General features: G+C 41.8%; 3 protein-coding genes across 5 annotated transcripts; 2 read left to right on the forward strand and 1 right to left on the reverse strand.

Moving 5' to 3' along the window:
* Window positions 1–2,510: 2,510 nt before the first annotated feature.
* Window positions 2,511–155,541, reverse strand: GALNT13 (polypeptide N-acetylgalactosaminyltransferase 13). Of its 3 annotated transcripts, none has more exons than XM_030488320.1 (13): window positions 155,284–155,541; window positions 143,378–143,468; window positions 142,656–142,904; window positions 89,295–89,463; window positions 71,579–71,745; window positions 70,110–70,317; window positions 69,483–69,653; window positions 59,697–59,814; window positions 50,747–50,927; window positions 33,735–33,874; window positions 29,795–29,893; window positions 18,226–18,360; window positions 2,511–7,019 (listed from the first exon to the last, which is right to left on the reverse strand). In XM_030488320.1, exons 3-13 carry the CDS (start codon window positions 142,795–142,797, stop codon window positions 6,879–6,881), a joined length of 1,671 nt encoding a protein of 556 aa, XP_030344180.1. In that variant the 5' UTR covers window positions 142,798–142,904; window positions 143,378–143,468; window positions 155,284–155,541; the 3' UTR covers window positions 2,511–6,878. The 3 variants fall into 3 exon arrangements, with proteins under 3 accessions (XP_030344180.1, XP_030344178.1, XP_030344179.1); XM_030488318.1 differs by having other exon boundaries at window positions 33,702–33,874; XM_030488319.1 differs by lacking the exon at window positions 155,284–155,541 and adding an exon at window positions 146,806–146,857 and having other exon boundaries at window positions 33,702–33,874.
* Window positions 155,542–208,253: 52,712 nt separating this feature from the next.
* Window positions 208,254–209,159, forward strand: LOC115608759 (vegetative cell wall protein gp1-like). The gene has a single exon (XM_030488080.1). The coding sequence runs from the start codon at window positions 208,254–208,256 to the stop codon at window positions 209,157–209,159; it is 906 nt and encodes a 301-aa protein (XP_030343940.1).
* A 3,003-nt stretch (window positions 209,160–212,162) lies between these two features.
* On the forward strand, window positions 212,163–221,085 carry RPRM (reprimo, TP53 dependent G2 arrest mediator homolog). Its single transcript, XM_030488390.1, has 3 exons — window positions 212,163–212,917; window positions 213,114–214,546; window positions 217,703–221,085. Exon 1 carries the CDS (start codon window positions 212,290–212,292, stop codon window positions 212,623–212,625), a length of 336 nt encoding a protein of 111 aa, XP_030344250.1. The 5' UTR covers window positions 212,163–212,289; the 3' UTR covers window positions 212,626–212,917; window positions 213,114–214,546; window positions 217,703–221,085.
* Window positions 221,086–288,358: the final 67,273 nt, after the last annotated feature.

Consider the following 288,358-nt stretch of genomic DNA (forward strand, 5'->3'; position numbering starts at 1 on the left):
TATATATATAACAAATGAATGAAGAATACTAAAATGAAGAACCTTTTTGAAAAATGAAATAAAATGAAGTCTTCAAATTGAGTTTATATTGATGTGATCTGCAATGTGTTAAATAATGAAGGCTTTGTAACTTTGGAAATAGTGGATAATATTGGAAATAGTGGAATAATGGAAGCTTTGTAAATCGAGGGTAAACAAGCAACAGAAGTTTAATTAGCTCACAAATCTAAACTTCTTGTATCTGCTTAACTTCATATTTGGATGCCACACGTGAGGTTGCCTGAAGAAAGCCTCTGGCTGATTATGTTTGAGTATAGGTACTACAGATATGGCTGGAGCTGCTCTGAGGCTCGTGTTCGGTTTGATTTAAATTCACCTGGGCAATAGTCACCTCTGGAGCCATTTTGCCTGTTTCCACTTATTATCTGCAATTACCTTATTTCAGCACACATCAGCATTTTCAGGGTTCAGCTGACCACAGGGTTCAGCTTCTGCACTGTGGGAGCTGGGTATCTGGGAAGCAGGGTGAGCTGATGACAAAATGATTAAACTAATTATTTATGACCTGAATTTACAGTCCCCAAACTTGTGTCATCCAACGGGCTTGCAAACTGCGTGAATATGGATTTTAGGGTGCCATCTTTACTTGGCAAAAATACTTTGCAGTTCAGGTGTGAAATGCAAGTTGGAGGGTTGGCAGCAGTGCCTGGGGGATGTGTCCTGCACCCCTGCGACACCCAGCAGGGGTGTATCTGGGATGTGGCTCCCTAAAACCCTTAAATAGATGTCAAAAAAAAAAAAAGAGACATGAAAACATGTAGAGTTTTAGGGAAAATCAGAAGTAGGTTGTTTCCCTCACTGTAATTTTTGCTCTGTAATCAGTCCTGATTATTGAAATTTCTGAGAAATGCAAAAAAAACAAAAAAAAAAACCAAACCCAAACCTCTACGTCTGCCATCTTTACTCATAAGTAGATTATTTTATGATTCATTTAAATGATTCACATACTATAATTAACATGAGCTCTACGGTTAATTGCATCTTTGCAAAATAGTTTAATAATCAGAGTAGAAACTCGACAGTCATTTCTTTAATCGCACATATGCGATGAATGTTTTATATAAACTGCAGCTCATCAGAAATAAATACACAAACACGTTTTTCTCTGAAGACAACCTGAAGCAGGTAAACAGGGATAAAAAGGATTTAATTTTTTTTCCTCTGTAGTTACATGAGCAAAGATGCTGCTGTGGCGGAGCAGAATCCTGTTAAATGAGACATTTACCAGCAGTACTCCTGTGAATCAGTCGATTGAAGTTCACTGCAGCAGCAGAGAAAGATGGATTACAAAACTTGTCTAAAATCATTATTATAAAAAAATCTTTACCATCTTTTACATTATCATGTCTTTTTCAGTTACCCTAACATAACGTAGATGAAGGGTACATAATCTTCTAGCCCTTAAAACACTCTTACCACTTTACTTTACTTAACTTTTTGTAAGGCAAGTAACAAAAAGGCTGGATTTTGTCCAGCAATTGAAAGGAACAGTAAAATCTGAAATAACTCAATATTGTTGTACTATTATTTGTGCTAAAATTCCTCAGGAACCACTCATACTACAGTGATGACATGAACTGACCTCTCCTTCTCAGTCTCCTGAGGATTAATTTTCATTTATGTTCATAAATGCTTTGGTTTTAAAATACTCAGGAGGGTCCCTCCTCCCTTCTTATCCAAGTCAGGATTTGAGATAAGACTTAAAAAAAGGAAAATCCTCTCACCACTGAAATAAGACTAAAGCTCCATTTCTGGCACCATGTATTATCTATAATATATAGCCTTTTATTATATTACATATTAAGATATAGCTAGTTAATTTCATTAATAAAATTAATTTTATAAATATAATATATAAACTAATAATATAAAAATATTACTAAACTAAAATTTATTATGATATATATGAATGTAGTAGTATATTTATATTAATATATTTCTTGTAATTTTTGTCAGAGAGGGAGTATTATAGTATCCTTACAGCTCCAGTACCGTGCAGCCTTGTTACCTGAGGGATGAGCAGCATCACAGATCAGTCATGGTGCTTGCATGACATGGCCATCCAACCTTCTGTGCCCGCTGCAGTGAGGGTAGAAGCAGGATTTATATGCAGGAAACGACTTAATTGAATTATTATTTTCGCCAACACACAGATGGTTCATGCAGCATCTGGGCAATACCCAACACAGCAGGGTAAAAACTAGAGGTTCAGGTGTGAGATGCAGGCCCCAGCATGCCTCCTTGGACTCTGTGACGCATAGCTGAGCTCAGTTTTCCTGCCTGACAGTGTTTTTCAGGGATGGCTGGAAAATGGAGCCTTAAGCTCCAGCTGAGGAACAGCTGCAGGTAGCTGCATTGGCCCAGATACTGTCTGTGTGCAGCCACCTCCCCATCCCTTGCTTTACCATATAAAAGATAAGTACATCTAGAAAAAGACAAATGCACCAGAAGAAAACTAAACCAGTATATTTTAATTCTACAAAAATGTATAAATATTTAAATGTACAGCAAAGAGTATCAGTATACCATTTGATAACTGTTACAACATTTAAAATGTGTAATTCTTCATCCACAATCTACTTTTATAAATTTAATTTAAATCTGTTCCCAGCACTTATTCAGGAGCCTTTGCAAGCATGTCCTCCAAACCACTGCACCTCAGTCTCGTCCTGCTTTGGAAAATGCCAAGCAGAATTCCAACATTTTTCAGATAAAGTCTGTAGTATCTCAGAGCACCATGGCCTTTTCGTGAGGCGCCTCTTACCGAGCTGTCCTGAATACGTGCTCGCAGAGGAAAAAGAAAATAAAATGGGGGTGGCCAAATATCGGAGCAATGGTTCTGGCTGGATGTGATTACGAGTCGGCACGGACACGGAAAGCCACACAAGCATTGTAACACGTTGCTGGTGTTCATCCAAAACACTGCTGGACCAGATCAGAGCTTGTCGTTAGTAGCAGGTTACATGTGATGTAGCCTCACCCGTAGTGTTAGCCACAGGGGTGCAGGCAGGCTATCAGCTCCCCCAAAAAGCACAAATGTCCCGGGTGGGCTGTGGCATTTGCTGGCGCTGCTCAGTTCGTTTTTATCTCCCCAAATTGTTCCAGCCTGTTTAACAGCTCTGACCTTTGGAGGATCACCATGTCAGGCTCTGCCCAACACCCCCCGAGATGCAGCCTATGGTGTAGGATCTGAGGAGATCTCCAATTGCAAATTAAAAAACAAAATCAGAACACAGAGCTTTGCAACTTCTCTTCACAGCGCTATTCTTATTAGAGCACAACAAATAGATAAAATCCTCCCAGCAACCAGTGTATATGCATCGGTAGAGAAACCCACCTAGGTCAATTGATCCAAATGCTCATTTCAGTTCAGCATCTGTTCCTGGGTTTCCTCACCCCTGTGGATCGCCAGGAGGTGCCGGGAGATAAAAAGGAATGCAGTTTTGTACAACGCTTATGGTTCAACTTACTCTTCAAAGCAGTCAGTTTGCTGATGCCACCCATCATTACAGTTCACTCCCATTTCATCATGTCTTAAAACCACAAAAAACGGCAACACTTTTTCAATGAAAACAATAAATATTCAGCATTGGTAAGGTTCTTTATATTTTAAACACACTGCAAATTGAAGTTAATCCTCTCGACACCTTTCTGAGATATTTTGTAAATGGGGAGACAAAGACCAAACAATGTTTTTCTGTGGTCATTTGTAGGTACTGAACTTCAGACACACACTGACTGAGGCAACCAAACAAGCTATTTTAAATTATTTTAGCCCAAATCATCTGCCAAGGCAACACCTGAGTCCAGTGGCAGAAGGAAGGGCAGAAGCCCAAGCACAGTAACTTACATTCATTCTCTAAACCCCATCATTTATCATCTTCAATGCCTTATCAGCATTTAAGGCACCTCCACCAACACTCCTTCACTCGCCGTACGTGAGGCTTTGTGTGAAATTCCCCTGCAGTGAGACTCGTGGGGTTTCTGTCTCCTTATCCAGGAGAGACAGAAGTTGACCAGCTATTTGAGTTCTTTCCTCTAGGTCTGACCACAATTGCTAGGCAGCAGGCCACCCTGCTAGCGTGCTGAGGACCTACAGCAATACTTCTGCTCTGGTCATGAGGGATGCGTGTACTTGCTCCTAAATAAGCATAATCCAACACAAAGGCATTTCACTTCTTCCCCAGGCAGGGGCACAGCAGTGCAGGCACCAACCATCCCAAACACTGCAAGCTTCCTATGTTGGTCAAGGATTATAAACTTCAGAATAACCTTTATAATAATTTTAAGAAGAAAAATATTATTTTCTTTATCCATTTTTGAGACTGTGCCTAAAGGCTACACACTTGCACACTGATTGCACTTTGTCATCACCCTCCAGCTACGATGCCAAGAAAACCCTGGGATCTGAACAGGCAGTGAAGGAGACTTGGAGAGTAGGAGAGTTAGGCTTGTTTAGCCTGGAGAAGAAAGACTCCAGAGAGACCTTAGAGTAGCTTCCAGTACCTAAAAGGGGCTGACAAGAAAGCTGCAGAGGGACTTTTGACAAGGGCAGGTAAGGACAGGACAAGGGAGAATGGCTTAAAACTGTCAGAGGGGAGATTCAGATTAGATAGATACAAGGAAGAAGCTCATCACTGTGAGGGCGGTGAGGCACTGGCACAGGTTGCCCAGAGAAGCTGTGGCTGCCCCATCCCTGGCAGTGTTCAAGGCCAGGCTGGACAAGGCTTTGGGCAACCTGGTCTAGAGGAAGGTGTCGCTCCCCTTGGCAGGCGGGTTGGAACTGGGTAAGCTGTAAGGTCCTGTCCAACCCAAATCATTCTATGATTCTGTGATTTTATGACTTGTCAGCCCTTGCCCCCTAAAGCTGTGGGTACTTCCTAAGTACCACCAGAGCCACCACCAGCTGCCCTCTCCCAATGCTCCTGGATGCTGCAGGACCTTCCACAATGCTTCCTTCTGCAAAGCCATGCAGAGGACAAGAGGCCGGATACATGAACTACCAGCACAAGTGGCTGTGCCCATGGCAAAGCCCTTGGAAAGGAGATAAGGAAACAACTTTCTTTTTTTCTGCATGGAGATGGGGGTTAAATTTGTTTGTGATGTTCTCATGCTCTTTCTATGAAGGAGAATTACAGCCGCCTCCTGTTTTGCTAGCTTTTAAGCCATATCATATACTTTTCCGGTGACCTGAAGATGAGAACTGAAACCGTTTGATCCTACTTCGAGCAGGGAAGCTGGATGAGATGAGCTTGCAGTCCAACTAAACCCATGACACTCTGGCTCCCCTGCATGCACAACCATTACTTTTCCAATTTAACAAAGTGTATTGAGAAAAATATGGATGATCTATAAATTTATAGCAGGTACATATATGACACTATTAATCCATAGCAACCAGAGCATTATATAGAAAATACTGTCATTTTGAATGACCTAGTGCATAAGCAGAGCTTTTGAGGAGTTTTGAGTGAAATAATGGGAAACCATTTCACCACTTACCCGTGCTGAAGTTACATCACAGCTGCTGCTCTGTGATTTAGGTCTCTTGAACCCTCTAGGCAATGAGAAATTACAGACTACTGCCAAAAACCCAGCCCAGCCCATCACGCAGCAGATGCATTTTGGGGAGTGCATTCTGCTGGGGGCACCAAAGGAAACATCAACAGTACATATAGGAAATGTCACCCGTACATATGGGATCCTTCCCTACACCCACATGGCCTGGCACGGCACCAGGTCCTGCGATGCCTCCGGCATGACTGTGTGCCATCAGCACATTTTTAATAACCACGCTAACAAAACTATTAAGCCACAAAGTTATTAAAAATATAAATAAGCATCTGTCATTTCTATCGAAGCAAGAACATCTGGAGCCAGAACTGGGAATCAATCCAGTTTTATGCTCTGTGCGTAGGGGATCCATGGATGAGGCTCTTGCCTGTGCCTTAGACAGGATGCGGGTATATACTAATGCTCAAGGGTAGCAGCTACGGACCAAGTTCAGACCAACTCTCAGCCTCCAGCAGTCTCAGAGGGCCAGGTTTTGAAACCTTCATCTGCAAGCCCCTTGCAGCTCCCAAGTGTCAGCCTCAGCCACTTCTCTTCCTACTGCAGGACAGTTCCATCTGTGCTGGTCTGAGTTAGCCATGTGCATCAGTCCTTCTTAACATTGTTTGTGTCTTTTGTTGCTGCCTCATCTGATTTAATTTCAATTTCTGAGTGCAGTCTTTGCTCAGTTTTGCTGCTTTTCCAAACACTAGATCCCATTTTTTACCCTCCACAAACCATGAAGCTGAGAGCTTGGCAACTTTGCTGCTCAGTGTGGTCTTTCACCAAGTCCCTTTCAACATGAGAGAACAGCAAATACCTGCCCTGTGTTGCCAAGAAAGACCGGAACCAATACATCCAGCTTGGGAGATGCCTGTCAGAATGGTTCCCAATGCCATTTAGTGTCATAAGGCATTTTATACTGGGTCAGTTCTCTATAGTGGTGTGTGACACACAGAAAATACCCTCCATCCGAATCACTCTGACATAGGGTTCATAGAGGTTTCTCTGGAACCACTTTTGAGCAGATTTGTGTTGGTAACAGCACACCTTTTGACATTTATAGGCTCAGATGAGCTTCTTTTGAACAGTCACAGGTTTTGAAGGGGCATGTGGAGACCTGCCACATCAACGAACCCTGCTCCGTGACTTTGCTCTGTCAGCTGGGATTTGGAGAGGGCTTCAGCGCCACTGGCCTCAGCAAGGAGGATGGGAGGAGGAGAAGGAGCAGAAGAGATCCTGGCCGAGGCAGCGGGTCTGCGCTGACTTCAGGCACCCAGGGTCATGTTGCGCAGCAGCCACTGCTGGGAACGGCTGTCACCGCACTCCCTCATGGTGGGAACCATCTTGTCTTCCTCTGACGGCTCATCCAGACACTGGTTGCTGTTGACATGCCTCAGGGTGAGCTTCTGCAACAGAGAAGAGTAAGAGCTGCAGCAAGATAGTTACTACTGAAAACCAGTAATTTAATTTCTGGTCTTATTTCAGTCTTATTCTAGCCACTACACAAGCCACGAGACCAGTACTCATCTCTGGCCATCACTTGTACAGCTCTACAAAACCCCTATCACGCTACTGGGTGCCCAGCTCACCTTCTCATGCATAGCCAGGCAACCCGGAGAGCGAGCACCTCTGTTGAACCCAGCAACAAATAAATGCAACAGAAAAGCACAAAATAAGTGCAAGGAAGTATTATTTCAAAGCAACAGTATTTTGGATTAAGGATCTGAGCCTCCAACAACCTGAACACCTGTGCATTTCAGACCAGTGCACTGTTAGTTCAGAAATAATTGCTAATGTCAATACATTCACTAAGTATTATATGAACAATGGCAACATGCAGGTGAAAATTCTTCTGTTTCCAATACATTTTTTCTTCTTTGTGACACCCTAGCACATGACACTGTACTTCTGAGGGATGGGAGAGTCAGAAGGGGATGATAGAAAACAGAACTTATTTTGAAGAAATAAATCATCTTCCATTCAAAAGCACTGCGAGAACATGTCCATGAAGACATCCAGGGCAGTTAAACATGAAGTTGTGTACTCAGATAAAACAAGGCAGGCACATGTGAAGCTGAGCAGCAGGTGTTCTCACTGTCACTCCTCTGGGGTTGACCTGGGGATTTTACACACAAAATCACAGCAATTAAGCAGGCACCTTAAGTGCCTCTGCTAAGAAGTGTTGCATTTACCAATTTACTATTACCTAAAAGGTATTCCAGTTCCTGAAAAAAAATCCCAATTAGATCTGTATAATACGCAAACCTGCTCATGCACCTGTGTACACGAAGTCTGCAGTGGTACGTCTGTGACGGAGCTGTGTAGCCCATATGGTGACACACACAGGATCCAGGTCAGTGCAATGGTGCAGGGCAGGTGTGGTTCCCGTGCGGCTCAGGATGGAGCTGAATCAATGCCACAGGGCTGGGGACCACCTCGCCGTATCCCCATGTGCCAGCCCAGCATTCTGCCCTCCCCAGCCAGAGCACAGAGCCTGGCTCCCAGAGAGATTTGCTCCAGCCGAGCCCTGCAAGGCATGCAATAGCCATGCACTGCACTTGCAGTCATTCATGGCCTTGCAAACTCAATATCAACTTAATATTTTGGTAGTAAACATCTGTGTTTGCTGCTGCACCTGACCCAAAACGTCATGATTTTGGCCTTTGTTTAGTTTTAGGGCAGGACAGGTCCTGCATGAGCTGCACTGCCCCATGGGATTATATGGACTCTGTTCACAGAATCACAGACTGGTTTGGCTTGGAAGGACCTTAAAGACCAGGGACACCTTCCACTAGACCAGGTTGCTCAAAGCCCCATCCAACCTGGCCTTGAACACTGCCAGGGATGAGGCAGCCACAGCTTCTCTGGGCAACCTGTGCCAGAGCCTCACCACCCTCACAGGGAAGAACTTCCTAACATCTAATCTAAATCTCCCCTCTGTCAGGTTAAAGCTATTCCCCCTTGTCCCATCCGTACAGGCCCCTGTAAAAAGCCCCTCTCCAGCTTTCTTGTTGGCCCCTTTAGGCACTGGGAGCTGCTCTAAGGTGTCCCCAGAGCCACCTTCTTCTCCAGGCTGAACAACCTCTGACCTCTCAGCCTGTCTCCATAGGAGAGGTGCTCCAACCCTTGGAGCTTCTTTTTAGCCTCCTCTGGACTCACTCCAACAGGTCCCCTGAGTTAAGCAACCTACTCAGGTAGCTTAATGCTCCAGGTAAAGTGGTCAAGCAAGATCTGAGCTGTTGCACAGCAGCTCTACAGGGATTATAACCCTGTCACAACCAGAAAAATCAAGGGCACTGGCGATTTCATGACTGAAATTGTGTTTGCAGACCCTCCACTGGAGCAGAACCCAATTTTATGTCAAACACCATGTAAAGGAACAACCAGGGGAACAAGTATGGGTGGTAAAAGTCTGCAGCCTTCTAGAGGAGAGAGAAAGGATGAATCAAAACCACAACAGCAGAGCCTGACCCAAAGTCTTGGAGCAGCAGCAGTATTGCAGCAGCATTGTGTTATATATTATTTATATATAATATATACAATGCTACTGTAACTGAAGTTATGGAAATAAGTTATTTTAACAACTGGTGTCTCTGATGCACCACACAATACTCGTGTATCTTTGTATGGGAAAAAAAAAAAAAAGACTATTGTCTGGTGTTTCAATTTAACTGCTGGGAAATGCTAACACTGCTGATGTCGTTTTGTTATCCAGACATATACCTGTGCTATTGCACTGTATAATTTTAGTTTATACTGGATTGTCATGCCACATATTAACACTCCAAATTTGTATTATAAATATTCTTTCAATAGCTTGTCCCTAGAGATTTGCCTCAATTTAAAACAAACTATTACACAATTCTCAAAGAAAAGCCTGCAGATATTATAACAAATCACCGAGGGGCCATTTGGTATGCATTCAGTGATGAATATAAGGCATTTTTTCCTCTAATTACAAGAGGAAAGAATTAGTAGTGCTAACAGAAGTAGCTTGTTTACTAAATAGCACTGCTCAAAGCATCACTGATTCTTCACTTATATTGTTTTAAGTGCAATTAAGCTGCTATCATTTTCTACTATAACCAGAAATGCAAACAAGCCTAAAAATGCTGCTGTTGCCTCCATCAGCTGTTCCCTTTTATTCAGTGAATAATTTCATGCTAGATTACCATATCATTGGGATTTTCAACCCATCTCATAAATTTTTTCTTTCTGTGTTCTATCATTATTTATGCTATTACAAAAAAGGTCTCATTTGCTTGGAAAACAATTAATTACTAGGCAATGTGAAACTCATACAAGCCAGCCTAAAATGTTTATTTTACCCAAACGTGAGAACACACGCATGGGTGCAGAGCTGCCTGTACAGCTGTGCAGATGCTCTGTGTTTTCCTGCTTACCAAATGCATGCAAATAATAGCTTTGATAAGTGAGGACTCTGAACACGTTATGGCAAACAATGGAGATGAAACTGCATCACCTGCTGAGATCCTGCTGGCTACAGTTGTTAGGGGTCTGCCACTAACAAGAGAGGCTTCCAGCTGATTTCAGCGGGATGCTCTCAGACAGGAAGGTGACATTGTTTGACTGGGGAGCAGATGACAAATGAGAGCAAGACCAGCCTGTATCCCTGCAAACTTGCTGCCCCATCACCATCCCCTGTATTACTCAGCTGTCTAGGAACTAGACAACTACCAACTGTCTAGGAAAGAACAGTAGTTGGCACAATATTTTGATTCCTTCAGTGACTAATATTTTAAAATTATCTGTTGATCTTTTAAAATTATCTGTGACTAACATCTCTAGGACTGAATTACTTAAAATTGGGAATTTTCAAGATGAAGATTTCTGAAAAATATTACACAATTGGCATCATTTCTATGTCTTAGAATAGGAACCAAACCTTCAGCTGTTGCCAACAGTAACAATCACATTTACATCAACAGATCAAGGTAGTTGAATTAATCTAAAATTAGTTAAAATTAATAATAACTAATAACATTAACCATATATACTATCATATATCTATATAATCATCTGTGAAAACAAGAAAGAAATTCAGCTGAGTTTAATAGCCAGAGAATAGAGAAGCAATTTTCTGGGAATAGCTTAAATCATCACATGCTCTATTTGCTTTTTAATACCAACCTCCAACTGTTTCTTAAAGGAAATAGTCAGTGGGGCTGTAAAAAATTTTTCTAAAGACTTCCAGCCTTGTGTAGTTTCTTAGAATCCATGTTTGTAAGGGGCTGCCATCGCAAGCCTCCACTGTGGGACCATAGGTGCCATCCTCTATCCTGCTTACTGTCAGGCATGACTGGGTGATTATATGAAGAAATGTATGGGTCTGCATGACAGAAAAATGGCAGAAGTAAACAAAACAAGCAAAGACAATGACAAACAAAGGAAAAAGTAACAGACTGTTTGATTAGACATCCACAGCAGTGAACCAGATAAAGCTAAGAGCACTCTGTCAGGAATTACTAATGGATAATTGCGCCTGTGAGCACACCAGTGCCAAATCGTACGGAAATTGTGCTAGCTTACACAGCCATAACACACACATAAAGGGTCATATTATATATATATATAAAATATATATATATAATGTATATATAACTAAGCTTTAGTTTCACAAAAAAATGTTCTCACTGCTCTGCTTTGAGGGACCGGTCCACTTGAGACCTGTTCACTTTACATTTTGCAATTTAGACCGAGTATGCCTCTGAATCCTCCCCCCTCTACTTGCTGCCTTGCTGCAATCATGATGTCCCATGGCACAGCAAGATTTGGGCAGAGATGAAGTTTCTACTGCAGTAATAACCAGTGCTAACCATCCTGAAGCCTACTCAAGCATTATGAAATTAAAAATATAATCAATTAAACATTTACATAAAGGGAAATAAGAAAATTTTTTTGTCAACCACAATTTCTGCTCTTCTTTTACCAGTCAGGTAGACTGAGTTAGAGGGGAGCTTTTATTTCCTTAAGTCTTGCCTTAGGCTGCGACAGCCAGATTATGGCAGGTGCCCAGGGCTGGCGCTGCCTGGGGATGTTCCTCCTGCATCCCAGCCCTGGCTGCTATCCCCTCACCCTCTCTTGCTCTGCGGTTTTGGCTTGGTAAGGGAAAAAGTAATGTATGTATAAAGAAGCCACTATAAATACTGAGAATGAATGTCCTTATAATGTCACTTTGAGTAACCAGCGCAAACATCACTGCTTGGTTTTGTTTCATTGTGTATTATTGCTTCATCTTCACTTCTGGCTACTATTCTTTTAAGGGAATACAGAAGTACATAAATAAATGACTTCAAAATGTCACAATCTCCCTATATTGCACATTTATATTATGGTAAATCCCTAAATTTAGTAGATTTTTCACATGGGCATAAAAAGTATATGCATTATTTTGATAATGTGACCAGACTCTCCTTTCTGGTACAAGGTACAGCAAGTTTAACTTGTGTACATCAGCAAGGCTGCACTGACTTGAAAAAATCTATAGTATTGAAAGAATGAGATCGTTTGTCCCCTTCACTCATTTTAAACACTACTTTCTAAGAAGGTAATTAAAAAAAAAAAAAATAAAAAAATCCCTGCAATGTTTGCCTTACTGATTTTTTAAGCACTAAGACCTTTCAATTACATAGTAAAAAGACTGCAGTTTATAGGACTAGTTGAATTATTGGCCAAAATCTCCTATGGTAGAAGTTAGTAATAAGACTGCAAATTGTAGGAATATTCAAACTATTAGCTATAATCTCTTCTGGTAGAAGTTAGTTTGACTACACCAACTCCAGCTGGTCCCATAACTTTAAGAAGATAAACAGTCACAAAGCCTGAAATCGTCTGATGGATGCAGACCAGCAGATGTGACATTGATGATGCAACGTGTATTTACATCATTTGTGAACAAAAAATGCACAAGAAACAAGCCAGCTGCTTCCAGACATTGTGTCCATGTGCTCATGTGCTTCTCAGCCATCAATCTTTACACCATAAATTGATGTTCCCTACTTTTCTCTATTCACAGAATCAGAGCATGGCTTAGGTTGGAAGGGACCTTAAAGCTCAACCCATTCCAACCTCCTGCCACAGGCAGGGACACCTTCCACTAGTCCAGGTTGCTCAAAGCCCCATCCCGCCTGGCCTTAAACACTTCCAAGGATGGGGCAGCCATAGCTTCTCTGGGCAACCTGCGCCAGCGCCTCACCACTCTCACAGGGAAGAACTTCTTCCTAATATCTAATCTAAACCTACATTCTCTCAGTTTGAAGCCCGTCCCCATTGTCCTATCCCTATATGCCAGCATCCTCCTGTGCACGCCAACATCAGCATCCTCCTTTCATCAAATCACTTTTCTAACATGATACCTCTGAGTTATCAGTCTGACACATATACTCCCTAGAAAATATCGGCAGCCTGACACCGTGTACTGACTACCTGAATAAATGAGGTTTGGCATGTAGTAGCAATATCTATGCAAAGGTACTAGGTCACATCACTTAATACAGCACTGCTAGAGGAGCAAGCGAGAGATGCGCTATTCTAGGGTTTGGTGCAGGGGTTGCAGTTGTTACTAAACTTACCTCAAAGCTGTATTCCCATTTACCAACATACTGGTGGAAGGGGGCAAAAAAAAAAAAAAAAAAAGAAATGAAAAGGGAAATTGGAGTCAAACAGACTCAAGAAACTTTTTTTTGTGAAGACCTCAGCTCTGCGTGCATGTAAATTCAACATCTCTGTATGGACAAATACTGTATTGAGTGATAAATAACAGTAATTGTGCAAGATCAAATCCCGACATCATCATTCATGCATGAGGAAATGAAAGTATTTTCTACCAGATGTGACATATTTACAGCATTATTTCCCCCCCCGAGTTCATTCATGTGTGTTAAATGTCATAAGATTTCAGCACACTTTACATACTGAATTTGCCAGGATGCCACAGGGAGACGCAAGAGGACTCACCAGGTACATCGGCACAAACCTGGACCTGATGAATCTATCTGGCAGCTCTCTGTCACTCCTGCACAAGTATCTCCAGCAAGACCAGTGCCCCAGCACAGGGGCAAACCAAGCAAACAGCTACGTAGCAAAATTGGAAAAATATGTTTCATTAGACAAGCAACATCAGATGCTGAGGGAGAAACTCTGGCTCCAGCCCATCCTCACTCTCAGATCTTTTTCTGCTGACCCGCCACCTCATTTCCCACCCCCATTCCAAAGCAAACAGCTTTAATGCATTATAAATATGCTATAAAACACATGCTGATAGGAAGCCTTTGAAAGCTGGGAAACTTCTAACTTGGCACATCGCCTTGACACAACTGATTTATAGAGCTGCCCTTGCAAGGTAATGGGCAGCTTGAGAAAGGGCCAGGAATCTTACTGCTGTGTTTTTCAAGAAGTAGGAAAGAAAAGCATCAAAATTCAATAATGGAAGGCAATGGATTAAAAAAAAAAAAAAAAAAAAAATAAAGGGAAAGAGAGAGAAGAAAAAAATAAATTCCTGCCAAGATGTTGAAACATTCAGTAGAAGAGAGGTTTAAAAATGCTGTAAACTACTTCTGCCTCAAGTGTTAAAAGCCATTTTGCATTAGAAATGGAGACTGCTGCACAGACTTGGCTACCCTTCCTGGAAACAGCTCACTGGGAGGATCTGCAGGCTGAAATTCAGTGCTATTGTTTCGTCTGGTGACAGCAGGTTTCTTTATTTAGTGTTCCCTTAAATCCAGACTATACTATTAATATTTTGTGCATATAAAGGCTTCTTTTTAGACTATATAGATATGAGTATCATAAAATCATGGAATGGTTTGGGTTGGAAGGGATGTTAAAGCTCACCTAGTTCCAACCTTCCACTAGACCAGGTATCAAAAATAATTTATCACATTGGGTTAAGAAAAAGATGCCGCTCAGTGAAAATTGCCTTGCAGGAAAAATGAACGGAATAGAAGGTTTAGGCAACCCTGCACGACCTGTGGATCAGACCCGGCAGCCCCAGAGCTGCAGCCAGTGCGTGCCATGTTTTTGTCAAACTGAAAAACAGAAATACGGAAAAGTCTGTTTGAACGGCAAAACCCCCCACTTTCTGATTACAAATGATTTCGTTTCAGCATGGAGTTCCATTTTATGAAGATATTAAAAGGGAATGCTTTATTTGAATCTGTAACTGAGGGCTTTGCAAACAAAAAGATAATAATTCAACTTGCTTTTTAAGCTTGATGTAAAATATTCTCTATATTGCAAATTAAATAAACAAGCAAGCAAGCAACAGGTTATTCACAAAAAGTTCATTGAACAGCTTTACTTCTTACACCAACCCTCTCAATCAGCAAATTAGGATTTTATAGGTGTACCTGTCTCTCAGGCTGGGTACTGCTGAGTTCTCTACCACTAAGAAGAAAGTTCATAAAACTAATTTTTAAGGGTTTGGGGTTTTTTTTTTTTTTTAAAAGATACAAGAATAATTTAGCGCTCTGACTGTTCATCTAGTTACATGACATGACACTAATCCTTGCAAATAGCAACTTAAATGTTTGCTTTCTTCAAGGTGAGAGCAACCATTTGGGAACTGTAACATTTGCTTTTGTGCGATGTAGTTTATCAGCCTGTCTCCATAGGAGAGGTGCTCCAGCCTGTGGAGCATCTTCATGGCCGTTCTCTGGACTTGCTCCAGCAGCTTCATGTCCTTCTTGTTTTGGGGGTCCCAGACCATAAATACCAATACTGTTATCAAAAGGAAGTTTGCAAGCTGAAGTCTGAATGTCCACAGGCTAAAACTGGTAACAAAAATATTCCTGTCAATAAACAGAAATGTTCACGGAACAAACAGCAAAGCCGTTGTCTTGGAGATCCCTTATATAAAAAATGGTGTATTTCTTTTTTATGAGCTCCATCTAATGGTCGATTCTGGGTTTACACAGCTCCTTAGAAGTTTTCCATTGTGGATCTCTTATGCTAAGCTTAAGAGAAAAAACCAGCATGTTTCCAACGTTAAAATTAAAGAACAGCCTATATGGTTGAAAGAAATTTAGTTTTCCATGCAGAAAGGTGAAAACAGTTGTTTCTATGAAGACATTGGAAATACTTTTTAGACTTCATGTCTTTTAGTTCACCAGTATTTTTTGAGCTTTGCAGTATTTTTCTCCCATTGCAGCCATGGAAAACACCAGTGCTAATCTGGCATTTCTAAGCGGACAGTAGTAGAGCCACATAAGCACAGACCATGGGGCAGCCACTGTTAAAACTCTGCTCAATGGGGAAGTGTGTTTTCAGTAGCTTGTGCCCAAAATATTGAAAGGAAAGCTACTGGCAGTATATGTGTGTGTGTGTATATATATATATTTTTTTTTTTTTTTTTTTTTTTTTTTTTTTTGTAAATCAGTAAGGATTGTTCTCTCTGTTTCTGGTAGAGAAAGACCATTTTATATGGACCGTTGGCCTGGGCCTCATGGCAGTTCCTGCCATGAGCTGCAGAGCTATTGAGCAGTTCCTGGCCCTGGGAGCGAAGACATCGCCCATTGCACAAATTATAGCTGAGAGCTGGAATACAGGCTGGCTTGCTCCGCTATTTGTGCTTAGCCAGGACTAGGCTGTTGAAGCATATGAAAATAATATTAAAAATATTTTTTAAATTACTATTTATCCAATAGTCAAAAATCAACCCTTCAAGGTATTGCTGAGATCAAAGAATCATAGAATGGTTTGGGTTGGAAAGGACCATAAAAATCATCCAGTTCCAACCCCCTGCCATAGGCAGGGACACCTTCCACTAGACCAGGTTGCTCAAAGCTCCGTTCAGCCTGGCCTTGAACACTTCCAAGGATGGGAAGCCACAGCTTCTCTGGGCAACCTGTGCCAGTGCCTCATCACTCTCATAGGGAAGAACTTCTTCCTAATATCTAATTTCAGTCTCCCCTCTGTCATTTTAAAGCCATTCCCCCTTGTCCTCTCCTTACCAGCTCTTATAAAAAGCCCCTCTCCAGCTTTCTTGTTGGCCTCTTTAGGTACTGAAAGGCTGCTCTAAGGTCTCCCCAGAGCCTTTGCTTCTCGAGGCTCAACAACCCCATCTCTCTCAGCCTGTCCTCATAGGAAATAAACTTGAGATATGCCAATTTATGAATCTGAAAATTTGATATTAAGTTTTTATACCTGATATTAAGACCTTATATACCTATATTAAGGTGTTACACTTTAAAACAGCAAACCATGCCTGCCAGTGGGCAGATGATGCTATTGCTGTGTTGCAAACAGGAGTGAAAGCACATGCTGCATTGACGGGTGTCAGACCCAGTGAGCCCCCCAGTGAGCCCAGTGAGCCCCCCATACACATATGGCCTTTCCAGCCATAACTAAGAATCCACCCCAGGCCCCAGCCAAGAGCTGCTTGGGTTTGCTTGGGGCAGCTATGAGCAAGGAGACAGTGGCTCCCCATGCAGGCCTAGTATGCTGTGTCCATTGTGTCTGGTGATGTTTAACTTCCTACAGAGATGGACTGGCAATATCCAACACCAACCCCGCGTCCTCAGCCACCAGTCACTGATACACTCCTTAGCTTCTATTTAAAACAATGTAAAACTGATAAAAATATCAATTATCATCTGCTTGCAGGAATAAAACACAGGAGGGTATAAGATCTTAAATCTCAGGTGTTGATAGCAGGCATGAACATACTCAAAACCACCAAAAATCATCAAAATATGCATGCATTTTGTTAAGAAGAAAAATAATCTTCTTTATGAAAGAGAAAATTTGTTTAAACTCAAGAAGGTAACAAAAGCTAACAAATAAATTGCCTCTCAATGGTAAGTATCGTTGTTTTTCTACTTGGCAGTTCAATATTATGCAGTATTTGCATGTTTTTTTCTTACCATATTAGAAAGATCCTACCTTGAAGAAAACACTAATACTTTTGTGTGAATTCCACCATGCAGAACTGTACATTCATATCACAAGGCAAAAGCTTAAATTAAATGTGTTAGTTTTCACCTGCTCTTTCCTATCCCATTTAAAAAGAATAATTATTTGGCCATAAAATAATGAGATATTTACACATATTTTGTATTCATTTTGCAAGCCACCTCTTGTAAGGCACCGAATTTCTTGAAACTGCACTCCCTCTCAAAACCAAGAAGAAGCCACCTCCCATCCCATGGTAGTGATAACCTAATGAGGTGACTGGTGTTCAGAAAATGATTAAACACAATGCATAGCAAATAATCTTGACGAGCCAGAAAAAAGAAACTGGGAAAACTTTAACTAAAAAAAGAAATCTTGTTTTCTACATCACTTATATGAAAAATGCAAAATACTTCAAGTTTGCAAGAATGCAAGACAATGCTAGCTACTAGAAATTAGCTTTTTTAAACAATAATTGACTTTTTCACCCCTCAAAAAATGAAATTTTGAGGAAACACTATTTAAAACCCAGTGGTCAGCTGAATTACTTTGCATCCCGGAGCCTGTGCTATGGCAGGACACCCCATCGCACTGGTGCACCACGTCACTCCCAGGCTCCTCAGGATACAGCCATGCTCTCCTAAGAATAAATTCCCAGCTCTACCCTGGTGAGTGCAGGTGCGACAACTGAAGCCACGGTACCTCAGCATCGTACTCCCAGAGCTGGTTCCCCCTCATGTGGTGGCACTTTAGCATGACAACGGGGCCATTCAGCCTTGAGACGTCCAGGCACAAGTCGTCCGTGCGGATCTCTTTGTCAGCAGTGTAGGAAAAGACCTGGAAACAGAAAACCATTGCAGTGACAGAGTCAGCAAAAGTCCTAACAACTGCTGATCACTCCAGTGGAGCAGAACTACTTTCTTCTCCAAACACTGAAGCGGTGCCTTGGATTTCACAAGTTTCATGCAAGTTCTTCCGCTAGTGAATATCTGTTGTACATAAGAGAAGGAATATTGTGTTGAGGAAAAACAATTTTATGGGACCAAGCCCAGGAATCATCCCAGCATACACTCAGTTTTACCTCCTGGCAATACTACAGAAGTATGTAGTTGTGATCAGCATCTTCAGGACAAATTTCACAGTTTAATACAGTGGATAAACCAAGCCCATCATTGGAAGATTCCAATCTTTCTAAAGTAAGTCTTCCTCCTAGTATCAACCTTAACCGAGGAGGTTAAAGATCCATACAGATGCAGTTCTGGCTGAGCTCTTGGGGCAGCACCACCAAGGCCCTACAGCAGGGATCCATCCGGTTGATGGGGAAGCATGCTCAAACAGATCGACACTTTGTGGGTTGGTTTGGAATCTGGAGAAGTGCTAAAGAATATTGACTGAACTTCCGTGGTAAGTCTAAGCCACTATGGGGTCTCCAGCCAACTCTCCTGCGTGCTCCTCACCAACCACACAAGGAGCAAGGTATGCTGTCTAGAGAGGGATGAAAATGTAGAAACCACAGGGGAAAGGGGGAGGAAAGGAAGGGAGCTGGTAGAAAACTGTGAGTATTTACACAAAATTACACAAAGGAAGCATTTCCCTGCTCCTAAACCACTGTTCACAACCTTCATAATGTTGCTGGCCCGAGCACAAAAGCTCCTGAATGACCTTAGGAAACAGCCTTCAGTCTGTATTGCTTTGTGCTTTCCTTTTCTTAGCAAGTGAATTTTCATTTTCTGGTCCTCTCTCCTTAGCAGGAAGAGACCAGAGAGCAGAGCCACCAGCACCCACCATTCCACTACAAAGAGCATCTGTTCTGCTGTTGGCGCCACGGGGCTGCAGTACCACCGGGATGGAAATGTACATAGGAGAAAGGCTGCAGCTAATAAAACAATGTCAAGACCATGGCAAATGACAGAATTATGATGTCCTATTCAGGTTTCGATGAGTAAAAAATCTGTATCTACACCTGCAACAGAGAAACTGTCTTTTGCTGTCAAAAAGATACAAAATACTCAGGTGGCAATGCTTAAATTAACACAGACATATAATAAAAGCACAGACAACTACAGCATGTGGACATACACACATCGTACTTGGTGCTTTCAGAGTTCCTATACAACCTATTCCTCTTGTAAAAGGACTATAGTATAAAGAGCTGGGACCAAGATCTGAACCACAAATAACACAGTGCCTCAGGGGATGTCTATCCATCAAGATTTCCAGTGAAACATTAAATTGTACTCAAGGAATAAGACTTTAATCAAGCAGCAAATGGAAACTTTTTCAGTGAATTAAGAAGAGGGTGGGAGATACCTCATCACTTGGAAACACGATGCTTGGCAATGGTGTGCTAGTAAACGAAATTCTCCCTATGTTACTTTTAAATCTATATGCTGTGCAAAGCAGTCAAGGGAATAAAGGCAAGGGTTTGGAAGTTGGAGGTTCAGATAAACCTCCCATAGAATTTGAAAATAGCATGCAAAGGTGGCAGTGGAGCAGGGAGATTCAAATCAAAGCCATGAGGAAGGGCAAGAGCTGCCAGGATCAGCCGTCTTTCCATTTTCCAAATTTCTTATTCAACACTCACCAGCCACTTGCCTGGATGAAAATCTGGGATCCAAAGGTCAGCAAAGCACTAGATGCCTTTTGCATTTATTCAGCCCATGCTAAATCACTGAGATCAAATCTGAGGGTCTCAAAGTGTTGCTTTGCCTTAAAAAACCCTTGGCCACGGGCCAATACTTGGGCTTTTCTCCAGTGGAAAGAGAGATTTTGAAATACCAACCTGCCAGTGCTCTGTAGCCATCACACTCCAAAGCATGCCAACCTTTTGGAAGGGAGTGAAATGAGACCATGCCACCTCAAAAATGCCCCCTTGTCTTCACATGGACATTTTCTGCTTCCCTTCCTCACTTTTCTGTACTCAAAAGCAAGTCCTAAAGCCTTTAAAAACCTATATAACCTCAACCAAGGTGCTGGAAACTTTGTATATGCACTAGCTCACCCAGTTACATTCTGGAAGTATTTAGAGAAGGGAATGTAGGCAGAGGGCTGACCAAGGAAGAGACATGGGGGTAATTTTGAAAAGCAGCTCTAACTGTGCCCATCTCTGGCAAATCTCAGCAAGAAGTAAAGCATTCACAGCTACTTGCGTAGGTTAAATCCATGGCAGTAGAGGCAGTTTTTTCAAACTTTCAATTCATACACGCTGTCACACAAACACTTCCCAAGTTCCAGTTTGTACCCTGAATCTGTGGGGTTGCCAATTTTTTATTTTTTTTTTTTTTAGTAAGATGTTGCACCTTGTCCCTGGTAAGCAAAACCCAAACACTGATACAAAAAGTCTACACTTAGCAGGCTGATTACTGGTTTGTTTTGTAGAGGTCAGACAAATTAACATCGAATCATGGAGTAGTTTGGGTTGGAAGGAACCTTCAAAGGTCAGCTAGTCCAACCCCCCTGCAATGAGTAGGGACATCTTCAACTTGATCAGGTTGCTCAGAACCACATCCATCATCAGATGAGCTGATATTAGCACATCAGGTTAAGTTCATGTAAGTACATAGGTTAAAATAAATAAATAATTCAAGATCAGTTGTGATGTTTCTTCAAAAGAGGTACAAGAGCAGTCTATGTTCTGGACTAAACTGAAATCTGAGGGTTTTAGAAACAAATTATTCAACTGGTCATGCTATATCTGGAACAACAAACATGGCCAAATAATCTAATAATCTGAAAATCACTGGTATACCAGTGTAGCACAAAGCATCTCTCACTCAAAGTAGCAGTTTGGCTTCAAAAAAGTCACTCAATGAATATATTGTACAACTATTTCATCTTTGTCTATGCTCATTATTAGGAGATTTATCTATTACCATTTGTTCTGAAGCAACTTCTAACTTAAATTTTCAACTTATTTGTGTTTTAACACTAAACATTTGCATCAGGCATTTTCTTCTACCCTCAGAAACATGTTTTCAGCCTCAGAGAGATATTTTCTTCTGTGTTTTATAGAACGCAAATACTTATATTTTGAAATGTATTTCCATTTGCATATTTCTTTTTCCTCTCATGTTTGATAATTGCAATACCCTGTTCCATTATATCTTTTGAAAAAGTGATGTCTGAATCGACAATTACAGAACACGGATTTGAAAAACACACCGTCTTAAGAAAGAAAAATTAATGCTAATTAAGATGATGTAAAATTACCAGGCTACCGTTTTGTTACCATCCACATTAATTATAGATATAATTATACTGATGTCATTTAAAAATAGAGGGTGAGGAACATGTTGCATTTTATAGCTAATTAAATAGTATATTTCACACCACACATTCTGTGCAAGACAGGAAAGGGCTTTCTGAGCAGGAGTCCAGTCTTCTGGTGCCATAAGCACCCACATTTTGGGCTGGTTCATGGACCTCCCCAGTGAGCAGCAGCAGGGAGCACAGCTTGGCTCCCTGAGGCCTGGGCAACACACTACTTAACCACCCGGCTGGTGGCAAAGCCTGAAGACTAGCGCAGAGTGAGATCTGGATCTGCTTCAGGGGATCAGCAGCACATTCACAGACACAAGATATTCCCTACAGTTTACAGACCCACCAGCACCAATCTAGTGTATCTTTTTCCTAGGCTGTAACTTATTTTATGAATCACAGAATCATAAAATCACAGAATGATTTGAGTTGGAAGGGACCTTAAAGCTCATCTAGTTCCACTCCACTGCCACAGGTAGGGACACCTTCCACTAGACGTGGTTGCTCAAAGCCCCGTCCAACCTGGCCTTGAACACTGCCAGGGACGGGGCAGCCACAGGTTCTCTAGGCAACCTGTGACAGTGCCTCACCTTGCAGTGAAGAACTTCTTCCAGTAAATTTATTAGCTAATGGCTATACCTTCAGTGTTTTGGCCCCAGAACAAATGCAGAACAGCCATGCAGGAAAGGCACATTACAGCTCCAGCAGGCAGCCTCTGTGTCTCCATCAAGGAGGACTTTTTGGAAGATTGGTGTTTGACAGGCAAGTCTATCCCATATCAGAGAACAACCTCACTAACTTTTTGCAGGAAAAACTACCCAGTTCCAAGACACCACGATACAAAGAACAGCTCTTTGGGAATAGAATTCAAAAAAATATCTGATTTTCATTCCTACTTGTGCAGTGTGCAATCTAATCATATGAAAAGAAATGCAGATACGTTTTCCTCACCTCTGCCAAAGCTCCTGCAGCCTCCAGCCTGGAGATGTACGGGGATGGGTAGAGATCAGCAATATCTGTGTAAGAGTTCTCCAGAGATTCAGCCCTTCATCCAAAGCCTTTCAGGTTGGACTTATCCAGCCCTGCTTTAGTTTCAGATAATTTATAAACAGGTTCTAGTTTTCACTACTCTAACAGCTTATTTACACCCTGAAGGAAGGCATTTAAACTAAAACCAAACAAACCCACCAGGAGGATATTAACTCTAATCAAGGGTCAGCCTTCAGTTTACCGGGTGACCTGTAAGACACATCCAGCTCCAAGCCCCTGAAGAACTCAGTGGGTTCCCTGCAGCCATGCTGGAAGCAGGGATCAGATTTATTTCTAAAAAAGAGGTTATGCCAAAATCATTAACGCCATGAACACAACTCATCCCATCCCACAGCCATCAGTGAACAGCACAGGTGCTGCCAAGCCAGAGCTGACTATAGCATTTTGGGAAGTTTGTATAAAACTTGTTCTGCCATTGCCTCAACCTCTAACCACCACTGCCAAGAATTCCCTTATCCTGGTGCTCATCCCCAAGGAGAAAAACACTGTAATTCAAAGTGATTCACCACAATCCAGAGGAACACTGTAATTACCACCAGCTATCACAGACTGAAGTCAGTAGTTGGAACGATACTAAATGGTAAACTTAATAAAAATAAAATATAAGAAAAAAAAATGGAAGGGAAAGGAGGGAACAGGCAGAAAGGGGATATCAGTGAAAACAAAAGAAAAGAGAAAGAGAAAAGAGAAGAGAGAGAAAAGAAGGGAGAAGGGAAGAGGAAAAAAGAAAAATTAAAATTAAAAAAAAAAGAAAAAGAAAAAAAAAGAAAACCTGGTTGGCAGTATCTGTACAGGGAACATGTACAGTACCAACAGTGGGGATCTGCAGGAAACACTGGAGTTTAGCAAGGTTTCCAAGAGTTGCTTAGGAACTTGGTTTTATCATGTTCACAAAACAGCACTGGGAAATAGGCTGGCATAACCCCTTTGTGCTGAAAGCAAGCACACCTTCTCACTACTTAAACCTTTGTGCTCCACCAACAGAATCCTCTGTCCTCTCAAAATCACTGTTATTCTATAAGGCTTTCAGGTGCATTCAGCATTTTGCACAGAAAATGAAAAAAATCCGGGTTTTTTTTGCTCCATGGTGGGGATTGTGGAGGGCTTTGTGTGTGTGTTTTGTTTTGGGCTGGTGTTTTGGGGGTGGGGGGTCTGTGTTGGTTTGGGGAGGGGTTAATTAGTTTTTCAGATAGCTGTCACTTCATAAATGATGGCTACCTACACATCTGCAACATAAAGCTGTTGTTGCTTCCAGGATCTCACAATGCCGTGCCAAATTACACTTGTTAGCAGGTACCACAAACACTCAGATTCTGCATTTTATCTACCCAGGCTTCCTTACCGCAATGTTACACATCCAGTGCTTGTCTTCCTGCATTCCCTGGTGACTATTTCTGCCCGTGTAAAGAAGCAGCAATTCCATTTTTCCATGGACTCTAAAAAGAAGACATTATTCTACTTCTACCTTTGCCAAATGAAAGATACTGCTATTTAACATGCAGGCATGGCTCCTTTGTTCCCCATTAATCACAGTTATCATAACAGCGCTGAAGATCACTGAGGGCTCCATTGTGCTACCTCCCAAGCAAATCCAGAGTATTAGACAGTTCCTACTCCAAAGGTTTATCACCTTAGTCCATAATAATTATGTAAAGCCTACAAGGGGAATCAATAGCAGCAAAATGGACTAAGAAAATATAAGCAATAACTAGTTTCATTCATAATGGGTCTGTTTAGGAGATTAAAAGCTGCAGAGAAAGCCAAGTCAGGGAAAACAGGAGGTTGTAAGGGTGAAACAGGCAGAAAGAGCAAAGAAGGGCTAAGTTTTGGAATACTTACGAAACCTAGTAATAATTAGAAACCTAATACTTACGAAACCTAGTATTTACCTAAGATACTACAACTAATAAAATCACAGCACTAAACTCATACAGTCTGTAACGGGTGCTGTGTTTCCTCACCCAGCGAGCTCTTCAAGGAGATTATTGGGTTGGGATCAGCTGTGCAAGTACTGTGCAATTCCTCTTTCTTTGTGGAACTTGCATCGTTTGCATGGATAAATGTCTAACTGTCACTAAACTGAAGGCTTTGTTCTATTCAATTTTGTACATAAAATGCTTTTGGATGACTTAGTGGCAGTCTTCTATTACAGAAACATCACGAGTCAGACAGCCCCATATTCCCACCCATTCCCAGCAGTAAGCAAATTATCACATCATACCAATAAATTCTTACGGAGTGAGAGTTTATAAATTATTTTTCTATATACTGCTACACAGAGAGTGTTCCTGTTCAAAAAGGCATTTGAAGATATATGTGTTTACTGTGAATATGAAAAAATTGAAACTATGAAACAGAACAGTTTCTGAAAGACCCATTATTTGGAGCTAACTGGGGAAAAAACAACCCTCTAACAAGCCTTATTGTGTGTGCTGGTTTTTTGAGCTGTCAGTGAGTACTGAGTCTGAACTTTCTGTATAAAACGTTGCCAGAAAGGAGTCATGTTCTCCTTGCACATTTACTAAAACATATAGAAAAACACGTTCGTTCCGATCTCAGCCTGCCCCAGCTGCCTCAGGTAAGTTCATACCCAGCAAAATCCCAGCTGATGCAATTGCACATTCATTTAAAATGAATCTTGACAAAACACTCCCCATCCCATGGGAAAAACAATGTCCCTGCCAAAAATCCTTCTCCCATGCAGAGCTGCCATGAGCACAAAAACAGCCTAGGCAGCTGGTAATCAAGGACCAGAGCCCCACACTGCCTGGGGGAAGGTTTTGCATGAAGCATATTTCTTCCACTTGCCAGCTCAGCCCTCTGTGCTCAGGGAATCAATGCAGGCTGTAAAACTATGAAAAATCTCCCAGACCAGCCCCTCTGCTCAGACTCCAAGCGCCCACTGGGACACTGAGCAGGAGCTGCAGGGCTGCTGTTGCCATGCAGGATAATGAGGAATCACCACATGGTCACAGCCACACTATTGCTTACACCTTCCCATTCTTATCAGTACAGAAAAAACACCACAGTATTTATCCAGAGGATAAATCCAGAGCAACCCGCTCTGGGGTCCCCAAATTAAGGAAATGGGGCTTCTGGAACAAGTCCAGAGGAGAACCACAAAGATGCCCCAAGGGCTGGAGCACCTCTGAGACAGGCTGAGAAAGCTGGGCTTGTTCAGCCTGGAGAGAAGGCTCAAGGCAGACCTTAGAGCAGCTGCCAGTGCCTGATGGGCCAACAAGAAAGCTGTAGAGGGACATTTTACAAGGGCAGGAAGGGATAGGACAAGAGGGAATGGATTTAAACTGACAAAGGGGGGCATTTGGATTTAGATGTCAGGAAAAAGTTCTTCACTGTGAGGGTGGTGAGGCGCTGGCACAGCGCTGCCCTGTGGCTGCTCCATCCTGTGGCTGCCCCATCCCTGGCAGTGCTCAAGGCCAGGTTGTCAGAAAAAATATCACCAGGAAAGTCGCAAGGACCTGTGGCTGCCCCATCCCTGGCAGTGCTCAAGGCCAGGTTGGATGGGGCTTTGAGCAACCACGTCTAGTGGAAGGTGTCCCTGCCTGTGGCAGGGGGGTTGGAACTGCATGATCTTTAAGGTCCCTTCCAAAACAGACATTCTGTGATTCTATGAAGCATCTCAGAAAGAAAAGCAGCCCTTTTCAGCTCTTGCTTTTGTTACTCTGAGGCTCACAGTTAGCTTTGCATCAACCAGCTTCCTTGCTGAGGACACATAAGGCACACACTCTGACAATGGAGCTGACTCACACACTGATAAAAAAATGCTTTTACCCCTCCAGATTTTCCATGGCTGCTCCCTTGGGCACGATGCAACCAAAGGGAGAAGCAGGTGGCAGCATGTGATAGCACAGACACCAGGACTGTGGGACACACCGGCTGAGCAGGGAGCACCGCAGGACCCTTTTCAGGGCTTTGCACAGCACAAGAAAGGGTCCTTGCAACTTTCCTGGTGATATATTTTCTGACAAAAAGCAGGTTCATCACTAGGTCAACTGAAGCTCCCAAGAGGAGAAAAGGCACGAGGTGCTAAACAGAAACTGTTATGTGGGCAGCCAGGAGGAGAGTGGCTGCTGACCTGTGGTGCAATTGTGAACCCATACAATTCCCCAGCCCTTCTTTTTAATAATATCCCTCTCCTGCCTGTGTGGGATCACAGGATTTGATTACTGCTGTGAACAGAGGCCTGACACTCCCAATAACCACAGTAACAAATGACATTCCTATGGTAACGCGATGAAAGCCCCTGAGGTATACCCCTCAGGATGACCGTAGGCAGGAAAACCAGATGACTGTGTCATCCTCTACCAGGCCACCAAAAGGAACAGATTTCCTCTAAAATACCACAAAATCTCAAGTCAGCTGTGGGGAAAAAAGGCATGAGATTGATGGGTCAGCCCCCGCTGTCTGAGCCTGGATAGTAGCTTTTTTCCCATGATTTGGATGTAGCCACTGCTTTCTTTAATCAGGAGTCAACCTCAGGTACTTTCCTCCTGAAAAACATCATTCTTGAAGCAAGTTCACATGCTGCCCACATCTCAGGAGATGCGCAAACCCGGTGTTCTAGCCCCTAGAGCCAGATCCCCACCGTAGCTGATTCAAGGACAGGCTTTTCATTTTCCCCCCTCCATCTAAAGCAAAGCAAACAGTTCTAAGATTGCTTTTAACTGCATTAGGAGATTCAAAGTATTTATTTTAAACATCATTAATAACCAAGTAAGGATAATCTGAAATGCCCATACCAACATAGCAGCAAATCCTCCAGTTTTATACTCTGAAAACTATTTTCACATGAAGGGACTCTGTTGATGTATTTCATTTTTATTAATTCTTAAAAGAAACTCATATTTTTACAGTCTCATTATCCTTAAGTCCTTTAAAACAATCCTTAGGTCTCTAAAGCACTTTGTTAGCTGTGAAATATTTGCCTCTGCCTCAAGGCGGATCGTGCCCATGCATCGTGCTCGACTCTAATGAGCGAGGTATTATTTTTGCTTCGTTTTCATTCCACAGTAGTTTTGTTCCTCAGCTATTTCTGTAACCACACAGCCCCCCCATTTCCTCGCCCCCAGCATTTATATGCCTTAGCTCAGTTCTAATTTCTCATTAGAAGAGAATTTAATAAAGATAACTTTTAATGGGAGTTGTGTGTGAGCACTAAAGGATGAATAATGTTCTGCACGTTGGTCAGGTTTTCCTAGCAAGACCTCCACCAGATGACAGATATTGCTCTTTGCTCATGCAAATGCAGAGAAGCAGAGCCTCTTCACCCTGCAAGTGCATACCACAGATTCATCTGTGGTTTCTGGCTGATGTGAGATATATAAAGAAAACTGGAGCCAAAATTTCTTTAGATATGAAATATACTGGCTTTAGAAAGCTCAGAAAGAATGTTTATATTTGTCAGTAATTAGGGTTTCTAAAGGATAAATGGCCCAGATACACACTCACAACCCATCTATCTTTATCTTTATGGTCCTAACCTCAAACCTGGTACTTAGGAGGAACTGAGGTTTGGAGACCTGATGGTAATCTAGGATTTTCCCTTCTCTTTCAACAGACAGAGAGGGGTTTTCCCACCACATGCAGAAAGAAAGGGAAACATGCCAAACACCCAAGGCGTAAAGAGAATCTTCAACCTTGATCATATGCAGTCTGATTAAAATGCTAACACTTCCATCTCCTAAGTCAAATTTAGAAAGATAGTAATGTTTGGGATAAATAACATGGACAACCTTACCTCTAGAAGAAACATGGGAGCTTGGTCTAAGGTCCTGCCTCTTCTCATCTTTCTTTAGCAGATGTGGCACTAGGAAATGCCACCCTCATCAAGCATTACCCAAAACGTACATGGTCAAAAGACCTTCCTGGAGAGAGGTGCCAGCACAAATATAAGGTCCTGCTGAGGGATCTCTAAGGATTTTAATTGCAGTGGGTGAAGGCAAGAGCAGCCCTCTGCTCTGGGGTGTGTCAGAAGCTGAATGATGTGACCTGGAGTCTTTAATTTAAGAAAGCTGTCAGAATTAAGGGGAAGAAGAAGAGAAGGGTTTTCTGAACGTAAAGCAAAAAGCAGAGTGGCCAGCAGCCACACACTGCTCAGTGCCGCAGGCTTCCTGTCCTGCTGCTGCACGCTACAGCCCCCCTGGGTAAAAGTCCCTTAACTACAGGTTTACATTGCAAAACTCAACTAAATCCAAATGAATCAGTTCTGCTAATTTGAATCCAAGGCGTAGAATATGCAAAGTTTACTGTTATTTATACAGAGAGCAGGTACAGTCATCAGCAGCACAATGAGCTAAATGATTGCCATTTACCTTTTCACTCCCTTTCAAACATATGCAAGACACCAGTGAAACACTCCACGCCCCCACTATTTGAATTTCCACTAATGACAAAAACTCAGCTTGCATGAATCCACTACATGTTTATTTTTCACATACACGTTTTAGAAACACATGAATTCAGTCACAAGTCACACAGATTCTCACCCGTTTCATCTCAAAAAAGATTTTTCCCCCACAATGCCATAAAATAGATTAAAATTCATGATCAAACTTTCTAATGTTAGTATCTGAAACTTCAAATGCATTTCTCCGCACTCTAAACAGCAGGAATATATTCAATATATTCACTTGGATACTTCACTGGACCTACAGATATGCACTGATATGTTCTCAAAATATGCAGCTATTACTTGAAAAAATGGCTGAGTACTCCTAAAACTCTTAAGTTCAAAATCTCAAACATTCTCGAACTTTCCTTAATATGTTTGCTAATTGCTGCTATTATTTTTTATAGTGACCCAACATGCCCACATTTGAGGTGCATTAACTGATGATTCGTGAGGGATTCTCATTTCTATCAGGGGACAAAACCAGAAGGTCCCCAGGAGGAAATGCTGCCACAAATAATACTGTTTTCTCTCTTTTTTTTTTTTTTCTCTTACCTGATTTCCTCCCATGCCGTGGCAGTTGAAAATGCCCACTTTTTCATTTTCCTTGCGGCCCATGTTGTCTAAACACTGGTTGGTTTCAACATTCCTGATCTGAAGAAAGAAAGAGATTAAATGTTCCTTGAAAAAAAACGCCTGTAAATGTCATACTTGTGCAGAAAAGATTATGGCGCTGCAAGAGGAAGTACATTATCCATGCATCTGACTAAATGAATACATTTTAACTTGCAATCTGTAAATATGTCACACTCCCAAAAGAAAATGAAAATCGTTACAAAGAATACGAGTGAGATTTTAAATTACATGTTAAGTGTAAGTATGAACAGCATTCAAGGCAAATCTCATTGGATGCCTTGCATTGTTTTTTTAACAAACATAATACGCTTTTACTTCTAAACAACGCAAAACTAGTGGCTTGCCCACGACACACACTTTTATTTCCTTCCAGCAGGGCTGACTCTACTGTGAGAGAGAAAAACTGAGTATGAACAGCATCAGACATCTGACTCTTTCAGAGCAGAGGCTGTTGGACAGCTTTTTGACTAATTACATGCTTTTTAGAAGTTTTTAAATAAATGAATCTATCCATCCTTGGAAAGGACAAACACACTTAGTGAACATCTCTGGTTAAACATTTCCACACCAGTTGCGCCGATGCAGCTGGGAGGAAGGCAGCACTACAAGCACATTGCCTGTGATGCAGCGCACGAGATGATGAGTTCCTTCCAGTGATGCCTGGCTCAAGCAATTGCAACAAAAGACCATCAGAGCAAGAAGCAATGAAGAGCAGGGTAAATATCAGAGCATCCCTGCTCTAAATGTTATTTTTAGAATACATGTTTATCCAGGAGAAAAACTGAGTATAAAAGCAATCAACCAATTCCAACCTCGTAGGAGACGAGAAGCAGGAGACACCACAGTCTCCCTGAAGCTCTCCCACCTCGCAGTTTCCACGACAGCGTGTGCATTCAGTCTGTACCACATGTGCATTTAATATTATTTTTCTTAACACTCCTCATACACCTGTCAGCGGAGCTGTACAAACACAGCTCCCCCGGCTCCTCTTCGCTCTCAACAGCACAGGCTGATTTTCTTACTAATGTGTGCAAAGCAAAAACACATCTCAGGGTCCTGCACTCCTTCGGTAAAACTGCCAGGAAACCCTGTATTTTGAGAGAGTTCAGTGGCACTTAGTACAACTCTCAGTCATCTGTGATGCTTCGTGCCACCCTCAGAGGCTTGGCAGGCCCGGCTGTCAGCACTAAACCAATGCCACCAGATTGGGCTTGGCAAAGAAAATGAGAGTGGAATCTGATTAAAGACACTGGGGCAGAGCAGCTCAGCAAAGCTCATGTGGATGCTTCTTAATCTGCTCTAAGGCTGCTAATCACACGGAAAGGAGTTGCACCACCTTATGCTGGTGAGTAACCTCTTGAAGGCTCATGATCTTAATTGCTTAATCCTCCGAGAGCTGCCAAAGTCAGGAGAAGGGCTGTCAGCGTCCGCAGCCTGGTCACCCACCCAGGGTTCAGACCTCAGGTGCCAGCTGACAACCACACCACTGGTTTCCACCACTGCTTTTAAAACAAATGGTCCCTCTTTAGAGACATGTACCCTAGCCCTACATGTGGCTACATATATGTGGCTTTCTGGCATGCAGCAGCATCACCGGCAGCAGGAGGGAAGAGCCAGCTCACGGGCAAACTTTCCTCCTCTGTCTCCTCTCCTTTTCTCCAGCACGTGCCACTCTGCAGATTACCAAAGAAACTGCAGATCACCAACCTGTATCCGATCAATTAGCTCAAATGATAATCCCAAGGTTTTTTCTTAAATAACCTTTTTTTGTAGAAATGGTTTCAAGTATATCCACAAGAAAGGCAGTTTTATTTTCTGGCAAACCCTTGATTAATTAAAACTGCGAATAAAACAAAAAGTGCCTTGAAAACTCAGCTATGATTATTATGTCTCAGGTTTACAAAATAATTCTTGTCTCATGTCTACTTTGTATTCAATGTTACACGATTAAAATGTAAAAAAGAACATTCAGTATTTACCACATTTTGCACATTTTATTCCCATTCTGAGGTATATTATCCATCCACAAAATTCAAAACTAGTACAGTTTCTGTATATAAGTTATGTTCTAACTGAACAGAAAATTTACCTGCAAATAAAGGCTTGGCAACCTTCAGGATCAACCTGTTAAGTGTACAATGAATGTGCTTTATAAACTACTTAAGAATTTCAGTTCTGTATAACACCACACTTTAGAAATTTCACTTACAAATTGTGCATTTCATTTACAAAAGCAACAGGCATATATCAATTAGTTGTGCAACACCCAAATAAAATCCAAATTAAAATGTAAAACAACACTGACTATTATTTCTAACAGGTTGGGCAGTGCAAGTGAGCCACGTGTGAACATTATCCAATTTGAAGTCACACCTGCACTATCCTGCAGGAGGTCATAAGTAAGGATGTTTATCCCAAATCTGTCGAAATGATTCACACTTTTTGTCACTGTTTCTATTAGAAAAGAACAAAATATGCACTCACACAATATATTTGGAGGCCCAGTGTTGAACGCTCCTTACATTTAGATTGCAGTGTACTAGAGAATAATTTTCTCAGATTTATTACAGAGCCCGACTCTTAGCAGCCAGCGAAGCCACGCTCCCACCTGCAGGCTGCATCATATTCTCTTTTCTTTCTCCTTCATCATTTTTCGAGCCACAGAGAAGTGTAGTCCTCTCCTGACCAGCCACCCCCATGCATGGTACATCTCACATAGCCCCTGGGCACATTACAGACCATTTGTGCACTAATGATGCCAACTGCACAGACAAGCCAGGCAGTTTGTCCCACCTGAGATTACATCTCTGCTGAAAGAGAGGAAAATGACTGAGAAATGCACTCCTGATGTTTTAAAAATTGTCCATTACTGCTGATGATGCTACCTGAGCTTCAGCTCTAAAAATCCCCTTTACTGCTCGACTGGTAGTCAGCAGCCACCATAGTCAAGTGTGAGTTTTAATTCTTAGATCCTGCCTGAACTGCTGTTTCCATAGCAATGAGGCCATGTTGGTAAAATTAAGGTGTTTTAATAACTATTTTATTTCTTTCTCATACTTTTATTTTCCAGTCTGACAGTATCGTACAAAACCTTATTTGACACTTGTTAGATGAGTTCCTTCCTTGCTGTAAACACCACGTTTCACTTTATCTTGTCATAGTTAAACTGGAAACCCTACCGTGGCTTTTATTTGGCACTACAACTGCAAGTTTCAATAGTAAACTACATTTCTGGATGTAAAAAAGTAAAATTTTCTCATCTGACTGCTTTTTTACCTGTGGCAATCTTAAAATCAAGCCATTCAAGAGCTTTTAAAAGTCAACGTAGTTACAACTCAATAGAATATTTTTAATAATGAATTATCTGAATTCGAAAAAGATTCCAGCTTTGGGTGGTACAGAACTATTAGATTATTAGGAATGTCTGTGATACTCAGCTCCAGGCAGCCTTGCTGGAAAACACAGCATCAATGAGCAAACACATTTCTTTTAGAAGAAAAAAGCAAAACACCCGAAGCTTTTTCTACTCTACATGTAAGTGATAAGTGATGATGGAAAGTTTCCTTTAACTACTGCATATTACCTAATTATTTCAAAATATTAGTTGCAAACCTCACTTTTCCAATACACTACTCAATTTAAAAGATAAATTTTTAATTGTGAATGTATACATTCAGAATAGCAATGCCCTCCTATGAAAGATTTAGAGAAGAAGCAACCTGCTCAAAAGTAAAGTTAGACGCAGGTATTGCACACAAGCACTTTACTCCTTTCCCCAAAACCACTTCTTCTCTCAGTGATTCCTCCCCTTGTGGTGTGTACTTACTGTTCGAGTGTAACCAAAGGAAATGGTTCGTACCTCCCCAAGGGAGTAATAGCGCCGTGGAATCTGGGAATCGGGATAGATGTTTTCCAAGTACCACGAGAAAGGTTTACACTTCAGATTTTCTCTCAGTGCTTTTCTGATGGATACATCACCGTAATCCACCTTAACAACACCTGGAATTGTTAAGAAAATAGATGATCAAAGCACAGGTTTTGTAAAGCTGCAGAGCATGCATCATGGATTCTTCTCACGTTGTCATGATTTCCTTTTTATCAATATCCACTTGCTGGAATTATGGTGCAGCAGTATGTGAATGCATATGCAGCTGCCACACCATAGATCTTTACAAGCATTAAACGATTAATTTTTGCAATTTCAATTTTGCAAATTGAATCATAGAAAGGTTTGGGTTGGAAGGGATCTTAAAGATCATCTAGTTCCAGACTCAGAATATTATTTATTTCTTTTCAGATTATTTTATCGGTCTGGAAAGGCAGGACCACTGAACTCCTTGATTTCTTCATATTCCAAAATAATAAATAATAAATATTTTTACAAATTATTTTTTTCCAAAGCATCTTGCTGGTGTTTTCCAGCACCCTGCTGAAAGAAATAACTTGGATGAGGCATGGCTATTTTACTGCTATAATCCAGAACAGCCCTTGGGTGATTTCACCAGCAAGGACACGTTCTCCATCCTGAGGAATCCTGTTGCTACTTCCTTCCTGTGCCCCACAAGGTCCCACAGACCTTGAGCTCAGCCCACAGCACAACTCACAGCATAGCTATCATCAACACTATTATAAAATTTAATGTCTCCCGTAATAAGGCAGGGAAGGGGAAACAAGGTGGCAGGTTTCTGCAGAGAGCAGCCAGTGGACAGGACCGACCTCTATGATGAGTCAGAATCCCTATCACAGGCAGGGCACTGGTGGCACAGTTCTCATTGAGGAAGAAGATGTCACATCACATCAATTAAATTGTCACTGTGTCTGGTGGGGCTGTTCCTACTGCAAGCCTATACATCAGAAACCTGAGCCAGCAGCATCCTGCTGGCCATCAGGAGTGGTGCATGGGCCACATATCAGAAATACAAGTCATGAAGAGAAAAAAAAGAAAACCAAATGGAATAATCAGCAAGGAGAGGGGAAATCATTTGAAATCCCCTCCCCACCCCACACTCCCCGTACAGCACATTCTTAATTAAATTAAAAGAATATATGGTGCTTTCAAGACTCATGATAGCTAGTCAAGCAACTTATTTCACTGTTAATGCTAGAAGTATGCAGCCAGGAAAGAGGAAATACAAGCTCGAGGACACAGGCATGGCTGCACATCCCAGACATAGGACACTGAATCAATGATCACAGAAAGCAACATAAAGGCCAGGCTTAAGGTGCTTGGCCAACCTGAGTTATTTAGAAAGATAACCCAAAACCAAAAAGCACGTCAAATATTCTCTGTATCCTAATTTAACCTAATTTTAGATGAGAGCTACCATTCAAAGAAACTGGTAAGCAAAGGAACAGCAACTGCCAGCACTCAGCTGAAACAGTTTAGACACTCTCGCAGGTCTGTATCTGAAAATCATGCTGCATTCCATCATCTTCTGCTTTCCATTATTTATGGGATCTTATTTTAAAATTATCATAGAGGTGAAGCTCCAAGGACATCAGCATATTCTGCTAGGAAATGATGCCCTATCGCACAATTTTTAAAGAAATTCAGCACACAGCAACAGCAAAACTATTCACTATTAGTAACAAAAATTAAACTTATTTTGGTTAACCACTCTCACCCATATTTCCAAATATTTACCAGTTACACCTTAGACAAATTAGGTTTGTGTATCATTATATAATTAAAGGATAAGATGTAATTCTAGATAATTAACTAAAATACAGGATATACTACAAATTATTGCTACAGGTTAAAATAAAGGCAGGTGCTCCTGGGAAGCACCTTAGCTTGATCATAGTGGCTGGGGGTGACTAATACTTCATCAGCTCCAGATCAGCAAAAACTCCTCACAAACTGAATGTTCTCGGTCAGTGCCTAAAAATTAAGTGGCACTTACTTGGGCATTAGGAAAGCATGACACCTTAAACTTCAGTAAATGGAAGTATTCAGATAAAACCTTCAGCCATAACACGTACAGAGAAATTAAATAGTATTAAGTTAGGGGATTGTGGAAAAGTGAAGAGAAATCAAATCCAGCTTAAATCCCTGTGGTGCTGTCCTCAAGCAGAACAGATCTGTAGCGCCTGTGGCGGACATGTGAGAATTGGAAAAGGCAAGCTCACAGCATGGGGGAATACATGGGTTCTAGAGACAGAGGCTTCGTAAGGAAGGAGGCTCCGTCCACTCTGCAGCTCTCAGAATATCTTCTGTTATGATCAGTAAGCTGTTGGGGAGGCTCTATAGAAGTCTTAAAAAGATATTTTCTTTTTTCCCCCCAAGAAGCAAAAGTAATTTATCAGCTGCTGTGCTGGAGATGGATCACAGAGCTTCATTTGACTCTGTTTAAGGGAAGAAAAGCATCAAAATGTCAGAATTACAGTAGTTAATTAATGTTACTTTTTCAAATGGCAATTCTTCTCTAAATACAACTCACGCAGTCACTGTTTAATTTAACTTACACTACCTAAAACTACTACCTAAAACACCTTGGGGCCTAACCCCCATGTTTCCATGAAACAGCATCTTATGGCTGTTCCACTGCTTTGTGTCTGTCTATGCTCACCACAAAAGGACCAAACTAAACAGATGACGAGTGCAACCTCTGGACCCGGTAGGGCATGAGCAGGATTGCGACATGAGTTTTGCTGCAGAGTATTTGTCACTTCTATAGATGAGGCCCTCAGTGATAGGGTTTAGTGGTGTCTTGGCAGTCCTGGGGTAATGGTTGGACTTAATGATCTTAAAGGTCTTTTCCAACCTAGCTGATTCTATGATTCTACGTACCAGTGGTGGAAGACCAGAAACACCTGCCTGATTTCAAGGCTATCCATTCAATCTGTGTGAAAACATCTTTGCTATCAGAAAAGAGACTATTTAAAAAAAAAATAAAAAATAAAAAATGTTTTTCAGGTAAGCTTTAAAGGCAAGAGTCTGCAATTACTGCCTCTTGGTAGAAGAGACGTGCACGACTGCTATTATTTGTGCTACTCAATCCTTATCTATAATTAAGCTAATCTTCCTCATGGGAAGGCACTGGAAGTGCTAGCAGAAAAGCAATATCTGTTTCATACTGCTTTGTACTGTGGGGATCTGATGAAGCTGAACATGAGGAAAAAGGATATTAACACGGTTGTATTCTGAGATGGCAAATAGCACAGCCTACCCCCACCGCACGCACCCACTTTGATATTCGAGTTATGAACCAAATCAAAAACGCTGTCTCTGAATGAAAATACCCTGTGGATCAACCAAACACCTTGTTTCGATTTTGCTTTACAATTCTTACAGGGATTTTTATTTTCGCACTTGGTTCAGCCCTGAAATTGCTGGATTAGAAAAAGGAATAAATGTTTTTCCACTCAAACTGACTCAACTTCATCTTGAGTTTTCTGTGATTAAACAAACTCCAGCAAAATAAATTCTAGTTTTACATTTTCATAAAACATAGCTGTAGATATGGGTAGTCTTTGGTGGGTGTGGCACACTCACCTCACTGGGGCAGGTTTATTTTGAGGCTCTTCAGGTCCTGGAACCACACATTAGATGCAGAAACTATGGTCACTGTGCCCAAGGTCTCCAAGGCACTGGCACAACCCCTTTAATCCAAGCTGTCCTTTCCTTTTCTCTCTGCGGGCTCCTAACACAAGTTAATAATACTCCCTGCTAAACCCCTGACAGGTTCTCCTTTCCCAAAGCTCTATTATACATATTCCTTATCTTGCAGGAACTGGGCTGGTTCATTTTGTAGCAGTCACTCATGTTACATGCAGCGATGCCAGCACTCTCCTGCTTTGTCTTCAAGCAAGGACCTCATTTGTATGGTTCTCCACTAAACATTTACATTCCCTTCTGCTCAACTTAAACCCAAGCTATTATGAATCCATACTTATTTATTGTCACTACTTGCTAAAGAATCGATGGGACTCAGAGAAAATATAAAAATAATTAATGACTAATAAGGCTGCTTACACTTAAATACGAAAAGATAAGTAAAATGTCCTTGGGTGGAAAAAAAAATTAAAGAAATCTCATAAGAAGCTACAGGAAGCGTAGTGTGCAAAAGAATGGATTAAAAATCAGAAGCAGATTGTTTTAGCAGAGCAGTGGATGTGCTCGAAGTAGAACAAATTAAATGGTTGCAGCACTGCATTGCAGCTGCATTTTTTTCTAACGGGCATGACCTGCAAATAAGCATACAAGCGCATACTTTCAAAATTGGCAAAATGTACCATTTACGCAGAACAAGACAGTAATTCATGGTGATAAAGATTTAAAAAAAAAAAAAAAGGAAAAAAAAATAAGCAAAGCCTGGAATGGAATAGAAATTGTAGAACTGAGAATAATGCAAGAATACCACTTTGAAAACTTAATCCAAATTAGGCTTTTGTTATCTTTTGCTACCTTGAAAAGCCTAAAAGAAAACTGTGTGTCACTGAAGCAATATTCTAGTGTATTCAAAGGGAGAGCAGTGTGACCAGAGGAGCCAGGCTACGCGCGTCTGTCCATAGTTCAGCTTTGGATGGGGAAGCCCGTATCACTTTGCACAGAAGCCAGCTCATTATCCAAGGTGCCCCCTTTAAATGAGAAATCTAAGAAGCAAGTTGAAGGCCACGGGAAACCTCCAGAGATGGAGATAGTTTAGCTTGATTTTTGCTTTTTTTTACCACCAAAGCAGTATTCAAAATTATATATGTTTCACAGGATTGAAGATGGCAAAGAGCTAAATTAAAAATGAGTTTGCAACACCCGGTTTGGCACACATGACAGAGAAGCAATGAGAACACTTGCCAACAATTTTTGAAAAATACTAGTTGCTGTATTAATATGATTCAATCAGTGCCGGGGAGGATGCTTCACTCCAGCACACTGTGCTGCCTTGCATCCAAGGAGCCAGAGGGTGGCTGCCAGCAATTTGCAAGAGGAAAGCTCCAACTCTCACAGACAAGGGCTGAGCAGGTCCTGCAGTGCTACAAAACAATCCAGGAAATTTAACACTTAATGCTCTATGCTTCTAAAATCCAGGGACTTTCATGTTCTATCTGTATCAAAAGCAGACATATTAATTGGTAACACATGTATTTTCTAATTACTCAAAACATTAATTCCTTGACATGTCTTATTTATATTGCCAAAAACGACGTGTAAGTCATTAATAAGTAAAATAAATAAAAAATGTGCTAACTAAAAAAAAAAAAAAAAACCACAACCAAAACCACCACCTTCCCCCCTCTTTCTGAGGAGTTCTTGTATCCACTCAAGGGTGATTTAAGATGAATATAGGTAGCGGATTTCTAATATAAAATATGGTATGGAATGAAGATTCTGAGCTTCTCATGGGAAAACTTCAGCTATATATGCTTGGAGAAAACATGTTTACAATTTCTAACATAAAAAAATATATTATCACTTCAGAAAATGAATCAATATTATCAATATTTCTGCAAATTAATTTCTGCATGACATTGTGTTGCACTTTTAAAGCTTATTCTATGGCAAAAGATTAAGACTTCAAATGTTGTTTTACCCCATAAACATACCTGTGTTGTATGATACTTATACACACATATTTTAGAAAGACAGAGGATAATTAAATCTTACATTGCCAATTTTGTCCAGACACTAAAGAAAAAAATATCAAGTTTACTGAAACAGGTATCAATTGGAACATTATTATGGATAAAATGAATCCTTCATTAAGATGTGTCTCTGGTCCATATCTTAGGAAAGCTTTTAAGAGAGGCAGAGCTGAAAAGAAACCTCTGACTTTAGCTTTGACCACCCAGCACCAAAGAGTAAATATTAAATAGTAAAATGGAATTTTTACAGTAAAAATGTTTTCCCTGTGAAAGACATGAAAGCCTGCTATGTTACAGCTCTTCTCTCACATAAAAAAAAAAAAAAAAAGAAAAGCATTCCTGGGAAATTTTGTCCTTTTTACTAACATGTAAGAGCAACAGGAGTGAAACCTATGCTCTTGCGACTGTAACAAGGCTAGAGCTGATTTAAGTTGTAAGAGTGTGCATGTAAAATGATGTCTTTTTGTAGCTGGAGAAATTTCTAAATATCTTCATAAAGACCATTACATTGATGCTGTTTTCAAATTGAAACATTGGGTTTCTATTGACATTCAGTACATTAAGACTAAACAAGCAGGTCAGCCAATCTCTATTTTGTTGGCATCTTAAATGAGTCTCATTTTGAACGTCCATATGACCCTTCAAAACACGATTGTTTCCCAACTCATAAATTTTATAGATAGAATCAAAGCCAGCCTCTCTCCTCAGGGTATTCAAATACATGTTTTGCATTACCTGCTATTTCAATATTGGGCACACTATGCATGAGGGTACTATTTTTCCTATTCCATTTATATTACATGTAACGTAATAAAGGTTTTCTTTCCACTCTTCCATATCAGCTGAAAAGCTACATTAAATCATTAGAGATCTGTAATATGGCCCACAAGGGATACCATTAGGAAAAAGTAATGTAAAGCGGCCCTGGCTGGCTGGCAATGATCTGCCAACCCACTCTTTATACTCCATTTTATTAGAAATTTAATAAAAAGATCTTTGCAAATATCAGTGCTATAAATGACACAAAAGATAAAACATGAATTTGATCTGTTTTGATTCATGTATGTTAATTACACAGGAGTACTTAAAGGTTTGTTGATCTACAAATGTCATCTTTCTCTTTTCAAAAAAAAAAAGCACACAAAAGAGGGATGGCATCTAGGAGGCCAGGTTTTAAGCTCGCTTGTAACCACAGCTTTAGGTTAGGGCTGTATTAACAAGTCAAGACCTTTGGAACTACTAGAAGACAGGAACACGCAAATTCTTGCACCTCCTCTCATAAGTATATTTGAATTACATCAAGCTAGACAATCCAAGAAACTAAGTCAAACATTATTAATTCTCAAGCAGTTGCTGGTTTTAATAACAGAGTATTCAGCAACTCCTGCCCTTTCTTCCTACAAACATTCCCTGTGGGAAAGCATCCACAGTACTTCACTGCCCTCTGTCACAAAACCACTGTGGAAAGCAACTGGTACGCTGGAGATGGACATCCGCGATGGAAAGCAGGGGTAATCTCTTGTCAAAAATCAGAGTTTGATGATCCAAGGACTGGGAAGCCATACAACGAAAGGCTGAGACAACAGAGCCTGTTCAGCCTAGAGAAAAAGGCGGCTCAGGGGAGACCTTATCACCATGTTCCAGTATTTAAAGGGTAGCTATAAAGGAGAGACTCCCTGTTTGCAAGGAGTCACATGAAGAAGATGAGGGATAATGGGTACAGGTTACTTCTGGAGCCATTCCAACTAGATACAAGAGGAAAACTTTTCACCATGAGAACAACCAGCAATTGGAATAATCTCCTCAGGGAAGTGATGGAGTCCCCAACACTGGACAATTTTAAGATATGGCTGGAAAGGGTGCTGGGACACCTACTCTAGATCATGGTTTGCCAAGAAAGGTTGGACCAGATAAGCCTTGAGGTCCCTTCCAACCTGGTATTATATGAGTCTATGAATGACAGCCAAGTATTCTACAAGGAAATGTGAGCCCCTGCAGAACAAAGCTGTTGCAGCACCCACTGCAGCAGCCTCCTAGGTGGCTGCTCCTTCTTGAATGATAAATTCCAGTAGAGTAATACCAACCAGAAATGGGATCAGGGCAAACGCTTTCAGGTAAATAATTCATTCAACTATTCACTTTTGTCCCTTTTCAGCATTAGTCAATATTTTTGGTCACTCTTGACCATCAAGTGGTGTTTGAAGAGCATTATTCATTTTTAGATTGTTACCTTTGATTAATTACATTGGCTGGGTGAACCTGACCAGTCAACCAAAGACTGAGGGATCCACAAGAGTCTGCTTGGATCACCCAGGAGGAGCAGGGATGGGTACAACATGACCTCCCTGGACTTACCACAAGCCAGCCCCGCCATCCTCACATCCCCTCTCCTGCCACTGGGGCAGCATCCCCTCTGCAGAGCACAGGCACGCAGCCTCAGAAATCACCCCCAGTTTTAGCACGGTTCTTCATCTCAGACACCTCCTCACCTACCTGTGAGGAAAATCTGTGTGTATATATAGACACATATCATTTTTACTTGAATAGTTAAGAACAGTGACTAACACTATAAAGATAAGTATTTTGCAGCACAATTGCTTTTAGTCAATTTTTTGTTGTTGCTGGTTTTGGTTGTTGTGGGTTTTTTTCCAAACATGGAAACTCAATAAGCAAGGATTATCAATATGATTCATGTTTTCAATACTAGTGTCTTAAATATAATCAGAGAAGCAATAGAAGAAAGGTATTTTTTTTGATTCAAGAAGCTATAGCTCAGCAGCTGCTGCACTGATTCTCCTCCTAGAGGTACCACAGTAAAGGCCTGTCTGAGCAGTCTCCTGTACATATGGACTCAAAAGAACATTTTTGGCACTTAAGAGTGCCTACATGAATACATTCATATTTGTCAAGGGCAGAATTAATACCTAGCCTGAGACTGAGTGACTGTGAGAAATTTCTGCCATCATCTATGATGCATTCAGCCCTACAGCTGGTTGAGCACAGTCCCCAAGACCTTTGGGAACTATGATGCTGAAAAAGTTGTATTAAATTTTTACTTGCTTTCTTCCCCCCTCCTTTTTCCTTTTCTTTTTTTTTTTTCCCTATCGCCCCCACCCCCTTTCTTTTTCCTTTTTTTTATCCCTAGCAGATGCATTTCCTGCTCATGGCAGACTACGGGAGGAGCAGCCCAATTCACAGTGCAGTGCTTTGCTCCCCTGGAAAAATCCTCCTTCCTCTGGGTGGGTGCTTTTCTAACCAAACCAGCACAGAGCTCAGCTGTTGCACAGGCACCCAAGGATGGCCACACATATTTCACTGCACGATCATAACACCACGGGTTAAATGAACTTATTTTGGAACTAGTGTGTTTGCAGCTCTGGCAGTCCTCTAGCACTAAAATGCAAAATAGGTAAGGGAAGAGGGAAAATGTTTATCAAGAGCTCTTGCTTCCTAAATTGATACAGTCATTATCAACCTAATTATATAATTACACTTGAAAGGAGGATTTCACATCATCTGCTGAGTAAACCCAAGTAAAACACAAGCACTTATCTTGTAATCCCAAATTAAAATCATAAAGTACTATATTTAAATTCTCACTAATGCTTTAAACAAAGTGCTCAAAAACTAATGTAACTTTGCATTTTAGCCTGACTTTAACAGACTAGGTAGGAGATGGGAATTGAATACTAACTGATTATTAAGAAGATAAAGTGGTTTAGCAATGCGCTAAGTGTGTGGAGAAACTGAACTATTATGTGCATTATCTTTTTCAGCTGACTGTGCAAATGCAGGCCTATTCTGAGCATGTGATTATTTCCATTCAATGATTTGATATTATATTTTAATGCATAAATTGACATAACTGCCTACATTTAGGAATATACAGGCTGAATGGAATAAGATGTGCTGGAATGACTTGAAAAAGGAGCAAGGCTGATAGCTGATAGGAATAGTGTGCTGGGGGACTGGAACAGGCTGAGAACGTACATAAATGGCACTCCATCTGGGTATACACAGACATGCTTACATGTTTTGGAAACAATAAAATAAGACACACGTTTTTGCATATGAGAAAAAGATGTTGGTATACAAGGGCAAGGACAAGGGATAGGACAAGGGGGAACGGCTTTAAATTGACAGAGGGAAGAATTTCTTCCCCATGAGGGTGATGAGACGTTGGCACAGGTTGTCCAGAGAACCTGTGGCTGCCCATCCCTCGAAGTGATAAAGGCCAGGTTATCCTTGGGCTTTGAGCAACCTGGTCTAGTGGAAGATGTCCCTGTCTGTGGCAGGGAGGTTGGAACTAGATGAACTTTAGGTCTCTTCCAACCCAAACCATTCTGTGATTCTATGGTAACAGCAAAGAACTACTGCTTTGCAGTCTGGCATTGCATTGGGTGCTTTTTGCCTCAGTGGGATGAGGTTGGCCATCTCCCTTTGGGGCACTTTGCATTCCCAAGCAGTCAAGAAAAAACACTTTGTAGTCAGAAAACTGTGAGGATTTGTACTGATTTAGGAGGAAAGTCAATTACCCTGCACCGTTTTAACCTCATCCTAATTGAGACATGCTTCGCAGCGCTGGGGACGTCAACTGTAACATGGGCAACCATACAACCATAGAATGAGATGGGTTGGGCTGGAAAGGATCTTAAATCCACAATACTCAGCAGCTCCTCAGTTTTTCAGAACAAATTCATGAATTTCTTTCCTGAAACAGGGATTTCCTTTAATCCCCTTTGAAATGTATCCAGCATTTCTGAGATTTTTTTTTTAAGATCTCCTGAATTATTTGGCTCTTACAGTTTCAGGCTGTAATCACGCTGCAGACTCTTAGCTTCCTAATTTGCCAAGCAAAATTCAAACCTCCTTATCAAATACAGTATTTCTACTAAAACAAAAAGATAAGCGTTCCTCACTACAATTGTTTTTTGTCATCTTACTCTCATTTTTCAAACCCGTAGTCGTCTCAGCAAAGAGTGTTCACAACCCTGGGGCCGTACTCCAGACAGAGAGCAAAGCCACTCATCACTCCAGAAGACACAGTGAAAACAAAACTGCATTGCTTCCCTGCACATCAATGACAAATGACACAAATAGAGTATTTGTTCTACAAGAACTCTCACCATGTCGGAAATTAACCATTTTTTTTTCAACTCAAAATACTTTGCACAGAATTGTTTTCTTTTTTTCTTTCTTTTTTAAATATATATAGGATGCTTATTCTAATCCAACCAAAACCAGCACACGTGTATTTAACATTCTTGTTCCAAACTCATTCTGAGCACATGGCATGAACAAACAGGCAACAGACAGGATGACCAAATTTAAAGGTAGCAGAAATAAGATTTTATTCTTGCCCACACTCAGCTTCTACAAAGACAAGGGAAGGCAGCAATTTTAAATACGTCCAAGACCACAAAAAATTTCAGCTGGGCTCTTCTTCAGCAGAGTTATATTTTTACAACCAGATTGCCTCAAGAAAGCTAATCAGAACTCAACTGATCAAGACTTTTACCTTGAAATACAATTACTAGGTGTGCGCCCTAATTATGCCAAGAGATATATTTAACACAATACCACTGTGAGCAACCATTGGTTCCTTTTTCTCTTAGGACATTATCTAAGAAATCAGATTAATCAGGTCTCAGAGGAGAACTGGGTAGATGAGTGTGCGCTGGTGGATAATAACTTCAGAGACCTAATTACTAAAATACAACTTTCTTTGTTCTCCAACAGAATTATCGAGAGATCTGTTTTTCAGATTAATAAACTAAGACAAATGCGTGCCAGACAAAAGGATAAAAAAGCAGTCTTACTTGGAACAATTTCTGACATTTAGAAATTACCTAATAAAACAATCTACTATTTCATATGCATTTTTATTGAGAAGACTTTTTAGTTTAAATGTTATTAACTTTATTTTCTAAACCCCCTAAGTACCTTTCTCCTCCATTTGCTTGTTAATCCCAGGGAACGTCATCATCACATTTTAACCATTAATTGATATAGCATATTCATAAATAACTTTTAAAAAGATCAGAATATAGGAAGGAGACCTATACTGAGATTTTTTCCAGTGACTGAAGCAACAACAGACATTACATTTTGAGTTAAAAGAAATCCTGTCCTGCCAACACCACAGTTACTGACCTAATTTCACCCTTTATTTCAATAGAATTTTGTCCATAGGTTCTCTATTTGAATTTGGTATCATAATCTTGTTCAAATGTGTAACTGTGTAAAGGAGAGAGTACATTTAGAAGCACTAAATTTCTGCTGATTTGTGCTCATATCAGAAGCGAGTAGCAGTTTTGTTCATAGAAAGACAAGTAATAACAATAAATACAAAAAGCGCAGTCACATTTCATCCCAACTTTTCTAACAAAAAGAAACTGTTTCATTAAAAATCATTATGACAAAAAACCTAAATCATTTTATGCTGTGTTGGCTCCACAGTTGTACCTATAAATAACAATTGCAAGCAAATGACCTAGGAATTACTGACTTGCATCCTGAGGTTAGGAGTGGTGGAAGCTGAGCCACCAGGATACCCTGGGGGTGTGGAGGGCATATCCCCCTCCCTCCCTCTCTGCACAATCCTGCACCTGGAGCCAAAACATTGCAGGGTGGGTTTGATTTCTTCTTATCTTCCCGTCTTTTCAGATGGAGTCTGCTTTTTTAGAGCCACCTTGGCATTTTATCAGTATAAAAGAACAGGCAAAATGATCCCAGCCAGGTGCCAACCCAGGGAAATTTTGATAGGGTTAGGGTTAGGGAAATTGATACAGAAATATCCTCCTCAGGTGCAGGGAGGAAAAGGATGCTCATCTAGTGGCCTTCCTTCCCAAAGGAATCGCTGTGGAAAGCAGTATTTGCAATGCATGGTATCTCACTGGATGTCAGTGCTGAAAAATGGTTCGTTTAAGATAGCCTTGCATTTATATCTGTGCATAGGAGCCTAAATTCAAATGGCCTACAGCAAGAATTGGTCTTCATCATGGGAGAAAGGATGTCTTCTCACCTCAGAAACCAGCTGATGAAATGCAGGATACAGAGCCTAATATTGGACATCCAAGTTAAAAAATGTCACTGAAAAAATCCTCCCCTGCTGCTTGCTGAAACCTATGAAATTGTGAAGGTAGCCGCAAAATTATCCCAAGTGGTGTCAGAAGCTCCTCTCTAACACAATATGAAATAATCTGTAATTCCTGTCCAAGGTACAAGTGCTAATGAGGAGAGTTCAAAATGCAGGCTTATTTGACATGCCTTTCTAGACAGGGCTTCACAATGGTTTCTGCCATCAAAAGCATCTGCACAACTCCAAATGTCCAAATTGGGCATTTTCCACCCAGCTGAATGGCAGGATACTGGCCAGTTCAGAAGATGACATGTCATCACTCCTCCAAACCCAGAGAGCATCCATCTGCCCATCCATCTTCTTGATGAAGATGGCCACACCAAATAACTCCTTGCTACAGCCACACCACACAGACAGCTCCAGGCTGGTACCAGCAGCAGAAAGGATTAAGGTCCTGATTACACCATCTAACACGCTCCTCGCTGACTCGCAAAACTAAATCTCATATTTCAACGATTTAGACCTGCAGAGTTACCACCACATCACTCCATTTCACATGGCACTCTGCGACGGGGTATTTCCTATTGCCTCTTTCCTGAGTTTTATTTTCTTTTAGGAGGGTGGTTCCACATTAATCTATTGTATTGTATTGTACTGTATTCTGACACTTCAAGTCATCAAAGGAGCAGAGCAGGGGAAGTCTGTAGTGAGGGTGTTGCTCCAGCTTTTGCAGATGCGCTGGAGAATTAGTCAGGCCAGTCAAAGGCAAGCTTAAATCAGATATATTTTTCCATGGTCTTTTTATTTTAATTTCTCCATCCAAACTTAACCTTTTTCTCAGCTCTAAATTCCACACTTCCACCACTCAGAGTACCTCAGGGGAAATTGTGTGTAAAAAAGGATTTTTAATAATAAATAAATAAATAAATAAATATCAAGCCCTAAAGGGAGTCCCGCTGTAAACAAAGGGACCCTAAATTAGAAGGCCCCAAAACAAAAAGAAAAGCAATGGAAGAAAGAAAGAGAGAGAGAAAAAAAGAAAATTTCTGATCCAGGATTTGGAGTGTTGCGTTTAGGAATTTGAAAATCAGAACATAACCAATTTGGAAGCTTTTTTTAACTGAAATGTGAGCACTGAAGCAATTTCAACCAGCACTCTTCAAAACTGTTTTAAAATTATCCTGCCATGTATATCACTATTCCAGTTGCCTCTGAATACATTTTGCTAATATCTCATTTTAAATGTATTGTATTTTAAATAGCCCTTAGTAGGGTACTTTTAGAGCTTCAGCTCACCTAAATGCTTTAATCAGCCCTGAGAAACTTGCTGCCAAGGCAGAACATAAAAGCACAGGGAATGCAATGTATTCACCCCACACACTACGTGCTGAATGTACATTGTTAGTACTTGCATACCTCACTCATAAGAAAATATATGCTTTCAAGATAAATTATTAGAAATGCATTTAGTTTAACAAAAAAGAACTTAATCAGGGAGAACTGAACTAAAAAATGGCTAATCCCTTGTGATATATTTATGGTTGGAACTTGACTGCATCTTACATGTGTTTTGAATTCACTTTTACATCATATTAGATATTCATTTATCAGTGTCATATTTATTTTCTCTGATTTTTTCCTTTCCTTTTGTAGGAGAACAGAAACCAATTATGTTAGAAACAGCCAAATTTTCTGTCATGCACCATATTCCTTCAGCTTTAATTGGGCAGATATAATAAAGGGTCACAGTCCTGCCTATATCACGCAAAGTTCAATTTCCATATTTAAGAGGACCCTGTCAATATGGTTGTTTTTCACTCGTGGTATGGTTTTTGTTGAATTTTGTTAAACCCAGTACAACTGAAATCCATGGCACGCTCCAGTGAGGTGCAGCACATGATGCCTGTGCAGTCAGCACCATAAGAGGTAACAAACACCTGCAGCTTTAATAGCAGACCTGTTCCTCCAGACCGAGGCAGCAGCTCATCTTCACCATGACTCAGAAGCAGCAAAGAGAGCAGAGGACAAACAGGATTCAAAGGTACTGATGGCTTCTGGAGACCCTGTTCAGCCCTCCAGGAACACCGCTGCCACCAGTACAAAACGTGGGCTGTTGAGGGATGATAGTCCACATCGCTGGCTAGTTTGGCTCTTGTTACCACCGGTCCTGAACTCAGGAACATTTAGTCTTCTTCCATGGTTTCATCCCTCCTACCGGACCAAGAAACTTTTCCCCATGGGCTGTTCCCTGGAGAGAACAGAATTCCTTTTCCTTGAGGAGACCAGCTATTCCTTTGTAGGTTTTCCATGCTGTTGCCCCTATTGCCAGAGTACCACAAGGAGCTGTACCCAAGAAGGTATTTCAAAAAGACAGAGGAGATCTGTCTACAACTCTCTCTCTTATGATGCGATGGCCCTTCCTCCAAGCTGGAGACAGAGCACTGTGAATGCTTCCCAAAAGCACTCAGTGTCAACCCAAACATCTGATTGATGGGGATCACCATTCTGATGACTAATTTTTTTTTTTTTTTTTAGGATTTGTTTTATGCTTGTATCTTTTGGTTATATACACATTTATATACATCTATATTTAGTGTGTATATAAGGTATAGATACATAAATATCTTTTCTACTATTAACCAGGCACTCCAGATGTGCATAGGCTTTTTCTTTTTCCTTTTTTTTTTTTTTTTAATGGTGCTTTCAATTTTTTTGCTTGATAAGGGCTTTCCAAGACAGACTTAGAATATTTTATGAGCACACACTGTGACTGACACAGCACGTGCGATAACCCATGCAGAATACAAGACTCTTTTGACTTCACAGCTTGTGATAACATATTGACACCTGATGATTGACTGAGATGTCCTGAGCCCCTGGAAAAATCAAAGCACCAAAACAGCTTGTGGAAACAAGCGGGTCTGCAGCCAGAATGAGCTGAGGTATAACAACAGTAAATTGTGCTGGAGATAAACACAAAACTCATACGGATAACAACATGATCCAGGGTTCACTATTTGGTGATAGTGAAAATTTAAACTGCTTCTGTTGCTACAGAATTTAAATTGTAAGAAAGTTTAAATATGGAAGAATGGGAAGATTATCCCAGAGCAGACAATAAAATAGCAACAACAGCTTATGTGGTCTACGGCTACTCTCTACCACAGACATTTTAAGTAATCATTTATAAATACTATGGAAAATAACTGGCTTTCGTACATGAGGCATTGCATGTTCTGGCTTTTGAACTGAAGAAATCGAGGTTTCATTAGCTGTATACTTTTGAGGTATCAGTAAAACTGTTGGGAGTAAAAAAACCTACTCAGGATAGTTTTCTATTTTATATACAAATCTCTAAAAGAAAAATAACATTATGAAGTATATTACACATAGTTTTTCATTTATTTCAGCTAAATAAAGTTAAATAAAACTACTGGTCCTGATTTATAGAAAGAAGAGGCTTAGCTGAAAATGTCTGCTTTAAGAGATTGGCTGTGAACAAAGGACTACTTGAAATACAGGTCCAAAACAGTCTTTGCCAGAGAGCCAGTCCTGAAAGTATATACTCTTTATTCCTGATCATGGCCATTCCTTAAAAGTTTTTGATTCTTGTGTTTGTTCAGGGGAAGAAAAAAAAAAAAGTTTAAAACTCTGTGTTTGATAAAAATTGAATTGTTTCCAAGCCTAATTTTTCAAGTGAACAGGTAAACTTTGTGCTGCGCTCTAAAGGGCTGCTCCTCCCCATTAAGTGACCCAAAGCACCTCCACCATCTCTCCCACTGATGCCTCTGAAGGGACCTTCAGGGATCATCCCAATGATCCAGCCAAATTCTGCATCTCAGACTAAACGGAGCAAAGAGCTTTCCCACTTGGTTGCAAACTAACATTATGAGAATAATATTCTGGAAAAAAACCCATTATGATCTTCAGGAAAGAAGGAGCCTTAACTGATACTTTTATTGTGGTGTCCAAGTCTCAGCTGGGATAGAGTTCATTTTCTTCCTAAGAGAAGAGGATTTAAAAGGTTTTGACATATGGAAAGGACATTCCCTTGAATTTTGAAAGCACTTTTGCTGTTATGTCTCAACTTTTAGTGCATATACATGCATACACATGTCTACACTTACCTGTATGTGCCTTACATTTATATTTTCTTTTTTTTCCAGACAGCTTTACAGATCATAATATCACAGAAAATAATTTCTTACCTGGGGATATTATATAGAAGAAGTCCTTAAACTCATCCATCCACACCTCTGCCAGTCTCCTGTTGTTCTTGTTAATGACATGTCCTGTGCCACCAGGGAAGGTGTAAGGTGTTGCCTTTCGGAAAACATGGCCAACATGCGAGCAGGTGACAATCTCAAGGGAGCCGCCACACTGCCAAATCTGAAATTAAAAGATGCAGAAAACACTGACTAAATCAAATACAAATCATGTCGAGTTTATAGCAGGAAGGACTCTGACAGATGGGTTAGCACCTCTCTCCCCATTTATTCAACAGGAAATTTCAAAGTTTAAGGGAAACAGCAGGGGCACAACTCTTGACAGCAATGAAAGTGCACAGACTTTAACTGCAATGCGAACGCTTGTGTGAATGGTTCACCTGGTTCTGTGTCCTATATTGTAACATAAACCTACACAAAGCACCAATTCAGGTGTCATCTTATAACAGATTAAGTGTAGGGTATGTATACTATCATTATTTGAACTTTCCAGGATTTTATAATATTTCATAGAATCACAGAATACCATCTTGGAAGTGACCTCAAGGATTATCTGGTCCAACCTTTCTAGGCAAAGCATGACCTAGACTAGATAGCCCAGCACCCTGTCCAGCTGAATCTTAAAAGTGTCCAACACTGGGGAGTCCACTACTTCCTTAGGGAGATTACTCCAATGGCTGATTGTTCTCAGCGTGAAAATTTTTCCTCTTGTGAGGAAAGAAACAAAGAAAAACTTTTACATACAAATATACATATTTTTCAAAGCAGAAACATGTTCATGACGATGAACAGCTGATCTTGGTTGCTACCACAGACAGCAACAGAAAGCAGCAAGCACAGGTACTCTGAACATCACAGAACCACAGAAGTGAAACACAAATACAAAATGCATCTTCTCTGGTTCACATGCTGGTGAGCACTATGACCAACTCCAGAAAAAAAAAAAAAAGTTATAGACAAAGCAGAGAATTTGATGAACTTCTCCTAGATGCAAACTGTCCCTTTCCACTACTGGAGCAAAAATGTATACTCTGAGTAAGCTCAGTGCATTCACCATGACTGTGTAAGTATAAAAAAAAAATAATCTGGACTTCAATGCCTGGTTGTTAAGTGAAGGAATGTATTTCTCTGTGAGATCACTAGAGTTTTGGTATGACATATCTCTGCATATTAACTGCTGTTCTGCAAGCTCCCATCTTTCCAAGCTCTGAAAAGAACTAGAGAAGAGACTAAGGATGGCTGAATGTCCAAGTTTGCAGAACTGGAGGCAGAACACAGGCAGTTAGGTGAACAACAGGAGCAAACAAAGCATACGGGGTGACAAAGTTTTGCTGTTCTGCCAGGCAAGATCAAATCCTTGGGGTTCATTCTTCTCAAAGGTTCCCTGACATTCTGGCATCAACAATGGTACTAACAACTGCCCAATTCCTTATTTAGACTCGTCCCACCCTCTGCTTTACTCTCCTCCTAAGCAGCCAGCAGGACGAGAATTTACAATACCTCTGGTAATAAGATACAGAATTTAAGAACCATCGGGTGTTTTAAACAGGAATGCCGATACTGTCTTGTAATTAGAGCTCCTCGACACAGATATAAGTTACCATAGTAACTTAAGCAGATTTTATTTAATTAGGACTAAATCCTTTTATATAATTTCATTAGTATGCTAAGTGAGGTACTCTGTTGGGATGAGCAATGACAACATCAAAATATTCTTGTGTTTAACATCTTGTGTTTTGCAGCTCAGTGACAACTAGTTAGCTCAGGTGAAACTTCAAGTTGACGGATGCCAAGGAACACGTGATGGTACCAAACAGGAGCAGGTGTTACAACAGAAATACGCACTACTAATAGGTTCACAGAGCAACCTGGGGGTAACTCAGCAGATGGGGCAGTAATGAGCAGATGCTGTGTTAGGTGACCTCCAACCCACAGTCTCTGTCTGGGGACCAGCATCCCCCCAGTTGCTGTTGCTCTTCCCCTACCTCACCCTGGCAGGAAATTCCTCCAACCCTACAATTTTTTACTTTTTTTTTAAAGTATGTTCCTGTACATTTTTTAAGCCCTTTTTTGGCTGTCCTTGGTACAATCTGCTATCTATTACAGTTGTCATAGGAATGCAGATGAACCTGCACCCTGTATAGAAGAAAAGGACTTTTCAGTATTATTTAAAAAACCCCAAACAAATCAACCTTCCTGAATATCCCCTGGTAAAATTGCACTTTCCAAGAGTTCATATATTGGCTAAGGATTGCAGGATTCCAGAGATCTGTTCACCACATAGACAAGATAAACTATGGTTATACATTGAAGAGTGTATGGTAATACACTTTTCATTGCAACCATAGTGAATACCCAAATTCACGGAATCGCAGAATGGTTTGGGAGGAAGTGACCTCAAAGATCACCTAGTTCCTAGTTCATGGTTGCTCAAAGCCCCATCCAACCTGGCTTTGAACACTTTCAGGAATGGGGCAGCCACAGCTTCTCTAGGCAAATTGTCCCTCATACTTTGCTATTGAAGAACTCTTTCCAGACAATACCTCAACTCAGATATTCAATATCTGCCAGAAGCCTTTTACTGACACTGCTGACTGCTCCCTGTAATGCTCCAAGAATTTTTGAGAGAAACTGTCATTAAATTTTACTGCAGTCTTTTTCATTTTAACATTCATCATGGTTTTTTAATCCAGCAAAATTTCCAGGGATAGAATTTACTTGATCCTATAGATTGGGAAACAGGTATTTCCAATAAACTGTATCTTTCCTCCAACATGCCTAGATTTTTCAAAGCATGGCAATGATTTTATGAATTATTACTTTACTACAATCAGTCTAGTCATCTTGGTTCTCTCCTCCTACAAAAAGAGCAGCAAAGGGAGCCAGTGTCTCCCACCAGACTGCTACACTGAGACTTGCTGCCCAGCAACCCTGCCTCTACAAACCTCTGCAGTCCATGAATTCCCCCAAATCAGATATTCTTCCAACCACAGCAATTCAATCATACTTCAAGTCCCTCCCTGCATCTTCCAACCCAGCACATTCTGTAAATAACTTTTGTGAAAAGTTATTTAGTGGAAAAGCAAACAAACAAACAAAAAACAAACAACATCCAGCTGCAACTTTACAGTGGAGAAACTCTTAACTGTCCGCAGCCTGACATCTTCAGTACTACCCGTTCTCCCACCCACCAAATCATTTCAATCCTTCTCTTCCCGATTTAAGGAGATAATTTCCAGAGTGCCAATTACTGAAATGTTTCAGTGAAGAACAGATCCAGCAGATCTGCCCCAATTCCTAGGTCTGGAAAATGAGCACTTTATAATTTATTTTCCCACATGAGACTTACCCATTTTCTGTTTATCTTTTTGCTTACAAATAATTCCTTCAATTTTTGTGGTAAAACACTGCACACCATGTAATTAAAACTAAGGCTTGTATATGCCCATGTAATTAATCTATTTTTAAATAGAGGCATGAGTTATTTAGAATTACCTTTGATTTCACAGACATTTTAAAACCGTTCCTATTACTGCATAGAATGAGTGCATTAAACTCTGTCTGATCACCGGGCAGCCCACTGTCAGGATTTTTTCTCCTTTCATTATATTTGAGTACTTATCATCTACCTGTATCAAGAAAGGAAACACCACACCCCGTGACTTGTCCTATACAGGTGAATCTCTCCAGCCTGCCTAAAGCAAATCCTAAAGCAAATTTTCTTCTCCGTTTTGTCGGCACTTTCTGTTCCTTAGCACAACAAGGCTGTGACTGCCTCTTGCCAGCAGCACTGCTGTAGTCACAGCTCCAGAGGTGTCTGTGAACACCTACACCTGATGGAGATGGAACCGTGGCACGGGCAGGAGTTCTGGGTGAGCCAGACACAGGACAACACACAGCCCAACACCCAGATGTTGGCACAGCTGCTTCTGCAATTAAATCCTATAAAGGGCAGTCTCACAAACAATGCTTCTGCGCTACTGGTTACTGCCTCATGCTTGGGGGTATAATTTTGTTGCAAATCCCTTTGATGGCAAAATATGTAAAACTAACTCCAAAAGAAATACAAGGCTCTTCAAATTTTAGATTAAAATAAAACTAAAATTTCAGGTTGCACAGATATAAACACCAAAAGCAAATGCTTTACATGTTAATAATTCTATTTACTCCATTTTAACGAACATTTCTTTACATAGGGGAGTTCTGTTGTTCCAAATATGTGTTTATGAATGATGGTTTTAGATTAAACATCTACCACGCATATGCACAGATCAAAGCTATGGTAAAAAAAATCCCCAAAGATTACTGCAGTCAGAAAGAAGGTTAACATGTAAGCACAGTTACGTTCAATGAGTTAAACCTGTTTGTTGCTATGCAGTGATGCATAAGTAATAATTAGGAAAAAAAATCCCGAAAACTCTAATACCAAATACCTCTATAATGAAATCAACTGCAGGGGGGTTGGAACTAGATGATCTTTAAGGTCCCTTCCAAACCAAACCAATCTAGGATTTTTATATTTTTATATTTTCCCTATAAAAACGTGAGAATCCTGACATATCAAAAAATTAATGCAGTACAAAGAAAGAGAAAAATGTGTCCTTTAAATGTAAGTGCACAAACATATTTTAAGTACAATTTGTGGGCAAACTGTACTCCTAAAATTAATAAATACGGTCAAACAGCTAAGGAATATTGACAAGCACAGAGATAGAGTTTCGATATGTTTTCCAGGCGATTAGGTATTTATATACCCAAAATTCCACTCACCCACATTTCAATGTTATGGTGTACTTCTGATAATAATCTTGCATGCATGCAACCTTTCCAGCCTCACCCAGAGTTACGCACTGTAATTACACAGCACTGGTCTTCCAGTCACCCAAATCAACAATTCTGCTAAAGCTGTTTATTTAAACATGTTTAAATGCTCTCTTACACCTATAATTTTGCATCTGAAAGTTGACTCGCATACAGCCAGGCTGAAAAATTGCTATTAATAATTTGTGCATATTGGGAAAAGCTTAGAATCATAGAATGGTTTGGGTTGGAAGGGAACTTTAAACATTATGAGTCCAACCTCTGAGAAGGGCAAGAGGACTTGGATTTTCATTTCATGATTCTTAAAACAAAGATGAGGAAGGTGGGCAGATGAAGAGAAATAGAGGATGAACATGAACATCAGCCAAAAAACGGTGACCACAGCTCAAAGATATAAAAAGCATTATATAAAGAATATACATCACAACCACTGTCTGTGTGGACTGATTTATCACTTTACATCTAGTTCCATTTACTTCATTTTTACAGAGTTTGCTACTGTATATAAAGTACATCCAAACATGAAAACTTATAGTATGAATGCTGCTAGTGAAATATTTTCCAACAGCTCTCTTGATGTATAGTAACGTTGCAAATTCATTGGAACATTGGAAAGCAGTTCGAACACCTACAAAAAATGAGACCCCCTCACGTGTAGTACTGCATCCAGCTCTGGGGCACCCAAAATATGAAGGACGTGGACGTGGATGTATTACAATACAGTTCCAAACCAGGATTTAGCATCAGTGTTTTACTGTCTGCAATGAGATATTCCGGAAACCTGCTGGATAATTGCAGGTTTGCAATGCAGCTGCTGGAGGAACTTCCCCAGCCTCTTGGCACTCTTTGCCAGCAATTTTCTGCAGTTGTTTTACATCAGATTGGTTTTTAAATGCAGAGGCCTTGGTATTTTATTGATCCAGTCATACCTGCTGTACTTGACTATATGTTTGGTTTTCTTTATAGATGCTCTAAAAACCAAGCAGCAGCATCACAAGGCTGCCTGGCATTCCTATGGCAATTTCCAGGCACTGAAAGTATGTAATCATTTTATTTCTACTCTTGACACCATGCCCTCTTATGCGAACCTCATGAAGTTTAACAAGGCCAAGTATAAGGTCCTGCACCTGGATCTGGGCAATCCCAAGCGCAAATAGAGGCTGGGCAGAGACTGGGCTGAGAGCAGTCCTGAGGAGAAAAACTTGGGTGCTGGTCGATGAGAAGCCCATCATGACCTGGCTATGTGTGCTTGCAGCCCACAAAGCCAACCGTGTCCTGGGCTGCATCACCAGCAGCGTGGCCAGCAGGTCGAGGGAGGGGATTCTCCCCCTCTGCTCCACTCTTGTGACAGCCCCCCCTTCAATGCTGTATCCAGCTCTTGGGCCCCCAACATAAGAAGGACATGGAGCTGTTGGAGCAAGTCCAGAGGAGGCCACGGAGATGCTCTGAGGGCTGGAGCACCTCTCCTAAGGAGACAGGCTGAGAGAGCTGGGCTTTTTCAGCCTGGAGAAGAGGAGGCTCTGGGGAGACTTTAGAACAGCTTCCAGTACCTAAAGGGGTCAAGAAGAGAGCTGGAGAGCGCGGCTTTTTACAAGGGTAGGTAGGGAAAGGACAAGAGGGAATGGTTTTAAACTGACAGAAGGGAGATTCTTCCTAATTAGATACTGGGTAGAAGTTCTTCCCTGTGAGGGTGGTGAGGCACTGGCACAGGTTGCCCAGAGAACCTGTGGCTGCCCCATCCCTGGCAGTGTTCAAGGCCAGGTTGGACAGGGCTTGAACAACCTGGTCTAGTGGAAGGTGCCCCTGCCTGTGGCAGGTGGTTGGACCTGGATGGTCTTTTAAGGTCCCTTCCAACCCAAACCATTCTGTGATTCTATGATTCTCACTAGGCTGATGCACACGTTCCAGGCTGGTAATGTTTCTTGAAGTTTAAGTGGGAAAATCTTCTGAAGACATGAAGTAATTTTCTCTACTATGATGCCCCAAAATTCACGGGCTTCCTCTTCTTGCTTCCCCCTACCCCTCTGTCTTCACGCATAACATAATAATGGCAGAGCTGCTTCCCTGCTTTTATCACTAGGGCTTCCTGCAGAGACCATGGCTATTGTTGATTTTCATCTTTGCACATATTTATGACTGAGATTTTTAATTTAAAACTGAAATTAAGATCTCATGACAATATTCTCACAAAAATTTATGTAAGTTAAGCCCATCACTGGCTTACTCACATAAGCATTGCTTAGAATTCAAGTCCTATTGAAACAGGACTCAAGCAATGATTATTTAGGGAAGGAAAAAGAAACACACACACACACAAAAAGACAAACAGACCCTCCAAGTGTTATTTTATATATAATATAAATTACATAAATGCCAAGGAAGGAAAAACTGTACCAAAGGCAGAGGTACCAGCTCAACCTGCACTGCACTTGACTGCAAACCCCAAATCATCCTGACCAAGAGCTGGCTGACCTGTGCCAGGAACCCCAATGAGTTTCCTACGCAGCTGCCAAGAGCCAGAACAGAACAGCCCAAGATGAAGACAGAACAGCAGCACCATTAAATTGCTAAACTTCTCAGGAAAGGCTTTCAAAATATACTAGAATTATTTGAGCAAGAGTGTGCATTAAGAATATCCTATTTAGGACATTTCTTCAGCATATTCTGGAAGCTGAATGCATGCTCACATGTTGCTCTCAGCAGAAGATCAAATGCTTTCTGCCAAAACGAATCTATTAGGCGAGGGAGCAGAAAAGGGCCATGAAATCATAAATTATTTTATTCTGTTGCACTTACAAGGCCTGACAGAAAAATGATCAATATTTGTATCTTTGTTAACAAAAGTAGCCACTGCCAAAAGGAGTCCATGTATTCTCCAATAATATGGGCTCTTAAAATTGCCTTGTTTGTCCCTTTGTATCAGAGTTGGTTTTTTGGGGATTATAATTTTTATGATGAAAGCCTGGTGTTCTTCCAAAAGGAAAGCTAAATATTTCAGACTACACTAATGAGAATGGGACCTTTCACAGTAATGACCCCAATTCGTGCTGCAAAAGGTTTTCTGTAAGTGATAACTAACACCAGCAATAAGTTCCATCTGTCAGGGTTTAATGTGCATCAGCAATTCTGATCTCAAAGTTTCAATGAAATAGGTGAAATTAACTTTACAGAAATCACATACTCTAATATTTGGTGAAAAATGAACAGTAGTAATATGAAGATTTAGTCTAAGGCAGGCACATATTCAACACTTTAAAGCAGCGCTAGTCACTCTCTGCTCCAGGGATCACTTCTGAAGACATGAAAAACAAGCCTACTAACAGGCTGAATTTAAAAATAAGCTCCTATATAGGGGCCTATATATATCCAAGGACAATTTTTAGGGGTCTATACATCAAAAAACCCTGAAATCCACTGATTCATAACGTTAATGATCAGAAGTAACTCTACCCTTCTATTTTGCTGGAAAGGAAAATATTATGGTTTATAGCAGATGGCCTGAAAATATTTTCATATTCCCAGTTGATCTTCTCTAGAAATACTCGTTCACCTGCTTCCTGTCTAAAGGACAAATACTAAATGCATTTCACTCAAAGAGATTTTATTCTTGTCATGGACAACATACCTATCCTCGGCAGAAATATGTCGCTTTTCTGCAGGACATGACATCTCTCTGCAAGCTCAGCTCTCACACAGAATAAAAATCCCAGCCAGAACTTGCAAGTTCATGACAACATATACTTTCAAAAACTTCTGTTAAAACATATATTTGACTTTTTTACACTATACAAATTTCTATCTCATGTCATTTAGTATTTGCTTATGTCATTTAGTATTTGCTCACAGAAAGCCTCGTTTATTTTACAAACAAAGGTATTATTACTAAAACATGTAGTATTTTGAAACTGTAGAAATTTTCAAACAGTAATAAAATGTTTCATGCAGTAAAAAGGACCAAAATACCATAATGAGGCATTCCCAAATATCTTGAGAATTTAAATTAACCCATGACTTGCAAGACAGCTAAAGCAGAAATGCCCTGTCTGCGCCATAGGAACCGTTACAGCACGACTGTGTTTGTTGACAGAAAATGAAGGAAAACGGCAATTACCCTAAAAGACATTTCAAGATTCTCGCCACCCCAGATATCCATTCCTGCATCGTAAGTTCCTATCTCTTCAAAGTAGTTTCTGTCAATAGAAAATAGGCCACCAGCCATAGTAGGGGTCCTAGTTGAAAACAAACAGAAAGAAAAAAGGGAAAAAGAAAAGAAAAGAAAAAATACCTTTTGAAAGACACTGTGGAATTTATTAAGTGACACTACAGTACATTTCACTACCTCAGACATTTTCACTGTAAATATATTCTATGTACAGCAACTTAAATATAAACTACTAACAATAATAATACGGTTTTCACTGCATACTCCATGCGCTTGACTTTAGAGCAGAGCTCCCCCAAAGCTGATGAGAGTGCTGCCTGGATGACACCTGCACGATTGCTTCCTACCCACAAAATCACATTTCCATAGATTACGTCAGGAGCATTGTAATGGTAAAGTGGATGGAATTTTGGCCTTCTGCATCCAGAACAGCAGTTCAAATCCAATCTGAAATGCTTAGTGAAGAGAGTTTAATGCCTCAGGTTTGACACAGAGGGTAACTAAATGTGCATAAAATCACCAGGCATAATCTCTCTTAACAGGATTATAAATCCTTACAACAGGCAAATCCAGTCAGAGTACAACTTCTCTTTGCGTAAAGATGTCCTCTTTCCCCATAAATATCTGCTCTATTTTTTTCAGCATTTGATGTCTACATGAAATGAAAACTGCTCACCCCAGTTCGCAGGAACACCGCCCTGAGATGCTGTACCAATGCATAACCAACGCATACCCAATGAACCACAGCTCCCTCACAGGATGCATGGTCCATACACACATACTTCAGCTCAGCTAAAGGCGTTGCTTCAAGCACAGGCTTTTCAGCCCAAATGTGGCCCTGCAGCCATTGCCACAAGAGCTGTGCTGCAGTCCTGTCCCCCTGTCCACAGACGTCAGGAGGGGTGTGAGTGACAGCACCCACCACATGTGACAGATGGACTTTGGTGGAAGGAGTCTGCCAAGGTCTCAGCACCCCTACAACTACAGGCTTTGCTGGTGGGGACCTCAGAGCATGTTAGCTTAGATATGGATCAACAGTCATGTTTCTCATTGTCCTCAACCTGAAAACCAGCTGCAAAACCAACTGCATAAGGTTCAAGGTGTTCAAATGCAAGGTCTTGCACCTGGGTCTGGGCAATCCCAAGCACAGACTGGGTGGCGACTGGATTGAGTGCAGCCCTGAGAAGAAGGACTTAGGTGTTGGTTGATGAGAAGCTATATGGCTATATGTGTGCTTGCAGCCCACAAAGCCAACCGTGTCCTGGGCTGCATCACCAGCAGCGTGGCCAGCAGGTCGAGGGAGGGGATTCTCCCCCTCTGCTCCACTCTTGTGACAGCCCCCCCTTCAATGCTGTATCCAGCTCTTGGGCCCCCAACATAAGAAGGACATGGAGCTGTTGGAGCAAGTCCAGAGGAGGCAACGGAGATGCTCTGAGGGCTGGAGCACCTCTCCTAAGGAGACAGGCTGAGAGAGCTGGGCTTTTTCAGCCTGGAGAAGAGGAGGCTCTGGGGAGACTTTAGAGCAGCTTCCAGTACCTAAAGGGGTCAAGAAGAGAGCTGGAGAGCACGGCTTTTTACAAGGGTAGGTAGGGAGAGGACAAGAAGGAATGGCTTTAAACTGACAGAGGGTAGATTTAGATTAGATACTAGGAAGTTCTTCCCTGTGAGGGTGGTGAGGCACTGGCACAGGTTGCCCAGAAACGCTGTGGCTGCCCCATCCCTGGAAGAGTTCAAGGCCAGGCTGGATAGGGCTTTGAGCAGCCTGGTCTAGTGGAAGGTGTCCCTGCCCATGGCAGGGGAGTTGGAACTAGATGGTCTTTTAAAGTCCCTTCCAACCCAAACCATTCTGTGATTCTATTAAAGTGGGCAAGACTGAATCTTTAGAATGCATAACATAATGCTAGCTCAACGCATACAAGTACTACCACGCATCAACACGCAGTAACTACTGCCTGTATCCCAAGGATTCAGTCACAAAAATCAAATAATTCATTCAGATATTTAGTAAATTGCTTCTGAAGACTGCTAGGAACATCTGATATTCTGTGGTCAGATTAGGCACCTGAATCTGTGCAAGTGCAGTATCTCCAGCATCAGCACTTCTGCCCATCTAAAGCTCAGCTTCTCCAGGAGCTCCTGCATTTGGAGACAGCCTTCTGTAAACAGTGATATAAAACAAACTCCTACAATTTTTCCAGAAAACAAGTAAACAGGAACAAAACGTTTCATGTGCAGTGCAGGAAAAAGCTAAAAGAGAGGCTCCATGTGCATTCCCACCCATGGCAGAACCTGAATCGCTTGGGCAGTTCCAGATCTTCCTTTAGTAGGTTTCATATGTCCTATATGCAACAGGAATTAGGTAAAGTACTCCCCTATTTGCACACACAACTACAGAGTTCAAGTTTTGGGTTAGTGTGGGTGTTGTAAGGTCTCCAAGACCTTACTCACAGAGAGCAGTCACTCAGGGATGTGCAGGGATGGTGCTGTGCTGCACAAAGCTTTTCCCATGGTGGCAGTAATTAGTGCTCACTTACTCTTGAACTCAGCAAATCCAGGTAATTTGCCAGCTGTGCAATTATTTCCTCTTCGGCAAGAGCTATCATTGCACCCAGAAAAAAACCCCATGACTTAGCAATGAAATAATACAGGACCCTGAGTTTGCCAACACTTCATTTCTATTCTTCTCCCTGTGCTCTCAGCACTGAAAATGCTCAGTTAATTAACTGTCAGTCATTTGGACAGGGCTAAACCTTCCCAGGTTTCAAAGCCTCTTTACTGCCCTCAGCCTTGCTGGGTTTCTGCCACAAGTAATACCGATGTCCCCGGAGCTATGGTGTGAGCATGAAGCACACTGAGCAGATGGGAATGGCCAGGTGGTGTGACCCTCTACCTTACTGGGATCATGACAGTTAAATACCACCTTGTACAGGAAACATAAAAGAAAGCTGACTCTTGAAATCTTTCTTAATTAAAATGGTTTTGTGCCAGATGAATATCAATGCAAAATTATTATATTTAAAAGAAATTTCTATTATTGATTACCTGGAAGCTCTATAGGCCTATGCAAAACTATTCATGCTGATACCAAAAGCTGTGGCAATACATGGTTTACTCACTCCCCCACAACTGGCCAAGTCCCCTTAGGACTCTCAGCAATTCACAAACATTCTGAGTGAGCCTGCGCCCACCGCTGCATTAACAAACCTCAGCTCCTGCCTGTACTGATCTTCTGTCCCCACTAACTTTACTGAAGTGAGGAGTGTCACTAGTTTCAAATGAACAAAACCATCCCCACTTCTCTGTCTGAAACAGAAACCTCACCCCAGACTGTATCACCAGCATGGCGACCAGCAGGTCATGAAGGGATTCTCCCCCTCTGCTCTGTTCTGGTGAGACCACACCTGGAGTGCTGTATCCAGCTCTTGGGCCCCCAACATAAGAAGGACGTGGAGCTGTTGGAGCACATCCAGACGAGGCCACAGAGATGCTTCAAGGGCTGGAGCACCTCTCCTAAGGAGACAGGCTGAGAGGTGCCGGTTTGTTCAGCCTGGAGAAGAAGGTGGCTCTGGGGACACCTTAGAGCAGCTTCCAGTGCCTAATGGGGCCAACATGAAAGTTGGATAGGCACTTTTTACACGGGTAGGTAGGGATAGGACAAGAGGGAACGGCTTTAAACTGACAGAGGGGATATTGAGATATTAGATATTAGGAAGAAGTTCTTCCCTGTGAGGGTGGCAAGGCACTGGCACAAGTTGCCCAGAGAAGCTGTGGCTGCCCCATCCCTGGCAGAGTTCAAGGCCAGGTTGGAACGGGGCTTTGAGCAACCTAGTCTAGGGGAAGGTGTCCCTGCCCGGGACAGGGGGGTTGGAACTGGATGATCTTTAAGGTTGCTTCCAACCCAAACCATTCTGTGACTCCATGATGATCCTATGATATTCTGCCTCCTCATCCTTCCTCATCCTTTCGTTTCTTCTCCTGAAGGAAGACAGTCTGTGCTTGAACGGTAAAAAATTTTCCATTTTGACAAAGATTCAGGCATAAGCAATTTTTGAATGATGCAACTGAATTTTACACACAGATCTGGATTCTTCTGAAATGTCATCAGCAACTGTTTATGAAAAACAGTGTTTCCCTAATAACTCACTAACTGAAATTGGAAGTGCTGCGTTTAATGCTGTAAAACATAAGTAACTATGCACCAATGTATGCCACAGATTCTCAGACAACTGAAACGCAGCAGGCAGGACTTTTCTCTGTTATGTAAATTTAATGTTGCACAAATAGATCTGCAGAGCTCTTACTGTAAAAACAGCTGAAATAGTAATATTAGACAAAGTAATGGTTCCTACAGGTTTTTTCTCAGCTTTGTGCCTACTAGCTATATTTTGCCTATGTGAAGTTATAATAACAACTACAGTAATGTGTTATGATTAACTCTAATCAACATTCAAATCCACTTTAAATTTTATTTTTGAGATAATGTCTGTTTCTTCTTTCTACAATTATTACCAGCAAGCAGGATTCCTGGTCATGTACCTGCATCTTTGACTCTCCTAAGAGGAGCTGCAGAACATGAAGCATGGCAGTAATCCTGGGTCTGCTGCATCCCTCCAATCCCCCAAATGCAGGCCAGCATGCTGTGCTGGGGAGGGAAAGTAAGGAGGGGCTGGTGGGGAGCAGCTCCCAAAGGGATGTTCAGGCCAGGACCCCCAGCCTGGAAGCTCCCTAAGTCTGTGTACCACCACCTCATCCTGCATCCTCCAAGCTCCCCACCCTGGCACCTACTCAACAGGGTCCAGCAGTCACAAGGAGCAACACCACTAATGACCAAGACTGCTCTTTATACACCTTAGAATAAGGTTTTTACGCTGGTTTCAAATACTGCTGTTCATCATCTAGGCACTGTTAAGTGTAGTCAACTCTAGGTTTAATCAGCCATAATAATAACAGGATAAATACAATATGCCCTGAATATTTTATTTTGAATTTTTCCTCTCAGTAACTAATTTGTACTTGAGAAAATATTTTCTGGAAAAAAATATATATTTTTTTTAGTATTTATAATACTAGCCTGGAGTGTCTTCAGCTTAAAAAAACTAAGGGCAAGTATGGAAACATCCAGAGAAATGTGCTGTGCAGAGACTGCAAATGCCCAGCACAGAAATACTTCATATTTTTAATACTGTAGGTGTAAGAAGACAAGATGTTTGTAAACTAATCTTATAGCGCAGGCAAGTTTTCTATTGCCACAGGCAAAACCACAGGATGAGAAACGAGTTCACTTAAAGCCAAAGGACGTTCTGCAAAGTACAAATGTTGTACAAGTGGGAAAAAGAAGAATGAAAGGTTTAGCAAGACCACTGGCTTTAGCTGGCATTACCCATGAACGCAGACCACTGAACCAGGCCCCACCTGAGAAGGAACTGCACTGCCCTGAGCTACTTGTTTCTGGAATTCCCAGATCCACCTGCATCCACCACACCATCCACAGGAAGCTTTAGCTTTAAGCTGCACCTCTACACAGGGCAACCATCCAGGTTTTGCTCTCACAGAGCCCTCTGGGAACAGAAACAGACTTTGCACTTAACACATTTTCACAAGGTCTCATTGTTTACAAAGTTTACAAACCCAGAGGTGACTCCAGTGACAGTGGACGTCACAGCAGTTACTCTGTATGGGAACAAGATAAAATCCCAAGGTGCATTTGAAAATCAATGAATAGTCTTCACTATTGAAACAAAAGAAAATACATCTATATCCATGGACATGAGTCCTTGGGGGTTGCTGTACCCTCAGAGTAAGAAATTTCCGTCTACAGCAACACCTGGAAGCTCCTGCAATCCCCATGGCTCTCAAAGCCACAGTTCCTCTCTGATATCTGCAAATACACCTGAAAAAAATAAATTTCCACAGATTCTAACGAACCTCAAAGAATGAAGCATTTGTCTTGAACACCTCTGTCTCCAGGAACAACCTTTTCTTCAGGGTTTTCTTCTAAATGTCCCCTCCCTTTTGTCAATTTACAGCGTCAGTCCTAGCAAAGACACCTCATGCACTGAAAGCTCCCTGATGTTACTTTTGTGTTTGATCATGTACATTTTAAAAAGCCCCCAAGAAATGCCACAGAATTCTACCATCTCATGCCCAAGAAGCATTGAGAGAGGGCCAGGGAGGAGGTAGCAGGACCCAGCGCCCAGAAGAGCTCCCACCCTGAGCACTACCCACCTTTCTCTGCTGCCTTTAAATAGGGAGCGCTTGCAACCTGGAAATGCTTCCACTACCTTCACGAAACCTCAGGTAATAGTCAGCATTTTAGAATATTCTGGGAAAGGTTATGCTACCACAGTGTTAGCTGACCTGAGAGAAAGCTAGATAAGGGAAGAACTAGAAAAAAAGAACAAGATAAGGGATCTTGGACTGGGGTTTAAGAAACAGAAGAAGAAAATGAGGAGCAAAAGTGGCACGGACTAGTGTGTGAAGAGCAGGAATAGCATGCATGTATGGCTCTCAGATAAGAACACGATCTGGCTGGGGCAAGGCATCACTCATTAGTGTGCAAGGCACCCACGAGTCCCCGCCGTTCTGTTTGCTATGAATATGACATACAATCTAACTTTTCTAACGGAAGTCAAGAAGAAAGCTCCTTCACAGCTGTACTGCATGACAATTAGCTGTGGGGTTTTCATATCAGAGTCACTGAATTAATTAACCTTTTCCCACTAAATCTAGAGATTCCAAGAAAGGCAGATATTTTACTCGAATAACTTAGGAATTTAGCAGTTTCTGTTCCCTGGGTAAACATGCAAGCAATGTTTCACATCTACAAACTAGAGAGAATCAGGCACCCTATTCTTAGAGTACAGCCCCTTTGACCTTCAACTTCACTGAGGTTACTGGTTACAGCTATGCAATAGCTGGACTCTGCTATTGCATACTTATACCATAACACAAATTATACATAAATAATAATTGAATACTTATACCATAACACAAATTATACATAAATAATAAATTGTATGTAAAATAATTCATAGTTTGAAAATGCATGTGTTATGATTTTAAATCTAAAAGGCAAAGGTAGGAACTTATCAATGTTGTTATGGAAGAGAAATATTCTGAGTAAAGCTTTTGTCAGTTATGTGGATTTTTAATGTAACGAAAAGTAGAATTTAGAAAGCTTTTAGAAAAAAAGAAATATTAGAAATTTTAGAAAAAAGAATTTGAGGGCAGCAGCTATATTGCATGCACACAAATAGGTAATACAATGATGTCTGTATTCCATGCCTATTCCATTGATGATTACAAAGAAAAAATATGACTAAAGACACATTCAATCTATGAGACACTGAAGTAATGTTAAAGAATGGGGAAGCAACATGGAATAGAAAAAAAACTCACCAATTTGTTTCTAAATTTTTGGCATGGGTTAGGCTTTTGTTTATTTTTATCCCCCATTTTTTGAATGTTCAGGTGGCAGCAGCTGCCAAAACCATTCTCAGCTTAGCTGAAATACACTTGCAGAATTTGTGACACCTCAGGACTGACGTAGTGCGACAGCCTCTTGGACTGCACTTGATAAGCTTCTGGAAATAGCAGCTGGCGCTGAACACAGCTGATGACTTATTAAATGTTGTTTCCTACAGGAAAGCTGTTAGCCTCGACCAGCTCCACGGATCACTTGCTTGGCTAATTCCCTTCCCATTGGGTAAAAGGGAAAACGAAACAGGGAGCACCTTCTTCTGACACTGAAGAGGCTGAAATGCCTCTACTACATGGTCAGAGAGACCATCTCTGTGTCTTAAAGCTGACACTTTGATCTGAAGCCAGCACAATTACACACCCTTGGAGCCCACCTCTTCACTCTAAAGCACTTGTGTAAGTGATACTTCTGGGACATGTGGCACTTGGCATTAACCTCTGACTCCTTCCCCTACGCCCTGCTCACTAACACCCATCTCACCACAAGAATCCCCAGAAGCCCAGGTGATCACCAGCTGAAAGCTGCTGGAGGGAGAAAAAAAAAAAAAAAAAATTTTTGAGGGGAAAATAAAGTACTATTTTTTGGTTTAATAATTTTAGGAGTCAGTTACATGCCTGATTCTGGATTAACTTCAAGTACTACTCCATTTCAAGGTAGGAGAATAAGAAATGGGATTTGCATTTCTTTGAGAACTCTCTGTGTCTGAGAATTTTTTCACAGGAGAGGCAGGATAAACAGAGCCCAGAGAGTGGCACGGCGGGAGCGGCAGCCAGCACTGCATGAGGCTCTGCAGCTCGTTAGGGTAATTAACTCAACCAATTTTAACACACACCTGAGCTTTAATGAAATAGCTGCTGGCAGACTTCACAGCTGAGTGGTAATATTCTAGATCATGAGAAAAACAGTTCTCTCTACTCAAAAATAGCTTCATCGCCCTCCTGCTAACGACAGGGTCTGCTCCTGGGGACCCTGCTCATGTTTCTTGAGATCACTGCCTGAGAATAAAATCTTAAAAACTTGGCCCTTTCCAAGGACTTTTTATAAGGGCCTGTAGGAATAGGACAGAGGGGAATGGCTTTAAAATGACAGAGGGGAGACTGACATTAGATATTAGGAAGAATTTCTTCCCTGTGAGGGTGGTGAGGCACTGGCACAGGTTGCCCAGAGAAGCTGTGGCTGCCCCATCCCTGGCAGTGTTCAAGGCCAGGTTGGACGGGGCTTTGAGCAACCTGGTCTAGTGGAAGGTGTCCCTGCCCATGGCAGGGGGCTTGGAACTGGATGATCTTTAAGGTCCCTTCCAAACCAAACCATTCTGTGATTCCATGATTCTGTGACTCCAGGCTTTGAAGGACAAGCAGTGACAAATTTTGCCCATTTTCTGGCATAAGTAATTCTGAAAGGCTTTTCTTGGGCCACCCACTGCCTTACCTGGAAGTGTGTCGCAAAGCTGCGCTGTGACTGCTGTCCCCTGAGATCTCCCTTTATCTGCCTGTTGTGCACAATTGGGGGTATGCAGGATGGAATTCTGTGCACTTCATCATGTCTCTCACACAGTTTTGAAACCATTACATCCACTTGTGAAAGCTTTCTTTTTTTTAAAAAAAACCTTTTCATGAAGACCACAGAAGCTATTAGAGCTGAGCAAATAACCCACTGCAAGTAATTTATTCAATTTGTTCTGTTTCAGCTTCATTTAAAATTTTTATAGGGGTTTTGTTACAGTCTGTGGTTTGAGCAATTAAATGAAAGAGGTTAGGAATGATCACAGGAATTCAGGACATACTCTTGGATCATTTTTGACTCAGTGTGCACAGTCATCAATTTTCTTTTCTAGGCAATAAAAGCATACATTTTAAGTGCAAATCATCATAACCGAATACTTGGACTCAATGTTCAACAATTTAAATTTCAGAAATATGTTCTAATATTTGCAATAAATTATGAAAAGACAGTAACAGCTGTAAACACAAGGTCAACAGGCTATTTGCAGAAAACAGAGAGGGAACTTAAAAATCAGGTAATATTTTCAATTACTGAATGTTAAAAAAAAGATATAAAGGAGTTTTCTCAGCTCTGATACCTACATTGCAGCGTTAAGGACAGGTCAGATTCTGGTCTTCACTACCCTGAACAGTGTACCACTCTCTGACACATGTTCTCTGGTACTGCAGCACAACTTGAGATATTTAACATTATTATCTACATCAACAAGTACACAGTAGAGTCAAGTAGCTTAGTTCTCTTGATTCACTCACCTTACAGGCAAGGTCCTGTCTCCTTTCCTCCTGTCCATCTCCCTTTGGGGAACCGGATACCAGCGAAAGTTCAGTTTCCAGTTAAATCCTCCGTAAGTCATATCAGATCCAGCCATGTATTCAAAAGTGTCATCACTGATCACGTCAATGATTGGGCAGACAACAGTTTTCCTGTAAGGAAAAAATTGGGCTTTTTTAAACAAAACAGATTTTCATGTTAGTAAAAAAGAGTAAAAAATTCAGAGTATTGATGGTCACACAGACAAAAAGTTATGCCTGGTAAAAAGAATGGAGAAATGTGGTCATCCGGATGGGGGACACCCAGACCTTGTGAAAGTAAATGGCACAGGTTGCTGTCATTACTGGCATTATTATTCTTACTGTCAGCAACATAAATCCTGCTGTAAGAATCAAAAGCTTTTTACCTATCTATTTAGAAATTAGATTTTGACACAAATATTAGAGAACACTCCACCTGCCTTATAAATAATTAAAAAAAAAATGTAATCTTCATTTTCAGATCAATGATTTGTTTCATTTCTATTTTTTAGCAGGACAGACAAACCAAGGACTGGCCTGGAGGCAGGAGGCAGATCCCTGCACCTGGAGAGGGAGAGCCACCCTTACCTGTCCTCCTTTATCCTGGCCAGCAGTGGCTCGAGCCAGCCCAGGGTGCACTCACAGTGCGCGTCCAGGAAAGTTATCACCTGCCCTTTAGAGGCTGCCGCCCCACGGAGCCGTGCACGGATCAGTCCTGACCTCTGCTCCATCCGAATGATTTTTATGGAGACTTCCAGATTTCCGACGTAATTCTCTAATGAGGCTTTCAGAAACTCTGCCAAAGATAATTGGGGGAAGAAAAAAACCAAACAAAAAAAAAAACCAAACAAACAAACAAACAAAAAAAACCCACCAAAAACAAAGAAAGAAAGAAAGAAAGAAAGAAAGAAAGAAAGAAAGAAAGAAAGAAAGAAAGAAAGAAAGAAAGAAAGAAAGAAAGAAAGAAAGAAAGAAAGAAAGAAAGAAAGAAAGAAAGAAAGAAAGAAAGAAAGAAAGAAAGAAAGAAAGAAAGAAAGAAAGAAAGAAAGAAAGAAAGAAAGAAAGAAAGAAAGAAAGAAAGAAAGAAAGAAAGAAAGAAAGAAAGAAACCACCAGAAGAAAAGTATTTTTAGTAAGGTTTCTTCTCCCTTTACATGCAATTTAATGTTGTATGTAAAGATGTTGTACCAGCAAGTACCAAGGACTCAAAATATAAGTGCTGACTTTATGCGTCATGCTCGGCCCTCCAAGGACGGCCATGCACAAACACTGCCCTTACACAGGAAATGCGTTTTGACATATTTAGAGTTGCTCTGAAGACAGAGCTGAGCTATGGGGGTTTGCACCAACACTCTATTCCGGGCAGCCACATGGAAAACAGCCCACGCATACAGACACATCTGCCCAAGTATCTCATGAAAGCATCACAAAAATTTTAAAGAGTCAGGATCAGTTTCCTTGAAATAAACCAGCAGTCAACAGGGAGTGCAAAATGTTTACACTGATTTGTCTATGATTAATACAAACACATCTATTTTTGATGAATTTCACCATTTCAGCCCTTTAGGAATCCAAAACTTTGCTTTTAGGAAAAAATTGTAGTTACTTGGGCTCAAGTCCTCCTCTACCTTCTGGCCCAGAGAAACATCAAGCTGACTTTTTTCCTGAAGCAGGAAAATCCAGGACAGTAACTACAGTTAAGTTAATGCTACAGAAATAAAGGCTGGCTTAGCTTGCACCCTCTGTCCCTTGAACCGTTGTACCTAGATGTTGTATTTGCCATTATATTAATTTGGCTACTCCAGGAAAATTTATCATTTCATTGATTCCATTTATAGAACACAATGTGATTCCCTTCCCAGGTAATAACAGTTTCATATGCGGACAGTTTTCTTTCTAAACCCTGGGTTTAAAGTCCAGTCGGAGATGCTTGGAGAGAGGCGCAGGTCCAGTTCAGCATGACGAGAGGAAGTCAGACGTCACCACCGTTTCTGCAGGTGAAGTCTGCAGTGGTACTGAAACAACACACACAACAGACTCCTCCCATCCTGAACCTACCTCTCTCGCTGGCATCATCCACCAGGATGATTTCCGAAAGCAGGCGGTGCGGTGAGCGGTTTATCACGCTGTACACAGTCCGAAGCAGAGTGCTCCAGGCTTCGTTGTGAAAGACAATAACCACACTTGTGTTGGGGAGTTCATCAGGATAGACTTTTGTTTTGCACCTGACAAAAAAAACCCCAAAACAGAAGAAAAGGAAGGTTAATCTTTAAGAAAATCCCTAAAGAGCTCTACCCTGAAGACAGCCTGGAAAAGGGGCTCCATTCCTGTGACTGGGATACATTTCAAACCAGTTACTGATCTCTTCAAACTCCCACACCCGCAGCCCAGCGGCAGAGGGGATTTGAAATTCTGTTTTCTTACTAAGAAAACACAGCAGAGCACCCAGAGGAAGGTGCACCGCTGCATTTCCAGCTGCCTCGAACTCCTCGCTCCCACTTGGTACACCAAGAAATCAGCTTCCAGCAGCCTCTGGATCAATGTATCCTGACATCGCAAACAGAAAACTCAGGATGTGAGGCAATTAATATTACGTGTATTGAGTGGTTAAAGTGAGGTCAAATAAGTCTCTTCTTGTGAGAAATCCGAAATTCTGTAGTTTGAAGTACACAGGCCTGAGACTTCCCATTTTTTGGTGGTTTCTTAAAAAGAAGGAAAAAATTACTATTTTCTATAATAGTCTACATGCCCATTCGATGGAAGAATGAGAGGTCGACAATTTCATTTTGGAAAATGGAGAAATTAAGGCCAAGTGAGCAACAGATACCAAACACTGCTGATTTTGTACAAGCAAATTAATTTGCTTATTACATGAGACAACCCAAAATTCTGCACATTTATTCCAGACCTTGGACACATTTCAAAAACACAAACACACCTATATCAATCTGTTGACACAGGCCAAGTCACAGCACCTAAATACACCTAATACGGATTCTTAACCGTTGTGACTTGAAATAATTTGCACTTTTTTATATATATATATTTTGCTGTAGTATGATTTTCTGGCTGTGCTGTTCCCACTGTGGTCTGGGTTCAGGAAAGGACAGGTGAGCATGGATGTACTTTCTTCAGCAGTGGCACACATACACCAGTAAATTAAATTGCATGTAAAGGGAGAAGAAATTATGTATAGCTTTTTAGTGCATCTTCTTTGTAACACCACAAATTTGAAGCTTCCCTAAAAATTTCTAAATCAGTGAGTTATTCATTAGCATGGAATACTTTGTTCAATTTTGGTCCCCGCTGTACAAAACACACAGACACTCATCAGTCTTGATATCATTTTGATGATGACCACTGAAGTTTGCTTTAGAAGCCATCCTGCCTTCCCAATTTCTGCAATCTAATTAATGATATAACTATCCATCAATTGCAACTTAGATTTAGAGTTCAGACAACCAAATAAAAGTCCTTTACTAATTATCACCATTGACAATACCCTCTCTTTACCCAGAAGCATCTAAAGGAGTGTGAGCCCAGCAGGACGGGATGTCCAAAAAAAGGACATTTTGAATGTATTTGTTTCCAAGGCACAGTAAAGGTTCTCCTCACCTTAAAAGGTGTCTCATGTCAGCCCTTGAATCTGAAAGTCAAATATCAAAGACTGAAAACACAAAGGGTGTAGTACAAAGCTCAGTACTGCTTATGTTCAGAGTTTTTTTCCAGAGCTTAACATGATACTTAAAACTATACACCAAGCTGGAATAAATTCTGCCTGTCCTATACTTCGTAACAGTCATTTTAATTACATTTAAAACAGATACAGTCTTAGAAATTGGAAAATAACTACTACATAACATTATGTTTAAAAATATTCTGAAAAGCATGCCAGTAGTGAAATGAGACATGAAGGAAAGGATATTTCCTTGTCTGTAGTATAACACTAATTTTGCAGAGCAAACAGAATATTAAGGATGAGAATGTTTATCATCATGTCATATTTGCCAGGATCTTCAGTACTTTAAGTATCATTCTTATTATTCTTCAAGATATCTTATGGTACCCAGGGAAGGTAAGGGCTAGACGAGCTGAGAACACCCAGGAAGAAGACATGCTGCATGTCCTATGTTTTGCAGCAGACAGACAAACTAAATTATCATAAACATGGTCATAAAAATCCATGATAAGCATCCTTGAGTACATGAAACAGCATAACCAGCTGGTCAAAAGAGGCAATGATCCGGCTATGCTCAGCGTTGGTGCAGCCTCACAGTGTGCAGTGCTGGGCCCCACTGTTTAAGGATATGAAGGTCCGTGACTGCACCCAAAGGAGGGCAACAAAGCTGGTGACGGGGCTGGAAGACATGTTCTCTGAGGACTTGGGATTGTCTAGTTCAGAGAAAAGGTGACTGCAGGGCAACCCCATTGCTCTCTGCAGCTTCCTGAAGGGTAAACACGGAGAAGGAGGTGTTGATCTCTTGTCCCTGGGACCTAGGGACAGGATGCCTGGGTAGGCTCAATGCTGTGCCAGGGGAGGTTCAGACTGGACATGATTAGATACAAGGAAGATTAGATATAAAGAAGTTCTTCACTGTGCGAGTGGTGAGACACTGGCACAGGTTGCCCAGAGAAGCTGTGAGTGCCCTATTCCTGGAAGTGTTCAAGGCCAGGTCGGACGGGGCTTTGAGTTGGAAAGTAGATGAGCTTTGAGGTCCCTTCCAACACAAACCATTCCAGGATTCTATGGTTCTACGAGAAGCGTGTCATTATGAAGAGGGTGGCCAAACCCTGGAACAGGCTTCCTGAAGAGGTGGTCAATGCCCCAAGCCTGTCAGTGTTTAATAAGCATTTGGACAATGTCCTTAGCAACATGCTTTAGCTTGGTCAGTCCCAAAGTGGTCAGGCAGTTGAACTAGGTCATCATTTTAGGTCCCTTCCAACTGACACAGCCTACTCTATTCTATTAAGGACCAAATCTTTAAAAAGCAACTGCTCTGGAGTCAGCAAACTGTGCACAGACAAGAAGTCATTAGAGCTTGTTTATCGATGAGTGCACGTGTAACATAGCTGGCTCCTTACCTTGCTGACACAAGTGTTACACACCACACGCCAGAAAGCTGCCAATTCATTTCCCACCAATAAGGCAAGTGCTCCATTTACACACTTATACACATGCTGTTGTCCTGAGTCCTATTTCAGCATTTCCCAACAAACAGCAATGGCACCGCTCCATGGGGAACCTGCCATGTCCAGCCGAGTCGTTAAAGATGACGAAGATGAAGTAAGGAGGCAAGGAGACTGAAATACTGACTGGTATGAGGCTGAGACTGCTCTGGATTGTAAGGTTATGCTTTTACCAACGTGCCTTTGTTTTCTGGTGGAAGCAAGACATTAATCAGTTTTCACTAAACTCACTCAAAGCAATTTTCATGAGTATTTGATTCACTTTAGAAGTTAAACAACAAAGATTGGTAATAATAGAACCATACGGTGGGTGTATAATCACTGTTCATGCTCTTAAAGTAATTCCCATTGCCATTTACAAGATGTGCAATGGAAAACAATCACAATCCAGCCAAACGTGACTAATTTGTACCCTGCTTCCCACTTCGCTCCCAGCTGTGTGTGGCCACGCTCCAAACCCAATGCTCATTACACCTCTTTGCAGATCCACCTCACTAAGAAGCCCCAGTGCCACCTCTTGGCCAGTTTTTCCGCATGATGAGGAATGAATGCAGCACACAGATGGCCAGGGAGGTGCTGGAGATGGTGCAAGACTGGCATGAGAAGGGCGTGGTTGGGAGACACCCAGCATACCAAATCCTCCCTGTTCCAGCCCCAACAGGCTGTTGTATGCCAATGGCTGCTCCCTTGCCTTCCCTCAACAACTGCAGCAACAAATACACAGCTTTCTGCTTCAGATCAGCTCTTTCATCTCCACTACGTCCAAGAGTACCTACCCAGGGACCATCTTCTGGGCTGACTATCAGTGGAGTGCATCCCGTGAGAGGGGCAACGTCTCGGAGATTTGGGCTCTGCAGCGCCCTACCCTAGGGAAGGGGGAAGGACGCACCTATTTCCATTCTGTCCTTGCAGCACACCTTTAATGGTGTTTCAGTCCCAAACCTAACATTCTGCTCACTTTCAAGTGTTTCTAAGTGCACAAAAAATAAAAACCTTTCATGTCCCTCTACTGAAATGATGACAGTGACTCATGCTGCGTTTTTTTCTAATTCAAAAATACACCATGCGCTGAAGAAGCAATAAATAAGTCATCTGCTACTCACATGCTATCAAACACAAGGACTCCCCCTCCACCACCCCTGCACTATTTACAATGCATACTGATTGTTCAACATGCACTGACACTGGAAATACTTCCCCAGAAAAACTAGGTTTGCTCATGCAGTCATCAGATGTTTCTTTATGAATACACATGAAGTAAATACAGCTGCTTAAATGTGGGAAAAACACATCTTCCAAGATCAATAACATGGAAACAGAGTGAGACTCTACCTATTTACCACCCTTTCCATTGGCTGTATGTAAATTATGTGAGTGTGAAGGGCTGCACTGTGATTTTATCCCTTCCAGAACTGTGTAGAAGCTCTCAGGGAAGCAACTCAAGCCAAAAGATCATGCATGAAAGAAAAATATTTGGAGGGAAAAAAAGAGACTATAACTAGTATATAGAATAATTTAGGTTGGAAAATACCTTTAAGATCACGGAGTCCAATGGTTAACCCAGCACTGACAAGCCCACCACTAAACCACGACCCTAAGCGCCATGTCTACATGTCTTTTAAGTACCCCCAGGGACGGTGACTCCACCACTTCCCTGGGTAGCCTGTTCCAGTGCTGGACAATCCTTTCAGTGAAGCCATTTTTCCTAATACCCAATCAAACCTTTCAGGTAGTTGTAGAGAACGATAAGGTCTCCCCTGTAAATATACAATTTATGATGTAGTATTTTTTATATGATAGATTTGTGAACATATAGAACTGTGTTAAAGAGTTGTAGTTTATATGACTTGAGGGATTCTCATGATTATTTAGTCATTACCTTTTCTTGCTTTGCTTTAGAGAAAATACAAAAGATCAACACCCATAAAGAAAAAAGACTAGTAACACCGGATCATTGGTATGATTCCTCTACCTGACCAGATTTACTGGTACACTTTAGTGCAAAGAGGGCACTGGAAACTAGCCTGTGCAGGACCAGTGCTTTTGCTGTGAAGCCCTCCCCAGAAGGCAGAACAATATGCTCCACTACCACATGCAGTCAGGCAAGGCAGGTGTGCTGTAGAGAACGTTCACAGCCAAGCTAGGATAAAGGTAACATGAAACAGCCTGGGACTCCAGCAAAATGGGGGAGTTGTTGGTCAGGATACCAAAGGGGATCCCAAATTTCAGGCATAGACAGACTGAGAAACCAGCAATAGTGCATGCTGCAGCCTTCAGTCATCAGGGTGGCGGAAGTGAAGGATGAGAGATTTCCCAGTTCTAACTTAATAAACTCCTGATTTGCCATACACTGCATCTCTGTCTCTGCTTTAATTCATATTTATGTTCTGATTAATATTACATGTGCAGCAGCAGTATATTTATTCAGGTAACTAACAGATATAGGTTTATATATATCTAAACATGTACATACATAGTTTTATTTATCTATATATACATAAAAACCTACATATGTGCACATATGAAACCCTAACTTCTCTGTGGGTTAGCAAGGTCTCTCTCCTCCCAGAAGGGTATTCACTATTAATGATGAATAATGTTCTTGTATATACTGATGCAATACTAGATTGCACTGGAGTCATGACTTCCAGCATTATGAAGTATCTATGATTGTGCAAAACCATTAATACATGTAGTAAGAAGATAACATCTGAAAGAAACGTAAGCAAGCTCCTCACCTCTTCTTTGCCTGACATGTAATTTCTCTTTTTGCACTTATTTCAGTTTTGCTTCTTAGTTCCTGTCTCTTTCACTGTTGAATTCTTGCATTTTAAAATTAGCGCAGTTTAAAATCCTGCTATGTCCTATCAAACCTGCTGCTGTATTTCTTTCCAGCTAACATGATTTTCTTAAATATTATCTACCACCTCATTAATTCTTAGCTGTGAGCTGAATACTACACCAGGAGGTGATTTGGAAAAGCTGCTGACACCCCACAAGCTGTCCATCAGCCCCAAAGAGGAGCAGGACATGCACATACTTCTGCCTGTTTGCAGTTCACCACAGCAATGATCTTAGCGCATCACACTTCCTGAGCACTGCTGACTAACGGCAGCTAACGCAGCCACAGCTGACCCGTGGGTCCGACGCAACCACTACCCCTTGAATCTACACTCTGTAGTGCTTAGACACAGTACAAGGTCAAAAAAGCTGCAAGCAGTGTCAAAGCATGAGAAAAACGCAATCCTAATTTCATAGTAATGCACACAAAGACCCATATCAAAGAGTGGTGTAAGCCAAAGTGATGAATTTATCATTATGCAGCAAGATCCTCTGTGAAATTGCCTCTTAAAAGTGGAAACATTGCAGTTAAGCAAACTGCCAAAACATCAGATATTATAAAGCAAATTAAATCAATAAATTCATCTTTTCATAGGTGTGGTTACCTTACAACGAACTTCATGCCTTGCAGTTCTTTTACTGTCTCAATTTAGTATCACATCCACACATATTATTTTTGAAGAATGATCTGGAATAATTTTACATAAAATGTAGGAGTTCACCTTTAAATAGCTTATCCCAGGTACTGAAACAACTCCATACATTTAAATGTGTTCTTATTTGGAATAAGATCTCACATGCCAATTCTTAGGAAAATGTTTATCAGTTCTCAAACGAGCTGCGGAAAACTCAAATATTTATGGGACAGCTTCAGCACCAGTATTTTTAAATATTGGTCCATGCCAACAACAGCAAGTGAAGGCATCTTCAATGGGAGTGAGGAAGTGGCAGATGTTGGACAGCCTTTACAGTGCCTTGATGCCTCTGAACTCAGGGATTTCATTTTGAAAGCTGTCCCAGCAACAAAGCACTCCAACAACAAAGCTCGGCTATGGTATACTGTCAAAAGCCCTCCAAATGTTCATGATACTGATTAGCACTGCAGAAGTATTCTCAAAAAGCAAGTGGAGGGATGACCTGAAAGGATTGACAATTTCAGATAGACAGAGACTGGACCAGGGTAGACCCTACCACACCATCGGTAATTGCCTGTCACCATCCTTCATCTTTCTTCCCCCTCCCAGCACCTTCCCAATGCAAACATATGGCAAGATACACCATGAAACTGCTTATTATGATAGACTACTTCTAGGTTATTTGGTGTTTAAACCTCACAGAGGATGGCTGGTGTGGCTTAGATGCTTTGTACAGGTACATTTTCTGTAGCACATTGCTCCCACTGCAATGAAGCCTTTACAAGACCCGGATTGCCTGTTCAAGAAAAGCACCATTCCCTTCCAAAAGGCCCCAAAGCATCCCACAGCAACTGCTATATGAAAAGCCACAGCTCAAGGCTCAGTAAAGAAGCCACCCCGGGAACCTGCAGTGCTCTGTCCCCATGCAGCAGTGTGCCTTCCTGCCTCAGGAAGCTTTTCTCCAGAGGTCTAACAGTTCCTGAGCTGCTGGATGCCCTCTAGAAATGCTCAGTAACAGCCTGAGAGATTTCCCATCAGCACTAATCACCAACACTGGCATCTTGGGCATCTGTCTGTGTGTTCACCCATAGCATTTCACAGAATCATAGAACACCAGATTGGAAGGGACCTTAAGGATCATCTGGTCCAACCTTTCTAAGCAAAGCATGACCTAGACTAGATAGCCCAGCACCCTGTCCAGCCAGATCTTAAATGTTTCCAATGCTAGGGAGTCCACCACTTCTCTGGGGAGATTATTGCAATGGCTGGTAGTTCTCATTGTGAAAAATTTTCCCCTTATGTCCAACCAGAATCTCCCCAGGTGTAACTTGTGCTCATTACCCCTCATCTTTCTCCAGCATCACGCCATAACTTTGTAGAAATTCAGAGCTGAAATTCAGGCATATCTCTTGTTATTATGAAACGTACAAAGCCTGCAACCTGCTATTTCTCATCATCCCCCATGTTAGTACCCCCTGACAGCAAGTCAGCATGCACAGCCTTGGTGCTCAATTATTACTCAGCGTAGTAGAGATGGGTAATAAAATCATTTAGGTTGGAAAAGAACTTTAAGATCATCGAGTCAAACCATTAACCTAGCCCAGCCAAGTCCACCACTAAACCACGTCCCCAAGCACCACATTGACATGTCTTTATCCCTCCAGGTATGGTGACTCCACCACATCCCTAGGCAGCCTGTTCTAGTGCCTGAAAATCCTTCAGGTTAAGAGATTTTTCCTATGCATCAGCAAAGCTGCCAGCCAGGCACATTTCTTTATCTCCCTGTAGACCTGAAACATGCCCATCTCATTCCGATACCTCACAAGATGCCAAATCATATCAATGCATATTGATTACATGCCAAGGCATATCATGCTGTTTTATTCTGTGCTAATGGCACATAACAAATGTTACTTGTGCTCTGCTGTACCTGGCTTTCAAGAGCACACTTGAATATTACATTATTCCAGTGGGATAGTGCTGGTATTCATGGTAATACTCCCAAGTATTTCCATCTCTGTCCAATCCTGAGCAGGATTTAAGAACATAAGAAATGGTGCACTGAATTTTAAAAAAATATTCCAGCAAAACAACTGCTTATTCAATGATCAGCGGTAGCAGAAGACCATTTCTGGTTTCCCTCCATGAAGAATGGCAATCACAACCCCCACCTCTCTTTGCTAAAGTGGTTTTGAAACACCAGGTACCTCACAAGAAGCCAAATGCCGCACTGGCACAACTCCAGCCATCTAGAGCATCCTATAGATGTCTCCAAAGCCAGGCCTTTGGCCAGCACTTTTATGGAAAAACCACATTTAGAGAATACTTCCACTATCAGAAACTCAGCTTTCAAATCTGTTAACTGTGCCATGTGCAGATCACCACTGTTCCTCTTTGGGTTCTGGGTTTGCTTTCTAAAATAAAAGTCACACATTGGAATATAAGTTAACTACCCTCAGTAAGCAATAATTTATTTCTAGAGTAAGTGATAACTCTGGTACTACATGAAATCCTATTGCCTGAAATAGTATCCTCCTGTCTACTTTAAATAAAATCTGTAAGTTACTTAGGGAAACTGAAAGTGTGAAAATTAAATGTATGGTACAGTATTATGAACAGATGAAAAGACTGCCCAAATGTTTGCATGCCCTGCCAGAATAGCATTAATTTAAGCTTGATCTGTTATGTTGCCCCTTTGCCACAGCCACATACAATTCTAGGTTCTGAAGAACCTGCAGAAGAGTCCATGTCCAGGAGCTCCATGGAGAACAACCTCTCCCAATAAGAGAAATAATGCATTTCTCTGCAGAAACATTGCTGCAGCAGGTTCTGCCACAGCAGAGAGCACCTCTCCTATGGAGATAGGCTGAGAGAGATGGGCTTGCTTAGCCTGGAGAAGAGAAGGCTGCAGGGAGACAGCTTCCAGTGCCTACAGGGCCGACAAGAAAGCTAGAGAGGGGCTTTTGACAAGGGCCTGTAGGGAAAGGAAAAGGGGGAATGGCTTTAAACTGTCAGAGGGGAGATTTAGATTAGATCTTAGGAAGTTCTTCGCCGTGAGGGTGGTGAGGCACTGGCACAGGTTGTCCAGAGAAGCTGTGGCTGCCCCATCCCTGGTAGTGTTCAAGGCCAGGTTGGACGAGGCTTTGAGCAACCTGGTCTAGTGGAAGGTGTTCCGGCCCATGGCAGGGGGGTTGGAACTAAGTGACGTTTAAAGTTCCTTCCAACCCAAACCATTCTAAGATTTTATGATGACTTCAATACACACAGCTTTAACTCTGCTGTAAGAAATTCATTTCAATTCCATCTCATATTTTAAACTGAAATTTATTCAAGTGGAAGGTAAATAGAAAATAATTGAACAGGAATTTAGTTCACAGGAAACTAGAACTATGTTGGAATTGCATCAACGTTGTCTTACTAAATTTTATTGTATCAAAATACTCTGTAGCTAACCAATTTTTATATCCAGCAGATGATGGATGTGAAAACACCTTATGAAAATTGTTCTCTGGGGTTTCATTACAGAGTATAAACAGGTTTGCAGTTTGTAGGAGAACAGACCCTTTGTTCACACCTTCAGCTATCTGAAGCTGATAAAGCTTCAGGTATAACCTTGAGTATCAACTCTTCCTCGGGCTTTTCAACCCCAAACTCCATTTTAAAATCAATGATCTTAAAGGTGTTTTCCAACTTAAATGATTCTTTGATTCTATTAAAAGCAAACAACATAGCGTAGAGAGGAGTAGTTCTTCTGGGTGGTGGCGAGAGCTTCTGTGGCACGGCCAGGATGGCCTCGGGCAGATGCTTTTCATGGGTCCTTATTTTTGCTTGGAGATACCCTGCATATGCCAAAGCTACCTATGTACCTGCTAATAAAAGCTGAACCAAGGATCATTATTGCTTTGACTGTTCAGTGCTCTGCTGCCTGCAGAAATGAACTTGTCACAGAACCACAGAATCCCAGGTTAGAAGAGACCTCAAGGATCATCTGGTCCAACCCTTCTTGGCAAAGTATGACATAGACTAGATGTCCCAGCACCCTGTCCAGCCAGATCTTCAAAGTGCCCAATGTTTGGGAGTCCACCACTTTTCCTGGGAGATTGTTCCAATGGCTGGTTAAACTTGTATTTATAATCTATTCACTATGAGGGTGGTGAGGCGCTGGCACAGGTTGCCCAGAGAAGCTGTGGCTGCCCCATCCCTGGCAGTGTTCAAGGCCAGGTTGGACGGGGCTTTGAGCAACCTGGTCTAGTGGAAGGTGTCCCTGCTGCGGCAGGCGAGTTGGAACTAGGTGATCTTTAAGATCCCTTCCAACCCAAACCGGTCTAGGATCCTATGATCTGGCTGTAGAAGCATTATCTAAGAGGCTGAGATGGCATTTGTTTGTCTCACTTAAAAAATAAATTTAAAAAAAAAAAGTGTAACAAGGTTTAATCATTAAGGACTCTTATTTTAGCAAAGAAAATATGATTAGATTTTCTTGCTGCTGAATATAATTTTGCAGGCTCTCAACTGAATCTAGAGACTCATTCCAACATTTCCCTTACAGGCACATCTAAAACCTGAACTCTGTTCCTCACAACAACTGGTTGGGCCAACAGCAGCAATCCCAGTAACCATCCATTCCTGAGCCTTGACTTGCTCAAGGGGACAACTCTACATGAAGGAAGCAATTTCATGCTTGAACAGCCTTGCGCTATCAAATCATAAAATCAAGTTACAGGCACCAGACAGGGTGGGCTCTGCTGCCAGGAAAGGTCAGGATCATCCTGTGGCTACACAGTGGGATGGTCCTGGGACAAGCTGCTGAAGAAAAAGCAGAACTGATAAAAGATCAATCTACCTAAAACATGCATCCTTTCTGTTTAAATACTATGTATTTAAACATGTATGTATCCTAAAGTGCATACCACACAAGGACTAAGTACCTGCCAGTTTAACCTATCATTGTTATACCATTTAGGGTATTTATGCGAAAACTAGGAACATGCTTATTCTTGCAGTATGGATAACCTTGACATGCTTTAAAATGTGAAATACCCATACATTTTTAAAAGGTAAGCAAGCTGTGCAAATCAAAACCTTCAGTTAAGACCAGTCATCATTCCCATTTGCAAAGGTCTGGGGGAAAAGCCGCATGACAGTTGTCCTACGGATTCTCTGAGAGAAGATACAATGGGAAGGAGGCAAGGTCCTCTGAGAGAGGCTTTTTACAAGGGCATGTAGTGATAGGACAAGAGGGTAGATTTAGATTAGGTATTAGGAAAAAATTCTTTACTATAAGGGTGGTGAGAAGTTGGAACAGGTTGCCCAGACAAGCTGTGGGTACCTATGGCAGGGGGGTTGAAACTAGAGGATCTTTAAGGTCCCTTTCAACACAAACCATTCCAGGAATCTATGATTCTATGATTCCAAGGCACATGGTCACAATAGTAATGAATAAGAAACCTAGTATATTATTTTGGTTCGTTATAGCTGCATTTAGAGACACCAGCTACCAAATGCTTACAGAAGATATTTCAAGTGGAATTTCCCAAAATATATCAAGGCGCTCCACAGTGAGAATACATTTTGCAAATGCCAACTTATGTTTATCTGGAAATGTGGCCCCCTCCTTTCCTGAGCTTCGCTAAGCTAACGGGAACTGAGGCATGCTCCCAGGGCAGGTTCTGCCCCTGCTCCAGCTGGCATAGCGGCACCAGAGCTGAAGCAAGGACAGAATCAAAGCCCAGCTCCTAGGAGAGAAACAGCAGCAAAAGGGAAATGGCATCAAATTCTAATTGTTCCTTTTGTTATATGAAAGTACAGCTGAAAGACTCACAAATCCAGTTTAGAAGCCATCTGTTGACTCAGACATGTTTTTCTCATTGCTGGAGAATTACTTTTTTTAATCTTAACAGTCTTTAGGTAATTTATACATTGGGAATTGGCTTTGATATTATACAGATTACCTGCATATACTTTCTCCCCCTACTGGCAGTCACTCTGAGAGAGTTTTCCTTCACCCCGCTCACCCCCATCCCAAACAAGGTGGAATAATTTCTAAACTGTCATTTCAAAGTATTTTCTAGCTTCAACTAATTACTGATTTTCCCCTGAGTTTACTTGTCCATGAGTGGTTTACAGATTCTCTATGCATAACTGCATATATACAGTAAACCCTTAAAAAATAAATTAGCTTTTAATTATATGAAGCTGTAAGCAGATAAATGTGACAACAAAGGACCTCCTACATACTTCCATCCACCATGACTTAGAGCTGGAGAAAACCCTAATACAATACTTTCTAGTGCAAGACAAATGGATTAGATGTGAACAGCACAAAATAAAACCATTTTTATTGGTTTTATTGCATAAAAGAAAAAAAAAATTGCATAAAGAACAAATAGGGGCCTCACAAAAAATACCCCAAAAAACCAAAAAAACCCAACCATCTAATCAAAGCTTCCTGCCCTGTAACATGGAGTTTGAGGCACTAAAGAATTTTCACAGATGTTTCACATAGGTGATTTTCACAGGGAGCAATTACACTTCTACACCACTTCTTCAGAGGCTTCTTCCCCCACCCCATGGCCGCCTGCCAAGGTTTTTGCTTTGAAGAAGCCAACACAAAACTACAGCACCAAGTTTAAGATTACTACTTAGAAAATCGTAATGAGAGTTTGTTTCTGATCAAAAATGTACGCTCCTAAGCACATATACACACACAAATACAATGCAATAGTTAACTTCAACCTAAATTTCAGTAAGAAAATCCAATTATTACGGTTTAGCAATTTGCAGAATAGCACTTGCAACCTCACTCATCCAGAAAAGACTGAAGATGGATTTCTTCCCTTGCCAGAGAAAATACTCAGAAATAAAATCAAACATTTCTCTGTTGAATTAAACTGAGTTTGAGGTTGACTCAATAGCTATTTCAAATTAGACCTGACACTGATTAAAATCTTCAAGTTGCTCATTACCCACTCAGGTAATCAAGGGACATTCCTTGGTAGGTAACACTAGATGCAACGGGATGCAAGTTATACTGTTAGTGTGATAGTGGCATTGGGTCTTGGCCATTCTGCTTCGTTAGAGCATACAGGAGGGGGGGTTGTGGTCTCCTGATGAGACACCTCGTTCCTGTGGAAGTCAGAGCAAACTTCCAGTGACTCCCTGGAGGTCAGGACTTCCCATCAGGTCTGTTCCTAAACCTTCCTGTTTGGAAGAAGAACCTGGCAAGAGCCAGAAGCCTTATTTCACAATGCTGTAAAGGGAATTTCTCATTAGCCAGCAACCAACCCAGCTTTCCTTGTCTTCCTGCAACTCAAAATGAAAGTATTTTTAAGAAATCTAACATTTTTCTTTCTGGAAAAAATCTCCTTCATCTTACAAACACAAGTACTCTGGTTGCAGTGTAACTTGTGATTGTACTGTAGTTGCAGTGTAAACCCAGAATTAGCTCACAGTCATCAAACATTTAATCAGAAGCAGAGTCACAAAATGTCTCAGGGGCTTTTTCATCTGCTAATGTGGAAAAAAAAAACCCCAAAAAACACAACAAAAAATCCCACATTCCCTCAGATATTTTTTCCTCTGAAATATGTGTTCTTTTGTTGACTCTTATGACACCTACCCTCCCTCCATTCACCACAGCACTGCTTTGATCATTCAGTAGGCACAACAGCAGCAGCAATCCCAAATTGCAAGAGCCCTGCTACTATCTGCCACTGGGGGATAGAGTACCATGCTCTGGAGGACAGCAAGAAGGACTGACAAGCATCTTTGATCTTCACTCCCAAGTTTGCACACTGAAGACTAACTCCCAGAAGTACATGTAAACTGCTGTGCAGGCAGCAGCAGCCTTGGCAAGGCAAGAGAAACCTGCACACCCACATTGGGAAGATGGGAGAAAATTGCCTGCATGAGGAAAAAAGTAAGCGAGGAACAAAGAGGGAGAAGGAATGAGGAAGGCCAGAAAAGGAACAGAATGGAAATGGATTGATTCACATACACACATACACATATATATAACTTTATATATATAAGTATGTATGTATATATATATTTATATATATTCTATAATATATATAAAAATAATATATACAAAAGTGTATAATGCATACTATATATAATACACATATACACCCCATAACAATGGAAAAGCTACCTTGACAGTGTATTATATCCCTTTCGTTGCCCTCTTCCCACCGGCTTTGCCAATAAATGCACTGTAGCATAACTGAAGAGTCAACCAGTAGAATGAGAAATTACACCAAGACTCAACTTTTTCTTGGGCTTTTTGTTTCTTATCAGAATTCTTACGTATATTTGTAGACATTCATTTGCAAAATGGGCATCATATTTTAACACACAAATCTAAATAATTCTCACAGAGATATAAAGGTAGTAGGGAATCTCAACAGGAGCTGATATTTTGCATTTGGGGTCAAACCACAGTTGGAATTCACAAAACCTTCTAAGCACAGGAATAATGGGAAAGCTGAGGTTTTATTTTCATTGAAGACACATCATTTTCTGCTTTAAGCCTCCACTTGACACCACCAGGAGCAAGAAGACAACATCACGGGGAAAAAGGCATTCAGCTGCTTTTCCAGTATCTCAGTCTTAAACCAGCCAAGGACTGGGAGTTGCTGTATCCATCAGGGTCTCCTCATGCAAGACAGAGAGAAGCAGCCATGCTCAGGACTGCTGCCAGTGGATTTGACTCTCCACTGCAGAGGGCCCTGCACAGCCCTTACAGCGCAGCAACCCTTCTCAGCTTGCACGAGCTGCCAGAAGAGAGACTGCAACCTAACAGCATGGCAAACACTCAGAGAAACGCAAAAATACCATTTACATGCAGCGAAATGTTAACATGAGATAGGTACAACAAAAAGGTCAAGTCATGTCAGGAGTTAATTAGTCCTGTATAAATGCCCTTCATTCCTTTAATCCCCCAGCACCATTACAGACACGAAGGACAGCTTGGCCATTTCCCAGGTTTTGCACAACCTGCCAACATCCAAGCAGTAATACGGAGCTCCTCAGGGCCGATCCTGATCTTTAAGGTCCCTTCCAACTCTACCGTCCTATGACGATTCTATGATGATTCTGTCCTTTCAGAAAAGTATACAGAACTTTTTCATCAAGAAAATGCATGCAGACAGATTTCTCTTGGTATTAAATGGCTTATCTCCCTCAGACTGATCAGAACTGCCCATGAAGTTGATCACCTCACTGGTTCCTTCAGCACATGCTGTGTTTCCAACAGCTCCTTTCCAACAGGGGAAAGGAGGATGCTGTCCAGAATGGACTGAATTACAAATGATCACGTTGTGGGGAAGCATCACTTCTGCTGCTTGTGAACATGGTTTGTTGGTAAAGTAATGCTTCTACTTTTTTTATTTGCAGGCATTTACAAATAAATTCCAGTAAACAAAGTATTTATTTGATTTTCAATTTCATGGGAACCTGAAGAGTTTAATTTCAAACAAAGCATAAGCAGTAAAATTTCAGATAAGTGACAATTCAGTTGAAAAAGCAACAGTAATGGGAGATTTTAGAAGACCTGACCACTTGTTTATATTCAATATATATGCTTATATTTCTCTCAATTTTTATTATAAGCTACAGTACCTATAAATCAGTCCATTTATGCAGGTGAAGGAGAACAGGGAAAAAAAAAAGAATTGGAAAAAAGATAAATTTCAATCAACATCAGGTTTCTATAAAAATTAAGGGGAGAAAAAAAATCCCACCTCTAAAAATTTACTTCCAAAAGTATCTAAGTTTAGATAATCTTTCATGCAAAAATTTCAGGTTAAATAAAATTGCTTTAGAGCCGACTCCATCAGGCAGCTTAACACGGCTCCTGGGAGACAGGAGGAAATTCTCTGGCTGAAAACAATGTATACGACAGAGCTAGACTTTTTGTTTTTTTAAAGTACTGATACTTGTTACAGGGTAATTAGATAGCCATCGGAGTCCTCATTTAAATGGAAATAAACACATTTATTTGTACTTTCACATCACATACACGTGCAAAAACAAGCCCACTATTGTGACGGCAAAAATTGATCTGTAAATTCCGTAAAAAAAAAATTCAGTGGACACAGTGAAACACTCCCTCTCTCCTCCCCACCCCCAAGCTATTCCATAGTCTCAAAGTCACCACACAAACACCAGGCTTCACTCAAAAAATAAGTTACTACACTTAAAAACAAAACAACACCCTTCCCCTGCCCCGAAAACCCCAACCACAAAACCTCCTTCAGCTTTTATATTGCTGCAAAACATTTTGAAACATGTTCTATAAAATTCTGATTATTCCAGAAATGTCTATTGATAAAGCTAGAAGAAAACAACATCCTGCAGGTACTTTTTGGTATCGGTAGCATTTTCTCTTTATCAGCAGTAAAATGTCAATTTTTAAAAGCTGACAGCATAGTTGTGAACATTTATAAAGCAGACAATGATGTTTTTACCTTTTTAAAACTTTAGAAATAAAAGTTTTCCCTGAAGAAAAACATATTTAAATTATTCCAGGTCATAAGACACACCAGAAGGCATTTTGTTACGTGTTGCAATGCAAACCAATAGCTCTAGTTGACAATCTTTTAGCTGTTCACAAAATAAACTGCACAGGATAATAACGCTTGTGATGCAGTAACTTTTTCCCTAAGAAAGCTTGCATTAGAAGCCAAATCTGGAACCAGTAAAACCAGTAAAACCTACTGCACTCTCCAATAGGTTCCTTAGAATCATAGAATCCTAGAATGGTTTGGGTTGGAAGGGAACATAAAGACTATAGAGTTCCATGCCCCCTGCCACAGGCAGGGACACCTTCCCCTAGACCAGGTTGCTCAAAGCCCCGTCCAACCTGGCCTTGAACACTGCCAGGGATGGGGCAGCCACAGCTTCTCTGGGCAACCTGTGCCAGTGTCTCACCACCCTCACAGTGAAGAACATCTTCCTAATATCCAATCTAAATCTCCCCTCTTTTTCCTTAGGCAACCACTGCTAGTAACAGCCATTAATTAACCTCAAGACAACTCTCCTGCCTTGGAGGGAGGCTGGAGGCGGGCTCAGCGAATGGCACCAAGACACGCCATCCCGCAGGGACTCACCCATCCAATCTCACATCGGGCAAACTCCGGTTCAGGGCAATCAAGTCACTGGCCATAAGGTTAAACTGGTTGATTTTAAACAGTTCTTTCATCTTCTCCTGGTCATCCTTTGGAATGAGCACAGCCTTTCCCATCTCTCCAGGTCCTTCTTGGTTTCGAGAAATAACAGCTGCAACACAAAATAGCAAAAGTCAACTTTCAGGATGTGGGCGTCAACTTTATTCTTCATGAGCAGGCTACATAATTTTCCTACAACAGGAACCTTTGCAAAAGAAAAAGAAAAAAAACCCCAGCACCCCCCCCCCCCCCAAAAAAAAAAAACCCAAAGAAACCAACAAACAAAACCAAACAAACTAAAAAAATAAATCCCACTGAGAGCTGTAATGCTCCACTGCGAGGTTTTATCTCTATCTGGACTCAAATTTACATCCAGTTCTTTTCTAAAATTATTAAATCCTGCAGATTTTTTCCCTTGCAGCTTTTGATTGTAATCTCAATGACTATTCTCCTGAGATTTACACCAGGATTACAAAGCACACCACTAGATTCTCTGCGAGATTCTGCAGGTAGAAAAGGTTTGACAAACACTTTTATAGCTATTGAAAATATTTGAAGAACATGTATATTAGACTAATTCTAACCAACTTGTTTTACTTTTCATTTAGGTTTAACTACCTGGCATGTGACAGCACAATCCCATTCCTGTAAGTAAATAAATCAACTAATCTTCAGTGACAAAAAAAAAAAAAAAAAAAATCCATCCTGAAAAATATAGCACCCACACCCTAACAGAATATCTTTTACATACTATTAAGGACTAGTTTGGAGAAATATTTGTACAGTCAATTTGAAACTTTAATGAAAATTATGGTATCATCTCATACAAGCACACAAAAATGAGCGAGATACAGACTGCCTTTCTAGGAAACAGTCTATGAAAAGAAAGGAGACATCCCACGTACAAATAATTATAATTATTCTAAAGCAAAAGCTGTAGGCAAAGGAAGACAGAATCATCATGTTTCCTTCTCCCACCTCACCATGCAGCTTCCCCCCAACTACTTACTACCCAGATGCTTTTTCAACCAACAGAACAAGAAATACCTGAATTTTTAACTTATTTCACATTCACGCTTTCAATCAGCCTCTTAACTGAAGTTGATTAATTAACACTCATTAATTAGTCTTCAGTGATGACTGGTGCTTGCTGCTCTCATGACTAAGCTGAACTGAGCCCTGCCACGCCTGCAGCTTCGCAGAGGGTCGCACACATCCCTGGTCTGTGCTGGGCTGTAACCGATGCTCACTGTGACCTTCAAACTGTGCACTTCTGCATCATATGCCAGCACTAGCACAGTGCACTAGGGATCTTGGTTTTATTTTTCTGCCATCACATTAATTTTTCATCTTTAGTCTCAAAATTACTCTGAGAAATTTGATGCTCAATATCCTGAAAGGCCATTACTTATGAAGGCGTCTCCCTAGCTGAAGAGTAATTATTTTTACAATAACAACAACAAAAAAAACCCTAAGAGAATAAAGCCTTTTCTAAAAAAATGCACAGGTAAGTGACTTTTTAAGGAAGAATCTATTCCTTTTCCAAGCAAATCAGACATCAGGGCTTGCTAGAACCTAGCAGAAATTTACATAAAATTGCTTTTTAAAAATAAATATTACAGATGCCAGGCACAGAAATTTTGTTTCTGCAGTTCTAGATTATGCTTCAGTTGAGCAAAGAACATTTTACAGTATTACCTGATATATTTTTTATCCTTCCCTTTGATCAGAAGTAGCACCTTTGTATGCTGCCACAGGAAGAAATTATTAGCTGTGATTACACAAGAAGATGAAGCTGTGATCAGACAGACACATAAACCTTAAATGTGGTGACTCTGAAGCCCTCCGTACCCAGCGTGATTTCCAAAGGACAATAACCTCAGGGGTTAAAGTTGCTGGGGTCGGCAGCATCCACCCAGGAGCTAAACAGGCTGTGACATGGGCATCAAACACATGCTGGCGATGCTCTCAGACATGTTTTTTCACATTGCGGTCAAACCCAAGCACAAATACAGGCTGGGTGGAGACTGGAGTAGGAGCCCTCCTTAGGAAAAGAACTTGGCGGTGGTGGTTCACGAGACCCAGCCATGCGCACTTGCAGCCTAGAAAGCCAACCACGTCCTGGCCTGCATCACTGGCAGCATGACCAGCAGGTTGAGGGGGGGGATTCTTCTCCTCTACTCTGCTCTCATGAAACCCCCCCTACAGTGCTGCATCCAGCTCTGGGGCCCCCAGTGTTAGAAGGACATGGATGTCTTGGAGCAAGTCCAGAGGAGGCCACAAAGATGCTCGAGGGCTGGAGCACCTCTCCTACAGAGACAGGCTGAGAGAGCTGGGCTTGTTCAGCCTGGAGAAGAGAAGGCTCCGGGGAGACCTTAGAGCAGCTTCCAGTGCCTAAAGGGGCCAACAAGAAAGCTGGAGAGGGCTTCTGACAAGTGCCTGTAGGGATGCGACAAGGGAGAATGTGAGATTCTCCCTTGACAGATGGGAGATTCAGATTAGATATCAGGAAGAAGTTCTTCACTGTGAGGGTGGTGGGGCAGTGGAACAGGTTGCCCAGAGAAGCTGTGGCTGCCCCATCCCTGGCAGTGTCCAATGCCAGGTTGGACAAGGCTTTGAGCAACCTGGTTTAGTGGAAGGAGTCCTAGCCCATGGCAAGGGGGGTTGGAACTAAGTGGTATTTAAGGTCCCTTTTGACCCAAACCATCCTCTACATCTGAGCAGAGCTGCTGATTCCTCTCACCTGTCTTAGGGAAAGGAATTTGTGACTACACTGCTCCATATGATCCCTAATCTCTCTTAGAGAATACATATCTCAGTCAAATGCCACCAGAAAGAAAGAAAGATCAAGAAGAATCTAGCCATGCTGTGTGCGGTTTTAGTTGCTTCTTCACACGATGCTGCGCCTCATCCACAGAACTGCTTGGGAACCTGCACTGCACACACACACACACAATTATACATTATATACACTATTAAATTCCCCCTCAGACCATTTCATAAGGGATATTTATTTAACACGTAATACGAACATAAAATATTTGGGATTAATAGTTGGTAATTAATCTCTGCTATATCATCACTTCCTGGAGAAACGATGAGACTCCTCAAAGGCTGCAATTTGAAGAGCTGGTCCCTCAAGCTGCAAATGTTGTTTATGAAAATAAATTTTGCCTCCTTTTTGCTGGAAGCAGCAGAGGGCACAAATTTATCTGAGCAGTAGGTTGGAGCAGGCAAAAAGAGGCAGCCTGACTGCTGAAACCATGGGAAAATGGGCAAGAGGCACAGAAACACAGTGTAATAGGAAGGAGTTCCTCAACATAGGGATTAATGTCTCCAAAGAGGAAACAGTGCAATGAGAAGGTGGAGGAAGTTTGTCCTTGTGGTGTCCTTCAGGGTGATAACATTTTGGAAGAGGAATTCTTTGTTTTCTGCCTCTGAAGCTGTATTTAAGGGTCTCTATTAGCTCCAAGGACTTCACAGACCATACCCAGAAGACCACGATCACCTTCGTAACACTGCACATGCAGCATCTGCCTGCCCAGGCAGGGAGCCATATGGATCACGATCTGAGTGAACCACTGCAGCCTGTGAAGGGCAGGGCAGGGCATGGGACCCTGGGAGAGAGGACAGAGCATCTCCTGCCATGACCTGCCACATGGCATGAAAGCTGGAGGAGCATCATGAGGCACCCAAAAGGTCTCTGATACAGCAAGGAAGCATGCCAAAATATTTTTCTCTTCTGCTGAAATACTGTGGGATTGGCTAAAAATACCTTAGTGACAATCTTCTCCTGCAGTAATCAGAAAATTTTCATTAACACAAATTATTTGGGGGGGGGGGGGGGGAGCAACCCATTATTAGCATAGCAGTAAATTGCTGCCTCTCCTTGTCATAAGCTAAGTAACAAAACTGTATCTCCCTGAAACGTGTGGGATACCAGCAATGAAGGGTTTTACATTCTAAGCCCAAATACTAGGAAGACAGCTGTCGAGACATTTTGTTCCAGTGTAAACTCTCTGTAAATTCATTAGGAACCTCAGCTCATTCAGAACATAACTTCACAGGGACTCAGTTTAAGCTCAGCCTGAAACCTTGTTTATTCTGCTTGAAAGCATGAGTTATATATTCCTTCATCTGCAAAACTAATTTTCGTTACAAGATTCTATCATCTTCTATTGTTTACTAAGGTCCATCAAGACAGAACTTCAAAAAGATTTTCCTGTCCTGAAGTTTATTATGATACTAATCAGAAATGTCCTTAACAGCCTTTCCACCCTCATGGTTTTATTCAGAGCAAAGTATTATCAGATTATATTTCAATCACAGCTTAAACATGTCTGTGATGGAGAAACATATTTAATTTTGCTACAGTTAAAATGCAGCAACCTCAATTTATTAAATCTTTAGAGAAGATGCACATGGTTTATGAACTAACAACCACACACACACTAACATTTGCAGAGATGTAACTCAAATCCATACCCAGGACCTTCTTGCAATGTCTCTCCCATATCTGAATAAACAAATTTTGAGCCCAGAGACTATAAGAAACAGTGCTCAGCTGACTCATACTCAAGAGACGTGAAGCACACAGCAACCCAGCCATATTCAACTTAGGAAAAATAACACTTTCCATTTTCCAAGCAACATGTAAAATATTAAAACAAAAACCAAGTAAACATCAAAATACCATAGGGGGCAGGAATATTTAGCAAATGAAGACCTCTTGCAAATATTTAATTTGACCAAGCTTTTCATAGAAAAAGGTGTTTTTGCTAGCACTGAATAGATCTGAGAATCTAAATATGGTGTCAGAAGTTTTCCAACACCAGGTGTGTCACCAAGGTTGGCTTTCTAAATGCACAAAGCCACTATAAATATTTTTATCAAGTGATCCCTTATGTATCCAAAGCAAACAAAACATTTTTATCGTTTTTTGAAATATTGATACTGTCATTTCACCACTACGTTCTGCTTTACCCTCTTCCTCAGAAGTACAATGTACTTAACTAGTACAGCATACTTCAAATCAAACTCTTCAGACTATTTTATGAAATACCAAATTTGTATTCGAGCTTCCATACCAAAATCTATATGCAAAACATATGTACACACACTTCTTCAATCAGAGAACATAAACATAGCACAAAATCTCTTCACCTAGAGGATAAAAAAAATAGGTTTCTGAAGTATTCAGGATGTATGTATCATAAAGAAGGCAACAATCAGTGAATGCTGCTGCTGATTATGAATTACTTCACTAGTATCGGTGTTCATAAGCTAAAACAAGCACAGCAAGCAACTGCTTTACAGAGTACATCTTTGAAAATATCACTTAGAATTTATTGTCCAAAACACCTTCTATATGCAGATTTTACACGTTTTCAACAGCATTGTGAAGATCGTTGCCTTTCAATGACTCAGAAGGGAGCGACTATGTCCCTCTGCAGTAGTAAAGCACAGAGGGGCTGCCCAGATGTTGGAAGAAATTACGCAAGTCCTCCATCTAAGAGAGGTCCAAAATTTTCCAGCCCTTGTTGCCTCCAGGTTCTTTCCCTGATGGAAATGGCTGATTGACCCCACAGAGAGCTGTGTGTCCCCATGAGGAGCAGCCCTTCCCAACTTACCTCACAGGTAGTGTTGTCATCTTTCAAAGTACTTGAGCTCACCTGCAGGCTAGCATTTTAAATAACTTGCAACTGTAATGGGGACATGAGGGGGCACTCGGGGACAGATGCAATCCTTGAGACCAGTGCGGAAGAAGCTAAGAGATGTATTTAATTTTTCTGTATAAAAATTACCTGGCTGTCAAGCAATCAGCTTATTAGCATGTCTGATCCATACATACTTTGGGAGTGCTTCTGCTGCTGGTAAGTTGAAAGTTTTAGTGAATACTAAAATCAAACAGGAAACAAAAAACTTGGACTCATCTTTTATTTGCTTTTCCTTTGTTACAATAAACCCCACCTCTCCCTCCTTATCAGGCTTCCTTCTTGCTGTTACACTTAGGCAACACCTCAGTATCACGCTTCACTCTCCATTGATATTTCTGCCTCACTCTGTGATCTGGCCATGCTGATGGGTCTCCGCGGGCTTGTGTTGGTCTTTCAAACCACTTCTCAGGAATTTGAGATTTATTTACTGTACAATACCTTCCTAAGCTTAAGAGACATAGGTGCCAGCCACATTGTCTCATGCTGCACTTCATATTTTTTCTAAGCACTGGGACAGGTTGTGGTTTTGACCATACAAACAGCAATAACTTCCTGCAGTCATTTGCCTTCGACTTGCTTTGCATAAGATCTTACCCAAAAAGCACTGTACAAGGCTTCCATTCACCAGTGTATCTCAGTGATAGCTCTGGTAGCACAGGAGGACCTGCAATGTGAAAGCCCAGTTATCCTGCTGGCAAAGTGCATGCAGGAGAGCATCTCCTGCCAGTTCAGTTCACTAATACAATTTTGCACTAATAGTCGGTATAATGTAAATAAGATTCTCTCAAGTTTAGAAATCCTGAAATTAGGAAACCTGCCCATTTCCAGAAGGAAGAAGGAACCCTCCATGTATCCATGATGGTGGAATGCTGAGAGGGTATCAAACAGACAGCAGCAATGGGGGGATGATGGAGATAAGAGGGTATCAATCAGACAGCAGCACAGGTGGGACAGGGATTCAGGGAGCTGGAACGCATCCCAGCCCGTAGCATGGGCACCTGGAAACAGAGGTCCAACACAATGTTCCAAACCAGCTCCAGTGATAGAGAGAGGGGGCATGTGAAAAAACAGTGAGGATTTATAGGCTGACATAACTGGGAAAATTATTTCCGTATACCAGGTTAATTCACTTCTTTGAAAACTTAATTAGAATACCATATTTTGATTCATACTCCAGATTTCTAACTTATTCAACTTTCTAACTTTGACCATATTCCCCTTCACAGAGTGAAACAAGTCTTAGTCTGTTTTTAACAGCTTTCTGCCAGCTCTATAAACACGAATGGCTCATGAGGTATCTGTGAAATCTCTAAATATATTTTAGTGAACTTACAAATAATGTCTTAATTCTCAGCAGCCACCAAAGCTCATTAAGTATCTTCCCTGTATACTAGTTACTAAGTCAAGAAAGTAATTAATGTTTAGATATCTGAAATACTTAAAGGAATACTCCACTTCCAGGGAAGGCTGAAGAGACTGAAATATTTTGAAATTGCACAGGTTCTGTTTTTCACAGTTCTGAAGGAGCCGTTGAGAGTTGATGCCATCTACATGGCATTTCCTTGGTCTATCATAACCCTCAACAAAGGATGAGGTGGCCTGGGCTTTAGTAACTTGAAATCCTCCATCATGCGTGTGTTGAAGACAGAAACTATTTCAGTAATTTTGTCATTTTTTTACATAAGTAAGTCACAGTCATAGCTCAAATAATTTGGGTACTAACATCAGAAATCCTTTTGCCTTTCAGTATGTCTGAGCTTTGGGCAACATGTACTGCAGATCTGAAAAACAACACTTTCATACACATGTAATTACATAGGTACACACACATATACACACACATATATACACACATCTTAAATGGTAAACAAAAAGAAGGATGGCTGCATATAAGTGCTACCAAATCAATCCTATTACTGCTGTCAGGTGCATATGACAAATACACATCTCATTCCTTCTTTCCATAAAGATTGAATTAGCTCAATCGTCTAATATTAAGAATTCACACTGTGAAAACCTTAACAAAACAGAGGCCTAGATTCTTCTTCTTCTCTGTAAATCACATTGATTAATGAACTTGAAATTGCAGTCCACTTGTCATTGTTTAAATGTAAGATGAAAGAAAGAAAATGAGAAAAGAATAGGGATGGAAGCAGACCTCAGAATATCAACTAAGCTTTGTCCCACACCATGGGACAAAATTAACCAGACTTCAAACATCCGCAGCATATGGGGATTGTGGTTTTAGTTAAATCTTTGCTTTGAAACCTCTGAGGATAGAGTTTTTTCAGCCTTTCAAGGAAACCTAGATGAAATCCAAGCAACAAAATAAGTTACTGAATTATACTCGCACCTTGATACACCTGAGGCATTAGAAGAATTTTAATGAACTAACCACATAGAAACTGGAGAACTGATGCTCTTAAAGAGTATTTCAGGGTTGAACACAGGTGGACAAAGAAGCATGTGTGGGGAACTGAGCAAAGGGAAATCTTAGCTAAAGCCAGAGACTAAACAGCACAAGGGAGGTCAGATGTCCACTGACCAGAACCAAGGTCTGTGCTGAAAATGCAGTGCACGCACTAAGGAAAAGTTTGTTTGTGGCATAATTTACAAGAGAGCTATGAAAAACATAGGAATAAACAATACCAGCAGAACTGATTAGGTGGTCTGTCTTCAGGCCTCTTCCAATTTTTACTATTATGATTCAGTAAACCAAGCCCAAAATCTTTTCTTGTTTTCTGTCCATCTGGGAAAGGCTTCCAATAAATCACAAGACACCAAATCCTTTCCTAGACCAAGACAAAGGTCTGTCTGGCTTAGCGTGCTGTCTCAGAGCAACTGAGAGATCATGGCAGACAAGGTAAGACATAGGTTTTCAAATAATTCTTCCAGAGGTTTCCCTTTGCTGAGGGGGGTGCTGTACCCAGACTGTTGTGTTCGATAATTGCCATCAGCTTGTATGCTCCCTTTTAAAATCTATTTATCTTTTTGACAATGAACTGCACGAGTTAGATGAGCACTGCTGGCAAAAAACCAGCATCCTGTTTATTTGCTTTGGATTTGCTGTCTCACATTTTCATTGCTTTTTACCTTGGGAGACACAGCGAATCCCTAATCAACCTTCTCTGCCTGTTTATGCCTTTACAAATCCTCAGTTTATCCTTCTTTGCTCACTGCTTTTCCAAGCAGTAGAATTTATTTAATAATTTCCCTACAGAGAGGCCAAATAGTACCTGAAATCATCCTTGCCTGCCTTTTCTGAACCCCTAGTTTCACTCAAGGAAACTGAGTTTAGTTTGAATCAAGCATCAAAAAGAACCAAAAAAAAAAAAAAAACCCAAACCCAAACCAACAACAAACCCCAATGCTTTTGTCCTTCAAGGGCACGTATTCACATGCTGCTAGCAAAGCAACCATGGCTGCTTTAATTTGCAGCAGCACTCTTCTTCTGTGATTATCTTTCAAGATCTTGAAAGCAGAGTAATCTACAATTCTCTGCAGAGTTCCACACCTTGTCACACTTGTGTAATTTCAGAGGGAGCTGTACGCACTTCACACTTTCCAAAGGAGGCATCTGCATGTGCCTCACGGTGCTTCACTTAACTCTATTTAAGAGATGCAACTAAGGAGCAGTGATTCAGCAGTTCTGCTTGTTAACTTACTGAAGCAGATTTCAAACATTTTTGAAGTGTGCTTTTTGGAAGAAAAAAAAAACACAACCCCCCAAAAAAACCAAAAAACCCAACAAAAACCATCGTTCAAAAATAGCTTTACCTCCAAGCACAAGAATTAACAGCTCATCTCTTCAATGACCATCTTAGTGCACATGGGGATAATGGAACTGACATGAAGCATGCCCACAAAGAATAAAAATGCTATTTTTCCAGCATTCTGCCTGCAGACATTTTTCATCATCTGTCAGTGGAGATAGACTTCCTTTGGAAATGAAAACAACCCCCTCACAAGGGCTTATTAGAAGTGCTGAGATCTTTGGTGGAGTGGAGAATAGAAAGCACAAAATTCAAGATAAAGAAAGAGCAGGGGAGCAAAGCTCAATAGATTTCAAAGCATTCGATTTATTTAACAATTCAGGAAAGGCACTGCACGGGGACTGTTGCACAAATAAGCATGGCAACACTGTGAAGTTACAAGGACTCATCTTTTTTTTTTTTTTTTTAGTTGTTTTTTCACCCCACATGTTCATCTTCCTTCCTGTACTTCGATTGCAACACCCACACTTCCGTTTGAAGTACCAAACCACACTGCAAATGTAACAATGCTGTTGTGCAGACGTCCAGAGAGTGGGGGCAGCTCTCACAACGGGGCCGTGGGATCTGTCTCCCCAGAGCTGGATCCCCCCCTGTACACCAGCTATATCCCACTTCTCTAGGCTAAGCACGGATGGGAATGCCCCAAAAACCTTCCAGGTCTCTCCAGTACCCCCAGACACTGAGCACAGCCATCACCTCGTCCCATGAGGATGGCTATCCGCAGCAGTGTCCCAGCAGTATTTTCAGACCCTCAGTGACACAAAAGTCACTGTGGGCACAAACCACAGCTTTTTGGTTTAATCACTGAGGACACTGCAAATACCTTATAAGGTGAGGGCATTCTGCAGGCAACTGAGGAAATTACTATGATATTGCTGTTTGGAAAGAAAGACAACTGGATGAGGATAAAACTGATCTCAGTGTAGAGACAGAGAAGGTGGTAGCTAAAGGGGCATAAGCCACATACAATTACTCTCTGCCCAACACACAGTCTTCTCAGACATCCCTATACACAGAATACATAGAAAATAAACTGTAAATGGCTTACTGATAAATATATCCTAGCAAATGGTAATTTGTCTCTACTCATGATAAAAATTTGAAAAATGTATTTCATAAATACACTTTTGATGGAAACAGGGATGCATAAAGAAGTAGTAGCATAGCTGGGACCTAGGCACCAGGCAGTGCTGGCTTTCCCTCCCTGCAGCCACCCTAATTATCACCGATTAATATTTTACTACAATACTAATACAAGGCATAAAATCAACCACTCTCGTCTCATTCTCAGAGGAACCTTACAAAAACGTCTCTCACTGGTACTGGATGCTCTCTTTAGCTAGGCAAGCTGGCTAAATAAATAGCTATACATGCAGACAATGCTGCTAACTTTAATGCACCCTGAGCACAGCCTTGCTCCGCTGTCCCAGGCACCCATCAGGGATGAAATGTGACTGCAAGCATCTTCTCCTTCCAGTGAGGATGTGCCATAGCTGCGTTACATGCAGTTTTACACCATTCTGCAAATTCTAGGAGCTTTCTCTTCCTGCAGTCTGCTGGCTCTGGTCACTGGCTCCATGTTTCTTGGGGAAAACAGGGAACCTGGCTGCAGACCTCAGTCACACTGCGTTTTCACACGGATGGAGTCTCAGTCTTAGCATAGCTACTACCCCAGGGGCTCAGGGGTGGCTGTCAACAAACTGCAGTTAAACTGGGACAGAAACAACAGCACAGCTGGAACCAGAGGGATGGGATGAGTCTATAGTAAGGAAAGATGGGAAAAATTCCTCCACGTCCACCGTACCGCTGACTGGTCAGAGCTGCATCTGGACACAGGCAGGTGTGACATCTGAAGGATTAGGTCAGAAGAAGATTGAAACCCCATTGTTTAAAAGACAACAGTGGTTTGCACCTCCTTATTGAAATTATGTATACATGGTGTACAATCTTATTTTGTAAATAACAGTGATTTTGTATTACTAAAAATACATTTGACACAGTTTCACCCAGGAGAAGGGCAGCTTTTCAGCTGCAATCCATAACTCATCATGAATGTGACAGAGCATTAAGTAGGGATTTATTTTTGTTTGGGTTGTTTTGTTGGTTTGGAGAGGGGTTTGGGTTTTGTTTTTTGTTTTTTGGTTGGTCTTTTTTTTTAGAAAAAGTCGTCATACAGTATTGAATAACTGCAGGTATTGGTTCTGCTCTTTCCTCCTCACCCCTCAGCGAAGGTACCTCTGGGTAAGGACAGAACTGTGAAAAACAGAACCTGTGCAGTTTCAAAATATTTCAGTCTCTTCAGCCCTCCCTGGAAGTGGAGTATTCGTTTAAGTATTTCAGATATCTAAACATTAATTTCTTTCTTGACTTAGTAACTAGTATACAGGGAAGATACTTAATGAGCTTTGGTGGCTGCTGAGGATTAAGACATTATTTGTAAATTCACTAAAATATATTTAGAGATTTCACAGATACCTCATGAGCCATTCGTGTTTATAGAGCTGGCACAAAGCTGTTACAGACAAAGACTTGTTTCACTCTGTGAAGGGGAATGTAGTCAAGATTAGAAAGTTCAGTAAGTTTGAAATCTTGAGTATGAATGAAAATGTGGTATTCTAATTAAGTTCTTATAAAAGTGAATTAACCTGGTATACAGAAATAATTTTCCCAGTTACTTCAACCTTAAATCCTATAACTCCCTTCGGGTTTCTTCCTACTGCTACACAATATTCTAGGGCGAAAGATCATCTAAGGCATTGTTCTCAGCCATGTAACACTGCTCTCTGGTTATGAAGTAGAATGCAGCAAATCCTTGATAGCCCCAAGCTGCACTGGAGATGGTCTTTGGGGCAGCCATTTCACCCAGGTAAAACATCCAGTCTCCTGTACTAAATCCTTCTCTGTGATTTCAGTCTAGTTACTTGCATTAACGTTTCAATTCAAAGCATTATTTTTATCAATTATTTTACATTATTTCAGTTTTTTCCTTTAAATAAGGCAGCTGAAAGGAATAACTATTTTCCAATGGTTTTGCTTGAACAACAAATTAACAGCCATGTAGTCCAATCCACAGAGCCCTGCCCCAAATGCTGCCAGCAACAGGGACACACAGCAGCACTTACCCAAAATTCAGAAAAAGCCAGCATAACCTTCCCTCTGAGTTTAGAAAGAAAAGCACACTGAAGCTAAGGAACGTTCCTGCCCCATCACCAAAACACATGTCCAATTTCACAGTTACCAGGACTAGTCCTGATATCGTGTGATACATCATAACCTCCATCACTGCTATGTTCTATTTTTGCATGCATAACTACTTGAGTTGCAGTAACCTTTTACTAGCCTGCTATGCAGAAGGCTGGCAGATTTTGGAGGTGGGGTGTTTTTTGGTTGGTTTGGGTTTTTTGAACCTGAATCCTGAACAAATAATTCCTGGTTGCATCTCCATAGTGGGTATCAGATATTTTATCCCAAATAATTTGTTGCCATAAACTCTATACAGAAGCCAATAAACTGAAGGATCAATTTGAAGCCCTTTGCCATTTACCTGACATATCTCTGCTCAGAACTATATACAGACTTGTCTTAATGCAGAATATAAAGAATTCTAGTTTTAATTACATGGTAGCAATAAATCCTGTAAAGTTGTCATAAACATCATTAAATAGATCATATACTTGACAGTATTTCTCAACATAAAAGTTCCATGATTCTGAAAAAAATAATGTTGCTTTCCAACACTAAAAGCATTGGAACTCATTGTAACTTCTGCCAACTACCTTTCTAGCATTACTGCAACACATGTTGTCTAGAGACATACCAGCCTACACTGACTGCTGCTGAGAGCCTCAAAGCAGAATGCCTAGAGAGGTTTGAGGAGGTCTGGAGCGAGAGTATAAACTGAACACCAGATTTATTTTTTTTTTTAAATACCATTTAGGATGTATTTGAAGTCTGCTTATGGATGTTGGCTGCCAATTCTAAGAGAGAAGATCTGAAAAAGGCATCTTCTCATCAAAATTTCACCAACTCTCTTGAACATTCTACACAAACTCCTACAAAGCCTACACGCAGTTAAACGGCACAATCTAAAGTTAAAAGGTCTCCACAATTACCACCCATGTTTATTGCACTGCAGTAATAGCAACTGCTAGACTTTGATAACAAAAAAAAAATACCAAGTCTAATTAAATATTATATTAGTTCAATGTAGTTCAGAACTATAACTGTTGTGTTTAGCAAATCAGCTGTAATACACAGTTAAGAAAGCACAGATACTGGGCTGAGCAAACTGTTTGCAAGAGGATAAAAACAATTAACCACTGTAGCCCATCCTCTTCCAATCTTACTGTACGATCTAATCAGTTAATAAACAATATCTTTATGATTGTGATGATGAAAGGCTCATACCTTTTCCAAAAAAATATAGCACCTCCAGGTACTGCTTGCTTTAATTTACAACTATAATGGACTTCAGGACAAACTAGAGAATGAAGAGATATGAAAAGCTCGAGATTAGGTAACCACTGAATCTCTGGAAAAGTAGGCAGAGGAAAGGCACTGTGAAAGCTTAGCCTCTGTAAAATCTCAATATTTATATTATCAGCTGTGAAAGAAGAAACTGTAAATGCATTACTTCCCATTATGTTATTAAGCGGCTTCATTGTACATCTGTTTTGTAAGTAATCACTCTTTTCTCTGACATACCGGCCACATGAAGATGCTACTTTGGTGTTGCAGCTGCGGGCTGCATCAGGGCTTGTCTCCCTAAGGCTGCAGCAGCCGGTGTCACCAGGGCACCAGGCAGGTCACATTTACAACAGCAAAGCCAACAAACCTCCCAAGTTCTACCCTGCCTTCACAGACTCCTGGTTGTAATTGCACAAGAGCAGCATAGCTACCAGAGGAAAGAGCAGGGATTAGCTTTTCTTAAGAACAGCTCAGGGAAGAAAAGTGGAAGGCACTTGCCATGCAGAGAAACAAGAATCCTGGTAAAAAGGGAAGTTAAAGAGAAGTGCAGGGAGAAACAGCTGCATCTGCCTGTGACTCGGGGACTCTTCTGCAAGCTCATGCCACAAGGCAGCAGGTCTCTGACAAAAGCACCAGATACAACCATCTTGCACACTCATGAGTAACATCCAAAGCCAAGGCCAAGGGAATCCCTGTGCAGACGTTACACACAGCACACATGTGCATCAGAACAGGGACAGATGAACGAGGAGTGATGGGGGTCTTCAAGGCCTCCTTCCCTGCCCACACCAGGGTCCTGCCTGCAGTGCTCAGGGAACACATGTACCACGCAGGTGGCACCAACAGCACTGGTTCACCCGTCCCTCTGGTGTTAGACACAGGCAGTGGTTATGCTTCCATTAATCCAAAAATTCTAGATAATTTTTTCTACTTTGTATTTTGCTAAGAGATAAAACTGAAGATGCATAAAGCAAGACAGAAAATCTGGCAATTTCTCATTGAAATAGGTTTCACAGAAACTTAGAAGAAGGCTTCAAGATCAGCAAAGAACAGCAGCAAGGTTCAGGCTACTCATTTGCCTCCTTCACTATAGGAAAAAACATCCTGGACAAAAATACAAGAAAAAGGAGAGGATTTATCCAGGAAGCATCTGTTCAGGAGCACTCCGGAGCAGCCCATTGCTCCCTAAGCCGCAGCACTTGGACACAACAATCACACATCAACAGCAGCGATGCTGCCCTCTGCCACATGCATCCCTTGTCCTGGTGGTCACCGTGCTCCCAGGCATGGGACAATATAGGGAGCCCCAGCCTTGGAAGGCAAGGATGGGATGCATGTGAACCACCTGCTCATCTATCACCTTTATGGCTGTGTTTTATAAATGAATCCCAGGCTGGCACACACAGCGAGATGCAAGTCATCTCTCTGAAAATTATTATAAGTGAGCAATAAGCCAGGAAAGACATAGTAGTATATCAATATTAATTTAACTGTAATGAAAATATCTAACTGATGCTAAGTCCTAAGCAAGCAAAAGATGATGGAAAGCATTTTGGGACACATTTCAGAGGTTTGTGCTGCTCAGCAAGAGACTCCATCGCTTTGGGGTGCCCTTCACTGGCTCCTCCTGCTCTCCATGGGCACTCCTTTCACAAATACTCACAATGCCATAATGGCATTGCCTACATACCATGTAACTACTGCTTGTAGTTGTACTGGCCTGTAAAGATCTTTGTTGAAACCTTCTGCGTGTGTAGGTCTGTGCCGTTTCTTCCTGCAGCAGTAATAGTTCTTTATTTTGAAAAAGACACCATTACAAATGAAGCCAAAAATATTTAAGTAAAGGTAGAGTTACAAATGTAAGATTAACAGTGACAGGCAAACGAGTCTTCTGCAAAACAAAATTATGCAGACAATAACTGCATGGAATGAAAGTAAGAGGCATTTCATTTATTTTCATTCTTTTAAACCTTCCCTGACCCCACCTGGCTGTCATTCCAATATTTTAGAGTGGCCTATAAAGTCAAACCACTACTGACATGTAGTTTTTCTATCTCAGTATTTTATCTGCTTTCATTAACAGGTGTGCTTTTTCCACATTTATGGAAAAAGAAGTGTTTGATAGCTACCTGAATTTATTTACACAAATCTTCAGTAAATCTGTAGTAAAAGATTCTCCTTTGTTGCTGCTGTTGTTTGTTTTCCTGTAGGACTGAACAGTTCAAAGTTTTTAGTCTACCACACTATACTTTCCACAAGGCTAAATTTTGGAGAAAAAAAACAAAACAAAAAAACCCACAAAAACCCCACAAAACAAAACAAACAAAAAAACCCACCCAAACCAACATTTCTTGAGTTTTCTTACTTGTGAAAAGTTTTGCAAACAAATCCCCCAGTCCTCTGCCTGAGCAGGGAGGGCTGCTGCTGTCTGCTCGCTCCCCACAGGCAATAGGAGCCTCCCTACCTTCAACCAACAGCAGATTTTGCCACTCCAAACCTGCTGAGGATTCCCCAAGTGCAGGGTATCCTAGACATCAGAGGGTTCAGGAAAAAGGAAATGGGCAGGAGAGCCTCTATGCCAGTGGGACACCCTCCAGTGCCAGGGGGAGTAGAGCGGGGCAAAGGGTGGCAGGTTACCCCCTGCATGTTCCCAAAATATCCTTCCTTCAGAGCCCTACCTGGGCAAGCATCTGCATCAATCAACAGCAGCCCTGAGGTGCATTTGAAGAAGAGCAATTCAACGTGTGCAAGTCTATTTAGTTACGAACACCAGGATTAACTGCTTTCAGGACAACCGCTACTTGTATTGACATCCTGTGAGCTGGCAGTCAGGATGCACGCAGAGCACCGTACATTACCCTAATTGGTGTTTGGTACATGGCTTGACAGCTAATTCTGTCACATTTCAGCAGCATGCATCAATCACTTGTGCACAGAGGCTATGTACTTCACTCTAGCCCATAAAATGTTATTTCAATGAAAGAAAAAAAAAGGAAGGAGATTGTATCTGAAGAGCCACTGCCTTGTGAGCAAGCTTTATGTTACCTGAAAAATCCATACTGCTCACTAGCAAGGGGTAAGATCTCTATCTCTACAAGCACACATCTTAAAACATTGCATTTCCATACTAATTATTGCTATGTTCCACTTGTGGGATGGTTTTCTACAAGAAAAACAGTTTTATGAAGTATTTCAATTTGCAAAGACATCAGCTAAATTTATATACCTTTTTAACAAATACTGTGCTTTATTAAGTGCAATGAAAATTAAAACCAAAACAAAAATTTTCTTCACCCAAAAGAATTATAGTTCAATTTCCATTATAAAGAAAGCTACTGAAAAGTTTTACATTATCAAAAAAATGCTTCCAAATTCCTGTTGACCTAAATCACAATGTCTGCTTAGTAATAAATCATCTTTTTATGACTGGCTTAAACTTACTAGCTTGTGGAGGCTGTAATAAGTCCTGTATTACCATGTCACAAATTACTGCAACTTATGATTTCCATCAAACATAAAGGGAAGATTGCCAGCTCCCACAGACAGCAAATCACAATGGTCTAGTAAGTGATAACTTTCAAATTTTACACTAAAGTTGGTCATTTCTAAATGTGCACCTCATAACTGAGAAAATAACTGTAAAATAATGAATAATAAAACAAATATGTACCAGTGATTTTCCGTTATGGTCAGTGACTGTGTTCATATAACACAGAGTAACTGACAGCTGGTTGTGTTCATTTGCAAAGTCAATCAGCTAAGGAGAGTTCCTCAAGCAAGTCACAGTATTAACAAAAGAGTAAGCGAAGCAAGAGACCAGCCAGGTCGAGGGAGATGATCCTCTCTCTCTACTCCATTCTGGTGAGACCCCACCTGCAGTACTGTATCCAGCTCTGGGGCCCCCAACATAAGAAGGATATGGACCTGTTGGAGCAAGTCCAGAGGAAGCCATGAAGATGCTCCAAGGGCTGGAGCACCTCTCCTGTGGAGACAGCCTGAAAGAGCTGGGCTTGTTCAGCCTGGAGAAGAGGAGGCTCTGGAGGAGACGTTAGAGCAGTTTCCAGTGCCTAAAGGGAACAACAAGAAAGATGGAGAGGGCCTTTCAGCAAGGGCCTGCAGGGATAGGACACAGGGGAACGGCTTTAAACTGACAAAGGCGAGATTTAGATTAGATGTAAGGAAGAAGCTCTTCTCTGTGAGGGTGGTGCAGCACTGGCACAGTTTGCCTAGAGAAGCTGTGGCTGCCCCATCCCTGGCAGTGTTCAAGGCCAGGTTGGATGGGGCTTTGAGCAACCTGGTCTAGTGGAAGGTGTCCCTGCCCATGGCAGGGGGGTTGGAACTCTATGGTCTTTATGTTCCCTTCCAACCCAATTATTCTGAGGTTCTATTCTATGAAAAGTATCCAGTGAAACTCCTGGGGGAAACAACTCCGTGGGCACAATTAAGTAGTGACTGTCAGTATGCAAGTACATTTTGTTGCTGCCATTGATGACAAAGCTACAGATGCAAAGGGGGCTTTCCTAGTCCTCTAATACCTCTGCTGGGAAGTGTAAGCAACCCTTGGCACTTTCCCAACATCTTCACACCACAAACCCATGCACTGCACCCTACCTTCAAGGTTGACACCAGCTCCCATCCCTCAGAGGAAGTCCATTACCCAGCACTATCCAGAACCACTTAGTGCATCTTTGGCACCTCTTACCTAAGGCTGCCTTGCATTACAAACCCTGCTCAATCATCTGGGCATCCCCTGCTTTCACCCTCCAGAGCTCTGCTGCTTTTCCCTATCAAAGGGAGACTGAACTCCAACAAAAGCAGTAAACCAAGAGGAAAGTACGGATTTTTCCCAGATTCTACAGCCCCCAAGGACAATTCTTCCCTGCAGCCAGATCATGCTTTGTGCAAAATTATACATTAGTCTAATTAGTCACTTCTTAGCAAGAGGTAATGTCATCATGCACCAGGGTTTGGTAAGTAGCAAGGAAAATACAAAAGAGTCGGATCTGAAAACCACCTCAAAATAAATTATCTCATTTCTAATTAAAGGCAAGGAGAAATGCAAATTGATTCATAGCCATGTTGTACAATTTTAGCATGGCTTATTATTCATAAAAAAAAAAAAAAGACTAATATAAACAGCTACAGAATTTGTAACTGGCTCCAGAAGCAGCACAGGTGACTATCAGACCTATGGGGAGGAACACAGAGGAGAGCAGAGCACTGCAGCCCCGCACCACAGCCTCCTGCACCACTCCGTGCCCACACACCAGCCACCAAAGGGTGCTGAGCAGAACAGGGGGTGAACCACATTGTTTGAGGTGGTACAATCAGGATAGCCCCTGAAGAACTGATGTAATCAGAAAACATCACCATCAATTCCCACTCATGAATTAATAATGAGATTAAGGGCCTGATATGAAATCACAAGTGATTTGGTCTTAAATGACAACAGCATGATCTGCAGCACATAATAGGTGCTTTCATAACTTGCAGGCTTTAAATTCTTTTGGTTTTATTATTTGCATCAAATTTTAAACATCAGGTTTCAGGCCACACACATCCATCTTAATCCTATTAGAAAAAGCTGTTTGAAGATGAAGAAAGGACCAGATTATCCTTTTCAGAGCAGTAGCACATCCCATCATTGACTGACTTAATCCATAAATTCCCATCTACATACACCAGCCAAGTGACCAGTCTACACAAAAAGTGACAAGTAAAGTTCAGCTAATACAGATTACGACCTGAAGATGTGCAGGAAGGAAAAAGAAGAAAAAAGGGGGAAAAAAAAAATACATGACTGGAAAAAAATAAGCAATCTGAGCTTAAACTGGAAAGTCTCCTAACAGCAAAATAACTGGAGAATTCATTATGAGTTAGCTTTCCAAACCCAAAGAAACCTACACTTGGAAGGGAAGCACACACGTAATGCCTGCAGTAGAGAAAGTTTTACTTTATGGACAGGAAAATAATCAGATTTCAAAGAAAAGGTCTAGCAATCTCCCCATTAGTCCAATTTCCTGTGTGCAAATCACAGCCCGCACACATAACTCATTCAATATAAAATCTGTATTGTGGCATCAAACCAAGACACCGTTTACAGCCTTGTTTACTCCAACTTAATTTGAGATTTCACTTATTTACATGAGTACTGCCTAGAATGCATCAGCTGGACCATGCAAAAGAAAACCAAGGAAGTGTCATCCAATTGCTATGAAAACAAGCACTAGAAGCAGGAAGTTACTTCTTCAGTCCTTCACTGCGAGAGATCACGGAGCAACACCAGCATCAGGAACAACAGGAACTAAGATACCTGGCTGTAAGGCTGCAGCAATTAAAATGGGATGACAATAACTGATTCTGAAGCTTTTTTTTTTTTAACCAGATTTCAGTCATTCCATGCAAAATATGCTAATGATAAAATTAGAGAAACAGGTGATACTGAAGTGCCACATTAAAAATATCACAACTGCAAATCTACAGTAACACGCACACATACTGTGCATGCACACACATACTCCATATGCATATTTGGGTGTATTGTGTTAAGCATATAAAGTTAAAACATAAAACACGCAACTTTAAGGGGCAGGAGCCCTAAGACTAAATAGCATCACGATTGCAATTTAGGAAAAAAAATCATTGTAACATAGGTATTTGGAGGGAACAGACTCACCTACCGTAAAGCAAACAATATTGCTTTTAAAGTCACCGAAAGACCAGAAGTGTACTGGGTAATTGCAGAAATAATTCTTTTACTGTTTCAGAAAGTGCTCACAGTGCTTTTGTTGGGTTAAGCTGTAGATATTAAACGGCATCATATATATATGTGTGTGTGTGTGAATGTATAACTTAGCTTTTATAAAATATATTTTGATCTACTTTCACCAATTTTTTTTCCTAATTTATTATTTTTCCAAGATGGCATCCGTTTTTTAATTTAAATCAGAATTTTTTTGCTCTTTCAGTTAATGAGAAGACACCCTGGATGTACGGTACCTCGCACCAGATGCCACAGAGCCAGACATCCTGCATTGCTGCACCGACTGCCCATTGCCAGTAAGATACGTTTGCTGACAGAGCCAATAATTCTTTCATACACAAAACTAATCATTCTTCCAAGAAACTACATCCTGCATGCAAACACCGGATGGTTTAATTAAAGCACTTCATGCATTTTTAATCGCTGAAATAGATTTAGGGGGGAAAAAAAAAAAAAAAGAGACTGTTCGTATAAGATGAATTCAGCCAGGCTGATTGCACATATAGAGGATACCAGGGAAGATCAATACAGCTCTGTGTTTTTAAGAGGAGCTGTACAGCTGTGCAGTACAATAAACTGTACTTTACGGGCACATTCTTTTTCTTTAAATCAAGAGCTGTTAAAGAAAAATATTGTATAAAGCCATTTTAAAACTAATTTGACATTAATATTGCACGTCTAATATGGATATATATTAATTTTTTCTATAGTTTTTATTGAAAGCTTAGTTTTCTGTGGAATATCATCTTTCCCAAAAAACGTTCCTGGATTAGAAAATAGCACAACTACACATACATAGCTGTAAACATAGCAAGGTTTCTTGTTTAACTACAAACACTGAGAAAGAAGCTTGCTTGAGTAATGAAAGTCAGAAGAACGGTAAGAGAAACAGCTCCAATTAAATGAGAGCAATATCACAGCTAATGGCTTCCAACTTTCAATTTCAGTGGAAAACCAGAACCATTTAAAAAAAAATATATATATATAATTAAATTAGGCAGTGTTTGTCTTGTCACTATTTCCCAGCTGAGCCTATACAAAATGTTGAGAACCATTCTTTTTAATCCTACAAGAGTAACTTTCTCCCAATTCCTGCCATATATTAATTGTTCTTGTGGAATCTGCACTAAATCTGCACTACAAAGTTAGGAAATTCATTACACTAAGTAACACCTAGGATGAATGCACTCACATTAAAAACATGGTTTTTCTAAAATTAGCTTGCATTTTACCCCCTTTTCCTTTGCTGGAAGAGCAAAGTAGAACAAGGAAACCACCACCAGTTAGTAATGCTGTAGTTTTTCATTTAAATTATTCCAGAAGCAGTTTATTCCCTGCCAGCGGGGTTGGCAGCACAGCCCCACAGCCAGCAGGAAATGCTGCAAAGAAGAAGGAAACTTGCCATGAAAGCGCAGGCTTCCCTAATTGCTCTCACCTTTATTTATTCTCATTATTAATGCAATACGCCAATTGTTCCATTTCAAGAGCATCCATTAATTCTGATCAATGCAGTAATTAAATAAAGCAAAAGGTGGGTGACATGCTAGGTGAAGCACACTGCTGGAATCCTGCCTGGTGTTCCATGGGTGAAGACAGCAATGCAACCACCCACGGGATCAGCCATCACAAGGCAGCAACAGGAACGCTATGAGGTCCCGCAGGCTGCTGACACCTCAGCCTGGTGGAAGACAGAAATCTGGAAACACACCCACATTGAGTTTCATCCAGCATGGCCAGGCTGGAAATTTCTCCTGCTCTAAAAATGGGGCAGGAACCACTAATTGTATGAGGTTTGGGCAGAGAGAAAAGAGGGGGAAGGAGGAGGGAAATTCCAGATAGTTTACACCAAACTCCTCTCTCCCCTTGAAGGAGTGATCCCAAGTGGACAAACTGCTCAAGAGGGACAACATAACAGGACATAGGGAGAAACTACTCTCATCCTCCACCTCAGTCTAGATCAAACTAGATGATCTTTAGCGTTCCTCCCAAACCAAACCATTCTGTGATTCCACCAGTTGCCGAGGTGAGTATCTCCAGAGAGGACGCCTTTAACCCCGGAGCGGGGGGAAGCACAGCGTCCAGGAGCCTCAGTTTGGAGTGGCAAGAGCCACCAAGGGATCCTCAAGTCCTCGACAGGACTTGCCCAGGAGCCGGCAGCTCAGCTCACGCGAGCAGCTGACTCACAGGGGGCGGCGCCAGGAGTGACGGCACCAGCCCTCAGTGGCGAAAAACCCACCCCAGGGAGCACGGCGAACAGGAGCACGAGCAGCCAGGGCGTGGCGCGGCAGGTGGCGCAGGCAGGGCGAGCGGGCAGCGAGTGGGATGGTGAGCACTCGCCTCAGGACCAGGGCCCGCTCTGGGAGCTCTGCCCCGGCGGTGGCCAGCGTAGGCACCCAGACAGAGCCGATGAGAGGGGAGGCTGCGGCGCAGACCTCGGACTGTAGAAAGTGCCTCGACTGGTCTCTTAAGGCGAGGATGCACAATGGGCAGGGCTGCACTCGGTGCGCCCTGGTGGAGGTCCTCCTGCAGGAGGTGGCTGAGCTGCGGGAGGCTGTTGGAGAGCTAAAAGATGCCAGGGAAGCTGAGAGGAAGCTGGGCTGCTTGCTCCAGGCCCAAACTGTACAGGGGCTGCAAACGGCCAGCATTGCTCATATAGGAAAGAAGGAGGGCAGCAACCCAGGAAGCTGGGAATTAGTTACGAGAAAAACTAACAAAAAATGGAGGAAGAGGACAATTACCAACAAGGGGCTTCCTCCTAAGTCTGATGTCCCCACCCAGAACAGCTTCGCAGTTCTGCAGGGGGCTAACGAGAAAGCACCCACCACACCTAATGAGCATCCTGCTGATGCACCAGTAAAGAGGATCACTACTGGTGCCTCCAGGAAAAAGCGGTGGGTCATAGTAGTAGGGGACTCTACTTTGAAAGGCACAGAAGCACCCATCTGCTGGCCGGACCCAGTCTCGAGGGAGGTGTGTTGCCTGCCACGGGCTCGGATCAGGGATGTTGCTGAGAGGCTGCCTGCTCTAGTAAGTCCTGCTGACTATTACCCCCTTCTAGTGGTCCATGTGGGTGCTAGAGATATAGATAGCAGTAGCCTGGAGAACATTAAGAAGGACTACAGAGCCCTGGGAGAGGTGGTTGGGGGCTCTGGAGCTCAGATAGTTTTTTCATCGATTCTCCAGGACAAAGGGGAGTACCTTAAAAAAGCTAGGCGCGTTTGGCAGGTTAATAAATGGTTAGAATGCTGGTGCCATAGTCAGGGGTTTGGCTATTTAGAACATGGGGCTCCATTTGGGAGGCCACGTCTACTGGAGGCTGGTGGAGCTGGTCTGACAAAGAAGGGGAAGAGCTGTTTTGGTAGGAGGCTTGCCAGGCTGGTTAAGAAAGCTTTAAACTAGATGTGTTGGGGGAGGGGAGCATTGATCCATCCCAACACTCCCAGTCAGTCGCCAGCACCTGTAATAAGTGCTTGGAGCGATGTAGAGATGTTTCAGCTGCCCCAGCCATTGAGTCGGCTGCATTTGGAGCTCAGCTAAGGTGCTTCTATACAAACGCCCGTAGTATGGGGAACAAGCAAGAGGAATTAGAGATGTGTGCAAGGCTACGGGAATATGATGTCATTGGTATCACAGAAACATGGTGGGATGGCTCCTATGACTGGAGTGTCAGAATGGAAGGTTACAGGCTGTTTAGAAAAGACAGGCCAGGCAGAGGGGGAGGGGGCATTGCTATTAATGTCAGTGATAGGCTGGAGAGTATGGAACTCTGTCTGGGGACAGGTGATGAGGTAACAGAGTGTTTGTGGGTCAGGATCAAAGGGAGAACAGCAATGGGGGACATTACAGTGGGGATCTGTTACAGGCCGCCTCATCAACAGGACTCTGTGGATGAAGCGCTCTACAGACAGATAGGAGCAGCCTCACGCTCGCAGGCCCTTGTCATCATGGGGGACTTCAACCATCCTGACATCTGTTGGAGGGACGGTACGGCCCGGCAGAAGCAATCCAGGAGGTTCCTCGATTGTGTGGAAGACAACTTCCTCTTTCAAGCAATAGAGGAGCCGACAAGGAGAGGTGCCATGCTGGACCTTGTGCTCACCAACAGGGAGGGACTGGTTGGAAATGTGACGCTCCGGGGCAGCCTTAGCTGTAGTGATCACGAGATGGTTGAGTTTGAGATCCTCAGGACAGTGAGAAGAGCATGCAGCAAGCTCACTGCCCCGGACTTCAAGAAAGCAGACTTTGGCCTCTTCAGGAACCTCCTTAGTAAGGTTCCATGGGATATAGTCCTAGCGGGCAGGGGGGCCCAAGACTGCTGGTTGATATTCAAGGATCACCTGCTACATGCTCAAGAGTGTTGCGTCCCGACTAGAAGGAAGTGCAGCAGGAGGATGGACAAGGAGCTGCTGAGGAAACTTAGAGGGAAAAAAGAAGCTTATAGAAGGTGGAAGCGAGGACAGGCAGCCTGGAAAGAATATAGGAGCATTGCCCGGGAAGCTAGGGCCAGGTTAGGAAAGCTAAGGCCCAGCTAGAATTAAGTTTGGCAAGGGATGTAAAAGATAACAGGAAAGGATTCTATAGATAAGTAGCAAATAAAAGACAGACTAGGGACAACGTGGGCCCTCTCTGGAAGCTATCGGGAGAACTGGCTACCATGGATTTGGAGAAGGCTGAGGTTCTTAATGACTTCTTTGCCTCAGTCTTCACCAGCAAATGCTCTGACCACACCACGAAAGTCTTGGAAAGCAAGTGCAGGGACTGTGAAAATGGAGACCTTAGGCCCACTGTAGGAGAGGATCGGGTTCGAGACCATCTTAAGAACCTGAACGTGCACAAGTCCATGGGACCTGATGAAATCCATCCACGGGTCCTGAAGGAGCTGGCGAATGAAGTTGCTAAACCACTGTCCATCACATTCGAAAAATCATGGCAGTCAGGTGAAGTTCCCAATGACTGGAAGAAGGGTAATATAACCCCCATTTTCAAGAAGGGGAAGCTGGAAGACCCGGGAAACTACAGAACAGTCAGCCTCTCCTCTGTGCCTGGCAAAATCTTGGAACAGTTTCTCCTGGAAAGCATGCTAAGGCACATGAAAAACAACGAGGTGGTTGGTGACAGCCAACATGACTTCACTAAGGGGAAATCCTGCCTGACCAATTTGGTGGCCTTCTATGATGGAGCCACGGAACTGATGGACGGGGGCGGAGCAGTTGACGTCATCTACCTGGACTTGTGCAAAGTGTTCAACACTGTCCCGCACGACATCCTTGTCTCTAAATTGGAGAGACATGAATTTGATAGATGGACCACTCAGTGGATAAAGAACTGGCTCGATGGCCGCACGCAAAGAGTTGTGGTAAATGGCTCGATGTCCAGTTGGAAACCTGTAACGAGTGGTGTCCCTCAGGGATCGGTGTTGGGACCGGTCCTGTTCAACATCTTTGTCGGTGACATGGACAGTGGGATTGAGTGCGCCCTCAGCAAGTTTGCCAACGACACCAAGCTGTGTGGTTTGGTTGATACACTGGAGGGAAGGAATGCCATCCAGAGGGACCTTGACATGCTTGTGAGGTGGGCCAATGCCAACCTTATGAAGTTTAACCAAGCCAAGTGTAAGGTCCTACACCTGGATCGGGGCAGTCCCAGGCACTGCTACAGGTTGGGTGGAGAAGAGATTCAGAGCAGCCCTGCAGAGAAGGACTTGGGGGTGTTAGTTGACAAGAAGCTGAACATGAGCCAGCAGTGTGCGCTTGCAGCCCAGAAAGCCAACCGTATCCTGGGCTGCATCAAAAGAAGTGTGACCAGCAGGTCGAAGGAGGTGATCCTGCCTCTCTACTCTGCTCTTGTGAGACCTCATTTGGAGTACTGCATACAGTTCTGGTGTCCTCAACATAAAAAGGACATGGAGCTGCTGGAGCAATTCCAGAGGAGGGCCACGAGGATGATAAGAGGGCTGGAGCACCTCCCGTATGAAGACAGGCTGAGAGAGTTGGGGCTGTTCAGCCTGGAGAACAGAAGGCTGCGTGGAGACCTCATAGCAGCCTTCCAGTACCTAAAGGGGGTCTGTAAGGATGCTGGGGAGGGACTCTTCACTAGGGACTGTAGTGGTAGGACAAGGGGTAATGGGTTCAAACTTAAACAGGGGAAGTTTAGATTAGATATAAGGAAGAAGTTCTTTACAGTGAGGGTGGTGAAGCACTGGAATGGGTTGCCCAGGGAGGTTGTGGATGCTCCATCTCTGGCGGTGTTCAAGGCCAGGTTGGACAGAGCCTTGAGCCACATGGTTTAGTGCAAGGTGTCCCTGTCCACGGCAGGGGGGTTGGAACTAGATGATCTTAAGGTCCTTTCCAACCCTTACTGTTCTATGATTCTATGATTACAGCTAAACTCACATGGGGATTACATGAAGGCACTTATCTCACCTTTCCTGCAAGTAGGCTGCCCTGGAAGCCATGGGAGCCTCAGCCGCAGCCTGGTACATGGTGCAGAGTAACATACAGATGCAGGAGAGTCACCAGAGACAGATTCCTAATTTGTATGAGGTTCCCAGTAGTGCAAAAGAGTCATTACAGGTTTGCTGCTTTTGTCAAATTTGTCACAGAATCATAGAATCCTAGGATACCAGGTTGGAAGGGACCTAAAGGAGCATCGGGTCCAGCCTTTCTTGACAAAGCAAGACCTAGACTAGATGTCCCAACACCCTGTCCTGCTGAATCTTGAAAGTCTCCAGCACTGGGGAATCCACCACTTCTCTGGGGAGATTATTCCAATAGCTGATACTTCTCAGTGTGAAAAATTTTCCTCTTGTGTCCAGTTGGAATCTCCTCAGGATTAACTTATACCCATTACCCCTTGTCTTCTCCATGTGATTCCTTGTGAAAAGGGAGTCTCCCTCTTCTTCGCAGCCACCCTTTAAATACTGGAACATGGCGATAAGGTCTCCTCTGAGCCTTCTTTTCTCTAGGCTGAGCAAGCCCAGCTCTCTCAGCCTTTCCTCACATGGCTTCCCAGTCCTTGGATCATCTTTGTGGCCCTTTTCTGGACCATCTCCAGCCCATCCACAGCTTTTTAGCAGAGCAGAGACCAAAACTGAACACAGTATTCTAGAGGTGGCTCATTTCATTTGTTAGTCCCTGGGATGGGCACAAGCACTGGCAGTTGCTGCATCAAAAATGGCCATGAAAGCAGCATAAGCGAATTCCATAACACACCAGCAACTTGGAGGTAAAATAAAAAAGTAATAGACCTCTAATGAGAAGCATTAAGATGACAAAGTTAATATTTTAACAATTCCAGATAATATTAACCTTTTACTTTAGAAAACTGAATATATATATATAAAGAATAATAAAAAAAGATTTTGAAGATTTCAGTAGCAAAAATTAATCAAGACAGAAAGAGAGCAGGAAACATGCTGTCAATAAAAAAAATTTGTAAACTGCAAAAAATAGAAACTCAGTAGTCAAAGATGACCAGATCTCAGATGAAATTAACTCGAAAACAAAGAGGGTTTCACAGTCAAGGAATCAGCATGTGCATGCATGTGTGCACACGAGCAAAGAATAAGAAATTTCTACGCAAACTCAATTTAATTATGTTTTAAACATGCTTCTAAAACTCAGTAAAATCTATTTTCAGCACAGCATGAAGTCTGCAGGAAAACAGACAGACTGCGTTTAGAGGATACATAAATATGTTTATTCTCCTGAAGAAGTTTTGTGGGGGTGTGACATCTTGTGTGTGTTTCAGTAGTGATGTATGGCTGCAACAGATGAGAAAATTGTCAGTTTTGTGAAGCATTAGCTAAATTAATGGATATGTTAGCATCACCATAATGGAAGCAGAGTATGGGGTCTAAAGATTAAAAGACTTCAAACAAATTTAAACCCATCAGCTCCACAAACTACAGTAACAAGTAACTAACACACAACGAATTAGAGTCATTACTTATGTTCCCTGAAAAAAAACCAAAACCAAAACATTTAAGAACAAACACCAGGGGAGAAACACTGACTAAAGCTGTAACATCCAGGGGACTTCCACATAGTGAAATCCAGCAGTGAGAGGCTTGAATTCTTCCTGCAGCATGAAGGAGCTATGCAGACTTGTTCCAAAAGGCTTCAAAAGAACAATAATAAAAAGTAAACCACAAAGATTGAAAACTAAAATTAATTTAGATTCAATTTGTTTCATCAGAAATTTAATATTTTTCTCCTCACACAAGAAGGTAACATTTCCAAGTATTAATAAGCCTCAGACTGCCCCTCTATATCTGTAAAATACTATTCTTGGCATTGAAGAGCTGGCACAAGCAAGGCACATATGAAGTTGGGCTCTGTGCACTGCGCGCAGCAGCATCACACAAGCACAGCCAAAGCAATGCGGTTCATGGGGCTTCCAGCACCAGAGAACAGGATTTCCAACCTGTTAGCACACAGACACGACTACACCATGAGCCACAGAAGGCCATGACCACTGGTGCACAATGCTGCACAGAGACAGTGCATGGATCATCCTTCCCCTGGTGACCTGCTGCCTTCTGCCTCAGTAGGAGGGCTAGGGCACAAGCAAACCAAACCAGAGTCTCACGACTCCTCTTGCAGCACTCAACCCTTCCCAACTGCAACCATGCACGCAACAGACATACTACTTTTTCTTCCAGGGGGTGGGGAGAGCAGATGGGGGGGGATAAAAAAAAATTCAACCCCATTTGTGTATACCTAAAAGCCTCTTGTGTTAATTCAATGTTCCTGAGCTGATTCGGCATAAAGACACTTACTTCTTTCATAGAATCATACAATCCTGTAATGGTTTGGGTGGGAAAGGACCTTAAAGACCATCTAGTTCTAACTCCCTGCCACAGGCAGGGACAACTTCCACTAGACCAGGTTGCTCAAAGCCCTGTCCAGCCTACCCTTCAACACTTCCAGACATTCACAGCTATGAGAGCAGCTGTGACTGTTCACAGGTATTGAATTTGTTGGTTCTAGATACATGAAATTTAGTAAAAGGAAACAAAGTGAAGGGCTTTAAGCTGAAAGAGGGGAGATTTCAATGAGGTATTAGGAATAAGTTCTTCCTTGAGAGGGTGATGAGGCTCTCACACAGGTTGCCCAGAGAAGCTGTGGCTGCCCCACCCCTCAAAGGCCAGGTTGGATAGGGCTTGGAGCAACCTGCTCTAGTGGAAGGTGTCCCTGCCCACGGCAGTGAAGTAGAACTAGGTGATCTTTAAGGTACCTTCCAACCCAAACCATTTTGCAATTCTGTGATATAATTTTCATATCATTTTGCTCTCAGAAAATTCTCAACACATCTGTACACCTAGGAGCCTAGAGCTCCGTCTGGCTGCCAAGGATGTTTTGCACGAGTTCATATATGGAATACAGCATGTGTCAGCATGGGCTCAGGAGCCCTGAGGAACAGAGGCTGCAAAATTACTGGGTGTGTTATACCCTCTCCTCCCAGCAAAAGCTTCTCCTGGGATCCCGAGGCACTGAACACCTCAAATTGGTACCCATGCTGTGTTCTGGCCTCTCAAGTCTTTTTATGCCTGTTGCTAGGGTCGGGATGGACAAAGGGAGACAAGGCCTGGCTCCAGAATTGCCAAGGCTAAAACCGACTCATTAATTTACAGTCCTTTTCTCCACTCTTCTAAAATACATTACAGCTCTGTGCATTCACCCTCCTGTTTTTATACCATAACATGAACATCAAGTAACACACACATCAATCTGTCTGCCAGAAAGAAAATTTGTCCTAATAGATTGCCTTTTTTTTCTTTTTAACCTTCTCCCCACATAACCTGGTGACTACATTAGGTTATAATAATTAATCCAGTAACAATTTAGCAAATACAAGGAGCCCCTAATTGATCAACAGAAGGTCCATGTGCTGAAGAAGTAGGTTATAAGTAATCATAAGAGAGCAGCCCCCAGATGCTATGCATCCACATCCATCTGTGCCCCCACTTGCTAGGCTACCTTGCCTGCTGCAGATGGCCCCAGCAACAATTAGAGGAGGTGAGCGCCTGGCAACAGCACTCTACAATGTGGTGTTAATGACGAGATTATCATTGGGGAATTCCCACAAGTACTTACATAAATCTCATCACCAGCCTCTTGGTTTTGCAGGAGAAAACATGGGTTTCAGGTTTTCAATACTGTTTTCAAGAGAGCAAACGCTGTGTTTTATCTGCCAAGTTTTATCCTCTGTGTCTATCATCTGCCATGATGCTTTCTGTAGCCCTCTCTCTTTCCTCTGCTAGGAGGTGAAATGCGCAGCATGTCTCTCAGCCTGTCCCATCAGTGGGTGTCATAGAAGGTGCAGACAGAGCAAATAAGCCAAGAAAACATATTTATACCCCTCCTATTTGCTTGGTTTAAAGACAATAAAAGCCTCTCCTACACTGCCACCCTGCACCAAACCTTCACAAAAAACATGCTTAAAAGCACCCTCCAGCAACCCAATGAGAGGGCTCATTCCCCCCTCATTTCAGCTTTGTGCTTTTGCCTGGAATAGAAACACAACTGCACAATGGCTGAATTTTATAAACAAACAGGAAGGTTCCCATTCCAGCACAGACTTCTCATGCACACTGATGGACTACAGTTGTCTCCAACCTTCAGCCCAACAAATATTAGCAACATTTTAACTAGCAAAGACAAAACCCGAGAGGTGATTGTGGTAAATGGACTGAAATCATGCCCCTGAGCTCCAGAGAACTAGTCCTGCTGTCGGATCCTACAACTAGTCCTGTGGCTCTACAGTTGGACTTAATTTGTTATTTATATTATTTTCTTCATATGTTTATATCTCCCCAACAGAAGGAAGAGCAAGCACTCTATGGACTAAGTGTATATTCTAGAAGAGCACTGAACCACCCAATAAATGCATGCCCTGACAAATTGCAAGTGACCTTTGTAACTTGCTTACAAGCAACTCAAGTCACCTCCTGAACAGATTCTGCCATCACTGGAGACTTATTTTAATCCACAAGTCCAATGCTTCTGAAAGCTTATTAGATTGAGTCATAGAATCATGGACCAGTTTGGGTTGGAAGGGACCTTAAAGACCATCTAGTTCCAACCTCCCCGCCACAGGCAGGGACACCTTCCACTAGACCAGGTTGCTCAAAGCCCCATCCAACCTGGCCTTGAACACTTCCAGCGGTTGGGCAGCCACCGCTTCTCTGGGCAACCTGTTCCAATGCCTTACCACCCTCACAGTGAAAATTTATTTCCTAATACCTAATCTAAATCTACCCTCTATCAGCTTAAAGCCATCTTGCCTCCCTGAAAGGAGACAAGACTTCAAAATCTTGAAGTCTCTTCTTTCAAGATTTTCTTCTGCTTCTCCTTTACAGAGGGCTTTGAAGCGCAACACATCTGTGTGAAGAATGATTTCTGATGCTTGGACTGATGTTAAGCTACAGGGATTACAGCCAGAGAAAGCCTACAGTCGTACACTGGAAGCCAGGTGACAGTGTTGCAACACAGTGGGCCTGGGCATAGCATCAAAGGACGGAAGCATCAATGCACACCTACAACTTTGCTGGAGAGTTTGAAACATTAAAGCCTCTTACCTTCACAAACGTTAGTCTGTGTACTGTAGCTATACTAGCAATGCCCATTGAAAGATCTCCTTTCTGTTTCCACCATTCTACCTACAAGTTCAACTTTGATCACAAGAGTTTAAACTTTTCCTATAGCCAACCAAAAGAAATCTTCAATTTCATCCTCAAAGGCATACTGAAGCACTGAGCTTGCCAGTAGCAGATTGGACAGGACAGTACTAGAATGACATGCTCAGTACTGTTCTAACTTGGAATTTCTGTTGTAATGGCAAGGATTTCGCATAATAAAGCCTGTGCATCAATGCTGTCCTTCATTATGGAAAGCTCCAAGAAAAAGGCATTTTTAATAAAGTGTGTACAGGGATTTGTGAGCTCCAGTTAAGACTTAAAATGGAACTGATGGTAGCATTTATCTACTGCTACTGTCTCAAGCAGTTGTTTTAACTGCACCCTGTGCCATAATTTAGGAAGGTTCTTCCTTTTTTTTTTTCCACATTTGTGTTCTAACAATTCTGATTATAAAAGCAACAGGAAGCTGAAAAGACAAAGTTGGGAGCTCCACACTGTCACCGAATGCCTGATACTTTCCCTTGTTGTAGGTCTCCTTGGTGTAATAATTCACATTAGCAATTACACTTTCATTACGGCAGCAGGTTTTAATTATACCTTATAACATTACAAAAGAAATAGGCTATTAACTTCTACTCATAAAATTGCTGGCTTTTTTTTTTTTATGTTATTTTAGAAATGGCCATCTCTCCATTGTTTACAAAAAAGCACCTGAACATCTTCAGGAAGAGAAGTCCTAACGTCTTTGAAGCTTATTATTTTCTCATTATACCATTTTCGCATGTAGTTGACCTTTAAACTGTTTTTCTATCACGATTTTCCTCCCCCTTTTCCATTTTTCCTCTCATGTCAAAAGAACCCTGGATCTGCAGAGAATTACAAACGGAAGATAAGTCATGATGCTGCTGAGGAAAAAGTGGGAGCATGGATGGGGCAAAGCCTGTGGAACCTGGGAATCATCTTCCCCCACACTCAGTGCTCTGAGGCAGGGCTCAGCTTTAGGCACCACACTGCAAACACCTCATGTGTGGGAAGATGCCAAAGGAGAGCAAGAGCTGTTAGAGATACAAAACAATCATGCAAGACCAGAGGAACATGGTTGTCTAGCCTAAAGACAAGAAGACTTACAGCCTTCAAATCACTGCAAGACTGTTGCAGGTGGCAGAGGCGTATTGGGCTGTCCAGGGTCTGCTGAAGAGTGATAGGACATAATTTTTTTGCAGCAGGAAAGACTCAGTCTAAACAATATAGAAAAAAACAAACACAAAACTTTTTAAAAGGAGGGTAATAAGTTGCTGGAATTAGTTGCCTGAGGAGACAGCTGGCATTACTCATCCTGAGTTCTGGCAGAAATACAGACATGAGACCCAGCAACAGAATAGAGCAGCCAAGCCCCCTCTCTCCAACCTTACCAGGTCCACTTACACCTCAAGTAAACCCTCCTGGCCACCTCTCACTACCTGTGAGACCAAAAGGCGTTCCTCAGGGGTCAGCACTGGGAACAGTGCTGTTCAACACCTTTGTCAGTGACATGGATGGTGGGACTGAGTGCACCGTCAGCAAGTTTGCCAATGACACCAAGCTGTGTGGTGGGGTCAACACGCTGGAGGGAAGGGATGCCATCCACAGGGACCTTGACATGCCTGAGAGGTAGGTAAGTGAAAACCTCATGAAGTTCAACAAGGCCAAGTACAAGATCATGCACTTGGGTCAGGGCAATCCCAAGCACGAATACAGGCTGGGCAGAGAATGGATTGAGAGCAGCCCTAAGAAGGCCTTGACAAGAAGCTCAACATGACCTGGCAGTGTGTGCTTACAGCCTAGAAAGCCAACTGTGTCCTGGGCTGCATCACCAGCAGCATGGCCAGCCAGGTTGAGGGAGGGGATTCTCCCCCTCTACTCTGCTCTCATGAGACCACACCTGCAGTGCTGCTTCCAGCTCTGGGGCCCCCAACATAAGAAAGATATGGACCTGTTGGAGCAAGTCCAGAGGAAGCCATGAAAATGCTCCAAGGGCTGGAGCACCTCTCCTGTGGAGACAGGCTGAGAGAGCTGGGCTTGTTCAGCCTGGAGAAGAGAAGGCTCCAGGGAGACCTTAGAGTGGCTTCCAGTGCCTGAAGGGGCCAATGAGAAAGCTGGAGAGGGGCTTTTTACAAGGGCAGGTAGCGACAGGAAAAGGGGAAAGGCTTTCAACTGACAGAGGGGAGATTTAGATTAGATATCAGGAGGAAGCTCTTCGCTGTGAGGGTGGTGAAGCACTGGCACAGGTTGCCCAGAGAAGCTGTGGCTGCCCCATCCCTGCAGTGTTCAAGGCCAGGTTGGACGGGGCTTTGAGCAACCTGGTCTAGTGGAAGGTGTCCCTGCCTGTGGCAGGGGCGTTGGAACGAATTGATCTTTAAGGTCCCTTCCAACCAAAACCATTCTGTGATTCTGACCTTTTTTTTTGTTTGACTTTTTTTGGGTTGTTTTGGTGGTTTTTTTGAGGGATTATAGTAGTGAGTCAAACTAATCACTTTCTCTCAAAATTCAAAAAGCCAGAAAGTTACCTTCCATCTGTGGTCTAGTTGTCTGCCCAGAAAAACACAAACAAAAACAGTAGTCCTTCACACTACAGCCATAGACATATGAACAGCAGAGTTTTAAGTGAATTTATAGACAATGTTCATTTCACAGTATACCCAATGTTTACAGTTTTATATGATTAGTTGTCTACACTACTAACTGAAAGAATGTACATTCATCAGACTTACTGAATGAGTAATTTTATTACATCCTAATGATGCTTTTACTATTTTTGGTTTTTACTCCTTGTACCATTGAGCTGCACTAACAAACAATAAACCAAGGCTAGCTTAATTTAAAAGTTAAAATTGAGATGCACAATCTACTTGTGAGGAAGCAGTTCTCTGAGACTTACTCCGTCATCATGTTATAAAATTTAATGCAAGATAAACAGCACCTACTGCTGTAGCATCAGCTCTGGCTTCCCTTATTTCTTTTCTTTTTTAAAGTACACCCTCAGAATGTCAGAGCAACTTCCATATCTATGGAAAGTCACAAACATTCCCAAAGGAAAATTATTTCAAGCATAACCATTTAATTAAAGATGACATAACCAGCAGTTAAAAGGCAGTTTAAGAAATCCCCATTGTAGAGACAGCATTATGCTTTCCTTTAGTACTAGCATCTTCTATGTCAACAAAGCAGCAAGGAACATAAGAAAAACATTATTTTCTCTAAGAAAATAGTTATCTACAGGTAGACTAGATGAAGAATCTTACAACTCAAATGAAAACAAAGCACACTCACAAAAAATCCAAATACCCCACCAAACAAAACCCATCCCTCTGCTTTCTTTTCGGGATGTGTACAAATGCCTCCAGCATCCTTCTCCTCTTCATTAGTAGGGTGCATAAGGAAAATGAACCACCGCAGTTCAGTATCCATAATGGAACCACCTAATTACTCATTCTTAAAACAAAAGAACAAATGGATTCTGAAGCATAGCAAATATATTATATAAATATAAATGCTTTTTACACAGCATTTATTTCAATTTCATTGTCTTGTAATTTCATATTATAAGGATTAAAGTATCTAACACTCAGGACTACACAGACACCTAAATAATGAATACCATCAGATACTGTGTCCTTGAGGAAATTAAATTAAACGCTTGAATGAAACATTTATCAGTGATACAGATCTTCAATCTTCAAAACAGAAACAGGCCTTTGAGTAGTTAAAACAAGCAAAAAGGCCAACAAAAGCCTCTTCTTATGCTATTTTTGCTCAATGCAGCTACTTGCACATTTCTCCTTCAAGGAGACAACCCCAACCTCTTACCCTAGAGCACCCTAAGGCTAACGTTGGTCCAAAGAGAGCGACACATTCTACCGACCCATCACGCCAGCAACATGTACCTCCCAGTGCCAAGGAGCCACCTGCCTCCCCCATGATGTGTAATGGTGATGACAAAACAAGCCACAGAGTCTGCAAAAACACATGACAGCTCTTTTCTTCAAGCAGATCACAAAAAGCAATTCTAAACTTCTGCAGACTCGTACCAACTGCTAAATCTGCCCGTAGCAGAGCCACGGCACATTTGACTCAGAATTATGACTTCCATTGAGTAGCAAAATGAGGCAAATTGACATTTTATGAAGTTTAAAATAGGATAATTTAATGCAGTTAAAATTTAAGACTATCAAAATTGGAACCAACCACTGAACCCACTATCACAGAGTCCCAATACACCCTATTTAAACTTATGATTTCCACTGGAGTAGCAAATGAGGGAGATTGCTGCTATATAAAGTCTAAACGAAGAGAACTTAACATAGTTAAATTATTCCTAAACCATGAAAGACTGACAAGTTTTTATTACAAAGGGCTCTTATCACATAATGGAGAATGCCTTTTATGATTAACATTTTATTTGGTTTGCCACTATCAACATTATACAAAGAACATTGTTCTTGTAATTCGATGCATTCTGGAGAGCAGAATTATCTCAGTGCAAGAGTATGATACTTACAGCTGAATTCACTAGAACAGTTATGCATGATGTTGTATTATGGAAGCATACATGGGTTTGGTTTGTGTTTTGGTTCGGGTTTTGAGGGGTGGTTGGTGGGGTGTTTTGACGTTTTAATTCAGGTGTTGCTCATCACAGTCCCTGTGCACTTTTATGGACCTCAATGGAGCTAAGACCTATGCCCAAGTGCAGAATGTGATCCCCTGCCTGGCTCTGCAATGCAAACATGGCCAAAACAGTTTCATCATTTTTGCCGAGAGCACGCCACCTCCGTGGAGTTCCCACAGTGCTACATATATATAAAAAAAAAAGAAAAATGAAGGCTTTAAAGACTTCATGATTGGAAAGTGTCATTTATTAAATAACTTTCTAGTCTAAAATAAACACCAAATTGGCAAATCTAAGCAGCAGCATGCCATGGACTTCTAAAGTTAAGTGCACTGAAAAACTGCAATTTTACAGAGACAAGCGATCACTACTGCAGTCTTTAAATCACCATGCTAAGAAGAGCCATCCGCTGTAAATAAACTGGGTTAATTTATTTAATGACTATCTTTAAGCGTTCCTTGCTCCTCATGAGTACTCTCAGTATCTGGTACTCAAATTCGTTCATCTACTAGACAGCTCACATGTACACAGAACCCAGAGTAAAACCTGACCTACTTCTAAACAACTTTAAAAGACGCTGCTTCTCTCAGAGTACCTGACTTCTCAGGAATATCTGGGGGCAGTAACCAACAGCTCAGAGGTCCCATGCAAGCTCAGTTCTCCTTCCTCCCTCCAGCCACTTACTGATGAATTACCACAGAAGCCAGCCATTCTTCCTGGAGTCCTCACACGATGGCTGAAGGCAAACCGAATGTAATAATGCTAGCTCTAATTAGCCTTGCAGTGCAACGGGGCTCCAGCACTTCTCAGTGTTAGCTGACACGCTACTGGTCAGGTATTCTACTTATTTTATGCAAGGCATAACTTGGTACGCTAATTACTTGAAACAACTGAAGAAACATAAAATAAACCAGTAAAGAACATGAGCAAAGCAATCTATAGATATATTCCCCCATTACAAGCTCATGCAAAATAATGTGGTGTTCTGCACGAAAGAGGGTCTCTGTATCGCAGCTAATTCCACTTTGTCATAAGTGGAATTCAGGATTTTAAAGGACTGACCCATGAAGAACTCACTGCACGTTCATGGCATTATGCTCCTAAATGGCGCACCTAACATCTTTCTTAGTAAGTATTCTGTGCAACAGGCCTACATTTCCTGTTTCCTATAGGAAAGTCTAAACATGCTAGAATCACCATACAGAAATGACTGATTTTGCCTAAAACTGGGAAAGAGAAAAATAAAATCAAGTTTTTTTATTACTTTCGGTGTATTAAAAAAGAATACAGTGAAATATTAATCTGATGCAGCTTTTGTAATACTAAAGTTTTTATGCAAATTGTACACATGGTCATGTCTAAATGCTTTAAATGCCCAGTTAAAATAATTTAAAAACACATTCTATAAGACAATTCACTTATAAAAAGAAGTGGAATTCCAGCAAAAATGCATTAGAGGTTAGAGTTCTAATCTACTTTGTTTTGCAACAGGAAAAAAACTACCAAAACAACCCCAACACATTACACTCCTGTTCAAATGTATTCACTAAAATGGAAATACCCTAAACTCTATTTAAGCTCAAAACTCAAAACACTGACCTTGTAATAGTTCTTTAAAAGACTCACAGGCGACTCAATACAGTTTTATACATACTTTACTGAAAAAAAAACCAACATAGTTTTTAAACTGAGCGTCCAAACAGAAGTGCTCTGCACAAAGGTGTCTTACATTGTGCTTGGCAAGTATTTGTAAACCAAAAATTTAATTAATGATAAAAAGAACTCGACGTAGGTTTTCAAACATTTAGTCACTGCCCAACATCAAAGCAAGTTAAAAATTCAGTTTCAGTATAAGGAAACAGAAGCTAAGCATAAATGTATCTTTACATTTCTGAAAGCACAATGCACATTTACAAAATAAGACACACACCCTTTAACCACACACTAGTCCTTCCCACTTTAAAATATTCTATAACACACTGTAGCAAGTGTATTCCTTCAGCATGGTATATCAAAACGTGGTGCTGACCACTGCAGTTTTACAACATAATTTGACAAGCTGTTTAAATTTAATATTTTCCAGAAATTTTTTGTGCGCGGGTTGCTTTTTTTTGGTGGGTTTGGTTTTGGTTTTTTTTTTTTTTTAATAGTGCTGCAGTCTAATCCAAGTGTAACAAGTTGGCATTCTGCATATAAAAAATATTCACCAGATGATTACATTTAAAATTATTTAACATTTAAGAGCAAGCTCTGCAAACCACAGAAAAGGAAGTAACTAGAACACCAAGCTAAATTTTTCCAGGAATGATTCCACCAGTTCCAGGCAGCACATGTTTCTATAAATTCCTTCATGGAAGAGCAGTGTAAAACACTGCAGCATACACCCTCTTAGGTACAAAAAAGCACACTAATTCCATTAGCACAGTGCTAGCTTTATGTGTAAAGAAATTGAAAACACGAGCATTGATCGACAAAATTGAAAAGAGGGAAAAGTTGTGAACTCGAGATCCACATCCCTGGAGAAGAGAAGGCTTCCAAGAGACTTTAGAGCATCTTCCAGTGCCTAAAGGAGCTACAAGAAAGCTAGAGAGGGGCTTTTTACAGTGGCAGGTACTGTAAAAAGTACAGTAAAATAGGACAACGGGGAACAGCTTTAAACTGACAGAGGGGAGATTTAGATTAGAGAGAAGGAAGAAGTTCTTCCCTGTGAGGGTGGTGAGGCACTGGCACAGGTTGCCCAGAGGAGCTGTGCTGCCCCATCCCTGGCAGTGTTCAAGGCCAGGTTGGACAGGGCTCTGAGCAACCTGGTCTAGTCGAAGATGTTCCTGCCCAGTTCCCAATGCAGGGGGGTTGGAACTAGGTGATGCTTAAGGTCCTTCCCAAAACAAACCATTCTAGGATTCTATTATACTTATTCCAACAAGCCTATGAGCAAAGCTTACTTACAATTGAATTATATTCCCCAATTTGTACATTTGTTCTAGACTTACCTACCAAATTCATACTGTAATTGCTCTTAAAGGGTTCCTTTGCTGGTTAATTTTTTTGTAAACCTTACAATGCACTCTACCATCTCTTCATGAAAGTCAAGTTTGCAGCCATGTTGTATCTCTGTGTGGTAAGGATTAGTAGAAGTAGTAACACAGAAACAAGGAACAGAAGACGAGTTGCATACATTGATGCATGCACAAGAAGAGAGCGTACAACCCTTCTCTTTGGAAAATTATTTTTCAAGGGTCTGAAGCATGCATCCAGTTTTCTCTTATTCAGCCAAAATGCTTCCATTTCCAAAGCACTACAGATTCTTTTTGCACGTAGATCAGCTATGGAGTGAGTAATTAATGGTGACTTGAGGGAGGAAAGGACTATTTCTGGCACAGCTAATACCAGGCATCCTCACAACAGGATTCAATCCTGCTGCCAAGATTACAAGAGGTCCAACGCAGACATGAACTTACAGCACCTCAGGAACAGAGGGAGAGGTGGAACTGAGCTGGTCAGGTCAGAACAGAGCCTGCTGCAACAAACAAAATTTAACTTCATGTTATAAATAAATAAATAAATAAATAAATAAATAAAAGGGGTGAGAAAGAAAGAAAGAAAATGTTGGGCAGATACACTTGGCATTATAAGGGCAGGAAATTGAGCAATTTCAGAGTTAAACACTTCCAATTTATTTCCAACTTTAATCAAGCCCTAACACTAAAGTCATAAAACACAATGCAAAAAGATTAATTTCCACATTAAAAAAATATAGGATTATATCATGCTTCAATTAAACCCAGCCAGTATTGATAGTAAAAAAAGCTTCAGATAAGTCAAGGAAGACAATTAGGAAAGAGAGCAGTACAGAAGATCTAACTAATGACAGCAGCTCATTGGAACATGCGTAAAATGGACCCACATTCATCCTGTACTCACTGATCCCCTCCGTGCTGGGTGTTAAAAACAGAAAGAATATAAATCTTTGCAGTTTCAGGATAATACAAAAGCAGAGTGTAACAATGTGTTACAGCACCCTACTTTTTTTTTTTTTTTTAAAAAAGGAACAAAGTCCACAAATGGAATGGAAAACATGGAGAAATACTTTAAGGTATGAACTGGGCTTTTTTGAGTATTAGTATACAGTTCCACATGCATGGATATGAATCAATGAAGCAAAGTACTTTTCTGAACATATCCGGATATTTTTTAACAGTTTGAATAAACTAATTAACTGATCTTTTATGAATTTTATTTTGCTGGTTAGCCTCAGAAAAGCTTTTAGTTATTTAGAATAAAAGTCAATATGAAAGTGTCAAAAGTCATAATTCTGCGATGCAGGAGTTCTGTCTAATGTACTATTATTCCAGCACCAGACAGCTTAGTCTCAAAATGCTTCCTAGATCCCTTTTCATTAAACAGAATGCCTTTTTTAGCCAAATACTAAAGGTAAATGACACCTTCCTGCAACTAGTAGTTGACACATCACAAAGGGCACAAAATACCAGATGGCATTAATAATCTCACATGGAACTGCTAGAGCAAGTCCAGAGGAATTCACGAAAATGCTCCAAGGGCTGGAGCACCTCTCCTACGGAGACAGGCTGAGAGAGCTGGGCTTGTTCAGCCTGGAGAAGAGAAGGTTCTGGGGACACCTTAGAGCAGCTTCCAGTGCCTAAAGGGGTCAACAAGAAAGCTAGAGAGGGGCTTTTTACCGGGGCAGATAGGGACAGGAAAAGGGGAAATGGCTTTCAACTGACAGAGGGGAGATTTAGATTAGATATCAGGAACAAGCGCTTCGTTGTGAGGGTGGTGAGGCACTGGCACAGGTTGCCCAGAGAAGCTGTGGCTGCCCCATCCCTGGCAGTGTTCAAGGCCAGGTTGGACAGGGCTTTGAGCAACCTGGTCTAGTGGAAGGTGTCCCCGCCTGTGGCAGGGGGGTTGGAACTAAGTGATTATTAAGGTCCCTTCCAACCCAAATCATTCTAAGATTCTGTGACTTTTCTACATGGCAACTTGATGGTAAGAACCTGGTTTGATTTTTGTTTGTTTGAATAGAGAGTAGAATCCCAAGGACAAGAAGGATGACATTGAGGAATGAATTTCACTCTTGATTCTTCATTCTTTATTATGCAAATGAATGCTCCTGTGAGCTTGTCAGAGTTGGCAATCAAGGCCCTGGAGAATGTCTGTAGCTAAACACTTTCATTACAGCACACATGAATACTGTGCATGACATCTACTAAAAAATTCTCAAAGGATGGCATTTAGACATAGAAACAATCATTGCTTTACAATAGATATTATGATTTCTAGTTACTACTCAAATTCCATATTGCACTAATACTGACAAGCACCATTTTAAAGCATTTCTTAGAGATAAAACCAACTGCTATTTATTTCAAAGTTTCCCAAAAATTCTCTATCATCGCGCTTCAGGAAAAAAAAAAAAAAGAAAAAGAAAAAAAAAAGGTAGTAAAAAACTGTGGCTTCAAGCTAGCAAAATAAAAAAGTGGCAGCATATGACAACTTAACTTGGTGTATCACATATTACTCTGTATGCTTTCTCAGTAATCCCGATTTCTCCAGTGATTTGCTGTATTTCTGAAAATCTATACAGAGCTCATTTGAGATGGAAAACTGCTGCACTTTAGTTTCAGACAGTAAGGAAGAGACTCAAATATACTGTGTAATTTGTAGAACAGTTTAAAGATTAATTAAAATTGGATTTAGAAGGGCTGATGGCAGCCTGAGCTTCACATTTTTCTTGCAAACAGACATGTAGACTGACACTATGTGTAGTGCTTTCCTGAAACCAAAGAAGCTTTATTCATAGTCTAGAATTGTGGTGTCAATAACCAGAAAGGAGTCATAATTTTTAGGCAATCTCCACTATAAAAGCTTCTGCTGATACAAGTACATGAGGTTTTCATGAATCCTTCTTAGTTTTCATAAAACTATCTTCTCCTGAAATAGTGACTGTAAATAAATTTTGCAAGCAAGGAGGTATTTTGCAAAAAGAGAAGAGCGCCGAAAAGAATTACCAGTAATCTTACGATTCATCTGTTGAACATAAAAAGCAAAACAGAAAACCTAAAAACCTTGAAAGCAGCTGGAAAGCATATTCTGCCATTGCCAAAGGAAGTTGGCAGATGTGAAGTTTCTTAACACAAATAGAAGACTGGCTTCTTTCTTCTGCCTTACAGTACAAACAATTTACATATCTTGCTATCAGAATAACTTATTGAGAAAAATATTAATTATAATGCAAAATCAAACCATGCCTCTACTGCACACACACACATATACACACTGCTTAGTCACAGGCATCCTCAACCACTCATCATTTTAAGCTGCCTGTCTCTCAAATAAAAATTGTCAAGTGCAAAGTATCTATTTCTAGAAAGGATGGTACATTTTTCTGCCTATCTTGCATATTCAGCTAGCAGTAAGATCATTACCCTTAAAGTATCTTAAACTTTTCACAGGTTCCTGTGATCTTAGATTATACCACCATCATTAAAGCCACTAATATTTATCCACCTATCAGGGAAAGCAAATTGTCACTGTTTGCACAAAAACTACTTTTACATTATACTATTAGACGTAAAAACTTAAGCTGTTACTCAAAAAGTACATACATTTATTAAATATATGAAACCCCAACCAGCAAGACATCTCTATGCCTACATTCCATTCATGAGCTCCACTTTGACAAACATGCCTGGCACCAGGATGAAGCAATGAAACAAAAGCATGCAAAGCTTAACTGAAAACAGAAGAACAGTGAGAAGAATTTAAAGGACTGACAAACAGTACAACCTGATAAGCTATATCTGCTAAGGAAGTTCAGATGAGCTAGGACAGTCCTCTCATACCCAGAGCACTTGCCTCCTGGAAAACTCCAAAAATGCTTTATGAGGACAGCCGGAAAGTACTTGGATACCAGGGATAATATTGTCAACGTGTCACAATTTTCACACTTCAAAACAGTGTGGAGTATTCAAGAGAAAAATCAAAAGTAAACAAGCCAGAAAACCCAACAGTTTGATAACCTTCTTAAAATCCGAAGTGTTAGGTAAAATTAAAAATAAATTAACAATATTATATTACATTTAGGATGCAGGACAGACCCATGCAAGCTTTACACACCAATAATTTACTTCCCAAACATCAATCAAAATGCTAAAAAGAATCATTAGAAAACTCTTAATGTATTGGAGGTGGGGGGTGGGGGTGGGGGGTGGAGAAAAAAGGCAAGAAAGATTAATCACATTTCAACAACCAATCCAGGGACTGACATCTGCAAGTTTCTAGACATCTTCCAAATACAGTCCTACCACACATGACACTAGAGTTATCCAACTTCTGGCAGCAAGAGAGAACATAATCTCAATTTTGTCACTACCGTGCCATTTTTCTGTCAGCTACTACAGATGGAAAGTACTTCTGACGTGTTCCAATATTTCTGTGTTTACCGTCAACAAGCTAAAGTGCAGTTTTCAATATCCACTAAACAATTCCCCTAGATATTTGTTCAGGAAAACTGAAATCACAACTCAGTTCAGAAGACTGGACATAGTTAAGGTACTACAGCAGGACAGTGTGATAAACAAAATTGCTGAAATACATTATCATAATGCAAACCTGAATTTTTGGTTGCATTTACTTATTAGAACAAGCACAGGATGCTTCACACCTATGAACAAGTAAAAAAGATTTCCTGAATAATACTGAATATTTTCACATTGGTTTCTAACACACCACCTGTTTAGATACATAAACACTGAAAGAAGGTATTAGGAATGTCAGCAAGCATAACAAAGGTAATATTGTTCATTCCTACCAACCTGTGATTGACAGATTTTCCTATTATTTGGAAAGGTACCATAGATTTTGTTTCATTTTGACCACAGAATACTAACAATATTTCAAAACCCCGCATACATAAGCAATTATATTTTTTTCCCTTGCCAAATTTTTAATAAAGTTAATACACTAAATTCTTAAGCAACATAAAAGAAAAAGAAAAAATCATAAACCTCTCTGGTCATACGGAACGTCTTGCTGGGTGTAAGAGAAGGAAGGACGAGGAAAGGGCAGACCTTCACTAGACTTTTGGCTTGAGCAACTTCTGTACTTAAGCATGTGTACACTGCAAGCATATATGTGATAGTGTAGTGTACAATACATATACAGTATAGATACACTGTACAAGCTCACTCATCATACAGATTTTTTCATTAAATATTTAATGCTTTCAACAATAAAGCTTGAGATAAACCAAATTTGTAGAAAAATACACAACCATGGAAAGCAACACAAAAATGTGAAAAATCACACTTTGTGCAGTCAGACTTCCATAGGAACTCAGAGACTTGGGAGAGCATCATTCCCTTCCTGCTCTACATTTATGACACAGTACTGTGCATAATAATCAACATTTTCTGTTGTTCTGTGTCAGGATGATCATGTACAACAATTTAATCAAACAAACAACCCCATGTTTTGGTTTGGGGGTGATGGGGATGAAGTTTGTTTTCTGGGTTTTGTGGTTTTGTTTTTTAAACTAGATCCCTTGAGGATGAGTCCATGCATTTCTCAGTGCCATAACCAGGAAACAGCTCCGGCTTCTGGCACTGAGAAACACAAGTTCCTGTTTCTTCTAAAACTGCTGGCCTTTCCTAAAAGCAGTACACTTGGGAATCACCTCTCTCCCAGAGCCAGGGAACCTGCAGAGCCAGGGAACAGTCAAACTTCTGGAAGGGAAACTGTGGGAAAAATGAGGAATTCTGGATCACATGGCTGGTTATTTTTTTTTCCAGGAGTTAAAAAATTATGGAGATACTTCTTGGGTTTGGGAGGTTTTTTCCCCTTCTTCAAAGGAGGGAAAAGATTATTTAGTGTCTGCCAGCATTTTCACTTGCCTCATGCTGTACCCACAGCCACAGAGACAGACTATATACATACCATTAGGCACAGAAAGAGCAGTGCCACAGAAACACCTTTTCCAGGAAAGACAAATCATGGTTTCAAAGATACTTATTTACTGAGACCCATTCCACAACCAACGAGTCCTTCATTCTGCCAAAACAGGTCGGCAGTCATTCTTCTAAATGTCTACTATTTTAAATGTCTAATGATAAAAGTTAAGAGGAAGTTATGGAACAATATAACTACAGTAAGAAATATCTGTCAATTCATCCTCAGATGGGAGTCCAGACTGCTAGAAAACATGACACTTGCTGACTGGAGCTTGTACATTCGAACCAGTGAGCACATCACTCATCCAGCCTCCACTTATTTTATTTTTTTTTTAAGTTTGCAATCAGAAAAAACACATGCCTGCTAGGCTAGTTTTCCCCTCAAGCTTCAGCAATGCTTTTTTTCTTGAACTGCATGATGAAGATCTATAAATAAACTTAATGTGTTGTCACAATATCCAAATCAGCACTGTAAATTTTATTTGTCAACAAATTGGTGGAAAGATTTCAGTGCAATACTCATCCATCCATCTATTAAATCTTTATGGTATGCTATTAAAAATATTTGCTACCATTGTTATTGCAGACAGGCCAACGCATACAGTAATCTGACAGATAAACACATTACTATGGAAACCACCAAAATGAATGCCTTATTTTCTAAACTTGGCCATAACCCCAAACTTTTATTACAGCATTCAAATGTTTCATTCACTTGCTTTATATGATCATAACACAGACCTTTTTAAAAAAATTACAGGATTTGAATAAGTGAACTTTTATACTGAATTTTCTTCAAAATAGCATTTTAACAATTTTACTGATTTCATGACACGTCCTTTTTGTAGCACTTGAGAATGTAGTTAATACAGAAACAAAAATAGACATCAAAATAATATTTAAGATTTGTCACCACTTCATTGAAATCTAAAACATACGTTGACATTATGAAGCTGCATTAAAAGCATTAGTCACATTGCAAAGACAAGCACTTAAAATTACAGTTTCACCTCATTACTAATACACACTCATTTTAATTAATCACTCTTTCTTTACAATTACTGTTTCAATAATGGCACACGCTCCCCATTTTATTATTTGAAGAGCAATATTTTACTTCCCTCAAGCTCCCTACGTATTTTACTCTTAATCTGGACAGAAAACTGCCAACAACAACTGTCTTCAAAGACAGCTTTCCAAACAGAACACATGGAAAGGAACTAAAATATTTGAATTTGAAATTAAATATTAGAGGTTTTTCTGCAGTAAAGTCCTTTTCCATTTCAAATTCCTTAACCACGAATGAAGGAAAAATACTAGAATAAATGCACAAAACCCAATCTGATTCCAGGACGTGTTCTTCATGACAAGATGTCTAGAAATTAATTAAGATCCTCCCTCTCAACTGCTGCAGCAGGCACAATAAACTAAACCCCCTCCCAGCATGACAGAAACTCGGGGAATGATACAATTCTCTAAGAGTGTTTGAGATTATGGATAGAAGGCTATGCATACAGCCAAACAGATCAAAAGAGAGAAGGTTTCTACATTTTTGTCATGTTCCTCCTCCTATTGACAGCAGCCTAACAAGAGGAGCTGCACCTCCAAGCACAGCCAAATTGCTGACACACACTACTTGGTCCCTCAGCAGGGTCCCTAACCCTGGCTGCAGCCAGGCTGGGGAACTTCTCATCCCCCACCACTCAACCCAAAGGGATGATAGGCTTTATCTGTTTCACAGTAAGCAGCTGCAGTAAGAAGGTGGCTCCAGTAACCATGAAACAGAGGTCTTGTGGGAATTCAGAATTACCCTGATTAGTGGAAAACTAAAATAAAGCTTAACTGATAAAATGCCAGGCTGCCAGTTGCCTTGGCTGAGAAATTGTCTGTAGCTTTTTTAACAAAGCATCAAGACCCAGCAGGTGCAGTTTACCAGACAGTAACCCACCATTCACGCAACAGTGAACATGGAGGAGAAGTAGGGTCTTCTGGGACAGGCAGCTCTGCTGAGAGATTCTCACCAGTCACCTGCAAATGCCCACTTTTTTTCCCCATTTTTTCCCCAAAAAGTCCTGGCCTTGCAATGTTTAGGCTATCTTATCAGACATGTGACATCCTTGGCAACTGGCTTTATTATGATGTATGTAAGCAAATATCTACAGCTGCAGTGATACACACCATTTGTGTGTTTGTTTCAAGACATAAACCCCTTCTCTCAGCTTTTTAGGATTATACACTGAATATTTGTTCAAAAGCACTTCATTCATGTGTTCAGAGAACAAGACTGCCAGAGTTAGTAAGAACGTATTTACAATCATGAAATTGCTGAAAGACAACAGAAGCAGCAGAGATAACACGCAAGCCATTTTTTAAATAAAAGAACCATGGCTTTTACATACCATACCTTCTTCATAAGATCACTTTCAATCTTGCAGCTTGGAATTTAACAGCATCCCAGCATGATTTAAACACTTCCTTCATTGCAAGCTCACTGTGCTGAGTAAATCAACTTCCAGTTTGTGCATTAAAAAAAAAAAAAAAACCCAAAAAAACTTTTGCTTTTAATAAAGACTGTTACTTCAAGCAGACCTGAAAGCATCCTGTCCTGCCAGCTGCAAGTATTGCACATTTCAGAAGAACCATTTGCTAGGAACATCACATTGAACACAAGTGGTTCATGACATAAGAAAGTTTGCCTTTGCAACCTCTTCCTTGGGCAGCTACCTTTCTGCTTGTCATTTCACCCACTCGCTCCCAGGTACTCTGAACAAGACTAGATACAGTCCCACACAGACAGGCCTCAAGACCCAGCTTTTCTGACAGAAACAGACCTGTTCTTGAGAAGTATTTGAATCTGTTGTCATCAATATCAGCACTGAACATGAATGAGTTGTACTATTCTTAGCTGGAAGCCAAACAAGAAGTACATACTGCACCTACACAGAGCAGAAGAGCCCAAGACAAGTCAGAACATCTGACAAACCAAGTACTATTTTCTCCCATGTGATGCTGAATCCACAACTGGCTCAGGCTGCAGTAAGGGTCCTTCAAGAGGCAATACTATACATCCTGAATACTCCCAAACTTCAGAACTAAATGATGGCTAAGCTGTGCCTCCTATCAGTTTATTCAGTGCCATGTTCCTGAAGTCCTCATGCACGTACCCCACAGGGTAAACATAATGGACGTCTGGCTGGTTTTGGACTTGCCAACTTGTTTTTTCCCTTCAAAACCCTGTCTAAGCAAATGGCTGACTGTGCACCTAGGATCTCAATGTTTTAAATCTGTAAGTCAGCTTTGGCTCCTACTTTTGCAGGAAGGGCCACACCGAGAGGAAGGAAAAGAGGACCCACCCCCCAGTCTGCCCTCTCGTACCAGGAGCACGTCTAAATGCTCCTGTCCCTTTTTCCACTTCACAATATGCATTTATTTCCATTTGGGGAGAAGCCAGATCCAGCTCCTACTTAATAGAATGCTCTTCATTAAACCTCTACCTTTCTTATGGGTATAGGCAGTCCTAAACTAAGCTTCCTGAAATTCAAGGAAAACATGAGTTTTCAGGGAAATAGCTACGCTTTTGAGCAGCTTGCTGTAAGATACAAGTAAGCCTCTGGGAACAGGAAGGGACTGAAATCCTGTTTATGTTACGGATTGCTCTTGAAAGAGCTTCCCCATTGTTTGATGCACATCCTGGGAACTGACTTCTCCCTCACCTCAAGATTTAGACAACGCTGCCCAAACACCACCATATTAGACACGCAAAGGTATGTTCAAACAGCTACACTTAAATGTCAGAGGAAAGCAGCAGTGACATAATTCAATCCTCTGGCTGTGGACCCTACACCAAGTGAAGCAGAACTGCCAAGCTGCTCATAGGATACTTTCACAGTCTCTGTGCTACTGATAACCAGAGGCCGTGAAAGGCTGCCACTCATTTTCCTCTAAAGTATTAAGTAAGTTTAAGAAATAAATGTTGTTTCTTTCCATAGTGGCATGAAAATAGATGCCAGTAATGATGACTTGACTGAAAGCCAACTCAGGGTTGATCAGGATAACACTTGCAAGTTGTTAAGCAATATTACTAACCCAGCTCAGCAACAGCTCATTTTTATAACACTCAGCTTTTATACTTGTCACTTGTACACTTACAGATGTACAGCAAGACATCAGAGTGGGATTTCTGACAGCAGTGTTCCAGTCCATGGCCTGTCCCTGCTTACAGTTCTTCTACTGTAAAGTTGCCTTTACAAACTATTTAGAATGCAATAACTGACTGAAAAAGACATGGAAAGTTTCACCTCTAAACACACCATTCTATATAAGCAGAATCTTTCCTTTCTAATTAATGATGAGTGTGATGGATTAAGTGACTTCAAACACTGGATTACCATGTCCAATTTAAGTTTCTATTAGCGTATTGATTCTTGTTGTGCCTTTTTAAATACCCTTGTGGAAATACTGTAATTATGTTGCTTTTTATGTTTACAGATAATCTGCATTCTCAATTAGAGGTATTCAGAGACTAATAAATACACTATTAATAAGACAAAGGTGATAGTACCATGCAGGTGCTTTACAGCAAAAAAGCAGCACTACACTGCACTTCCATCATAATAGCTCATGGCACTTACAGTAAGGAGGTTTTAGTAGTCTGCTGCACTAGAAGCTACAGAAGTTTAAAAAACATTTCTAATTACTTCACCAGAACAGACACAGTTTCAACAAAAATAAATTAAAGCATTTCGCTAAATCACCATAACAAAGAGAAAATTTACACGGGATTTTTTTTTTTTTTTTCCCCCCAAATATGCATACTGGCATGGCGATACCTATGACTACCTAATATAACAAGAAATATTTAGGACATTGGAAAACCCCAAAAATCAGACAAATTAACTTTGAATTTAGTGGACTGGAATGTAAGTTTCATTCAAGAACACATACGTTTATTTGGAACAGTGTGTATCATTTTTCCAGTCAGTGGATATATTAACACAAAACACAACAAACTACATTCTAAGTTACCAAACCTTCGATTATAGCTGCAAATGAGAAAAAGTAGGTTTCTCGCAACTATTTATGCAAGCTGGTTTTCAGTGAATTAACAGCTCTCAGCTATTAACCAATGTTTTCCAAAACCCAAAATCTTTTCAATGAGAATGTTCAGTGATTCTCATTTACTGGAACTGTTGTTATTTAAGTCCATATGTGGCCAAGCAGAGTAGATGTATCTGAGTAGGACATGTTTTTCAATTCTACAGTATTGGCTTTTTTCCTTTTTTTTTTTTTTTTTTTTTTTTTTTACTTCTCCCTCTTAAACAACTGATCAAAAACTTCATGATAAAGTAGACTGAACTCTGCTTTTGCTCATTTTGTTCCTCTGTGGCAGAAACCTTCGCAAATTTCAGTTATCTAACAAAAAAGACATAGACTCAATTTCCAATAAAACTGTACTAGTGTCCCCAAACATCACATACACTTCCCTGATTTTGTAAAAATTACAATTAAATATTCTTCCAATATTCATATAGAATATGCATAGTATAGTAACAGACTCAATATTTATTTTAACACACTTTAAAGTAGAAATAATGTTATATACGCAAGATAACTTGCTTCTCAAACCTAAGAGTGGGAAGCAGTGCTGCTTTCAGAATTTCTGTGCAAAAACCTTACCTCTTTACAACAGGCACAGCACACAGAATTCAGTAAGGTTAATACAAAAAAAGTCATTTCAAGTAGTCAAATGCAATGGAGTACTTCAAAATAAAAGTGAAGTATTGCATAGTATTGCACTGAGAAATAAAGGTGAGTTCATACTTGCAAGTTCCAGATATTTTCATTTAAGATCCCTTTTCTGCAGCTGACAGTATAGGTAAAATGGGTTGGTTTGTTCCTCCACCCCCCCAATATGCAAGATTGTTGTCAAATACTTGTTTAAAGATAGACTAAAATCAATTACACAGAGGATAAAAAAAAAAAAACCCAAACAAAAAAAACCCAAAAAAAACCCCAAACAACCATGACAACAAGCAATATCCTTTCCATTTGGAAAAATAAATTAATTTTTAATGTCATGTAGCTAGTAATATGATTGGAAGTAGAAGTGAAGCTTTCCAAATACATTTAAGAACTGCCACATGACAAACCCATCACTGAATGGCATTTTTACTTCGAATTATTGCAAAGTTATCAGCTCAAGTGAACTATAACCCTGAAGTGCTTTTAAAAGAATGACAATGTTTTATCCTGTGAACAAAACTAAGGATCAGTAGTTTAACATGCACCTGTATTTACAAAGAGAGAAACAGCATAAGACACAGTTTTTGTCTATTATCAACATCTTACAAAAGCAGCTGCACTAGTTCTAATTAATCCTGTTCCAATCCTGTTAGGGTTTCAAACTATCTTCCTTCTTCCATACACTGAACCTGAACTCTTTAAGACTAGGATATTAATTTAAAAGAAAAACAAATACCTGTATTTCATAAATTTCCACTCCCTCTTCTTCTCGTAAATTTCTCATAGATTTACAGTCTTAACTGCATTCAGCAGTCAACATTAGTTATAGCTTCTACAGGTTACTTTCAAGTTTATTGTCAAGTATTAAACTGCAAGTACTTGCATTTTTGGGATGCACAGAAGCACACAATCTATCCTGTGAATGGCAGCTCTGGAAATTAGCAATTACGAACTTGAAAACTTGTAGCTCTAGTCAAGGCTCAGCTTCTGTGAACTCCCCTTTAGAAAATTACACTGCTAAAAATATTTGGAGCAGGACAAGAATCTCTGCTCCACCTGCATTTCAGACTTGCTCCTGACATTTTCATATGGTAGAGGAGAATTTAAGTATCTTTTAAAATAACTGTTTCCACCCCAGTTAAGAGTTTAAAAGCAAGCTTAAAAGCAAACTTACAAGTAAGTATTGTCCAAAAATGAAAAAAAAAAAAAAAAAAAAAAAAAAGGAATCACAGACAATCATTTCTCCTGTAGGTCAAATGACTTCTTATAAAAAAGTTATATATTTACTTTGGTCTTCTCCTCCATTTATTGTGAAGATTTTATATTCGTTTCACTGAAGGAAACACACAAGACTCAGGCTTTGTTATGACAAAGGTCAAACATTAAGATAACAAACTAATTCAGAAACCACTAAAGCACTACAGAAACAAAATTCTTCAGATCCTGGTATTTTGTCTGTTTGAATTGCAAAAATAATTTAGAAAGTACAGAGAAACATATATGAGGCTAAATACATAAAAAAATAATAATAATAATAATTAAAAAAAATCTATTATGCTTAAAGATACCTTAGACTTGGCACGCACTTACCTCTCAGAGCAGGAAGCAGAGACCTCTCTTTCTTATCATCACATTTATTACATTCACTAAAGTATAGAAGTAAAAAGACGTCCACAAGCACCCACATGAGAGAAGTGGCTAGGACCACCTTGCAGTAAACAAATCTCCTCATCGCTTTACTTGGTTTCTAGCTCAAATGCTGAGGAAAGACAGCAGTTGCTGAGAGGTATCAAACGCCCACAGTTAAAATCCAACATGGAAGCAAGGACCAGCATCCCACTGCAAGCAAAGAAAAAAGCATCTGAATTAGCTAACATGTACACACAGTTTGAACTGGAAAAACATACAGGAAAGTACAGTGTGGAGATGTTTAAAGTATCTGTTTCTTCCCAAATACGCAGGCACTTTCTGTTTTCTACCATGCTTTTATAAATACCAATCATTTTGAGCTGCATAAGTCATGTGCAGTCTTGCCTTCATTTAGAAACACATGCAACACACACCTTTTATGCAACATAATAAATTTTACTAAAGATTACATGAAAAAAAAATGAAGCAGTGCTAACAGATAGTTCTAGCCAACATCCATCAATCACTCACCCAATAGCCATCCATCAATCACTCACCCACATATTTAGGCTCTTGCCTGCAACAGTAAGTTGGGTCAACAAAAGCTAAGCATGAGGGCCTCCATATCTACTCCCAGTGCAGATGTGTAAGCTAGATGACTGTTTCTAAAAACTTAAGCTTACCGTTATAAGCTGTATTCCATGTGAAGACTGGGAGTTCTGCTTTGGCTGTGTACTGTCTTAGCACTGAACTGCTGTGTAACTTTCCAAGTACCTACAAAAGAAAACAAACAGAAGAAAGTCCTCATCATTTTACTGCCTTTCCCAGAACATAAAGAAGTTTCACAGAATCATCAAACCCTAGAATGGTTCAATTTGGAAGGGACATTAAAGATCATCCAGTTCCAACTCCCTGCCATGGGCAGGGTCACCTTCCACTAGACCAGGTTGCTCAAAGCCCCGTCCAACCAGACCTTGAACACTGCCAGGGATGAGGCAGCCACAGCTTCTCTGGACAACCTGTGCCAGGGCCTCACCACCCTCACAGGGAAGAACAATTTCCTAATATCTAAACTAAATCTGACCTCTGTCAGTTTAAAGCACTGAAAAAGATGGAATGATTTAAATAGTTTTCCACATTATTCCTGAAGCTCTATTTTACTGTGTAATCATTAATAAAGTTTTCCATCTGTCTTAAATATAAACACAGACAATAGCTCCTTTTCTAGCTGTAGTGATCCACAGTTAGTTGATTTAAAATTTCAAGGGCTCAGGAATATGCGCTTCAGGTTAGCACAATTCATTTTCATGCTAGTCAACAGGAACAGTTCAATTATAGAGAGAAAATTACAAAGAAAAAGCAAATTAACAGAGATCTTTATTAGAAAAAAAGAGAGGAGAAAAGAGCTGAAGTGTTAACCCTCCCCATGCAGCCCCTGTCACCATGGTGGCTGTAACCGGCTTTTGTAGTGTTGAATAGAATAGATATTTGTTCAGCACCAGCTGAGAAGCAAAGGCACTTCCTCCCCAAGCTCTTAATAATGCAGGAGAATTTTTTTCTTCATCAGTTCTTATTTTAATATAAGCAAGTAAACATCAGAAGCATAGCAGTCATTGATGGGTGATTGGAAAAAAAATCTTCTATTCCCAAAGCTGTGCAGTTTTTAAACAAACAGCCTGTACAGAAACCACAGCAGCCTGTTATGACAAATTAGCTAGCTGTGCAACTTTGACGTGCCTGTTAAAATAAAGGCGCTGCAACAGGCTGTTATAGTTAGCAGCAATGATGGCAAGCTTCTTTTTTACAATAGTTAACATTTAGATTCAATATTCCTCCCCTTTCTTAAAAAAGGGGGGAATACACACTTCAACCTTTTAAAGTCCAGCTAATTCAGGGTACTTCCATGTACACACAGCACCTCGCTACAGGCAACACGCAGTGCAGGCTTTGGCCTCAAGCTCTAACCGGCAATCTAGTCCTGGGTTGCTTTGCTACAAAAGTGAGGATTACCACTGGCAAAGAACCAAGCCTTCTACTCTTCATGTCCTACAAATACATTTGGGTTTTTTTCAAGGAAGAAATTAAATAAAGTATTTCATTACCCAGAGAAAAACTGCCAGCAGATACTGTAACTTAGCAGCCAGCTGCTCTGCAAACATACCCAAGAATGTCTGTAAGAAATCTGGCCTATGGATAAGTATGAGGGAGGACTCCATTTATCTTTTTCTTGGAATGCAAGTTTCAAATTCATGCTATCTGTATTATCTATTATCTAATCACAAATGCTATCTATATGGGGTGGTAGGAAGCTTCCAAAGACACACAAGAGGCTCAGTCCCAACACTGAGTCTGACAGGTGTTCTGCTGATGGGGCGGCTGGCTCTCTTCTTCGAGGTACCTGCTGGAAGCTTCATTCACATGGAAGGAGGAATGAAGATCAAATGGCTGAGGAGGGACCACGTGCTTTCTACATCGTCTTCTGGTGAAGACCATCCTCCCTGCCCCTTCTCTAGGCATACCCAAAGCCAGGTACCGTCCATAACCATTCCAGCACCACTCAGTTGAAACAGCTCCCACACATGCCAGAGAGCTCCCAAGCCCCACCTACCCACCCACAAACAATCCTCAAGTTAGCTTATAATTCAATTAAGATTTGTTTGAACAAATAAAATCAGCAAAAGTCCATGCATATTCACTTCCAAATGGATACACGGATATCACCAAGATAGGCTAATTGAACTTTTTTTCTTCAATCAAGTACTTGAGTTGAATTTGAAAAAATAGTTTCAGACAGAATGGTTTGAGGTGCTTTTTTTTTGGGGGGGTGGTAGTGTTTGTTTGGGGGGGGGTTGGTGTTTTGGGGGTTTTGTTTGTTTGTGAGTTTTGTTGTTTGTTTTTTTTTTTTTTTATAAAAGGGAAGTTTATCATTGGGATTTTTTTTTTAACCTAGCTCTGTTTCAAGACTGATGTACCTTCCCTCTCCCTTTTCTCCCCCTCTTTCAACCTCACATTTGCTCAAAGTCACAATCATATTGACTAACCAGGATAGCATTTTTCAGTAAGTACTTGAAATAAAAATAATTAAAAGCTAGGGCTAGGCAAATAGGAGCAAGGTTTTCATTCTCAAATTTGAGGTAACACAAAATACATGAGAAAAAAAAAAATCAGTCATGGTCCAGACCACCTCACATCAATCTTGGAATACTTCTGCCAAAAAACTCCAAGTTCCTGTCAATATGCTTGTGGATTCTGAATGCTTTTTGGTCCCCATAAATGCTTTATAGTAGAATTCTTTAAGAGATAAATAGTATGCCTTAAAAAAATAATCAAACGTAAGGGTTTAAACCAAGAACTACTTACAATGGCCACTAACCTAAAAAGCAAAACTAAACCAGCAGTGCACCTCTGGCTGCTTTTCCAAGATTTCTTCGCAGCAAATAAGAAACTTAAGCAAGGACTTGTGGCTATAATAAGAATCATTCATTTCTCCATCTTCCTCCCAAGTACAGACACAACCAACCTGCTCTCTCTATGCCTGGTGCATGAGCCACTCACGTATGAGTGTATGGTTTGAACTTGTACAACTCAATTCCTATCACACAAGGAAGACCTCAGCACTAGATAAGAGAACCACAAAGTTCAAGCACTCAAACAAATCCAAACCAATAAAGAAAACCTCACAACCCACAAGGAGCCAGAACTGGAGAGTGTAAGGCAATGCATAAAGCATGTTGGCACTATGGCCTCATCACCTCATCTTCCCATGAGGCATCAGCACACAGCCACTCTCACCACCAGCACACCCTGGCTCCAGTCTCCAGGCTGGGCTCCTCTGCTGCCCAGCTGCTTCCTTCCCACTTCCCCGCCTGCTCTGTCCTCCGCTCTGCCACCTCACTGCTCCCGCAGTGGAAAGAAAGGCAGTCTTCTCTTGTCAGGGGTCTCCTCCTCCTCTCGCTTCCCAAGGCCCATTACAATTTTTAATGTTTCCTTATTGAGCTATTTAAACACCCAGTCAGGGTCCTCAGTGCTCTTCTCCACCCATTTTCTGCCTCCTAACCCTACCCCCAGCCTCCTTTTCCAAGCAGTTGCTTCTCTCTTTGCCTCCAAATACCTGTTTTTCTCCAAGGGCCAGGCTCTTCCACTCAGCTCAGACTTTTCTTCTCCTGCCTGCACTCAAACAAGAGGGCTCCTTCTGCAGTTCTGTCCAGGCTCACCACTGCTCAGAACAACACCTGCAAAGGGGATCAGGCAGTCACTGTTGGCACATGGGATGCCAACGGCCACCAGTAAAAGGAACCTCAATACAAACACCATCTCTGGCCATGTTGGCTATTCTTAAATCCCTCCTCCAGACCTCAGAGGAGACAAAGCTTCTCAAAGAACAGGGCTTTATTTTACTAATATACAGAGTAACGAGGTTTTCAGGAAGAGGAGGGAAGTAAATGCTGGGGGTTTGAGCTACCACTTCTAAGAATAAAGCTAATTTAAAACCAGCATCTAGCAACAACAAAGTGAGGGAAATTCCTGCCCCAAAAACCTGCAGTTTGGCAGTGTTATAAGCAATAAAGAGAGGTTTATAATAGAAAATGGGATGCAAATTTAGAACTCATCTGCATTGCCAGCCTTTCCGAAAACTGCCACAATAAAATGCTGTGGCATGAGATTGTTACAGAGGTTACAAATCCAAGCTCTGAAAAATTGGCAGAATTAAAGATAGCTGCAAAACCTTGACTTGCCTTTCTCACATACTAAAACAAAAATCCACCCTTCTGCAGAGCTCACTTTCACTGAGTGCACACAGTGGATCAAATTTGGGAAAACAAAACAATTGTTCAGTATTTCTTCTTGTAGCTCACCACACAGCCCCATGCCCTATTTATTTCATACCAGCCAAGCCATGCACAGAATGAACAATATTTCATTTTCTCAGGGGCTCAAAGCCACGACATTCATCACTACTCTTTCCAGTCATCTCAAAAGCTTTTAATTCACTTTCACAATATCTCTGTGAGATTAAAAAAAGTAGTAGTATCCCCTTTGTGGAAACAACAGGAGCACAGACTGAGGCCAAGACTTTGAAAAGCATTCATTGGTTTTACTCCCCTGGTGATGTTCCTGCAGTCACACCCTTCAAAGTTTGACACATTGCCCCACATTAGCACATTGATTCAACAAAAGCCCCAGTTCTTGAGCCAGTATTTTACTACCAGTGCGAAAAAGGGACCAGGCCCTAGGTCTCACTTGCCTGGATCCCCGAAAGGCATCCCTCCCTTCCAAAACCACTCCAGCAGGATCAGCATCCAACCCGCAGGAGTCAGCTCCTGCCCGTCCCTCGCCCTGCTCATCAACACACGAGAAAAAGAGAAAGATGAAAGCTGCCTAAGGGACAGAGTGGTCTGCTAAGTGTAACCATAACCTTCATGTTAAGTTCCTCCAAAGAAAATCAGAAGACTTGCCCAATTTTATCACTTGGTGCTTTTACTGATGGAATATAGAAGCACAGTTAAGAGTCCCAGAGCCCATCTACTTCCTAAAACTGTGATTACATCTTCCAAATTAATATCGAAACTACTCTGACCTCAGTCTGATCTCCCAAACCTGCAAGACTGCAACCAGTGCAAAGCAACTTATGTTAGCCATCAGTACTTCCAGGAACACCGAAAGCGACCAATGATGTCTAGATGCTTGGGTAAGAATGGATGCAAACTGCAAGTTATTACTGTTTCAAAACAAAACAGTCAATTTCATATGGAATGAAATCTAAAGTAGAGCTGAACACCATTTTTCAATACAATATTGATCTTAATGTTAGCTGTAAGAGCTTAATGAAGGGCCTGATAAAAATGCACCTTAATCTACCATGTATTATAGGAATACAGAGGAACACAGACAGGACATAAGGAAGAATGCTACACCTCCTTCCTTTGCCAGATGTGGCTGCATCTGCATGCATTTACAGCATGCTGTGGCACAGCATCAGGCAGCGGTTGCCTAGCAACTGGGGGGCTGCTCCCCTGGGTACCAATAGCTCTGCCAATAGCCCCCTGAGCTGCCCGGCCACTCCCCAGCTTCCCACCAGCCACCAGTGCAGCCCCTGTACCTCAGGACACCATCCTGGCTTCCCAGCCCACCAGGAGGTTTATGGCTTGCTCTCGGGGAGGGGAAAAAATTCAGTTTTTCTGCTCCAAGTGGCTCATGGCTCCACCAGCCTCCTCCAGAGGTGAGCCTGCGAGTGTCCACAGCTATGTGGGGCCAGCTGGCAGCAGCAGGGATGCACTAGGCAGTGCCTATGGGGACAACAAATCACCCGGGAATCACACCAGCACCCTGAAGCCCATCTCGCAGAAGAAGGAACAGGAGGCCTGCTTCTGCCTCCTGGTCGGGCTGCATTTAAACTTAAGTTTTGCTATATGCTAGAAGAAATTTAACCAACAGGACGATGATAGCAGAGGAACAGAGACTGCAAACCGTGCCCCAGCGATACCTGCACTGCCACTACAGTGTCTCGCTTCTTCAGAGGATGAGGGATAAACTCATGCTTCCAAACCACATCACGGTTCTTATTGCAGTTAAATAGCACACGTCATGGATGCAGTGCTTCACAGCTGAAAAGCAGAATCAAAAATGCCTATTCCTGACAATCTGTTATTTCTACTGGTGTTTTATAGTACATATTTGATTAAATATCACCATAGACAGCTACACATTTCTACAGAGACTATGTCCACAATACATCTGCATAGCACCAAACTACACACCCTCTAAACCAAGGGGGAAAAGATATGCTATTGAAGGGAGGAGGGAGAAATCGGCCTTGGCTGACCTTTTGGGGTACATACCCACTACTATGTGTATACAGCCTTCAGATGGCAGGTGCATTAAGAAGATGCGTGAGTGGATGGAGTTACGTTACTGTTATGACTCCAGTGGTAATTTCCTGCCTTTTCATTATTTAACTGAGGCATGCTGCATTTTCTAGTGAATCTCTTATTTTTCATGTAGACCATTCTTTTAACTATGTCTATGTTCTTAACACCTCAGTCAGCACTGAAATTTATCCCCTTTAACATCCCTGTATATTAGCAAGCATCTCAATTCACAGCCTTTCAAGTGTTCCTCTCACATACTTGAAAGAATTTAGGCTAAAGGCAAAGAAATAGAAACCTTAGGATGGCCATAGACACTATTATGGTATAGACCACAAAAGTACGTGAGAACACCAGCTCATTTTATGAACCAGTTAATTCAGACACTAAATTACTTCTGTTGACAAATCCTTGTTATTATGCAATATTTGACACTGAAGTGAGGTACATATTAATGACCACTGAGCTCATGAGAGTAGCAGAATACTTATTTTTTTAAAAATGAATGCAACTCAGTAGTAAAAGCATCCACAGACCCCTCCAGTAAAGTAGCATTTCAACCTTTCAGAACTGATCTATAGTACGCATCTGCTCCGTCAGAGCCATCTGGATCAGACTTCTGCAAGAGATGGGTAGGTCAGCTGAGGAATAATCCAAAAGAAGTTTGCTGGAAGAAATTCCCGAGCACAAATAAGAGCGATCACAAATGTCTTTTTCACACCAAAGGCAGGCAGACCAGAGTACAGCTCATCCAAAATCTAAGATTTCCAGCTTTCACCTCTAATAAATCAAAGGATGAATGTGACTGTTTCTCATGGCTTTCCTGTGATTCACTGCAGCTGCTGAAGTTGGAAAAAACAAAACAAAACAAAACAAAAAAAAACCCAACCCCACAAACAGACGACAACAATATTTAAGTGCCAATCCCAGAAAGATTTGGCTTTATTACTTTTGTCAATCTCTGCTGCAGACTCAGGCCCAATGCAGGCAGTACTGCACCAACTGGCAATTAGCCAGCATGAACTGACAAAACTCTATTAAAACACAACCACATCATGTGTACCAGCACCACGGTATCATGGAACATGACTGAACAAGGTAAGTCCACTGCTCAAGCTTTGGGTAAAACGTGCTACATTGCATTATAAATTACATTTATCAGAGCCGCTCTGAGAGCAATTATCATTTGAAAAAGGAAGAGGCAAGCTTGCTTTAAGAACCATTAAGGTCTGCAAGCCTATCTTTCTAGGCACACCTTTATTTTAAAATAAATATATTTAAAATACATTTTGTCTACAAAAAACTTACAATTAGATTGATCTAACCAAACCTCAATATATACTATACTCTCCACAAACCATGAATCATCATTTAATACCATGAGCAGTTTACTAATTCATGTACAGCTATCTGAAGACCTTATAATGCTAGAACTGCCAATCTCCCAGATCAATACAGGAAGCTTTTTCACATTTAGCCAGAAGGAAAAAAAAAAAAAGGGGGGGGGATGGGGAGGGAAATCAGGTCTCTAGTTAGAGCTATGCAGTGTTTTGTGTTTTAAGAATTAGTTTCTACCCCTTTCTCCTTTCCTGAAATAGGCTGCTTGACATTTAATAATAGACCTATTCTTCACTTTAAAATGCATTTCCGTGACTCAGAAATTAAAGTGGAAAAGACTTATTAATTCATCTAACCAAACTTCTTTGTAATAAAAGCCTACCCTTTACTTTGCACTGCTTTGTTCACAATAGAGTCAGGCAATTACAAGCACTGGTTTCTCCCAGAATCGATACCTCAAAGCACCACATCCCCAAAATCCAGACAAGAAACAATTTTTGTGTTCAGAGCCACCTCACTGGAAGCCACTTAGCTTGCAAGCTATGTCAAATTTTTGAAGAATTTATCTGGGTTTGTGGTTTGCTCTGTCCTCCAAAGTCCATGCCTTCAGATGCCAACCTTGTACTAAACCAGGCTGTTTCTGCCAATGTGTTGGCACAAAGCACCAAAAACATAAAGCCAACTAAAAAAACCAAACAAAAAACACCCCCCACACACACAAAAAAAACACTCCAACCCTTAAAAGAACATAGGTATAAACTCAATACCCAAATACCAGAAGACAATCCCAGGTGCTATAACATATTGGAAACACATAGAAATGCAAAGCCGTCCTCTCATTCCTTTTTCCACATTCTTCCCCCAAAGTTTAGCCCATCTAGTAGCAGACATAAACAAATCAAAAGACTTCGGTCACCACCCTCACAGGTTTCTTCTCGCCCTGACAGTCAGACCTGGCCTCTCCCCTCTCTAATCCCCAGTGACAGCCCCACTGGGTGACAAGCAGGTATTCATTCTCCTGCAAGCTGCTGCAGGACCTCATCACAACTAATTGGCAGACTAACCTGACTATATTTACTCTGTTTTCAAATGGTGGGTGTTCTCCCACATACCAGCAAAATTAAAAAGTAGCAAGAACAAAATGTTGGAGAAAGCCAGGCAGTGACACAGCAACCATGGGAAAAGCTACAGGGCAAGTATCCAAGGAAGAACACAGCCCAGGCAGCTGTACCCACATACCAGTTATTTCCCTATGAACCTTTAGCAAACATGTGGCTTGCCAGCATTCACCAGCACAGGTGCCACACATCCCACAGAGACATATGACCAGCTGCCCAGCCACCCCAACTGTGCTGACACACTCATTATCAACATTGCACTAACACCAAAAAATAACCGCTCACATTGTCCATGTGATCATGGGATTCGTGAAAAGATATTTGTGTGTGAAGATAATACTACAAACCCAAATCTTTAAACAGCTGGAGTAAGAGCACCACTAAAGAAAGAACCACTGCCTCCTGTAAGACAGTCTCCTACACAGATCCTGCTTGTAAGAGCGACTCCTTTCTACTCTGCATTGCCAAAAAGGGCAGCTATCTCCTTAACATATACCTGCTCAGCATCGTGCAGTCCTAGTGCAGGAGAGTCAGAGTGAAGCATTCATCAGTACTCACCAACTCAAACCTGAAGATCAGCAAATAGTGACTGTAAGGCATTTCTGCTCATTTGGTCTGTGAGGACATACCTGCCAAGGACCACCTCCAGCTGCATCGATTGAAAACATGTATTTCACCAACTTTGTGATGAGAAGGACCTGTTGATACTTTTTTCTACATACCAAGGCCAAAGGAACTTATTTGTAACACTGGGAAATCAGAACTCCCTCGCTTCTTCCAATCCAATAGAACAGTCTTGAACAAAGCAGTTTGTGAATACTAAAAAGGCCATTTCTGACAATCCATAAGTTGTCATATCATACTTAATCTAACTTAAAACTGATCACAAAAGTAGTAGAATATGCACTGTCCAATTGTTGGTTTTTTCCCCACTCATATTGTCGTTTTTGAGGAAAGCAGGCTTGTTAGAAAGGTCATAGCTCTCACTATATTAGATTTAAAGAAAAAACAATCCATATTCTCCTATGATCATAAAAGTGATGTACAGCCGAATGGTACTCAATTCTTCCATATTTTCAGAAGTAGTAGTCTCTTGAATTCACCTGCTAATGTGAACTAGAATTCTGCTGGAATTCTGTCTTACAGAAAGAAAAAAAATTACAAGGTTTCATAGTTTCCTATTTCCAAGTGATTCTGCTTTTCTTCTTCAGCCTTAATTTTTTTGTCATCCAACAGTGGGGTTCGGTGGTTCTCTACTGTATTTTGCCTCAACCCAAAACAACTGCACTTAGCATTAGAAGGAAGGTAACTCAACCTGATTCTGCACATGCCCAAATATAAACTGGCCATAAGCTTTTGCTATAGCTGATAAGGAACGTTTTTACAACTTACTCTCCGCAAGGAATAGCATTCTTGGGGGTACAGATGGTGGGAACGGATATGTCACCTCTCTTCTTCATGATGGTTCAGGAAGAATCATAGTTTGTTCTAGGGTACGTGGGAGGCAGGTGTTAACAGACATAAACCCCAGAACCACGTACGCTTATGTCCTCTCTTCCAGTCCTCATTTGTGCCTGAAAGGCACTATTTCCACTCACATTTTCTTAAAGCTCATCCGCAGTGAAACAGGAGACTCCGAGTCTGGCTTTCCACCCTATTCTACCAGCATCAGCATCTCCCAAGAGCACATCTCCGGGAACTTGCAAACACTAATCATTCATGCATGAACACAAGGGGAGAAAGATATAGCACACGCTTTGTTTCTTAGAATACTGATTCACTGAAGAAATCACTTCTAAACCTCAAAAAACTAACCCCAGGGGAATCCAAATCCATGCCATATTGCACACTCTCAATTTAATGCCTTCCAAAACCACTTTTAATATTAAAAAAAAAAATTAAAAAACATCCTAAAGCATTTGTAGTAACAGGCCTAGTTAAAGGGAAGAAAAAAAAAATACCAAAAGATAAAGTATCACTTCTCAAGTCACACCAATTTTTTTAACTCTCTCATTAGCCTTATCACCCTTGCATGGTTTTACCAATGAAAGCGGAACATCAAGATCACCAGTAATGAGACAATGCTATCAACCAAGGGCACAACAGAGGAAAATTAAGAGAATACATGAAAAACAATAAAAGCTTTAAGATCTCATCTCTTTCCTCAAAGTCCAGCAGCCATCAACCAGTTAAAATAATCTTTACCTTTTGATTCCCTCTACGTAATTCTGAGCATGTCTTAATCTCTCATTAATCTTTTCTATTTCCAGTCACCCTGGAGCAGCCAAACAAATATTCAGACCATTCCCGTTTTACAACAAAAAAGAAATAGTGGCAGCTCCAGCAGCTAGGCTTTTCTTTACTATTTCAGACTGATAAAGTTTATTTTACAGTTTTTGAGAAGAAATGTTATTTTCTGCAAGCTTGGAAGAAGTTTTTAACCAATTCTTGGGAAAACAGTTGGCATCCTAACTTTATAATGTTCTGAAGAAAAATCCTAGCTTCAAATCAGCTGTGCCAAATCTCATTTATACCGGCATTTGACCCTTTATATTCAAGCTAAACAAACAGAAGCTGCTAGCAAAAAGCTAACAGCGGTCCGCGCTGCTGGCTCGGAGCACCCGGCGCTGCTGCGAGCGGAGACGCTGCCTTGGGAAAAACGGGAGCGAGTCAGGCTAACGATGTTGAGAGAGCTTTGAGACCTACGGCTGACACGCACAGCCCAAAGCACTATTCCATCTCTACCTTTAATTCGCTCTACCTACCTTAAACATACACTACCGATTGTTTTCCAGTGACATTTACATCTTTTCTCTCAACCTCAAAAAGCACAATGTCAGTTCGTTAGGGAGAAAACTGCGTGCCAAGACTCGGATGTAATTGCAGGTTGTCATACATCGCTGCCCAGAGCCAGTGCCTCAGGTTAGACTTAGCCCTGTTAAAAAAGCTCTCCACCACGTAAACCCGCACCTGGAATCTGCAGGAAAGGCGGCGGGAATCGGGCAAGGACCGCTTTCTCCGCGAAGCGCCTCGCGCAGTGAACCGTTCCCCCGGTACCAGTGCTGCGCCCCGGCCTCGCCTGCACCCACCGGCCCCGGGGAGGGCGGCTCGCCCGCGGACCCGGACCCACCGCCACGCACTGAAAGTTGACAACAGAGCCAGGGCTGAGGTGAGGGGGACGACCCCCGCTCCTGGCAGGCACCGCGCTGGGGTCGGCAGCGCCGGGACCCGTCCCGCCCGGGGACCCGCCGGCCGCACCCCGCTTACCTGCGGGGGGATGCCGAGCCCCGCAGCGGCGCCCCCGGCCCCGCGCTCAGCAGCGCCGCCGCCCGCCCAGGGCAGAGCGCGGCGCCGCCGCCCTCCTCCTTCTCATGGCCGCCGAGGCGAGGTGCGGTGCTGCGGGACAGCGGCCCCGGGGCGCGGCCGGGGCTGCGCTGGGTTCGGCTCCGCGCCGCCGCCTCGCCGGGTCGGTGGCCGCGCGTCAACCGCCGCCTCTCCTCCTCCGTCGCGCCGCCCAATGGCTGCGGCGGCGCGGGCAGCGCCCGGCTCCCGCGATACTTGGGGCCTGGCCCGGTGGAGCGGAGCGGTGCGTGTCCCCGCAGCGAGCGCGGAGCCTCCTCGGCCCGGTGGAGAAGGATGGGCAGGTGCGGGAGGCGGCTCCTTGGCTCACAAATAGCGGCTGCCGGGAGGGGGCGGGAGGCGGGCAGGGGCGCTGGAGCAGATGTATTTCGCCATTCTCCAGGTAAATTTCAGAGGAAGCTTCTGCCGCCTCCCCCAGAAAGTCTGTACATCTTCGCATGGGAGTGCTTGCTTGCACGTACGGCTGGGGTGGCTTTTCAAGTCATCACCCGCAGATCTTGGAAGCCTCATCTCTCATCTCAAAAGTGGCAGTACATTTTCAACGTTGGCTGAAATGTTATTACTTTTGTGAGGGGAAGTCTCACTGGATAAAGGAAAGCAAAAGATAAAATCTCTCCATCCTATTTACATGAGTAGCCAGACAAAGATTACGTAGACATTAACTTTTTTCCCAGTTTTGTGGGATCCAGGGGTAAATCTCTGAGCAGTCTTTTCCCCTCCTTCTGGTTGTGTGTGACCAGACCTGACAGAGTGAAAAAGTCCTGACTTGCAACATTTTACTGCCAGTTGAATAATATCTGAAAACTAAGTGTGTAAACCAGCTGCTTTGATAGAAGGATGAGAAACCTCTTGGCACTTTGTGTTTTGTGTTCCCCTTACAGAATAATAAAAGCATTTTTCAGTATGCTCTAAAATTAACATTTAAATAAATGCTTTGATGGCCTTTTTTTCTCTTTTCAAAACCTACTGAAAGATTGCTGAGAATTTTTCAACATCTCTTTGGGGAGCCAAGTCAGTTCAGTGTGTATGATACATACCCTGTAAAGTGTTGAATGATTCCTAAGGTAGACTCGACATAAGCACTCAGTGCTGGAGTGCCAGACTGGAAATCCTTGTTACGTGCCTCTGAGGATGAGCATGTCAATTTCTCTGCATTGCAGCTTTCACACCTCTAACCTCACATGGGCATTGTAAGCATTAATTGCTTCCTGTAAAGTATGTTAGGACGCAGAAATGGACATTGCCTGTATACGTGCAGAGTATTCTTTCTCTGTTCATTTTTCATACTAGTAGTAGGGTGTTTGCTCGAAGTAGGAAAATATGAATTATCATGGTGGAAGAAAATAAGAATCCAGAGAGTTTGGCACCCTTAAAGCAATCCTCCCCCTCAAAAGCAATAAATACAAAAGAAACAGCAAAGTTCAGTGACTGACACTGTCAGTCATTAATCATTCAGTCCTGACACTGTGTTGGATTCTGGGCGATGCCATCTGTTGGAAAGAGCAGCGTAAAAATACTTCAGAGAGGTTTTGTTGCGTGAAAGGATATTTTTCACCACCTGACTGCTAATCATACACTGTTATAAAGCAGAAATGTTCACTTCTCAGTCCAGTTTTCTTTTTAGTTCATATAATAGACAACTGCTATCTTTATTCATGAAAATAACCAACCTCCAAATGTTACTAGGATACTTACTTTCAACAAGCTCCTGACAGTGCAACTGCACAGATCTTTAAACAAGCATCTAAAAGATGTTTTCTGTGCCAAAAAGATTTTATGCTTCATTTTCCCCTGGTTGTTTAGGGTTAGATTCTTCTGTAATAGTAGTTATTTCCTCTGTGCGTACCAAGATTTCTGTCTTTGTCATTGTCTTTGTCCCAGACTTAAAGATATTGATCCAGATGATTTCAGTGCAATTGGGGCGAATTAAGCAACTCTGCTTTACTCGTGTCAGTGGTTCTGCTGTAACCTGTCTAGTTTGTCTGCTGTTATTTTCTGGTTTTCTTATCCTTTAATATATCATGGCCAAATGATACATAAGGCCAAGGAAACGCTTTTTTCTCCAAACTTACATTACACATATAGCATTAGTGTACTTTTTACAATAATGTAATCCTGACACTTGGAAGGATGCAATACAAAGCCACAGAGATACAACAATGAATAAAACATGCAAGGGTAGATACACAAACTGTAAATGTGTGGCCTGTGTAACGCTGTGGTGTTTGCACCAAAGCATCTGTTTTATAACTTACTGTAGGTGGGCTGTATGCTGGTAACCATGACAAAAGGAATCCCGTTTTTCAGGAAAAAAGCCCCAACAAAATACCTACATAAAAACAACATAATAATAAAGGACACATAGGAGAAGAATGAACATACTTGATTGAGTCAAAGGCAGTGATCTGGAGCGGGCGCTTGAAAAACAGTATAAGAAATAGCAAAAATACAAAATCATTCTTCTGTCAGCAATCTGTGTTTCCAGCAATTAGTGGTGTGGAACTCCCGGTGTGGGGGCTGAATTTGGACCATTGCATTTAACATCTATTTATAGACTGTTCATGAATTTCTCGTAACATCTATTTTAATCTGTTTTGACTTTTGGTTTCAACAACAGCTTGAGTCATAGAGTTCCAAGATTAATTATACATTTTGTATAAAAGTACCTCAACTTCACCACGAGCGGTATACTGGTGGCTTGATATTCACACTGGGTGGTCTTCCACTCCTGTGTTCTGAGAGATGGTGGACAATCATTTTTTATATACTTCTTTATGACATCTGGGATTTCACAGGCCCTAGGTCTTCTTTTGCCTTAGCCTTTACAGGTAGAAGGAAAGTCACTGTAGTTTCCCTATGCAGAAACCATTCCGCATCTCCACTTGTCCTCATCTTTCCCTCTGCTTTTTTTGTGTTTTGTTTCTTTTTTTCCTACTAGAACTTTCCTTTTTCCCTCCCAGAGAAAATAGGATGTAGAACATCCCTTTGCTTTCCCAACATCAGTAAGTATCACAGTCAGCCTGGTTATCAGTAGGTCCATGGTGTGACCTGCACAAGCTCATGCCTGCTAAGATTTTACAGGCTGGAACTGAAGAGCGCTTAAATAGACCTAGTGCTTTTTCTTGGCAAGTACATTCAAATATTGTGTTGCATTATTTAAAATGTATATCATGTTGTGCCAAAAAATGTATTCCTAGATTTACTGGAATACCTACCATGACCTTCCCACCAATCTGGCATACCAGAAGGTAACCTTTATTCTTCTAGCAGGTGAGGTTGGAGAAAAAAATAATGTATATGTATTTCCTAGAACAGATCCTTTGACTTGTGTATTATCTTGTGCAGAAAGGAAAACAAAGCTGAAGGAAGAAGCCAATTTGTTTTCATCTGAATCTAACATCAATAATTACACAAAATATAAAACTATTTCCTACCACCTAATAGAAATAAAATGGGCTGATAGATAACAGACTGGCAGTTATTGCATGTCTAGTGCCTTTCAGTGTAATTCATTTATTCTTTTTTATGTAATAACAGCCTATACTGTGCTACTTACTCAATTTTATTGCTTTGGCTATATTACCTTTTCAAATGCAGAACCAAAGGTAAACCAAATGTGATTATTCATCAAACCCATGAAATATCATTTATAACGTTAAAGCAGTCACGCCTAATGGGTCAGTTAATCCCATTCGTCCTCTGATGGAGCCTTCGTGTAGGACTACACAACCTGGGTTAACCATTTGAAAAGAAATTGAATAAACTTTGAGATAAATTTTCCTGCCCTATATGAGAAGGTTGGAATACCCTTGCATTTAAATACTTCACACCCTGTACTCCCTTTATGTCTTTAACACAAATCTCAGAGCTTTGTTAAAGCAGGGTATGACACTTAGTCCACTCATCTGATATAGTAGGTGTGTGTAAAGATAAATTACATGCATTTGGCAGTAGCTCAGTTACTCCAGACTTTAGTTTCTTCAGGACTCTTAGACAAATGTCATCAGGCCTTTGTGATTTAATTTCCTTTCTTGCACATCTTAGTAACTACCTGTGTCTTGCCTTCCTTATTTATAAAGGGTATAAACCTCGGGCTGCTTCTTGCTAGGCCTGTCTTTCTAGAATCATTTACCTCGGCATCTTTTGTTCATTAAAGAACAGAATATATTTCTCTGGTAATGGAAGCAAAGCAAAGGCATTAGCATTAATACTGCTCTATTTAGATGCATCAGTTTTCTTCAGATTTAAAAAGATGAGTGGCCACAGTAACGCTGGAAAACAGACATAGAACTGAGTCTAAAACTTCACACTGAATTTAAGCCTCTTTCTACAGCTATGGACCCAGAAAGAATCTCAAATGTCTGTAAACTCTGTTTCTGGTCCACTGAGAAGTCGGTGTTGGAGCACCCCAGGGTCTATAGTTACTCAGGGAACCAACCTGTGCTGGAGAAGGTCAAGAGTGTTTCTTCTCATGGTTTCTCTGAACACAGCAGCCTGCTGTGTGGCTAGGTGCCTACTGGAACCGGCACTCCAATCTCTGCTCAGTACCAGGTAGTGACAGTAAAAAGAATATGCCAGAATTGCTTTCAGTTTGAGGGTGAGGATGATCAAAAGAACACAGCCACTTTTGGATATAAAGCACTTGCTATGTAAGAAAGTATTTGGGAAAATCCCTTTTTGGTCTGAATTCAAAACACTATTATCCAGATGCACCTATATTGGGCATTACCAGAGAATTAATTTTGTCATCAACCTATTTCTTCATGTTTGATAAAATTTCATTTCAGAAATGAAGGATTTATAGCTTACTTTCCCTCAATGCACATTATCATTTATATAACTGACAGCTTCAGTTGTTAAAAGCAGTACATGAGGTTTCTTCCAATAAAGGGCTCACATCTTTCTGACATTTATTGCAAGTTTATTACTTCTATACCCTTCTCAGTGAAGCTGTTTCGTTCATTGTGGGATTGTCTGAAGTACAGATTTTTCATTACCTGTGACTTAGCATTAATTTTAGGCCAGAAGTGGTTTCATTTTGACTGGTGGTTAAAAACAGGAAGGGCATAAAAACACGTGAAGGCAATTAAGCAAAGAAAACTCATTTATGATGGAAGGGGAAAGTTAAGGTATGGATTTTTTCCCAGGTGCTATGTCTGCCTTCTCCAAGTAGAGAGAAGGTGAGTTAGTCACTCTTTTGACTTATTTTAGAATAAAAATCACTACCTAGAAGATCGAGTGAACTGGTTATATGATACAAGATTTTTTTTAATTCCATATCACCATCATGGTTATTAAGACAACAGAGCCCTTACCTGAGTGCTTAATTGAGAAGCATCCTTTGTCCCAATAGATAGTAAATCAAATTCTAAAGATGTTTCTGTCTTTAGCATGCACATGCTAAAATGGGATTGTTCACCTGTGGAGGGAGAGGTTATCCCATGCCATTTGGTCTCAGTGCCAGAGGCTGGTCCTGAGCAACTTTAATGTGCTAATACAGATGAAGCCTTAAGGAGACTTCCTCCAAGTCCTAAATTCACAGTAAAGATCCTCAGAAATCAGTGTACATTCCTGCTTCAGTTGGGGGACCACAGTTGCAAGCCTATCCCCTTAGATCAAGGAGCTGAGCTAGTTTAATAGTTTTTCCCTCATGCAGGACAGTATCTGGTCCACTGTCTAGAAATGTGTCAAATTTCCATATTTGTAATACTCGCTTCTGATTCTTGATAATGTCTCAGGTGTAGATAAAGATCTGCCACCTTGCCCAACCTCAGTAAAATTTTGATCACATCTGCTCTAATCATTTCTCCTAGCATGTTAACAGTAAAACTTATATGATAAATGAAGACATCATTTTAGTACAACTCAATTTTCTTTGTCAATACAATTAATCTTCTCCCTTTTTTAAAATTAAAACCTGTGTTACTAGTATTATCCTACCAACTGTTAGGGGTTTTTTTTCCTTAATTTGGGCTTCCAATCTCCATCTGCATGAAGGGCAAATTGTACTTCAAAACCTTATATAGAAACAATGCTTTATGAATACTGGAAGTCATATAGCTTTCTTACTAGGAATAAAAGTGTCTTGAATTCACACCATAAAACTGCCTTTGGGATTTCAGCACATGTTCTTTTGGAAACCTCAGAGGCATTGATCAGAGAGATTACTGTCTTTTTGGTCTCAACTCAGAGGAAAAATAATGTTTTGCAAACTCAATTAGAGTTCTTGAAAATAAAGTAACACTGTTAGAAATGCCAGTCTGGAGTAGAAATCATGAAATAACAGGAGTTTGATCTAGCTCTGTGCAGGTCATGCTTGAAATGACTAGTAAGCCACAGGAGAAATAATTCACACTGAGAGAAGGGAGGTTGGCAAACCCAGGCACACCTAAGTTTCAGCTCCTGCAACTCTGCGCTGGAAGTGGTGTGTTCCTAGGCTGACGAGGTAGTAAGTTAGCTCTCCACTGCAGGCAGAGGGGCACAGAGGTCTCAACACCCTGCTTTCACATTCTGCTGCTGCTGCATGCAGGGAGTGTCCTGCTGCATGATGGATTTGCTCATCATGGGGGTGGCACGCTGTGCTGCATCCCCCTGTGTCCCCAGACGTGCCCACAGTGGACAGTAGTTTCACACCACTTCCAGTGAGCAGGCCTGGGTTCACGTCCATGTTCTGAAGGCTGTCGAAAGGGAGAAAATGCAATATTGACTGGAGGCAGGCCTAGGACCCAACTATTCACAGCATCACCCCAGGTCTGGCCCAATTAATACTTAAAGATTCCTCACAGAGTGCTGCTGCTTTAATAGGGTCCTCCCTGCCTCATTAGCCAGCAGTTGACCAAGCTCTCACAGGAAATGGGAGCTCTGGGTTGAAATTCCCTTAGGCAGAGGAAGAAGTTAAATCCAAGTCCTGACATCCGGTATGGGCACCACAGTCACTGAGCTGGGACTAAGCCAGTGGCACCTGTGGCACCGCTTCTCCCTGCCAAGGGCACACCACCAGACACTTAATGAAACTCACAGCAAATTCTCCATTGTATCGTGTATAAGCATGTTAGTATGTGCTAACCATTGCATTCTTAATCTCCAGACTAATATTCATGGAGTGTGATTTGAGAAAACTATAGCAATATTTTAATCAGAATTATTCACCTGAAGTAGCTGTTAGATATTTATGGCATTAATTCAGGCTTAATGGCTTTCTGCCTATGGGAATCTTTCATTTTAATAACACATCCAAGGGTGACGTCATTCATATTTGGAAAACAGACACTTTATATACAGTGTTTTCTGGGGGTTAGATTTGCTTCTGTCAGGAACTGCTGCCTCATTTTAAATGAGGTATCACATTTTCACATATGTGATAGCGGACAACAATCTTTTTCGCTCAAAAGTAAAACCACAAATGTTCTTTCTTAGACATAAATGAACAGTCATTACCCACTGTGGTGTAAACTCAGTGTCTCACAACACATTTGCATTTAGTCCATTTAACTACAGAGGGGTTTGGCCTTGGTACTTACAACAATAACAGAAATATTACTTGTAAAGAAATAAAGTGTGTTATAAAAGGAAAAGCTAGATTTCCCTTTGTAAGTACTCTTTCCAAATGTTTTCCTGAGGCATCACCCAAATGTCTTTTATATTGCTTGCAGAATTTCCCTTCTTAAAAAATGCATTCGTTCAGTTTAATTTTGCAAGGCTTTGTATGAATCCCTCTGAAACCATGGAGTTCACTGAAATCTTGATGGGGTGGGAGGATGCCACCCACACCTTGGGCAAGCATCTGATGTGCTGTAGTCAGCCTCCACGTAACATTCAAACCTGGAAGTGGCTTAATTGCCTCCTTCGGTGCTGCTGTCAAAATTCCATGTGTGACAGAACGTATTAGGTTGCTCTCAACCCTTAACTTTTTCCTACCTCAGCCGAGGTTTGTAACTCCACCAAATGAAAGAGCGTAGCTTTCTCCCACATCTCTGCATACACTAAAAAGCACAATGTCTTCCTGTGCAGGTTCACTCATACTGAAGCAGCACATGGCTAAGAATGAGTTAAATTTCAAGTATAGCAATGTACTATGGATTAAAATAAATCCTGAGTCTGCATAATAAAAGCATTTAAAATGTTGAGTTCTGTGACAGTGCTAATTTGCTAACAGCTGCCCAATTCTAAGATTATTTCTTTCAGACTTTCTAACAGAATTATGAGTGCTCTAGTGCTGAAAGGGAAAACTTTCTAATTAAGTTTGTACAAAACAGGGTGTGTTATTTACAGCGAAGAATTGGTTAGTTTCAGACTTTTTCTTCCAATTCATCAATTCATTAGCCAGAGAATAGTTTCAACATACTGACATCATCTGATACTGTTCTTTTTTATGTGAGCATAGAGCAGCATATGAATTGTTTACAGACTTCCACTTAGTAGGAGAGCTTCAGGGAATTTGAAGCCACAGATTGAATAGTTGCAGTATCCCTAGGTGCGTACCTTGGGTTCTACTAACTACTCCCCCTTCCCAGTTGACAAAGTTAAAAAAAGTACAGAAACAGCCATGAGGATAGGGGCCAGGCTGTACTCAGCACCAGGAAAAGCTGCTGTAGTTCTAGGGAGTGCATTTGGATAGAAGGTAAATGTACTGCTGTGGAGTCAAGGCAAACTTTGTGCATTTGTTGGGTTTTGTGGCAAAATAGGGCTTTGAGGTGATTTTTCTTACCTCTGGTATCAGCACTACCAATATTTTTCTTCCCGCAGTCACTAGACTCCCACTACAGTCAATTAATCCTGGCCGTGTTTTTTTTCTTGATCAGTTCTGATTTGAAAGAATGCTGCTTGCATCTGAACTCAAAATATTATTTCCTACTGCAAACTGTAACATCACTCGTTCATTTTTAATGCTTTTTGTCAATTTGTCTTTCTGGGGGGAGACAGCATTGACATTTCTACGTGCAGAAGCAAAATAACCCAATCTGATCTCATCACCTTATGCTTACCAAAATGAAAATGCTAGCAGAGGAAATTCTCTCAAATGCCTCTGAATACGTAAAAGATAATTTAATATTTAATTTCCCATCATCTTTGCAAGCCTTTTGCATCACATGCATCCTATTGTCAGATTCCTTCTCCTCTCCTCAGGTATTCTGTCAGTTACAAGAACATTGCATGTTATGACAGAAATTTCTGAAGATTTCTTCCACAATATCATTCCTTATTTGATTTTTCAGATTAGCATTTCACACCATGTCCTTCTAAATGCACTTTCTCTTTTGCCAGTCCTTGAAGGCTATTGACGTTTTCTCTCTTTTTCTCAATATTTTTTTTTTTTAAGGGAAAATATTAATATGATTTGTGATACCTCTGATTTTCTTATTTCATATCTCTGAAAAAGAATTATCACTTGGGAAATGTATTGATTGGAAAGAAAATTATTACAATCCTTTCTAAATTTCATTGTGGTGTTTTCTTTCGCTGGCCGGCTTCTAAAGATTTTGTTTTAGCTTGCGTGCTGAAGTAGATAATTTATTAAAATACAACACCTTAGTTGTACCAAACATCTAAGTTTCTCTCTTTGTCTTCTTTTGTCTTTCAGGTGTCTGAGGTAGTCTTCCTTATGTCTGCATAGTTTGACAACAGCATCTACGTTTTATTTCCGCTATCCTTTTTTTGTTCTATGGCTGCATGATTTCCACACAAATGCTTCAACTCACCTGCTAAGTGACAGGTGACATAGTGACCCGAGTAAGCTTTTAACACACTGATGGTATTAGGATTTTTAACTGCTACACTCAGGAGGTTTGTAACACTGATCCTTATTTCTTGTTGCAGGTTTTAGGCGTATCACAGGAACCAGGTCAGGAAATGAACAAGACTGAATTTGTGGACTGTGGCATTAACCCTCCACTTCCCTAAGACTTTAAAGTTTGCTGAAATTTCAGCTGTCAGCAGATATGGAGTTAAGATTATTGCTTTTCTCTTGGGTTAGAAGTACAGAATAAGGTTCTATCATTATACTCCCATTCTCACACAGGAGTGACACTGAGTGTGGTACCAGTGCTCTAGATTATATTGTTAAATTCACACATTCTGTAAAAGTTGTTTGATGCTTCATGTTGCTCTAGAATAGTATATGTAGGCTATTGATCTTTTATCAATGAAACTGTCATCAGGAGTTCATTGTAGCTGGTGGCTCCAAAAGCACCTTGAGCTAACATAGCACTACAAAAGTGTATCTATTACAACACAGCTTCAATTCTTATTTTCAATCAATCACCTATGTAAGAGGATGGCAAACCTGCTCACCTCTGTATAAAGGAAGGATACCACAAACAAAGCAGACTGATGTCATCCTTATTTTTCAAGGAAGAGTAGGCAACGTTTTATTTAATAAAGTAACTCTACACACTGGGTCTAGCAGAATCTACTTTTCTGGAGAACTCCTGTAGATCTCTTCAGCACAGTATCCTGAGCAAAATCAATCAAAGCTGGTGGCTTTTGACTGTCCACAATGATAGTCTGGTGGAAGTTATTCATTAAATAAAAGCCTAACAATTAAGGAAAACCAGTAGATGTCTGGTAGAAATATATATAATTTACTTTAAGGTGAAGACATAAGTAGACAGATTCCACTGAGTTAATATCACCAGAGTATGATTTTGAAGAAAAAGAAGAAAAAGGTGCTTCAACATAGAATCATAGAACCCTTGAATGGCTTGGGTTGGAAGGGACTTTAAATGTCACTTGATTCCAATCCCCTGCCACAGGCAGGGACACCTTCCACTAGAACAGGATACTCAAAGCCCCATCCAACCTGGCCTTGAACACTGCCAGGGATGGGGCAGCCACAGGTTCTCTGGGCAACCTGTGCCAGTGCCTCACCACCCTCACAGAGAAGAGCTTCTTCCTAATATTTGATCTAAATCTCCCTTCTGCCAGTTTAAAGTCATTCCCCCTTGTCCTATCCCTACAAGCCCTTGTAAAAAGTCCCTCTCCAGCTTTCTTGTTGGTCCCTTTAGGCACTGGAAGCTCCTCTAAGGTCTCTCCAGAGCCTTCTCTTCTCCAGGCTGAACAAGCCCATCTCTCTCAGCCTGTCTCCATAGCAGAAGTGCTCCAGCCCTCAGAGCACCTTTGTGGCCTCCTTTAGACTTGCTCCGATAGGTCCATGTCCTGCTTATGTTAGGGGCCCCAGAGCTGAACACATTACTGTAGGGGGTTATGCTATGTTATCTAAGGAAACTGTTTTAACCTGATGTCTCTGGTCCTTTACTAGACAGGAGAAAGGAGATAAAGGAGAATTAAAAATGTGCCTCGAAATGCTAAATCAGTAATCATGTCTGGTGCATTCTTTTTTTCACATTTTATAGATGTTTTCATTAAAAAAGTAAACATCATTAAATTATGCAAACATTAACTACAGTGTGTGTCTATCAAATGACTCAATTCCTCCCTCATTTCCTGCTTTAACCACAGCAGTCCTGTTAAATGTGTTCTGGACAGAGCTGAAGAAACCAGTCATTAACACAATACCTGTGGGTTCATAATGGTATAGCTTATCCTGCCTAATAACTTTGTAAGGCCTCTATTATACAAGAATAATTCAATCTGCACTAGCTCGATCCTTATTTCATTATTCAAAGAAAGAAAAGAGTAAATCAGCACACCACTTCCAACCCAAGTAGTGATATTAATAGACAGCCCATGTGAAGTCTGTTGTTCTTATAAAATTACTAAAAGCACTTGTTTCATGGTTGTAGTAGAGTGCTTCTCCATTGTGCATCTCTGTGCACAAGCTCTTACAGAAATGTTACCACTTTAGCTTCTGGTACAGCGCTATTTAGAGCTATTGAGGCCAACTCAGGAATTTGTGTCACACTTGCAAAGTACATCACCTTGCGGAAGCCTACATTGCCCTGAAATCAATAGTTTAGGCTTCTAAGTCACTTAATGTTTTTGTAAGTGACCCCAGTCCTACCAGTTGGCCATTTGGATATGTTCATAAGTATTCTGAGAAAATCACGCAGGAGAAAATAAGAATTTTTCTTGCCAAGATGAAACACAACAAGACAGACAAAATGTTGATCAACAAACAAGTTGTTGAACATGCAGCTGCTATTTGCTGTGCTACAGATAAAACATGCTCACCATCAGCAAAGCCTGGACAGCTGCACCACCAGAAGTTTCACAGATGCAGAATAGCTAAGTGGTTAAAACCCCAAGTGTTTCAAAAAGCCTATTGTAGCACATTGTGCAGAGAACTCTTCTATAGCTGTATGTATAGGTTCACAGAAGCTAATAGTAGCATAATGAAGTTACTATCCTCTGGCTTATTCCACAGCCGCAGAGAGGAGTACTTACTCCTCAGCAAGCAAAACAGGACAGCAGGAGTTCCTGCTGCAGAGCCCTCTCTGGAGGAGCCTCTCAGATGGCTTATAGGGAGCTTTGGCAGCTGTTCTGTGAGGGTGAGGCTAACTTTAACCTTTAGAATATCTATTGGGGGGGGGGGGATATCACAGGATAGGCATGAAAGATCTAATGCCATATTACTGTAGATGCAAAGTGAGAATAAATGAATAAATGCAAGGACCTCTTGCTGAAATAGCTCTGCTAGTTCCTTTTGATCTGACAGTTAAACATTCAGTAAGCACCCTGAATTATGCACAATAAATTCTTTCCTATGACTTTCTTTTCCACAATATGGTTCTGGGTTTTAATTGAAATTTTGTTTTCATTCTGTATTCTCATATGCACATCTATGGAAAAGTAAAATTTCCTTTCACTTTTCTTGACTCAGACTGAAGTCCTTAAGTCCTTTTCATCTCCTGAACTACTACTGTGCAAAACAAAGACTCTAAAGACTGTTCTCAGTCATGTGAACAGGTGTGAGTGCCCATATGAAGCAACTGGCGGGCAGCATACTGTATGCATATAGGAATATATAAGCTGGAATTTCACTGATTGAATTTCATTTATGAATAATTATTTGTTCACCTGAATATCTGGAGCAATCTTCCCTTGAGATCATCATCTTTACAAAAGAGTTCACTTAGAGTTCATTTGTGAAAATTAATGTTAAAGGTAAATATTACAAATATCATATCTTCAACAGTTTTCAAGAAGGTCTCCTCTCAGTTTTAGATTTCCACCCATAAATAAGATCTTTGTCTTAACTGAAGATGGAAAGGGTTAACAGAAGTGCCAGTCACCTACAGTATTTTAGGAAAAGACTTACTATAGACTTCATATACCAGTTCTAGCTATTTAATATGTAACTATTTTTGCAATACTATACTAAGCTTGTAACGGATTTTCACATCTTAATGTCTGTTTAATCAGGAGACAAAAAAGAAAACAATGTTAAAGAAGCTATGATGTCGTTACTGAGTCTAATGTAATGTTTTAGTAGTACAGCAATAAATTTTCCAGTTTTGTTTCTGAAACTTTTCCAAGTGTTTACTGTTTACACAATAGACCTCAGTAAAAACAGTACCATCAAAAAAAAAAAACCAAACCCAAAAAAACCCCCCACAAGCCTCAAACCATCCATTTTACTTAAAAAAAAAAAAAAAAAAAAAAAAAAAAAAAAAAATCATTAAGAAACATACAAAGTAGCAGGAGTATGATTTTTTTTTTCTCTATGCTTAAAATACAGAATGGCTCTGAAGAGGTTAGATGTTAACATGCCAATAGTACAAGAGATGTGACAACTGATAGTTTTTACTTTCAAAGCTGTGTAAGTAATAAACTCAAAGATATAAAAACTGTAATTATCTCAGTAGCAGGCACGTTGCAAGCAAGCTAGGGGATAGGCTTAGCCACAAGGGTATAAAAAAATAATTTTGTAGAATGAGGAGTCTCTTGAAAAGCTTAAGTATTTATCTGTACAGTTTTTTATTATGAAAGAAACCTGAGAAATTTCTTTAAATGTAACAAAGAGACTATTGCAGTCAGAGAAATGGCAAAAGTCAAAAAAGCAGAGGTCAAATCAAACCAGCCAAATTGAAGTGCTTCATAACTTCATGGCCAAGTAATATTTTCTCAGAGATCTGCAAGAACCCATGGAACTACAAATAAAAATCTGGTAATATAGCCTGAAAATTAAATTTAATGTTGTAAAACAACTAAGCTTTATACTTGAAAGCCACTGGCCAAATTATCTTGTTCATATCAAATACTTCTCTTTAAAACTTTTATAGAACATCTATAGTCTTTAGGTGTTTAAGTAAGCAAAGCAATTTAGAATCATAGAATATCTCAAGTTGGAAGGGACAGTTAGGAGAATGGCAGACCAAATTCAGTTGATAAATACCTCATGTTTGAAAAGTACAGCCTGAACACTGATGAAACCTAAAGTAGTATTCTCAGATGAAAGACCTGGATGCTGTTGTACACAGGTCTCTGAAATAGTCCATACTAATACTCAGTATTGCTGTGACACACAATATTAAATCTTAAAAAATGCAACAGAAGTAGCAGAATGATTGGGGTAGACAGCACAAGTAGTAAGAAAAATGTCATGTGCAGACACAATGAACTGTTTAGCCTAAAGCTCGTATCACCTCTAAGGAGGCGTGTTTTAAATGTTTATAGAACAGGCAGGCAGGTATCGTCCCTTGGTACCTGTGCTGTTCTCATCTCTTAAACAAAGACCAACAACATTTTAAAAGAAGGAACAGCATGTGAAAGATGTTTTGCAAAACCTGCAGAATGAATGCGAACAAATGATGTGTTTATCCACTTTTCACCAAGACTAATTTAAAATATCACATTTTGCAGTGTTCAGATAATACAAAACTAAGTGTTGTCCAAATCTTGAATCATGCTTCAAAAACTGATGTTACTAAGGAGTAATTAGCTTGGCTTGTCTCCAGCTGTAAACAAACTCTTCAGATTTGTGCCTTTCCTCGATATAAATATCAACTCAGTAGAAACTATAACATACCCAAAACTCAGTTAAGATCATCATCTACAATCCAAACTAGAGAACTGTCATGTTTCTTTCATCTTCATACCAAAGGTAATGGTCATCTGTTCTATGTAACAGTTAAAATAGAGCTTACAAAAATATGATTATCAAGCTGGCAACCGTATTTTATCAGAGATTGTCTTAGGTTGTAGAGAATATGAACAAGCTCCAGGAAGAGAATTCACATGAAGGATACTGGATGAACAATGAGTTTACCTACTTGGTTTACCCTTCATTTCTCAGAAATGTTGATAGCCCCCAGACTAGTCCCTGCTTTCTGTGCCTTGCTGGAGAACACAAATGCTTAGAAATTGCTTCCTTTATGCCTATGGCATGTTTCTTGCTTATTTGTTCAGCCGGTTATGTTTGTCTAAAATAATTGTGCTCCAGCATATTCTAGAATCATGACTGCAGTGCCACGGTTATGGTTGAGAAGATGTTTAATTCTAATTCTGTGTTTTCAGGAGCTTAACATCATCTAAACAAACTACATCGTGGGCACAAATTTCTGTGCTTGTTCTGAACCCGCAATGAGCTACCTGTTGTCTCCAAACTCTGCCACAACTGGGGTGGCTCAGAAATGTTTATTCCTCAGATTTTAAAAGTATTTATGGAAATAACTGCCTGTCAGCATACATAATTTTTAATTATTTGGACTTAAAGCATCTTTAATTTTCCATTACCATAAAATACAAGAAAAGCAATGCTGCAGATGTGAAGCAATGTAGATGTTGATTTCATTTAAGTACACAACATACTGCAAAAAAAAAAGTTGATTACTAACAGTTTATTCCACATACTATGGACAGTAAACTGTTCTAAATCGCCTTGGAGTTATTCTGGTTTTCTACAATTCTGTAACAGTATATGCTTTTTTATAGCATGCTAATATTCTTAAACATCTTCAAATATATCTCTATCATAATTTCGATAAATCAGAAATTTTCAGACCACCACAAGAATTTGGGGATACTGCTCACTAATGACTGTTTTCTAAAACTAATTAGAAAAAAGTCTTGCAGCTTGGGGTCATCTTGGCATGTAGCACAAACATATCATACAAGGTATGCTCCTTATCTCAGCAATTCATGCAATCTCTGCAACACCATCACAGTAGTAATTGATCCTGAAGATATTGCAATGACAGTTAAAACACTCAGCCCAACTACATAACCATTAACTTATGCCTATGCAGAAGCCCATGAAGTCGTATTTGTATCACTGAAATAGGACCCAGTCATATGAACAGTTTAAGGTTATCCGTATCCAATACATACACACACATAGGGAGCACAGGTATGTGCATACACCTGTATATGCACATAAACTAAGAAATTCTTTGGTAATGGTAATGCCAAAATCAAGTTAAGAACACAAAAAATTATGTCCTGGAAATTTTCACTGAATTCCTGTAATTCTTCGTAATTTTTTTCAAAATGTCAACTTTGAACACAGCATTAAAGCTTTAAAATGAGAGGCACATTTACCAGTTTTCCTTGAGTCGTCTTGATGGATCTTAATACCACTCCTAATATTACAAGATGTACAAATGGCACCCACTTGATAGAGATCAGAATGCTAAAAACCACTCTCCAAATTTCCCGTTGCAGTTTTTATGCAGGGATTCATAGGGACAGAGAGCAGAATGCCACAGACCTTCTGCCATCCCATGCAATGACTCATTTTTTCCCCCCAGAGTTACCATAGGTACCTTCTATCTTGATGACAGGAGATGGGGCTGCTGCAAAATGGTCATGTTAGCCTAAGGGTGGAGAGTAAGTGGGTAGTAATATCTCCAGCTACTGAGCAATCGCAGAGAAACCATATTCAGTCAATACCTGGAATGTCCTTAGAGCAGATGGGGATACTTCCTGTTATGAAAAAAGGGCTTTTAGGACTGTTGGCCGAGAAAGTATGGTATATAAAGTTAAATTAACACACAAAAAAAAAAAAAAAAAAAAAAAAAATCCAATTTTGTTATACTTCAGAAAAAAAAAAAAAAGTCACATAGTCACCAAATCGTGAATGATCTTATGTTTGACACCATAGGCGTCATTCTGGGTACATTTGTGATATAGTTGTGCACCAAAATGCCTTGCAAACCCAGTCAGATCTACTTCCCTTAAGCAAAAGCAGTAAATTTTGCTTAACTTGAACTATCAATGAGATATAAACAAAAGAGGAATAAAAGGTTGGTTGAATGCAGCCTGAAAGGAGAAAGAAAAGTGGGAGTAAACATTTTCATAAAGATATGAGACAAACTGAACTACAGATAACAATGGTAACAAGGAAAAGAAAATAGAAGGGGGAAAAAAAAAAAAAAAGACAGACGTGCTCTCTGGAGAGGGAGAGATAACTGGCCAGCAGAGAGAAATGACACTGAGGAAGAAGGTGGTAAAGACAAGTGAAGGAAAAAACCCATCTGATCTTCCCAAAATGTGCCTTATCAGCCAGAGACAGAAAGCCTGTCTTTAGTAAAGAAACTCAGACACAAAGAAATCACAGTAGGAGATAAACCCCCAAACACCTAACGTAGATAGGAAACCTGAATCAAACATGAAGGAGTCAGAACAGAAGACAACAACAATAAAGATGAGAAAGAATTCTGCTGATCATTTCTTCTGGCATTGCTATAGCTGAAGTTTTATCAGTCTGTATAAGCTTGGCCATGTCAAAGAGAAACAGAGCGAGCCAGATTCATATGTAGAGATATATTCCAAAGATCATAGCATCAGTGAGGATGGAAAAGACCCTTGAGATCGATTCCAACCTTGGTAAACAATTTCATAAGTATCTTCTTGACAAAACACAGTTTCATCAAGTGGAGAGCATCAATCAAGGCAGATAATCTGCACCATGTCATGAGTAGTGCAAGCACATACTAGGCGTACCTCAAGTTTTGTGACATGACTAAAACACATAGTCAGCAGGTGATGGAGAAAAGCATGAGATGGACAAATAGCCTCACCACATAACAGGACATGCTGGCCTTTGACATGTCACGTGGGAACAATTTGAATTTTGGACAGGAGAGTTCGATGCCACCCCCTACACTTAAAGTGTTACAAACACAATCCCAAAGCAGAAGACCAAAGAAAAGACCAGCGTAAGTACTTCTCACGTTCTTTCCCAAATATTATACAGACAAAGTAGCACGGAGCATGACCAGAAAAGATGAATTAATAAGCAGGAGTGAAACATCTGAACCAGGAAACATATCATCAGAGGAGAAAGAGCCAAGCTGCACAAAGGGTGAAGCAATTATCAAAATGCCAGGGCCACACAGCAAGCAAAAGCTGTAAGGATTTCTAAACTTGGTGGACAGTTAAAAGGAGTGCTGCAGTTTTCTTGGAAGCCTTGCCCTTTGGGACAGCTGTCCTGGGGTTAGAGAGCAGCATTCAAGAAGGAGACTTTCAAGCAAATGAGAAGTTCGAACTCATTTTCTTTGCCTGGATTTCAAACTACAGTCCAGCTGACGTATGGTATTTCAAGCAGAGACTTGGGAACTGCAGCCACCCTACATCATCTCCCCAGGGTGGGCAACCCAAGCCAGCACACAGGGCTTTGGCACTAACTGTGGAGAAGGAAGATGGTGCAAATTAGCCACCACCATCTTTAATAAAAATGTTAAACGTGTTAAAATACGTTTGTTGTGGGTTTATAGGAAGCAGGCAGTGCTAGCTTCAGCTGCAGGAATTTGGAGCATGTAAATCTATGGTAAGTACTCGTGGGTGCTGAAGGTGCTTCCCAGCCCTGGGCAGTGTTAGGAAGCAGCTTGGCCTCAGTCTACTTGCACATCAGAAGAAGACAAGTAAGACTTGGCCACGCTGCCTAGTAGCCTTTTTCCACAGGTGGACAACACAGGGATGTTTGCAAGGAAATAAGAGAGCACACAGCATGCAAAGCCAATAGGTAGTACGTAAAGTATTCTCCCACTATGCACTCAAAAAAATATTTGCAAAATAAGCCACCTTTCACATTCCTTGCCCTTTCTACGCTCTAGCAGGTGGACTTGATTAAAATAATGTTGCTTTGCTTGGGAAATGGATGCAGCTATAAAAATGGATGGTTCAGAGAAGTTATAATGCAAATAAATTTTTTGCAGTGGCTTAGAAAAATCCATTAGCTAAATATTTCTACTGCTTCTATTTTATAACCCATAAGCCATATTCTTACTAAAGAAACTATAAATTATTACATGAAGTGCAATTACAGAGCATAGTGTTTGCGATGCTGATTTGTGATCAGTTAAACTGGGCAATTCATCCTTCTACAAGACAACCCAAACAATAATGGTAAAAACCTAACAGCTTTCAACTATCACATATTTCTCAGAGGAATGAAAAATGTTTGAGATGCTCTCCTGCAAGATCAACAGAGCTACTTAAATCAGACTGAATCTCTCAGCTAGGAAAGCAGAAGTTCCCTCAAATCTCATCACTTGTTACTGAAGTCAAAGGAGTTCTCTGAATATTGAACACTAAAGCCATAAAACTTTAAAGACATACCTTTCCATGAACTCACATCTATGTTAAAAATTGAAACTATTCAGATCTCACTTTGATTTATGAGAAGTGTTTGGCAACGAGTGCTGTAAAGTCAGCTACCAATAAGATAACCTAATAAAGCAAAGATTTGCTTAACACCACTTACCTGAACTTTGTGGGGAGGCTCCAGGGAAGGGTTTGCAGGTTCTGAACCGTGCCCACATGCATCAGTGATGAGAGCTTTTTTAAAAAAATATATTCAGAATGCACCTGAAGTACCTTATATTTATGAATGCTAGCGCAAATCAAGTTTGAGATCTGTAACTTTGAGCTGCTTGTTTTATAATAAAGCTTTGTAAGAGTGTTTAAAAGAAATGCAAATTCTTGGAAGAATGAAAAAGAAATAGATTATGCAGATTTTTTAATTTTTTTTTTCATTAAGCCAGAGCAAACCTTTTGAAAATTTAATTTCAAAACTATCAGAGTTTTGCTGTTAGTTTTTCTTGGAGAAAAATACATAGGAAAACCCTTTTCAGGCAATGATGTACTGTAGATTGCTTGAACAGATTCACCATGCAGCAAGTAATTTTGAACAAATAAGTCCATTCACACCCTAGGAGACCTGCATTTGCCAGACATGGTTTTTTGCCATGCATCATTTGACCCAATTCAGCAGTACATAGGAACTGCTCCTTGCCACTTCCACAGCAGTAAAAAGTTTAAGTGCAGAGCTCAATCTACTGGATGTTAAAAAGCCAAACACCCTGCCTTCCTGAAGTAGGTACCCTCCACGAGGTGTTCCTTTCCTGGAGGCACCCTCCCCCCTGGGAGCCTGAGCAGGGTGCTAACCATCCATTGCTGTAGCTCAAGGCACATGTCTCTCAACATTGTTGGTATGTGAAAGCTTCTCTGACATCGTGCAACTTTTAGAGTCAAGCATCTCACTCATTCCCCTAATAAAGACCACTTATACTAAACTTGCCTTGCCAGAGATCCTTGGAAACCATCTACTTGGAGACTGCTTGAGTCCCAGTCCAGGGGGGTTAATCCACCTGCTCTTCCCATTCTTCCCATCTCACTCAGGACCACTTCAGCTCCCCATCCTAAAGCTCCTGTGGCCCTGTGTGCTGCCATGCCTCAATATAGCATGGACATGCTGATTGTCAAGCCCCTGAGGCCACAGGCTCCAGCCACCTGTGAGGTTTTATCCATGCTGGATCAACTATGTGTCTGAGCACTGGAAACCCCCCAAGCAGCCATCCATAACAACTAATTGTGGTGCTTTAGTAACAAGAGCAAAAAGTTGGATTTATGTGAGCCAGTAAAATAACTGTTGGATTAGTATTATGTTTCCTTAATCTAGATATAAAAATTAGCTATAACAATGTCAAAAGTCTTTACTTTGTCGGGTTAGTTTTTGCCCTTTTTTTTTTTAATGGAACATTCTGAAAAATGATAGGGAGATTTGTATTCAGTAGCACAATTTATAAATGAAAGCATATATCGAATGTCATAGAAGTGACTTCTTTCATTTACTGATCTACATAAAGCTAAATGTTTGTTTTGATAATTGGCCTTTGCACAAAAAAGGCATTAAGTCAGCAGTGGTGAATCATTTATGAGACCTACTTTAATGTGATTATTCTCTGAGGGCTTTAAAAAAAAAAAAAAGTCAGAGATCTGTGGGGCTATTTTTCTTCTCATTTTTGTCCACTGCACCCCCAGGCATCAGCCTCTGACCACAACAGTTTGAGGCACAGATGTCACTGGTGGTGCTGGAAGGGGCTCCCCTCCAATGAGAGAATGAATTTCATGCTGCCCTTGAAAACCTGATGCAGAGCCTTGCATGAAACTGTGGCCCTCTGGTTCTCCAGGAGAAAGATGAAGGCTTTTTTTTTTTTTTTTTTAATGGCTATGACTCCTTGGTCATAGCCATAGCACAGCAACTTTGGCTAGAAGATGCTGGGCTGGCACTGATGCTCAGCCTCCTTCCTGGTACCTTCACTGCTGCTGCTTCATGGCATCCAATATTTAAAATTGGCTATTACTCCGCAATAAGCTTGTTCTGAGCCATAACCAAGTTAAAATTACTGTTGCCAAGCATAAACACATCTGTAAAGCTGTGCACAAGTCTTCTGCACCCAGATACTGTATGCAAAACCAAAAAAATAATGTGAAAGGCAAAGCCATGCAGTGTAGTTACTACCTAAGAACTGAGAACTCTATCAAAGAGTTCTTCAGTTCTGTCTCTTCTAAGGGAAGAATCTGGGGTTTATGCCAGGAGAGTGGGGAGAAAGAGCAGCAGAAGGGGTGAGGGGAGGAGCAGGAGGAAGGGAAACAGAGTGACTGAAGTTTGTGAAATTAAATATTTTTTCATTGTGTTGGTTTATACCAGGCCAGGCAGGGGGTTGGCACGCAGTAATACCGTTTTTGGTGAAAGGCTGCCAACAGCAGCATACCAAGGTTGTGGGATTTGGGCCCCAAGTACAATCTGACTTGTTCCCTCTGTTCTTGAAAGCACACTGCCACTGGGATACACAACACCTTTCCAACTCTTCACCCTGCCTGCAAATCTTCGGAAAACTCAGAACAATCCCAGTAGCTATCAGAAGGCAATGAACCATGGTTTTGTAGGCTCCGGTTGCTCATTGCTGCATGCCTGGCTCTGCTCTCTGATTTTTAACTTTTTTCTTTTTTTCAACATTTGTATTGACTTACTTACTCTATTTTTGTGATTCAAGTTGTTTGGCCTTGCAGTACTATTTTCTCCTTGCTTTTACTCTTGGTTCTGTGCATGTAGCCAGCATTGCGTGACCATTTTGATAAAACACTGGAAAAGCCAGGAAATTACCTGTGTACTCAGGACACACTTTGTTCCAAACAAAACTATACAATCCTTTAGAAGTACAAACATGCAATTAATTGTACTTATTATACAAGTTCTGTATGGACAGAACTACTCTCAGCTGTGGGTACAAATAACCGTAAGAATTTTGAAGAGTGTAAAACAAAGATCAATGTTTTGCTAGAATTAGAACCCACCAGGAAAGAGAAAAAAACCAATAAAAAAACATCCCCACACTTAAATGTGCCAAATAACCTTCCCTTCTAACTTTTTGCAAGAAAATGCAATCTAAACTTAGGAGCTGCCATGCGAAGAACAACTGCTCATAGCTTCAAAATGCTTAATAAAAAATGACAATTGGATTAAGACATAGCAATGTTAAACAATGAAGTTTTTCATACGCAAGCCGAAAAGGCTTGAGCTGCTGCGATTTTACCATATTGGTTTGAAAAATGATAGCAAGTGACGGAACCTATTTTAAAGTCAACCTTTGAAGTTACTCTTAGTAAAATACATTTTTAATGTTAATTAAGAAGATGAGATAATTCAGACTATTCATTCTCTGGCTCCAAAAGCGTGTTCAGAGAGCTGCAGTTACTCACATAATTAAAATTTAGGTTATATTCTCTCATGTGTGTCCTTCCTCGCATGTGAATTTAAAAATGTAAAATACCTGTTCACTGTCTGAGTGTTCATATCAAATAAATCACTTGTCCCTCATTTATTTTCCAGTAAGCAGGTGAAGTATGAAATAGGCTGAGATTTGGACCAAGAAGGGAGGGAACAGCCAGGGCAGAAAACCTCAGTGTACCTAAAGAGTCCTGAGCCCATGGTGTGCGCTGTTAAAGATGCCTGTGGGCAGCAGATCCATGTGCAGCTACACAGAGCACCCATTGTGTTTGTTCTCCAGATGCGATATAACCCTTTAAATGAGATTACAGCCAAGCACACCAAGGGACATGTCTATTTTCAGAATATTTTCATTCCATTTTCAGAAATACTTCAGTTGTTCATATGAACATCAGGCTTTCCCCTGTTTTACCAAACATGCTGCACTCCTGTTGCACTATATAGTGAAGCATAGAGAGTACTGTGGGGAGGTAAATAATAACTCTCCTGCACAGCAGGTTTTCAGGGCTTCTGACATTTAACACCTTGTTTTCTGTAGCTCCCAAGCTAAAATTTGGGAAAAGGCTTCAGGAAATGCAGCATCTGAAAGGAGCTAATCCAGCCACACCTGGGCTGGGAAAATTTAATCATTTGTAAGCTTTTTGCAGAGATGTTTATTTTGCTCGTTTATTGCATACTAATAATACTGGCCTTGAATCTTTACCAAGCTATGTATGCCCTGCATCAATATTTTTCCTCCAAAAACAAGCGAACAGAAATCCTCACTTAGACTCCCATCTTAGCTCTACATTAGGTATATTCATGCTTGAACTAGAGCTGGAAGTGTTCAAAAGCAGAGATCCTTGAGCAACCAGGTACAGTGAGCAAGGGGAGTGAAAAAAAAAAAGACAAGAAATCAACTCTGATCTTGACTGCAGCTTACCTGTGCAGTGCTGGATAACCATCAGGTTAGGAAACAGGGGCTAACACCAGACTGACCAAATTCTGCACGGCTGCTGGGCTTTGTGTGACAATTACTTAGTCTTAGAACTACAATCCAACTCAGTGAAGAGCTGGCTCTCACAGGAGAGCCGAGTGAGACTCTTAGAGCTTATAGCCTGGTAAGCAGATGTGCAAAATGAGCACAAACTCTAGCTGTAAAATTTTATATCTCTCTATGGAAATTAGCACACATATGGTTGAATGTTATTAATAGCCAGTTTTTCCAAGCTGTAAGTTTTATCCCTGGGTTTTACATTTTCATGACCATGCTCTGATTCTGGAGCCCTTCTTTAAGTCCTTCTCAGCGAGGTTGGTTGTGAAGGGCTTCTGCAGCTTCATGTTTGTATCCTCAGAGCATAATGTTTCTTCTCTCAAGGAAATTATCTATTTATGATTTATCACACACAGATAAAAACAGCAATTCAGTGCAACAGTAGTGACACATCAAAACAAACCCAGGAACTGAACAAAGCAATGCTCTGTCAGACCAAACAACTCTTTACAAGAACACCTTAGAAGAGCCCTCTGCTGCTGGAAGTAGCATCAAAGGCAATAATGGGAAGGTATGTGCTGTGAGCTGGGTATTACAGGATATTTCTTCTACACTGTAAATATTAGAAGAAGCAACACAGTTTGTGAGAGGGGAAGGACAACCAGGGAAAGGACATGCTACCAAAAAGGGGATGGGGACTTAGTCCCACCTCAGCGGCAAGGGGTGGCCTCTGCCACCCACTGTGCCCCAATCAGTGTCCCCAAAACCTGCTTTACAGCAGAAACCAGCACAGGATGAGCAATATTGTGTGCAGGATTCAGGTATTTTGGTGCTTAAAGCAACAGCTCAGCATCCAGACTCCTCCCTAACTCCCTGCTTAAGCTCCCAGGTGAAAACCATCAAGATCCTCAGCGTTTGGGATCACAAAGCATGCTCCTCCTGAATGGCCAAGCAGCTCCACCAGCACCATGAATGGGCCCAAGGGATGCTTAGCCTGGAAATACGACCACTTACAAATCAAAGCTGATACACAAATGAATGCATCAATCAATAAATACTGAAATGCAATGTTAAAGGATTTTTCCCAGTTAGGTCCTCTTGCCCTTGTGCCCGTTTAATTGGGACGTTGTTAAGAAATTTTGAAAAGCGCATTTATTTTACTGTGTCTTAACAGAAAGTACTGAAAGTGTCACATGGTAATTTGGAGGGAGGTCTCTTGCATAGTTTTAGAATTCCTCTCAGAACAGAGTGTGTATATTAAAGCTTAAAGGCAAGCATATTTTTATCCCAGAGGCCACTGCTATGTTAAAGGTTAACAAAATAGTTACGAATTGTGCCAGATTTGTGTTTTTTAAGTCTCCTAAAAGCTGTCTGCAGGTGCTTCCCCCATGGCAGCTGAGCCCTTGCCACAACTGCTGCAGAGACACATGTCGTCCAGGAGCGGCTTTTCTCGAGGAGGGCTCCAAGCTTGATCCCAGCCGAGCATAAGCCCTCCTGGCTTATCCTTAATGCCTCTCTTGACCTGCTTTAATGGATAAACCTTGCTGGGTGATGTCTCGCCCTGCTTTTTTCCCCTGCTGCCAGCCCAGCCCTTCACAGCAACATCCCCATGGCTCCATCTTTGCTTTACTGGACAGCCCAGGAGCCCCCTGCAGCTCCCCTCCTTCTCCTCCCCCCCCCCAGTACAGTCTGACACTGGTCAGACTGGTTTGGGTTTTGGTTGCGTTTTGGGGAAATGACAGCCTCTCATTGCATGCAGAAGAATGCTCTCATTGGGCCATTATGCGAGTAGCTGCTGTGCAGTATGGATGACAAAGAAACACATAGGTTAAACTTTAAACATACTGTTTAAACATTAAGGCTTCCTTGATTTAATTTTTAAAGTTCCACCAGTACATAAGTGCCTGAAAAGCCTACGCTGAGGTCCTAGATTTCTTGTGTTCCTATTTAATATTTACTTCATGGTGTCTGATGTTTTGCTTATTTGAGCATCTTCCTAATTTTTATACCTCTTTCTGGGCCATGAGTTTATTTCTTAATGTGAGCTGGTTACTCTTGAGCTTAAAATATTCCTAGGTATATTCTAAATTTACAAAGGCAATGAAGAAAAGTTAATGTTGTGGAAACAGTCTCCTTTAGAGACTATTTCTTAGTAAGATGCTTTAGTCTTTATGCACATCTTACACAGTGTGATCCCCATGTGGAACAGATGCTACTGCTCTTAGTAAGCAGGGAACATTAGACATTTCAGGTTTTGAGAAGAGCCATCTCCACAGCCCTGATGCAAAAGGTCACACTTTGGGATCTGACCACAAAACAGCAATGCCAGTTCCTGAAGCAGAAGTCAAGGTTGCCGCACCACCACCAGTATGCAGCAAGATCCCTTGCCCCAGGGCACTGACTTACATTTTTAACCCCAGGCACTAATCCGGATTTTTCTGGGGAATACAGAGCATCAGGGAAAGTGCACCAGATGCGTACTCCCCTGGAAGCCCTCCGCTGCAGGTGAGGGGCAATGCATCTGCAGTAGCATGACACACTGCTTCAGTTTTACAGCCTGATCCACAAAGCATACGGCACCATGCTGCATAGGTAAAACTGCAGCATCTGAAAGATGTTGCCAGCCTGGATTAAAGACTGCTGCTCTCTGTGGCTGTTCCTATGCCACCTCCTCAATTTCCCAAGCAACCCCTTGCTCCTCCATGCTTCCCATCATGCCATGAGAGTCAGAATCACAGAATCCCAGGTTGAAAGGGACCTTAAGGATCATCTGGTCCAACATTTCTTGGCAAAGTATGACCTAGGCTAGATGTCCCAGCACCATGTCCAGCCAAATCTTAAGAGTGTCCAATGCTGGGGAGTCCACCACTTCCTTGCACAGATTATTCCAGTGTCTGGTTGTTCTCATGGAGGTGGGGGGAAGTCTACTCCATCATCTCTAATGCTGTCTCATGTCCTCATCCAAAAGCTCCTTTCCCCTAATGATCCAGGGAGCCCACACTGATGAACCTGAAAATACAAGACTACAAATTAATATTGTCTAACCCTTGTAAGATCAGCTTCTGCTCTGGTGAGTGCTACTGCGTGTTAAAGATCCCTTTTTTTTTTTTCTCCCTCCTCCACATTTATTCTGGAAGGAAACAACACAGGCAGTGAAGCTTTAGGGGTTGAGTCTCTCAGCCCTGGGACCCTGTGTTCATCTGACTCCAAGTTCTCATATGCCAGTCCTCGAAGCAACCCATCTCCAGAATAGAAGATTTATTAGTTTTTCAAATTATACCCTCTGCTTCGGGTGCAAACCCACATGAAATTTTGAGGGGAAAGATGATGGCCAGTTCCTGGAGAAGGTTTCTCCCCTTTCCTTTCTTTTTCCTTTGCCCCCCCAACTCCATTTTGGTTTGTTTGTTTTTTTTTTCCCCCTTGTCTCTCTGCCAAAGATAGCTTTCCATCACAGCTGATGCACACCATCAGTTACCTACCCTGCAAATAGAGCTCAGTGCATGCAAGCCCATCTCAGCAGCCTCTGCGCAGCTCCCCCAGCTCCCCAGTCCCCACAGGGGTTTCACTGGTGTTGGCCACTGAGCTCTTGTGATCATTCCCAAAGCTGCAGGTACCCAGAGCAGAGCAAATGGGTCAGAAGTTGTGAGCAGAATAGCTACATCACATGACCTACAATAATTAGCACCACTGAATTAAATACTGAGGAGTAACCTAGCTAATTAGCACAGGCACAGCCTCATGCTGGAACAGCCCTACTCCACCATGGACCTGAAATAATATCTTCATATGAGGGCAAGTTGTTCCTTGCACTCAGTGCTCCCAATCTTCTTGTTCATCTGTGCCCTGCCCAAGATTCTCACAGAGTCACATCACTCTGCCAGCTTATTTTTTATTTTCTAAATACCACTTATTACTAGAAAATTTCTAGAAACCTTGAAGAGCTTCCAGTGCAAACCAGGAACTGGCCTTAGAACAGCAAAGTCAACACAAACCTCCCATGTGACCACAGAGGACAGATTCCGCTGCCTTAGCTCCATGTTTCTGTTATCTATCTCTGTGTGACTCCCACAAAAGCCCAAGTAACTCAGTTTTATTGGAATAACAGCCACACAAAGTATTCAAATTCACACCAGGCATATATCCAACTGACAGCAAGTGCCAACCAGAGGGATGCTCTTGTGGTAACATCTAGTTCACAAAAAAAAAAAAAAAAAAATAAAACAAAAAACAAACAAACAAAAAAAAAAAAAATCACACGCAAAAAAAAACCACCCCCCCCCCCCCCCCCCAAAAAAAAAACAGAAAAAGAATTTGGTATAATCAAACCCAAAATATTTATGTCCCAGGCGCTCCTATGCATGCCTAGCGAGGAAAAAGCAGCAGCAACATGAGATTGTTCTGATCAGTCAAACAGCACAGCTTGTGTGTCAAATATTTGTGGTCACTGCTAAGGGTAAATAAAAATATTTTAAAGTTACAGTGAATGAGATTAAGAAATTCCATTAATAATTACCAGAAGGTGAGCTAGCTGCAGCATTTGCTATGTTTACAATGAATAAACAGGTTGAACTACACCCCAGGTCTCAGCATCCCCATGCCAATGGGGCTCCACCAGAGCGAGGTCTTCAGTAAAATCAGATTTGAGGATTTGATGAGAATTACTTATAAGCATGCACCAGAGATCTGAGTTCTCCCATGCTGCCCAGCTTCGAAGGCTGGCAGGTCAAAAACAAAGATTAAAAAAAGCAGTTTCTTCTGGTTGTACTATGTCCTACAGCTCAGGAAGGAAACTTGTGTTTACAATAACAAACCCGCTGTCATACCCATGGCAAACAAAGGAGTTTTGCAAGATCCATTCTGGAAGCAGCAGATCAGCCACTGATTGACTTTGTGCCTTTTTTTCTGTTTGTTTGGTTGGTTTGTTTCCAGTTAGAGACAAGGAATAACTCACCACCATGCCCAGCTTATGAATTCTGTCAAATATTATACTAAAATTTAATCTTTTTATGATATTAGTATTTCCTGGTTTTTTAAATTAATATATTTAGTGTAAAATACCCGATTGTAAAATATCTGATTTCTCAGTTAGAACAAGCAGACTTTTTGAACTTAGTAGTATTTTAGAGAGGTTTATTTTCTCTGCTTGGATCTGTTTCAACCAAGTAAAAGTCTTCCAGAATATATTTTCTGCTACTGCATATCCTTCACGGGATATTGCAAGTGTAAAATCGTAAATTTAAAACACAGTTTTTATTACTTTCAAGAACACAGCTGACAAAATACTCCAAAAAAAAAAAAAACTCTGCAATATCCACAGGGCCATGGTTGCTGGTTCCTGACTTCCGGTCCTGATTTCCCAGCAGAGCCAACAGAAATCACAAGAGATGCTCTGGAGGGGGATGCAGAGCAGAGACTGAGCTCAGCTCAGCCATTATAGCCCTTTTTATATACTATTTTTTTTTTTTTTTTAACCACCAAAGCCAGTGCAAAACAGTAACAAGTATTGGGACTTCTTCAGCGGAGATTGGGCTTTCTGCTGCACAGCACAAATTGTTTAACTAATTATTCATTGACTCTCTAATCAATCCTGATTGAATTAGCTGATAGCTGCCACTTGAAAGGATGAAGATAAGTGGAGACACAATAGAGATTGTTAGAAGCATTGTGAAGAACAGGGACTGCAGCTCAATTCAGCAGTGAGCTTTGAAACAGAGTAAGATACCATAGAGACAGGCCCAAGAGAAGGTACTTTGGTATTCTGTACTGGCACATACCAAAAGAGACACCCTCATCAAGGAGAAGCGGTAACTATTATTTAAAGGTGTGTAGCATAGCCCAAAAAGTGAAAATGTTTCTGTGAAAAAAAATAAGTGGGAATAATTGCCCCATTTTCTGGTTACCCCAAGGTCTAGTACTGCTTTGATAGATCACGCTGGAATGTGGTTTGCATCCTCATCTGCAATCCCAGTACAAGAGCTCACTTTTGCAGGACTCATTTCTGCCTAGAGCAAGCAGCACTTCTATACCGATCTGCCACACATAATTTAGTGCAATTAAGCATGATTGACAATTTCTTTTCAGGAAAGGCTGTAAAAAGGCAGGGTAGGAGAACAGATAACTTTTCTCACCTAGCAAAGCTGGCTTCCCCAGGGCAGAGCAGCTTGTTAGCAGGGCCAGGCAAGATCATGAAGCAGAAGTTAGCTGCCAAAAGACACCTCAACCCCTTGTCACATATACACAAATCTCCATAATCAGAAATGCAAGTGTTCCCACATACAGGGCAGGACAGGCACAGAAAGCCAGAGTTTTCCATGCATTTTAAAGGAGATTCACCTCTAACTCCAGTTCGATGCTCAGACCCTCCATGAGCAGGTGATGGTGAGATTGATCCCTGTTCAACCCAGTATGTGATATCAAACTGCTGATTTTCACATTGACCTGCCAAAATGGTATCGGCACAGCCAGTAAGCTTGGCAAAAGCTGATAAATACAACCAAATTCTGATTCACTGTGGGCTGGGTACATCTGGAACAACTTGAAAGGATCTTTGTCTTCTAATGCTTTAATTACAGTTATCCTTCATTTTCATTTGCCATGTTATTGTGCCACTATTCCAATGCTTTCCAATACAGTTATTTTATAACCAACAAAACAGTAGCTCCAAAATTAGTAACCTGTTAGAAGAACTATAGCAAAAGTCTGTTTCCCATGATCATCTTCTCTAATCCATCTCAGAAATCCCATGATATTCTGAATGCATTTTGAACCTCAGTGAAAGTCAATGACAGTATTAGGATGACATCAGAATAATTCTTGCTTGAATATACTAAATTTGCATTTGGTTCAGTCCTCTTACATTCCCTTCCTCTCAGCTACCATGATGCGAACCACCAGGAACCAAGAGACATTCAAAGAGCCCAGATTTACCCACCTGAGGAGAACACAGTACTCAGCATTGCTGCTCCTCAGGCCAGGCTTTGCTGATGCCACCCCTAGGAAACCTTCCCTCTGCACAATGGAAAAGAGCTTTACCACCTGAGATTAAGGTCTTCAGGGCTGAGCAGGTCAGTGCAAGAGTAAAAGACATATCAAACTTGGATTTTCTCAGCTTTATTTTTATACACAACCAACTTTCTCTGCACACACAGACTCAGTCTAATCATAGAATCATAGAATGGTATGGGTTGGAAAGGACCTTAATATCATCTAGTTCCAACCCCCCTGCCATGGGCAGGGACACCTCACACTAAACCATGTTGCCCAAGGCTCTGTCCAACCTGGCCCTGAACACCACCAGGGATGGCATGTTTCATCATAGAGAAGGGGAGAGTAGTGAAATACCACAGTCATTTCAGAACCAGCCACATAAACTACTGAAGGAAGATGTGTTAGCTCCAAAAGGATTTCTGTCCAAAGTCTCAGCCACTTGATGTAGAGTATTGGCAGTAGGGAAAGGGCTAGAACTGTGGAAGACCACTGGGATTGTATAAAGGCACTCTTGCAAGATGTAGGGGCACTTCCTGTCAACCAACAAATCTGTATGTTAGAAGGACATCAGATTGATCTGTTATTTCTGATGACACTCTTAGTCTTCACTACTGTAATGTAGCAGATAAAACCCATCTGCAATTAAAAGCAATGATAAACTTTGAGAAAACCATGAAAGACTTCAGAGGGACTGAAAATCAGGTCCTTAACTTTTTCCTTCCAAGCTTACATTCATAAGGCAAAACATTGGCTTTCATGACACAATTCTTTACTATACTAAATGTATGTTTATTAATAATATATCTTCTAAGCAAAACATCCACAATCTGTTGAAGAAAAATTCCTATTAAAAACAGGAAAAAGATGAGGAGGGAAAAGTGATTGGAATAGTCACAGTACTTGAAGCATATCTAAGTTTTATGTCTTTTGTTTGTTTACTTGTTTTTTAAATGAATCCTCCACTGGGACACACAGACACTTGAAAAGGCAGAGTTTGGAAGGTGACTGCAACTATTTTAAATGGTTTAAAAATGTACATACACTACATTTATTCCCAATTTCTAACATACAGACACATTCAACAACAAACGAAAAACAACCAAATAAGAAATTTTCCTCATAGATTACACAGTTTGCAAGTTTCTCAATCAGAACCCCAGATTTTAAGTCTTACCACTTTGTGTTCTTCTGCAACTACCCGAATGTCAAATTGTTCAATATATTTACCTTCTGAATACTTGAAGTCATAAGGGTTTACCTATAGTCTTTGTAAGACCTTAGTATCTTTTACCAAAATAGAGCAAGAATTACCTTCTCCCTTGTTCATGTGTTATTAGGAAATTTAGGTTCCATTTCCTCTTACGATATTTTAACATTCAAATAAAATCTCCAGAATAGCTGGTAATATTAAGATATACTTCTAGAGTCACAAAACTGTCCAAAAAGAAAGCATCCACTCTGAGGTGCCAAACCCAATGGAAGACTTTTTCAGCATGCTAAAAAACCTGCTGTGTGCAGCCACACCAGATGGGAATTCAAGAACTACTTGTGTAAGGCAGACCATCATGGGCTGATTATAACAGCCCTATAAGTACCAAGCAATGTCTCCATGGAGGACAGAACTTACACCAAAGCCAGTGCAAAAGAAACTGTCTGCCATTGTATTTGTGCACACTGCTGCTGGAAAACGCAGTTCCTTTGGGACTTGAAGTCTAATGTACCAGGCACTGGGGATACCATTTGCTTCCCTTCAGCAATATTTTTAGAAGAGAACAGTGCTTTGCTTGACAAGTATTAACCATTACAGACTATCTGATGGTACTGCTTATAGAACTTTTCTTATTCACTTATAAAAATTAAAAACGCCACCACAAAAACAATGCAGTTTGGATTCCATGCCTTCCTGCTTGGTATTTATTGTGCTCCAGGATCATTACGCAGATTGAGCACACCAGTGCAGGGCACTTCTGGGAGGCAGAGACAGCAACAAGGGGTGAACCCCAAGCAGAAGAGGCACCATGCAGGAACAGCAGACTCACTGCTGGCACCAGGAGCCCTCCCTTCTGCAATGTACAGACAGGCTCTCATGTTTTTCCCACCGGAGCCCAGGAGGTGCCTGTGGGGCCAGAGCTGGTGAAGAGGGTCTGGATGGAGTCCCAGATGCAGTGGCTGAACTTCCCTGTGCTTCAATTCCCACCTCATCCTCTCAAACCTACCGGCATTTCACAGCTTTGCAGTACCACAAGGCTGCCATGGCCCAAACCACTACCAAAAATGAGCACAGCACTAAGAAAAAGGCGATAGATACACACACTGAGCTTATTTACCCTTTGCACCCACCCATCTTGTAGTAAAACACCAGGTACCTCCATTAGTATTTTCTACCTGACTACAAGCAGCAACAGAGTCCTTTTAACAAACACATAACAGGAGAACAGCAGCTAAAAACCACAAACCACTTCCATCTTCTTTCACACTTTCAGAATGGCTTGATAGAAAAGTAGTAAGATCACAAAATCCTTAACTGACTTTATTTTAGCACTAGCACAATGTCAGTGGGATTAAATCGTCCCGGCCACAGCTTGGGAAGAAATCCCAAACACCATGGAAGCTGTGAAAAATGAGTTATTAACTCCTGGTCTCAATGTAACTTCTGTTCTGCTCCAGACATGCTCATGCTTTCAGCAAATGCAGCTGCATGTAAATTGGGATGTCCACAGTAAAGCACACAGGGAAATTGGACATGAGAACTACTGTTATTTTAATGTGCATTTTGTGCCCAATTTCCTTCCCAGCATGTAGAAAGGAGGCTGTCAGAGGTAGCACACAGCTGTTACCAGATATTTCCCCTCCCCCTCTCCCCCATATAAGGAAGAAAAAAAGCACTGCTCCTTTTTCCAGACTAAGCTCCAGAGCGTGGGATGTGCTCATTCAACAGAAAGGTCAAAGAAAACGCTTTCCCTTATGGACCAGCTGCGTTAACAGACTCTACACAGAAAAGTTTCTACACAGTAAGTTTCCAAGTCTGGCAGGTTTTATATATCTAATGTTATAGAAAGTTTTCTTCAACACAGAAGACTGTTTCAGGTTCTGTGCAATGCTTGCAGTAAAATAATTGAGTATAGAGGGAAAACATCATTAAAATCTGCTTAGGATTCAGGCAAAGAAATACAAAAATAGCAAGGTATCCTGTATAAAGAAATGGAAAATGGTGGAAGACAAAAGGTGGTAAACACAGAGCCCATCATTAGAAGATGCATCATGGGCAAATATCTGAAGAGGCAGAATCATTTTGAGAAACCAATTATATTCCCAGTTGTCTTCGAGAGGGGAAAAAAAACCAACCACCAGAAACCAAACCACAAAACACCCACATTTTTGTGACCTCCCTTGGCAATGGTATCACCCACAAAAAGCCATCCTGAGAAGAGTGCATAAAGCCTTGTGTCTTTGCCAAGAATACTGGCGATAAAGACTTCTAGAACATGGAAAACATGTACAAGCACAGTCATCGTGGTGCCCTGCAAAAGCAATGGAGAGAACCGAGGACAGTGCCTATGTTAGATGCTAAAGCTGTTACACAACAGCATGGCAAAAGCAACTGCATTCTAAATTTTAAACTCTAAAGCATCTCTGCAATGCCTGAGTGTGCTTTTGTGGGCTTGTGTGAACACCCCCCCATTATGCATGCACTGGCAAACCCGCTTCCTGAAGCCAGCCCTGACAGAGACATTGCACATGTTTCTTAATTTGTTCTAATACCCATTTCACTTCACAAGCACTTTTTCTTCTTTAATTAAAGGAAAAAAATGCATCAGAATACAACAGTGGCAGTAAAAAAAACCTCTCAGCAAAATCCCCCTGCCACCAGTTTATACTATTCAGTCCAAATGTTTGTTTCTTTTCCTAAAAATTTCTCCACTACCTTTCATACACAATTATGAGAGCTTTTTTTCTCCTGACAACTAGATCACTTCATCAGCATCATGAGATTAAGTCAATAGTACCCATGTGACTGATAGTTAGTTACTAAATCCTCTAAAAGACTTAAAGTTCAGGCATCAAATGCTATGTGATTAAGTAAATATAAGAGATTGATTGCTCTTTTGTCTTACTCTATTGATTACAGAGTGGTTTTATGGCTTTTTTGTAGTCTGGCACTGTGTCTTTAGAGAAATGGCACAAAAGGTTTGCTAAGTAGTTCTGCTATTAAAATACTTCAAAAAACAGTTCATGCTGCCACCACAGACTACTAAAAGAAAAGTTGCAATAAATAAATTGAGATAACTTACAAGAGATAACTATAAGTGCACCAGCACAGGATTACCATGAGCTCTGTAGCTGGCCAATGGCATCATGCAGGTGGAAGCATGTGATGGAAGCAACAGCAATGCCAACTGGGAGAGGATGCTGAGCACCCCAAAAAAGCATCAGAGCTGGGGATCACACAGGGCCGAGCACGAGCATCCTCACCTTTCCTATTTACAGTGGGCACGGGAAGGGCTTGTGCTGAGTAAGGGTTCAGCAAGTGGCTGCACATAACACATCAACTGATGTCCTCTTTGAATCTCCCCTTGCTGATGCTCAAGACACAGCATGCACCCCAATTTCCTTCATAAGGCTTTGTCAGCTTAAGGTTTCATATACACAGTTTAAAAGGCTGTAAATGTCAGGACAGAAAGCTGAGCTGCAGGCTGGCAAGCATATGAGCAGGTGTTCTGAAAAGTGAGGACATCAGAGGCAAGCTATGTTCCACTCATGCCTTTTGGCTGGTTATGACAAGAATAATAAATATTATGTGGGGACAAATCCAACAGCAAAATAATCCCCAAGAGATACACAGACAAAGTGAGAGATGTAAAGAACTTCACTGTGGTATAGTCAGAAGCAGCTCTGGTCCTCATCTCAGTGCAATTCCTTTTTATAGCTATTTCTTATCTTATTTTGACAAATTTATTGTGAGCACGTAAATAAAACCCAACATTGTTATGGTTTTATGTCTTGCACATACACACAAATCAAAAATCCCCAAATAAATACTTTTCTATTGCATAGATTTTTTTTTTCTTTTTATTTGAGGTTCTTCATTGGGAAGAGTGGTTCAAGGACACTCAAAGGCAGGAGTCTTATTTACAGGCAAGCCCAGAGTTACACAGCTCATTCCCAAATCCTACCCAGCTTCAGAGCAGCTCAGAAGTGACATTTGGATCTAGTTTGCAGTGAAGTGGGGACCCTCTGTGCTTCATTGGCACTTGGGGGTTCACACGCACTGGGTAGGCAACCGGCACGAAAAGAAGCTGCAAGAAGCCAACTTCAAAAATCTCCTGCCTGCTCACTCTGCACCAGCTTCAGTAATAGGGCTGTGAGTGTCAATGGATGAATATGACCTTCAGTCCCAATGGGCTGGATGGAGAGTACAGGCAGTGCTTAACTTAGGGGTTCCAGTCTCAGAGGTACCCAGAGTCCTAGCACTTGTGGTGAATTGGTACACTTGTAACCCTTTAGGTATCAGCTGTTGACCAAGTTTGAGACTATGACTAGATCCAGCTGCACCTAGGCCCCACCAGGAGCTTAGAAAGCAAGAGATTCTATTCTGAACCTCATGAACCTTATTCCCTAAATTTCTTCCATTAGACATAAGCTATTGTCCAAGCCTGAAACTAAGATTGGACTCAGTCACACCTAGGCATCTTCAGGAGTTTAGAAAGCAAGGGGGTCCATTCTGAACCTTGTGACTCAATGAGAATGTCTCTCTTACCCCTTTGTATCTTCTATTTCTACACAAATCATTTTAGCTTGATTCTACCTCAATTTTCCTTTTATACATTCCATTAGACACAAACTGTTGACCAAGTCTGTGGCTTAAGCTAGACCTAGCTGCACCTAGGCTCCTTCAGGCATTTAGAAAGCAAGGGGATCTATTCTGAACCTTGTGACTCAACAGGAGAGGTCTCCCTTACCCTTTGTGCTTTCAGTCTCTGCATCGATCATTTTTAGCTTGAATTTACCTTGATTTTCCTTTGTATGCTTCATCCATGTAATAAGTAATAGAGTGAGCCTTGCCATCCAATTCTGCCAAGTCATACTTTTATAAATTTATCTTAAACCTACTCTTGCTAATACCTTGGATGGTCATTCTTTGAGGGACCCTAAACCATGCATTTCATGACAAAGGTTTTAGAGGAAGGAGAAGGTCAGCTAAGGCACCTTAACTACAATCACACTGAGGAAGAAACCACTGACTCATCAACTGCCACAGAACCACAGTGCCTGTAAGCCAGCCTGACACACATCTGCCATGTAAGACCAGCTTGCAGATGCAATCCCATTGCAGTTCATGTTGCCAAGGCAGATACCCTTAGAGCACACTGGTGTTAACACCACACATCACTAACTCCTTTATCTCGCCCAAGTCCCCCAGTCCCAAGCACAGCCAGCCCACCCATGCTGGGGCAAGGCTGGTCCTGCTCAATCAGTGGATTGCTGCCTCACAAGTAAGAGCTGTGAGACTGGGCACTCAAAGGGAACGCAAAACAGCTCAGGAAGGGAGACAGATGCACAAGCCTGCAGCAATGGTCACCCTGCCCTTTTACACACAGGAAAAGCATAGGAGTCTACATAGCACAACCAAGTTCTGGTTCTTCTGGGAGCTGCAGTCAAGAGTGCCAGTAATGCATAACTGGGTTTGGCCCATGAATTCTTTCTATTTCTTACTTACCCTGGCATGCTGCTGGGAAGCTGGGCCGTTTCTCCTGTACAGCACCCAAAGGTGAGGTATGAGCTCCATCAGGTTGTTCTTCTCTGGGACTTCTTCAGACTCGTGTTGAGCCCAAGGCAAGGCACCCACATCAACCAGATGCCACACAAGTTTATCATATTCTTGGAACAGAAAGGACCAGAAGAAATGTACTGTACCAGACCTGGGCAGGGAAGCCAGCAGCCAACATGTAAAGTTCTCTACTTTTTCCTTAATTTCCTTTTGCAGCTACCTCTTATTTCTTGTCTTCGAATATGAGCTTTTGGGAAAAGATTGCTTCCATTCTCTCTCTGCATAGACTCTAACCCTGTGGGATCTGCTCACTGGGACTCTTAGGCACAGCAGTAATAGAAGCAATGCATTACACTAATATCAGGCTTATTTGTTCAAAGTGTTAAATCATTATAAGACAGCACAAGAGATGCACGCTGTGCCCTGCAATGCAGAAAGGAGTGAAAGGCTCAGCCTGGAGAAGGCTGTTGGAGCACCCCAGCTCTCCTAGCTGTGCCCGAGGGTTCAGTGGGAAAAAAGAGTGCCCCACAGCTGACTCATTCCAGACACCAGCAGGAACATCCTCAACATGAGCACACCAGGTCTGCTACATTTGTCCCCATGTTTGGAGCAATGACCAGCATGGTTCAAGGCAGATCCACATCTGCAGCAACATATGCAGTACAGATGTAGAATTCTGGTCCCTGTGGCAGGTGACCTGGGGGGTCCTGGTGGACACAAGCTCAAAAAGAGTGAACAGTGTGCTGCTGTGGCAAAGAAAGCTGACAGGGTGCTGGGTTACATCAACAAGGGCATCACCAGCAGAGGTAAAGATGTCTTCATCCCACTCTACTCAGCTCTTGTCAGGCCACACCTGGATTCTGTGTTCAGTATTGGCCCCCACTATACAAAAAAGATGTGAACTGTCTGGAGATGGTCCAGAGAAGGGCCACAAAAGTGATACAAGAGCTGGGAAGCAGAGTGAGGAAAGGCAGAGAGCTGGGTTTGTTCAGCCTGGAGAAAAGGCAGCTCAGAGGAGATGTTATCACCATGTTCCAGTATTTAAAAAATGGCTACAAAGAAGATGGAAACTCCCTTTTCGCAAGGAGTCACATGAAAACAACAAGGTGTCATGGGCACAAGTTACTCCTGGGGAGATTCCAGTTGAACACAAAAGGAACATTTTTCACCATGAGAACAGCCAGCCATTGGAACAATCTCCCCAGGGAAGTGGTGGACTCCCCAACAATGGCCACTTAAGATCCAGTCAGACAGGGTGCTGGGCCACCTAGGTCATGCTTTGCCTAGAAAGGTTGGACCAGATGATCCTTGAGGTCACTTCCAACCTGGCATTCTATGATTCTACAAGATGATGTGATCTGGTCTGAGCTGTGTATCTTATATTTGCGAAAGACAGAGAAGAGGCACCACAGAACTCATAATAGCTCTCAGATGCAGCTAAGCATCAGCCTCCATTTCAGATGCTCCATGGCAAAGCCACCCACCCATGCTACCTTCCCCATGAGCTCGAGATCCCTTTATTTTGGCCCCACTTCTGTCTAACATCTGGAGCCAGACCCTGCTTTGCAGCATGCAGCAGCTCTCACTCTGATTCTCACCAATGCCATTTCATGCAAATGTGAAAAGCACATTAGGAGGGGAAGATGAAGGCAGCAGTCATGCTTTCCACCTCCATTCCAGTCACACAACATGTTAAAATAAATCTTTCATTCCCTATGGTTAATCAGGGCTATGGGACATGCCGTGGACCGAGGGCAGAAGCGACCAGTGAAGCCAGCTCTATGTGTAGAAAGCCCCAGCTCACTGTGCAATGCAGCTGCACCAGTGGCTCCAGCTCATCCTCCTGTGATCTCCAGTATCCCTGCTGCCTGGAGGAAGGAGGGATGCACCATCACTGGCTTTTGGTGACAGATGGAGGGGAAGGTAAGCCAGGAGGTAAAAAAGGCATTTTTACTACTGAAGCAAACACCACAAAATCTAACTTTGCCCATGACCAGGACTGCATCATGTTACTAAAGCAAGAACAATAAATGACAATTGGCTCCAGAGAAATTGATTTTTTTTTAATATTTTTTTTTTTTTTTTTTACATTTGAACACACAGAGAAGTGGTTTTATTGCCCTGTAAGCCTAATGGGATAGTATAAAGTGCTTTCCAAGACTGCTTAAAAATTTTGGTTTTTTTTTTTTTTAAAATCAAGGAGTAACAACTCATTAAGTTGTATTAAAGCACTTAGAAGCTGTGATTTTTGTTCCTTGGATAATTGAACAGTTTCTGTCCATTGTGCTGCTTTCCTTGGTGATGGTTTAATTTCTGCCTTACTCTAACAGAGGGGTGACAGCTGGCTCAGTACATCCTTCCAGCTGATCCATGCAGCTACTGCAGCTTCCTGGCCCCTGCTTTGGGACTCCATGCTGCAAGAAGGATGCTTTCTCTTTAAAGGAAATTACATTTCTAGTCCTTCAAAAGATATTAATGTTAAGCAATCAATAGAGTTGAAAAACAATAGCCATTGACTTTTTCCTTCTACGTGTTATGGAAATCCCTACTCACATCACAGAGCTGAGGTCAACTCTGCAGCCAAGCAAGGGGGAAGCAAGCACAGAGGAGGAGGAGGATGATGGCAACAACAACTGTCTCTTCCTCCCACTAGCATCAGCATGGGGGTCCACGACACTCCTTTTAGCAAGCTCAGGCTTATTTTAACAACTTGTTGGCTCCTTTCGTTTTTTATTTGGTTGGTTTGGGTTTTTTTGTGTTTGGTCTTTTGGGGGGGGGGGGAGCATTTGTTGTTGTTGTTTGGTTTGGTTTTTTTGCTGCATGACAGATTCATGGAACAGGTTCTACTTTCAGCAGCTAAGTCCTATCCCCATCCAGTATACGGACTGGGGCACATCCCTGGGGTAACTGTAAAGGCTGCCTCTGAATTTGCAGGGATGCATCTATTCCTCCACATCAGCTCACAGTAAACTACATAGAAATTTTTTTTCTTCTTGAACCCAAATTTCTTCCACAATTTACCAACTGGAGGAAGCAACTATAAAGCATGAACTTTTTCTTACCCTTCCCCCCCCCCCCCATTTCAAGACATTGCTCAGCTTTTAAGTGAATAGTTTCTCTAAACATTAAAATATTGATACACATTTTTAAGCTAACTGAAACTTAGTCCAGTAACAATAGTTATTTTAATTGAAAACACAACCACAGACTCTATATACAGAACTACTGTTAACTGTAACAACTCTTTGCCAAGAGAAGCTGTTGCTGCCCCATCCCTGGAAGTATTCAAGGCCAGGGTGGATGGAGGTTTGGGCAACCTGGTCTAGTAGAAGGTGTCCCTGCCCATGGAAGCAGGGTTAGAACTGGATGAGCTTTAAGGTCTCTTCCAACTGAAACCATTCTAGGATTCTATGAACTGCATGACAAACATGTTAAAAAATTATTAGAAAGGTGAAATTTCCATTCAGTCTTCTCACTGCCTCCTTTAAGTCAATGGAAATGAACACCGCTTGCAAGGATAAGTCACTCTTCACGAGGCAGTGAAAAAAGATGTAGGATGGCTATGTTGGAGCTATTTACAGACCAAGGAAATAAATGTAAAAAACAGCCTGCTGCCTCCCCCAGCTCAGTAGTGAAAGAGGCTGATGCTGAGCTTCTCATCAGGGCATTGCTTGGTGGGTCCAAGGTGGGCACCTGGGAGGCAGAACGCCAGAACATGTCAGTCCCAGCAAAACCCACCAAAAGCCCTTTGACACACTCTGCCGAGAGCCCTGCTGCTCAGAAACATCTCTTTGAAGTGTTATTTACTTTAAAGCATTATTTATACCACCAGCCTCTGCTAGAACATTGACTTCAAGAAAATCATCATTTGGCACATCCAGGCAACAGTATGTATTTTGACCATGTAATTTTCTATCCCAAAATGTACTTGAATCCAGTAAGAGATTTACCTTCATTGTTCCCTCCGCCACAATCTATTTCTCTTGTTTCCAAAAAGCAGCCATCCCTTTCCACAGGTCATTCTGTACATCTTTTAATAAAGCTCCTTCACAGCACACCCACAGAGACAGGGCATGCAGTATACAGTGTGGATATTTGAACATTAGTAATCCAATAACATGAATTTGCCCAAATACCTTTTCTTGTCAAATGTTCTGTTACACTAAAACAGTGCCAGCTATCCATTTAACAACCCTACATAGGACTTGTTCATTAATTTTTACCCCTGTGGACAAGTTACACAGTTTATTTCTCCATATCTCCCCCCACGTCACATCCCAGACCTCAGCAAGATTGGTTTGGGTCTCATGGCACCACCCAATATAATTAACACACTTAATTGCTTACTGCCCTTGATTTCAGGTGTTTCCTTGGAAACAGCTCCTTAACCAACAGAGACATCCTCCAGAGCAAATACAGGAATTCAACCTGTATGTATAAAAGCCAGTGGCCCTAGAACTCTAGGTAACGCATCACTTGAAAATTACATCCATCTTTATACAGGCCATGAAATTAATTCCTGGAAATTAACATCTGCAAGGGACACCGCAAAAGCCACCCTTAATATTTCAAAATATTTAATTAGAATATGCCTCTAAATTTGTCAGCCAGGAAGGTAGTTTTTAAGCTTTCTGGTCATTCAGAAGTGTCCAGCATTACTTCTCTTGACAAGCAGTTTCAATACAGGATTAACAAAACAGATAAGGAGGATGCAGAATAAGGTGCTGCTCATGCTTAGCAGGACCTGCTGCTGGTGAACCCACCCAATGGCTTTAGACAGAAATTTTCCAGATAGAATACATGTGGGTTTTTTTGTGAGCTTCAATAAAACATTCTGTCGCTGCTAGACAGGAATTAATTGACAAGATGGAAGATGGGGATTGGAGCTGGAGGAAGGTTTTCAGTTGGGGTCTTTAAGGATAGATTTTGCACTGATCTCAGGTACCAGAAGCAGATTGACAACGTTTGAGGGAAATCAGAGGAGGATTAGGAGATATGTATTGTACAGGAACCAATACCACTGAGTTTTACTGTATTCCTGAAATGAGAACACATCCTCTGTACTCTCAGCCTATAAGGTCATGCCATGAGAGTTTGTTAGAAAGGTTTCTGTTAAAAGCTCAAAAGTCAAACAGCTTGAAGAGGCAGCGAGGAGGAACATTATTTCACAATGATTGTAAACAATTAGCAAAGTACTCTCAAGAAGGATGTTGAGCTTCCGCACCACCATGTTACTTCAATCCCTTTATGTGTTATACAGAGTAACCTTCTACGCTGCTGAACGTGAATCAGGTCTGCTTCTGGCTTAGAACAGCTGCTGTGAGCAGGAAATGGTACTCCAAACTTCTGAGGTCCCTTCCCACCAGCCTTCCACAAGTGTGACATGGAAGCACAGGCAAGTCAAACAATAGCTTCTATTTTAAACAAATGCACTCAGTCTTCACCTGTAGTAAAATGTATATTCATAGTCAGCCTGTCTCTGCAAGGATCACTAGGGCTGCCCAGGGTATAGTGGATGGGGACAGGCTGCTGAGGGAGAGCAGAGCCTGCACTTTTCTCCATCGGGTGTGCAAGCAGATGAAGAAAACAAAGAGCCCTGGGTCTATTTTCGGTCTCCAGTAAGTCCATTTCAGGGGGAGGGATCGATCAGTGCCTGATGTACACACAACCAGTTGTTGGAGCAGAACACACAGGAAAAACCTGGGAGCAAAACCTCAGGCTGCTGGATTGGCAAATGCTTGTTGCAGCAGCATGGGGCACAGTACAGACAAAACGTGCTCAGAGCATCGGGGCTCCAGCCTGACTTGCAGCTGGTGTAGCAAGCACAGGTTATCTTCAGAAGAAAAAAGACAAATGTCTGTCCATGCCACAGCTGGAACAGACACAGGCGATGCTCCTGGGCTGCTCCCACACACATGTCCATGGGAGGGCTGAACCTGGTTCTGAAGAGCCCTCAGACCACACTCATTGCTGTGGATACGATACACTCCCATGATAGTGTGAGTTGCCTCTCTAAAGCTCGACTAAGTGGCAGCGACAGTGTGGAAATGAATCCGGTTTATCTCTGTGTGCAGCTAGAGACATCACAGCAGATGTTGAGTGAGAGAGAAGGTCTGCAAGGGGGTGGTAGGAGACAGAACAACAGTGGTTCCTGATGGGAATGGGATTTGTACTTCTATTCCCCCTCTATAGGGGAGAGGGAATGAACCTTTCTTCTGATTTACTATTCTGGGGAAAAAAAACCATTTCCCAAGAGTAAATATTAATTTCAGATCAAATGAGAAGCCTGTAAATATCTGTGCAGCCAAAGTAAGACACCAGCACTGAGTGCATGCGCAAGTTTTTTCTTACCAACTAATACCCATCTTCTCATTAAAACACAAATACCCGCTGGGCTGCTCTGAGCTGTGGAAGGATACACAAGATGATTGTTCTGAAATGGTTTACCTGAACTTTGAAAGCGTATCAATAGCAAATTAATGCTGTATGCCTTTGCACTCTGCAGTGATGAATTTTTGGTAAATGGGTTTTCTTCCATTTGAGTTAAAATAAGGGCAGATAAGTTTGATGTTACAGGGAGGTGATGTGCCCTCAGAGTCAGCCCTGTCAGCAAGCCAGGCTCTTTTACCAGGCTGAGTGTGCAGTAGTACAGAAACACAGAGACTAGCCTTGGTTTTAAGCAGTCTGCAGAAGAAAAGAGGCAGCACATTCAAAGCCAGCACAGATGCAGCACTGGCACCAGTAGCACCAGTAAGGCACTACAGTATCCACAGACCAGCACTATTGCCATCCCCACGGGGAAGGGTAACAATCTGAAGGGGACAGTTCTCCAGAAAAGCAGCAGATTATGGTGCAATCAAGATTCAGAGCAGCAGCAGGGAGGGAAGCAGCACCTCCCTACTCTGCACTGCTGTCCGTGTTAAGCAGAGACACATCCCAGCTCGGCTGCACCAGCCACCACAATGCCTATACAACATCATAGGGCTTGCTGCATCAACGTCTGCCTAAGTTAGAAATGGCAATTTCCTCATAGGCAGGCATATGTTTCACTAAGTTTTTCAAGTTAGCTTTCGGAGTAGGTCTGATCTATAGGGCTGGGACCCAGCCATGCATGGGAAATTCCTCAGCCCACAAACCCCTCCTGGGCACAGCCTGTGGCAAGCTGTACCATGCTGGTCTGCCTGCCCCATGCACTGCTGCTGAACTAGGGAATGTACCATCATGGTCCAGCTTCCACATGTTGCTTAAGTGCCTTTAAAAAAAACTATGTACATATAAGGTATCGCTGCAAACTGTAGGAGTGAAGTGTGCATTTCAAAAATGAAGGCAATCAAAAATATATTGCAGTTGCTGATTCCCTAGAGCTGTCTCAATCGGTGAGCAATTCATGGGGAAATACTTGGATCAGACAAATCAAGCCTTGGAACAATGAAAGCTTTGCAGTATGTTTTCCCTTGTGAGCAGGAGTGTCTAAGGAACTCAAAATTAAACTTGGGGTTATGAAAAATAATCTTTACATCAATTGTCCCCTCATATCACAAAGACACTGCTGACATGCCACTGAGTAGAGCTTCAGTCTCACCAAGAGCAGGCATGGAGTCCAGCTGAGCTACAGAGATATACAGTCACCAGGAGATAAAGTTATTGCCTCATGAATAAAACCAGAAAATTATATATTTGGAATTATCTTAAAATTACAGGTGTGGTTCTTCAACCCCTCCCCCTAGTTTCAAAGCAAATAAAACTATATCTCACACGAATCACATAATATTTTAAGTTAAAATTTTATGATTTTTGATTTAATGCTTTAATATTTTAGTCATTTCATATGGATCTAATGTTCATGGATCAAAAACCATATAAACCCACCTTTTTACTTGCTGAGATGCACAGAAAGCTTCCTTTTTTCTAGAGTGTTGACTTAGTGTTTATATGACAGCAGTTCAAATGAAGTTAAAGCCAAGTACTTCTCGCCTCAGGCCCTCAAGTACATATAAATATTATTTGCACATTATAACACTTCTTCAAAACGCACAAGATATACATGTGTGTGGAGAACAGAGTGGGAAAGAAAAGCAAAGTCACAGATCCAGGTTTGCATCAGTGATTCAGTGAAGTCGAAGAGGTTCCTTCAAGCCCTAATTTCCGTACTTCAGTTACTATAAAATGCTTTTTCCATGCTACCTAGAAATGACATTTAAACCCAGAGGATGCAAGAAGGTCCACAGGTGCTGGCAAAACTGCCTTCTCCCCTGCAGATGCAGAGTTACATTCACCATTGAAAACACACCTCTGAGCAAATCGCAGAGAGGCAGCTCCCACAGGCAGCAGGTCAGCCCTCAGCACCCATGCACAGCTCCCTGGAAGGGGGTGGGGGTGAGCAGCTTTGTGGCCCAGAGGCATCAGCATTCACCACCTCATTTGCCCAAGGGCCACCAGCATGGAGTTGAGCAGCAGCAACCATGGGGGCTCCAGCAGGATTTACACTCTTCACTGCTGATTCACCTTTTGCCATGACCATCTCTCAGCAGTTACTCTTCTGCTACATCTTTTCTACCATCCAACACTCTGCTGCTAGCTCCAACATTTCCCAGCTGTCCTGCCTGCTCCAGCAAACCCCTCTGCCAAAGAGACTGTTACATCCTTAACCAGAAGATTTTGCTGCAGCAAGGCAGTACCAGTAGTTCCTCAGGCATGGCACAGGGCTCCCAAACAGGCAGCTCCCAACCCAGTTCCCTCCTGCAGATCCATCCAGGACCAGGCACTACAAAGCTGGTCTGAGGCAAGAGAAGACACAGGAAAGCATAAAGATCTTGTCCCCATCCCACTGCCCTTGCTTAAAAAATAAACCAATTAAATACACATACATATATATATCTCTCTCTCATACCTTCATTTCACCTTATTCTTCCAGGAGCAGGACCTCCTCTCCAGCATCCCCTGGGACAAGCAGCAAACTCAATTCTACCTCCGCACTCTGTTATATGTATAAGCCAGCAACAACAGCCCCAAGTCCCTCCCTTGCTTTCCTTTTCCAGGGGTCTCTTCCAGCCCAGGGCAGCGGGATGCAATGAGGAGGCACCTTCACCTGCTGACCCGGGGGCAGGAAGGGCTGATCCCTGGCACCTGGCTCCATTTACTTCATTCACACCTCCCAAAGCAAGAGATTGCTACCTCCTATTAAAATAAAAAATCACCACATTGCTTATACATTTAAAAAGTTAATAGCCATCATTTATAAGAAATGTCATCAGATGCTACCCTGTCAAGGTAGACCAAGTTTTGCTATCTTATGCCATGATCTAAGGCATTTGGGGACACTTATAAGTAAAATACTGATCGGACATCATCAAATTCTGTCAGACTGTACAGTCTGATATTTTGTACCAAACTGATACTACAAACTTTAAAAAAAATTGATGACCATCAGCAGATACCTTCTCTTAAATAGAATTAACTCCTTCTCCAAATTTTGTTTCACTTATGGTCTACTACAAACATCTAAGAAAAGGTAGCAACATATCCTTTAAAACAGTGTCCTGATTTGCATGGTATTCATTACGTTCTGGAGGGACATCACCTATCCCAGCCTGCAAGCTGGGAATATCACATTCAGGGACCAGTAGTCATTCCCAGGGATCCCTCTTGTGTTTGTGTACTGCATGCTTGAGGTTTGCATGGAAACTGAACATGTAGGAGTACAAACTAGCACAGGAAAATAATGAATCCTTGTGACACAAAGGTATAATTGAAACCTGGTGTTGAAATGACCTTAAACCATGTTACTATAAATTTTTGGTAAAAAGCCATACTGAGAGAAGTAGCATTGTAAGGAAAAAACCCTCTGAGGTTATCTGACACCAGGGTCATTGCAAAGTGCCATCTGTTAACAGCTGTGAAGTAGATCTGCTTGTAATTACTGACACCCCCAGCAAGATACACTGCTGCAACATGGGGTATTACCTCTGGGCAAATATAGCGTCTGTGTCTGAGGGGTTCAAGCTGTCACAAGGGTGCTGTGATAAACGACCTGCCCTGAGTGGCTGAGCGCCCCTCGATGGGGACAGAGCCCTGTGCCAGGTGGGCAGGAGGATGCTATGGAATGGTGTCCACATGGGTACCTGCTACCAGTGCTGCCTTCCATGGGCCACGTGGTGTGTGCAAAGGCAATTCCTGATGGCACTGTTGCCAGCCAAGACTCCTTGAAAAATATTTCTGCATTTTCAATAAAGGCTGTTGGCCAGAAACCTGAGTCTTGCTCTGCTGTTTCCATCCCAATTAAAAGAAAAAAATTTAAAAATTAACATGCACCGCTTTTGATGCAGCCTTGTGTCATTAAAAGCACAAAGTCCTATTTCCCGGAACACAGTAGCAACAGCAAGTGGTCATCCAGCTTCATATTTTCAGCAAACACTTTGCTGAAGAAACCCCATCTCAAACAGCACTGGCCATTTTCTCTGCCCATATGCCCCAAACCCGTGCAATCTGGATCCAGTCCCTAGCATAAGACCTGACCAATACCTGCCAAGGCTGGACGGGCCATAGTGATGCCCACACCTAGAATTCATATAGTTAAAAATGATTAACTCTTTTGACCCAAAGAAATACAATTTTCTCCTCCCTCATTCTTATATTAGCATTCCTGGATTTCAGCTTATTCGACTCCCTAATTAGTCAAAGATTTTCCAGTTTGAGGAAACGGGTTTAATTTAAAATAATTTTGTAGTGCTTATTTTAAGCTCCCTTTCAGAAATAATTTTATTTAAAATGTAGTTGAAGTCTTCACGTTTAAATGCTAATAACGCTTTAATTAAAATATCGTTTGTTACCTTTTTCTTACAGGTCTTGCACCTGAAAGAGCAGCACTGATGTGCATGTCTTAAATGCCTTTGCTGACCAACAGCCAGTATCCCAGATGAGAAAATCACTGCTGAAGTACACTTCATCGTAAAGCAACTTTTAAAGAGCAGATAAGTGGTGGATAGAATCTCTCTAAGACCCGTTGAATCCCATGGATCCATCAGTGAACTGTGGATCTCTGACCCCTTGTGCTCAGCTGCCCAGGAAAATGTCAGCTCCACAGTCCTGACCTGTCTACTGAGGCCTTGGAAATACATGATCGCATTCAGCATCTTGAGTTATAGCCTTCCTGTGCTCATCCTGAATCTTTGGAAAAAGAAGAGGTGTCTCATGGGCTTCTGCCTCAAGACTGAACTGCCTCCATTCAAGGCCACATTTAGCCGGGCCCCAGTACTGGAACGCTTTACTTTGTAGAGGAGATGTCTCCACCAGCCCAGCTCCAACCTGCTTTTTTTTTTTTTTTTTTTTTTTTTTTTTGCAACTTGGGTTTGTTTAAATGTTTATTCAGGTGCTTAATGCATTTTTTTTCTAAAGCAATCTGCTCTGACAATAAGTCAGAGGGCTACCAGGGCTGCCTTTTCCACTACACAAGCTTCAGCTCCATCAGCACGTTACAACACATCTCGTCAGATGTTTCCTACAAACAAAACAACACAGCAGGCTCCTGCTGCATGGGATGGCTCCTGAAACTGGTTTTGAAGTTCACAGAGGGCACAGAAAGCTGGTGGCATACTGAGGAACGCATGAATATGCACATCCCACATGGTTCATGCAGAAGAGTACTTTTCTAACATGAAGATGTATTTCTTTGTGTCATGTCCATATCCAATTTTTACAGCTGTCTCCCTCTTTCTCATTAATTACCTCCATCCCAGTGGGCAGACAGATTACATGCCTAGATAGTTCAGAAAGAGCCTGTTGGCTCTATTCAGTGAAAAATAAGTTAATATATTAATTTACATAATTGCAATCTTTTGGGAACAAATTATCCTTTGCAGTGTATCTGGCCAGGTACTGTGACAGCCCCATCAAGTAGCATTTGCAGACATAAAGGAACTAATAATCCTACAGGAAGATGACAGCGAGCTTCTTGAGGAGGAGAACCACTCCTTCTCCACGGCTGGGATGTCTTCATCAGCTATCCAGTCCAGCAGCAGGGAAGAAGGAGCTGACAAACATGAGCCTCAGGGCTTGGCAGAGCGGCAGGAAGGCAGATGCTGCCAGCATCCCTGCGCCCCGATCATGGGTTTTGCCATTTCAGTGAGTGCTCCCAGGGAGCTTGCATCCCTCAGGCACGCACAAACCACCTCAGCAGCCTGTTGCAGCTGCACTTGCATGTCTACACAATCTGGATTTTAGACTGTAAAACAGATCCTCCATCCTTTATCCCAGAGGCCACCAGATACACATGGGAATGGCTCAGAGCTGCACCAGGGCAAGTTTGGACTGGCCATGAAGAAGCATTTCTTTGCTGAGAGGGTGGCCAAACCCTGGAACAGGCTTCCTGGAGAGGTGGTTGATGCCCCAAGGCTGTCAGTGTTGAAGGGCCATTTGGACAGTGCCCTTAAAACATGCTTTAGCTTTTGGTCAGCCCTGAAGTGGCCATGCAGTTGGACTAGATGACCACTGTAGGTCCCTTCCAACTGAAAAAAAACCTCTGTTCTCTATTCTTTTCTATTCTACATCAGTCCGGCATCAGTGTACCACCATTTTCTTTCAGGAGTCATACCCCTGTTTATGTCATCCTCACTGTAAACTGAATCAGACCCTGCAAATTTATGGGATTGTTTTCCACACGTTCATTATTGGTTACTGCACTTTTTATAACAAAATGGAGAAGAGCAGAGTTGTGAATATTTATACTCCAGAGGATCCTGTTGTGAGATATTAGCTCTGGTGATGGCATGGGTTCTCAGCTGGAGACCAGGATGAAAGAAGTTCTGTTATAAGCCTTGCTTAAAATTATAAAAACCTCATAAAAATCACCTGTCTGTTCTCTTCATTAAGTTCGTCTGATGAAGGCCTCAGGGGAGCTGATCAACATGAATATTTTTCCACATCTAAGTGGAATAAATATACTTAAAATCAGTCACCAAATGAGAGTGTATTTATAGCTAATTACCAGTGGAATACACCCGGTATGGAACAGAGTGAGTTTCATACATCCGTTGACTGGCATGTTTTATAAATACACAATTTCTCACTGCCTCAGATAAAGTAGTTTAAAAGACTGAATCTTGTTTTCATTGCCTTGATTAAAATAGAACAAATTAAGATAATAAGCAAAGTGAAAATGTAGGAAAAAAGAAAAAAATATAAAAAATCAAACCTGCAGTTTTCTAGTTTCCCTGGGGAGACCCCTTGGCATTTATTAGGCACTGCAATTCCTGGGATGAAGTGTGCTGGTGGTGGGGGGCTGCAGGCAGGTACCTTCCCTCCCCGCTGCTGCTGCTCTCTGTGGGAGCAAAGGCAAGTTCCTCTTAAGTACCGAATTACACCCTGCTTATCACAATAATAAACACATTAAATATTATTTTTAGTCTATTTTTAAAACATATTTTTTAAATGGTGGTAATTGGAGCTCTGAGACTCAGTGAGGCACAGGCCAGGCAGTGAGGGAGCGAGGAGGACTCACTGCTGAAGGGGCTGCTTTAGCAGGTAGGGCAGCCCTCCCGCATCTCTTGCACTGTGCATCTTTTCAGGAGTCACATTAACTAGGCTAAATGTCATCTTTCTTTATCCTAAAGCTTTACATTAATAAATAAGGAATATACTGCCTCCAGCACCCATAGGCATATGGTTTAGGTAAGGCAAGTCCCAGCAGTACAGAGTTACACCAAGATAAACACAACCTGCAAGTATGGATAGTGACCGACCCCCAGAGTGGGTTTTGGGTGCAAGGGAAGCCACAGTGATGTTTAACCCAGCTAACCTAGAATCTCAGCTGTGCCAGTGTACCCTAAGCCTACCATCACCTGGCAATGCAAGCTGCACTCCTTGGTAGCCCTCAGCAGTCCCCAACCGGGGGTGCAGAAGCTCCACCCTGGCCAAGCCAGAGCATCCTTCTGCTGAGGAGCAGCCATTTCTCTCCTTCAGCAATAGCCCCATGCAGGACACTTCATGCCCCCATCACTTCCCTGCACTGACTGTCCAAAGCATCATCACAACAAATTCAGTGGTTTTCCCCTCCAAGAAACTCTCTGAAGAGCTGTGCTGTGAGCCTCCTCAGGATGGCCCCCACACCACTCATCCTTCGAGGCTGGCAGTGGTGCTTGCTGCCAGGCATAGAAAAACTTCCTCTTCCTGGGAGCAAGAGATAAGGAATAATGTGAATGCCCATGGCTGTGGAAAGACTTGGGCAGCCCTTTGGGGTTGCACCTGGTGGTTCCTCGGCGTTATCCACAAAGTGCAGGATGTACACCTACATCACCCAGAGATGGAAAGGCATCCTGTGCTGCACTGGCATCTCAAGCACCGGTATGTAGGAGCTATTCACCAGCACGCATCTCGGCAGAGGTTGGTGCTGGCTGCGTCACAAGCCTGGGGAAACTTTCATGAGTGTTGAGCGATGATAAAATGCAGTGTTGGTGTGGGCTGTACCCCATACATGGGCAGTCAGTGGGAAACTCACCACCGGCTGAGTTGCACCACTGCTTAGCCCTCATGCAGCACTTTGAGCCATGGCATGGGCTGTCCCCAGTGTGAACGTCTCGGCAGCCAGAGAATAAAATGTGACAGTCATGCAATATTCATCATAACCAAAATCCCAAGTAAGGACACATATGAAGATGAAGTGCATGAAACAAGAACAGGAGAAAACAAAAGATCCACCATCTCCCTGGAACTCATTTGTTAGTCTCAGGGCAGAAATCTCAGCTCACCTCACCAGCTGCTGCCCTGTGGGGCATCAGCAAACCCCCACCTCAACCACCTGGCCAACCACCTCAAGACAGTTGTTGATGCTAAGGGAGAGGGCGAGAAGTAAAACCCCACGCATAGCTGGGGACACCTCTCCTCACAGCCTGCTTGGCTACAAGGATTTCTGAAACCCTTCAGCTGAGCTCAAAACAGAGTTTAACAATGACTCCCTGGTGTATATTGTGCTCTTCTCAAACATCACGGTGTTGATGAGGCCAGCTGAATTTGCCCTGTTCAGGTTGGATTTTTTTTCCTGTATTAGCTTTGGGCCTAGTATTACACCCTGTTTGATTAGTGCCAGCAATCTGAAACCGTAAGAAAGTGTGCGGAGCTTTGCAGTAAGTAAGCAAGTCTTAGGCAGGCATTCCCATGATTTTAGAAAACAGATTTCTGCCCTTGGGAAGGAGAAGCAGGAGGAGATGGGGCTTCCTGGAGCTGTCGCATCTGTGTCCGTGCCCATGGCCATGCTTGTGGCTGTGTCCATTGCTGTGCCCATGCCCATGTCTGTGCCCATGCCTGTGTCAGTGGCTGTGTCTCTGCCTGTGTCCATGTCTGTGTCAGAGCCCTTGTCCATATCTGTGTCCATGTCCACGTCCATGCCTATACCTGTGTCGAAATCCGCATGCGTGTTTGTGTTCCCGCTCATGTCCCCACCCATGTCCGTATTCGCGTCTGATTCCATGTCCCTGCTTATGCCATGTCCGTACCTGTGCCCGTGCCCGTGCCCGCATCCGTGCCCGTGCCCGCATCCTTGCCCGTGCCCGTGCTCGTGTCCGTGCCCGTGTCCCCGCCCGTGCCCGCGTCCCCGTGTCCCCGTCCCCGTCCCCGTCCCCGTCCCCGTCGCGGTGCCGGTGCCAGCAGTGCCTCCCGCCGCACACACTAGGTGTCACTGCGCGACCTGTAGTGGGACCCCGAGTCCCGCCGCCTGGCTCCGCGCACCGCAGCCCCGCTCCGCTCTGCGCCGGGTCACCACCAGGTGGGCTCTGCTCGAACCGGGGCAGCGGCACATAGCCGTGAAGCTGACCTTCCGCTGGGGGCACGCCCAACGCACGGCGCTCCGAGGGGCACCTCCCCCTCGACAGCGACCCGTCCTCAGCGGGATTTTCGGGGCATCACGTCTCCCAGACACTGCTGTCTCCCGGGAGCTCTGGCCTATCCATCCCGTCCCATCCCATCCCCATGATATCCCGACCCCAACGCCATCCCCATCCACACCCCATCCCAACCCCGACCCCATCGCAACCCTGACCCCAACCCAAATCGCCCACAAGGCTGGGGGCTGTCTCACAGTTGAATTTGGGGTGCCCCCAGCCCACACACAGCCCTGGTGCCCCCCACACCCGAGGTGCACCAAGAACGTGTAATGGCCCATGGGTGAGCAGTGAGGGTCTGCATGGCCAGGGTGCTCTGGCTCCCCAGTGTGAGGGGCACAAGGCAGTGGTGCCCCCCCCCCCCCCCCCCCGGCAATGCCACCCTGATGGAATGGGAAGGAAGGGGCCAGAAACACTCCCCGGGGGCTGCTTTCTCCCAGACTGCCATGTACACTCCACAGATCCCACCCAGGGCACCGGAGTCCACCGCCTCCTCCAGCCCCAAGCACGATGAGCCAGAACCACGTCATTTCTTACACGTTATCTTTGCCCACATCAGTACAGAGCCTGGCCAAAATGGATGGCAATTTTCTCCCCCTTCATTTCCTACGTTTGCTCCACATCAAAACATTCTAAATGAGAACATTCTTTTCCATCTGGTAGTTTCACAAAATACTCCTTAAATCACCTACTATTGGTTCGTGTCTTCCTGCCTCCAGTTATCTGCCAACCTGGAGGAAGGGAGAAGCATGATCCCTTCCCTGAGCCTTTACATGCAAGTACACTGTGCCCACCTGGCGCTGCACTGGCTGAAATCTGTATCCCCAAAGATTTTAGCAACTTTTTTCACTGGGCAAAATGAAATGCACTTTATTCTTCAAGGCTAATCCAACTCCAGTTTCCAAATCATAAGGATAAACCCAACAAAAACAATGGCAGGGACTTTAAGAGGTTAAATTTCACATCTGGCCTTCATCCTGCTGTGAAATTGCAGTGGGGAGGTCTGAAAAAGATACAGTTCTGTTTGCTCAGACTAAAGCTCACTCTTTATATTGTTTCCTTATCACAGAAAACTAATAAAGATGAAATCTCAATGTCAAAAGTCACCACATATGTGAACAGAGATCATGTTTTCCACAATTTCACACTTTTGTACATTTTGGCACGGTTGTGCCAAACAACCACACAATGCCGTTGTGCTGAGATGTCCCAGACTCTAAGATGGGTCTAACACTGCTGCTGCCTCAGGGTACTATGAGACTCACTCATTAGAAAACATTTCTAAAGCACTTTAAATTTAGGATTTGCAAAGGATTAATCCACAGAAAACTTGCGGGTGATCCACAGAGAACGAGTGGGCACGTGGATCCAGCTCTCTTTACTCTCAGCCACTAGCTCTTCACAGCTGAAAGTATATGCAGGACTTCCCTGACATACCTTAGGCATGGGATCCATTTTCCTGACATAACTTAGGGACAGGATCCATTTTCCCACGTGCTGCTGAGAGATGCCAAGAGCTGGTGAATGAAGAGGAGTGGGGGAGCAGATCCCAACCCAGGCGGCCGCTGCTCCCACTGGCTGCTTTGCACAGCAAGGGGACAAGGCAGAGAAACCACTCACTGCAAAAAGGAGTCATGCAGAGTTCGAACATCTCTTCCAGCATTTCACTCCGGCTAAAATAACTGCCAGCACTCCTGTTGCAAATTAGAATTAATACTATCTTCTACCTCCAACAGTAGAAACAAAATGTTCCTACCGTGTCCCATCTGATAAGGCTGTAAAGCTTCTCCAGCATCGCTTCGTAGGTGGGCTGCTCTCAGCAGAAGACTCTGCCAGCCTTCGGGGAGCCAGAGGGCTCTTCAGGGAGGGGACCCCGTACCCCTGCATGGGGACCGCTGCCCCTAGAGTCCCGTGCCAAAGGAACTGGGTGCATCAGGACTGGGACATGGGGAACGGGTTACATCTGGGCTCTGGATGATTGTGTCAGTTAACGAAATAGCCACCACACTAAGATGAATTAGCTGCAAGGGCTTCAGAAAACATCATTTCTCCATGCCTGGCCTCGACCTCCCTGCTACTTCATTCCCATGAGGACAAGCCCTGGATGGTGTAAAGTGCAGTACGGATGTCACACCTCCCGCTGCCATGGGCAGTGTTTGCTCACAGCGCCTGGCACATCCCAGCACAGAGATCCCTCTGGCTGTTTGCAATAACTAAATTTCAATTCAAGCAAAGAGAGGGCAGGGTTAACAACAGTGGCAGCCGCCTGCTGCTCACAACTCCAAGCTGTGCCTACATCCACATCCTCTGCTTGGAAATATCCCAAGTCATCACTTGGCTGGAGGTACCAGGGCAACCATCCTGCCCATCACCACCCCGGCAGATGCACACCCAACCCATGGCCCTGATTTGCCACAAACCTCTGAACTGCAGGTGGGAAAAGCAGCAAAGCTGGGCCCTCTCCTGAACAAAGCCCCTGCCATCCCCAAGCATTTGGGTGCCTCTGGGGAAGCAGCTTTGGTACCCAGGGTGCTTGGGTGCATCCCCAGGGTTGGGCAGTGGGGATGCCTGCGTGCCCCACGTGCCCCCCACGTGGACTGTAGCCCCAGAGCTGCCCCAGGTTGCCACTGCTCCAGTTGTCACCTCTCCTGAGAACGGTGGCCTGCAGCAGCACACGGAGAGGCACCGCTCCAAAAAACAATGGCTGAACCTTCAACTAAAACAGACCAGGGGGCTGGGGAGGGTGAGGTTCAACCAGCTGAGCCCACAGGTCCCCACAGGGCTGGGCTGGCTCTTCCTGAAGCCCAGGGACCAGTGCTGCACCCCGCAGTGCAGGAACTGCCTCCCGAAAACATGTTTCCCCAAAAAAAGGAAATCCTGAAAACCCATGTCCCAAAACTTACTCCCTTAAAAACCCACTTGGAAAATCCTGCTCCCCCCAAATCTGACCTCTGAAAGTCTGTTGCCCCAAAACCAGTCACCAGACCGCACTCCCCAGAGAGTCACTCCTCAAGGCTTGCTCCCGTGGAAAACGTCCACTCCCGAAACCCAGTTGCCAAAAGCACCTGCCCAAAGACCACTGGTAAAAAACCTGCTCCACCACCGAAGCTCCTCAGACCCACCCCCCGCTTCTCCGCCGCCCCCCCCTTGCAACCGCTCCTCCCGCCCCCCGCTCCCAAACCCCCCCGCTCCCCCCTCATTCTCTAAAGCCCTCCCTCCTCCCCTCCTCGGCCCCGCTCCCCGCCCGGGCGCGTCGAGGCGGAGCGGAGCGGGGCGGCAGCAGGCTGCGGGCGGAGCGGGCAGCGCGGAGCCTCCGCCGGCGCGGGGCAGCGCGGAGCGGCAGGGCTCGGGTCGGCACGGCCCGGCCCGCCTGCATGCGGCGGCGGCGGAGCGGCCGGGCGGGATGAACGGCTCGGCGGCGGGCGGCGGCACGGCGGTGGCGGGGCTGCTAGCGGGCACCGGGAGCGCGGCGCTGGAGCTGGAGCGGGCGCTACGCTGCTGTACCGCCGCCTCCGTGGTGACCGACGGCGGCGGGGCGGCGGCGGCGGACGAGCGGAGCCTGTACATCATGCGAGTGGTTCAGATCGCCGTCATGTGCGTCCTCGCCCTCACCGTCGTGTTCGGCATCTTCTTCCTCGGCTGCAACCTCCTCATCAAGTCCGAGGGGATGATCAACTTTCTGGTCAAGGATCGGCGCCCGTCCAAAGAGGTGGAGGCGGTGGTGGTGGGGCCGTACTGACCGCCGCGCCGCGCCCCGCTCCGCGCCCGCCCACCCCGACGGCGCGGCCCCGGGGGAGGCCGGCCCGAGGCCCCGCTCCCAGTTGACTGCACAGCAGCCATCCTCCGTTCAGACATGACTGTTTGGTCTGTTGGTTTTATGTGATGTTATTCCTCCTTAAACACAACAGCAAACGAGCCCCGAGAACCCGAAGCCGGTGAGACGTGCGGGGCCGCCCGGCGTGCGCTGTCCCCGGAGCCGCCCGCCCCGGCCTGCGGGGCGCCGAAGTAAAACCGTGCTCTGATGGCAACAGGTCTGGGCTTTCTTCTTCCGTTCGCGTTAACCGATGCCTCCCGTCTTCGAGTCCCGGGCGCCGCGGTGGGGGGAGCGGGGAGGCGCCCTGGGCGAATCCGCGGAGGTCGGGGGGGGAGCCGCCGCCCCGTGGCCCGGCCTCGCGGGTTTTTGCCTTGCACCTGTGCTAAAAGTTCTGTGTATGACTGCTCTTCCAGCCGCCGGGGTTGCCCGAGGCCGGAGGAGGCGGCTCCCGAGCGCGGCGGGATGGTCGGCGGGACCCGGCGCTCCCCGCGGTACCAGCTGTGGCCGGGGAAATAACCCAGGAGACGCCGCCGTATCCCCCTGTCCGGGTCTGACCCTGGAAAACCGCTACACGTACCAGTTATGAGCCCAGCCGCAAGCCTCACCAACAGGTGACTTGTCACAGTCACATTTAAGGGAGGGAGAAATTTATGCCGGCACAGGGTTTTGGGTTTTTTTTCCTCTCCATCCATTTCCTCTGCAGGGATCACAGAGCATCTGTCGATGAGAGGTTAGTCAGCTCCCCGAGGGCTTGCACTGGTTGCTAGTGATAAATCAATGTAACCACATTTGCTGAAGAAGGAGTGGAACTGGTGTAAGCACTTGCCTGGGAGCACAGAAGTGGGACTGGGGCAAAAAGGCTCAGGCAACCTGCCTGGGAGAAAATACCTCTCGTGACATCCGAAGTCCTGCAGTAAGACTGTTAATTGTCAGTATTTTAAATGCTGATGGGAATTGGGAAGTTTTCCAGAGAAGCCATGCAGATTTAAGGCTACTTGGTTTTCCCTCAGTTTATCGCAAGCTGCATGAAGATGGCCAAGCTACCAAATCATTAGAGACAACTTTAGGAGATGTTCTCAGAAGTTTCCATTGTGATAGACAAGGTGAAAATCTGCATTTACAAAAGGCACCTGAGTTAGAAGGAGCTGAAATAAAGCTGCAGTCTGAGGCCACCATTGAACTGTGGATAAACTTTTGGTAGAAAACGAGATAAACCAGAGTATCTCAGCGTAGTCCGATTCCCTCACACAAGCAGAAATCACAGCCGTGTCCTCGCTCATTTACAGCTACATTTAAGGGAAAGACAAAGAACAGATCTTCCTGTTCTCTGGGATGCAAATATGCTGTGGACTTTGTCATTACATCAAAATAGATGTTACAAAGCCATCTATCAGCTCAAACATTGTTGGGAAATTTAACCCTTAATTTTTTTTACCCCTTAATGCATTAGAAACATTGAATAAAGGAGAATTTTAAGATAGTACAATAAGAGGGAAAACTCTTAATATAGATGTTGCAGTCATTGCAAAGCATTTCCGCCTTTTTAATTTGCATCCCTTTGTGGTATTGCAGGTAACACAATCAGTCCTGTAATCTGACTTGCAAGGAGTGCACTTCATGTTTGAGCCATTTTGAAAGCTAGATACATTAAGCATTCTTCATTAATTTTAGTGAGCACTTGAAGTATAATACATTTTGATTAACCTTTGCCAGAAGCCACAGCTTTTTCCAACATCATAAATCTGGCGTGGCAAACTCCTAGTTATGTAATAAAACTGCCGAATTTTCAACCTCAGCCTAAGAGAGGACACAGCCTGCTGCCCCTCGCCTAAGGATCCTGCACAAGGTGAGAGCCTCTACCCTACCCAAGTGCTTGTGACTAATCCCTGCAAAGGTACCTTGTTTTAGGCAGGGAACAGTTGGGAAAAGGGCTCTGGCACCCAGTTCACCCCCATGTTCTACAGGGTGGGCAGAGGAACTGTGTTTGGGCAGGTATGTCCTACCCGGCCCTGAGGTGCTACGGACACCTTCCTGCTTTACAAAGCAAAGTCTCCCTGCCCAGAGCATACCTTTGTACATTCTAGATGTGTGTAAAGCCACGATCTGCTTGTTCAAGGGGAGGAAACCTCACGTTGAGAAAACCTTTTTCAGATCACTGCTTATGTCATTTCAAGGACATTTTTGGAAAAGCACCTGCTAAGCTGCAAGGAGCGCAGCTAGGAGAGCCTGTGCTGTCAAGGAGTAAAGCCCTGTCAGCTCCTAAAACACTTGCAGTGCTGAGGTGTCAGGAAAAGTTGGGATACCAACATGTTGAGTACCCAAAGTGAGGCTCCACCACCTTGTCATTGGCTTGAAGATGCTCCAAGGGCTGGAGCGCCTCTCCTATGGAGACAGACTGAGAAAGCTTGGCTTGTTCAGCCTGGAGAAGAGAAGGCTCTGGAGAGACCTTAGAGCAGCTTTCGGTACCTAAAGGGGCCGACAAGAAGGACTTTAGACAAGGGCAAGTAATGATGGGGGTTAGGGGGAATGCTTTAAACTGGCAGAGGAGAGATTTAGATTAGATATTAGGAAGAAGTTCTTCCCTGTGGAAATGGAATGTGTCCCTGTGCATGGCAGGGGGTCTGGAAATAGGTGCTCTTTAAGGTCCCTGCCAACCCAAACAATTATAGGATTCCGTGATTTCTCCATAATGCTTCCATCCATGAAATTCCCAGAGGAGCAGAAGACTATGAGAGTGACCTGTCTGGGAGACCTGACCAGCTCTCAGTCGTTGCTGTCAGATGTGAGCTCTTACAGGGGAAATTTCCAACTTCTGAGGAAACCCTGCCCCTTGTGATGATCAATGACTGCTGGGTAGTGGTAAGATGTTGCAGCAGGACATCTCCCAGCATGATTCACACTGGGACCTCTCACTGCAGCCTTTCAATGGCTGTTTTGGAGAAAATGGTGCCAAAAAAGTCTATATAGCCCCAACCAGAGCAAGACCCTAACAAGGTGCTATTTGCAATTCTTCTTGAGTACTAAAATAAAAAAGCTCAAATCTCACTTTTCTTAAGTCAAGGTTGAAGCAATATCACCTTAGGCTGTCTGCATACCTAATTACTGTCTACAAAGTAATAACACAGTAGTTCTTGCCTAGAGTTAAAAGAAGGCAGCAGAGCTTCAGGCTACCGTGCGGCAGGCAGACCTTGACCCTTGTGCTCAGCCTCAGCTTCCAGATCTTCTGGGCAAAAACACCCACCAAAGCTCATTCCCAGCATGAATCCGCAGCCTGTCAAATGGCACCTGATTTCTCTGCTGCCTCTCGGCCAGTCTTGTCGTTCCTCCCCATTAGCCAGGAACATGGGCTTGGTAAAATGAGAAAAAAGATTTTCAGCTCAAAATGTGAGCTAATCCTCCAGGACAAAAATCAAGAGGCATCTTAGTCACTTCCCAAACACCCACCGAAGTGGTTTGTTCAATATTTTAAATTGGATACACTTACGAAAAACACTCCAGCAACTGCAATTGCTTTTAGATAAGCCTGTGAATGTACTCAGGCTAAATTTGTCTAGATGGCTGTACAATTTTAATTGTATGCTTTCCATGTATTTTTGGTAATAATAATCAAACACTGCCTGAAGTATGAGGAAAAGGTTCGATTTAGCAGTTCAGACATATACAGGTGCAGGGCTTTATTCCAATTTCATATTCAGGCAAAATTCACATTGATTTTTGAAGCAGTTTAGCTTTAATAAAGAACATAATATCCCACTGTTCATTTGCTTAAAAACCAAAACTTCATAGTTAGTGACAGGCAAACACATTACAACTTCATTATTTGCCCTAATATTTATCACTTAAAGCAGCCACTGAGTGATCCTGGATCATGCAGCACACACAGCACCGTGCACTTAGCCGGCACAGGAGCTGGGAACCCCCAATGAAAGTGTTCTTCCTGTAAAATCTCCATGCTTATATTCAGCTAGGCACCCCATTTTCACAGGCAGCCCTAGCTGCACTTGAGACCATGTTAACTGTCATTAAGGAATGAGTCATTAAAAGTGCTCCTCCTTTCTCAACAGCTCTGTTTTGTGTGTATGAATGGATTATGCTGCTGTCATCAATTTCAGCAAACCATGACTGGGGCTGTCCAACTCGTATAGCCAAAGATGCCCCGAGGGACAGCAAGTCTTTCAATTCTTTCATATTATAAAACAATAGTGTCCTTTCCATAATTAAGGTGTAAACTCATCCAAAAACCTAATTTTCTGTTAGCTCACCATTCGCAAGTGGTAGCTGTTGCCCACTGTGTTCGCCTGTGTGCCTGGTGACCAGCAGCTAGCTGTTCTCCCAGACAATGCAGCCGGTTGTGCTGCTTCCCGTCTCCACTGCGCGGTTACTGGCACAGTGATACCAGCTCCTCTATTGAAAGAGAGAGAAAAAGGGAGAGAGAGAAGCCAGAAAGGAGTGGGAAGGGTACAAAATACAGGGGGGAAGCACCATGAATGGGCACTGAAAGGCATCAAACTGAAACTTAATACAAATTGAAACTTTATTTTTATTTAAAAAGTGTGTTCATAACCTGTGTGAAAGTCTACCAAAGCCTGTGAAATAGTCAGATTTCAGAAAAGGGGGAAGTTCATAGGGCAGACAAGGGCATCAGCTCTCACTCAGGTAGGGAAAACACACTGTGCTTCAGGAAGAAGGCGAACCCCCAAGGGCTATTTTACAAACACAGGGGTTGGATGGCTGTTGCAGAAACTGTATTTAAAGTCTTTAAGAGCACCTCTTTGCGTTCAGGCTTTGTTTTCTCTTGTCCCAAACCAGCATGCATGCTCGAATGAAAAATTTTAACAGCATCATCTTCTCCTTTCATTCCTTCACTGAATTTAAATCCAGTCCAAATGATATTGGTGACCACACAATTTATCCTTTCTAATATATTTGTAGGGAGCTGCTTTCTTTTATAGAACACCTTTATGTTTTTAATGCTAAAAATTACTTTTTTTTATCACTGCAGACCAGACACATTCACTGAAGACAGCAAAGAAAGCCTGAGCTCTTCACGATTAAGCATATCCGTCAATTTGGCCACCAGTGGCTTGGGACCTATTCCACAGTTATGGACATATTTTTGGCACATGGAAAAGCAATGTCATGAGCACATGATATGAAAAATACACAAAGCAATATATCACTATTATTTGCTTTATTCTATCATAATCAGGTTAGGAATTCCCCACCCCCAACCTGCTTCTATTTCAGAAGTGTCTCCAGGGAAGCAGTCTGTAGAAACGTAATGGCCCATCAAACCCACGACAGCTGTGTGCAGCAGCTACAGCAAACCTGTCCACCATGGCGAAGGAGATGGAGCAGCACAGTGCTGGGATGAAGGAGATGGAGTGGCACCGCACCAGGATGAAAGAGACAGAGTAGACATGAAGGAGAAGGTGCTGGCAGGACCTTGAGAAGGCAGGGGAGTTGTTGCCCACCATTGCCGCCCATTGTCCTGTGTCCATTGCACTGTGCTCTCCTTTTGTTACTGCCATCTCCTCAGTGTAAATTCTTTTTTCTTTCATTTTTTCTGTTTTAATTTCCAATCACAGCAAATGCAGTCAGAAGAAAACCGACGCCCGTTTGAGCTGGTATCTCCCATGGGCTTAAAAGAATGGAACTGCCTACTTATGTTAAGGGATAATATGATGGGGATATAAGAGCAGAAGGAATGTCTTTGCCCTCACCACCTCCCTGGGAAAGCGAGGCCTGAGTTCTTCCCCTGCTCCCAGAGCTGAAGTGATGAGCACAAGGCTTCACCCACAGACGCTGGACCTAAAAGAAAGTTAGGGATTATTTTACACTGTGAAAAATGTAAATGTACTTGCACAAAAAATCTCAGGTTAGTTTTGTGCTTTATTTGCAAGCATACCATGAAACAAATAACAAATTGGTAGTCCCCACTCTGGTTTGTTCCTGGATGAGGAAAGCTGGTGTGTAAATTCCACTCAAATACCAATGACAAACTAGCAAGTGAGAGGAAGAGCAACAAAAATCACCAGGTACGTGGGAAAAATTATGAAGAAAAAAATACGCATAAAAAAACCCTAAAGTCTTGGACAAAGAAAATGGAAATGAGTGCCAGATGCGTGCTATACATCTACAAGACAACCTGATGGGGCAGGAAATTTAGGAGATGAGCTCTCTCCGGAAAAGATGGGCTGGGCTGGAAGAGGCCAAAATGGAATAGAGCAATTTTGCTGCTTTGTAAGAAAAGTCTTGAAAATGAGAGATGTTAGGCTGTGGATTCATCTCTAAAGGGAAGATATAAAATTTATATTATTGATGAATTTTACTCTAAACTTGAGAATATATTCCCTATAAGATACTGCTGCATTCACAAGAAGCTGGACCTTTATACCACCTCTCCATCACTGTCTGAAGAAATTCCCTGGTTAAGCTAATCACTATCACTGAAGCTATACGAATGAAAAGTGCTAATCATGTTGTAAATATTAACTACATGTAAGAACTACCAAAAATTACCAAGCAAAGAAAACAAGCTGAATTACACTCAGCAATTTCAGGAAGTGGAGAAAAAAAAGAAAAGCAGTTTTCTTTAATTCATCCACCTGCAGAAGACTACTGGCTGTTTGACTGCAAGGGAGACATTTCAAATCCTGTTACCCAGCAGGGCATTTGTGTGTGTGTAATGGAACTGCCACTCAAAGCTTTCAAAATATGTATTCAATGATTCACAAATCCATGATGGAGTGAGTCCAGATGAGGCCACAAAGATGCTTCAAGGGCTGGAGCACCTCTCCTGTGGAGATAGGCTGAGAGAGCTGGGCTTGTTCAGCCTGGAGAAGAGGAGGCTCCGGGGAGACCTTACAGCAGCTCTCAGTGCCTAAAGGGGCCAATAAAAAAGCTGGAGAGGGCCTTCTGACAAGGGCAGGTAGTGACGTGACAAGGGGGAATGGTTTCAAAATTACAGAGGGTAGATTTAGATTAGATTTTAGGAAGTTCTTCCCTGTGAGGGTGGGTGAGACACTGGCACAGTTTGCCCAGAGAAACTGTGGCTGCCACATCCCTGGCGGTGTTCAAGGCCAGGCTGGATGGAGCTTTGAGCAACCTGGTCTAGTGGAAGGTGTTCCTGCCCATGGCAGGGGGATTGGAACTGAGTGATCTTTAAGGTCTCTTCCAACCCAAACCATTCTAGGATTCTATGATTCAAACTTTCATTAAAATCTCCACATGGTTAATGAAAGCTACATCACCCCTTCCCTTTGCCAAATATAAACTTAGGGCTGCCGAAGAGCACGTACCCAAGATCACTGAGATTTTTCGGAGCTCTCCTCCCAGATGAGCCTTCATTGCCATCATAAACAAACCACCCCTTTGTCTTACATTGTTACAAGGGGCAGAAAGATTGGACTGACGCTTGTTCATTTGCAGAGAAATGACCTACTTCTAATGAACCTCACTCCCCATTCTATTGTACTGATATTAAGCCCATCAGCAAATACTCCCAAGTTCCAGGTCCCTGGTTTTCTCTGGGTGCAAGCATCCATGGCATTCCTATGACATGTTAGAAGAGAGGAAATCATGCATTATCTTAAGCAATTCTACTCTTTGCGCACTCCATGTACTTGCTATCACTTTTTCTTCTTTTCAAATGGTGCACCATGACCATTGTTATACATAAATAACACCTTGAACTTGAACAAAGCATATCCACAGGATATTCTGTAAGTGAGAAATAAATTACTTTAGAAAAAAAAAAAGAAATATAGCACTATTGGAAAATGGAGCACAGCAGGTGTTAGCTAATGATACCTAACATTTGTTGTATCTTGGACAGAAAATGAAAATACATATATTAATTAAAAGCAGGCTTTAGGGAAAATATTATTAACATGTGCTATAATAAAAGCTGAAGGCTTCCAGGAAGATCCATTGTACTGTGGCAGGGGGCTGTTCAGTTAATTTGGGTGGCTGTTCAGTTAATTTGATTAAATGCACAGGGCTTGGTGAGACGTGGAACAGCAGGTCATTGCGATGAGAGAGGGCTAAGAAGCATGGGACCTTGCAGGGAACTTGGGAGACTTAATGTATTTGGGATTTGGGCAAGATTTCACCCTCTAACTACATGCCACCATTTAAATAGACACTATTTATCCACCCTCAATGAACAGATTGCAACCCCACACTCAGTCCAGCAACTTTCCTAGATCAAAGAAAGGTGTATAAAGGAAGAAAAATACAATTTTGTATATTGTACCTAGGCTCTCTCAATGCTGGTGAGTACTGCCTGTGGCATGGATTGTACCTGTGGGAGACCAGTCGTACCCATGGAAGGTGTGAAGTTAAACTGTAAAAACACTTTTAATAAAAGATTGCTGCCAAGTATTTAGCATTCTGTCATTTGCAAACTAAGATCTGGGAGCACTTAAAGCACTGTACTATTTTTAATTTGCAATAAAGGCCCATAGTGTGCAGCAATGTTGACATCCTGCTACTACTATGGGTCAGTACCATATACTGTATATCCTGGGCTTATAACTTGGTTCTAGCCTTGCTGTCCAGTGGGGCAAGGAGACAATAGCTTGTTTTGTTTCTCAGCAGCATTGCAAAGAGTCATTCCTCTAATTGATTGAAAAGAGAGATTTTATTGAGACACCAGCCTCTTGGAAAATGTGAACTGCCATTGATTCAACCTAGTTCTTTGAGATGAAAGTCCTAAAATAATTTTTCCTGCTCCTAACCAATCTAAGAAGGATCAATAGCCCCTGCTTTAGCAAGGGAGTTGGGGTGCTGGAGGCAATCAGCTGGTGGTGGACCAGGCCAAATTCCCAGCCAGGAGCATGCTGCTTCATTTATCCTTGAAATTTTTATGTCAGAATGCCAAATGAATTCTGACACACATTACATGCCCAGAATGTGCAACACCATGGAACAGTTTAAGCCATTCTCATTGCCATGCTGTCCCTCAGAGGCAGAGCATGCTTGTCCTCATCTTCACTGCTTGAACCATTCCATGGACCACCAGGAAGGAGGTTTCACCAAGGCACACATGTAAGCACTCTAGCCACGCTGCTCAAGTCTTGGAACTTGCAGGGACTTGGTCTTGCAGGGACTGGGAGAATGAAGACCTTAGGCCACTGTAGGACAGGATCAAGTTCAAGATCATCTAAGGAACCTGAATGTGCGCAGGTCCATGGGACCTGATGAAATCCATCCACGGGTCCTGAAGGAGCTGGCAAATGAAGTTGCTAAGCCACTGTCCATATTTGAAAAATCATGGCAGTCAGGTGAAGTTCCCGGCAACTGGAAAAAGGGAAATATAACTCCCATTTTCAAGGAGGGGAAAATGGAAGACCCAGGGAATTACAGATCAGCCTGTAGTTCCTCTGTGCCTGGCAGGATCATGGAACAGATTCTCCTGGAAACCATGCTAGGGCACATGAAAAACAGCAAGGTGGTTGGTGACAGCCAACATGGCTTCACTAAGGGGAAATCCTGCCTGACCAATTTGGTGGCCTTCTATGATGGGGCTACAGAACTGAAGGACAGGGGCAGAGCAGTTGACATCATCTACCTGGACTTGTGCAAAGCGTTTGACACTGTCCCGCACGACATCCTTGTCTCTAAAGTGGAGAGACATCAATCTGTCCAACGGATGCACCACTCGGTGGATAAAGAATTAGCTGGATGGCCACACACAAAGAGTTGTGGTTAACGGCTCAATGTCCAATTGGAGACCAGTAACAAGTGGTGTCCCTCAGGGGTCGGTGTTCAGCATCTTTGTCGGCGACACGGACAGTGGGATTCAGCGCGCCCTCAGCAAGTTTGCCGATGACACTAAGCTGTGTGGTTTGGTTGATACACTGGACTGAGACTTACAAACCCTAAGCCCTAGACTTTCTTTCAAGTAACCAAAATGCATGCTTTTGGTAGTGTAATTGTGCTCATAGCACTCATCTGAATCTTTGCCAACTAAGCAGTATCTTTTTTTTTTTTTTTTTTTTTTTAATTTGGGATGTTAGAACTGGACACAATGTTCCAATCACAGACTTGCTAAAGCAACACAACCTCTCTGCCCCATAAATCTATGCTCTTCTGTTTTAAAAAAAAAGCATGTGGATGCTCATCATTCTTTTGGCTCCAGTGTCACACTTCACACCTATCTTCAATTGCAGTGACATAGAAACCCCTTCAAAATCCTGGTTCCTAGGGCAGAGTCCAAGAGCCTATAAATTACACCTACTTTCTTCATCCTTATATGCATTTTCCATGTTAAACAATATCAAAATGCACGTTGCATGAAGGGTAAAGCCATGTAGATCAGCAGCAGTTGTATTGGCCTTTTGTAATCCATGATTTCAAAGTTTTGCCATGGATGGATGGATGGATGATTGACTGATGTGCACGTGACTAGCAGGGGTGCTCCTCGCAGACTCTCAAAGTATTGGCACAGTGTTAGACATAAAATTTTATTTCATTTCATACCTCTGGGGCTCTCCAAGGAAGCTAGAACTCATTCAAGCAACATCAAGAGCCCTTAGCTGCTGCTTTGCATATTTTTGGAACAAATTTGTTTAACATTTCTGCCTTCGCTCTCCATGGCTAACAGCTGTGTTGCTCCTATCTAGTAATCTAGTAACAATACCATAGATAGTATTCTTTCTTTCTTTTACTAAAACATTTATTTTAAAAAGCCTTGCTGCATTCATTTCTGCTTGCCATTTCTCTCCCTTTTACTCCTTTATTTTACCAGCGTGCCTGTTTTCCAATTTTTGCAGTGAGTATATGGAGGTTTTTTATTTATAATGGGCTTGTATGTAGCCATTCTCACTCACCTTACTACTTTACTACTTGAAAGATCATTCTTCTACAGTGGGGTATGTGAAAATGGTCCCAACAGGAGTCCTGCAGTCTGTGCTGAAAAGGAAAATCAAAACTGCCCACCCTTCAGCTATAGAGCACTGTCCACCCTGTCCTTTCTCTCATCTTCAGCTACGGCCAGTCTCCATCTGCCTTCTGGGGAAGGTGAAGAGAAAACATCTGGTCAGTTGTGCACCTCTAGGCATCCCCTTGCTGCCTTAAACCTGTCTGGTTATATCCCTGGTTCATAAGCTTTGAATGCAGTCTTTAAGCTATTCCAAATCACCATGGCTTTTTGAGTTCTGCACACAAAATATTTCCTGTGATAATATTTGAGCACTGAGATTAATCCACACCTGATATGCCCCTGGTTCTCCAGCTGCAATTTAGTATTGCGGCTGCAAAACAGGGATGACATAGTACTGTATTTCCTATCTTAGAAATGTGCAGTGTTTAGGAAGATCTCTCTGGTGTGGTTATTTCAGAAAAAAATTATTTTGTTCTTTCCAAATATAAAAGAATAAACAAATTGCTGAGTAGAAAGCAAGAAAGGCAACATAAAATTTGGACCATAATTATAGAGTTGTGTTATACTTACCTTCTAAGTTGTATTTTGTTCTTTACTGATACATTTCTAGAGAAATGATTGATAAGACAGAGACTTTAATACAGCACAGCAATGACTTAATGAGGCCATAAAACAGACATACTGCATTTCTATAACCACTTGATAGGAGTGTAGCACAAAGTGCCTATGACAATATGCTGGAGACAGAGTTAAGAGTCATCACTTGCTCAGCCACCTGAGTACAGCTGCCCTCATTTACATGGTGAAAGCCTCAGCTCTGTGGCACAACGATTTTGTTTGGAATAGAAATCCAAAATGGGAAAATGGAAAAATATTGAAGCCAGTAGTAAAACAGCTCACACAAGCAGGATATTTGTCATTGAAAGAAAGATGATAGAATGATCTAAAAGTGATGGATAGTCACACTTACGTACCAGGCACTCTTCCAAGGCGTAACAACCCTGGAAAAATTCCTCTTGGGGAGAAGGACGTCTCTGGCATAGCCCCGGGTCCTTGCAATGAGTCATCTCACAGGCCAAGAGGAGATGTGAAAGGGTCTGAATGAGTCTCCGTTAGTGCACTGAGAGCTGAAAGTGGCAGTCCTTAAATGGAGAAAAAAATGGTGGATGTGCAAACTTGGAAGGCTGGGGAACTTTGCCTTTTATACTTGATGGTGCCTATGGCCTCTCTAAGAGGCTTCTGCTTTTAGCCCCTAATTTCTCTTGCATCTCCAAAAAGGTATCACCCAGGAGAGGTCCTGCTAAATGGAAGCTGGCAATCAGTACGGCGGGGAGGACACCACCTCTCACCACTGAGCTGTGGGCTCTGGGCCACTGTAGCATCCCCTGGTTCTTCCTAAAAATGCTCCTAAAAATGCTTCCTAAAAATGCTCCTAAAAATTTCCCCCTAGTTGTGCTGTCTGATCCCCTGCCCTGGAAAGCCAGTCCTAGAGCTTTGGGGTGCAATAACAACCCAGCGCTGATCCCAGTAAATTAATGTATGCGGTTTTATCCTGTGGATTCAATATGTTCAAGTCTTAGATGAAAACAATTGTCTTAATAGCAAAAGTAAATACCTAAATTATGGTAGATGTGGTAAAGTCTGGATGTATCCTGCCTATAATAATGGTTCATTTCCTGTACCCTGTTCCTAGAAGAGCAGGTGGCGGTGCTGGCGGAGGCTGTGTATGCACCCCATTGATCCCCAGGTTTGCACAGCATCATGCCTTCTGCCAGGCAGAAACCTAACTCCCCGCTCAAGTCTTCCTGCTCACTTTCCTCCAGGATTTTGTACAGTTGTTATAAGAACCATCATTTTTAGCAGGAGCAACTTAACCCACTTTTTGTGGTTCAGTCACCCAGAAAATGACTTGCCAACGCTCGTGGCAGTTCTGAGCGATGCTGCCAAGTGCAAAGGCTATGTAAGGCTACTGAAAATTATTGCCATCCCTGTTCTCCCTTTGGTGTTTTTCGTACTAATTAAGATCTCATGAATTAAAATACCTGAAGTATCTGCAAACTTTTACACTGTCTTTGCTGATAACATGATATGGAGCACACAGAGCTAGCAGTACATGAAGATTATATTGCTTATCCTAACCAAGCTTCTGGGATTACCAGAGAAGCACTTTTAACTTTCTGCTGCCTATGCAGGATAGATCCATACCAACTAATATATTGAAATTTAAATCAGCTGAAATGACCTGACCCGGTCAATTGAAAAATATTTTTGTTGGTGCTTCTGCTATTTCACAGGTCCAAATAACAAAACCCAAAGCAGGTACGTACACATTTAAAAAGAAAAAAGCTACACTGCCTCAGGGCAGAGCCCAGAGCCACTGGGGAGGTGCCCTGATGCAATCCAAGTTCATACAGAGAGGAATAGTGGGAAACCTATCCTGTGCTCTCTTATTTGGAAACCATCCTTTGCCAACAGCAGCAAACACAAATTTAGCAGAAACAAAGATAAAAGCAGTTTAAGCATTACAGCTGATCCAGCATCCCTCCAATGCTGCCCACTGCCTCCCAGTCAGCAGCTTCTTATGCGCCCAGGGCAAGGAGTGGTGGGAGTCATAGAATCATTTAGATTGGAAAAGACCCTTAAGATCTTCGAGTTCCCTGGGAAATTCCTCCCCTGGAAGCCCGCTGTACACTGGGATGCTTCATCCATCTCACAGCATAAGCAGAAAGTCATCTGATGACCAAGAAGGGTCAGTTTGGGGTGATGAGGGTGAAATTCCAGGAAAGTGCAAATGGCAGGATATAACCAAGGAATGGCAGTAAGGGAAGAGAAATAAGTGCAATATCCTTTTAGCTCACAATTGAAGTTTTGAGCAACTCCAAGGGCTTACCAAGAAGTGGTGAGCAACCTCAGCTCCTGATGGCGCTTGGCAAGGTTGAGGGTTTATAGAAGGAAGAAGTAACAAGGTTTATCTCCCTCAGTCAATCTCCAAAGCCTCTTCCCCTTGGGCTGGATCAAAAAGAAAGCAGAACACCTTAAATCAACTCCTGACCAAACATCTCCTGTACATGACAAAAGGAATGCGCTGGATGATAGTACAACAAGATTTAATATATTACTGTTTAGAGATGGATACTGCACTACAAAAACAGTTCAACCACTGTTTATGTTTCCAGAGTGAGTTTTGCCATTGTCTCTCCAAATCCAAAGGCAGATTAATAGGGAGAATTAATTTTCTTCAGGTCTTTGTGCTTCCACCACCAAACAATAAGCCTTTGCCTTTCATTTTCATCTGGCATTTCCTTCTAATTCAGTAATCCACAATAGGTGGTGACAGAACCAGGGAGCAAAGCTCCTGCTTAGAGCAAGGTGCGAGTTCTATCTGAAGGGGTTGTTACTGAGACAGGAGGACAAGATGCAATTCACAGCATTAAAGATATAACTAAATTTTTTTTTTTTGTAGCTCTGTGAGATAATAAGAAAAAACTCACATTCATTTAGAGAACAAGAGTTGGCTTAAATATTTAGAAGAGGCAGGTAATCAGTGTATGCAACATTTCCACAGGTAAAGCTGCTGCAGCTAATTCATAACATTACAGATGAACCTGTCACCAGAGCTGGCACTGCAAATTAAATTCTATGTTCCCTCCATAACCATACCAATATCAGCTATATTAAATCCATATTTAAAATAGGCTGGTGCATGTAGGGCTGAGATAGATGGGTCAGGACATTGGTAATAGCTTCCCACCTACAGATTCTCTCCTCCATTCTGACCAGTGCTATGGTCATCACATTCAGCCCACAGTGGCCTGTGGGCCAGGCGGCAAGTGGCCAGGGCTTGTCTCCACGCCAGCAGTGTCTTCACTTGCAGGGTGTCCCTGCATTCAGCTGGCCAGTCTTGCTGAAGGGGGACATGACTGACAAACCATCCTTCCAGACTGCCACCAGTGACTGCATGGAATAAGGTGAAAATAAGTAATATAGCCTACAATGTGTCCAAATCTTTGACACTAAAGATGTAAACTTTCCAAACAAGGAAGAGACTCTATGAGAAAATATATTTGGGAAGGGGTTTATGGTAAAAAAAGTTGGGGTTTTTACCTCAAATGATGTTCCTGAGCTGCAGAACTTGTTACAAAAAACCATTTCCACCCACATGCACAAAAATGCATCTTCATAACCTGGGTGGGCAATTAGTTTGAAATTTGATTAAACATTGCTGTGTTTCTCTAATGCTCTGGCTCTTGCCAGCTGTAAATCGACAAAGCTCTATTTCAATGGGTGCAGAAAAATGTCCTGATTTGGCAGATGCCTAAGCTGTATGTGACCACAAAGCAGTTCTGCATACATTCCATTCCCTATGTCTTCCTTGTCTAACCAAAAATGCTTAAGAATTCTGAGTTCTACTGAATTCTATGTAATGATGTTATGAAAAGGGGCCTATTTTAAGTTAAACATTAGTTGCCAGTAAATGATATTTCAATTATTTGGGCTCAGAAACTGTACTTCACTAGTATTCCTGCAATGTTTCTTCTTTTCGCTTGACCCAAAGAACAATTCTGGGGCTAACAAGACAATGTATGGGAATCTTCCAGTGAAATTTCTACATTATTATATTTTCTATCCTTCAGGTATCTAATAAGGGCTAAATAATATTCACTATGTTTCAGTAGTGATTTCGTATGAATATTTATCCTAGATAAGTAAAAAAATACTACATGCATGCTGAGAAAGAAAAATGGAGCCTGGTGGTACTCAGATGGCTGTGATGATGAGCAATTTTGGTATCAAACAACAGCCGTAAGTAATAATTCCAGGGGAGCTGGTTACAGGCAGCAATAAAACAGGCTTGCTCAGTTATGGTCCGGAGAAAGAGCTAATGCTCCTATAAACTGTTTGTCACCCATAATAATGAGCGATTTGGAAGGGATTAGGTTTTACTGCCTGATCCATGATCATCAGTCCCTGGACTGTACATCTTCAGTTGCTTAAAAAAAGAAAAGAAGAGCAGAAAGTATTCCCTAACTGCTGGTAGCTTATTTAAAAAAAAAAAAAAAAAAGTGCACTGTTAAATGCATCACTTTGCCATGTCTTTTAGATTTTACATCAGGAGATGAGATAACTGACCAAAGTAGCCAGAGGCTGAATTAAAGAATAAAAAGAAAAAGACGGAAGAAGAAAACATAAAGCACCAGTTGCACTGAGTCTGTTGCTGGAAGCACCATTCGTGCACCACCTTGTCCCCTCCTCGGGGTCAGTTAGCTCATGGGAAGCAGTCTCACATTCCCTGAGTCCTGCACAACAAATAACATCTCCTTTCCCCACCATATCCCCCGTGCTTTGCCATACCTGGAGATGCAGGTGCCGAAGATCCAGTGGCATCTGCAACCAAAATGTCCTGGCGAAGCAAGACCAAGAAGCTGCAGCTGGTTTGAAACTCCTGTATATATGGAAGAGGGATGTTTATAGGAGCCCTTCCAAAGCTGCCAACTGGGTATGTATATTGTGACAATTACTGTTATTAATAATAGCAAATGGCCTCAGAGGCTTTATGTTGCAGGCAAGCAACATAGGCATTATTCCTGGACACTTCTTTCAGATGTTTTAAACAGGCTAAATAATATGGAAGCAACAGTTTTCAGCAGAAAAGACAAATGTAGACGCAGCAGCTTCTTGTGACCATGAAGCCCCAGCCTGGGTCAAGCGGTGTAGCTTAAAAGCTACAGCGGGGTGGAAGCAGATACCTTCTCAGTGGTCATTTTTCTTCATTCACACCTTGACTGCTTCCACTTACAGAACTACTAGATTAAGAGTATTAGGAGTCAACTGACCACCAATATAATTTCCTTCCTTAAATAACTATTGTACTTTATTCTTCATGATGCACTTCATGCCTTGAGTCACAGTTTCTTTTTGCAAAAGGAAGGCAACTCAGAGGTCTATCACAAAATAAGCAAGTTCATTGGTTACTTTATTGCCTCTCTAGTGTATTGTACCCTGGTTATTTGACATCAGGGAGGCATCTTCTTTTGCAACTGCCTGAGATTTTCATCAGGCTCATGCAAATACAGGTTCCTAGAGTTCTTCTTGCATTTTTAGAATCAATGCTGAATTTACATGAGAGGGAAAAAAATGTATTTTGCCTAGCTAGAAATCATTAATTTGAGGTAACAGATGGAAACTGTTTATTTTTGAGAGAGAGATCTTTGGTTTGGTCTGTAAGGGATACATTGCATCTGGGTAGCATGGACAGTTTTCAGCTTCTTGCTGCCACAGACTTTGCTGCACATATTTAAATACTATTTGCATTTGGGCAAACACTAGAGCAGGAGCTCCAGGCACTTAGATACCAGAGTGCTGGGAAATTTGTCATTAACCTCCCTGATGCTTTTGAAAATACCATCACACCATCTTAGGCAATGCTTTTGTTCTTCATGAATGTGGCAGTTACTAATGTGGCTGCTACTACCAAAAGCAAACCCTAGAGAGCAAAAAAGATATATTCTGTTGCTATCTATGACATATCATTATTTAGTTGCTCTCTAGCAGCTTTGGAAGGAGAAAATAAATTGGGTATTTTGGACAGCTACATGACCTTCTTCAGCTGCAAAGGGACTCACCGTTTCTTACGGTGAGTCATATCAGTAGGATGGTCCTTGTCCCACTGAAGGAACAGGGCTCCATCAATGCTGTTGCAGTTGAGTTCCTGCCCCTTTATGTTTGGAGAGGTTGGAATTGCCATGGACCACACCCATAGCAAAACTTAAGAGCTGAAGTGCTTATCCAAGCAGGTTGCACCACATTGATTTTCAATTGCTTATGAGAAAGTCAAGATCTAGAAGCTAGCGTATTGCATCTTATGATGCCAAACGTTCACATAAGCACATCTTCATGAAGTGATATAATCATCTCTGGATCCCAGCACTGCTTCCTAACAGAGCTGTGAAGGTGTGGTGCTTTCAAAGCTTGGTACAGGACAACAATAGTAGCCCATAATAGAAAACATTCTGCTATTTTGGCAAACTCCTTGCTTTTGAGCAAAAATAACAGTATTTCCATTTTGCAAATAACTTGCTCACTAGACAAACACTCTATAAAATTGGGGTAATGACAAATACTAGTCAGTATTTGTTTCCGTCCACTGATGATTCCTGGGAATATATTTTCTGCTTGCTGCCATCACACATTTTATCCTCATACCAGGAAAAGTGAACTCCTGTTTGGTGGGGACATCTTTCAGACTTTTTAAAATAATTTTCACATTCAATTTTTTTTCATTTTGGAATAAGAGAGGTGCCATCCTCAGGAAACAGAGCCTGAATGCCAACAGGAGCCAGTGCCATGCAAGCACATGCCAGGTACTTTTTCTCCAGTTTCTGAACATGTAAATTAGATTTCTGTGGCTACCATGTGAGTTGAGTTAAAATAGAAAATAAAGGAAAACAAGGAGGTTTGGGGTAGGCTGGAGACTTTAGTCATATGTCATTTTAAACTGAAAAATAACCTACTATCATGTGGTCTTCAGAAAAGGATTGGAAAATGTCCAGGATATAGAAGAGAAAAATAAAAGATGAAAGATCTTAAGACAGAAGAAAAATGAACAATAACAAAAATCTGCTATGTCCAGTTCTCTGAGGAAGAGAAAAAGCACAAATATACGCTTTCTGAGGCTTTTTGCTGAATATAATGTAATTTCTCAGGCATGCTGCTGTCTGATAAGCATGGATGAAGCATTCGTTTCAGAAAAATTTAGTATGGTCAGAAAGCTATGCATAAGAAAGGCTCATATAAACTGATTAGCAGTGAAAGAAGAATGGAGATGCTACCTTGGCTGCTAGCACAGCTTTCTGAAAACTTCCCTGTGATAATTATACTGAATTATATTCTCAGATACAAAGCCCCACAGATAGCCTATTGTAAGCTGAATTAAAAATCACAAATCAGAAGCTGATTCAAACCACAATTCATTACCACATGTACAGACACAGGGATGAAAAAGGAGTTATTTTTGAAAAGCATTGAAATCAAAGTTAAAGCTGCCAGTATGCTCCCTTAGCTCAGGCTTCACTTAAGCTGGGAAGGGACTAGCTGGTCCCTAAATGAGCACAGGGGATGAAGCTGCATCTTAGATTAGGGCTTAATTTTTCAGTCTCTTGAAAGACATCTGAAATTCCCAAGAGTAACAAAACCTGGTTATTCAGGGCAGAGCACCAAGTGTCAATTTTAAGCTCGAGTCTAACTACAGGTCACCCAGTCTACTCACCACATCTGTTCATCAGTTACAATTTCCCATCCTGCAAACCACTAAAGAAATGATGGAGCCTAATTTAGACTTACTCTTAAAAACTTTTCTCGTGCTGGACAAGACCAGGATTTCCTGCTAGTGCAAAAGCAAACCCCATTGCGTGCAGCTTTTTCTTCCCCTCTAAAGGAGAGATTTCAGGCCCTGACTTGAGCTGTGGCACTGCTCGACCTCAGCAAGGGGGACAGTTGAGTTGGAGGCTCAAATGAAGACAGGGAGAAAAGTCTGACCAAGGGAAGATGTAGCACAGACGACTTTGGAAAAGATGCTGCAATGAACAGTATATCAGATGGTGTTTTCTTTGACTCCTCTTTCCTAGTCTGTTTTCTCTTTCCTGCACTGCAGAGCATGAAGAGGAGCAAGACTTTTCCTGATCCTGTCCTTCGGAGTCCCGACCATTGCCTCCCAGTCATAATCTCATGCAGGACAAGGACCTCCTCATCCACCCCCGCTCCAATGCAAGCCCCACATGTGAAAGGTTTGCCGAATCAGGGACACAGGCCAAAGGCTTCTGGGACTAGCAAAAATGCGCTCTGAAGCTCCAATTAGCTCTGAACTGAAGACTGGGTCCTACTTCTCGCCCGGCAGAGGAGAAAAGCGTAACCACACCCAAATGCTAAAACCTAGGGAGGAGTTCTCCATGCCCTACCAGAAAGCAAGGTAATTAAAAGCACGGACATATGGCAATCTGGGAAGTTTTTATACCCAGATTTGTAAGTGTAGCTGAGAAAGGTCATGCCCATGTGGAAAGCAAAAAACCATAGGCCAGATGTTTTTAGTGGCAGGTTGCTCTGCCAGGTCAACAGCCTACCTCTGCCCTACCTGCTGCTAAAGTGCCTTTGTGAAAAGCTTTGAAATGATCGCAACAGTCACATTCAGGCTGGTCTTCATCCAAAACAGTGCCCGTCATGGCCAGAACACTCACTTTGGTGGTAAAGACGATCAGCCGAACTCTTGGTCCCAGTTTCTTTGCTTTAAAAAGTGGTTTCATCATTATTTCTAAGGCTTTAGGTCTGGAAAGTTTCATCAAAAAATATATTTTGGAACATTAAGGATGGACAGAAATAACAGATATCTACTAAAACACTCAAGCAACCTGAAGTTTACCTGGACATTTAGAAAGCTGTTATTTATGCTTTTGTATCACAACTGTTCAGTTTCAGAAAATTGCTTTTCCAGAAATAACACTTATTTTTCAAAATAGTCCAATTAGTGTTTGCTAGAATATATTTGATTCGGTAAAATGTTTCAAGCACTAGAAATTCTACAGAGTGACCTACTTTAAAATACAGATTAAAATAATTTAGTTAAAAGGTTACTTTAGAAAAGATCCAAGAGGAGTGGAAAACATTCTGAATACAGACAATTATTCATGGTTTTCCATCAAGTGTCATATTTTTAAATTTAGCTGCATTCATTTTTAGAAATGAAAACCAGTGACTCCAACTAACCTCAGAAGAATGGCAGAAGCTCTTGGATAAACTGATAGAAAATTATGAAGACATTGACTAGCAATACAGTAAGACTGGAAGCATTTCTGTGCTGTAATCAGACAGTTCTCCAACAGCCACACAAAGGGAAAAAAATTAAATGCCAACTGTAGATACCAGCAGAGTGGTTTCCTTGGCAATTTTAACTATGCAAAAGACTTCAGTTTCCTTACATCTGCCTAATATAAGCAAAAATTTAAGCTTATCTACTGATCTATAAAGATTAGTTCAACTGAAATCAAACCATCTTTTTAATTTGAAATCACACGGCCCTGTCCAGTGAAACAACACAAGCATACACATACCTGTGAGCATGTCATCAACCCAAAGGCCTTGGATTATTCCCTTGCTTACAGCTCTGCATGTATTGTTATGCTTTCATAGATTTGGATGATGGAAAGCCAAACCAGTCTAGGCAGAACTGGGAAGAATTGCACAGACCCAAACTGGGAGAAACTAGTGAAGTTTCTTTTTGAAAGCTGAACTTCCTCAGCACTGGCCACCAAGTTAGATGAACGTTTCCAGAGAAACTGAAATATAGAAAGCTCATCTGGGACACATGAACCATTTTGCTCGGTTGTTGCTGTAAGGGGAGGTGGGCTTGTTTGCTTGCTATTTTGTTTGGGGTTTTTTCAACTAAAATCACAGCCTGGTGCCTGGTGTCACAGGCTATAATTTATTGCGTCAGTTGCTCATAATCAGAATTACTCATGCCAAAGAAGAACAGATTGATCATTTTATCTGAAGGCAATGGAAACCTGTTCCGGCCCCAGTGCTGAGGGATTCCATATTCCTAGAGGGAAGAATCAGCAGATCATTGCCCAAGTGCGAATGTGCATTGGCATGTACAAATACTCAATTGGGGTTTATTAAACATAATTATTTCTTATGAGTTGTATGGCATGTGCTTTGTCCTTTAAAGAACACCAGCTACTACCTAGAAATAGGTCTTCTGAATTGCTTTTACATACCTTTGTTATGAATCAACGGGAAAAAATAGATGGTGTATACAGATTAATACATAAAATTAAAGAAGGACCTCACATTTTATTCATGCATCAAAGGAGAGAGAAGGCTTCATGATGGACGAGGCAGTGTGGACGAACACTGTGCATAAGGGACCTTGCAGGAGGCATAGGCAGGGTTGGAGGTTCCGCTGCCAGGGCCCTCGTGTCCTCCACCTTTTGGGTTAGAATAGGTCCCATACAGCTGTCTCAAACCTGGCCATCCCCTTGTCCACATTTGACATGTAAAAGGGAGAGCCCCCCAAACACCGCTGCAAGGAGAGAGCCCTTCCCTTGATTCCCCCACCCCATAGAGGAGGGAGCTTGGAGGAGCAACATAGCTCATCAACATGAAAAATGTTTGTGTTGTTCTGATAGTATAAGGAAGACAGATGAGGTTTGGCTTGCTTCAAGCCACTATCAGTTTAAAAGTAAAACCAAAGTCTATTGTTATTATCATTGCTGTTTTTCTGAAGGGTGTATTAAATTTGAGCCATCCTACAAGATGATTTAAAATGAGCTCTCCAGTTAACTTTATTTAAAAGAAAAAAGCCACATGGTCTAGCTTTGATTGACAACTATGTCACTGGGTATAATTAACAACCTTTCACTGTGTGCTCTGAAAATGACAGATGCAGGATTCATTCAGCCTGCATGCCTTCCACACACTGTTCCCCAGCCAGCATGGGGAGCTGGTGCTGCTCCCCATACCCTTAGAGCAAGCACAGGGAGCGCTGCTGTCAGACAACCCATGCAGGAGGAGACCTAACTGCCATCGCCATTTGCTCTCCCATATCCTGACTGCAGATATTCCCAAGGGATCAGATGCATTTGCCAAGTCTGGAACTCCTGCACATGTATCAGGGATCACAGCAATGTCTGTGTAGTGGCCAGCAGCTCCTTAGAGATTTTGTGCGATAAGAGGCCTTTTGCTAGGACTAACATCTGATCTGGTAGAGAAGTGTATGTGTGTGTGTATATATACATGTATATACTTATTAGGCAGGTACCATCTTAGCACATGAAGACTGAAAAAAATCACACAAGTCCACTTACATGGCCATCCAATGATCCCAATCAGGGACAGGTAGGGTGCAGTAGCCAAGTTCACCAAGTACTGTAGGAGTTAGCCTATATTAACATGTTATTTCTCCCCTATTTTTTTTTTTTTTTTTTTTTTGATCTGTGCCCTTTACCAATATTTTTGCTTGTATCATTCACATTGGATGTGAATGTGAAAAACTGGCGTTTTCTCTGCCAGTAGCAGTAACCTACCATGCTCCCTGGAATTTACTGCAACAGCTGGGAGGCATGCCTGAATCCCAGAAAGCTCCCTGAAAGCTTGTCAGGATCCATAAAAGGATATAAATAGAATATTTGTATATAAATTAACACAGAACCATAGCAGACTTTATATTGTTAAGTCATCCCATTGGCCTTCTCATCAATCTGAGAGTGAGGTTTTAACCCAAAATCTGTCCTTCATATCCAGAACTTAATTTCTTTTTCCTCATTTGATCTTGTTACTTTTATTTTCATTTTGGCTTATGATTCTATGGCTCCAGCAGACAGTTCCTAGCCTAGCAGTGCTGCCCAGGCTCCTCTCAGCAATGCCTGCTGTTTCAGGGCAAGAAAGTGAGAAATGGGATGCTGGGCTTCCATGAATGGTTTATAGAAGGAGCTCAGTGCAGCAAGGAGCGCATCATGCAGCGCTACTCCAGGATCGTATCCTTGTTGCACCATGAAAGGCACAACAGCAGCATGGAATAGAGTGGAAGGCGGGTTTATGGCTGCCAGATTGAATTTAGGAATAAAATAACTCATGCCAGCAGCAAACAGGCTTATTAGCAGCAGCACACCCAGAAAACTCCTCTTAATTTCTGGGTGATTAGGATGCTGTGCTAAGACTTTGAGCAGCCTTCAAGATCCTATTTAACCTACAGGGAAATGGAAATGACTGAAACACCAGAATAGGCTGGGTTTATGGGAGGATAGCAGCGATCATCTCGTAGGCAACCTGAAGTAATGCCTTAGGGCAATCAGCTCATGGTTTTCAACCCAAAGACAAAAGCTACTAAAATGAATTTACAAAGATTTAAGTGCCTGGAAGCTGGTTTTATGGGGAAAATTATCTCTTTAAGCACAGAGAAGCAGACCCAGCACAAGTGGCTGTACCTTTCCAGCACAGCCCTATACCACATGCTGCTCATATTTATCCTACAGATTGTCAACAAGTACATAAGTAAGATATTAGCTACAAGTCTAATTTCCAATACTTATCATGACCATTAGTTACAAAATAATATCAAGTAACTTATTCCAAACTTTTGGCAGGGTCACTGTGGTCTGTGGGCAGGCTGGATGAAGCACGGAGCCCGAGGTGATTTCTCCTGGAGATCACTATCGTTGATTAGTTCCCTAATTCCTGCAATTATTAACCTTAATGAAATTTTGCTTTCTAATAGCTGCATAGCTATTGATTTTTAATTGTTTTGTTTGTGCCTTGAATTGATTAATATCAATTCTGAAAGGCATGCACAGCAGGAGGAGTCATTTGTCGTTTGCAAATTAACATGAAAACAAAATGAACCCAGTAAGCAGCCGTGCATGAGGGAGCTGCTGGGAGCATCCCAGACAGCCTTAGGCCATTAAAGGCTTTGCCTGAAGGGGAGAAGATGAGAGACAAAGGGCAAGTAAAGATCTTGCATCTTGCTCACTTGTCACAGCATAGCTTTTACCTCCTTCTGCTAGCACACTGGGCACTGCCATCAATCAGCGGTACAAAAACTGGGAAGGATGCAAGTAGCACTCTAATGCCCAAGATCAGCCAGTCTCTTGAGATACCATTTTCTCTATTTTTAATTATATTTTAGAGAAGACATTTAGCATATTTTTTTCTGAAAGTTATACACAGAGACAGCTAGATAAGTTAAGTTTTTTAAATCACTTGTTCCATTTTGCTGTGGTTTGTGTTTGTTTCAGACATGAACTGCTGAGGGATGGCCCTGAAATGCTGAGGAGGTCTGCACAGCTATGGGGTTTCTGCACTTGTGACGCTATGCATGAGAAGTCTTTTTTAGCATTAGTCCAGGGAATCAAAAGTGAACTTATTGTCACTGAGTTTCCCCATATAGAATGAGACCACTGAGCATCTGAGCTACATCTAATGTAAAAAAAGATGAGCCCTTCTTCATTACATATATCCAAGATGTTTTTTTAGATTAAGCAGTATCCTGAGAGGTAGCGAGAGGTGACCTACCTAATTTGTAAACAAAACCCCAAGCTTTAAAAAAGTTCATGCATTGATAAATTTTCTTCACATGAAGTATCAGGTTAAATAAAGGACCTATGCTAAACAGCGTGACTAGAAAACGAAAAGGGATTAACATCCAATAGCAACAAGAAGCAAGGGAGGACCAGGAGGAAGACACAGCCCTTCTCCTGGGTGGTCCCCAGCATCCTCACCTGGGGAGCAGTGGGGATAGTTCAAGGCATAGAGACAGTGCTGTCTTTGATACCACAGTCCCGTTGCTGCAGCCCTCGCCCTGCAGTGCCATGCTTTGGCCTGAAGATTCCCATGGGAAAGGAAATCCTCCTAACCCAAATCTGTACTGTGTTCCTGAGGCTGGTAAGTGTGATGCCCAAGAAGTACCACTTCATCTCTGGCATCCCACCCCAGTTGTGTTACTTGTATCACTGTGTACATAACAACGAGAGCCTGCTTACTTGCAAGCAAACTCCCAGCTTTCTAACTTCAGGTGTTTCACCACCAAAACTCTCAAGAGGATGAAGGACATCTCTCTCCTGCTGATGGGTAGCAGCCTTCTTTGTCAACTTTCCAGGTTTCCTTGAGCATTCTGCAACAGGGATGCAGGATGCACCTCAGCACATTGCTCCCAGCCACTCACCATCAGCCCCTGGGTGCCTGGGTGGGTGTCTAAAAGGTGAGCGCTAGCTGTGCCACCCTGCTGAGCCCTAGCCTGCTCCCCTCACCAGCACCAGCATGCACAGCAGGGGCTGCAATTCCCTCTGGATTAACATCTTATCAGGGTGCATCCTTCCTTCCTCCCCATTAGCAGCTCAGGGAGTCACAGTCTGCAGCACTGGAGTTTCCACAACATTTACCTTTTTATTATTTTTTATATTAACATGCATGGAAATCCTGAGTCTTAAGGAAGAATACCACTATTCAGATTATTTATCTTCCAGAAGCCTCCCATTCAGAGAAGAGATGCTGCTTACTCAATTCACCTGGGAAGTTCAGATTTCTTAGCAGAAAGGTGTGCAAACCGAAGTGCAGCAGAAGTCTCTGCTTGGCTTTTTGACATATAGAGAAAATAACTTTGCACGCAGGACGTACTTACGAGGTGGTTCCCTCCCAGCTGCTGCATTGCCATACACACACACAAAAATAAAAGAAACTCATTGTAAATGAGAGGGTAGATGCAACAGCCCTTAAATCGTTATAATTTCAAAGCTGCCTATCCTTTCTCAATTTTAACAAATCCACATTACTACTCACTTTCCAGTTGGCCAAAACAACATGTGCGATGAGAAGCAGGAGCTAGTTTAGTCTGTTTTCAAAGCAGGATTCTTCTGGCATTTTGTGTTGGAGACTGGGTCTCCCATAACCTGCTTGGAGGAATATATGGTCTGGTCATAAGATACCAAGTTGCATGGCTCTATTGAAAATATTTCTGAACTTTCTATAAAAGAAATAAAAGAGATTAAATTTATGAAAACTTCTACAGTAATAGCTGGGAGGTTACTACACATAAAGAAAAAACTTCTTAGCCTCTGGAATTCAGGAATTCATTTGATTTTCTTTCCCATGCTTAGAAGATTAAATAAAACACATATTTTTGTTCCCCATAGATAAGAATTACTGTGTGTTTCATTTTGACATTTTACATGAGAAAGTATTACTGTAGAGAAGTTTGGGTCAGATATGATTTCCGTGCTGTCTCTAGATGAAATGGGTCACTCACTGCATAAAAGAAAATTCAGAGATACAGTAAACAGGAGTGGTTTATCCTCTTTTTCCATTTCAGAAATTGTTAGCACTGGCTCTCTGTGCTGGGCTGGGATGAAGATGCACTCAATTTAAAGACACGAGGACTATTGAGATCAACACAACAGGCTGCCACCAACCTGCCCGCGCTGCCTGTACCTGCCCACAATGCCAAATTTGCTCATACCTGTCCTACCCGAACAAAAACCAACCTATTCTTCCCTGTTAACTGTCACTGTGGTTTGAGCAATGCTAGGATCTTGCAGAGCATGGCCAGAGCCTACAGTCCAGCTACCACAGACAGTCCTGCCAACCGTGAACTGGCTGTGCCTAAGCAAGGTCTCCACGACTGTAATGGAAAATGCCCCTGAGGCCAAGCAAGATGCCACTTTTTGTACTTTTCTGGGACTGTATGACACTGCTCTGCATTAATTAGCTTCTCAGAACCCAGGTACTTCAATGTGTAATTATGAGCAAGCATTTTGACAGAAATTACACCAAGATCAAGGCTCAGCAGTACAATACAGCAGAGCTGGCTTTTTTTTTCCCCCCGGAATGTCTCTATCTGCTCACTGTTGGATTATGGTGAGGGCCACCTCCTACGATGGCTGAGCCATGCAGGGAGGCATGGCTGCACCACAGCTGTGATGCTGCAGGATGGAGTCAGCCGGCTCCAAAGTGACACCCCTGGCCAGAAGGAGAGGCTGAGCATGCAGCCCCCTAGCCCTGCCAAAGTTGGACAGCTCCCCAGGCACAAGCTCCCATCCAGTTCACGAGGGAGCTTTCATATCCTTTGAGAAGACGCTATTCTTGCATTGCTGTCATCGCTCACTCATCTGTTGACTGTAAGCGGTGATGCTGCCAGCAGTGGTGGCAAATGCAGCGCTGAGAAGCTTAACCTTGCCAGGAAGAAAACCACCTTTGTGCATAGTATCATAGCATCTCAGGTTCTAAGGGACCTCAGGGATCTTCTGGTCCAACCTTTCTAGTCAAGCATAACCTAGATCAGATGTCCCAGCATCCTGTGCAGCCAAATCCTAAGAGTGTCCAAGTGTTGGGGAATCCCCCATTTCCCTGGGGAGATTATTCCAGTGGCTGCTTGTTCTCATTATGAAAATTCACATATCTCCAGTTGTGATCTCTGAATCTCTGACTTCTTAGATGTGTGTCCTCCTCTTGTCCCCCCACTACAATGAAACTCTTCTGACAGAAGGAGGTCAGGCACCCGGCAGCCACAGCTTCATTTTCTTCCCCGGGTGCAATATTCATGTAACAGCTCAGTACCTCCAGGCCTGGGGAATGAGAGTTCACAGGGCCAGCATCCCACAAAGCCAAGACACCCTGCAAAGCCAACAGCCCAAGTGCCTGACTCTGCACCTAATGTTAGATACACACAATATTTTCATCCTTACAGTCCCCAAAACCAACATTAGCCAAAAGAGGGCGGGTAAGAGATTCACATGTTGGGAGAAAAAAACCCAAAAACAACAAAAAACCAGAAAAACCCAGAAGAACTATAAAAAGAGATGGGGGAAAATGCCGATGCTGCCCTGTGAAAGCATGTTAAATGCTCTCTTAGATAACTTAAAGCAAACTGCAGGAATCATCCTGCATCCAGCAAGCAGCTGCCTGAGCTGTGTGGGCAATGAAGGACTCTGCCCCTTGTCACTCATCAGAGCTGCTTTTCCTGGTCTTGGGATGAGAAGGCCAGTGTACACCCACCCCATGGTTTGCACTTTTGAAATAACAGTGAGATTTTTCAAAAACACTATGAAAAATAAGCTTGACATGAGCTGAAAAAGGAAGCGAAACAGCAGACAAAATGAAGGAAATGCTTAGCTACCGTGAGTATAAAATCTTCACAATGAATGGAGGAGGCTGACTGTTTGTCTTCTTATAATGTGAAAAGATTGCTATGGTTGTCAAGATAGTTTAAATTTATTAGTTTCTCTAGAAAGCATTTTGGAGTGGATTTTTGGTATTACAGCACTTAATTTTTCAGAACTGCTGTTTTACTGAGCTTCTTCCAAAATAATCCCAAAACCAAACCAACTATTCTTCCTATTAGCTACCTGTTTGGTCTGTGAGGATATTAGGCTCTTGCTCCTTTTTGAACACATGTTGTTAATGGCTCTAAACACAGTGGATAGTACCAGTTACTGATGTGCCTGCTACCCTTACTCACTTTCCTCTCATTTGAAGACTTAGGACAGGCTTTAGAACTACTCATGGTCACAGATAGAGCCCACAAGCAAAGCTTCTCTTTATATTTATAAACAAATTAAGAAAAACACTGCCATTTACCCACAATCCTTAGCTATAAATGACTGCAAGTTTCAGAATTGATCTATAAAAAATATGTATATTAAAAGCAAAGAACACTACAGTGATCAGTTACCTAAAAAACAAGGTACAGCTTTTTTTTTTAGCATTCACTGTTTTTTCCAGGTGTAAGTACAAAGAGAAGAGGGAGTGAGTAGCATTGTTCTGAGTCCTGCTATGTCCCAAGGCAATATTTCTACCAGAAAAATGACCAATTGAAATGAAACAAATTATACTGACAAAAATGGACTTCCCAGGCACACTTTCTGGGCTTTTACACTGTTAGGGGGGTGAGTTCTCCCAGGTCATTAATTACTAGAAATTACCACCCGAGGAGTCAGCACCTTCCCTTTGCGAGTGGTTTTGTGTCTTTCTATGGTGGAGGAAGAGGCAGCTCTTACACCAACACTTACAGTTAGTGCCCAATGGTAACATTGTAACAATCCTTTTTTTCCAGGAGCCCAAGAGTGATTTCAGAGCAGACAGTGAAGCTACTGAGCATTACGAGACAAAGAAGGTGAATCATTTCTTCCAAGAGATGGGGTTAATGCTGGAGAAGCGACCCCAGCCTGAGCTCTGCGCCAGGTAGCCCATGGCACACAAGCCGGCTGCCTGAAGTTGACACTTTTCAACAGCACACCTGCAGGTGAAAAAGTGGGTGCCAAGGACCACACATCTACCCTCCCAGCACCTTCTTTGAGCCATCTACCCAGCAGAGCTGAAGCACCAGGAGTCAGTCAAACAGGGAGGCATTACCAGGAGCATCTCTGTTACTTTCAAGCATAACGATAGAACCCTAGAACGATTCTGGTTGGAAGGGACCTTAAAGATTATTTAGTTCCAACCCCGCTGCCATGGGCAGAGACACCTTCCACTAGATCAGGTTGTTCAAAGCCTCATCCAGCCTGGCCTTGAACACTGCCAGGGATGGGGCAGTCACAGCGTCTCTGGGCAAACTGTGCCAGTGTCTCACCACCCTCACAGGGAAGAACTTCCTAAGATCTAATCTAAATCTACCCTCTGTAATTTTGAAACCATTCCCCCTTGTCACATCACTACCTGTCCTTGTCAGAAGCCTCTCTCCAGCATTTTTGCTCGCCCCTTCAGACACTGGAAGCTGCTGTAAGGTCTCCCCAGAGCCTTCTCTTCTCCAGGCTGAACAAGCCCAGCTCTCTCAGCCTGTCTCCACAGGAGAGGTGCTCCAGCCCTTGGAGCATCTTTGTGGCCTCCTCTGGACTTGCTCCAACAGGTCCATGTCCTTCTTACGCTGGGGGCCCCAGAGCTGGGCACAGTACTGCAGGTGGAGTCTCACCAGAGTGTATTAGAGGGGGAGAACCCCCTCCGGTCATGCTGGTGGTGATGCAGCCAAGGATACAGTTGGCTTTCTGTATCTGCACTTGGGGCTGCAAGTGTACACTGCTAGCTCATGATGAGCTTAAAGAAAGCATTTGAGTACCTGAGGCTCATCCTGCTGCAGTTCAGAGCTATAGGCATTTAAAGGGCATTTCTATATGACACCAAGGGACAAAATAGGATGTCCATAGCATTGGTAGCCCAGGTCAGAGTGCAAGCATGGTTGGCCGGGCCTGACTTCTGCAAAGTCTGTAAGTCCCTAAACCTCTTGGCTCAGCTCCTTGGAGGCTCTTAAGAGCCCAGCTCCAGCAACTGCAACGGATACATTTAAAAGCTGGCATTTACCCTCCTTAGAAGATGTTACTCTGTGCGGGGTGTTGGCAGGCTAATGCAGCCACTCCAGTGGCTCTTCAGGAGGCAAGAGCTGCTCTGCCCCCAGCTCCCCAGGGGTTTTCACCTAATGGAAGTCTGGGCTCACGCCAAGCTCCACTTTTCTAGTAATTCTTCTGCAGAAACCAGAAATAAAAAGTGACAGCAACGGAAGAAGAACGGACGTTAATGAGAGGATCGGAGCAGCTGTTCAGAACAGTTCATCTCCACGTTCAAACCCAAGTTTTTCATGCCACAGTTAGCTAGGGTCCCATGAATTACTCATCTTGAACCTGCCTACTACAATGAAAATTGTTTCAAATAACTCCATGCTGTGACCTCCTTCTTTTGACACTAATCATTAAAAAAAACAACTCATGTCAAGACGTGGGCAGGACAAACGCAGTCACCACAGTCCTGCTCGCCCAGGCTTTGTGCTCCCACCAGCCCAAACACCAGCAACCTTGCATACCATCAAGGGAAGGAAAAGTCCAAAAATTAGCATGGGATCCCAAAACCTTCAGTAAAACTAGCTTTTACCCAAAATGCATATTTTTCAGCCAGGAGTTGTAAATACAGCACTGTACATATTAATCATCATGCAAACATACCAGCAAGTCTTGATTTTAATATTTGCATTCAAAATGAGAAAAATCTTGCTTCAGATGACATATTTTTCTAGCTGGGCATTAATTTGAGAAGCCTTGCTTCAGCATTTTATTAAGCTATCTGCTTATATCATGATCAAAGCAAAGCAAAAAAAGGAAAAATATTGCTTCAAACCATTTACCTCTAACTGATGCCAGCTGCTCTTGTCTCAAACACAATTTTAATGAACACCAGCCCCCCTGGGGAGCCCAGGGATTTCATCACTCCCAAATACACAAGTCCCCTCAACAAGAATATTTATTACTTATTTTTTAGGTCCTAAACTCTATCTTGCACATGCCTCACTGTAGAGAGCTAATTCATTCTGGCAGAAAGTGGGTTAAGAGTCCAAAATAGTACTCTTATTTTCATGTTTATACACACTACAATTTTTTTGTTCTTAGATGCTCAGAAAGATAGCTAATTGCACAGCAAAATTGTATTCAGCGTAAATAAGGAGTTTAATATTTTACTTGATTGCAAAAATTTGGTATAATGTAAAAGGAAGTGGCACATGGCAAGATGGGTGCTGGATCCTTAGGCAAACCAAACTGAGGGCACAGCTGAGGTAACACATTTGTCTGTTTTTTATAGAACAATAACCTAACAGTATTTACTCCTATACTAATCCCAGATGAATTATTTCACTAGAAGTACCTTGCAAAAAAAAACCCCAACAATCTTGCAGATGCCAAAATTTAGATTTCCAATGAAACCTCAGCAGTGCATTTTCACTAGAGAACACCCTGGAAGTTGATTCAGCTAGATGAAGCGCAAAGGATCTTGTGGCAGGAGGAAACGTTGGTGCTGCTAAACCAAACCTGAACCCTTTTCATCACAGCTCTTGCCACTCAGAGAGAATATGTTTGTGTTTGAAAGCTAGCACAGCAACATTGAGGTGAACCTCTTCCAACCTGGCTGGGTTTCCTCATCCTTTTTTTGACAGTGAGCGATGAAACTCAAGCCACCTCAAATTTAAATATTTATACTTTGATCTGAAATGTAACAGCTTTCCTGTAATGTTTTGTTGGTTTATGTTCCCCCTGTATGTTTAAAGGCAGAGGTCTAAATGCCTGTCACCAGGAATGGCAACTTGCTATATATTATAACCACTAATATTTTTTGTCCTTTCCACAGCATAGTCAAGTTTAACGTGTGCTGTGCTCCCTGGACTGTGCAGTTAAATTTGCAAGTGACATCATGATTTACCAGTGTAATCTGTAAATTACAGGTGACATCATGATTTACCAGTGTTTCAGAAAAACAACCCTGAGTTGTTGCTGTACCATCCAGCTTTTTAAAAATCTAGTCCTGAACAGGTAAGCTAACCCCGAAGTCATCTTGGCAGCAAGGAAAACCACATCCCAGAGAGACTCCGCTGCCATCCCGCCCTCCATTGCGGCTCTGAATGGAGGAGACACACTGAGCCTAGCCTAGGGTAAGGCTTGGGTTTAGGCAGATACCACCTTTCAGGCACATTTTCTGCATGCTACTTGGAGCTAGCAGGGGTAAAATGACTGAGAAGATGCTGCATATGTACCTCATGCCAGGATACACCTCCCTCCTGCTCATGCCCCTCATGAAATGGTGAATTATTGAGTTAATGCTGGATTTCTGGCACATCACTATTGATCTTGCATCCGGCCCGCCACCAGCAAGCCCCGCCTGCCACAGCAGCCCTATTGATCTGGCCATGGTGAGATAACTGCTGCCCCTCAGCTGCCCTTCCCTGCCCCTCCATTAAAAGCTATGCAACAAAACCATCTTCCATCTCCAATGGCAACTTCCAGGTTTCCCCTGCCAGCTACAAAAACTGCACTGGGATTACACAGAGAAAAACATGATGCAGCAGCACAAGCCAGCTTTAAACGTGGGATGCAAAGATTTCCTGGGCCAGGGGCTCCCCATCACAGGGAACCAGAAGTGGAGAGGACAAAACAGCAAAAATATGCTTGCCCTCATCCTTGTGAGCATCCAGTCCCACCCAGTATCCCAGACAGAGTACTGGGGAGTTATTAACAGCCTTTCTCTCTGACCTAGCATAATAAGTAAGATGTTTCAAGGCTGCAGGATTCATTAGAGGATGGGCACAGTGAGCCTGCAGACTGCAACCAGACAGGAGGAGACAGAGGTTTGGTGCCTCCGAGTGATAATGTGGATCAATGATGCTCCGGTTTCTGGAGCACATCCTGGGTCCTGGCTGTCAGCTGCAGCTGATTTATGGTAAATAAGTGTCATCTGTAAGAGCTCGTATTGAAAATGAAATAAAACACAGGATGAAGTAGTGAGAGGAAGAGGGTTTCTGAAATAAAGTGGGCAACAAGGTGGAGTGCAAGGATAGCGTCAAAGGAGTTTCTGGAATACGCAATATTTGTTCTACATGTATATTCTTTAAGCAGTTAATTTAGCTGCAGAACAGTATTTACTGACCTCATACATCTCCTGCATGTTATCATGTTTCTGTATAAGCAACATTTTCAGGTTTTTGTCTTGTTTTCCTTTACAGGGCAGGTTAGGGGCCAGCTTTTGCTGCCTGATAATGTACAGAGCCCCAGCAAGCAGGCAGAGGTAACCTGACCCTCCCGCTTCCTTTGGCCAGCTCTCACTTGGAGATTTGCCGTCTCATTCTCTTTGGCTTATTTGGATGCCTCCCAAGCTCCCACCGAGCCTCCTCCCACACCAGCTGTCTCAGCACGGTGGGTGTCCCTGTAGGAGGGTCCCTCTGGATTTCTGCCTGGTGGCTCCTGGGAAATGCTGCACTGTCAGGATGGGGGGCACCAGCTTCCTCTTTAAGCTGTGCTCCTCCTGTACACACAGGCAAGATAAATTTAACATTAGTATCAGCAACTCATAAGCTTGCAAAAGCTGAGATGGCCAAGCATTTGTCTCCTCCCTGCCCTGGCCAGGTTTTCCCTCTCCAATTTAAACCCACCTCGCCCTGCACCATGTCTTTGCTCAGAAGGGGAAAAACATCTCTGAGTATTCCTAGGAGTCACTGCTGCGGATTAGGTTGTTATTACTGACACCGGCGAAGCATGCCTGAACAAATGTGCCTGAACAAAAGTCCAACCAACCTGTTTCAAAAAAGTTATACACATGCAGGAGAACCAGCATGCAGCTCTTAATATTACCATCAAACTTAAGGGTTTATATTTCACACACTGTAACACTCAGTTGGAAATAAAATCGCTTGGTAGAGGGACTGAACATAAAGCCAGTACAGTATAAAATATTTCGATGTTTGCTTCATTTCGCAAAGTATTAATTGTTAAGCAATTGAAACACCATTTATCTGGAAACAAATACATAAGAAATACACTTCTCCTTGAGTGATGTCCAGGGGAAAAAAAAGTGTTATGGAAGGCAGAAGTAACAGATGTCATTCAAGCTCCCCTGTTCCCATCTCTAATTAAGTTAGGAACCAATCAGCTTCTCCTAACCTTTTTTTTTTTATAATTTTTCCTCTGGTTTAAAAATACCACATTCCTGTTACACAAGCACTAACTGCTCAGGCACTATTCAACTGTTGTCAGGACTATCTATTTGCATATTTTATATATTTTTTTAAATGTTTTTGTACAGTTTTGCTACACACTGCAGAACGAACCACCAGAAACAAGGAGCAGGCAGCAGCAGTGCAGCATCCCCACCCTCAGGCAGCAGCCTCACCCAGTGGAAGTCTCTGTGAGCCATCCTAGGGCATGGGGAAGAGCTCGAGTAACCTTCTTGTTGGGGTAACATGCTTTCATATGCTTGGATCAGTCATGATGAGACAGTGGGTTTACCTGTATTTTTTTATCCTAGGAAAGTTGGGAGGAAACACACTTTTTTGCATGAACGCTGTGGTCTTACCTTTGGGAAGGGTCATACCTTCCTGATGGTTTCTACTGTCTTAACCTACTCCAGCAGGATTCCACCTAACTCCCGTAAGGAGTCAATGGAAAAATATCTAGGAGGTGCCAAATGCTCAGTGGTGTGAATGCCATAATCAGGGAAAAAGGGCGGAAAGGATGAAGTAATTCTGTAAAGAGGAAAAATCTGCATGTAAAATCTCATTATATACCTCCTGAGATTGACAAAGGGAGCTCAGCACCACAAACCAAGCAAAAAACTCTCCAGGAGCCCAGTCTGCTGGATGCAAAGATATGTTTTGGGTTTTGTGAATACTCATGATATGTTATCCTGTAGTTCAGATGGCACCTCCAGATGTTGCTGAGCAGAACAGCAAAGCTCACTGCAGCAGAGAGCTGGCTTACACAGCCACATGCATTGTTGGCTTCCCATATTGTTTTTTCATACGCCCTTTACTCCTCAGCCACATTGATTGCAGTTATACATGTGCATGGCTTTGCAATTTGTGACAGGCAAATAAGCACAGGTTAATGCTATTCTGACATCCATTCCAAGGAAGCAACAAGGGTCAGCAAGTTTTTGACGTGCCTTCTTGCAGTGTTTGAGAAGCCATGTGCTGCAGAAGCTATGGCAATGCAGACAAGATCCGTAGGAGAGGAAATCATCTCCAGAGGCTATGCTTCTAAAGATCACAAATACAGCTGTTGGAAGCAATCTGATTTAACTGCTAAATTAAACATGGTTACTGCCTCAGGGACATCTCTGTAAGAGCAAGGTAAAACTGTCATGTTTCTCAAAATCAAGTATATATGCAGATTTGAAACAATACTGCAGAAATTAAATATTTCCCCCAAAAAAATGAATGTTCAAAAAAACAACATCTAAGCTGGGCTCCTCCTTGTTTTGCAGCTGAGAGTAGTCTGTATTCAGAGCCAAAACTGAGGTCACCAGTACCAAGACATCACCCGAACCCCATCGCCTCACCACCTGCCCAGCCCACAGCCACATTGGGAAGAGCTCCCACATTTTTCTGGCTGCAAAACCGGGGCAGCAGGAGCCCCATATCCCCTCTACATCTCTGCTGGTGCTTGCTTTGCTGCTGTGAAGTTTACTTCAGGGATGACAGATATTTGGTGGTTCCTCCCCACTGCTATGGAGCCCATGCATGTTCTGACACACTACCAGGTCCTTATGCCAAAGGGGCTGCGAGGGAGGGAAAGCACCAAATGTGAAGACGTGCCATTCACTAAAACATAGACCCTGCTCCTTCTGTATTCTGCAGGTTGAAGAAGAGCCACGGAAACCACTTTTCTGCTGAGTGCTGGATGATTGCTGCTGGAGGACCTTAAGTGCAATTGCATTGCTCTGCTTCCCAGGGGGAACAAAGAAATTAAGTCACTACAAAATTATGCATGTTCCTAAGGTGAAACTGAATTAAAATGAGATCTCCAAATTGAATGAAAACCCAAGTAAGGATGAAAAAAAAGAGCAAACCTTTCCAGAAGCTTTCTGAAGTCCTCGTCAAGATGGTCAAAATGAGCAATAATGAACAAAGGAACCGCAGCTTATGGATTATGCCCAAAAAATTATTGACATGCAAAAATGTAATAGGAAAGCAAAGGACAAGAGGAAAAGGATGGTTTACAAGAAGCAATGACAAAAACTAGCTAGAAGTACAGCACTTGAAGAATAAAGTGGTTCATCTGGGAAAAGTAATTTATAAACAGCAGAGAGAAAAATGGTGAAACCCTTCCATCATTCTCCACTTCTTTCAGCCAAAGCATTTGCAAACAAGTGCAGAGAACACGTTGCCATGCTTACCTACCCAAAAAGCAGCAGATTCCCAGCCAGTATGGTAGAGAATAAACTTCTTGTTAGCTGGGAACAGCAGCAACAGGCTGCTGTGGGCACAGCTAGAGCCCAACCCCGCTCCTGTGTCCAGTGCTGGGCAGCAGCTGCTTGCACGCACCCACTGTGGAAAGGTGTAAAATGCAACTGGTTTTGGAGATGCTGGCTTAGAGAGAAGACTTATAGTCGGGAAAAAATGGGATAAACATTGCACATAATCAAGAAGTTAAAGTGCCATAAAATGCTTTCTCTTGAGAACAGCGAAACTACCAGCAAAACTCTCCATTGGGCAGAGATCATTATTATCTCAGCTTACTTTTTGCAGCTGAAAATGTCCAGATATAACAAAAGCAACACAAATATCTTGCTTTAGAACTATAATCTTATCATAGTCATTACTGCCTACATAAAATCTGTGGGAGGCATGCCAGCAAAGTACAAAACAGGTACTAAAACCTTCATATTTATGTAAACAGATAGATCAGTGGATTCAGCTAGAGGATTTCCAAGTAGTTCTATTAATAAGGCCTAATACAGAGTTATATGGTTTTGGATCATATCATTAAATGTTCTTGCACAGATCTGTAACACCAATTTAATGGTATTATTCAATTCATGAAACACAGCCCTAGCAGTCAATAAATAGAGCCAAGACCCATAGGAGAGAGGCACAATGCTTAGAAGAGCAGTTGGCACCATGGGCAGGAGGATCCCACACAGGCGTGCGGTGCACAGGAGTAAGCTCCCAGACAACAGCACTCTTTAACTGCATCCCCAATACCTATTAGCACTCCTGCTGCATCCCATCCATCAACAGGAGATGATGGATGGGAGATGTGGAGAGGAGGGTGCTTTCAGCCATGCTTGCCATTGAGGGCAGCCCTCCTCAGTACAGGACTCCAGCTACCACAAAACACCAAAATGCCGTTTTAAAGTGTCTGTCTTATTTTAATCCCATTTTTCAAGCTCCCCCATACTTGATAAGGGAATATTTCAGCTTTGTCTTCAAGTTGGTGTTATGACTGGCCAGTGTTCTGCACAAGTCACAGAGCAATATATTCTAACACATGGAAGTACCAGATTCATTCAGGTCAGCGGCTTATATTAGAAGGTGGCTTTCCAATGAGAGGGTATTACTGAAAGATCCATTTCTCCTATTTCAAGACAGAACACTTTTCAACAGATATTAATATTTCCTACTTAGTATTTTGAGTTGTATATCCTTTTTAAAATATTGTTTGTTTGGAGAAGTCTTAGGGAAAATCTTGCAAATCCCATTTCTGCTAATGTGTAATTAGGCAGGTTGATTTGAGGAGAAATGTTGCCCAGATTGAGTGCCTCATAACATAATAGATTGTATGGCAATTTACTGTAGCATGGTATAATTGCTTGTGACAAAGTGCTTCCATGTGTCAGCACGTAATGCTGCTTCCCAGGACAATTGATTTTAGATAGGGAGAGAACCTGAATTTATGTAACAGTAGGATACAGTAGTGTTTCCTACACTATTCAAATATCCCAGATTTTCCTCTGGTCTTTTATGTGCCAGTTTTAGCTTAAAAGAAATGAAGAACTTGCTTTATCATGGAAGCATTTTATATCACCATGCAGTCACTACAACAGAGCCTCATGGGAGAAATATGACACTATTTTGTGCCCAGTGAAATAAGCTGATTTTTCTCTCTTGCCTGCCTTGGAGTTGCACAGAAAAATCCATTAGATTTCAGTGTTGCTGCAGGGCAATTACTTTTTCCAGGGTGCTCTTTGGTGATGCCCTGTCACTGTGAAACATCCTTGCTTCACTTGGACATTTTGCACAGTTGCTGATGTCTATTTAAAAAAGCCAAGCTACCAAACACTGACCAACCCCCCAGTCTGTGCACCAAACCTCCCCAGACCACTGAGACTGCAGACAAAATTGCCTCCACAGCTTCTGAGCTCCATCAGAACTTGAATCACTAGCCCTTTCCTGAGCTGCCCACCCCAGAATTTGGATGTGCCAAGCAAATTGCTCCAAACATTATTGATAAGCCCTCGATTATTTTTGTTAAGTAGTCAGATTACTTTAAATTGATATTATCATTCTCATGTGAGGTCTCATATCATGTTCCTCAACCCAGTAACTTCATTCACCTAGTTACTCTATGGTCTCTGCTGTGCACCACATTCCCTTCCCAATCACATTTCAACACCCCAGACATGACAGTGATAGACATCAGCAAAAGGAAAACCTGCCTGGGTCCAGCTTGATTTTGAAAGCAGATCGTCACCACCTTGCATTTCTCATGTCCAGCTCTCTACACCTGACTTTTTCCTTCCTTAATTATTATTTTAAGAAAATAATGAAACTCAGTAAGGATTTGACAGCCACTCCAGCACCCTGATGGGAAAGCCTCAAGATGACCATGTTAAAACTTAGATACCTCCATGCATCAGCCAGTGCGTATCCAACTAGTGCCCAATCTGTATTCCTTCAGTAAAAGACAACTGAGGAAGTGAAAATCCCCTTCATTTGGGTGGGAAACAGTCCTTCTTGAACAAGGAGCTACATCTGGGCCACTATCAGCCTTCAGGGCTGAAGCACCATCTGCCAGTGGGGGCATTTGGGTGCTTCCTGTACTCCCAAATGAGGCAGCCACGGGAAAGTAAAACATTCCTGGCCCGAGATGCAGCTCCTGAATCGATCAATGAAGAATTTTAAAGACACACACAGGAGCAAGATTATAGCTAGTGGATCAGAGGCCACACAAGGATACCTGAGAGTTTTTTAAAAAAAAAAATCCCCTGGCTGTTACACTGCTAAAGATACTTCCTTTAGTGGCATTTGAGATGTACAGTCTTCATTAAAAAAGGCCATCAGCCTTGCAGGAAAAGCATAGCAGTCATCCACAATCTGGCTTCTTTATCTTTTCAATTATTTACTCTGTGTTACCAGTGGGGTTCAGTCAGCTGATGTTCCCAGACTGCTTTTTTTCATGAAAAACTCATGTTTTGACAGATGTAAAATTGGAAAGTCCAACTCTTCAAAGAGCAACAAATAAAATCAATAGCAAACAGCATATTGAAAAAGACCATAACTTAATAAAAAGATACTCCAAATTCAGTAATTCTCACATTCCAGAGCAAAAGCAGTCAGTTCCCAAGAAAGATGTCATTGTCACTGCAAGAGGTTTGCTTTAAGAGATGGGTAATGACACCGGCAACCTCTCATTGCCCAAGGTCTTTGCTTGTTCCCCATCAACAATAAGGAAAAAAAAAAAGTCTATCCACAGACAGCTCACAATCTGCACTTTTATATTAAAGTCTGTTGTTCTCTCTTATTGCAGGATCTGCCTTTGACAACTCTCTCCGCTTTTAGTTAAATGCCAGGGCCCCATGTTGCGCAAGAACAGCAGGAACCAGCGACAGGAGTCTTGGTACAAGTTTAAATTTGTATTGATTTATTTTCACCTATATATCAGGACTGCAACAGCAACAGGCACAGACAGTGCAGATGAAGGTTTCCCAGACCTGAAGCCTGCCCACATTGAGCAAGGTACAGCATCCTGGGTCAGAGGAACATATACAGAGAACAACCATCTTTGCTAACGCAACAGGTTTTGCCATCAGCAGAGACATAAACTACGAGCAACTAGGCTTCTCCAGGACACTCACAACTTATGCAGGCAAGACAGATGGTTTGCTAAGAAGGTTTAATCTTACTTCAAAATTTCTGTTTATAATTTTGCTTTAAATACACAATATCTGCATAAAATGTTAAAGACTCTCATAGCTATGTATGTTGTGATGCAGATTTAATGAACCTAATTTGATAAAAATAAGCAAAACATTATTTTTTTCATAATTTCTATTCTTTATTTTGCCTTGCAAATTTTAAGTATGAGATTATGTTTCAATATTGCTTAAATCAAGATACGTGGATAATCTGGAAAACTGTTTCCCCTCATTTTGGGGGTGAAGTTCAAAATGCATTTGGCCTAGTGTTTGCCTGTAGAAAAGACCAATTCTTTACTAGCTTTGAAAAATCTGACCTTTCTTCCCAACCACAAAATGAGAAGCATGAGTAGTTATCACATAAATAGGTCTTAAAAGATATCCACAGAATAGAAACCTCAAAATGATGAATACTAACATTGATTTCTGCCTCAATTCAAGGATAGCATAAAGAAAGCATCACGGGAAGTTCAAAGATGTTTTATGTAAATTATCTAAATACACCCCAAAAGGGGCTTATTCTGCCAGCAAAGATACAGGCATTATCCCAGCAAGGAACAGTGAGACCTCTGGCAGCTGCTGAATATTGAAATTAGTTTTCCAAAGGTGACAAAATATTTAGATAACAGTCTTCTGTTGAGCATGGGAGCACCATATTAGCCTCATTAGAGCTTCAAAATTAATTTGAAATCCTGCAGTTATGACAGGTTTAACGCTCGCCCATGGAATTTGGAACAAAACAACAAACAGAGCATAACACAACAGCAAACAGGCTAAGCATACACAGAGTGTCTCCATCCCATGGGCAGCAGTGACTGAGGAGCACATTGCATGTTAACATGCCCCGTCCTTTGTGGAGAAGGCTCAATTCACCACTGTTACCATGGAGCCCTGTTTTCCTTTGCTTCTTACAGGAAAGGTTTGCAAGTTGGTGCCTCTGCTAAAACAAAATGGGAGCATGCACCCAGAGCTGGGGAGAAGCTGGAGCTGAGGAAAAAGCGATGAGCCTGAACAGGATCAGGCCTGGGAGAGGAGCAACAGCCAGAGGCTGGGGAGAACAAATTGCAGAGCAAGCAGGTGTTTTTGATTGCAGCTCTTGGTTGGACACCTGCAACACTTGAGCACCTGCTAAGAGTGGATCTAGAGGTTGCTGGGATAGATCAAAGTGATCTTTTTACAAAATTAACTTACATTTAGCAAGAAAAAGAATATTAATAATTTCTACCTATCTGGTGTGCCCCAGTAGAGCTTCACACTTTGCTTGGTTTTCCAGAGCAGTGCTCACACCACCAGTGGCCTCACCACTAAGCACAGGTGAACACCCTGCTGCCTCCCGCTTTGTCTAAAAGAAAGGCAGTAAATGGCATTGACATAATACAATAGAAATCCAACAATGTAAAAGATGATTTCACAGAGTTTCCAATAACATAATTTATTTAATGGCATCTTATAAAATAAAGAATGAAGAGCAAAACTGCGGCGCTTGGTCTCATAGTCTTCTGAGCCAGGGTCAAATTTTCTGAGAAAATTCACAGGAACAATCCCCATTTGAGCACATTCAAGGAGAAAACAAAACAGACTTACTGCTCTAGTTGTATGTCCAGAACCCCAAAACGTTGTTTAAGAAAGGTCTGGAGAAGCCATAAGGTGAAATTGTTTTTACCTTTCATATAATAGTTCTTTCCCATTAAAATTTGCATTTCCAAAACTAGATGCAACAGGTTCATTCCTCTGTCATTTGAGACTAGTAACAAAACAGGATATTCCAACATTTTGTGATAAACAGGGCGACACCTTGAGCCCAAATTCCTCAGTTTGGCCTTGCTTGAGGAGGACCATAAAAACATTACGTTTGTTCGGAAAAAAATTAGCACTAAGGTCCTGAGGTCATCTATTGCCCACCCCCCACTCCTCCTATTAGCATTTGCTTTTCTTCATATGTTCAAATTCCTGCTGCAGAGATGTGAAGATACTGCAACTCTGCCTACTTTCAACTGATACAATTATCATTTGCTTTCTGTAACACCCTCGTGAAGTCACTCTCTCCTTTGGTAAACTTGATCTAAATGCTGATTAATTTAACAACAGAAACGAAGAAAAATACAGCTGCTTCTAGAGCTTGTTCAATGTAAGACCAGAGAGATCAGGCTGTGACAAGTCACCTTTAGACAAATCTATGGAGAACGTCAACAAAGATAATTAAAAAAAATGTCCTGCTTGGAGTGTTTACTGCAGGGAAAAAAATATTCAACAGTTATGCAGAAAAGCTCTCGTGTGAAAATAGTTATTTATCATGCTTATCCTCTAGCAAACTAAAATTAGAAATGGTTGCTGGAATGGAGAAATGTTCCGTCCACTGCCATCCTCAAACGCCACCCCCCCCCCCCCGCCCCAGGTGAAAATACAGGAAGGCTGCCAATTCCTGGAGTTATACCCAGCACAAAGGCAGAGATAAATTTGGTGGGAAAGATCCCATCCCCTCTTTTATGCAGAAGGTATCATGAGGCAGCTACGCTTGTTACTCAAGAAGATTAGTGACCCTTCTCAGTGATGGGGCTGGAGCTTCCATCGCAAATGAAGGGACTAGAGGACGCTAGAATGAAATTCAGTTTTACAGATAGCTGTGTGAATATAGATGAACCTCCATAAAATAGACCACGCAGGCATAAAAATAATTTAAAACTTCTGAATGCAGAATATAAACACACCAGTAGCAACTGCTACCCTGCTGATGCAAACACTACCCATGGCACTGACATTAGCAGGATGACTATTTCATACCCAATGCTAACATAAGTCCTTTTCACTTAGTCAAATGTTATTATCTGTGGAGATACCACGGGTCCCTCAAGTGCTAATCTCCAAACATAGCTGCTGGGAAGAATACTGAAAGTAGAGCTAAAAAGAACATGTTTATATGACATTAAAAAAAAAAATAATCCCATTTTCTTAAAAATAAAATGTATTTTTAGAAAGTCTTTACATTTACATAGTACAATAATAGTCATTACAAAAAAACCCCCACACTTCTAAAGTGGTTGTGTTCAGCTTCAGCAGATTTCTGAATAAATAAATATGAGGCTCTAACCTTGACTTCAGTTGTTTCTACAAAATTTGGTAGAGATTTGTGTACACTCAGTAAATTTCTGAGCTGTTAGATAGGAGGGCTTGGGGTTGTTTGAGGTTTTTTGAATGATTGTTTGGTTTTTTTAATTCAGTTTTAGTTTTTTGTTTGTAAGACAGTTGAGTGTAATAATAAAACTGAAAAATCCATCACTAGACTCAGAAGGCGAAATAAAGTCTAACATCCCTTTCTACAATTGTTGTAATTGGCTAAAAGTAATACCCCTTCATATCATTTATTCAGCAGCAGCTATTGTTTGTGGGGTTGAAGACAACAAATTAAAGTTTTAGTGCTACATTCAGATAAGCCCATTTCTTCTTAAATGATTTAATTCATTTTAAAGTCTGGAGGAATCACTACAATAATGTTATGAGGCTTCTTGCTAGCTGACATTGCAGTAACTCATCCAGCGTCTGCCCCAGCAAGACCGCGATTTTCTTACAGCTCAAGTTTATTACAGAGTGTTATCTAGTCCTCGTTTAGGGACTTGGAAAGTTTACATAATTCACCATATAGTGGTGGCTAATTATACTGACTCCTAAATGTCAACACTGCTTTTACTGCTGAATTTTCCATTTCCCATAATTTCCAAACAGAATTGTTTTCTGCACACCCAAAGCCCTTTATGCCAGTATCTTCTCATTTTACCTGAGTCTTTCCTTAAGGCAAATATTCATATTTAAAGTAAGATAAAGTTTAATGAATATTCCTTTAATGGAAATGATTTTGGCTGCTAAACAGCAATTTAGCAGCTTCTAAAATGAACAAGCAGGAGAAAAAAAATGTGCTATTTTAAGAACTGCTCTCTGTGCTTCAGTTAAGGCATAATTTAATCTTATTACAAGACCAAGTTCTCATCATACTTCATGAAGATTTTGAGAAATAATCAGATGACCCTACCAAATTCCATTCTAGTCTAATTGCCAAGCCAACTGTGTTTATTTCAAAGACTTAATTTAAATAGTCATAACAACTAGTTGAATGGGAGTGAATCAGACATCCAACTTGACACTGATCACAGCTAAACTAAGAGCAGGTCCCCATGCCACATTGTACACTGCCTTCCGACAAGAGCTGCTGAAGGCAGCCAGAAAAAACTCACTACCAGTGGGGTCCGTGCCTCAGTTTCCACTTCTACAACAGCAGAAGGAATAACATCAACCACCTCTGCAAAATGAGAATAGTAAAAGCACTGAGAGATTAGAGGTAAAAGTATTATTTAAATTAATTAAGCACAAAAATATACATGGTAGTGTTGGACTTAATTTTGGACTTAATTTACATTTCAGTTTAGGTACAAGAGGAAGCAGACTGCTGTAAAAACTGGTTTTATCCCACCACAGATTAACTTTTTTACCTATTTTATTTGATCTGAATACATCTTGGTTGGAAAATAAGCATTTGAGTTTAGATTTAAAATGTTCATACTCTCTATCCTAAAGAACTAATTGCCAGTGTATATCTGGCCAAAGTTTTTTAATATGGCAAGCCTTCTGAAACCCTTTTTCTTTTATTCTTTAAATCAATACATTATTTGTTGAAATAAATGGAATAGATTTAATTCTATTTTTGATTAATTTATATTTAATCCCATGACTAAACCAAAATTGTCTGGTCAATGGAAGCCAAATTTCCATGAGGAAATTTAATGCATTTGTACACAAAGAAGTTAATACTTGCCCAATATCAAAGCGCAAAGCATAGTTGCTTCTCTTCAAAGTGCATTATTTTTGGCCAATGTATTTTTGTAAAAAGATGATTACTGCACGAAGGGTGACCTTCACCCCCACAGGAACAACTACCAGTGGGTTTGAATGTCGTAGAACCCCCAAAACCATGCAAAGTGGAGCTAAGCAGCCTCTGCAACTGCAGCAAGACCTGTTCCCGCACCCCACCAGGAGATCTGTCCAGCAGCTCAGTCCACCTGGTGCGATGCCTCCACTTTGCAAATGCACCTTGCACAGTACTTTGTTCACACTTGCTATGGCAACATAGCACCCAGTGTGCAAAAAATGTGTTTTCCTTTCTTTCTGTGGATTTCTGGCACAGGAAAAAAATCAAGGACCAGGGGGGTCAGAAAGACCAGCATCTCTCCACACCTTGCAGACAAATAGTGTCCATCCTCCCAACTCGTATTTCCTTACGGGGAAGAAGTTTGCAGAAACCCCATATTCCTCCTCCACTTGCAGTTCCTGGCAGCTCACAGGCTTTTCTGGGACAAGCCTTTAATTTAATTTCCATAGTCAGTGCCGAGCTGGAATGATGCAATAGGATATAAGAGAGGCCCCAAACTGCACCCAGTTTTGTAGGGCCTGTGGCAGTGGAGCCCTGGGAGAGTCAGATGTCAATTCCACCTCTTCCCTCCATCCTTCTTTGTTATAACCCAGTAACAGGGCTTCATACAGGTAAGATGGAAAGCGATTTATGCAGCTCTTCTGCTGGTCTATTATTCATTGCCTTATTGGATAGAGAGTTATACAACTCTGTAGCCTTAGGTAACTTGCAATACAATAATAAAATACAATAAACTCTGTAAAGTACTTTTCCTGTCTCACATCCCAAGGCACTGTACAAATAAGATTTAAGAGATAAGGTCCATCCTGGCTTTATGAGGAGAAAGTGCAGTAAACTGAGACTAAAATAAGAACCATGACACCAGCCATACGTTAGTCTACCTCTATATGGAGCAAAGATTAGGTTGCATTTTAAAATACGTTTCAAGTATTTTTTCCTTTCTGCTCTTTTTTCTTTAAATATATAATCCTGGAGAAAATTAGGAACCCAGGCTAACCAGCATGAGATTGTATCAACACATGGACAGCAGTAAGTATCTGACCACATAAGAAACTGCTCAAAACTGGCAACATTCCCAGGTATAAAAATAAATTCTTCAAAAATTGTCAGTCAAGTCTGAGGGCAGAGAGGAGCAGATAGGAAGATAGCTAAGATGCTAACTAGGAAAAACAGCTTTATTGAATTGATCTCCATTAAAGAGAAAATGACACCTCAAGGGCAGCAGATGTGCAGCACGGTCTGCAGCTTGGCTTTTTTCAGAATTAGCCTTAACCAGTTTTGAAACATGCAGTTCCAAATGTCCTTGAGCAGACTTTCACTGTTTTGATGCCGCCATGCAGATCAGCAGGGAAAGTTGGACATATTGAATTGTTAGGGCTTAAAACTCCATACATGGGTTACAATGGGTTTCTTTTGCAGGAGACTAGAGCAAAGAAATGAAATAAAAAATCTCTCAGCCTCCAGTGGATAGGAACTTTGTAAGAATTATTTTGAAGCAGCTGTCCAAGTGTGATAGGAAGGAGTTTCAAGTGCAGCTTGGGACATGGTGAATAAGCAAAGCCAGGTGCCAGGGGCAGAGTCCCAGAGACATGGAGCAGCTCCAGCATGACCATGCAGGGTATGCTGCAAACAGTAGAGCAATTAGCCAAGCCTTAATTAAGAGCAATACCAATAGAAGCATCAGTCCTGCAGATCCATATCCCTCAGAGGATACTTAGACAGGGCTCTGAGCAAAATCCCTACATGGAGTAACAGCCCAACCTGGACCACCCCAAGGAACCTCCCTAACTTTAGAACTGTGTCAGCGTACATGTGAGTACACATGGCACAGGGATGGATACCAGCAGGTACACAGAGCTTCCCTGGGAGGGAATCACACCATGAGGGTCAAAACACAACAGCACAAGAAGTTTAGGGCAGTAAGTGATCTAAGCTTAGCTCCAGCACACAGAGTAGCGCATGTAGCAGGGCTTCTTTCCCCTGGCAGTAGCCAGCTTTCATATTTAATGAAAACAATTATCCTTGAGAAAAACACATCTATTTCAAATGGGTCTAAATTTGGACTATGTGTCCAAATTAGAGAATGAAGCACTGAGACAATATTATCCTAATTAAAACTCATTAATTTACAACACACAATACAAAAGAACTGGGCTGGGTTCATTCTTTCAAAAATGCTGCAATACAGCTTCCAGTGTAGGTTGTTTATTTTCAATCTGAACTCAATGTCATGTTCAATTTTAACAAAACACACAAAAAAAAAGCACATGTGAAAACACTGCTCACCTGATGTCTCCAACACAAAGTGTTCCTGTTTTCACTACAGCGCAGAAGTATTTTACATTTATCACTATCACTTCCATGGGGCAGGTTGGATGCTCTGTGTATCCAATTTATGTAATTAAGGATGCAAGAATTGGCAGGATGTTTCTTTCAGAGGAAGGAGGAATTGCCTCTTGGCATTGAGATGCACATCATATCTCCCAAACAGGTACAACTCAAAGCTTTTGCCATTTATCTCACTCCCCTTATGCTGCTCGCTACAACTCCAAACCAACATACACTTTTTTTAAAAAAACAAACATCTATGCCTTTACTGACATGGCCACGCTGTAAACTAGGTTGCTAAAGTGACCCAGATTTTCTATTGGGTTATAGAAATAAAGAAGAAATAAAGAACTGAGAGACCAGTTAATAGTAATAAAGAAGTGAGAGACCAGTTCCAGCCACTGGACAACATGCTTCTCCTCGCTGCACACGACCATGCTCCACAGTTACAAAGCTTACAAAGCTGTTGTAAACTGTAGGATGCAAAGGGACCAAACTGGGGGCAAGGAGACAGGACTGATCTGCTGAAAATATCCTCATCTACATTTGCCAGCACAGAAAATAATGTGTCATGTTTGTTCATGTAATTTCACATTTAGGAGCAGACTCAAAAGTAAATTTCATAAATCAGAGCTCTAATTCAGGATTAATGACTTTGAGCATAGTGCTAATAAAACATGCAGATTCGTGAAAGTTGCCCAGAGAGATTTAAATCAGAAATCGACACCAGCCTTCAGCCCACCACGCTCTGACCACCCAACACCATCTCCTGAATGGACCTTTTAACCAAATAAGCCCAGCCTCAAGTTTTTTTTTTTAGGTGTTTTTGTAAGTATGGAGGTGCCAGCACCAACGCAGAGCACACCTCGTCACTTCTTGTCTCCCACCTCAGAAGCCCGATTTTCTGAACCCCCACTTCTAGCAAAACAGAATTCCACAGCCAAGGACTATGCTTTTTGCAAGGGATTGTGTTTGAAAATAATACTTTTCCCCACATGCTCTGGCACAGGAGACTGAAATGGGAATAACAAATTTATCAACAGAGTAGTAGGCTTTCATTACATTCATAGGATTTGATTTATATTGCAGGGTTATTGTGTACATTGCTCAGAAATATGTGTAAATACAAGTTAGTATTGCACTGCAAAACTAAGCAAGGAAAAAATCAAGCACATTATCAGAGCTGCAATGCATGTTGGTATTACACCACTGAGAGCAATTTAAAGATTGATGCTTATTTCTGTCAGTATATAAATTACATCTTGGGAGCACAAAAGCAAAATAGGAGACATTGTAATAAAATGCATTTTGTTCTGACTACTTTATTACCTTTAGAGGTGAATAAAACCAGAGAACCATGTTTTATTTTCTGTATTATCACTTTTTCTCAAAAAAAAAAAAAAAAAACCAAAACAAAAAAAAAACCTAAAACAACCCCCCAAAAAAAAAACCAAACCCCAAAACAAATCAGTCTATACACCTAAGAAGTATTCCCCTCCTACAGTGATTTTTCTTTTAATAACATTCACAAATATTACTCATGTCTGCCTGCAGGAACATAGTATGGCAATGTTCCTGCTGTCCTGTTTAAATGGCAAGGTTATCTTTGATTTGTGCTCTTCAAATTTAGCAAATCAACAGTAAATACCAGATCAAGTAGTGTACTGTTACTACAGGCTCCCTCTTGCACCTCTGCTGAACATCACATTTCAAGATCTTTAGAAATTATGGGAAGTTAAACATCAGCCAATATATTTAAACCCTAATACAAGTCTGGTTTGACTCTTCCGAGCCACCTTCAAAGCAAGAAGTCTCCAACCCAAGCCCCTTGCAGGGATATTTACTTCCAGTTAAAACTCTCTCAGCCCTTCAAAAATGACTTGGCATCATCTCAACTAACATTTTAACAATAATTATTAGGCAGTAAGAAGACAATGAAGTATATTTGCCCAATGAGGTGTTAACATACTCTCCAAACAGCCGAGGCAGTTCAGAAGAAACATTTAGAGTGGGTTGTTGTGATCAGAGCAAGGTGGTCCAAGCCCCCCAGCTCTCTCTTGCCCCTTTTCCCAGGCAGCTTTGTCATCCTGGATCAGGGCTGAGGGAGCCAGCCAAGGGACATCTGGGTGCTGGTTCCTTGTTTCACTCAGGTTTTGTACGTTTTCCCTGTTAGCTGGCTCCAGAAGTTAACAACCTCCAAAGACTAGGAACAAAATTCCACTTCATGCATGCAGCTAGCAAAGGACTTTGAGACAAGGTCATTAAAAGAAGACAGCAAGCACTGAACACGACAGCCACCTTTTTCAGTGCCATCAACCATTTCTGATGAATAAGGAGTCACTAATATGAACTTCTCTTCCATGATCATATATTGAACATTAGCTTTAGAGAAGATAAATCTCACAGACCAGCACTCACATGCAGCGAAAGGCGTGATGTAAATTTTCCTCCACGTATGTCAGTGAACATACCAGTGCTACCCAATATGGGTTTATAGATGTTTGTAAGGGATCAGGAACCTGTTGAATGAGCGCTCTGCGTGGAGTTTTTGAGTCTGGAAGAGGGAGGAGGAGACAGGAGAACTGTCTGCCACCAAGCACCTGGCTGACCTTGGACCAATTCTAGCTGTGACAGCTCACACTTTTTTGTACAACAGCATCTAACGACAAAATTATCCATCCATCAGGCTTCCGCCTAGTTTTCTCACTGCAAATACTTTCTTTATTCCACTTTTATAGCACTATTGGAGTTAGTCTTAGACAATGCCAATCATCTGTTTTAAGAACTTCTGCCACAATTCTGCTTCTCATGTTGGCAAACCAAGCCTTGGGTCTCCCGAACAGGCAGGTGGGGAGGGACAGCCTGCGTTTGTCAGCATCTGCTGCCATTGCAGTCCCACAGAGTTGGCCATGACGGAAAGCAGTAATGGAGTATTTATAGCCTGATTTACACTACAAACTGCCGACCACTTAGAAGCAGGGATGCAAGCCTACCAAAGCATGCTTGGTTTGGACCAATACTACATGTTTCATCTATTCTCTGCCAGGTCATTGTTTACCAGCATTTATTGTTGTTGCTGTCATGACAAAGGGTCACGCTGAGCAGAGGGAAGGATTCCGGAAGCAGTCTGGAAAGGGATGCTCTAGAATACGAGGTTTTAAAAAAAAAAAAAAAAAAAAAAAAAAAAAGGATTCAACTGATGCAACTCCATAACACGATTCTAGATCCTAAAATCTGCCCCATAAAACCACTTATACCAGCTGCCCTGAGGCTCACAGAGGGAGCAAGTCAGAAACAGCCTGTTACATAGGCTACATATATGCATAGGTACACATAGCACACAACTGTGGGCTGGTAGCTGCGGTTAACATCAGCATCTTGGACAGACTCAAGCTAATTCTTTTGCTGTTAAGGGATTTAGCTACTATTTCTAAGGCAGTTGTCTAGCCACATGCAGCCATCACTTCAGGTAGTGACGCCTGAAAAGGCACAGAAAAGGGAAAATGCCATAGCTATCATGGGATAGCGGGAGGAGGGCGGCTTCTAGTAATCAATCACAAACCAACAGAGCTGCCACATGTTTGTAGACAACACAGCAAGAGGCAATCAATTTACCTGTAGTTTCATGGTTCTGATGTTTAGAGACTAACACTAAAAGTAGAATTCAGAAGGCAGTTTTATTACAGCATAAAATAAGATGATAGGGGAGAGGCCTCTTTTTGGTACATAACTTTCAGTTGGGTAAATCAAATTTTAAAAACCTGCATCACTACTGTCAAGAGTATTTTCTGCACAAGATCATGGTCTGTCAGTGCTGTCACGCGTAAAGCTATTAACTTTCTTCCTTTCGTTTTAAGCTTGTAAACTGTCTATTTTGCATTGTACCTTTTCATCCTTAACCTTTGAAAGATGTGCCCTGTATCATCTGACATGTTGCAAAGATGTGGAGCAGATGTGCATTCGCAAACTCTGGTGGTTAAAACCCAACAGAGAGCGCAGCAACCCACCCTGACAGCAACGCCACAGCCGTTCAAGAGATGTAGGAGGTGAGGGCCACACAGCGCTGCCAAAATCTACCTTCACAACCACCTCAGGCCCTGTGGAAGGCTCAAGCAGCCCGCAGTAATCACTGCCTTCATCCAAACTCAAATATTTAGTGTTTCCAAGAGATAAAGACTGCCTTTGTGCTCATGTCCAAGGGCCCCTATTTATAAAAGGCAGGAATGTACTCTGCAGCTTGGACGTTATAATTTTCACGGGAAAAGCTACTTTCACTCTGTACATGTAGCATTTTCTCAGCACCACTGCCCATATTAAAACACAGAATTAAAGCATCCATTTGGCGAAACAAGTGAGCTATTAATCAAATGCCGTAACAGCCACTGTCAGCCTGGTAATGATGAGGGGGCTCTATTTGTATTACCCCAAATGAAGGAAGGGAAAGAAAATAAATATATTCCTCTAAAATGGGCTCCTTTTCCCTCAAGTGACATTTTTAAAGTACATCATTCTTAATATTCATTTTGTCCCCCGGTTAAAGGATCATTCCTCACTCCATGTGATAAGATTAAAGGAACAAACAGCCCCTTAAGCCCTGCATGGGAACTCTAAATCAGGTACTCCAGCCCTTCTCCCACACGCCTTAAAACCCCAGCCCATGTCACCCATCGCTAATCAGGCATAGTCATGACTTGCTTGGGGCAGAGGTTTAAATCACCTATTTTGCAGCTAATCAAAGTTACACAAGGTGTAAGAGTGCATGGACATTTTTTCCTACTGATGTGAAATAATTTACAACACATTAAACTCATTCCTTAGTCAAAAATCATTACAGCACTTGAGCACCCAACTCTAAGGTGGTCCAAACACACTCTCTAACTGCAAGGAGGCCCTGAAAGGGCACTTCAGTTTTCAAAGCTACTTCTTAAAACAAGTGACTTAATTAACACCTATTAAGCATCCAACATCAAGTTCACAAACAGGAGTTGTTCTCTCCCCACGCAAGCCTGCAATGCACTCTCCAAGTACACCTGAGCACATCCCTCAGTTACTCTGGTTGCTCTGCATCCCTTGGTTGCAGCCAGCACAGTGACAACATTTGCAGGGGAAGCAAAACCCACAGAAAAGGCATGGAGGAAAGAAATCCCTCCCTGTAGCTCACTGGGACACTTTGCACAAATCTTTACTTTTATGTTGAGCAACACATTATTGTTTGAACAACCTTTTATCTCTGAAATCAAAGATGCTGCACAAAGTAAAAATATTGCCCAGTGCAAGGAAGCATAATGAAATCTTGTCCAAGCTCAGCAAATGGGGCTGTGTGAAGTAAGCCACCATCCATCAACACTGTCTCATATCACACATCACCCGTTAATAGGGTGTCAGGGTCATAGTGACTACCTGGATACACAACAAGAGGCAAAAGCAGCAAAACATTTCCAGCTTTACTTCAGTCTTAGTGTTTCTATGGGAAGGAGCCCTTGATGCCCCTTCCATGGAGAGGAAAGCTGCCAGAGGGGGACACAACTCAGACCCAAGAGGCATTGCTGGCAGGAAGAGCAGCCTGGGGAGCAGAGATTAAACAGCAGAGGCTGTTTAATGGTGCAGTTTTTAGATGGTGCAGATGCCGAGGGGTGATCCAAAGCTGACTTAATTTTTAGAAGATACAAGATGGAGGAAAGAGGAGGCGATAGCTATTGACTCCTTTTCACAGTTTAATTAAAATGAGAATACAATTCTTCAGAGCTCAAGTCAACTAGTACTTTTAATTAATCTCTTTGGTCCTACCTTGCAAATGAGCAATCATTACAGCAATTCCAGATTTCAGTCTGAAGAGTTACCAGGTAGGTTATTCCTGCACTGTAGCTCAATGAACAGAAGGGTTATGTTTGTAAAATGGGAGGCCTTGCAAAAATCTGACCTGCAGAATATAAAGACATAAAGTTATTTAAAAATTGAATGGTTTTTATCTGTCAGGGACATATCTTCATTGCCAAGATTATGTAGAAAAAAGGGCTTCCAGTCATTTTAATAATGGCACTTTTTACAATTTATTTTTGCAGTACCAGAAGTATTTCAAATACTTAAAAATCATCCTCTACCATTTTAATGAAATCCAATTTTACAAAGCAAATGCAGGATGCTAGGCACTATATAAAAGAAGCTGCAATAGTAGAAAATTGCTAATTATATTGTGTCAGTGCCTAAAGGCTCAGATCCGAAAGGTCTGCTCTACTGTGCTAGGTGCTGTAGAAATACATCAAAACAAGCTTATGAGGAAGCTATAATTAAAAAAAAAAAAAAAAAAAAAATTTTGGGGTGAACCACACTGGTTTTTAGTTAGAAGTACAAAGCAACCGCAAAATTAACTTTGGTGTCGCAAGATTCTGCCTGTTTAACAGCTTAGGGGGTTTTACAGGCTTTCTGGAAATTGTAAATGGGAGGGGAAAGGGGAATGATTTGGGAATATGCACAACCTAGCTCTTCCAAGCAGAAGAAAAATACAGAAGCACACGTACAAGGTTCATGTTGGAAAGAGAGATGCGCTGGGAAATGCCACCATCAGCGGGGCAGGCACAGCAGTAAGAGGGTAAGGGGGGAGGGGGCCAGGCCCAGCAGGACCCCAGTAGTAAAAAAGGAGCCTGAATCCACACAGTGCAAGTGTTCAGACAGCTACTGTTGGTCATTTGCACAGAGACAGCAGGAAGATGTGCTAAAGCTCAGCTTGGGCAGGAGTCATATTTGCCAATGACATAGACTAAACCATTCTGCAGCTGGGTGATGTACCGAGTTTCCATCATTGCTAAGGCAAGCCTGGAGCCCAGTAATCTGGCATAGAGCAGTGTGCACAACAGGTGCCCTGCAAATAACTCCTTTAATTATGAAAAACTTTCAACTCCAATAGCAAACACCAGTTTGCATACCAAGTTACTATGGGTTATTCTGGAAGCCACTGCTGTGAAGTTTCCCACTTACTGCAAATGCAGTGCTAAGGAAAAGAATCATCAATCCTGACTGGTTTTTGCAACATGAGTCATTTTTGATCACACACAATGGGACAGGAGTACTACAGACAAGTGTGATGTGAAGAACCTGAAAAAATGGTGTTTCATCTTCATGGTCAGCAAAGAGCTGTGGAGCTTTCTTGCCCCTTAGCTGGACGCAGCCCCCCTTTCTTCCCTGGACCACTGCATGGTCTTCAGACACAAGCATATGAGAGCTGGATGGGGTGGGCATAAAAGTACAATCAGCATGCTCAGATGAGGCTGCATGCACTTGGCTATTTTTAGTTTCATAGAGCACTTCAAATCCCTGCTGTGTTCAGCAGAACACGCCAGTGGTCTTTTGAACTGGCTCAGTCATTGCATCTTAACAACTACCAAAGGCCCCGCAGGACCCCAGCCAGCCCTCAGCAGCACAGGCATCCCACTCACAGCAGTACCCACATCCCACCAAGTCACTTCAGAGATCCTGGCCTCATACACCCCACGCAGCCCTGCTGCAATTGCAGCTATGAGAAAGGAAGAGCAGGAGTGTGCTGGTCTTATTTTCATCTAAATGATCTTGGTCACGTTAGGCAATTTTGTTTCTGGCTTGAGATATCATTTCTCCATGCAGTGGAGGCCTTGGGGAAGCTTCTGCTACCATCAGAAATTATTATTAAAAAAAAAAAAAAAAAAAAAAAATCCTACTTAACCTGTATTATTCCTCTCTACTAACATTTATCTCTAAGGAGAAACAAAGGAAATAGTGCAAGAGTCTATGCCTTGAAGTCCTTTCCTACAAGGACACTTGGACATAGGAAAGCTTGTTGTTTTGGAAAAACACTCTCAAGAGAATATTTCAGGTTAATATTAACAGAACAGAAAACCCTACTTGAAAGGCAAGCTCTGCTCCCTCCTTTTCCAGGATAAGCCAGTCAACACAACTTTTTCTTCATCCCCATTTCTTGAGATTCTTGGGTAATTTGAACTATTAACTAATTTCAGATAAATTCATAGAATCACAGAATGATTTGGGTTGGAAGGGACCCTAAAGATAATCTAGTTCCAACCCCCCTGCCACAGGCAGGGACACCTTTCACTAGACCAGGTTGCTCAAAGCCCCGTCCCACCTGGCCTTGAACACTGCCAGGGATGGGGCAGCCACAGCTTCTCTGGGCAACCTGTGCCAGCGCCTCACCACCCTCACAGGGAAGAGCTTCTTCCTAATATCTAATCTAAACCTCCCCTCTGTTGGTTTAAAGCCATTCTCCCTTGTCCTATCACTACTTGCTCTTATAAAAATTCCTGATGCCTTGTAAGAGTCTTCCCTTTCCTTACTCCCTCCCTTTTGTCCCCAGACACCTGGGAATAGAAATCACAGGATTAGGACCAGAAAATTAGTGTTAAATTATTCTGTTCAAGAATTTCTAGTCATTAATGCCCAACTAGCCATCAGGAAGGATTTGAGTAAGCCTGTCCCAGCTGTTGTCCTTTCCCCTGCTCTGTTCCTGCCTAAGCATAGGCAAAGCTGAGGACGGTGACACTCATATTACATCAAGAGATCATTGGCACATCCAAAGCCTGTTTCCAAGGGGGCAGAAGCAGAACAAGGCTCTTTGGATTAAAGTAGGATTTTGGCAGTATCCAGCCAAAGTGAAGATGGCAATGATTTACAGATGTGAAAATTAATAGATGAGCTTGAAGTGAACTTCTGAGTTGCTGAGACGGGTTTCTCTGTTCATCCCATCTTAGAGGCTCAAAGAGGTCTGGCTGAGGCATCACACAGGGTACACCATGCAAAACAGAAAGAACAAAACAACCTCAAATCAAGGGACTAACATCTCAACTTGCTATCTAAGCAAACCTTGCATATAAAAGAAGAGCTACACAAAACCAGATCTAAGTTCTACATCTTCATCAAGATCTGATTTATTCATTATTCCAAAGGGGAGGAGAGGAGGCAAAGGCTTCATGGTGACAGCACTAGGCACTGCTTTTCTTTCTGGCTTTATTTTTCTCCCCACATTCTGCAAAAGCATCTGCTGAATCCACAGCTGCCGTGTTGCCATCCACAGAAATGCTAATATCAAGTAATTTGTGAGTGCTGATGATGCTATGATTTGTTATAATTCAATGGTAAAGGGGGAGGAGGGGAAGCAAAACAATGAAATCACGCAAGGAAAACAGCAAGCAGAAGTCTTAAATATATTGAATGTTCTGAAAACACCTGCCTGCTGGTCCTCACTGAACACTTCTGCTCCTCTGTGCCCACAACAGAGCTGCAGAGGAGCTTGGGGCTTAATGCAGATAAACCAGCAGGTCAAGAGGATGGGCATCTGCTGTGCAGGGAGGACACAATCTGATCGCATCCATGCTAGCCAGCAGAAACCATTGATTGATGTTCATACACAATCAGTGATACCGGTTAATCACTTCAGGGTCCGTTGTCCATTGCAAGGGGGAATTTCATTAATGGTTAGTACATTACAACTCCAAACAGCATAGCCCTAGGATGAAGTACAAAGGCAGTAGCTCCACGTTCGATAGTCTTCATAGCAAAGAAAATCTTTCTCTGGTCAGTAACCCACATTTTGGGTCCTGCAGGGACCCTCCTGCAGGTTTCTATTGCAATGGATGGGGGGTTACAGTGTGCCCCAGTATGAGGCCCCTTTGGGTTCCCAACAAACAGGGACATGTAAGAGTGATCCAAGACGTGGGACTGCCCTTGGTCATCACTTAGAGGTACATGAAAAAATGTGTTATTTCATAGCAGATCTGTATAACATCACCACTGAAAGACATTTAGTGAACATAAACATAATGAGTTGTTCACACTTTTGAAATGTACCTGGCAAAACAAAGAACTAGATTTAAGAAAAGGAAATCCTTCCTCTCATCTCCTCTCCCACCCTGCAGATTTATGAACAGAGCACTGCAGGGCCAGCTCCAGGTCATGCTCATGGTTCCTGGCTTGTATTCCTCACCCACCTTCCCTCCTGCAAGCATGGCTTGGGAGAAACAGCAAAAAATGTGATGTGCAGATGACTTGAAATCAATATAACTCACCAGTAGAGAAGGGGAAAGACAAGGGAAATCAGCTGTCACAAAAGCCTACAGAAAAGTGCCAAACAAAATCAGTGGTTTGGCATGCTATAGATGAACTAAATATACAACTGCTGACCTGAAAATAACAAATTTCTGAATATAAATATTAACCTTATGTTGAAGGACGCAAATAGTGAACATCAATGGAGTGTCATACCCAAAGATTTCACAGATGCCATTAAAGCAAATGAGCCTAATCAATGCTTGTTACAGCACCCAAATAAAGTAGTAAAGCACCCACGTTACACTTACAGGCAGGGAGGGCTCACGGCTTGGGCTGGCAGGTAGTTTGGTCATGCCATGGGGCCCATGAGTCACCAAAGAGACAGGCACTCAGGGCAGCCATGCTTGCCATTCACAGCGTGAAAAGCCAACTTGCCACAGCAGCACATGTAGGGATGTGTGGAGATAATATTACTTCTCAGTGAATTCAATGCTAGTGATTTTCCTCCTCTATTATGTGTGTTCTTCTATCTGCCTTGCTTCCAAGTTTCAAGGACAGCAATGGCTGTGTAACACCATAGAAGCTATTATTTTATGATCATACATTCCAGAATACTATTTGGATAAATTACAGTTCAATCAAATTGATGAACTGTAATTCATCAATTACAGTTTAGTTATTGAACATTTTAGTTATAGAAGTGAAGATCCATAAACCTACCAGCACACCCTGCTATTTTAGAACACCTAGAAATTATATTCTCATTTCAGAGACTACATTGCAGTTTATGTCTTGAAAATAAATTTATTCAGAGCTCTCTTATAACAAAATTCTTATTTGACAACAAGTTGTCCATCAAAAAATGTTTTCAGCTGCAACAATATCATGAGTCACCCAGCAACCCAGAGATCCTGACCTGTATGTGTTTGTTTCTCAGTCTTGTCAACTAGCAACCAGCTCATTCGATGGTCTGCAACAATTTCTTCGCAGGAAGGCAAATATTTTTCTAGATCGCTTGGAAGAAATTTTCTTAAGACATAGCATAAAAATATTTCCTGGCTCCTTCCCATCTTTGCTTAGTTTTGATTTTTTAAAAATTAGTTGAGATCTAGGCGATATCAAAACAAGCGACTAAACTGAACATGAAGCAACACATTCTTGGGTAATTTGTTCTGCAAAGGGAAGGAAAAATCTCTTTTACACTACAGTCAAATACACTGATCATAAGCTTTCTTAACCTAGACTGAGGAAAGACTGGGTAGGATCAGAGAAAGACCCACCAGATTTTCATTTGCCAGAACACCATTTGACAACCCTTAAGAAATACTGACCAAGTATGAACTGAAAGACAAAGGGTGTAAAATGTTAAAGTGACCTATTCGAATTTAAAAATAAAAATAAGGCTTAAGTCATAAAGTCTTACCTGGATGGAAAAGGGTGACTCCCCATTTAACTAGAAGTAGGTATAAGTGAGTTACTGATATGATAATATGGTTTTTAAGTGTGGAACTCTGAGGGCTGGGACTTCTCCCTACATTTATTATAGAAAGAAAGTGAAAGAAAAAAATACATATCACACCCCAACACATTCATTCAGTCAGGAATATCAAATGCTAAACTTTTAAGCTTTAAGTAAAAGGCAGCTATATCTTCCTCTTTATTGATCTGGAAGTTTTCAGTATAAATTTAGTTCCCAGAGGTTTGAGTATGATGATTGGACACAAAATCCCTTTGAAGCTGGTGACAATCTCTGTGTGGTTCTAGAAAACATGAGAGCACATCTATGTAATGTAAAAGTCACCATCTTGGAAGTTTCATATTTCTGCATACAGATTGCCTTATTCTTCATTTCTATTGAGTCTGAAAAGACTTTTTAACTTTACAGACAGGGCATTTCATTTGATGAGCAACAGTTTGTGTGTATGTGTGGAATTGTCAATTAAATTGAAGACATTATTAAGGAATTCACAAAATTGACAAGTCATTGCCTCTGCAAGGCTGACACAAATAGAGCTCACAGATCTCAGGTCTCAAATGAGCAGGACCAGTGGGAGATCACTGAAAGTACTTATTTCTAATCAGTTCCGTAAGACTCATTTGCAGAGGAAATTTTCCACTTTGGTAACCATACAAAATGTCACATCTTTCAAGAGAACCTTATCAGAATAAAAACAACAAATAAAATGCCAAATTCTGACACTGTGAAAGTTCACTGAAATGAAAGCTGTATTTCATCACTACCTCTGAAAGTAACTCTATACCCAGACCTTTTATTATAATCAGCTACAAACAAAAACAAGGGAACACAGTCAATGATAAGCTGTCATGGGAACACGAAGATGTGATCCCAGAGTTCAATATCCATATCCAGGGCTGGAGTACAACTGTCCCATAGCTAAAGAGATTTTTTTTTTTCCTCTTTTTTTTTTTTTTTTTTTTTTTTTTTTTTTTTGAGTTCTGCCACCCTAACAGGTTTAAGTTGTTTAGGCTTAATCTGCAAATGCAAGACAACCCATGTAAGGAGGTTTTGCAAAAGATAAAGAGTATAAGGAAGGCACTTGGGAAAAGTGTCATACTGACAACAGGTTCGTTTCCCCAGTAAGGGCATAGAGAAGTAAGAACAAGAAGATTGTGATCAACTAAACCAGCCCAAGGGCAATAAAGCAGTTTCAGAAGTTAAGAAGTCCTGGTCCTGCCACAAGTGAGGTCAAGGAGCCCTTACCTGCCCATCCTGCTGAATCACACCCAACCAACGGGCTCACATTGTTTACATAAGCAAAGAAAAAAGTGACAATTGCATATAAAATGTCACTGAGGACCTACCTTTGCTGATCTTTGTCCTATCCAACAAGGCAACAACCCAATTAAATATCTTCATTCCCTCCACAGTGGAGGTGATCCCATGTTTCCAACAAATTAAGTGTAGAAGAATAAATTGCCTCTTTTATAATGAAAACATTGTCTGACAAAAAGCTGTCCCATATAGTCGCATGTCTTGCTAAACCCCTCTGTTGATTGCTTCTGGTCTATCAACTTTCATTAAATCTGTTAGTATTTGTTCATTTAAAAAAGTGAAACATGTATCACAGAGAGCAATAACATACACGTAAGTCCACTTTTCCCCTTGCATCCAAAGCTGATTTGTGCAATTTTAACATTATGCCTGTTGGTGATTATGAGTACAGCTGCACAGCCCGGAGTGCTAGCATCACACATGGGACGCACCCTTGGATCACTGACGCTGCTCCTGTCTTCTCTAGAAACAGCACAATAGGTGGTTTAACATGAATATGAAAACATAAGATTGGAAAACAGACCTAGCAGCAAAATATCAGCTCACTATAATATACCCAGAAGCCTTCAAAAAATATAATAAAATTGAAGCCACCATCCTGTTGCTGGTGAGAGCCCAGCAGGGTTAGACTTGCAGAGCCAACATCCAGCCACACCACAGCAAACACCTTCTTGGCACCCACATGCAGCACAGCCTTAGCCCCAAGTTACTGAGGTATTCACACTAACAACTTATTTTTATCAAAATCCTACCTTCAGCAACACACTGAGGATAGTAAGGCTTTTTATCATTTCAGCATGGATAAACAGTCTTCTTTCTTGGTGCTCATAGAAAATCAATGTTTCTCTTATGTTTTGTTTAGCAGCTGAACATTTTTCCATTTTATTACAATGATGTTTTGCTCAATTTAGAGCTAGCTAGAGCCCCACATGCCTTTTGTGCAGCTTGTCAGAGGCTGGTGCTCCTTTTAGAGGTCTGCCCTGTTTGTTGTACAGAAAGTTTGTCTCAGGCTGTTTTTTCTCATTTAAAGCCACATCTCAGTTAAGTATGTGTCCCCTCCCAGGCCTTAGCCAGATCTTTATGACAGTTAGGTTAATCAACAGCACCAGGTTTAATACATTCTTAATTATGACTGAAGCCATAAGAGGTCTATACATCTAGGAGGGGAATTGTGTCATTGCATTTAACTGTTATTTACAGCCTAGTCCTACTGGCAGGCACCCAACTGCACACCATGCACAGCTCTGCCCACATCCCATGTAAATAGGCGTCACCACATCCATAATTGCAAACGTCACACCAATGCACATTTTATTCTTACTCAGCTATAAGGAAGTATCTCTGCCCTTAAATCCCCTTAACGCTACTATCATCATGAGACATTAGAAAGAATAAACCCAGACCGTGCCCTACATTATTTATAGCCCTTGCTCCATTCAGAGAGAACAAATACCTAATTCGGCTACAACGTATAGACATTTAATGAAAAATGACACTTTTTACTGCCTCAGTTTTGAAAGTTAGGATTTATCTTACTATTTGGTTTAGTCTGTAATATGTCTGGCTCTGTTAGTTTTGTCAAGCTGTATGAGGCTAAGAGAGCTGAGTAAGTAAAATTACCCACAGCACACGCTGATGATAAACTGCATCCTGTGTGCCTTATTCAGACAAATTCTTTTGAATTTCAGAGCAAGTTTTGACCAAATAAGGTGTTTCAATCCAAACAATAGCTAACCTATAAACCTTACACTGCCATCTTCTCATCCCAGGGATTTTCCAGTAATTAAAAGATGACATACAAAGTTAGTCTACTGCTGATTTATAAGGACTACCATTCACTTCACCAGTGGAAGAGGAGTTTCTTGTGAATAGATGGAACAGCTAAAGCATCTGCACAGGCAGCAGTATTTATCAGTGAAGTCCACAGGTGCTGTAACCCCACTCTCACCAGGACCCCTCCTTCACAGGTAGGGCTACACTTTCTTAACTGCAGTCTCACCAAGCAATTAGCACACACCCAATTTTAAGGAAAAGAGTATTACCTTCCTAAATCAAACCAGAAAAAAAACGCCCAAAACCAAACAAACCATAAATCAGAGATTTCTACAGATGTACTTAGTGTTGCAAGTAAGGACAGCTCAAGCTGAAGGTCTCTTTTTTGGCACATTGAAGTTAGTCATGTCCAGCTCAGGCACAGCCATTAGACTTGCATGCACACATCTCTATTTGTAGCCCACAGATTTAATTAGCAAGGAAGCCAACATACATGCTTTAATTGCACTTTCCATTATCGCTGCTGCTCAGATGCTGTGACTCTCCGTCTCTTTTCTGGCAGCACAGCCAAAAGCTGCAGCCACTCCTTGTGATATTCATTAGCTAAAAGCCCATGTGCCAAACACTGGTACACTTAGTTTTTAAACAGGTGGGCCCATGGCTAGTGCCCAGCTAATCACCCAAGTGTCTGCAAGCTCTCATCAGCCAAGGAGTTCCAGGCTGTGAGTTTCCCTGTGACCTGACCACGCATAGCCACTCCAACCCCAACAGCACAAGTTTACCGATTCTATCTACTACTTAACATTGCTCATACCCCAGATAATAAGATCCTGTAAGAAAAATCCTATTAACTCCCCCCTCTCCCCCCTTAACTCTCAGTATAAATTCAAAACAGCCTGGAGGGGTGAGAGGCAAAGCATGTTTTAATTACCTGGGAGCAGTCCCTAAAGCAATTTGCCCAAAACTCTCCCACAACAGCAAGTCAGAGCAGCTGAAGCTTGTCAGGAGCCATTTAATAAGCCTGGATTGGAATAATAACAGCAAAGTGCATCACACCCTTCCTTATTTTGAAAGGGAAGCAAGAGAGCCAGTTTCCGGAGGATAAACACAGAAGAGCTTTAGATCAGAGTAATCATTTTAAATTGTGTGATTTTTCCCCATTAGAATACCTATATATGTATCAATGCACGTAAACACAGTGAGCCCACAAAAACACCCCTCTTTTACACCAGTACTAGCTGCACAAGCCATCTCTGGGCAGTATGATGGGCCCCAGCGCCTCAAGCAAAAAGCCACCTTCACACAGTCATTTACTCAGCTCATCATTTGACACCACAAGGTGACAATTCAGTTTCTTGTTTATTATATCACCGTGCAACTCCTCCAAAGACAGCGCAGCTACATAACTGAGGGATGGGTTTGTCCCAGTGACTTGCTGTTAGTTTTGTCCCAAATAACAGATGCCAAGATGTCACATTGTACCCAATGTACATGGGGCTTCTGCAATGTGACATTTTATACTTGCTAAACCCAGATTTGTTTTCCCTAGAACCTGAGGTCTCCCCAGCCACAAGCACACCTCTGCTTCCCAAAAACAGCGCCAAAGCCAATCATGGAAACTTGATCCCTTGCTCTTCAGTGAGGCAAGTGAAAACCATGGCTGTTCATGAGGAAACAGAGCCAACTAATTGGGTGTCACCACACCAAGATGCTGATTTGTAGTGACTGTAAACACACAAGAATCCCCTTTAAAGCAGGTGAGTTGCCAGAGGTGGGGGAGATGGGTATGACAGGTTGGATTCCCAAATCACCACCAAGTTTCCCTGACCAACAGGCTCTGGAAGCTTTGTTAAATATCACATGTGCTGCTGACCTTGGGATATCATGCTCAGTTATAGATGCTGCTGATCGTAGTTTTCAGAGTGCCAGAAACTCACCTGAGTGAAATCAAATCACAAACAAAAGAAACCAAAGAAGGAAAGATCCGGAAAGCAATGAAATATTTGAATTGGAGCAGGCCTCAGGAAAGAAAGAAATTAAAGTTATGCATCAAGAAGAAAAGCACTGCATAAAAGCGACATATTAAAGCAGAAAAGGAAAGTTAAATTGAAAGGTTTTATAGGCAACGCACTATAGATTACAACATATTCCTTTTGTGCATTTTGAGAAATGCTCAAATTCTGGTGCTTATAACTTTCATTAGGGTGTGATGGGAAAGCCATACCCAGCTCCACGTGCAGGTGTACCAGCAGGAGGACACACTACACACCATGCAAGCATCACCCCAAACCTTGCCTCTTCCTTAGCAGCAGCACACCAGAGAGAGGGAGATTGGGGAAAAAAAAAAAAAAAAAAAAAAGTTGATCAGGACTGACAGGCAATCATGAAATAAGGCTGATGTTCTAGTCACACATTGAGTTCAAACAATGCCAGATACAACCTTCAGTTAAAACTGATGACAGTACATGCACTGTTGTCTTGCAGAAGAGTTTACTGGTAGAGTGTTGGTTAAAAACATTGACTAAGCAAATATTGTTCTCTTTTTTAAAACAACAAAAAAACCCAACAACACAACAAAAAAAAAAAAAAACCCACACCAAAACACCCCTGCCAAAAAACCAAACACACAGTTTACCCATTATTTTATTGAATAAAGATTCAAATGAAAACATACATGAGTTTGATGTGTTTAATGGTTTCAGCAGAGAAGAGTTTGGGATTCAGCCTACAGTAATGCTTCTAAAAACATTACATGAATACAGAATTGAAATATAATCCACTGAATTTGTTTTTAATGTTCTCCAAGCATTTTGTCCTTCAAATGTCAGTTTTGGCCATTAAATGAAGTTACAGTGCTCACATGAACACTGGAGTGCTTGGCTGTGGCAGGCTCTTGTTTGATCAGGGTCCATGGAGCCCTTCAGATGGGAAGTAAGCACCAAGGAGCTTCTTGCTCATTATCCAGGAACAGGCTGAACAGTATAAGGGAAGGATTCAGAGACTTTGTGTTAAGGGAGAGGTAAGTTTTAGAAAAATAAAATAAGCAAGCATCAAAAATTTCTGCTCTTAATACCATGCTTAAGTTGGCATTCCTATGGCAAATGTTGATGTATTTGATAACTTCTACATTTTAAGATATTCTTATTTAAATGTATTTTTCATAGCAAAGCATCATGGTGCTCCAAAGTGGAGTACCATGCATAAACATCCATATGATGCTTAAACTTGCAGTGCTTTGCTGTTGCCTCTCATGTTCTTGTAAGTTTTTCTGTTACTAAAGTCCTAATTCATTTGGCATTGATGCTAAGAAGTGATCCCTCCCAACAGCACAGCCTCAGGTCTAATAATTCCCAGCAGGAAAAGTTAATTGCACAGCCTTCAGGCCAAGACAACATTTGATTTGCCTTTTTTAAAACCCACCAGCATCTGCAGGTGTTTTGGTCACTTTCTGGGAACAAGTAAAGGGAAAAGTGATTCCATTTCAGAGAGACACATTATCTCTGATGAAGAGCAATTTGTAAAATGGTAAGCTTTCTGCAAGAGCAGAAAGTAAGAAAAAGTGTGATAATGAAAGCCTGGTAACCTGCAGGCTGTTCAAGTAGAACAAATGTTATTGGCCAAAGGAAGCAGGCTCAATAAACCAAAGGAAGAGTGAAAGAACAGTGCATCTGCTTCCAGATGCAGACCAAAAATGCAAATTCACTACACTGAAAAGCACACAAATCTTATTAATCTCTAAAATTTTTTATTCCTGATATATTCTTTATTTAACATCAATTCAGAGCTGATGGTGCCAGTTCCACTTGCTAGTGGATGGGCATCCATATAAACAATGCCTATGCAGTGAAGTAGAAGCAAAATAATACATTCAGAGGTGATGATCTGAGAGCTTTTGAAGAGCAATTAGCTCAGTTCAAGGATGCACTACCCAATACTCTTGTGTACATTAGCATATTATGATTTTCTTTCTACATGTTTTTTGGAGGATCACATGATGTTGATCATTACTCCCAATATAGAGCAAATAACCCTGATCATTAAGCCGAGACAGTTCATTTGCAGCAAAATAAGAAACATTTATATATAAAGTAGCTGAAACTGTTTCATTAAGGATATTAAAAAGATGTGAACTGCAAAGATAAAATACTCTTCTGTCTCACAAAGGAATTACCTGAGGATCGGTGGTTTACTTTTCCCCACACACACCTCTTGCCCCATCTTGGTTTACAGGCTTGTATCACATAGATCCTAGTGTCCCTCAAAAAATTGCACTCATTTCCGGTGGCAACAGTGGATAGTCACGATAGCCTTTGCAATGAGAATTTTAGCTACATAGTAAATAACAAAGTAAAAAAGGAGTTTTGGGGATCCAGCACAACATACACTGTACAGATAGGCTCTTCCCATCCTTGCAAAGAGCCATTACAGCTGAATATAGGATCACCCAACCAATCCCCACAGCTCCACATGTCAAATGAAGCACATCCTCAGGGCAGAGGAGCTCCATTCTTCAGGACCCTCTGCTTCGAAACTAACTCTCATCAAGCACAGATCCCCGTGGCATCATGATGCTTCAGCCATGACCCAGCACACACACACACCCACCCACACTGAGCTTTTCTGGGTACCATATGGCTTATCTTAAGTATTTAGACTATTCAGCTCTCTGCCCTCAGACTCAAAATGAAAAATGCATGACTTATTCTTGGTATTTATTTTTCATCTGTAAGTATCTTCTGTTTTGTCAAAAAATAAATTCCACGTTAGACTCAGACATTTCAAAGCTTTGCATCTTCTGGGGAATATACGAGATGTTTTTCCTGGGAAAAACAAAAAACTGCTTAAGAATTCAATTAACATGTGAAACTTACGGTTGTTAGAGATGATCAAATATAAAACTGACAAGATTCAAACAAATGCATATAGTCATATGACTAAGAAAAGCCTTCTCAAAGCACTTGAAGCATGTAATGCATCATTCTATAGTTGTCATAATGCACACATATATGGTGCCAAAGCAGATTTACAAAAATAAGATTATTCCTGGTATTTCCCAGAGAAATTTCTCTGCCAGCCCACGCAGCCCAAGCACTCCATGGCCAGGCTCACTTCCACCCAAGTCTTGCTGCTCTCAACAGGGACTTCAGAACATAGATGCTCTTGCAACATGTTTTTATGTCAACTGACCAAATTCTAATAAAGCCCCATTTCAGCCAGAATTGTTATGACTGCCTCTGGTCTGACATCTAAACAGGATGTCCTTGTCCATGCTTACTTTTTCCTTTGATTCAGATTTGATTTTATTGCTCACAGTAAGTGCCAAATGGATTCATGAGACAATGTGAGAGTGCTTCCTAGTCCTGAAACAGAAACAGGCAGAGGGAATCAAAGAATGCAGCTTTCCAAGTTTTTAAAAGAGCTGCATTTGGTGCACAGTTTGTTTCATGGTCCATTTATCCTTGGGCCTTTCCAAGTACAAAAGTCCCAGCAGCCACAGTGAAGGATAGTTCAACTAAGACTGATTCATAGCTTCTGGCATTACACAAAACTTGGGGTATTACAAGAGAGCACAGGAGTAAAAAGCAGCAGTTTCTCTCATCGAGTAACATCTTCCTTGCAGATGTTAATACCCAGGACTTCAGGGGAATCCTAAAGAAGTCACACAACGTTATGCAAATTTGAAACCTCAGCGGGTTTTGCCTAAAGCTGTTGATCCACAAATTCAGAGCCAAAGCCAACCAACATCAGGTAGAGCCTATGTGTTAGGATTAGTTTATGCAAGGATCAATTCACTCCAACATTTATACTCTGTCCTAGAAGTTTCTGTTATCAGAAGAGTGACCTCATCTTCCTCACCCACATCCAGATGGTCATTAGACATTTCCCCATGTTCCTCAAATGAACACCAAGGTACCCTGGGAGGACACATCCAAAGGCTGCACACTGCTGAGCAGGCAGCATGAACATTGGGCAAAGCAGACTAACCAGTAGAGATGCAATTGATTACCAGATCTACTTGATTGTAAAGATACAGGGCACCCACAGCTTCTCTTCTACCCCATTTTGCTGCCAGCTGGAGCGCAGGCGTTCCCAAAGGCAGAGCATGAATTCAGACTCCCTGAACAGACACATCCATCGACAGTTTGCTAGCTTTACTGCTTTCCATCTCCTGTTTTGAGCAGAGAGTTTAGAAGAGAAAACAAAGCTTCTGAGATTATTCTTATAATTTAGGCTTCTCTGGAAACCTGGTATCACTTACATGTGCTCACTAAAACATAAAAATAAAAGATGCCTATTACCCACACAGACCGAGTAGGTAGACCAAGCACTATGTCCCCTCAGTCATGAAAAATTGACACTGCTAAGGCTCAAAGCTTCCATCTCAAATTGCTCTGAATCATTTTTCCTTCTGGGAAAGAAGGAAAAAAAAAAGGCAGCAAGTAAGTATACAATTATTTTCAGTTTCGTTTTTTATCATTTCACCATTGCCACCTGCAATACAATATTTTATGCTCCATTTCTTCCAGTTAGGCTATTTTACGTGAAAAAAAGCAACTTGTTTTGTGCAGGTATGGGATGTATTTGTGTTTCATTCTACAGTGTGATGGACATTTATGAAATCTGAAGAATAGGAACCCTAGTCTAGCATGAGGGACATCAGCCCTATAGGCAAAAGAAGCTTTAAGGAAGCTATAACTGTTCTTACTCCCCATTTCACTCCAAGAACAGGGATCATCTTTATGATTTCAGGTAAACAGTATGAAGACTGAGAGTATGTGAACCCACATAGAGGAGCATGCATTGACCTTTAGCTATGCCAAAACAATAACTGTCAAAGATGTTACCAGACCAGGATGTTCCTCTGACCCAGGACCAACTGCAGCTGAGGATTCCCTTTTTGGTGGAAGCAAGACTGGTAGTTGCAGGACTTTCTCCTGCTATTACACAGAGCAAAGCTTCAGGGCTGCACTAACTTACCTTCATTTCCAGCCCCAGTGATGAATCTGATGCCTGAAGCCCAATTTCTTCTTTTTTGGACTCCTACCAAAACAAACCCCAGAAATCCTGCCACTTTCTTTATAACCTCAGAAGAATTATTACAGAAGCTGCTAACTATTCTGGGACACAGATATGGTTCTTCAAAACTACACATTCATCTTTCCAAGAGAAACCTAATGATTTCTTTCTCTCCAAGCAAGTCTCATATTCAGAAAGCTTGTTTTATTTAACAATAGTTCTGTAAAATGATAACCCCCCCTCATCACACTTCATGTTGCTAAAAATAGAGGCTGTAGAGGCACCCTGCTTCTAGGATGGCATTATTAGACAAGTCCACTCCTGCTCATAAGGCTAGTGCAGATGCCCCCCACAGCAGCCCACCTCACAAATGTGATGCAGAGGAAGGGAGTCTCAGCATGACATTTTGACAGAGAAGCAGATGAACTGTCAACTGCTTTACAGTCCTTTAACTGAATCCCTGAAAGGGGACAGATTTTCTCTTCACATACTTTACATTGTCAAGGACCACATTGGTGTAAACATTTGTACATATTTCTCTGGAGGCAACAGTATTCCATGTAACAAAAGACCATTTTACTGGCTAATTTCTAATGCTGTGATGTTCACTCAAGATTCTCCAATCCCTGACTCTTCCAGGATGCAGTAGTTGACAACACATCAACAAAAGAGTTAAGTGAACAAGACAAGCAATCTCTAATGCCTTTTTACTGACACTCCTGATGCTCAAACTAATCACCACCCCCTTCTGCTTGCACCAGGAAATGCTGTACAGGGAGCACCAGTTTTGGCTATTTTTGCTATTACTGCCTAGATAACCATCTTCACACAGTAGTTAATACTAACTACTCCACTGGGGTTTTCTAGGCAGGTGTTGGGTAACCCTGCAGAATGTCAGTGTCTTATCTTACCTTTCTGGTATTCTAAGAGCAGGCTCTGAGACCTAGTCTTCCTGGTTAACCAGAGGGAAAAGCGTTCAAACCAACCCTGGCACTCATAAGGTTGAAGAAAATGTCCACTAGTTTGCAAAGGACCTGAAAGCAAGGGGTCCTCAAAAACCTTCATTTTTGGAGATCAAACTCAAAACAAAGAGACTTTGGGAAAAGGCACTTATCCCTCAAAGATCCCTGTAAATTCACTTCGTCTATAGTTAAGGCTATGAGTTACTCTGAACATATGAAACAAGTCTAGCTGAAAATTTTACATTCATACCTTAAATCAATTTAGCTCACAGCAGGTGAGAGCTAATGCTTGAAATCAAAGCAGTAAAGGCATTACCTATGTACCAAAGTGATTAAAAAATGAGAACTTGAGATAACTCAAGTAGGATGAAATAGATATATTATACAGGATTTGACATACCCTATTCTTACTGAAAAGAAATTCCTCCTCAGGAATTGATATTTTCTGTGATGTACTTAATTTCTCCTTTTGTTTGGAACCAAACAAAAACCTCTAATATTTTGAACTAAATGACATGTTATTGTGCAAAACCCCTGTGACCAATTTTTTTTTTAAGACTTTTGCTTATAAAGGTGGATCTTTTATCTTGCACAACTCCATTTTTGCTGTCTTCTGTGACCTAAAGTTAGCTAAATAAAACCTTTTACACATTCCTTTTGCTTTTCTTCGGACTGCTACAAACATTTAAAGGTCACTTATAGCTGCGTTTTAGAAATAACACCACTCTCCAGCTTTCCCTCCCCTTTGTCATGTGCCTGACATTTCTTGGATGGATTTTGTCTTTTGTGCCCTCTGCTCATTTTCTTTGCCATGTTGTCTCCTTTGGTAAGGCAACCTGTGTGTTACGCCAAAGCACTTTCCCAGGAGTGGTTGCAGTGATCTTTGCAGGCACTGAAGGAGCAGCTTTGGAGTGCCAGTTTTTCTGAGCCACAGGCCAGCAGAGTACCAAAGAAACTACAAAACCCTCTCTGAAGGTTACTGAAATACCTCAGATGGCACACCAGTGAAGCTAGAAATAAGCAATAAGCCACCAAAAGGGCCAGCAGGAAACAGCAGTGCAAAAAGTTACTGACCTTGCAGTGGGGTCTTGCAAAGCCATACTGCAGCTCACCAACCCCACTGGTGCCTTTGCCACACCAGTATCTTCCAGCAGGCTCCGGGCCAACCTTTAGTCTCAGCACACACACAGGCAGGCAAACCATCTTCTGGCATCCTCTCAGCTTCCCCAGTGAGCTACCCATTTTCAATTTTTGCCACAAGTGGGACACTTGCAGATCTCTATGGGTTGACTGGAATATTCCTGACGTCTCGCGTATAACTTATAAGCAGCCCTGTTCTAAAGATAAACCCAGTCTTTGACCAAGAATGACATTTTTTCCACTGTTTTTTTTTTTAAGGTACTTAGAAGGTTCTATTTTCATTCTTACATGGAAGGAAAGATTTTCAAAATCTAGGTGGTCACTGTGAAACCACATCATTGTCCTTTGGTCAAACGCACATTTTACCCTTGCCTGTGGGCACAAACCGCTTACAGACTCTTTAACACACACCTAACAGCTCCTGCCACTTCTCTAGCTATTCATTCTTTCTCTTCTATTTATTGTTTCTGAAATACGGTTGCTTTATGTTACAGGCATAGCAAGAATAAATGCTGAGAGTTCATTTTCATGGGAGATTATGGAAAATATCAGGGAATTGGTTTCTATGCAGCAGGAACTAGGCTGCAGGAATGCAGAAAAACATTCAATTCAATAAATAAAACTGAAATTTTCCATCACTGCGTTGATTCACAACAGACCAAAATGCTTATTCTCACTCTGCCCCAGTTTTCCCTAGAACAAAATGGGAATAGCCATCTATCAGACAGGGTTAGCACACCCTAAGACAGTATTTAACTTAGTGGCTCAAATGATAGTGATATCAACTTTTCCTTGGATGAAAAGTGAGAAAGTAAACAGAAGTTAGTGATTTGGATGGAGCAGAACACAACAGCAATTAACCATTCACCCCTGCAGTGGCCTACCCAGAAGAAACATTTTCTTTTTCCTAGCCTAGGAAAGAGCACCATAAAGATCAGCTGTGCTGCTTGGCACCGCTGTGTAACTTTTTCATCCTTCAAGTCAGTGCCATTTCACACCACCATGGTACTTCTGGAATAATCATCTTGGAAAGCATCCCAAGACACATGACACGCTGTCTGCAGGAGTCCTGCATGACCTGACAAGAGCAGAAGGCAGACAGACCCCCACCACTGGCCATTAATCTAATTTTTATGACAACAGCAGGACATCAGGCACAGTTTTATGTCCATCAGCTCACCAGCTACAGACCTGAAACCACAAATTTGTTCGGGGGAAGAGGGGGGCGGGGGAAAGAGATGGTTCAAGAGCTCTCCGCCTTTCAAGATCCTTTCAGGTTTTAAACAATTTCCACTGAGACCAGCACAGCGTCTTCTCTTAGGCTTATTTTTAAACAGCTCTGACAGTACATACTAACTTGACACTTGTGTTTCTCAACAGAAAGGAGCATCACAAATTGAACTGAACACAACTTTTTAAATTAGAAGCTAATACAGATTCCACATATCCAGTAATTAAGTTATCCAGTGATGAGCAGTTAGCTCACCACAGCCAACCTGCTCGTTCTCTGCAGCTTCCCTAACAAGAAGTAAACGAGAAAAGTCTGGTCTCACCTTGTAAACTCAAAGCAGAGATATTTAGCACAACCAAGTGACATTTGGAGTGGTTTGCCACAGCAGGCTGGAGTCAAGAACAACAGCTGGATATGCTTCATTATTATCTGTAAAATTAGCTTGCACCTTTTTAATATCCAGCTGTTGTTCTTAAACATGACCTGTCCAACCTGGCCTTGAACATTTCCAGGGATGGGGCAGCCACAGCTTCTCTGGACAACCTGTTCCAGGGCCTCACCACCCTCACAGGGAAGAACTTCTTTCTAATATCATTACAGCTATACACACCTCAACTCCTTCAGCCCTCCCACATTTCAGGCTGGTAGTAAGGTGCTGACACACTTGCCAAATCCCTGTGCCCCAGCAATATTGGTATTAGAATAACTTGGATAGCAGATGCAGGGACATATGAAAAAATAATAAATAGTAACAAACAGTAATAGTAATTAAGAGAGCTGACCTTTTACAGGTGTGAGTGGAAAAAGCCATGAAGTGAATGAAATTCCCAACAAGTTCAATGGGATTCACACCAGTCCCAATCTGAAAAAAAGTTATCCATTAAAACAATGATAATCTGTCCACACTGTGTCCCCCAGACAACAAATGAAAAGTAAAACAGTAATTCACAGAAAGCTGTTTTCCTCTGTGTATTTCAGCTTCAAAGGTGTTCAAAGCCAGGTTGGACAGAGCCTTGGATGACATGGTCTAGTGTGAGGCATCCCTGCCTCACACCCCCACCCTGTGATAATGCAGATGGTTACAATAGAAGTTAATTGTGCCCCAAGCACTGAACTTGCTTGGAAGTATCCAAGAGCAGTTCCAATATTTGTATGACCTGAAGTTATTTAATCTAAAAGCAGGCAATGTGTGGAAGTTCAGGGAATCTAATGGCACCAAAATTAGTCAATTAATCTTTCCTCATCATAAAAAGGAATTATTTAAGTGCTGGAGACTTTTTTTTTTAAAGCACTGCTCACATAAAGCCCAAGTCCTTCTCCCTGCATAGCAATCATCAAAATAACTTGCCCCTGCCCATGGCAGGGGGTTGGAACTAGATGATCTTTAAGGTCCCTTCCAACCAAAACCATTCTAGGATTCTACGAAAATAGAATCATGCAAGTATTACAATTAGAAGCAAGAAGAACAACTCATCCACTGAAATAGAGCAAAGCCAGATATCACATTGGTGGAGCAGACTCCACAGGCTGCTAGCAACCTGCAGATGACTTACACAGCATGTCAGACTAGCATCTCTGCTTTGCCAGAATTCAACACCGCCACAAGGAAATCACAGAAGACCTTTTGCTCTGCATAGAGAGGAACAGCAATGCAGCACTGTCATGTCTGCATCCTCAGGTCTCCCAAGTGGAAACCCTTGTGTGCTACAGTCAACCAGGTTTTGCTGCCATTATGAAGAGCCAAAGGGAAACACATTTTTGTAAGCACCTATTGATGGGAAAGTTGGTTGTAATGAGTAAAAAACAAAATAATACATCTCATTTGCATGTGCCTGACACCCAAGAATGGCCCTGTAGAGTTGTAGCTTGTTGAGTGAAGAATGTAATAGGCTAGAACTTCTAATAAATGTCCACACATTTGGTTAAAGAAAAGCAGATTTGTAGAAAATAGTTTATCTTAACTGGAAGTTCAAGTTGTTGATTAAAACAAACACTCTCACCACCAGCCAAAGCACCTGCTACATCTGTATTTCTCTATTATTTTGGGATAGGAATCTTAGATAGACCTCAATCTCTTCTAAGTATGAAAAATACATGGAAATTTTGACAAGCCTCATGGAATGGGAGAAATCACTTTTGTCACACAGAAATGCATCTACCCTGTAGAGTTAAATTGGTACCTAATAAAACATTATAACCTTATTATTTAGACAAACTATTGTTATTTAAATAACATTTCTGCAAACAGAAATTGGCATCCCACTCACATATAAGGTTTCTATTTTTCCACAAGAACTTTATTTTCCTACTTTTTTTTTTTTCTTACTTCATAGTGGAGTCTTGCATAAGTACACCTCATTTTAGAGAAAAGTATTCTGAATTAGCCTCCAGTTTTATCTTCTGGAACATCACATCTTGTCTACAGACCTAGTACCTTACAGAGGCATGACAGTTTAAGAAGGTTAGCAACAAAAACACAAAGTGATAATGCATTGGCAATTAAATAGTAGAAATGAAGAGAAACTCTGTATCAAGAGATACATCTAAGTATATTTTCTCTGAAGAGTTCAATGTGTATTTTAAAAAAAAAAAATCTTGCCTTATTTTAAGCTACACTTAATTGGTAGGCAATCTAAATTACTGCAAATGAGTAGAAAAA

The sequence above is a fragment of the Strigops habroptila genome, chromosome 5, assembly GCF_004027225.2.
Source record: "Strigops habroptila isolate Jane chromosome 5, bStrHab1.2.pri, whole genome shotgun sequence".
NCBI classification, from domain to species: domain Eukaryota; kingdom Metazoa; phylum Chordata; class Aves; order Psittaciformes; family Psittacidae; genus Strigops; species Strigops habroptila.

Coding starts and splice junctions, on each gene's coding strand:
- GALNT13 (XM_030488318.1), bottom strand. CDS start 142,797: ATGAGGAGATTTGTTTACTGCAAGGTGGTCCTAGCCACTTCTCTCATG. Junction 50,928..59,696: donor ATCTTGAAATGTCTTTTAGG/GTAATTGCCGTT, acceptor TTTTAATTTCAG/ATTTGGCAGTGTGGCGGCTC. Junction 33,875..50,746: donor CTTCTATATAATATCCCCAG/GTAAGAAATTAT, acceptor TAACAATTCCAG/GTGTTGTTAAGGTGGATTAC.
- LOC115608759 (XM_030488080.1), top strand. CDS start 208,254: ATGGCCATGCTTGTGGCTGTGTCCATTGCTGTGCCCATGCCCATGTCT.
- RPRM (XM_030488390.1), top strand. CDS start 212,290: ATGAACGGCTCGGCGGCGGGCGGCGGCACGGCGGTGGCGGGGCTGCTA.